Consider the following 237,529-nt stretch of genomic DNA (forward strand, 5'->3'; position numbering starts at 1 on the left):
AATCTCCAAAGGAAGGGGAGGAGGACAGTACAGCCCAACTGTTCATAAATAAATAAATAAATAAATAAAGGTAAAAGCATGAACCAGGGAGCTAAGATCTTCAGTTAAAAAGCAGACAGTAACTAGAGCAATGCAAGAGCAAAAAAGTTATTAAAAATGTTGATGCTAGAAGTGGTACTTACTAAAACAACAGAAGAGCAAAACAAATATTGTATTAAAATGATAGTTTATACTTAGCTTTTTTTTTTTTTTTTTTAAAGGATGTTCACATTTTCAGGGTACATTGTAGTTGATGGCAGCTAATTTGGGATTCTTCTTATCAATGAACAAATGCTAAACTACCAGTAACATTCTGCGTGATTTTCCAGAAAGTATATACTGATGAAAACCTCTCTGCTTTTTGACAGCTTGCAGTCTGGTTGACAACAGTGACTTGTGCTAATAGACTTGAGTTTTTCTCATTACAGATAACAACATTAAAGGATGCTTTGACCAAAATTTTTGCCAAATAAGGGAATACATTACACAGATTACAGAGTTGTCCCCCTGGCTGATCTCAAAAAGTTGTTACTGGAAAGATATGGATAAAAAGACTATTTCGAATGGTCTCCTTTGGAACAATTATTGGTTGAGGACTATGCAATTAGTTTTTAATGGACATAAAAATTGTATAAAATATTTGCTTACTAAGCCTGGACATAAGAGCATTGCAGTAGTATTCAGCAGTAAGGCAGTTTAGTATTGCAAACCATTATTAATCACTTATAAAATGATCTTGGTCCTACAAGATGACCTGAACACCATAGAGATTTGCAAAGTTAGGCCACGCTCCCAGACAAGACACCTATTTCATAATGCAACTTAAGAAAACTAATAGCTGTCTCATAATAAGATCTCAGTGCAAAGCAGAACAAATGTGTGCAAATACATTAATAGGACTATTAGTAGAAACAGAAACATTTTTGCATTGATGAGGCCACCAGGAAGTATAACGTTATGCTTACCTTCAGGAGAGTAAGCATACAGTAATCCTGGAGCAATGCAAAGAAATTGCTCCTTTATGGCTGTGTACTAAAACACACAAACAGTGTATCTGTTATGCACAGAGAACACTTTTCAACTCTGCTAATAGAGATATAATAGAATCTCCTGATTGGGAAGTTGAAGTTAAAAAAAAAAATAAAAGAAAACAACAACAATGTGAGGTTCCTCAATATTTGGGTGACTTATCAGGGGATGAAATAGACTCAATGTCATATGAGCATTTCAAGACTAAAGTCTTAAAAAGTCTACTTTAACATATCTCATGAGCAAATCAAAGTTTCTTCTTGTGTAAGATGGGCATAAGCCTGGACTTAATGGTACTTTTCTCTTTGGAGTCTGTGAATCCTCCAGTTTCCTGAGGTCCACTCACAAAGATAGGAGAAAAATCAGTCTGGAATTTCTCCACACATACTCACCTTGATTACTTTTAAAATTACCTATTGACCTAGGGGCTTCCTCTGCTTACTCACAAAGCTCTTGACTCTCTCCTGCACTGTCCAACCTAACAGGTGTTTTTTTTTTTTGAGTGGAGAAGGGAGAAGAGCTTTCTTCTGAACCAACAGAGCCCAATCACCAGCTCAAGCCTGGACTGGGTAAGCAACACTGACAAGCTGTCTTCTTCAGGCCACACTTCTATACACCCTTAGAATCACAGAATCATTAAAGTTGGAAGAGACCTTCACGATCTGCTCCAACCACCCCCCTACCACCGATGTCACCCACTAAACCATGTCCCCAAGCACCAGGTCCAACCTTTCCTTGAACACCCCCAGGGACGGTGATGCCACCACTTCCCTGGGCAACTACATGACCCAATTTCACTGTCCAGGTCTGGAGCAGTGTACGTGAACTATCTGAGCAAGCCAGATCAGAGTCTTCATGCTATGCTATCTCCATCTCTAACATGCCTCAGCTCTGAGATCTCAGCCAGGCTTAGAGCTGGAAGAAAGTTCTCACCAAACTGCACAAGCAAAAAATTTGCTACTCCTTGAGGCTTGGCTGGCACTGGAGGCTTGCCAGTCTTACTGGGGCAATGCTCTGTGGTGCCTGAAGGAGCTGGTGCAAGGAAGAGACGTTTTCTCACACCTCCTGCTCCTTGGCCAGGGTGCTCCTGGAAACCAGGCTCTTGCTGGACGTAAGTGTACAGAAAGGCAGTTTAGCACCAGAAAGTTGTATTAACCTCTTATAAAGTGACCTTGATCCTGCAAGATGACGACCAAAGAAGCCTGTTAAGGTAGCCAGACAAGACAGCAATAACACGAGGCTCCCCTCGGAGCCCTCTCCCCGTCCCCACACACACCCCCCCCAGGCTCCGTCCCCCTCACCCGCGTCGTAGAAGGCGTCCAGCACCGCCGTCTCCCCGAAGTCCAGCTCCCCGAAGTTGACCGTGCCCAGCTGAGCCCCCTCAGCCTCGCAAGCCCTCAGCAGGCACTGCCGAGCCCCTGCCTCGGGGCTCCTCGCCCCGGCTCCCCCCTTGGGCGGCTCGTTCAGCACATACACAGCCCGCAGGCAGCGCGCCCGCGGGGCACCCTCCGCCGCCTCCACACCGCCCGCTGCCGCCTCGGGCGGGCAGGGAGCCGGCAGCTCCGGCTCCGTGCCGGGGTGCCCCGGCTCCGCCGCCGCGTTGCCGCCCGCGGGGCTCTCCATGGCCCCTCCGAGGGCTGAGGGGGGCCGGCGGCCGCCTGCAGGTGCTCAGGCGGGGCCGCGCCTCATGGCGAGCGGCTCCCCGCCCGCCCGGCCGCCCTCGGCTGAGGGACAAGCGGGCAGCGCCGGGACGAGGGGGGAGGCGACACCGTCGGGGCGGCCTCGCCTCGTTTATGGCTTCCCCTTCCCCGCCCCTGGCAGCACACGCCACCTCCCCGCCGGCAGGGGATTTAAGCCGTGTGGCCCCGCCGGGCTGCGCCCTTCCCACTGCCCTTCGCCGCCATTAGGAGCCCCCCCCCGCCTTCAGCCGTTAGACGGAGGTGAAGAAGTTGCCGATACCTCAGCCTTCTCCATGTCTGTTGTTACCAATTACTCAGATATAGAAACTCACTCCTAAAATAAGAAATTAGCCGCCCATAATCGCTTACACACTACTGTTTTCACCCCTCAGGCTATTTTCACACATGTTAAAGGCGCATGGTGGCCCTCGGGGACTCCTCCTGTCACCCCAGCGCAGCAGCTTGAAGGGAGCTGGGTCCTCTCTTGTGCTCCTCCTCCAGGCTCTGTGCAGAAAGGCTACTGCCTCTCGCACAAGGGCTGGGGATGGGAAAGAAGCACTCACACAGCCCTGAGAATTGGCAACACAGTTCTTTATTGCCAGGACATCCTGCAGGATGTCCGTGGTGTTCGGTGGCTCCAGGCTAATGCTGGGGATGGAGCCTGAGCGACGAGCAGGGAGCTCGCCGAGCACTGCTGCGACACTGCTGGTGTGCTCGGATGGCAGGGAGCAGAGGCAGGCCGGGGGAGTCCCGGGTCTGACCTGGCTGAGGTGGATCCAACCCCATCGGTTCCTCCACATCTTTTGGTGCATCCATCTCCATGGGCTCCATGGTGTTTGGCAGAAGGACAAGCCAGTCCTTGCGCGGGACTGCCCACATGGGATGCCTTCCATCTGGAATGTTCTCTGGCCAGGGTGCCGAACCAGGGGGTTGTCCAGTCCCACGCCGTGGTCCCATGCCACTCTCCAGTTGATTTTCATGCATGGGTTCAATGCTGCCGCTTGGGTTACGTCCATGGCTGGGTCCCACGCTGTGTTCTGGATGATAGGCACACCTCTCCTCCATGCAGCTGGCTGGCTGGCACTCCTGCCTTCGCTCCACGCCACCGCTGTACCATGGGGAAGACCCTGGCCCCCTGTCACTGTATGGCTGAGAGGCGGCCTGTTCCCTGCATTGTTGCAGTGCCACTGGTACCACCTGTGAGTGTCTGTGAGCTGTGCGCCAGAGGTCCCTTGGGCACTGGTGTCCTTTGTGCCATGTGCACTATCCCTCTGCCCTCAACACGTCTCCTTGTTGGGTGCACTCCTTCTCGGTGCTTCCTCAGACTGCATCGCTGTCCTCACACCGAGGGGGCCTGCCGCTCGCCTTGCTGCTTTGGCTCTCCTTCCTGCCACACAAGGTGGCCGTCAGAGGGCCTAGAAGCTCAGCGAGTGGTGGGCCACCTGCAAGGGTCCTGTTTTTTAGGGCCTGCAGCAAAGACACAGCAGTGGTGGCCACTGTGATGTGTGTGGCCCATGTGTGGCCAAAGGCGGCTGTGTTGAGGGTGGCCTGGAAGATTCCCTCATGTGGAAGAAGGAGGAGGGTTGGGGGGCTGAGGGCCCCATTTCTGGGGCTGGTTTCCCTGGGCCATTTGGCTTGCCAGAGAGAAAGCTGCTCCTCGGTCACAGGGAATGCCCTCCACCTCCCATCCTGTGCCCTGGGTTTATTGTTAACACTGGTTTTTAGGTAATTAAAATTACTTTATGGAAAAGAACAGAAGCAAGGTGCATCTTCAGTCCTAATTCCCATGTGCACTTTGTGCTCTGAGTGAAGAATTTCTTCCTGACATCACATCTAATCAAAATATCCCCTCCATTTGTTCAAAGCCATTATTCCTCGTTCCATCACTACACTCCCTGACAGAGTCCCTCTCCAGCTTGCTTTTAGGCCACTGTTATGGGTTAGGTTAGGTGGCAAAACTGCAGGACCGTGCAAACTTCAGCCTTATCTATCTTGTTTCACATGCTCCACGTGACGTTTTTCAGCTCAGGCTGTAGCCTCTCATCAGTGTAACACAGAATCACAGAATCATTCAGGTTGGAAAAGACCTCCACGATCATCTGGTCTAACCATCCCCCTACCACCAATGTCACCCACTGAACCATGTCCCTAAGCACCACATCCAACCTTTCCTTGAACACCCCCAGGGACGGTGTCTACCAGGATCCCCAGTGCCTTTTCTGCAAACATCACTTCCAGCCATCTGGCTTCCAGCACCTACTAGTACACGAGATTTCTCCTCTCCAGGTGCAGGTCTCAGCACTTGCTTTTGTAGAACAGCACAATGTACCTGTCAGCTCATTTCTCCAGCCTGCCATACTGACATTATTTTATTTCCATCATGATCAAAATTTATTATTGCTGAAGAGTCACTGCAAAACACATGAATTGATTAACATGCTTTAAAGCTCTGTCTTAAGTACAGGAAGATGTCTTCTAACGTTTTACTGTTATTTTATAAGATACGTGAACATGAAGGCATGTATTGCCAGTCTTAAAGACTTATTTTGAAGAATTAGTTCAAGAAGTCTTCGAGAATTTGATCTCCGGAAGTACAAAATACTCTTGCCTCCAAAAATGGTAACAAGGATAGCACATTCCTTGCTAAATAAGGCTAGGGCCAACTTTGTGACTCAGGGTCACACAGGCTCTGTACATTCTGACAACCTGTGACATAATAGGAATGTATCTACAGAGTGAAAAAGTTCGTGCAGATGATCCATTGTTCACACAACTTGCATTTTGGAGGACGAGGTCAAGTCCCACAGGTCCCATGCCCACTAGTGGCTGGAGAAAAACTGATGTAATCTTAAAACGCATCTTTCATTCATCTGTAAGGACCAGAGCTTGTGGACTGCAGCTGCAACTGCTCTGTGATATGAACCAAAGTGGAGTCTGCGAGGACAGCATGGAGAATCACTTTTTAAAAGACCTCTCTTAATCCAACCTGAAACATTAATGTAAATGCAGCCACACAAGCCCACAGAGCAGACTTTTTCATTTCTCCTGTCCTCTATTCCATAAGCTCTGCTTTAATTACTTCCCTTCCCTCTAAGCAGAAATAATACACATCAAGGACAAACATACCTATTCACTTTAGACACCCACATACTAAGGTAGTGTTGAAAAGCAGTTTGTCTGCATCACTGGCTAGAATTCAGCTATTCTTCTGATGGCTTAACTTTAGGTAGGCCTTGGACTGAATTCTCCCAAGGTGACTAAATGACTTCTTAGTTCACATATGAAATCTATGGCTTTATTTATGATTGAACACTGTGGTGCAGCCTACCCAATGCCTGACTGCTCTTTCTGAGAAGAAATGTCTCCTCATTTCCAAGCTGAACCTCCCCTAGCACAACTTGAGGCCATTCCCTCCAGTCCTATCACTAATTACCTGTGGGAAGAGGCCGATCCCCAGCTCCTCACACCTTCCTTTCAGTTAGGTGTAGACTCTGCGACACGAGGATAACATAGCGCTGCACATAGGGGCTCGTAAGGGTTTTAGGGAGAATGTGGAGAAACCATTTAAGAGGCAAACTTGTTTCTGATTTTGGAGAGTTTGGAGCAAGTAAACTGTTCAATTTAGTCCACAGGTTGGGGGTGCCCGTGTTGTTTTTTTTAACAAACACACTAATACATGAAATTTTGGGGGAATTACATACTTTGACCCCTAGAGATCCCTCTCTTTGCTGGTAGTTTTCCTCTCTAGGCCTGAATAAGCCTTTTTATATGACAACTCTAATTCTATTAGCCTTGTTCCAGCAAGGAAACAATTAGGAGAAAAATATAAATCTACATTTAGAAGAAACTCAATGTGCACATGGAAGCCTTCAACTGACAAATAGCAGGAGCACACACACAAAGGATCCTCCCCAGTACAAATCCTACTTTGTGTTTTTTGTTTTTTTTTCACTATAAGAAAGTCTGGCTGAAGAGCCGGTACTGAAATGAAAAATGTAATATTGTGAAAGTTAAGGGATTATTTACAAAGGAAAGCATTTATCTTACTCAAGAATGTTCTTAGGCTTTCAACAGCTAACATGCAAAAACAAATTGCAGCTTAATGGGTTCAGAACAAGGGAGGCATGGTGTGGTGCTTTCTCTCATCTTGAAAATTGTTGAAGTGTTAATTTAGAACAAATACGGGGGCTGGAATTGCTTAGCGGGATGCCCCTGAGACATAATAAATAAGCCTTTCCTGCCTTCTAGAGATTACCAAAACCTTGTATGTTGTAGAGGTAAGATGTGTCTTTGGGTTTCATTTCACAGTCTTTAACACTTGGTACCATTTTAAATTGGTTGCTGAGAGGTCTGTCTCTTTGTCTTGGAACAGAGACAGTCTCCCTTCATGGATTTTAAAACAAGTATATTTCTCCTTTCTTGATTATATTCACTCTTCTTCCAAATAGGATCCTCACTATCCCTCTGGCATTTTTTCCTAACAAGCTGCCACATTCTGAAAATCCATTTTCAGTGGTTTAAACTGGTGCCATTTGTTGAGTTCATTTAAAGCTAGAAGCAAGGGTTATTTTTAAAGGAAGAAGATTCATTTTGTATACTGCAACTGAGTCTGTCAGATGGGCCTGACATTTCCACCAAATAACAGTATCTTCAGGTCTTGCAAGTCATCTGAGAGAGAACAAATAGGAGACTCAGATTTCTGGGGGGGCTGTAACATTTCTGTGCAAGTAAGAATTTAAATATAGAGGAATGAAGGTAACTCATGCTATACTTTTTCCTCTTTTGGAAATGTGGTCCAGCAAAGAGGTTGTGAAAAGAGCCTCTGCCTCCAGGGTTGCCTATTCAAAGCTGAGGGCCAGATGCAAACACTCAGCTTTCACACACCTTTCCACGACATTTTGTCTTTGCATAGAACCCATCCTAACAAAATCCAGCAAACCTCAAGTCAACACCTGCTCTGATAAAGTAATGTAATGACAATGCCATAATTTTCTCAAGCAGAGCTTTGTATCTATCAAATCCAGTGAACAGGTATGCAAGTAACCATACAGATGCTGCTTTTATGTGGATAAGGAGGAAAAAAGTCAGTATGTTTTTACCGAACAGGAACATAAGATTTTATTTTTAAGTATGGATTCAGATAAGAGGGGTTTTCTTCTTTAAGGTCTTTAGAAGCTTTGCCAGGGTTTAAATAAAATGCTGCGGATTCTCTCTAAGAAGTCTAGCAAAGCGTGGTTTTGTTAGATTCAAAATACTGTGTCTGCACAATGACAGCTAAACCACTTGGATGAGCCTCAAGGGGAAACTTAATGAAAAGGCCTACAAATGCTACAAACTTTAAATACCAACTTGCAGGCACATCTGCTTTCCAAGGATGGCATGAAGTCAAACCCCCTCACAGCCACTGAATCAGTGTTGGAACCAGATCCGGAGATCTCGGGGATTTCTTTTGCTTTTCTTTCACTGGAGGGCATGAGACAGCACATGTTCATTTGGCCTGCTGACAGAGAAAGAGGGCAAAGAAAACAAGTGCTGGTTCAGAAGCATGGCTTTCTCCTCAGATCTGCACTTTTGCATGGGGTAGCATATGGCACCCAGCATCTGCTCATCACTGCCCCTTGCAAACAAAGAACAGTGACATCTTGTATGCAATACAAAGTCAGACAAAGGGTGGCCTTCTCTTCTTTCCTCTCCACCCATCTTAAAAAATATTAAATGTATACATACGCTTTGTGCACACAATACAGAGCAAGATGTAATCCATTTCAAAATTCACTTTGATTCCGTGCTCTTCATTTCCTATTGTTTTCAGCACATCAGGCACTCTAATAAGAAGTTATTGTTTAACTTAACTAACTTGATTTACTTCTAACTTAACTAGTGTTAGGGCAAGTCTTTGAGAGGTTGAATGATTAAGGAGTGCAGACTAGCAGTGGACACTTGCCATTTTGGAAATGGTGCAGGTCTTCTCAACAGCAGCCATGAAGCCAGATTTTTGCTTATAGACGACTGTGTGCATTTGAAATAAAATAAAAATCCAGTAAATACAATAGGAGAGGATAAAAACCAAAACAAAATAAAAAGATGCCTTTCCTGAATCTCCATCAGAGCAGAAAGCTCACGCTTTCTATATGGCTAATGGTTATTTACATTATTTCTCTCTGGCACATTATAAAGTCTGGTAAAAGCTTTGTTTTGGTTGAAGTACCAGGTCCCCAACCTTCCCCAGTCAGTTCAGAAAGTGAGGAGCAAATGGCCAGCTGAGAGCCAGAGGTTAACCGAGTTTCTCCAAACCACAGTCTGTGATCAGTTAGTCAGAGAGAAAGCCACTTATCAGCAGTTTTCAACAAGTTTCTCATAACTTCTTGTTTGTGCTTCAGATGGGAGAAAAACAAACCAGCCCCATGTCCACGGTTCCGGTAATAAATATTAACACAACATCAGCCCTAGTTTTCTTCACTCAGGCAGCCTTTTGACATAACAAATATTTTCTCTTTCGCAATCCTAAACCTAACAGGTTGCTCCTCGTGTTAGGTCTCTCTCCAACCCAGCAGACCCTAGGGGTGAGAAGTATACATGTACTTCTTATTCCCCAGGGAAATGTAACCACCTTCAAGAGGCCTGGATTAAAATGTTTGCACTCACAGATGATTGCGCTTTCTTATTTGGTCTGATTATTTTTCCTGTCTTCAGCTTGATCAAATTATTCCTACTTTGTCATGTATCGTGGTGCCTCAGTGTTTTCTTCACAGTTGTTCTTATGGACAGGTTTAAGACGAGATTCTCACTTTTAGCTTCTCTCCAGTTATTTCTCACTGAAGAAATATCCTCAACAAAAGCCACCAGAGCACTCGCTTTTATTCCAGCTAAACAGCCCTGTTCTGTCTACTAATTAACAAAAGCCCAGCAAAATTGTGACTGTGGCAGGGAATGTGTTTATGCACACAGTGAAGACATCTACAATATGTGGCTCATTTTTATTCACGTTTAAGCTATTTTTACATTTCTCTGGATGCCATATACATGAGGACAAATAAGACTTGCAAGCTTAGCCAAAGGAAAGCTCTCAGTGCTACCTGAAAACATTTTAAAGATCCATAATCACAATAGGTGATTACCAGGTGGGACTGCAAAATGTAAAGGAATAAAGGAATACTGAAGAGGCAAGAATTGCTCTGAAGTGACAAAAAAAAATAAAAATACATCATTTGTTATGTTGATACTCACTTTTGCAATAGGTACTAATGAAAACTTCTTATGTTTAGGCGGATGAGTAAATTTAGTACAGATGCAATAAAAATCTTTAAATTGCATCCACATTTGCAACATTTATTAGCTGATATATGAAGAAGGAGTCTAGCAATGTTTAAAACGGGGTATTTTTTAGTCAATAAATAACTCATCTTCATGAACTTGCAGTGTGAAAAGTCTTGGGAGCAGCAGGCAATAGCAGCTGGGAGCACAGCTAAGGCACCTACTGAGAGAGAAAGCAACCTTAGTATTTCTCAAAAGCTCTGGCCACTATTTTCTCTGCTTACACGATGACTTTGCTTGTGAGTGTGAGCTTATTAGCATTGGGTCTGGTTTTAGTACTGGGGCTTGGCTGTGTGCAGTTCTCCGTGCTTTTAATGATGAGACCTGAACGTGCACATGACTTACTGGGCACCGGTCTACAACTGCTCCTGGTTACACAGCAAAACAATTTGTGATGCCAAACACTTTGTCCTCTCTGCTTTGTCAACTTGCATTACACTTATTCTTTGCCAGAAGAGTGTCACATGCTCGAGGCTGTTAAAGCCACTGCTAAGCAGCACGTCAATCCTGTACAGTTAGAAAACTTCATGGCCAGACCCACTGCCACTCAAATGCACTCCTTTTTCAGACCTCTATCTGCCAGCGTGATAGGAATCGTCCCGGGAAAGTTTTACTGTGCTGTAAGAGTGAGACCTTCAGCCTATCACTGTGTCGAAGCACATTTCTATCAAAGCAGCAGAGAGTTTCTTCCTGCACTCTGCAGTGGAAAGGGTCACAACACCAAGTTAAATAATAACTCGCTTCCTGTTCAGATTCAAGACACCCAAGAAGCACAGAACATTCCTGACCTTTTCACAGGGACAGATCCACGTTTTGCTAAAGCTTTGGTAATAGAATGATCTACCTCTTTTCTCATTTGGGAAATGCAAAATAATGGCTGATATTTTGAAGAAATGAGTGTTTAGCTTGTTTCAGCAGTAAGATTTCCAGAAGCAGGGGTACAAGGTAATATTTTTTGTCACCCAACTGCATTGTTTTCTCTCAAAGTTTAAGTCCATTTGGAAAACTGAATGATTTCAGTATTGCTCTATAGTGTTCCTAGTTATTCACACAACAACAAAGCAAAATATAAGGTTTTCACCCTGGCATGAACATGTTTGCAGGACAAACTTCAGATACCCTTTCTTAGCCCCTCCACATGAGACAGGCCACAGGTTTCCATACAGCACGCACACACCACTGCAGCACAAAACCAACTTGTGGAGCATCCCATTCATTTTCTGCTCAACAGAGGCACAGCAACAGCCAGTCCTGCCTGCAAGGAGACACCAGCCAGAGCCTGCAGAAGGCTCTGCTCTTACCAGAGCTGCTGCACCAGCACAGCACCTTCAGGTGGGCTCAGGTGGTAGGACTCAGCCTCCAGTGGGCAGCTCCCCTCCTGTGCATCTCAGGAGTGCTGGGACACGTGTTTCTGAACAAGGAAGGCATCAGATTCAAGCCAACAGGAGGTTTTTTAGGCTGAGATTGCTGCCCTTTATATTTAGGTGGAAATAGGCTGAGGAAGCATGGGGCCTGAGTGAGCAGAGCGATAATGTCAGTGGGAGAATATGGGCTTGCCCCAGACTTGCACCCAGCTGGAAAAGCTCTGCTCCAGCTGGGGCATTGGTGACAGGTACCTGCTGCGCTGGTGACGTTTGGGAGCCGTGGGTCAGCACTTAGTCTGAATCAACACTGTTGACTTTAAAGTATCCAGATTAATATTGAAGCTTAATATTGAAGTCCAATATCAAAGCTCTTAGCCACTGCAGTAGTGTGACATCCTCTTGCCAGAGCTCCCCGACCACAGGTTACTGAGCTGCTTTTCTGAGGTAAACAGGTGCTTCGTGTCAGAGCATGAGAAATTTTCCATTCCCCTGAGCTCAGCGACATGCACCAAGCCTGGCCGCATAATCACAGCACAAACATCCTGAACCCCCGGTGAGAGATTTGCCATCCATTAATGAACTGGCTGTCTCCAGCCAACACTGTTTTTGCTGGGGTCTCAAAATGTATGTCATGTTTCCTGTGCCTTGTTCTTTTATTTGCTAAATGGCTGCATCTGTGCTTCCAGCAGGGCTCGGTAAATTTGGCTCTTTCAATCCCGAGTAGCCATATTAGCCAGCGGCAGCACTTTCCATGCAGGTGCACGTACTTTGCTACTTATCCTTTCTCACCTGTTGCTCTGCTTTTGGGTGCTTTGTGGTGGGAGGAAGAGCATGGTAGAGACTGTGTGAACAGTGCTCTCTCCTGCACTTCGCTGCTGTCACTGTGCCCTTCACACAGAGAAGCATCCCCAGAAGGGGTAAACCCAAGCGATGGATCGTCCTGCAGCAGGGATGGCTGCCCAGCCTCATTTGTACTTCCTCTAAGAAGAGCCCAAGGAGTGCTGTGCCAAAATCCCAAGCTTTGTTCCCATGCTGTGTGATCTGAGGAGACGAAGAGCAGTCTGATGGGTCCTTCCATGTGGGCACATTCGCCTTTCCCTCTCGGGGATGAAGCAGGCAGAGACCGGCTTGTACTGAGGCAAATGGAAATGCAGGGTCTGGGCGCAGTGAATGAGGGGGCATTACCAGGAAAAGTTTTGAAGGCGGACACTTCTTTAATGTTCTGATATTCAAAAATGGTTGTGAAATTTGGTCGTTGTTATCTCATTTGCTTTGTCGCTGCAGTAATTTTCAAGTTTTCCCCTCTGACATAGCCTAGTACAACGTCTAAGATCACATTGATAAAAGCCAATTATATTTTCCTGTGACTATCAGCTACCTTCCCCAGCTGCTCTCCTACAAATAAAGGAAGATAAGAGAGCTCTGAACACACTTACCTTATCTGAGGGTCTGACAGAGAGGCAAAGTCCTGCCTCTCCAGGTTTTTACAACGTGTTGGAGCAGTTCTTCTCATGGCAAAGGATTTGGTTCTGGGGATTTGTCTGCAACTAGAGTTAACTTCCTAAAATCCACTGAGATAGCGCCTCAGTTTGTGAGGTAGCAGTTTCAACAAATGAATTTACATCTTAAAATTTGCATCCTACAGTAGTGACACATTTAGAATTAGGATTAAATTTCTAATGCTTTCTTTTACGTGCTCAACAGCACTAAGACATTTTGTTAGTTTACCTATTTCCATGGCACCAAGCAAGTCCCTCAAGCATCTGTTCCTCTGGCTCCCAGCAGCTTATGCTAGCTACATGCTAAAGTTTGTGCCCGCGTGGGGCTGGAAATCCTTTTAACACAGCTAAAACCAACCAGCAGTGTGTTGTGTGGGTCCGATAACCTTCATTACCTGAGTCGGACTTTCTATCTTGCAGGCTGTGGAGGGGAAGGAGGCCAGGATCTGGGGCCTGCCCCCCATGGGCCTGTCCAGCCCCCAGCCACACACACACAGCGCCTGGGGAAAGTTAGCAGAGTGCCTTTTGTTTCCTCACCCGCTCTGCTGCAGGCTGGGAAGCGCTGGCATCCCGGCATACCATCAGGGCCTGCTACCTAAGGAAGCTGGCTGGTCTCCAAAATGGAGGGCAGAGAGAGGGAAGCAGCTGCAGGAAGCGGGATGAATGGGCTGGGGCATATGCAATTAGCTGCTAATTCCTAGGCCAGCTCAAAAAATCAGCTGAGGCCAAAGGTGCCAAGCGAAATCTGATTTCTGGCTCAAGGGTAATAACCATGGAGACAAGCACCCAGTGTGTGGTATAAGGGGTTCAGATCCACCCCTGCTTGCTCTTTTTCATGTCAGGACCCCTCCGGGCTGAATCCAGCGCTGGGAGGATGCTCCCTCTGCTTGCCGAAGGAGAGCTGAGCACCGCAGCCACCCCTGCATGGCCCAGAAGTGGCAGAGCAATTGAAACCATCCTCCCCTCTGCCTCTTACACCCCTAACCAAGGCTAACGTGGCGAGAGCTGTCAGCACAGCAATGACTGCAACGCGACACAGCCGAGGATTTCGCAGGAATACGAGACATTTTCACACCAGGCAAGCCCCGCCGCAGGCAAATGTATTTTTGTGCCAGGCCTGGGGCCGAGGGTGAGCAGGGGGAAGGACGGTGAGGGCACATGTGAAAATGTCAGTCCTGGTTGTCCCAGGCTGTACCAGACATAAAGAGGCTCAGAAATTGTACTGGGCAGCTGGCTATCATATACATAAAACCAAGAGCACGTTGCCTGTAATTATATTTAATCCTTTGACCTGTTTGCCTAACCTTTTTGCTCATTTATGAATGGATTGTTAATAAGCAAAACACAAACAGAAGATGAAATATAATTAATAAAAGTTAAAGAACATCTTGAATGTCTACCGTCACATTCCCGTGGAAAACCAAGCACTAAGTGCTATGATCCCACATTAAGCAATGTTGATTCCTTTTAGGGTTGAAAAAACATTACAAGAAGAATATAATACTCTTTTCTTAATAATCTTACAAATTTCCAAATCAAGAATTGAAATATCATCATGCAAATGCATGGCCCTGATGTTTCAGAGCTACATGGATTTCTACATGTAAACCAAAGTCTGCTGCAAGACCACTGTGTGCTATTAACAAAAAATCATTTTACACAATTCTTCAAACAGCAATGTTTAATCATTTTCACATCAAAAGCACTTGTTAGCTCACCAGCATTTTCTGTTTTTCTTTAAATATAAAACCAAACATTTTTAAAAGCAGCAGTTCTTAACCACAGGTTCAATGCATAATTGAGCCTCTTTAAAAAGGGAATAATCCACATGCTATGTAAAATACCTTCTATTATTATAATGAAATGCAGCAAGAAGAAAAACTTGTGTTTCTGTGAACGCTCTTCTCCCAGAATAATAAACTTTCAAAACAGAGCATTTTCACAAAATCTTATTTAATCTTCATTTACAGAGCTTGATAGGTTGGACTTTTAATTTGCATTTATAAAATGACAAGTTATCATCTCAAGTTATCATCAACAGGAGGGAAAAAAAAAATCATGTGTTCTGCTATCAAGAAACTCCATGCCAAATTCAGATTTTCATTTGAAAAAAAAAAAAAAAAAAAAAAAAAGCGCATTTCTGAGATGCCCCTTATATTTCTGAAGTACAGCTCAGGAATTAATACTTTATTTACCACAGATACAATAGTTGACTTTCTTCCAGGGATGCAGCTAGGAAGCCAGAAGTATTTATTTATGGATACACATTGCAAATACAACATTACAAACCCAAAGAGAATTCTTATTTGTTATCCTTATTTCCTCCTCTTCTCTCTGCCACCAACCTCACAAAAGATATGGAAATAATCTAGAAACCTTTATTGCTGGAAAGCTGTGATGGGACTATCATTCTTTGTATAAAAAATATCTTCATGTAGTTATTTAGGATTGTTAAATAAGAGCATTTCAGTGATAAAATATTTTATTAGTGTTTCTGTTTAAGAACACGGAGCAATATATTGGGACCGCTTGAAACATCCTCAAGTTTCATCATCAGATCTTTCAGTCTCAGACACCGCAGTTACAAGAGAATCGCATGCGATTGTTGAGGAAATTATCCCAATGGTGGGGTTCAGTATTGCCGTTTGAGATCCATAAAGCAAGACCTGGGGTACAGTGGAGTGTGCATTTCACACATCTGTGCATGTCAAGAAGGTTACGGGAACTCTGCTGGCCACGTGTGAACGTGACCGGCCAGCCGAGGCTGTGTCTCATCCAGTTGCTGGCAGGCAGGATGGTGAGCGGTGATACAGGACATCCCGGGTGGAGCCGATTCCAGTATTCGCTGAGATGACGAACAAATCCTTTGTGTGTTTTGTTGTAGTTTTTGACACTCTGAAGTATCAACAATATCACTCAGCCGCTCGCTCTATGCTGTGCAAAAATATCCATTATTTAAATGCTTTGCAAAAACTCAGCAGAGATTGTTGACAAGGCATGAGATACTCCGCCGCTAGTGAGGAACACGCGAAACCACTAACAGGAAAAACGAAGAAGTTGTTCTGAAAGGATGAAAATAGAAACTGGAGGAAACAAAGCAAGCACCAGGTTCAATAAAACGAGGAAGAGAAAGCCCTGCTGCAAAACAGGGCTATAAAGTGTCTCGCTGTATATAACTCAATGGCAGAAGGCTTATACAACATAATGTAGCAGACAATGGCACTTATACAACATAATGTAGCAGACAATGGCACGTAAACAGCAAATGAAACAATGTCACACGATAGGAAACCTTGTGCAGTAAATAATACAACTTTTTATTCATGTTTTATAGTTTACTTTTATTTATTTTTGCTTTAATAATGCATATTCTGTTCACTCTGTGCAAAATCGGGGACGGAGGCGGGCGCTGAAATCAGTCTACGGAAAACCAAGCGAGATGAACATTCAAAACCGAAGGAGATGCCTATCAAAAACGGGAAAGCTAAAAAGCCACAGCTGATAATGACAAAGCTGCTCTCAACCGCGCCGCTCTGTCCCGCCGCCCCGCACGAGCCTGGCCGTAGGGAGCAGCTGCAGACGAGGAGCGGGACATCTGCCGGACACCGGTGACAGGAGTCGGGGGAGCTACGTGACGGAGACCCGGCTTGCAACCAGCTCCAGTCGGAGTGTGGCAAAGAAAGGCACAAATCATTGCAAAGACCAGATTTTCGTTTCGTTGGTGTTCTTCTCCTAAACACGTTACTGTACACAACGTCAGGTTGATTGTAGGGGGGGGTCGGGGGACATGAAATTGCATATTTAACAGAACTTAAGACCGTAACAAGAAGTAGGCTGTTCTATCTCGAAGCAAAAATAATCCCTCCAGCCCCAACGTTAACATTCATTCCTGGCTATATGCAGTACAAACATTTTAAAATCTGTGACAAAAGACAATTAAAAACCAAAAATCAAAATCATAAAGCTTGTAAACAGATAATCTGAAATACACTTTATTTATGGAAAAATATCATCAAAATAGTACCACTATGGACTAAACTGCCTGAGTTTTCATTTCACCTATGATCTTGAAGTAGAGAGCCTTTAGCACAAGAAGATCAATTTCAGTCACAACTAGTGCCACACAGCACCACTTCGTGTGGAGATTTTTTCCTCACTGTTGGTATTTTTGTTGTGCTATTTAAAACGGTTGTGCTAATCCTTCAATAAAGGGATGTTGAGGCAATTCTTAAATCATTTGGCACAAAGTTATTTTGGCTGGGGCATACATTTGAGTCTCAGTCATGTAGAATAATGCAACATTCCATCCATCAAGTATTCACTTTGATTGAAGAGCTTTCTTTATGTCATTAACCTCCATCTGAAAGGAAAAAAAAAGTATTTCTGATGAAATTAGATGCTTTAAGACACACAGGTGATGCTGCTAGAAAAGCACATATTCCATCTTTCCCACAGGCGTTGAGTACAGGCTTTATACCACTCTTATTTCCAAAGATTTCGCAAATTGAGGTGACCTTCTATGTTGCACAGGGTGACCAGTGATGGCTCCCTCCCCTCAGAGGAATATATTCATATATATATGTGTGAATGTGCTGTAAGACCTTTCAAACTCTCAGTTACAGCTTTCACAGCCTGTGCAGCTCGCTGCCAGGAATTACTCGCCAAACGAGCGCTGTGCCCATGCACCAGCAGCTGCACTTACCCCTGGCACAAGTAAACAGAGCCACTTTGAGCTGAGGAGCAAAACCTGCCCTCTCCCTCCTGCAGGGATGGCTCTTGCTGTGGGGATGGTGGCCCTCTACATCCATTGAGCCCATGCCCAAGCACCCAAGGTCTCTGATGGATGTACAGTGGTATGGCAGAAGCAGGTGGCTGCAGCTACCAACACCCCCAGCTGCACACTCGGCCCTTCCAGCATCCACCACAAACCCTGAGGCAGGGATGTGAGACATATTCCCCATCACCCTCAGTGCTCAAGTGGGCCATATCATCACTGCATTTTTCTTTATTTAATACATAAAGCAGCTCCAGGAGCTGTGCTGCTTTATGCCTGTCAGAGCACTGATCAACTAATGCAACTTTTGTTTGCTGAACTTCTTTGGTGGTGTTGTGGTTGTTGATCTTCATTTAAAGCTAATTACTCCATCTCGATCAGCATCTGAACATCTGAGCAGGAGTAAAAGCATTCAGCCTAAAGATCATATTTTTAAAACCATCAATGTAGGGCTCTGTGTAAAGATTTAAAGCCGTCCTTGGAGGTGGAATACAGACCTCTGAATAGTTTGTCCTGTTAGACTAAATCAATGACTGCTATTAAAATGTTCATCAGTTTTATCTGCATATATTCCAATTTTAGCTGAATTGCAAACTGCAAGAAGCCATAGCCTATGTGGTGGTGTGCATAAAGTCCTTTACACAGTTCTGCCACCCTCTGTCATGTGCCCAAACCCTTCACTGAGCAGGAGCAGCCCAGAGAAATTACAGTTCGATTTTCTATCCCTAGTACAGAGAGAAAGTACAGCTGACCTATACCATCAAAATATAAAACTTAATCAATACAAAAGCAGTTATCAAGTACATCACTCTCCCAAACCCAGAAAAGCAGTTACTGAGGCTGCAGAGTCAATGATCAAAGTCAAAGGTGCAGCACTGATCCTCATACGAAGGAAGGGCAGCATGCTGCCTGGCAAAGACTAAATCAACATGACAACTTCTGGAGCTAAGGTACCGCACAAACTGTGATAGCAGGAACTGGCTCCTAATCCTAACACCATCTTTCATATTGTTTAGGATGTTTTGGTGAGGGCAACCTGAGTACAGTCTGTAAAATGGACTTAAAAACCTTGCTGTGTGAAATAATATTTCAGGCATGGCAACACTAAGACCAGCCTGATACAAAATATAAAGCTCTGGAAGAGAGCAAGTCATTAAAACCAAAACCAAAAACATACATTTTTTCCTGTAACATAATCAGACAACTAAAACTGAGACTAAAGAAATATCGCACTTGGAATCCTATATGGTGTTCTTTCATTTGGTACTTGTGCACTTGTGCTGATAGATTTTTAGATAATTATCAGGCATTTTGGTAAGAATCCAGCACTGCAATATGTGTGACACAAACAGGTAACACCAGGAAGGGAGTAGGTACCCCGTATTAGAAATGTTCTAGTAAAAATGTTAAAGGGTTTTTGATTCACTAGTATCTAAGTATCTTATCAGAGTTTTATGTTCTATACTTGAGGCTAAATCAAACCTGATGATATTTCATTGTAAGTAATTTAAGTACCTGCAATCGTAGACGGATCTTTTTTTCTTCATCCAATTCAGACAGCAACTGCTTAATCTCTTTTCTGTTAAAATAATGCAATATAAAAACTTAGAATGCAAAAAAAAAACGTATTTTTCATATTTCACTAGTTATGTTTGTTTTTTTGTTTCTTTTTTCTCCTCAAATAACTAATTAAAGTATGTATATTCTTGTGTACTAGGTACTACAGAGAAGTAAGACTATCTATAACAGGGCATCCCCTGCCCTCCCCCTGCCCCAAATTAATACAAATAATACATTTCCTCCCAACAGCGCTGCATCCACAGGCTTTGCTCTTGGCTAGCTGTATGAACACTGTACCCAGTTGCCTTTTTCTGCACAAAATGTAGATGGATTGGCTGTTGGTGGGTTGTAAGAGCTGTAAGACAAATTCTGCCCATCGTATCGTATGCTTTAGCCAGTTAGAAGCCGCTTGTGCCAACAACACAAAGTAAACTTCAGCTTAATTTATGAACCTTAGTGACTCCCAGGTATGGATTTGCTGTCTCCCTTCCTGGCAGGGAAGGAGAATGCCGCTATGAGGAGCAGACACCCTCCCACATTCCCAAAGTGCCCTCACCTTGAGACAGAGACCAGCAGGTGGGGGCAGCCCACACAAGATGGGCTGGGGAGGCCAGAGGAGCAGCAGTCAGCCTAAGAGATGAAGCTATGGGGCTCAGTGGCTACTTGTAGCTTGAACCATGCCCTCCTGCAAGGTCTTCTCCCAGACTACCCCCGCACCCCTGTTCTGTCCCAGTCTCTGCAATCTGCTTTGCCTTTTCCTTTTCCTGACTGGGCTCCAGGCAACAGACAATGACAGTGAAGGATTTGCTTCCAAAACATCAAATACTCTCAGGACTAACAAAAACTATGTGAAAGCCCTACAAAACGAGCAGCTTAAAGAAAAACAAGGATGGCCATCTCTGAAATAAGATGCAGGGTCATAGACCCAACTTCAAATGTCCTAATGACAAATGCATTGCTGCTTCTGAAATACAAGCTTCCTGTGGAAATGAGCTAGCAGCAACACACCAGCAAACAACAGCAAAGCGTTTGACACTGTCTCCCGTGATATCCTTGCCTCTGAATTAGAAAGACATGGATGTGACAGATGGACCACTCGGTGGGTAGGGAATTGGGTGGATGGTCGCACACAGAGAGCTGCTGTCAACGGCTCGGTGTCCAGGTGGAGATCAGTAATGAGTGTGGCGTTCCTCAGGGGTCAGTGCTGGGACCGTCACTGTTTAACATCTTTGTCACTAGCATGGACAGCGGGATCGAGTGCACCCTCAGCAAGTTTGCTGATGACACCAAGATGTGTGGTACAATCAACACACTGGAGGGAAGGGATGCCAGCCAGAGGGATCTGGACAGTCTGAGAGGTGGGCCTGTGCAATCCTCATGAGGTTCAACAAGGCCAAGTACAAGGTCCTGCATGTGGGCCAGGGCAATCCCAAGCACAAATACAGGCCTGGTGGAGAAAAGATAGAGAGCAGCCCTGAGGAGAAGGACCTGGGGGTGTTGGTTGATGAGAAACTTGACATGAACTGGCAATGTGTGCTTGCAGCCCAGAAAGCCAACTGTATCCTGGGCTGCATCAAAAGCAGCATGGCCAACAGTGTGAGGGAGGTGATTCCCCCCCTCTGCTCTGCTCTCGAGACCCCACCTGGAGCCCTGCCTTCAGCTCTGGGGCCCCCAGCACAAGAAGGACATGGATGTATTAGAACGAGTCCAGAGGAGGCCACGAGGATGATCAGAGGGCTGGAGTACCTCTCCTGTGGGGACAGGCTGAGGGAGTTGGGGTTGTTCAGCCTGGATAAGAGAAGTCTCCAGGAAGACCTTACAGTGGCCTGCCAGTACCTAAAGGGGACCTACAGAAAAGCTGGGGGAGGGACTCTTTGTCAGGAAGTGGAGTGATAGGACAAGGAATAATGATTTTAAGTTAAAAAAGGGTAGGTTTCGATTAGATATTCAGAAGAAATTCTTTACTCAGAAGGTGGTGAGGCACTGGCACCGACTGCCCAGAGAATCTGTGGATGCCCCATCCCTGGAGGTGCTCAAGGCCAGGGAGGTTGGAACCAGGTGATATTTAAGGTCCCTTCCAACCTAAACCATTCTAAGATTCCATGATTCTAAATCAATTTACTAGTTTTAGGCACTTGTACTAAATTCATATTACAACTAGAAAAAATGCCCCCCTTATTAAGATTAGAGTGAGTTCCCAAGTAGCTATTGGCAAATTAAACAATATAACATTATTCATCACTTATAGTTTGTATAGCTTAACTTTTCCAACAGCCCATAAGCTCCTGCTTATGTCACAAAGCACATGGATTGATAGTGCCAGTCTTTTTTACTGACCTCACCTCTGAATGTGCTCTGTCAGGAAAATCGACAGAAACCACTCACAAACACAAAAGCAATCAGTAATGTATACAAAGACAAACTCCAGAAGAAACTGATGCCCCACTTAATGGATGTATCCCAATTACAGCTGTGATTTGCAGTACTTACTTTTGCTGGTCTTTCATCGTTTCAACGATGATTTTTAGCTCCTTAATTTGTGTTCTCAGCTCCTCCAGGGCAGTCTGACCTTGGCTCAAGTGTTCAGTCTTTGGCTTTCCTTCAGTACCAAACAGGGATGGGGAATTTGACCTGTGGCCTGTTGTTCCCATTGCAATTGAATGAAATCCAGGTGACGGTGAAGGGGATAGAGATGGTTGTACATTACTGCCACTAGCCAAACCTCCTGGTTTCGGAGGCAAGGAAGTTTTATTATCAGACACCTGTAACAAAAAGAACAACATTTAATGCCTGGAGAATGCTTTATGGAAATCAAAACCTCTAATAAACATTAAATATTTTGCTGCTAAATAGTAATGTTGAAAGTCCATAGTCAGACATAGAAAGTTTCAAATATGACAGCTAAAACAATCAGTCAAATTATCTTTGTACTTATACATCAGAGGGGGTTTAGCTGGGACCTGTAATTCCAGACAGTTTCAGCAGAAGTTTCCAGTAGCTACAACTGATCAGCAATAAGCATTTCCAAGACCTCAGTCTGAGCACTGCAATGAACCGAGGAAGATATCCACTGTTTCTCTCAGAAATGTAAGGATTTCTCTCAGTTTGTAAGAACATGCCTACATCCATGGAAGTCTCCTGCAGAGCACAAAATTGTGTGGCCAAGAATACAAGTTGCACTTTTTGTGGATTACACTGATGATTTTCAACTAACCATTGAAGGATTCTTCAATATATGATATTGTTTTAAAATTAGAAGATTGTGTTAAATGTTGCCCTCAGTATTACAAAAATAGCTAACTATTCCATAAAGTTGCTTGGTGAAATGATATAAAAACTAACACAAAATCCCGTGACTTCAGAATGACAATATATTAATAAGAAATAAAATAATTGTATAACTTCACTGTACTGTCCTCTGGTACCTGAAGCATCTGTGAATCCTCATAACTACCAATGGCTCTTTATTCTTACAGGAACTTAAGAAAATAATGCAGCATTAACCTAGCTATCCTGAAAATTTATGGCTTAGCTCAGAAGGATTCCACATTTCTTGAATTGCAACACAGTGCTCTACTTAACAGACAAGGCATAGAAGACACCTACCATATCGGACCAGTTACTTCATTGTATACACAGCACAATGTACAAGTGCAGGTATCACAATGGCAAGTAAAGTGCCACTTATTTATCATGTTGTTATTTGGTAATGCTAATGCGTGCATTATAAAACACCAACAAGAACTATTGGAAGATCTATCTGATTTAGCCCAGAATAAGAAAAAAGCACAAGACTGCCTGTATTGAGTATATGTGGCAAGGTTTTGGTAGCAGAGGGGCTGCAGGGGTGGCCTCTGTGAGAAGAGTCCAGCAGCTGCCCCGTGTCAGTCAAGGGCCAGCCCTGCAGCCCCCAGGTGAGTGCAGCAGGAGGGCAGGAGGTGCTCCAGGCAGGCAGCAGCAGTTCCCCTGCAGCCTGTGGAGGGGCCCCTGGTGGAGCAGGCTGTCCTCCTGCAGCCCATGGGTCCCACATGGAGCAGATCTCCTCGCTGCAGCCTGTGGAGGAGCCCCCAGTGGAGCAGGTGGATGTGGCCTGGAGGAGGCTGCAGCCCATGAAGAGCCCCATGGATGGAGGGGAAGGTGTTTGTAGTTTGCTTTCAGATTCTCATTGTCTAGTCTGCTAGAAATAGGCAATAAATTACATTAATCTGCCTATGCTGAGTCTGTTTTGCCTGTGATGATAATTGTTGAGTGATCTCCCTGTCCTTATCTCAACCCCTGAGCCCTTTTTGTCACATTTTCTCCTCCTTTTTCTTTGAGGAGGGGGAGTGAGAAAGCAGTTGTGGTGGAGTTCAGCTGCCCTGCTGGGTGAAACCACCATAGCCATCTAACTCTATCATTAGAAAAGAGATACTGAAATTGAACGGTGAATAGAGTAAGATACTGAGAAAAAAATGTTATGGAAACAGATGGAGATACGTGGTGAGTGAAGACTTGAGGACTGAGGCCATGGGTATTAACTGGACAAAGCAACTGAGAGAAAAGTTAGCAGTTGGATGAGAATTAGGAGAAAATGGGGTGTGAAGGGAAGAGCAAGATCCACCATGTTCTGCAGAAAACAGTCTTCCCCACTGCATGAGTGTGACTGAGTATCAAACCTGTCCCAGGCAGGCACTGCTTAAAGAAATGTGTTCTGTGGAACAGACAGTGGGACTATATAAAGAAAAATGACATTTCAAATCACAAGAGAGATGAATAACACGGACTCCATGACCTTAATAATGTTTCATGTATTGTGTATGTATTGTGTTTCTTTTAACATTTTATGTATGTGCATACATCTCTGAGCAGTGTGTAGCTGTAATCAGACCCTTCACGGATAACAACCCTTAAATGAGCAGATGCAAGTTCCCTTTGGACTGAAAAGAGAGGCTACGTCCAAACCTGCAGCAAGTGAGCAAGGCACAACTGGAGTCTTCCACACTGAACACATTATTCCAGAGCTTAACTGGCCATCTGTATTAGAGCCTCAAGCAGCTACTTTCTGATAGCAGTCTTTGTGTTGTACAGGAACAACATCTACATGGTTGTCATGCCAGCAGATCATTTATGGATGTTGGCCCAAGAGTATGCATTAATCCAAGTGCACCCAGAAGAGGGAGCTATATAGCAAAACATTATCTTCAGAACCTGATCACAGAAGTGCATGACGGCATCTTTCAAATACTTTAGTTATACTATTAAAATGTAATTTTAAATTATTCAAGATATTCTTATGTACTAAAATATAGGTCCAACCTCTAAAGCCTAATCTATATACTCCTTCTGTAGTATTTCATTACCTTACAGCTTTCTACCAATATACAGTAAGAATGGCACAAGCCTATATGATTATACAGTATAAAAGGTGATTATACTTGCAAATTCACATACTATTGGAGGGGCTCAAAGAGTTGTATTTTCTCTGCTCAAAGACTCATCTCATGTAAACTCAATTTACAACAGCAAAAGGGGCCTTTGTTTCTAAAATGCAATTCCCAACTTCTCTGATTCTGTGAAATACATTTACTCTAGAAGGATTTTTTTTTTTCATGCTATGTTTATGGAGGCAGTTCAACTGTGCAATTCACTTTAGACTTGCATTTCAAACCCAGAATAATCTATAGTACTGCTTACAATTTTAAGCTTCTTTAAAGGACTGGTTACCAAAGTGAATTGTTGAATTGAATGTTAAAAATAACTATTTAATAATGTTTTCAAAAATTAAAATGCATGCAACAAGGTCAAACAGAGGCATTCCAAATAACTTACTTGTGATATTGTAACAGTTCTTGATTTCCTTGACACTTCAACAGTTTTGTGTGTAACAGAAACATGTTCCTCCCTCTCGTCTTCAGGACTCGGTGAGTCAAAGAAATCCGGGCTTGAAAGGGACGACTACGTAGTTAAACACACACATACCATGAGAGGAAAAAAATGCAGATATTTTCATTGTATAAGAACTCAACAGAAAAAGAAGAAAATTTATATGATTTTTAAAAACTATTATCAAAGTAACAACCCTTAAAATCAGCACTCTCTCTCCCCAGTTTTTTAACTCTTGTTTTCCAGGCTAGATGAAATGAGAAATACTTAAGAGTTGGGCTCAACAGTAATTTACATCTTCATATTGCGTTATATAAGATTAAAGCATCTTCCTGTCCACAAGCAGAGCTGTACCTTACTTGGCTAGGACACTGAGCACCATGTGGTGGGTGTCAGTTCTGCCACCACTTTGCTTGGTGCAGGTCTTTCTTTGCTGCTATTCAGAGGAGTCATGCTGCTGCCTGTGCACACTGCTGGCACTGCAGGGCTGCCACAGGCACGGTCTCTTTGCAAAGGTGCAAACAGGGATGGAGGGTTCCTTTCACCCCTTGTTCCTTCTCCCATAGACAGAGCAATGGTTTCCAAAGCATGGTTTATGAAACCAAGTGTCTCAAGGTACTTACTAGAAATTTAAGTCCCCCATATATTTACAAATATGAGCTTGTGAGAGGAAATGTATGATGGCTCAAGGAGACCTACTGAAGGCCAACAGCAGTCTGCTGTCCTCAAAATCTGGTAAGTAAGTGGCCTAGAGAAATCAAGGGAAATAATTTCCAAAAAGCCCTCTTTTTGGAAATGCTTATAAAATCCTCGATACTTAGCACAAGCTAGTTTATTCCAAAGATTTTTAGGAAGGATTTTTCTGGCCTCACCCATTGTTGGCAAGGAAAACCTGGCAGCACCCAAATAAGGGGATACAAATCTTACAAGGGAGGGAATGTTTTAAGCATTAGCATTCAAAACACTGGCAGCCTTCTGACACAAATTTTCCTGAGCTGCATCTCTCTGCCTCACTGTACGTGTGAAGGAATGGCAGTGTACATGTATTAAAAGCACCAGGGAAGAGAACTAGAAGGGAAAAAAAAGTCAGGAAAATTTTTCTTAAAAGAGAAGGAAAATTTACTTACAGATGTGAGAGACTGAGAGGGCGGTCGCCTGCCAGTAGCTTTTGGTCTGGTTGTAGTTGGATGATTAAGCTTCTCAGCAATTGGTACTACAGAGTCAAAACCTTCCAAGTCTTAAAAATAAAACAGAATTGATTTGGTTTTCTGACAATTGTTTTCTAAGAATCACTTTTTTTTTTTTTTCTTTTAATTTCAAATAAATCAAATCCCACTTTCCCCATTGTGTCACGGTATTCTGCGCACATCCAGACACCATGAAGTCACTAAAAAAATCCTGGAAGTCAAAGGCAGCTGCAACCCAGTCGCCCTTGCCAAGCACAATGGCCCTTGCATGTCAAGCAGAATAAAGCAGAGAGGAAATGCTCAGAGGAGCCTATGGTTTTGTTTACATTCAGTGTAGTGAAAGCTAAATGACAACATGGGTCCTGTGGATAGAATAAACAGTTTCAAAGTTTCCATCTTGCTATTAAAGGGGTTAGTAGTTTTTCTCTGAATAACTGGAGACAGAAGACAGTGCACGCGTTGTCTCAAGAACTGTACTGTGCTGCACCTGCTGCATCCCACACAATCGCTCAGGGGATCAGAGAAGGAGAGTGCTGGAGCTGGAAGGCACCTGCAGGTTCCCAGACACCAGCAGCTGGAGGTGGTGTAGCTTTCATAAGCTGCAGATGAGGGGGATACGTTCAGATATCTTCAGCAATCCAGAGGTTATGGTAAGAGAAAACCAACAGATTCCCAATGCCATACAAAGTTCAGGAGTCTTGACTGTCTGTATGGTTAGTGAAATAGGAGGGAAGTGTTTGCTGAACCCAGCCACGTGGTAGCATGTTTACATGGAAGAACGATGGCTGAAGGAGTACTGTGGCTCGTGATTACATGCCTGAATCAAATGGCTTAACACCATTCATCTATTTTTATGGGCTGTATCAGTTTCAGTCACATCAATTTCAAAATGCCCTATTGCATATGTTAAACAGAAATGATTCAGAAAATATACAGGAGATCCTCTAGACATAATAAATCAAAATTCAGTGAAGTTACTTTCAGGCATAAATCAAATGCTGGAATGATATTTGTTATTCAGAGACCATTTTTCATTGCACATATGCAGGGAAAAAAACAGCTTCTAAGTTAGCAGGTATACATACCAGGCACCTAATTTTCAGAACTGTTTCAGAACAATGAATCTCTAAAGATGAAGCTTTGCTGCTGTATTACAATCATTGTACAGAATTATATGATGGAAAAACAAACCTATTGATGGGGCTGTGCAATAAACTAAGCACACTGAAGGACGCTTACATTGATTCCAAGTACATGACTTGGCAGCTAGGAAGCAAATAGGTTCAGACATTCTTTACTGAGCAATATTTTTCCATTCCCAGGAGATTTTAAAAAAAGAAGGTGAAAAAAAAAAAAGAGACTTCTTTCAATACCCCTGAAATAGTCTAATGTTATTCACCTCTAAACTTTATTCTATTTTTGGAGTGATTCTTCCTATATATAGCCTGTGACCCCACTGTCCTCTACCAGGTATTTCTCTCACTGTTTTTTTTTATTGACTGCTGCAACCCCGTGCCCTGAAGTGTCTCACAAAGTCAGTCAATGGCAATTTGGCAATCCAAAGCTTCAAATGTATCTACATATCAGGTGAGGTTGCAGTACTTTTAGAATAAAACTGAGCTAACACAAACAGCTTACACAAAACCTATCTGGAGACATACAGAACTTCAGGGCTACAGAAAAGGAGAAATACAAGTAAAAGAATTATTTTCTGAGGGAAAAAAAAAAAAGCCTAAATATAGAAGCTGGTTTCCAGCAACAGCTAGTTTGAAGCTGATGTATGAGATAACTGACCTGCTTAAGACCACACAGGAAGTCAGTGATGTATTTTTATAAATTGTCTTTGTTTTCACCACTGTTACTTTCTTAAATATACAAATATATAAAATACACACTTTTTCTACAAATGTGATGCTTAAATACACAAAATGGTGACTGAAGCAACCCTCTGCTTACCCCAGCCATTCTTTCCCATCTAACTTTTTTTTTTTTTTTTTTTTTTCCCCGAGCTAGTTTTAATCCAGCTCATCTTCCAAAAACATCTGCCCAGCCACACAAATACCTGTTTGGAAGAAAGGATCTGATACCAGCTGTTAAAGCTGAGAAGAAGAGCAGGCTACAGCTCTGGGAGGGCAATAGACTGACTGAACTTATTGTGCAGCATGAGAATGCTCCAATGCGTCATTTCTCCCTCTCTGTTTTTTCTTCCACGGTAAGCACTACTGTACCTTCCTCTGTTCTTACATAAGATAAATACACTAAAATGGAAAACAATCAATGAAAAAAATAGTGAAGGTATTAATAAAGTGTGTTTCTTTGCCTTACATAAACTAACAATTACCTAAACTTCTATGTTTGATTTGAATAACCAAATATTCATGTTTCAATTGTAAAATGTATGGATGAACAGCACAAGAGGATACAATTTTTTGTTCAGGAGACCCATGAGCACTTGCAGGTAAAATGTGCTCCCCGCATTTTATGAATACTCTGAAACACGAACATTTCTGTGCAAAGCTTCTATTATCAGGAAATAATGTGAAGAAATATGACAATCCTTCATTTCATCAGCTTCTGAATGCATTTCTGATGGCTAGAAAAATAAACTAAAGCAGCCTCTACCTGCACTGGATTTTCAAAAACAACAGAGCAGAGCAGAGGTTGGAAAGGTTCCACAGGTAAGATCTGCTGCCAGCAGTGAAATCACAGCCATTCAAGCTGATACTATAAATGAGACTCTATTTAAGTGTAAGGGACAACACTTGGTACAATGCTAAAATAGTAAATCCTTTTCTAGTACTTCTGCATGCCCTTTATCCCCCACCTTTTTTTTCTCCTTATTTAGATGTGGCTGTCGCTCCAAAATCCCCTCTACTTCTAAGATTATCACCACCTTCCGTGATCATCACCATTCAGGGAAATTCCCATCCACTGGTGGAGAAAATCAGGAACATGACGCCTTACTATAATCTATACTGCAGATACAGTAATTAATTCAATTATAGAGGTTATTTGATTACTTTTTTTTTTGCTAATGGAAAGCAAGACTATATGGGTGTGACTACACTATACTCACTGAGGTCATTAAACACAGTAATTTGATTTTGTTGTGTATTTTTGGAGCCATCAGACATTGCAAGCTTAGACATCTGTGCTAAGCAAAATGTAAAACCTTTCTGAGCTGAACCAAATGGGAGGCTATTAAAAATAAAGTCCAGTCTACCATATTCACAGGCATGTTGAACACTAGTACAGCAGCATCAGCGTGTAGTAGAAGTGAACTCTGCACTGGTCCGGCTTTCTCGGTGTCTGCTAGCAATAATCAGTAGAAGGGGCTCTCTTGAACACACAGAAGACATAAGACACCCTTCAATTAACAGTGGGAATCTCTAATTAAAAAAAAAAAATATATATATATATATATGGTGATACTTGTTCTACAAATAAATAGATGCATCCATTATTATTACTGCCTCTCTGATCAAGCCAGTAATTCATGAGGTAATTCACAAGATGGGGAGAAAGACGCCCAAGTAACTCTAGCATACTGGTGTAATATACACAGCAAAATGCCCAGTTACCGAGCAAGCATATTTAAGCAATAGGAGAAATATCAGCTGTGCAACAACTATCCCCTGGTATCTTTCCATGCCACTTAAGAACAGGATTTTAGCCCATTCTTGTTTGTTTGGAGACATGGTCATTAAAAGCATGATGCTGGTGGTTTCAAGCAATACCCAGGTTCAAGAAAACAAACAATTAGTTGAGTAATAAGTTTTGAGCTAAATAGATTTGTAGCTTCTTGGAAAACAACTTTCAATATTTCAAAAAAATATCCCAGAAAGAAGAAGTTAAATGATTATGCTTTCTTTCTCGCCTATGTCCTCCTGTGCATTTAGTATTCTAGCAGAAAATATGGCTAGGCCTCAATTTTATCGAGTTTTTGTGGGTTTTTATTTTGGTATTGTTTTTTGTTTTTTTTTTTTTTTTGTCTTTGGGCAAAGTCATTTCTACATAATGAAGATGGAAAGCTTTTTGAATTAGCAGAGAGATTTCACCTTGAGAAAACTGAAATGGGAAGTGATGGATAGTATCAGAATCAACATATTCAGAATGCTAATGACGAGATTTCAGAGAGGAGAAACACAGCAGAGCTGGAATAAATGAGGCCAAGGTGGCATTCAATTCATTTGAAGAAGATAGTGTCACAAAAGTCACAGAGGTAGATTTCATTTCATTATCATATTCAATACATTTAGAAGATTGACAACGGGCCAGTGAAATGGTACGCTGTCTTTAAATACATTAATCCTGAAAGCTATCCTGCATCAAAGGAGACAGAGATCTGCAGGTCAGATCTCCTGCATTACTGTCCATTCAGCACACAGCACTAATTAAAAGCAACTCAATAGAGAATATAAACATTTCTGGGAATTTTCACAAGCCCAGAACTATTTTAACTGCTTCAGGTGCCTGGTTTCTGCTCTTCTCTCTGTGCTGAATGGAGAGCATCATGCAGGATCTCGTTCATGGTTAACTGCAGGCTCTTTTTAACATTCAGGTAATTTACTGTTAGCAGGAGGGTTCCCTGGCCACAGGGTTACTGTAAGAGCGTAACGGTGATGTGCCTGGAAGGCCTGCAGTCACAACTCTTTGCTGGAAACAGCTTTGCTTGCCTGGCTTCGAGGACAGCCACTGAGCAGCCACCATCCTAAAGTATACAATTAGCTTTTCACATTTCAGCCTGGAGTTTTATTGGCTTAATAGCAGAATGTAAAAGCTGCCATAATGAGCTTAGCAAACCACTTGCCAGTGCCCTCATAAGGATTTTATTTTTAACAATTTGGAAGATGCCAAGAAAGAGCTGAAAGGTCAAGAAAACTGAGCTAGAAGAAATGGATATGCTGTTTTCAGGCACCTCCATTTGACACACATGGAGAATGATTTAAATTTCTGTTTGATTGCCTTTTTCTGCACCCTCTGGGGCAAGAGACCTAATTAATTTTCTTAATGGACCATTACCATATCCCCGATTACAATATTTACAATTCACATCTATGTTTGTGGGTAATTTGGATTCAGTGACATAAATATTACAACTTAACCCACTTGTGTAGTTCTGTTCCTTTGCTTTGCTATATTAAAATAAATGAACGTGAACAGTTGCATAGGAAGAAACAACTGGTTTAGGCAGATTTTTGTCTTCACTGTAAAAGCCACATTTTGTCCTCCAACTCTCATATTCAGCAATATTTTCCTTCTTCCAACTACTACTCTGTGTCTTCAGGCAACATAATTATAATGTCTTGCAGTATAATGGCCTGTGACTTAAACACAAAAATGCTCCACTCTACAACATTTTACTGGAAAGATTCTCCACCTTTTTCCCTAGTGTGGGCCAAACCTTATTAAATCACTTTCTTCCAGCAGAGGCACAGCGATCACCTCTCCTAATAAATACGAGCACAGAGGAGCGGCGTAGCAACTCTGGAGTATCTGCAAATACAGCTCGAGGAAACACAATATGCTGAAGAATTGGTGTTTGTTACATATTTTGAAGTAGGGTATTTTTAAGTACCGTTCCAGGCAGCTCAGCACCAGGCTTGGGGGAGGGACAGAAAAAGAGCACAGCTGATGACAAGGGTTCAGCTGGAGCTCCGTGATCTACCGCCAATGCCCTGCAGATTAAAGTCTGAGCAAACACTGAAAAATGTGCTCATGTTTACCAGCTTTCAGGCAATCTCTTCGAAAAATCATTCCAAAACTATACATTTCAGCAGGAATCAACGAATACGTATGTGCCTTCTGTTAGCACCGCTAAAGATTATTAACTGCTTTCGTAAATACTATGCAAATGCGTAAGGAGCCAGGAAAAACATTGGAAAGATGTGTCCACTTGGCTCTGTGTGCGAAACGCCTGTGCAGCTCAGTCTTTCTGCAAAGTGCAGAAACTGCTGCTTGTGTGCATGAGCTGAGCGTTTACACAGTAGACACATCACTTTCATTTATTTGTGGCTTATTCTTTAAATCACTTAGCTTAAATCCATAGGATTATAAATATTAGATGATTTCAAAGCAATCCTATTTTGGATATACATGTACAAGATGGACATACAATTGTTTCAGGGTTGCTGCATTCCACAGTGGGTGTGCATATAGTTAAAAGAGTTGAGATTAATCTGGACATATAGAAAGAACTCAATACCAACAGTTAATTGGAATAATTCAGTAATCTTCTGGAATCGTTAGTGTTTGATCCAGTAAATTATTATGTGAGCTAGTTTTTTGTTCTTTTTATTTCCCCACTTGTCATTGCACTAGTCCTCAGAAATAACAGCTATTTGTGAAAATAAAAAGAAATACATAACCTAAAATTTGAGTTATGCAAGAGGGCATGAATTGAAGCTGTTTAAATCAGTAACATTCTACACAGGGACTAGACTGCTCTTGTGGTGGTTGAAGTGGGCTTACTTTCAGCGTGGGCTATGTTGCTTTGCAATAATTTTAAATTAAGCTCTAAAAGCCACTTATTCAAATGTCATTCTAGAGCAGTAGCCTGTATGTGAGAATTCACAACAGATCTAATTGTTGTGATTTAACCACAGCAATACTTAGAAGCAAGTCTTGGGTGACATGACCATGCAAACCACCGAAAGCCAATAGGTGCTTTTCCTTTTTTTTTTTTTTTTTCCTTCTTCTTCTTCTTGCTAAATGACTCTTGTTTTGTATGTTTTGTAACACAGAATGACATCACAGTGGAATAAATGCATTAAACTTTGTGATGACACCATCTGTCTGTAAGAACACATTAATGAAACCACAGCATTGACAAACAGTGTACACATACTCTACACTTCACTTACATTGCTCAAATTTCTTATGGGAAAATGAAAGAAACTGTAACAATTTATCATTGCAATGTTATGGTGCAAGATTTTCTGTCACAGTACGCTCCAATTCAACTTGTAATTAAAAAAAAATCTGCAACAGCCAAGTACACATTAGGTATTCTACAAAGTATTTAAGTTTGTTATACATTGTCAACTAAAGCAAAGACAGGACAGAAAGGAAATGGAAAATAAAAAGCCTTACCCTCACGAAATGAAGAAGAGTTACCCATGGCAAAGAGATGTGAATAGGAAAAGCTGGATGAAATATGTGTGGAAGGGAAAGGAAAGGCATCACTGAAAACAGGGAAAAAGAAAACAAAAGAAAAAGTGAGGAGGAATGGGGAATGTTTTTTTCTTAAATAATATATTCTGAGGGCTAGTTTTGCAAAGTTTTTTGTAAGAATTGTGGAAAGAAGCAGAGGCATGAACAACAGTAGTAATAGCTGCTATCATATCTACAATCAGCAGTGATGTTGCTGAACAGGACTTGCCCTTGTCAGTACAGATTGCGAAATTGTAATCAGCGCTGTATTATCATCAAGAAATTTAAATGTCAAGTTACAACTCAGCATAACATGCTAGTAAAATCAAGCCATGCGCTAACATCTACATAAAAATCACTTCTCATGTATGCATCTGAGGGAATGTTAGGCACAGTATTTATATCACCTCAGCCTTGCTCAAGCAATTGCAACTTTCTTAAGTTGAATGAGAATGTTTCTAAAGGAGTTTTTAAAACCATGGGGTTTTCTGCTTAGGCAACGCTGGTTCACTGACACCAAATCTTTTTGGGATGGAATATTACTTAGAAAATAAACAGAAAGATAACTTTTCCAAAGCAAGCAGTGTTTAACACGCTGATCTATAATGGGGGACCTAGACAGAATACAAGTTTTGCACCTGGATTCCTCAATGCCTTTACATATTATTTCTCAACTGCTGTGTGAATTACTAATTTTGTTGTCCACTTGTTTGACTTTTAGGAGATAGCATATGAAAGGACTCCGTATGTTCTCTTTCCTCCTCCTTTAGGAGGGCTTTTAACCAGCTATAGGGTGTAAACATTGAGAAAGTGACAGCCATTGCCCAGATAACCTCTTTATGGCACAAAAAACAGGACAGTGCTGTTGTGCTTCACCCTTAGTACTTAACATACATGTAAGCACGAAACAAGGTGAGGCAACTTGCAGCAGAGCACTGCTTTGGCCAGTTTCCTCTATGAGAGCTGTAGTTGTGCTGAAACTGTACTGGGGTTCATAAAGGAATAAACAGCAACCCTGTCAGCAGAATGGGCAAACACCTGAGCTGCCATGAAGGATGCTGAACTTCCATTTTCTTCAAAGGCTATGGCTAATCCCCACCGTGTCTGTCACTTATGTCCCCTCTACTTAACTGCATGATTTTGGATTAATGAACATAAAATGACATAAAAAAAAAAAGACATAAAATGACTAGATTTAAGCAGATCCATTTTGACTGGAAGGATGAACCTAGGAGAAGCTAAGGCTGCCCTTCCCACAGAGCACGTGCTGGCAGGACAACACCAGTAATGCATATCACAGTTAAGTGTTACCTGGACTCATGCTGCCGAACCCACTGCTGTTTGGCAATACACTGTTTGGGAATACCTGCTGTTTGGGAATACTCCACAGTCACCCATCTTTTTTATTAATTACTCATTTATCCAAGAGATTTCACCAACACACTGTTTTCTTTGTAAATAAATAAAAAATCTAGCACATTTATCTTAAATCTTTGCATTTACAGTGTCTTATAGACTGTCCTAAACTCTAAGCCTCTCCTCACAGTAAAAGACATGAGTCCACTGTGAATTGTTTTGGCTTATGAAGTTTTAATTTATTTCTCTACCCTCCCTCAAAAGGTTATTTCTTTAACAATATTTTACAGGAGCCATCAAAAGCCTCCTGAAAATTTATATTAGTCATGACCTTTGGGTCAACTTTCATTCCAAAATCATCACATTTTTTCTTTTTCTCTTTTAACAAGTTGTCTAACAGGCTAGAACGACATGCTTTGCCCTTGTAAATGCCACTCTGGTTTGACCCCTATCAAGTTATACCTATCTAAGTATTCGCACTATTCTATCCTTGGGCTCAATAGGTTTCCCTTGTTAGTGGTAACAGGAGGTCACCAGCTAAGCCCTTTGCAGTATGTTGTGTATGTTGGTTTGGTTTATGGACTCTTCTGGCGCCTGTTCTTCATTAAAAGGGAAACAAACAACAGCTAAATTCTGGAAATGAACAGAAAATATGATAAAACAAATTTCCAAATTTAATAGGTTGTCCAAACACAGAAAAAATACAAAACACACTGTGCTTTTATCTTTCTAGCAATTATGAAGAAACTAGCATGAGGATTAACAGTTTACTTCCTTCACACAGTTATATGCTATTTGCAGACAACTTTTTCGTTCTAGTATGCAAAGCTTACTGGCTTTGAAGCAAATTTATGAACATGGGTAATAAGCATTGAATGGTAGAATTTTTCTGCACTTCCATAAAATTCCTTCATATGAATATACACAATAAAAATGTTCATGCAATTTAACTCAAACTCCTAGCTTTCCATGTTAATCCCAATAAAAATCACTTGGTTCTCCAGAAAAATGTTACTATCATAAAACATAGCAACAGCAGAAGGTTAAGAAAAAGCAGACATATGGATGCTGGAAAGCTCATTAACCTATGTGAAATTAAATTAATTTAGCATTTTATTTATACTTTTCAATTAAAATCCATCTATAAGTTAAAGCTCTGCTTCCAAGTCCAAAGAAAAGACAGATTTGGCTGCTGAAAACTTACTATTTTACAGAAATGGCTTACTAAGAAAGCAGTCTGGGTAGAAACCAAGACATGAAAACAGCATTTAGTGCTGCCAGTGAAAGGTAGCAATGCTTACGCATTCAGGGTACCCCGGTTCTGCCTTTTTTACATGAACGGGTCTGTTGCTGCACAGCTGCGACTGCGGAGAGCGACGGCAGCAGCTGTCACCAGTGGATTTCTGAGTGTGGGTGGAAGATGGCTGTCGGGGGCTTTGCTTCCAGCCCTGGGACAGGAGTCGGAGCACCTTGCTTTTAGAGTGCCACTTGCCGCAGCACCCAACCCTGCAAACAGCTGTCCTGCACTGCAAACTTGAGAAGGGAGGAGCACAAGAGAAGACAGAAAAATAACCTACCTTTACTACTTTCCAGGTGATTTCTCGATGAAAATGTTTGTGGTGTAGAAAGACTGACTATTTTAAACAGAAATTTAGACTTTTTAAACCAGTGTTTTCAGTAAAATTGATTCAAATCAGCCCGAATTTGTTCTCTACTGCTTTGTATTGGAAAATGCAAAGATTACTAACTACATCAAAAATACAGTCTTCTGCAGCATTAAAAATATGGCAGCACTAATATTACATCTCTTAAACAAGCATGACTTATTATTGTTGGCCTTCTCGTGTTTTGCTTTTAAACAAAAATAACAAAAGCCCTCCTAGCCAAAATAGCTCACCATTTCATACTTCTGTAGTGTTTTTTTGTTTTTTTTTTAACAGAAAAACAAACAAACAAACAAAACCTTTTTAATACATCAGAAATGATCCTTTAATTCTGCAATTAAAAATTGATATCAGTTCACTCACATCCATATATCCATTGCCAAATCCTCAAGCTGCATTTTGGATCACAACAAAGTCACTAAAAAGCAGAGATTTACACCGTCCATTTCTCAGGAAACTATAAAAAGCAGTGTGACTTACCAATGTCATTGCTTCTTTCAGAGGAGTCTTTCTCTAGAGTGCCGGATACTGTACTGCCCACTAATTCCACTTTTGGACTATCGCTCCTACATTTGGATCAAGAAGAGGAGATATTTTATTGGAGTTTGTGTGTGGGTTACAGTAAATTGATAGCTAACCTGCAATTACTAGTGAGAGAGGGAAATACTCTTCCTTTGTAGCACCAAAGTGGTAGCAATATGTCAGAGAGCAATCTCCAGTAAGCAGACATGCTGTACGGATTAACCTTATCTCATTTCTCCTTAACACCTGTCAAAAAAAGCTTATTTTAGACACCGTAGTGTCCTGAATAATTCTTCAAATGTCCACAGCATCTCCATACGAAGGAAATCTACAGGCAAAGGGACAGCCTTCAGGATCTGATTTGTAACTGCTTCTCATTACTTGGCTGGCAGAAACAACAGCGATGGGTGATCCAGGGCACTGAAGACAGGGAGGACCTTCATGGGAGAGTCATGTGTTCCAGCAGTCCCAAATGCTTACTCACTAATGCAACTCCTCCACCTAAAGGAGATTTCTATTTGTTTTTGCATATATTTTATGAGACTAGGCTCTGAATATGGCTTCCACAGGTCCAAAGAAACAAGATCACCCACTCTGTCTGAAAATGAACAGCCAAGTGTCAAGAGCTGTGATACTTTAAAGAGAGGAACTATTTTAAAATCAGACAGGAGATCAAACACAAGCAACAAGACTATTCTTTCTTCGTACAGCTTTCTATCCCACAGCTACTTACATCTATTAAAATAACCAGACTATTGAAATAATTAAGAAGAAAGGGCCAATAATAGGTACACAGCTCAGCATTGCACAGGTCACACAGACAAATCCCTGTGACATTTACCATGATAACAACAGTTCAATAAATGCAATAAATTCTATATACCATCATTATCAGGCCACCTTATAAATATCATAGTTTTTTTCCACATTAACTATCCCCATCACAGCACTGCAGCAATTACAATGTACGTAAGGTACCAGAATTGTGGGTAAAATACAGACCAACCCAGGCAGATGTGCATTTCTATGAGCAGCAATTAGCCATTGACAGTAAAATACAGTGTGAACTCCTAAGTCTCATTGATTTTTAATTTATCTCTGCTTTGGTGCCATAATCTGATGCCTGAATCTCCACTTGTGATAGCTCATGAGCAAAACACAAAGTAGCTGGAAACCCTGTTTCACACTCCAGGAAGGCTGTGATAGGTAAAGAGTCCAAAAATGTGTGTAAAAACTAGAGGAGGTCACAGATTAAATGAATCTAATTAAACACGGTGGTAGGATGACAAGACTTCTAAGAACATAAAAGATGGACAGCCAGTTTATGACCTGAAAACCAATGTTCAATGCAATCATCAATTTGGCAGGTAGTCTGCAGTGGAAGGTGGAAGCAACATACTGCTGGAACCACGGCTTAATTACTGAGATGATAAATAAGGTTATTCCAAGTGATCCGCCTGATCAATTAATTTTTCTATCTTTGGCCTCTCACTTACAAAAAAAAAGTATACATATGTATAAATATATGTATATTTATTTGCAAATATATAAGAAGCAACATACTTTCTTGGCTGACATGGCAATGAGCATCTGACTGCTACTCTGTTTTGCACACATGTACATGCATTTCCCTGCTAACTGAGAGCAACATGTGAGTTGGAACTGCTTTAAGCAATTATGTGAGTGTTGTTTTGGAGGAGATTCTTAGGATGGTGTGATTTAGGACTGAAAATCACAACATTTACCATTTGACTACAGAAGATACCAAGATATATGACATCACCAAAAAAAAACAAACCCAAACCTAACTCTATTGTCAAAAGAATCAACAGGCTCCTTATGTCAATCAACTCTCCTTCTGCTAGGGAATGAGTGGAGCCATCCCTTCTTGGTCACAGCATCTCCCTCCCTCTGCTCGTGCCCATGCAGATAGGCTGTCAGCTCAATTGGCCAGAAGATCAGCCTGAAAGAAAATAGAAGCCCCCTTGCAAAGTGATTAATTGCCATCTGGAGCAACTCCCTGACCCATATGGCTGAAGGTCTGCACAAATGCTGGTGCTAACAGAAGGGAGGCTGCAGGAATGGGCTGCCAGGAGAGGGAACCTGCCCCTTCCAGCAGCAGCAGGACAGACTCAGCTTGGTTTAGATGGATGATGAAAATGCACTTGCTGTAGGTCTTTTAGGGCTTGTCTACTCCAGGTAATTGACTCCTCAGTAAACTGTGTAATCACGTGTGCATCTAAACAAGCTGTGCAGCCTTTGGAGAAAATTGACAGCTATTCTCTGCCTCACATGTTCTTCACCTCTCCTATTGCCCTTGAAGTCCTAACCTGCCTCGAAGGAAGAAGGATTATATTTAAATGGAAAAACAATAATTACCACAAAAAGTCAGTGAGATGCATGAGATGTAAGGCACTTACACAGAAAAGAAAAAAAAAAAAAGAGCCCTCTTCTGCTAACCAGCAGCAATGGAAATCTCAGGGGACTCACTTTATAAATCTACAGCAGTTTTTCCCCCTAGGGTCAGCAAAAATTCTGCTGGTTCTATTTTTATTCTAATTGCCTGAGGTCTATCGGCTTCTGGAAATGGATACCAGGAGGTCTTAAAAATATTTGCTATCTTATTAAATTGAACCGATTAAAAAAAAAAAAAAAAGCTTCATTAAAGTTCCTTTCATCTGAAGCTTCACATTTCTTAATTATTCAAGTAACTCAAAGTCTATTCCATGGATTATTTCATTATGTGAACTTTCTGCCCTCTTCCTACAAGACATTCCTGCAAGTTAAAGCTTACCAGGCAGAACAGCTATATGAGATAAATCTGTTAATTTGAATTAGCTGATACAGCAGCTCAGAGTGAAAATGTTAACTCTCTGACCATCAGCACAGCATCATCATCACTTTAAAAACCACCTTGTCTTCTAAAGTTTTAATCTAATTACTGTTACAAATAAAACTATTTCAAATATGATATTAAGTAAAAAGAAGGAAGTATTTTTTCTGTGCTAGATATAACAGTGTTTGGACAAATAACAATGAAATTGTTACTGTTCAGATCTGCCTTTTCACTTAGTTAACGTGAAAACTGAAATATGCATGAAAAAATATGCATGGTTTATTTCCTTATAAACTTTGGAGGTAGAAAACAGAGCAGTAAAGCACTCACCCACAACTCTAGGTAAAATAATGTTTAAAATATTCCAGGCAAAAGGTAGAACAAAAGAGGAACTGCCCTGTCACATGCCCAGCCAGTGAACTGAACACTAGGATATGTATTGGTGCTGCCAAGAAGACATCACTTAGCTAAATGTAAAGGCCAGAGTAAACACTTGTTTTTTCAGGCATGCCCAAGCAATCAGCAGGTGTGGACTACGTTGTGGAAAATCTGGGCAAGCATGCTCAAAGCCGAGGAGTCCAGAGAAGCTGTGGCAGTAGCACATGGATAGAAGCGTAAGCTCTCAGAGATGCAGAGCCAAAGCACTTCAATATAATGAAACTGGCAGCACAAGGCAGGCACGGGTTCTTTATTTTATGTGTCTCAGATTTCATGCCGAGAGCATTTGTTTAATGAGCCATATGTAGAGGAATGAGGGGAATTGATGCCTAGGATTTCTGTTTTATTCCACTCTACCCTATACTCCAATCTGGTACTTAATCTACCATCAGTATATTTGAACTCCACTAGTTCCACAGCAGCTAATTGTTCTAACAGTTCAATAGTAAAATTATTTCTATGTCTACATTGTACTATTTCTGCAAGATACGCAGCTTGCCTATTTTACACAACTGCTTTTTTTTCTTTTTCTTTTTTTTTTCTGTTTTTCACCCATTTCTACCCACTATGCATAGAGGTAGTCTACAGTGCACAGCCCAGAAGCTGATGACCATCATGTAGCCATCTAGACTTAATTAGGATTACAGGTGAGGCTTCTAACTTCTACAGCCTCTGCTTTTCCAGGCTCTAGCAGAGATTAAATGTATCCACCAGCTGTGTCTGCAAGCCCAGTTTCTCAGTGCTCCTCAAAGGCTGCAACCACCTCTGATTAAGAGCATTGTGTAACTACTGAATAACAACTGACATTAGAAAATAAATCACTTGATAACAGTTTTCTGCAGCAGCATCAGCTTGTAGGACATTCTATGAAGACACATGTGTTGTACTAAAAACCGATCTACAGTGATCTAGGACAACAGACTGAAACCAAGCTGACAGTACTTGAAATGTTCATTGTCTAACCCTGTTCGTCAGTACAAACCAAGCTTCTGCACTGACTTTGTGCTCTGGCTAAGATGGAACAATTGGGTAGATTAAATAAATCAAAATCAGCACAAGAGACTTATGTAGATGTTTCTCACATATTCTTCATTGGAAACTATGACATTTCAGTAAGAGTGTGTTCAGCAGTAGAAATGAACTAGCAGTAACCAGGCTAAGATTGTAATTGTTGAGGAGATGGTCATGATGCAGCCAGATGACTAGAAGGCTTTTTTCTTTTTAATTACTATTATTAAATACAGTTTACTGTGAAACAAACGGTGACATTAACTGCAAAATTAAAATTCTATAAACATTTTTTTTTTTTTTCCCCATTAATCCCAAAAGCACTGGACAGACGAGAAACAATACCTTGTATGAGTCACAGGCACAACTGGTCTTTCTGGCCGTCTTGGGGGCAAGGTACCAGGTCTATTCACAGAGTTTGCTTTGGGTGGCCGAGGTTTCTTCGGAGGTATAGCAGGAACTGAAGGCTTCTGCAAGTCTAACTGTTTTTGCTCTCTCTCTGGTCTTTCTTTAAATCAATTATTTCCAGAAAAAAAAAGAACACAGACATTATTAAGTGGAATTAATTTGCACTCAGAAGTCTATAATTAAACAAGAACTCTTCAACTGTAGATATACCATATACAAAGAACAAGCTTATCTCCTTTCCTCTTCTGCTCTAAATCGTTCCTTATTTAAAATAAAATGTGTACCACAAATCAGTTTGCACTGACTGCATGTTCTGCGTGTAATTCCTCGTGTCTGAAATGTTTGTGCAGTATCTGAATGTGAATAGCAGTTTTGATTTTAGTAACCCACTGGTTTTGCAGCGTATGTGAAAAGAATGTCAAGAAATTACATACCATGTGGAACAATTTCCCATGAGTAGAACTTATATCAAATTCTGTTATGAGACCAATATTAAGTTAGAAGGTCACGAACAAAGATAATAATGCTGGATTTTCTTAATATCTATTGAATAACCAAGAGAAATATGATTTCGGGGGGGAAAAGGAGGGAGGGGAGGAAGCGTGTTTCATGTGAACAACAGGTAAATGAAAATATAATCATTAAAATCTAGAAATATTTGGAAGAATGTAAACTCCTCTGAAAAATCAGACTTTCTATTTAGTCTTTTAAACAAATTTAAGTGCTGAATTTTTCAGTTTTCCAATTGAAAATGGATCATGTGCAGAACAGATTATGCATAGTTAGGTGCCACAACACTAAGATGCAGTGCCAAATGTGCAACATCTGTATGTCAAGTACATTATGCTTTAATAACTGTGATTAATATGCTCTGAATTTGCAATACAAAACAAACATAGAGGAAACTAAACACATTTGTCACGCCATAGGAAACCTGCTTCTTCTTAAGGAAAGGACAAAAATCTCAAAGGGATAAAAGTCTCACCCCCTGTGTCCTAATGTGTCAACACCCCACTTCCCTTGACAATACTGTCCATGACATGTTGTGAATATTACACCTTTGGATACACCTAACAGGTACTGGGAATGTAAAAGGGTAATGTAAAATTACTTAATGGGCTTAGGTTTCCTTCTGAAGGGATTATGGAATAAATCAACAGAAACTTGTCTTTCCTGAGAATACTAGCAGAAATACTGAAATAAAATGGTAGCGTAATGCAATTTGTTGTCTGCCTTTAAGAAAGAAACAGCATTCAGACACCTAGGGATTAACTTACTGCTCTGCTTCTTAAGTCATCCAAACACTATACACCATATGCACACATATGTGGTGATACAACAGTGCAGGAACGTATAAGTCAATTGCTAGGTAATCTTGTCAAGATGTAAAAGAATGTGGTATCTACAGCATGTATTTAAGAATCAGAGTTGAGCCCAAAGCACAATCCGCATTAGATTTGGAATAGTCCAGGAAGTGATTGTCGCTCACAGGCACACACCCTTTTTTAGTACACTTACACGTGTCAACACACAATTATTGGGTCCTCTGCAACACTGAAGCTTTCCAGTGCATTGTGTAATTTTTACACACTTATTCCCATGAGCATATATAGCGTGTCAGTGCCTAAGAATCTATACTATGTATTAGGGATGGGCTAGGCAGTGCACCAGCACACAGCTTAAAGGAAGTTCCCATGCTCAACCGTACTGCCACAACACCCTGAACAACTCCCATCACTCCCCAGTATTTCAGAAATGTAGGCATGACTCCTTTTGCCTCAACATTTAGAAAAATTACAGCTATTTATACTGGGGGACAGTGATATACTTAAATGTCCACCATTTTTACAGTTGGTTTTGTAAATCCAAAATGGAAAGCAAAGGGTTTTATTGATAAGATAACCACAAGAAGTAATGCACGTTACCAAAAGAAAAGATATGTAGATAGAAATGCTAAAACATCTGTCAGAGCACTATGATATTTATCCAGAAAGAGCTCTTGGTGCAGCCTGAATGTTCTGGCACTAAATTATAAGTGCATATTATACATTTAGTCATGTGCATTCACGTGCCTTTTAAAAGACTGCAAGTTCAAATACTTCAAAGTTAAGAAATCCCATAATTAAACTTGTCTGTGCAATCTAATAGTCCACTTAAATGTATGAAACTTGACACCATCTTCAGTTAGACATCAATGTAACTATTTTCCCCAAACTACTCAGAATGCACCATGAACACAGTAAAACAACTAAAGCTTGTCACTGCTTGATGTGCTACAATGAAACAATAAAGCTTTGCTCTGTGTGGTACTATGCCTCACTTCTTGCAATGTTAAAAAACCTGGCTTTGAAGACTTTATTTTATTATTTTATTTCTTCACAGCCTTGCTTATGACATTTTTGGCAATGATAATGGGGTGATTCATAGGCTCTAATGACTATATCTTTACAAAACCCCACTGTGATGCAGAAAAGCAGGGTTGATGGTTTTTGACTAGAAAACCAAGGCTTACAGAAGAAAAAAATATGCACTAATCTGGGGTCTCGTGCTTGATTGAGGACCTGGGTTTTAATGAGCTCAGAGCTTTAGAAAGCATTTTTTGTACTGAGAGCGTATCTCCCCTTGACGTCAGTTGAGGCTGCAATCACTTACCACCTCTGGATTGATACAACTTAAAACCCTGAATTTAGCCTAAAAACAGCAGTGTGATCCTTTCCAAAATGAATATAATCAGAGAGGTGCTAGTGTGGGTAATAAACAACCTAACAATGAATGTAATGAAAACTAACTGCTGAGGGACTAGGCTATGAGGATGTGTCATCACATGTACCCCGTCTCTCTGCAGAGAGCAAATTTCATACCTTTTTCTTCTGTTCGATTAGGAAGACATTCTGGCCTTTCGGGTGGCACCTTTTTGACTTCATGCTTTCGATCTGTGGTACCTGTCAAAGAATGGAGAATTTGCAATTCTGAGCAAGCCAACAAGCTACCATATAAGGCCACACAAGAATTTTTCAGCTTCTTAGGCTTTTTTTTTTTAGTCTCCTACTTTAAGAAATTCTTGTTAAAACTGAACATAAATCTAGTTTCAAATATTTGATTATACCATAAAGGACAGAAAAACAATTAATGTTTTCACATTCAAATTCACACTTTCCAAAGACTAGAAATCAAGAAAGTAGAAAATTTCAGACCATTCTGTGGAAAAAAAAATCACTACAGATTTTTAAATGTGGACAGATATTTAATATTTGTAGCCCTTTAACTTTGTAGACATACTTAACTGAAGAGCAATTCAACAGTGAGGAAAATCATTAGGATTAACCCAATTAATTGGGCATTTCTGCCAAAAGAATGCTTAATATAGATGGATACAAAGTTTTACTTTACATTAAGTTAAAAAAAAATAAAAATACTCCATTATACCTCTAACACTAGTCATTCAATTCCACACGTTAGAGGGATGGGAACACTAGTACCAGCAGTACTCTGTTACTATTTTATGTGACAGCTTTTGGCCTAGAGGTATAAACTTCTGCCTTTTTCTGCCTCTGTACTAGATACCCTGACATACTGACTTCTGTTGCTCTGAAGAGTATGAGAACTAGTGGGAAGATTTTGCAAAACTTTCCTGGCACACGCAAGATGTAATCTCCTAGTCCTCATATTATAAGAAATGCTTTACTGGATATTGGCTTCACCGTGTTGGCTAACCACTAGGTGCTAATGCCATTTCAACTTAGCAGTGTTGAAAACCGCTTTAGGTAACACTATTAGTATTTCAATAAAAATTGCAGTAGGTGACATCCAAGAAAAGCAAAGGAGGCAGGGAACGCAAGGCATTTTTTGCCTCAGTCTATGCTATGCAGTTCTCAAATACATTTACATTTTCTGGATGTGCAGTCATAACTCTCTTCTGCAGCTGGTTCCTAGAAATCAGTACTCAACAGCACAAATTGCTCATCAGTGGTGATTATCGACCATTGTTTCTTTATATAACTGCACTGTTGGACAGGCAACAACCTATCACGTCAAAAAAAATAAAATTCTGAATTGCCATAAAACTGCTTAACTCCTGAGAGGAACTCTTGACAGAAACCAATTTAAGCCTTTCTAAAGACGAGTTATGCAAAGCACAAGGCAACTTCTTGATAACCTTACACATACTAGTGGGTTCAAGGAAAAAATGACACAAAGCTATATACCTAATTACAGTAAGATTAATGGTCATCGTTAACACACAGAGGTCGCATCTAAAACAATGGACCTACAGACACCTATAGGCTTCTAGGCACAGGTGTGCTCCTTGCCTGGGTTGTGACCCCATATTAATCAGTTCCCAGGCAGGCACCATGAACCTGATTTAGCTGCTTGGAGAAGGACACCTGCAAGGAAACTCCACACAAGTCCACAGAGGCACTGGAGGAGAATTCCTACCTTTCAGTCCAGATGCAGTGATGCTGCTTACCCCAGATACTCAGTGAAGTGCCTGCTGCTTTTCCATGACCACGTAAGAAACTCATGCCCTTAACTTTGGTTGCCCAGCTTTCACACCTTGCTTTGTAAAGTGTCCCAACAAAGATGGCCCTGGCAAGTCTACTGCTGTGTATAATTTGGAAATACAGCTAAACTTTCCACTATACTATAATACAAACTAGACATGTCCCTTATATGTGCAGGACTTATACTGCAAAGACCAATTCTAATTCTCTGCCATGATTTATGCTCTGCATTAGAATATATTGATATTTAATTATTTAGACTGCAATTGACAGTTCTCACTTTATTCAGCATACTATGACTAGTTAAATATGCAGAAACCTTACTGGAAATTATTATGTACCATCAACAGTAAAGCCTGCCATGGGGATGTGGTAAAACACAGTGTCACCTTGGTAAAGTGACAGTTTGACACAGCACAGGATATCAGGATGGTAACAAACACAGGATGATTTTCATCTCTAAATACATATCAGAAGAAACTCCTGTGCATAAACTGTCAGGACTAGTCAAAGACTGAGTATGAAAATGAAGAACAGCAGTAGTCTTGGCTGCTGTATCCATTTTTACTTCTGAAAAGGGGCACATTATCCTGCTGTGGTGACACAGCTAATGCCTTGGATATAAATAGGAAGAAAAAAAAAAAACAAAAAACAAAAAAACAAGTTGAAAGTATTATTATATAATTTTACGTGAGAGAAATATGAGAGGAGTATGGATTGAAAGAAATATAACTTTTTATAGAGTTTTTCCAAAACATGCACCAGGCAGTAACTTTAGTTCTCTCTCACACATCTTTAATATGCAGCCACCACTAGATGGCAAGGTTACTCTGCTCTCTTTTGACACACTGTCAGATCAATGGCCTTGAAATCAAATCTATGCTTTTGGAGTTTCAGGACAGTGAGAGGAACAAACCATGGGTGCCAATAAGGAAACCAAATATTTATAGTCATGATTGTGTAGTCAAAGAACTGCTTGACAAAATCAAACCATTTAAATTATAACCTATTGATTCTCAGCAAATTGTACTGTGGTGTAACTTGTTTATTCTGTTAATGACTGGGTCAAGACTGTAGGAGAGGGAAATTTACTTTTTAAGCCAGTCAGAGCTGGAACTGACCACGTAGACAGAAGAAAAAAATCTGACTAGATTGGCTGTGCTTGTTTTTTTTTGTGTGTATTTCTTTTTTCCTAATGCATGCCAGCAGTGGGGGAAATGCTAGTGCTGCTGCAGAGTTTTAACAAATTAATGGGGGTTAAGGGATTAAAGAATTGTAGCCATAGTTATGTTTCCACTACAACTGCAACACCAATGAAAACTTTGAGTGCATCCCATGCCTTGTGATTTTACTTGAACGGAATAGGAATTCAGTTTCTGAGGTCAGACCTGTCAAGGGTGTAGATAATTCAACTGTTTCTGAGTTCCATGGAAAATATAAATCATGCACATCTGAGAAGAAATCATGTAGGTTTTTGTATTGAGAGGTCATTTTAAAACTACAAATAAAAGTGGTTTCAGCTCTAAATATTGAGACACAACTCAGTTTAACCTACTCGAAAACCAGCTTTACTAACACTCAGACATTTGGAAAACATAATCAGCCCCATATTCAGATATATTCAGCCCCATATTCAGATATATTCATATCATATTCTATATTCATATCAGATATATTCATATCATGAACATATTCAGATAATACCTTCTATATTTATGTTTGTAAAGTACTGAAAAAACAGGAATCTAACTATAGCATAGACCCTGGAGACAGACAGCTGGCTCCAGCATTCCTGCAGGTTTGCACGACTTAGATTGAAACTCAGATGGAGCCACTGAATTACAGCCAAGTTCTCTAACACTGTCTTAGGTATGGAAAAAAATCTCTTGAGAACAGATCAGATCTACAGGTGTAAAATGAATGTGGTTTCATACCGCAGGTACGATTAGGCTCCAGCATTTTTGTGTCTATACGGCAGACATTCACACCATCAACTTGAGTGAATAAATGGAACTGAAGATTTCTAATAACTAAAGTATCAGGCTTGCTACCAACTAACAAGAGATAAAATACATTATAAAATACATGTTAAAATGTGCAGATGGTTGCCTGCAGAACATTTAAAGAGCACTCAACAGTCTTTTGGGGCTATCTCATCTATTTGCAATTTGATTCTGATTATTACTTATTATCTATACACCTGCTGTATATGAATTTTGACATACATGAATTCTATCTAAATTTGAATACATTTGCTTAGACTGAGATGTGCTCACCGGTATGTGCTGCACAGAATTGGCTGTAACTTACCTGATCCTTGTTTGATGACAGGAGCTGATGGAGGTGGTGGTTTCTTCGGTCTCTAAAATTTAATAACAGAAGAAAAGAGATCACTTAAAAATGCCTGTGAACCTCATTCACACAAAGGTTGGATGTAATCACAGACTGCTTAACATTAAGAATTACAAGACTTGAGAATACAGATCTGTCACAGAGGTACCCAAAATAACTCCATACAATGCATTTTAAGAGAGAAAATAGCATTAACAAATTAATCTTTCTATTCTTGCAATTGAAACATCCTGCTGGAGGAGAAAAGAGTTCAGCTTATGTGCCTGAAGATCAGAGCAAAGTGTGATCTTTGATTTACTGAAGAAACCTATTCTTGAGCTCACTACCTGAATTGTCATCTACATTCACTCCCTCCCTATACCTAATTTCTTTATCCAGCTAGTTTTTTTTTTCCCTCTCACTCTATGTCCCTGCTTTGTAGTTTTGTTTCCTTCTTGTCCAACCAGTCCATTTCCTTTCTGTGGCCTTCACTTCTAGACTGTTTCCATCACCTTGGAACTGTCAATGGGGCTGGGCTTGAACTATTCCAGAATAAAATACCAAAAAAGTGTTGGATCTTCAGCATCAACTATTTCAATCCACCACCATTGTGAGCCAAACCCCCAGCTGGTGTAGCCTGGGACTAAGCAGTGAACAGAAGAGACCTGGGGTCAACCGTGTGAGGGAAAGAAACAGGATGGGAAAACTGAGGACTGAATAAGGAGACAGGGAAAGATCCCGAGCTTTTGTTCAACAAGCAGAACTGAACTACTGCAACGCATATTCTTTCAGACTATGGGATGGAATCCAAGGTTTCTGGATCATATCAGAAAATACCTGGCAAAAGTATCCATTTCCTTCCCTTTTAGTGCTGTTTCAAGCAAAGAAAGACAGTCTATAGTTCTACCAGTTACTTACTCGCATGGGCAGATCTACATGTATGTCATTCCTAAAATCAATAAAATTTTATTATCAATTTTTACAGCAAACCTTGCTGCAATTTCTACGTGCCTGAATATTTAATTTATTCTAGAAATTAAATTCATCATTACTCTAAAGAGTAAAAATACTTAAAGACATACTTTTTTTTTTTTTTTTTTAGTTTAGAAGGACTGAATAAATTTAACCACCAAAGAAAATGGGTAAGAGTGAAGTTTTTGTCTTCCATATTACAATTTGAGGTCTCACTATGTCTGAAGGTTTATGATTTCTGCCTCTTTTGGATATCACTTTCTTTTATTACTAGGCCTAAAGCTAGAATATACATTCTGATATGAAATTGCATGCTAATCTCCAACAGTTTTTGCTGCTTTTCTACCGTCGTTTTTAATAATTATCGTGTTAGCTTCTGTGAGTTGTTTAATAGTTCCTTTATTAAGCTTTCCAAGTTACTTAATTTTTGCCTCTGGCATCCAATTTTATTGCCAAAGATTGAAGCTGAGTGTCAGTAAGTCTTGGTTTTATCACAGAAGGCTTACATTGTCACTGTGAAATACTCATCAAAAGCCTGATTGAAAGCTCATAATATCACACTGATGACTGAAAAGGTTCCTAAAAATGGAACGGACTTTTTGGGGAAGAAATCCATTCCTTTCCTTCAGGAAGCTGCAAGATTTCTAAATATTGTTTGGCAAATAACAACTCTGTCGCTTTCAAATAACCAGAGGCTGAAAAGGCTTTTCTGGAGATTTTGTATCTTCCTTTTTAATAATTCTGAGAGAGGTAAAGGAACATGTCTCTGAGATACCAAAAGCTCACTGTTGTCTTTCAAATCTCACAGCTAAAGTTTCACCCTCTTCTTTCTGCAGGAGTGCTTGGCTGCTGGCAAAACAGGATATTCTACCACGGTAACAAAGGAGACAAGTTGATAATTCTGATCTTCATTGCATCACCTGACTTGGCAAATTACACTGGGATCACCAGTTTCTCTCTCTCAAACTTAAGACACAGGACAGAGGGCTTTCAGAACAGCGTAGTGAAGGCTGACTGGATAGGCCAATCACATACGTGCTCTTCACAGATGCTCAGTAACTCAGAAATTCGTTTCCTTTAACATTTTTTTTTGTTATTAGCTTGCAAATAAAACTTGTCTAAATCACATACCTGAAACAGAATTTCAGTCCCAGTTCCACTCTGCATTGAAACTGAAAGAATACATTGCTTACCTCTTTTTCAAAATCAGAAGGAAGAAGCTTGACAAAATTATCTGGAAACACTCCTCGTCTGCCATTCAGTTCTCCTTCCCACCAACCTACATCAATGCAATCCTACAAAACAGGAAAATAAAATGCAAAACACAATGTGCTTGGATGCTGCACAGATTTGTGTGCTGAAGTGCTCTTTTGCATAATGTCCTGCCTTTTTGCTAGAACATGACAATTTAGTGGAGTGCCAGGTTAACAGGGTAATCTACCAGATAAAAACTTCAGTAATCACCCTGCATTACATTATCATATGGAGCAGCTAGGGAAGAACAAGAAACATGCTGTAAGAGCTCAAGAGCTTGTCTGTGTCTAAAGCAAAACACTATTTCAGCATTTGATCTGTTAAGCCAGTAAGCATTTTGAGCATGTATGGCACTACTTCTCTGTGACTTCGTTTCAGAGAAAGACAATAACTTAATTAAACATCATACATCCCAAGAGGTAATAAAGCTCATTCATTTGCCACAGTTTCAAGAAAACCTTGACACATTGGAATTACTCCTGAAGTTATTAAATTTGATCACCGTCCAATTAAGAAGGCATTACACGCCTGAACACTGCGAAGCACCATTTTTTTCTGTGGTGTTTTTCAGCAACACAATGTCGCGGGCATGGCAAAACAATGCACAGCTAAGTACTCGCAATACAAAAAGTGAACCTAAATCTTCATATGGCTCAGAGCCATGCAGTAAATATTGTACATCTGAAACGTGAGGGGAAGGGAAAACCCACAGACAGTACATGGGTCATGGTCATGACAACAACTCAGTAGGAATCTCCCTATTCTACGACAGGCAGCACTAACCAGAGTTGGATTTGCAGCTGGATCCCACACGATCCGGCTACATCAGCCTTAAGCAATTGCTGTAATCCCTTCCACAGCTACAGATCTGGTCTGACCAAACCGTATGCACCAGCCAGGTACATCCAGCTGTCCTGGAGGCAGAGCCACACTGAGTGGCTCAGAGTTCAACATGCTGGATGCTACTATGCTAACATTTCTCATCCAGCCCTATGGAAATTCTCCGAGATTTAATGAAGTGGTTTTGCTTTTCAGAAATCACATTTCAGCACTGTTCAGAAGAAATCAGTTGCAATTTAGCAGCTCTGTTCTCTGAATACTCAGTGGTACTGACATAGGTCTAACAGTCCTGGCTTGGGGCATGGTCCCTGTTCCACACGTTCACCATGGTGAGGATTTTCCATCACTCCCTGCTGCAGAAATGGAGCAGGTCTTTCCCTGCAAAAACCTTATGTGGGCTGTGGAAAAAAGCATGGTGATGTGCAAAAACTGGCTCATTACAAGACAATTGCCTTCTTGCTTTTCCATAAAGTGAGAAAGAAAGAAAAATCTGTGCATTTGGAACAGAGGGGCAAGCAGAAACAGAGTGGTATGGATATAAGGAAAGGAGGCAGGTGGGCAGGTAGTTTAGGTAGAAGGGAGAGGCAACAACATGCAGTAAGTAATTATACAGGTTTTTACAGAGAACAAAGCTAGAAAAATTGGACAGAAGCAAAAGAAATAGGCCAAATTCTACAAGCCTCACATATGCTATGAGGCAATATCCCTTCAGAAACAGCACTGGATGAAGGGGTCTAGAATATTCACATTCTTGTGGTATAAAAACAGCTGTAGAAACACAAATGAAGTCATGTCTTGACAATTTATCTACACAATTTGTGAAGCTGTATCTGTTGTGCAGTACCTGTGAACACTCTAGAGTTTAAATGTCACTTGTTGTAGCCATATATATAGGGTAACTGCATGTTAAATATTCATTGAAAGACAGATCTGAACTTATTTTTCAAGGTGAATATGCGATGTGAGCAAATACTTTAGGAAACGGCCACTCTGATCTTCATTTCATCATCTTCCTAGGAAAAAAATCATAGCACTCTTTCACAACTTAAAAAATCTTTGAAGAAAAATACTTACAAAGCTTGTATACACTGCAGAAGCACAGAAGGAAAAGCTAAGAGGAAACAGTAATACTTTGTGTAGAGAAAGCAAGCAGTATTTAAATAGGGGAGAGGATCCACTACAAATATCAAAATATGAACAGTCAGTAAAATATTGCATGATAATACATGCATGCAAGATGATCTTATCATTATTATATTTCCATGGTATCATTTGGTTCAGCTGCTACAGGGATACACAACATCACAAGTTGACTTAATGAGGTATACTTAATGCCAGGAGAATTCTTTAAAATATTGCTCACAGTGACTGTGCGTGTTGGTATCTTTCTGTAAGTTATAATCATAGAATATCTAGCGCTGGAAAGGACCCAAAAGGATCACACATAAAATGCATAACACATTTGATGATATTTGAAAGAAAACAGACTAGCATTAAGGAAGAGCACAGCTTTTATGTTTTTTATTTTTTTAATTTTCTTCTCTTCAAGGCCTTTTATTTAGCTTAATTAGATCGCTTCACCACCTGGCAATATGTGCTGACTAAACAAGAAAGCTAAATATCATGTTTTCTCGTATCACATCTGTTTAAGGTATGTACTTTTTCTTCCTTCATATCTCCGTATTTTACTCTGATGTAATGTGTTCCTGATCTACAAAGGCAGGCACTGAACTTTCATTCTCTTTCTGGTTGTTTTTGTCTCGTGTTTAATCCCTGTTTGTCTCCTGCATTCTCCCTGTTCTTTAGCAGGGTGGCCTTCCCCAAGGACACTTACCCCTTCCAGACCATCACAGTTATTTAGGAGATATTTATCAGTTTGGTTAGACTATCAAAGCTTTGTTAGTGAACTGATCCTCGACTTGCTGATGTTTCCAAATATCTGCTGAGTGAACACTGCGCTCCACGAAGGACTGAGCTAATCAGCCAGTCATGCATGGCACAGGCAGGCTGTGTGCAGGCTTTTACCCTTACCTCAGCCAGCACCCCTCATTCCTGATGTGCAGGAGCCCTCCCACTTGGCTCTCCCACTTGTGCAGCCCAGCAAGTAGGGCACTCAACTGCTCTGTCACGTGGCATGTTTTGTGATGCCCTCTGCACCCTACCATGCCATCCTGAAATCACCAAAATGATATCCAGTTTAGATTTTTAAAAATATTACTAATAACCCAAGCTGCTGGACATGCAAAGCTTGTGTTTCTACTCACAGTATAGCCTAGAGCCAGCTAGTAACCTTGGCTAAACAATGTACAATATCATGTCATTTTTTTTAAGATTGGATTTTTTTTCCTCTTAGAAAACACAAATCTTACTCCTGTTTCTTCATTTTAGTAGCACACTTGCATTTTGTACTCCATGCTTTTCTTAGAGTTTATTTATTTTCATGAAAAACTGCTTGTGTTTCATGCTCATTAATCCAGAACAGCTGCACGTTTGCTTTTTTCTTCTTTCCATCTTGTCACTTGGGCTTACACAGCCAATCACTACACATGATTTTCCTACATCAGTAAATAGTTAGGCAGTTTTTCTTTAATTAAGCAAGCTCTGGAAGCCCACATACAATGCTGACAGCAGGTACATCTTCATCACGAGAGCCTACCATATGAGGACACCTGAGCTGGAGCTGCAACAAGCTGCCTCATGCACTAACAAATGACATCAGAGCCCTGAAGCGCCATGAAGAAGCTGTGATCAGAACCACATGGCTGGCTGTCAACATCGAGCAAAAGCAACTCCAAGAGTTCTAGGTCCCTGTCAGCCACGCAGTCCTAATCACGCTGTCTTTTTTTAAATATAGCTTCGTGTGTTCAATGTTGGCAAAATGGCTGTCATCTCAAAATTTAGATTTTACACAAAAGCCACCAAGCTATTACAACCCAGTAACACATTCCAAAATTTATTAACGAAGTGGATCCCTCCTTTATCGCCATGTTATTCTACCAGACTCATAACAGCATAGACAGATAAAAATCAGATGCTGAAATGTCCCAGAAGTTCTATGAAAAAACGCATTCCAATTACTTAAAATGCATCTTAGTTTAAGAAAAAAAAAAAAAAAAAAAAAAAAGAGATTAAGAAAATTACAAAACTGAAAAGTAAGAAATGACAAAAAACATGAAATTGTATCTGGTAGATACTATAGTTCATGCAAGGTAGGTGGTAGCCAGGCCAGCATTTATCTACACTAAAAATTGGCTTCTACCAAAAGCTTGAGTCAGAGACTATATTCATGTCCAAGGCAGCGACGGTGCAACCAAATACCTTACAGAAATCCACTGAAAATTACAGCTGACAAGACTGTTTTCATTGTTCAGGCTGAGGCAGATGCATGACATAAAGAAAACAAAAAATCTAGTGGGAAATTTTAGCATTTTCTCATTGGAACACAAATCTTCATTGCACCTTCATTTCTAGTTCAAAAATATTGTCTCAAACAAATGTAATTCAACTGACTTTGAAGAATGAAATAAAAGGAGGGAGTGGAGGCAAAAATGAAAGAAGGATGGAAAGTTCTTCTACTGAAGAATCAAAATCAATTCTAATTCCAAACCCCTTAGATCACTAATTAGTGCTAGTAAATTAAATACATTGGATTTGGGATTTATTAGCAAAATTCATCTTGTGATAAGTATTAGGGTGAAGAATTGGAAAAACGTAGTCATAAAAAAAGAAGTGTTGAGGATTTTTTGAGGAGGAATTTCTAAACTTCGTAAGAAACAAATATTACATAAAATGTAAGGTAATAAAAATGTCAAAGTGACCTGGAATTCTTAAGGAAGTCAGAAAAAAATGTAAGAGAAAAGGGTAAACATAGGAGAAATGGCAACTACCAGAAAAGCAGAATACAACTGGCTTTTGTCAACATGTTGCCAACAATTTTAAGGGCATACACAGATGAATTAAAAAAAAAAACAGTCCTTTTCTTGACATGAAGAATAAGAGGAGAAAATAGTCTTCAAATAATTAGAAGCTAGTCAGGCAAGCTAGGAAGAAAATTGCAAGGGGGATGTTCACTGCTCAGACAAAGCAGTGAACATATATTTTAATATGAAAGCAAAGACCTTTTGGTCTGCTATTTGGAGTACCAATTTTTTCACACTATTCGTGAATATAAGTGAAATACAGTGAAATATGTAAGTAGAGTCAACAGCATAAGATCATGGCTTAGTATCCCTTCAGGAACTGTGACAATCCTGTAGAGACTCTCATGCTGGCTACCATAACCTAGAAAAGTCATACTTTTTCCTCTTATATGTGGATGGATCCTGACACTGCTTGGTCTCTTACACATATGGTATGTGTGTGTATCCCACACCAACAGGTTTGTTTGGCAGCACAATGGCTGCTACTGTACCAGAACAAACCCTGTGCTATTTCTTCCCCTGGTGGTCTCAGCTGAACTGTTAAAAAAGCAGAAGCTGGTGGAGATTGAACAAAAAGCCACAGCGGAAGGCTCCGTAATACCATATAACCTTACAAATACTCCACTCATTGCACAGATGCAGCTGTATATCTAGATCCACACCACTGACAAGAGGCTGGCCCCCTCCATCTGCCTGACTGAGGAGTACAGGCAAGTGCAGGGCAAGAACGCAAACTTTCCCTCAGTCAATTACCATCACCATTTTTCCTTGGTGTTCAAAGAGTTGACAGCAGGGGTTGGTGAGACAGAGCTGTCAGTCCCCTGCTTGCTTGATATTCAGTTTAGTAGCTGAGACCACGTTCAAGGCTATGAAATCAGAAGAGGGAGATTCACGCCCAGCAGGCCGCATTGCCCCTCTCAGGCAGACCTGTTCAGCCTGACATGGACGGACGCGGTGCCACCCAGACGTGACTGAAATCGCCCTCTCTGAGACTCTCACATCTTCACGGTCCCTTCCCCCTGCTCCAAGTGGGCAGGACATTCAGATGTTGCAAAGACTGAGGTTATTTCACTTCATATAAAGCCACCCCTTCAAAATTAGTTGCCACAGATGGGCTGGTTTCCAGTCCCCAGTGCTGTGCTCTAGGCCCCAGCCAGTGAAAAGACGATGAGGGCAACCAACCCTTTCCCTGCAAACAGAAAGCAACTCTCCTGGTTGTGAATGCTCTTGTAATATAAATTCACAATATGGATTTTCAAAATTGTTTTGCTAGGAGTCAATAATGCACCGTACTTTAAATGTCAGGCACACGGAACTATCTTTTCTTCCAAGTACCGTGCTTTATTTTACTTATTTTTTCTCCACTTATAGCCACTCAAAGGAGAGTTACTGTGTGCTACGAGACCGTTCTTAATCTCTTAAATAAAAAGCAGGAGCTACTTGGCTGTGTGCTCAGTTGTAATTATAGTTTTTCTCTTGCCTGGGCACAGAAGCCCACTGGACTTGCTGCTAGGTCTCTGCTGAAGCCGGCTGTAAATGCCTGGAGATTGCTCTTTCCAACGTCATCGGCTGCCTAGTACTAGCAGGGAGCCTACCAACAGCTGAGCAGCCTCTGCAGCTGTACTAAAATCAGGCCCTGAGCAAGGGGCTGCCTACACAACCTATTTAGCCCCTCCACAGAGTACAGCACCAGCACATTTGGCAGTGCACTGGGGCGCATGAAAGGTTTGTGGGAGAAGGAGAAACAACTTCACTGCCAGGCAGGCATCCACTGCTCCAGCCACATTTTTTCATTTATTTGAGGGTGCGAAGATGTTTCCTGCCTTTTCCTCCAAAGCAAGCAGCTCTTCAGGCAGGCACCAACTCCCTCGTCTCTCACCACCTCTGAATTACCAAATGTTTCAGGGAGCGCCACATCCCCGACTTCATCTCTTCCCTCCCCAGCTTATCTCCTGGGCTGCCCCTAGCTAAGGAAAAGGCTTTTGTTTGTAAAAGCAAATGAGGTCTTCCCTCTTCCCCAAGGTCCCAAAGCAAAGTAACAAGCTATGTATTTATTTTCTCCCCTATGCATGCCTATAGCTGCAGCTGTGTAAACCCACAAGGAAATAAATCTGAAAAAGGCTGATCTCTTCATCGGTAAACAGGACTCTTTTTTTCTGAGGGAGCAGACCATTACACAGGCTGGCCTGCTGAACACGCTGCTGCTTTGTAGTGCAAAACTAAAACATGAAGCCATCCTGTAAACATCAATCCATAACTGCTCGATATTTCAGCCTTTCTGATTAAAAACTTTTGATAAATAAACCTTTGATTTCATCGGTCTAGCTAGGACATAAAGCAGTGCCAAGAACAAGAACAGCAGCTCCTCTGAAAAGGTAGCTGCAAAGCATGTCCTGTGGTATGGGTACTCTGGCAGTGCTTAAACAGAAAGTCTTCTGCCCAAGCAAACAGATGTACTTGTATGTATAGTCATCATCTACAGACATCTTCTAAAAAACTGGCCTACAAGAATTACCTTTTTTACTTAAGATTTATATGTTACTATGCTTAAAATATACAATTGGCAAGCTAAGATTACAAACTAAAAATTACAGACTATTCAGAGTATTGAGAGAGAGGCAACACAACAGTGCAGGGTTTGAAAAAGCAAAATCCTCATGGTAGGATACCAGAGTATCACAGAAATCTCACCAGAACACACAGTTCCTTGCAAGAAAACAAGAAAAAAATCCCAGCAGTTGGCAATTGTTATTTGTCAAATGTCTGTTTTCCTTCTGCCCTTGCATAGTTGGTTCTCATCAAGAAGAATGTTGAGCTTATAAAATCCCATTATTCAGAAAGCCATGAATATCTCTTACGCTTGTACTGAGAGCTTTCATGTGTCAGCTCTGCTGTGCTGGCAGCCGCACATTACATTATTACCACCCTCATTGTAAGTGTCTTTTCAGCAGCATTTCCCACAATTGATAGCCAACCTCGAAATTTGAAGAAAAAACAAAACACCTTTGAGTTCAAGGTGAACAGATGTGTCTATAGCACCTTTCAAGGCACTCCGTATACTCAAATATATATATGTGTGTGTATATATATGTGTGTGTATATATATAATTTGCAAAGGCTTCTGAATTTGAGGATTAAAGGCCTCGTAGCAAACCAAATCTAAGAGCCAAGCTGGCTGCCATTCCCTGCGCCCACGCAGAGCAGCAGTGGCACAGCGCTGCTGCCTGCCTCCGGGGACCAAAAGGTCCCAGCTCTCACAAGCACGGGAGAAGGCTACAGAAAGAGCTCTGTAATTTTGAAAGCTGGTGTCTGACATCACTGGGCAAAAACAGTTATGTGCAGGGAAATTTCTAGTTTTTATTTTTAACCCGTTAATGAGCAACTGCCTAGATTTAAGTAGACGGAAAATTTTCAGTGAAAATTTGTGTCAAAGGTAAGCCTTATTTTGGTAACTTTGAAATGAGCTAATCAAAACCTGACCTCACATTGCATCAGATATTCATTAATGCAATTTTAATTTGGGGAAAACAATAAAATCATGTTGAAACGGAGTGAAAAAAAGCAGTTTAGTAACATTTAGGAACTGTTCTTTAAAATTTCTTACATTTTATTGTACAATTCTAATGCTGAAATGAAGGCATATCACTCTCGAAATCCACTTTTATTCTGAAAAGTCAAAAAATAATTTATTTTAGTCTTTATAAATTCTCATAAAACTTGCTAAAACACCTGTGAGTGAAGGAAAGCATCTCTCCTGAGTCTTACATTACATCCACCTTATGCTGCTACCTAAGCCTGTATAGGGAATATGATCAAGCTTTGTTATTTACTAAACTCAGTTACCAGGAATGAGACCTTACAGTATCATGAAACAGTTTGTTAAATATTTTTGAACCTGGCTATGATTTAAAGCATCTGGTTAGTAACTAAGTACTCCTAAACAGAAATATTATTTTAAAATTTGGCGATACGGCAGAATGAATCGCTCAACACCTACCTAATCCAAAATCATTTAGATGACAGAGACAGTCCAACAGACAATAAATTAATCTTCTGAGGCAGTCCTGGAGAGCACCCATTTTCCCCTTATATGCACTTTCTCCCGAATATTCATAGATTATGAAATAATGGGAGAAAAGTACAAGGAGAAATCTCCCAGCCTGACTCTGTTTGGCCCATAACCCAAAGCAATTTATTCTGCTCAGGTCCTCAGTCTGCACTCCAGAAGATCCAAATCCTTCCCAGCTCCTACCAGCTGTCCTGCCCAAGCAGCAGAGAATTGGACATGTGGTAAGGGCATCTTTTAAAGCTTCAAACAGGAGAATTTTTCTGTATTCATAAGCACTATGGCTCTACTAAGAATTTACCATGTCAACATCATACGGAAGGAAATAGGAGAGACTGTCAAAAATTAGACATTATTTCAGCAGTGGTTATACTGTCTTCCCAGACAGTGGTTTTTACTGGAAAGCCCAACAAGAAGATACCTCTCTAGGAGACATATTCTGTCCAAGAATTGGCCTGAGTTGTTGGACTCTGCAAAGGAGAAATTGGCTGAGAATAAAGAATGACCTGCAATATACAGGACCTCAGAGCAGAGCATCCGACAGACCAGATATATTTTGGCTGTTAAATCCATTTTAGGCTAGATCTAACCTTTTGACTTTAAACTCTGTGAGTAAATAGTTTAATCAGTAACAAAGCTGAATTGCTTTGATGAAATATTTGTGCAAACAGAAAAAATTACACCGCTCATTGAACAAAACAATCTCTTCTGGGGATTCACTTCACTTGCAACGTTCAGTCAGCAGAATATCATGGAGAAATAAATATGAGCCAGATCATAAAACTCTGGCCCTCCAGTACTCAAAATAACACTGAATTAGCTACCAAAAACATGAAAGGTGGTGCTAGTAACAGACAAAATTCATACCTCTGACACTCTGATAAGCCAAGATATTTATGTAATTATAAATATTTATATAATTATATTTTTGCATTTAGAAAGATTAGAAAACTATTGAACAAATCATTTGAAGGATTAATTTATTGCCATTACTAGCTTACAACAAAGACATCTTAGAAACAGGGTCCTAATTATCATCATTAATTACTTGGCACTGTATGTGCATATTTACTTTCCCTTTAAATGATTCTCCTTATTCTGACAAGGTTGGACTTGAGATAAAACCATCAAGCCAGCAGGTGAACCCAACACACAGGATGAAAGAAAGGATGAATCTAAGCAGTGAGTCTTAACGCCTGCATTGTGAGCAATAATCACAGTTTTCCAGACGCCTTGGTATGTCAGTGGTATCTTTCATAAGCACAGGGCAGAAAAAAAAATTCTCTCCCTTTTTATCTTAAAATATGTCACCTTTTCAGATTAGCTTGGCTGTATTAAAAAATGCTAACAAATAAAGCTAACTCTTTTTAGATGATGCAAATCTCGAAGCGTTACATGCATGGGGGATCCTGTCACTTCACCTACATAGCTTGGCATGAACTTCCATTTGTCAAAATTCAAATGTGATGCTTTTGAGGAACAATACAAGCCCTTCCTTTGAAAACACTGCTGTAGCACTGCAATCAATGATAACAAGAATAGGTAGAAAGAACATCAGTGCATACTTATAGAAAAAAAAATATATAACCTAACAAGAACATTTAAGTGCTGGTTGCTGCCCTCCCCAGCAATAATCTCTAGCTTTGTAGTTTATTTACATGTTCAGCACAAAAATCAGTGTTTCGATAATATTTCTAAAGATACCAGTGAACTGTAAGCTGCATCTGGTACCTTATTGAATATATTGACAACCCTTAAGTAAGGTCTCTACACTGACCTTACTTAATGCTCCATTTTTAAATACAGCATTGAAGAAATGCTGCAAGATATGCATAAGTGTTAAGAGTTTATTTTAAGAATGTAAAAATTTTGGCCAAGGACAAGGTTCAGGCAAGAATTAAAATGAGAGAAAAATTACTCACAGTGTTTTCCCTATAACTCACTGAGTATATCAAATCATTTTAGATAATGAATGTATTTAGTCAACCATTAGCATCCCTACAAATTTTATATAACTCACATGCAGAAACATTCGTACTTCCACACAATGACCCCAAACACTTGCCACACATGTTAGCAGCATGTCAAAAGGGCCTCATTGTGAAGGACCTAGTCCAGCTACCATCCCACATGGCACCATGACCTGAAACCCAGCAAAAGTTCCCAACCTTCTTATTCCCATTAGATTCAAATCTTATGACCCATGCCAACCCATCTGCACCTGCGTGTCCAGTGACCAAGGCAGCCAGATGCAAGGGCAAAGGGAAGGAGCAGACCCATGCCCTTCAGCAGCAGCCTGCCATTAATCATGTCAGATGGCACCCTCACCATGCACTAGTTGCAAAATTATTTCCTGTAGGAAATCAGCAGCTTTGGTACAAGCAGATTCCTTAATCAGCTGAGGGTGAGGGATGTCCTGGGGGAGAAACTGGTGCTGAGCACAGTGTCGAGGGCAAGGAACAGAAAGCAGATGTGGTATGGCTGTTAGGCCTGACCGAAAATGTGTTGAATAATTCATGGTTGTCTCAGGAACAACAGGAAGGGCATGCACTGAGATCTCTTCAGGTGTTGTTCTCTCTGAGGCAAACACCTGTTTCTAAAGGGAAGGAGTAAGCGCCTTTATTGCTTACATGCCATTCTTTAAAGACACAAGATCATAAAAGCTTTCTTAAAGCTGGACGTTATTTGATGTTCATCTACCTTACTCTTTTCGGTTTCTGTATGCAGGACAGTTGCAAAAGTTACAATCCTCAAAATATCTTGTACTAAAGCTCCAACTGAGAGCATCTGTGTGACCAAAATATTTAGTGACAACAAAAGTCCACTGTGCTGCTTTGACAGAAAGCCATGTCCATTACTTTTATTAAATCAGATCATGCATTTTCCCCTGCATAACCTTATTTATTTATTTTGGTATTGCTCTATTAGCAAACTCATTTCTAAAAATGAGATAGAAGTTTTCATCTGTCAGTCAAGGAAAAATTACCCAAGTGTCTACCCTGAAATAGGACTGCCTCCTTCTCCTCTATCGGAAGACACAGCCTGAAGCTACCATATGTTTTCAGCTGTGAAAATTTATGTCTTCTTAGACATGTAGCTTTATTTTTAATTACATCAAATCTTATCACTTTTTTCTTTTAATCCATCCAGTAGAAAATAATGAAAATTTCATCTTACTATGGAAAAATCGGTGTTGCTATCTACCTATTTACACATACTGCAAGGAAAACTCATTTGTACATATATTTCTATAACCAAGGGTTGTCAAGTATGTGTGTGCTGTTTGCAATTAAAAGCAAGGAGAAAAAAAAATACACACACAAACCCAGGAAACAGACAGGTTTCCCCCTAGAGACATGATAATCTAGCAAAATGCTCAATTAAGTATCAGCTATCACCCTCCTCTAGCACACTGGCCGGTTCGTGCTCCTTCCCCTGCTCGTGGCCTCAACGAACTGGCAAGACTTTCGTAAATAGCACTTACTAATTTCATCCCTTTAGGAGCCTCCTGCATCCGTCAGAGCAGCTGTTTTCCTTCACAGCCCTACCCAGTCAAGTTATCCTTGGCAATCTCTCAGCTAAAGAAAGTGCTCTGGACAATTACCTTCTGGACCGGGATGAGCATTTAAAGATGCCGTGAGGGACAAAACCAGGAGAATTGTTTTGGCAAAAGGTCCGTGCTTGGGAAGCTGACTATGAATACCGCGAGGGTGAAATTAAATGCCTGAAGCCTACACGAAGAATTGGAAAATGCTCCCTGCACAAGAATAGATTCCGTGCTCTGACAGGAACACAGAGTAGCCACTGTAACAGTGAAAATGGGACATTGTGAAAGAAGCTGGTAGGGCTGAATTGCGTGTCATTGTTTCCTTAGACCCTTCTACTTGCCTGTACTTGTTTGTTTAACACTTGATTGTATCTGACTCACTAAATGTGCAGCATTTTGAACCACCAAACTTGCAAATCTCACGTTAAGGCAAATTATCACCACCACCACTACCACATGCAAATAATATGTTTGCAAAAACTGATTTGTGGCTCTCTTCTCCTCAACACAACATTAAGCACTACAAATTGGATTGCCAATAAATACCTAGAGCTGAAAAAGTTGCCGTGTAAGTCTCTCATTAGTGATAGGCATTACTCTACAGTGTCTTTCATGATACCATTACCCCAACTTTCTGAGTACTATCTGAAAAATGTTATGAAGATCTGGGGAGGCTGTAAGTCACTCTTGCTCTCTTCCACGTCATCAATTCTTCAGGCAGTTTTGATGATCCAGCTGATGTGTTGATACCTATCAGGGTCAACACCATGGCAACTCAGAATTAACTGAACTGCCACTGATATTGCCCTCCACTACTCCTACTCCGATGGGAACAGTTCAAGTGAGGATACGCTGCTATTATTGTCAGCTTTCAACCTTGTGATGATTTTTGAAGTATTTTATTATTTTATTTATCCAGACTATTTTCATTCCTGGGAACAAAGTGGTCTTTACTGCCTAGAGCTCAGGTGGATTGATGCAGCGAAATGAAATCTTTCACAGTCTTGCAAGTAAAACTGCTTGCAAATGAGTGCAGAGCTGCCAGTGAGCTCTTGATGTATTTGCTTTGAAATCATTTAGCTATTGCTATCGATTTCTCACATTGGTCATTTTCTATATGCCACTCCAATCTTGCTCATTTTTTTCAGAATTTATTAGAGCTGCTAAGAAATCTGTAGTGTTTACATTGGGAGTCTCTATTAAGACTGGAAAGTAGCCTACAATAGCTGTGCCTAAAATTGCTGGAATGAAAAATCCCAAAAGACTTCCAAGATGACAGTTGAAAATGTCACGTGAATCTTCTGTTGCTTAAAAGTGACTCTATTTATTACAAATACAATCTCCTGAATCAATATTTGAGTATGATGAAACACCCGTTTGCCACTCTCTTTTGGTTGCACTGTGCAGTCACTACCTGTGCTCTCGTACTTATCCAAATACCATCAGGAACATTTTGAAGCTGCTAAAAAAAATTACCTAAAGAACACAAATATTTGATATTATAGAGAATAACCTCCAGTATCAATCTCCTGGCCTCTTGCCATTCACCTCTTTTCAGCTTATGAATGTATCATAACCACAAATTGTGTAACAATCACTTTAACTGTAAAATTACCATGTTTTGCTTTTTTAGCTCTCTTTCTTCAAAAAGTATATTTTTCTTAGACCCCTTGGCTGTAAAGAAAAGCTCCCAAGTCTGCTGTTCCACTGCCTTCAGGATGAAGTTTTTACCTTCCTCTAGAAGGTAATACTCTGAACAATATTTAAATATTGTGCATGAAGAAATTAAAGGACTACAATTTGCCCACTTTCACTACCAGTATGTAATAAATAAAACTTTTTCGATGCCTGTACAAAGGCATTCACTTCACTGAGGAGAAGGCAGAGAGAAAAACCTTTCCAGAATTTTTTAGAATACATTTATGTGAAGTCATCAGTTTCTCCTTTTGTTCTTAATTCCAGGTAAATTTTGCCTATGAAGAAAAAACTGTTACTACCATATATTTGTAGTCTATCTCATCGGGTATTTTTTTGGTGATTTAGGCCTACGCAATTCATTGAAAAATGACTCAATATGTTATTTAATTGGCAATTGTTTCTGGCTATTGGTCAGGAACAATGGAATTCTTGTCCTTACATCTCCCAAATTATGCAACCTGTTGACAGGAAAATGATCCCTTGATTTTTTTAATAAAACCGACCAGCATGCTTTTCAAGTGTCTAGGGAAGTCACTTGTAATTCAGAAAATCTGTTCAAAATATTCTTTGGCCATTTCACCTAATATTCAAATATGAAATATTCAAAATGGGACATTCAAATTCTCCCATCTTAGAGGACTGCATGGAAGACCTGATCAGCTTTGGATTCAACATCTAACCATCTGTCAAAACAGAGTGAGAACTTGAAATAGATTCTGCAAAGGCCTGGACAAAAACAAGCGAGCAAGCAACCAAACAAACCAAAAACCTGTATCAATTTCTTCTTTATTTTAAGTGGATACTTGGAGGTCTTGAAAAGGGACTTTTATAACTGATTTAGCCAAAAAAAAAAAAAAAAGAGTGAAATCTGATGTAATTTTACCCCTTTCAATTGCATGGGCACTCTTACAATGGTGATTTTTAATTTTGAGTTTACTCATACCACTCCTCTATAATTCTGTCTGCAAAATATTTAAGATGAACACTAGAATAACAGCTTCCTCAGACACAGATTCTCACATGCACATGAACACCCAGGCTCTCCTCGTAGCTTACCATTTAGCTCAATTAACTCATCCACCTTCCTCTTCCTACATACTGCATGCTATCACATCTTCCTGCATCTGAGGTTCTTGCAATGCATTTTGTGTACTTCCCATAAGCTTTCTCTCCCATTCTGTTGTGACTCACTTCTTCTTACTTCAGCCACTTCCACACGTTCTCACCAAATGTTTTCTTTTTTGAATAAATACAAATTCAATACAATTTAAAATTGTGAGTCTTCAATATTCCTATCAATCTGTGTGGAAACAGACTAGCCTCAGGAGGTACTTCTCATGCTGAGAAGCCTTACTACGTTCTGGTTTTAGTGAGCTCAAGAAAATGACAGTGCATCTGGGGTTTTAGGAAGTGCTACTCCCATCTATTTCTTTAAGAGTAGCAATCTTCTCTCTTTGCATCTAGGTAATTGAGAAGAATAAATTTTGTCTAATGCTGTCTTGCATAGAAAACAAACCTTGCAAATCACTTTCTCGCAAATAGATTAAAAGAAACTCTGTCATCTGATGGCAACGAGAAACCATGGTAATAGTTTCTGAAGTGCTCGAGCTGAAGTGCAGAAGTACATTTCTATTTAATTCCCCTTAGTCAGTACGGATCTGGTTATGGAGAAGAGGCTGTAAGCACGGGGATGTGAATTCTGGGTGAGAGGCAGCTCTCCAGCAGAGGCCACTACTGGGCGGAAGGGTGAGGCTGACTTTGTTGTTGCTGGCTAAAGAAAAGTGTTAAGACACCTGCTTGAGAAGACCTGGACTAAAATAAAATTGTTCTTTACCATAGTAAGAGCACAGAGGAGACCCCATGGTTTTCAGAACTCTGTGGGAAAGACCTTGACTCCAAATTTTGTATTTTAAACCATATATTAAAAATAGATGAAAAATACCCACAAGCCTGGCTGCAATGAGTTCTGCAAACCACAAAAGGATCTGCAAAGTGAGCACGTGTTAAACACTGCTTCCTCAGCACCTCAGATTAGTTGAGATGAAGCAAAAAAAGCATCCAAGGGAAACACCAAGCCTTTTTGCACTGAGATGCACCATGCTCTAGAGGAATGGTTTTATGTAATTGTTCGTGGACATGTGATACACCACAGAAAATGGAGAAAAAAAAAAGTCTGTGGTGGCTTCATACCATCAGAGTATAGAGCAGAAAGGCAATGGGACATACTAAAAAGCATACTGACCAACTTCTGACTGTATATTTGGGAAAACTGATCGATTCAGTCAAATCATCAGCTCAGGTACTAGAAAAGACAAAAAAACCTCTTCCGTTGTTGGCACAGAAGCAGTAAGAAGAGAATGGGAAAAAAAAAAAAAGTAAGCAAATGCAGTCTCATGCTGAAAACTCAGCAAAGCAGTTGTCTCTTTATCTCTATACTGTAGTGAAGAACACATCCCCGCTTGGAGAGCAGCCATCTCAGGGAGTTAAATCCGCATGGTCAATAAAGCGTGAAGTGGACAGGAACAACTTTTTAAAAGCCACTTCCGTGCTCAGAGACACTGTTAAATAATTACATGAGAACATTTTAAATCAAGCAAAGCCGAACAGCTTTCAAGACAGGCTAAACAAAAATTCACTGGGGGCAAGCGCTAGATTGACTGTAAAAGCCACAAAAAGTAAAATTAAAAATATTTTACTAAACACCAGAAACAACAGCTTTATGACAGCATTAACTCATTTTAATTACCTTTAATTCAGTGAAACAAGAGAAGTGACATTTTCAATAACTAAAAATAACAAAACAACGCCCAAGGTATGAATCCTGGTATGCAAGATTCAGATTGAGCACAGCAAATCTAGTAGCTGTATCGCAAAAGAATAAAATTTTGGTAGAGTAGTGGAATTTAAGAAGGACAGCTAGGCTGGACTCATTTGGCAACTGTAGTGTTTTGTTTTGGTTTTGTAATTCTAATAAATACTGGAGGGGAAAAATGGAGATATGAAAAAAAACAAACAGATGAGAAATACATTCATATACACCCATGCTGTAGACATGTATCAGTTTGTTAGTGTGAAGGCCTATCCCTTCCATCCAAATTAAGGTCACTGCAATGAAGCTTGTAGGAAAGGTGTTGATCTTTCTTACAATGGCTTCAGTACCCATTAAAGGATATTTAACGCGACAAACTGTTTATTAAATTCACACTTTATTTTCCTACCTATGTCTGATTATTTTTCCATGTATGGTCTTCAGGGCAAAGAAGATATCCTCTGAATTTGTAAACAGCTTAAACCAGAATGAACACAGCCATAGTTGCATTCCCCTTCCCCCCCCCCCCCCCCCCCCCCCCCCCAGTTATTGGTTATTTTTAATTACTAAGTTAAGTAACAATTTCTTATGAAAATTTTCAGTTATAGAATATGTGCTTTCACTTTCATTAAAGCGCATGAAATCCACAGCCTCTTCCATTTTCTACTTTTTTTCCCAAATACTTGTATGTCTAGAAGTCAAAGGCATTTAAGCAAACTGCGGTCTTTAAGCAAAAGCAGGATATTAAGTTCTGCTAAACCATGTTGTATAAGTTTTCCACCAAAAAAAAAAAAAAAGTTTGCTCAACATCTTATTGCTGTAAGTTTTTTATTTAACTAGACACCACACACAATTTTTAGAGATTTAGTATAAAAAGCTTTTCCATTTCTAATCTTGATCAATTTCTAGTAATTTTTAAGAAAAGAACACTGGGGTCTTAAATGATTTAATTTAATTTCTGTGTTAAATCTGTCCAAATTTTCTGCTTTATGGTAGCGTTAAGGACAGCAACATTTTAAATAGGTGTTCTTTCAACTAATTTACGCACATCATCTCCATCAAACCAAAAGTTCTAATTACAATTTCTACAATAAAGACCATTTGCACACCTAGAAGAGATGTTCAAGGCTGCTACTTTCTTGAATCTTCCATTATGTTCTCTAGAATTTTATGTTTGTTACAGGAATCAATTTAGCTCTGTCAATCAATTTTAGCTCTGTCAATACGTTCAAACAAAACTTAATTGTATAAATTCATAAACTCAAGAGTATGTCTACTGTTCTTCACACAATCTTACCGAGGTAAGGCTCCAAAGCATGGGAGGAAGAGAGATCTGTAGGACTTTATGAAATCTCTTTAATGCTTCATTGCTAAAATAGCATTATTTTAAGAAGGATGCTGTCAAAGGCACACATAGGAATTTTATGGTAACTGAATTTTGAAAACTGCATCCCTGCTTAGAGGAAAACAATATTGTTTTTACCTTACTGATAAGTGTGACGACGTCACCTTCTCGGATTGTGAGTTCATCATCATTCTGTGCTTCATACGGAAATATCACTTTGCAATACTCCTTGGCTGAAAGAAGAACATTTAATGCAATAAATTATCAAGTTATAAAAACTGCTTATCCAAGGGTGAAAATCTTCCTAAAATGTTCCACAGCTGTTTTTGCATGCTCTCATATTTAAAAAACTCCACGCTGATGGGAATTCCCAAGCATGTCTCTCAAGGAGTCAGTTCTGTAACCCCCAGAAGCATTGTCTCCCAATATGTCCCCCTCTGGAGATCTCCAAAAGCCACCTGGGCATCGACCTGGGCAGCCTGCTCTGGGTGTTCTTGCCTGAGTAGGGGTTGGAGCAGGTGACCTCCAGAGGTCCCTGCCAACCCCAGCCATGCTGTGAGTCTGTGATTATCCCAAATCGAATGGCTCCAGACCACAGCCTGCCACAAACCATTTTCCTTAGAGTAAGCCTGTGTTTGACACTTGCTTCAATACTTCCACTGGTATAGCCTTCAAACAGATCACACAAATTGGAAGTATAAAGGAGCTAGTAGTTGACAGAGCTTATCTATCCCCTGGTGTGCAAGAAAGCAACCGTTTCTGAATCTACACAGATGACAAAATAATAAATAATACACTGATAACTGCAAAGGCACTCATAACTAAGCCTTCTGTGCACTCAGCATACAAGATTTCTGAATATTAGTCTAAAGTTTCCTCTTCCCTTTTCCATTTACTGTCTATAAAAACGGGCATCATCTCAACTTTCATCTGGAAAATACAGCAGCCAGGACTCCTACTCAGAAATCTTAAAAAGCAGTTGTCATGAAAAGAAGTTACAACACGTTGCTGTGCAACAGACAAGTATGTCAATGTGTCTTACAGATAAAAGGGAATGTGCATTCCAGCTGTTAAATAATGTATAAAAGTGTGTGATATTCTAAGACAGCAGGTTTAAAAAGACCAAAGAAATGCTCACAGAAATTACCGGACCCTTTGTGAAAGCACATGTGACTTTGTACAAGTCTTCACCTCACTTAGATGTCTCGGTTTTGATGACCTCTGACCACCACATCACAACTCGTTTCAGCAAGTAAAAGGGATGTCTAATTGCTAGTTCGCTGCAGTCCTGAAGGAAGGGTTTGGATCGTTCTTCAAAGACCCAGTTGGGATGTTTCCCCTGCTCCCTATTCTGCCTTCGGGCCAGCATAACATCTTATGTGCAAGCTGGAGGGAGGTTGACACACACCAACTTAAGTCAGGTAGATGTAGAGCAGCATGTAAGGGAAAACGATGAGATTCAGAACATTTTTACACTTCACTGAGTATGCTACTTTAAGTAATCATGTTTTGGGGTTTTGTTTTGCCCTTTTCTGCCCCCCTACTTGGAGAGTATTCCCATCCTAAAAAACAGCTTTGCTAAATAATGGATTCAGTGAATTAGTGCAAAGATGATGTAGCCATAATACTGTGCTACAGAAGCTGAGTGCTGCACACACTTTGTGAAGCCTCTGGTTACTGGGTACAGGCTTAGCATCTCCTTTTTGTGATACAGACCAGACTGAAGAACCCATGGTTGGTGGTGGGGTTATGGTTGGACCAGACGATCTAGGAGGTCTTTTCCAACCTTAATGATTCCATAAATCTACATAGGATATGGCTATTAAACTTTACCTAGTAGTTATGGTACCAAGAGCTCTGTTCTCCCATGGCTTTTCTGCTCTCAATGCTAAGCTCTTGAGTTTTTTCTTTCTTTTCCTTCCCTATTTATTATATATATATATTTATTATTTTTTTTGAAATATCTGGATAGCAGAAAAACAAGGAATTAAACTACAGAAAAACAACTCATCAAAAAACAGATCTTAAGCCCAGGCAAATGCTGATGCAGTTCATAAAAAGCCAGGAGACAACTCTTTTGAGAGGGAGCAGGGGGAAGCTCACAGCTGCCCCGTGCTCTGAAGGCTGGCACCAGAACGAAGGGCTAAAGGCACAGCCATGGAAAAAACAAACAAAAAAACAAACAAAGATGGTTTATGAGCAGTAGGAGACTGGATTCCTGCAGCGTGCTTCACACTGACATACACTAAATCATTATGTTCCCCTGCACAGTGAGGACCCTCTGGATCACACTGTGACAGAGCCAGGTCTCAAGAGCACTGACGGATTTGCAATGCTGATAGTGACTGGACAAAGTCAGCTTTCAGACTTCTCTCATGGGAATGGCAGGCCAACATGATTTAAGTAAGTAAACATGATTTAAGTAAGTAAAACCGAAACTAAACAGGACCCAGAATAATATGAACGTTTCAAATCAGATTAATAAAAGCAGAGAAAAATCAAATAGGCTATGTCAATAATGTACTAAAATTGTCCTTACTCAGCAGAGCTCAATATAGCAAGAGGATATAAAAGTACGTAATTTCAGCAGTGATGTCTAGATAGGAAGGAAAAAAAGATAAAAGGCAATACTGAGTTCAAACACAGCAGAGACTACACTGGAACTTTCTGAATTTGGGGGGGTTTCTAAGTGAAAAAAACAAAACCCTAAAGGTCAAAATAATATATCCTCTTACTAGCCTGGTAAATAGGCTTCAGCCAAATTGAAGCTGTAGACTAAAATGCCAATATTATGCATCCCTTAACTGTGGATGATAAATCCCATTTTTACATTTGACATCCAAGGCTGGGTTTATAAATCACAGATGGTTCTTCCAGAAGCCTCTCTTTCTTTCCCCTGACCTAAAGACATGTTTTTAAAATATACCTCCCCATCAGCCCCCAGCAGCAGACATCTTGGAAACACTAAGGGAGGAGAAAAGATGATATTCGTGAGCTTTCCAGTCCTAGTTATTAATCCATCAACAATTCAGTCTTTCAGCCCCCAGAGTCTCTCCCTGCATACTCACAGCTCCTCCCAGGCAACAGAAAGCAACCTGCCTTGTACGATGGACATTTCCCAGGGAACGAGTGAGCAGATGAACCTTGCCATATGTCTTAAACCTCAAACATGCTGGATCTAAGGCAAGATGTTTCACTTCTGGCCTGACACATTCTGAACTGAGAGGGCTTGGGTTAGGTACAATCCCATTTGAAGATATGAACCCTTGAGTGCCTCCTGGGATTTTTGATCGAGGCTAGGTACAACGATGACACATCAGCAAGCGCTTTCTCTGCCCACATCCCTTGTAATCCTGTCCTTTGGAAGGAAGAGCTAAGCCATTGCTAGCTTCTCTGACAGTCCCCTAAGGGCCCATGGTGAAACACGACTACCCTTTCAAGCATCATCCTCATAGCTCAGGAGCTGCAAGAGACGACAGCAACAAGGAACCAGGTACTTACTACGAGTTGCCTTTCACTGCCCATGCTTCCTTGAGGGAAAAGGCTTAGGACCCCTCCAAACGTTAAACAATCTATCACAAACTATCTTCTAAAAAGAGCTGGATGATTTAGGGGGATGGTTAGCATGCAACACCTTATGTAAAAGGCAGCAAGAGAGAGCCTTCCTACAGGTCCACCTGTCTAACTTTTCAGCAATTCACAGATACTTTTTTTTTTTTAGTAAAACAAACAACAACCCCATATACCTGATTTTTGTGGCTTAATCATTGAAGTCTAAATGATACTACAATCAATACAGACACACACAGTAATGCTGTAAGGAAACAAGCAGCATTAAATTAGCGCTTCTTGAGTTTAAGCTTCCTCTTTTTAACTACTGCTCATATAAAAGCTTTCTGAAATTGAATAAAACCTACAAAGTCTAGTGAAAAATTACAACATAGCTACCGAAACCACAAAACAGATGGAAAGAAAAAGAACCAAGTTAACAAACAAAAAACCAATGCACTCAGCAGAATTTGGTTTTATTATTAATCATTGACCTCAAGACTCATAAATGGATTGTACCAAAAAAATGTTTTCATAGAACTTCATCAGACTCAAACTATCAAAACACCACCTCATAAAATACAACAACAAAGAATTAATTAGGACCTCATTAATCCAGATTTGGATACTCTTTATACTCTTTCTACCATCATGCAAAAAAAGATTAGTGGCTTGCAAGGATTTGGGTATTCCTATTATGTAATAGGTTAACAGGAACTGTAAATAATCAGTGAATGAGTAATCAAATTAAGTTCCATGGTCACTGTACTTCATGACTTACTGTCTTTGCTTTTTTTGCCATATGCTTACTAAAACTCCATTTTTGCAACCTCAGTAATCCACAATAGCTCTGTCAATCACTGTGAATGTTTTCGCTTTGCTGAATTTCAGAATCCAGCAGAGCTACTTGAAAATTGATAAATATTTTGTATAATACAGCCTTTCCACCGAAAGACACTTAATCTGAAAGCAAGCTACTTCATAGGAAAAAGAAAAAAAATCTCATTCCACAGATTTTTGTATTTATATTTATGTGTACATATATATATTTAAAAATACATGTAAGCATGCCTGTGTCATCTCAGATATATAAGACAGCTGAAAATACAACAGCAGAATAAGTCCCCTAGAAGTCTGTGTAACCACGAGCCTAAAGCAATCAGATATTCCCTCTTCTATTCAAAAATGCATTCTTTCATTCCAAAAAGGGTAGTGATATTCCCTTTCCTTTTTTGTTTTCCAAGGGACCACTCAAGCTCTAAGCCTTTGGGCTTTCACTGCATTTTCTCTTTGAGTAAAAGTTCTTCTGTCTTCTCTTTGGCCTTGAAGAGTCATCTGTTTATTCCCTGAAATCTTGAGGCCTTTTCTTAGGGAAATGTACATAGCATAGCGTTGGGAGATGTACCTATAGAACACGCTGTTCCACCTTTGCTCTGACCAGCTCATCCCATTGCAGAATTTAGGCCATCTCGCACGTACCACAAGAGCAAACAGCATGCACAAGTGCCCTGCTGCCAGACACTCTCCCATCATACAAAGTATAGAAAAGAAAAAAAACACATACTCTTCTATTGAGATGTGGGAAGAGTCATCTCCCACCACCTCATGCTGAAGCTCCCCTGTGCAGAGAAGGAAGGTGGTGCTGCTCCCCATTTCCTGGCTACACAAGCTATTCCACAGCATATGTGTTGTTTTTGTTGTTGTTGTTTTGTTTTGGTTTGTTTGTTTTTTTTTTGTTTTAAATCCAGTAAAGAATAAGGAATAACAGCACCAGTCATGGAAAGAAACAGGTGGGAAATGAAAAACTGCATTACTCATCTATCAGTGCAATTTCTTTTGCTTCCAGCATACATCTCTGGCAGTAACCCCAAGGGAATACAAATCACATATCCAAGAGCCCCCTCTCCATACTGAGCTCAATCTGTGGATCTTGTATTTCATGCCCCTCCTTTGGAGAACACGACCTCATCTGTTTAGCACAGCAATTAAAGGCTCCAAGCAAGCCTGGAGCCCCACCATCTCAGGCAAAAATGGAATCAGCTGAAGCCCAAGAGGGAGGGACAAACTATGTCACCGCGGAAGGTACAGCTCTCCAACCCTTCCTCGGAAGACCTTCCAGATTTGTTTATACTTGGTAAAAGCATAAAGCCCCAGTATCCTGGGATGTGACTTAGTGAGTGGTTTCAGCTGCCAGAAGAATGAGCTGATGTGGGAAGAAGCAGCTGTTTCCCAGCCTGGCTCAGCACGCAAGCGTTAGTGCTGCAGGTGGGAAAGCCCATGGGATCACCCCTTCTGATGGCACCTGCACGTAGGGCCAGCTTAACCTGCTCGAGCTGCAGGTTGGGAAAGATGACTTCAAAGCATATTCACTCTGGAGCTTTGCTCTAGGTGCAAGTTTGCATGATTTTCAGTATTTCAAGTTCTTGCTTCCTTTGGGCAATTAAGCTCTTGCAGTAACTCACATAAATAGTCTTGTGTCACAAGTGAACATTAAGGGGACGCAGCAGGTCAGTTACTGTGCTGCAGCTAATGGATAGCAACTTGCTGGGCTGATTTAAGCTACTTCTGCAACTCTGCACTGAAAGCATGTGGTAAACATGGTCTTTACCATACGCTTTTGTCAGCCTCTCTTCTGCAGCTCCAGATCCTTGCCTTCCTCTGTCTGTAGGTATTTCAGCTTTGAGACAAAACACTGTCTGTTAACTATCTAACAGGATAAACACATTGGGGAAGGAGAAGGACTAAAAAATCCACAATTTATATTATAAACAATTTATTTTGTAATACACGGCTATGTTCTATTCCTTTGTATTGCTTCCTACCAGAATCGGTAACATTTAGTTGTAAATGTATATAAGTAAAATCAAACAATTTGGTAAGCTAGTCACAAACACCTCCCTAGAACACCACCGAGAGTTGCTAGGACTTCTTCCTGGAAGATTCAATTATTCATTTTTGTTCTGCTAAGTGTCTAAATAACCAAAACAAAACTGAAGTTCTTGGACACTGTTCATTTCCCATAGAAACTATACCACCCACAGAAATTATTTCTGCTATATAAACAAAGAAAAAAAAGAGGAAGAAAGCAAGGGCACTTGAAACCAGAGATATTTTTCTCTGACCCACCTACAAGTTACAGCGGATGACGTTGGATCTTACTCAACTCTGATTAATTCCAAAGTGCCCTCAAGGATGAAAGCTGATCATGTAATTTAATTTGATTTTTAGTGGCAGAAAACCTCGAGGTAGAATTATCAGAGCAAAAACAATTTAGAGGATTCTGTGAAACAAAGCATTCTGTCTGTGTACCACCTACTCAAAGTTTGTCCTAAATATATCCATCTGCAGCCTTGCTTTTCTTATAACCAGGACGCTCTTTTAGCCAAAACCAAAGAAAAATGCTCAGCTTTCTTCAAAGAGGCTTAATAGCAAAAAGCACAAAGAACACAAATGCTATGAAACCTACTTTTTGTTCTGCTGTCCACTTCTATTTTTGTTGGCTCCTGAGTTGCTGTAGCTGGAGGTAATTTCTTCCCAGCACTCTGAAAAAAAAATAATTAATTATTATTATTCCCCTTTAAAATTTGCAAGTTCAGTTTGAAGTTGGACAACAAAAAAATGCAATGGAAATACAATATACAGAAGTAGAAAAAGACAGCAAAGAAACAGTGGCAAATTAAACTATACCCAGGTTTGTCTGCAGGGCTTTTGTGGTTTTTTTTTTTGTTTTTTTTTTTTGTTTGTTTGTTTTTTTTTGTTTGTTTGTTTGTTTGTTTGTATGATAAAGCGTTCATAATAATGTGATCCACTACTTTTCCTTTTTTTTTTTTTGACTAATATTTTAAACATTAACACCTTACCACATTTTTAGGGCAAAGTCAGTTTCATTGGTGGACTGAATATGTGATGAAACTACATACAAAAAGGTGCCATTCAGTGCCCCAAGTAAAACTAAAAGAAGGGTGGAAAAAACCTCTTGATTTCTTTCCATACCAGGAGTTTTCATTTCAGTCATTCTAGACTAACTGTGATTTTTGAGTTGACAACTTCTCTTTAAATATTCCCCATTTTTGTTTGTTTTGAAGAAAAAAAATAACTATTTTACAGAATATTACAATAAGCTCAGACAGCTAAGCTGAAAGAATAGTAAAAAATATTATCTGTCCACAACAAAATAAAATTGCTGATGTTCTTCTTTATGTACCTTCACCAATAACTATATCCATGCTATCGCCTCTCACTCTGCTTTTCTCCCTGTCAAGAAGGCTGTCTAGCTTGAAAATCCCAACCACGTATAGTTGACAAAATGAGTAAAATTATTATTTGTTTATACAGATAAGAGTACTTAAAAGCCTGAGCAATAGTTCAACATCCTTTTCTGGTAAGGTACTTATAAACACCACAAGAAGTGCTCCATACTTCAGTGACTTTCTGAGTAAAAGCTAAGAGAGCTAAGGTTTAGCCCCAAAAGCACTTAGGACCTCTTGGAGGACTATAAAGAAAACACTGGCTGTATGAGAAGCAACAGGAGTACAGCAGTTTAAGGAGCTGAAAAGTTGCAACATTCGTGAAGACTCTGAAGAGCTCCATCTTAGTCATTTTGTATGCTAACAGTGCCAAAATTCATCTACGAGAAGACGCCAAATACAAACACAGGAATTTTAGGCTGGCAAAAGGAAGCACATCTGGAAGAGGGGTAGTTGTGAGAGCTGTGCACAAGGCAAAGTCATCAAATTTGTGTTGACAAGTCAGAAATTAACTATGAACTGCAATACCCATAAGTGTCCTGCTGCTGCTTAACTTGCAGGTGGCTGCAGAAACAACTGAACTTCTGATGAGCTTGTAACCCTACTGACAATCCTGAGCTTGGGAAATCTTAGGAAAGAGATCAAGAACAAAACTCTGCAGAGCCTCCCAGCTTTTTTGCTGAGGTGGGAATTGTAAGTGAGAAGCACTATCTGCCACGGCCATGAGGGAGGTAATAGGACAACCAGTGCTGCCAGACTCCTGCAAATCAGCAGACAACAAAACTCAAGAAAAGAGCACGGGCTGGATGTGCTGAAGAACCTTCAAGTCAAGAAGGATGAGGATGAAGAGCTGACTCTCAGATCTAGCTGGAAAACAATGAAAACTCCACTGGAAGAGTTGTAAGAATAATCTGATACAACTAGACATTTGCACAGATAAAGCACAGAATGTGTTTGGAAGACAAAGACACATCTCCTCACACACAAGCCAGAGAGTTTCCTTCTGCCTGTCCAATTGCTCTACATCACTCATACCCCCATACAGGTCAAATATCTACTAAATTTACCAGTGGCTAGGAGAAACAAGCAAGCTCAACTTAAATTCTTGCTGAACCAACACACGTTCCTACCACAGAGACTTCTTTGCAGGGACTTGTTCACTACAGAATGGTTTGGTCTCTGCTCCAGTTGAAGGCCAGCATAATTTATCAAAATCTCCTTCACTTCTAAAGAAGGTATGCAGGGCAATGTGAAAGCAAAGAACGTGCTAAGCAAGTTGAGTTGAAGATTTTAATATAGTTTTTTCTTCTTTTCCTCTGTTCTTCCTTTCCATAACAAGGAGGTCAATTCTATTTCAGAACAAGATGTCCTCTAAGCCCTTCTAGATACATTAATTTATGCTGCAAAATAGTGATATGAAGTGTTGGCTTTTACATTACTTAGTCTTCTCCCTATATTCATCCCTACCTATCGGGCTGGTAGAGGAAGAATTTCGAAGAATAAAGCCAGCATTAATAAAGTCTCAACACTCCCAAGAAGCAAGCAGTTGGGCCACAGACACAAAAGGAGATTCAGAAGGTTAAGGACTTTTTGGAATTTAGACACCCAAAATCTAACAGCAGGATCCTCAGATCTGCTGGCATCCCCTGGCATGAACTCTCCCTCCCCATTTATCTAACTCGTTTGAAAGCTATTATTTTGTCGATAATGTTTGCAATAAAAAGTAATGAGCAGTATGAACCAGCCCACCCACAACGACCCCTTCCCATCAGTGGCCTAATCACCAGGCTGCAAAACCAAGTCAAGTTCAGCATTTTCTCTCTGTGCTTGTGTACCTTGAATTTTTGGCTTCAGAGTGGTTTCAGCACCAGCACAGAGCGTAGCATATTCTCCTCTACCTTAGTATCTCCAGCCTAGTGCTTCAGGGACACTCTGGTTGCAGTTTCCCTCTCTCCTCCTCCGGTATGCTGACTCCCGTAAATCTCCTTTCTAAGTGGTGGCAGTCAGCCTTGTTCAGCCTCCATTAATTACTCTTCTGTTCTGTCACACAAGAAGCACGTGGTGGAAACTGAGTTCAGATGTGCCGGCCTCCAAGGCCAGGCTGCCTCTCAACACGCACCAGAATGCATCAACAAAATGGACAGAATCTTAATCCCACTATTTCTGCAAGGCGAGTGTAATTAGATCATGTAGCTGTCAGGCACAAATCCCTCTAATCGCCTGCAAAGTGAAACCTAAAGATGAAAGGGGACAAGGTGTCCTCTCGCTGCAGAAGCAGCTGATAAAAGCATGAATAACGACCACGATTTGGTGTACAGATATTCAGAGGGAGGAGATAGATTTAAGCAGCAACCTGCCAGTCAAAAACCTGCAGGGTTTTATGAAGCCAGTTTGAAGGACATTAAATCACAGGTTCTGCAAACAGAAGTGGCCTTGAGGACAGCACGGTGCACTGCAAACCCCTATCACTGTGGAGCAGTTTCCTCCAACACTGAATTAACAGTGATTACAGAAATGGTTGAGGTGGCATACAAAGTCTCTTGGATGAGGTCACAGTGTAATCTAAACAGTCTCATTTCCCTTCATTTATGTATTTTGGCTTGTTGGCAAACCTTGTGACAGAAGGGAGCAAAACAAGAAAAGCAGAGCACGTAATGGGCTGGATGCAAGTCACTTTCCTCACTTGAGGGCACTACGGCCCTTCCCTACAACTATTCAACCCTGGCCAGAGGAAAAAAAGTGGATCTGTGTTCAAGCTTCCTCCTTCAGGATATTTTAAAATTGTATTTCAGGGTTCTCTATGGTTGTTGTTGGAAACTGGCTTGTCTGTTTACCTTTGTTATTCAGGTCTTGTGTCTCTAGGACATTTCATCTGAAAATTCTTATTGAACTGTCACCTGTGCACCAGCTAGGTCAAGACTTCTTGGTTCTGCAGGTACATACTTATCTTCACGCTCCCTTAACAAATATGGGCTTCTCCGAGCAACAGCTCATTTACTCAGCAAAAAGGAAAAAAAAGATTTACTCAACACTGGGATTTGTTAAGGAAAGTGTACAGAAGTCTTCATCCTCTGGGACTGCTATTTGAAAATATTTCTCCATGAAGATATTCTTAAGGACGACATCAGACATTAATGAATTCATAAAAAATAAAATTTTTAAAAAAGGCTGTATGAGCTGGAAACACTGATGTTTTTAAGCTTAACATAATTCGTCAGTTTGAATAGGGAAAATATAAATAAACACACTGGAGCTTTTATACATAGGAGGAAGAGAGTTACCGATCTTGAGACCTTTCAGAAAACCTCGGTGATTAGGTCAGGGGAAGAACTGTGCCTTGTTTCTTTGACCACAATACTTCCTTTTAACATTCAGCTACTATTTCTGAATGTTGTTTATATACATCAGAGTTATATATATATATATATATATATATATATACACACAGACACACACACCTATCTATATAGATTCATGTGCAAATCCAAGGCCACTATTAGTAGCACTATAAAAGCATTATTCTTTAGGGTATTTCTGATACTCCAGTCTGAAACTGTCTTTTTTTTTTTTTTTCACAAAGAAGCAGAAATGGTTACTGGATTCTTCCAGCTGTGGATGAGCAGAAGCATAAACAAGCCTCCTGCGGAATACATATAAAGTTGGCGTTCTGAGGGAGAAGCCAAATCATTCTTTTTCCAACGTGTTTCAAGTGTTTAATTTACCTAATCAATTTCCTACCTGGACTACCAGAGAATTGAATGAGCCCAAACATAAAAAGTACTGAGGCTTTCAGATGTCAAAATGTCCTTACTTTGTCAGAGACTTATAAAATGAGAGAAATGTCCAGAATTTCAGTTTTTCCCATGATACCAGCACTCAGCTTCACATGAAATGCTTTCAGTGACAGTATGATCAAGAGCTACTATCCTGGGGTTTCCCAAAAGGACAGTGTTAACTGTTTTCCTAAAAGGTCACCCCATGGCACTTCAGAGGGGAATGGAAATTTTAAGAAGCCTTTATAGAGAAAATAAAATTTCTTAAGGGAACGTGTGATTATGCACCAGCCTGCTCATTTGATTGCCTCAGCTGTCTAAATAGTTTCCTCCTCCATACCTACTTTCTACCCATCTACACATTGGTGGAAAGACCATCCACATGCTCCTGAACTATTACGAGTAGTATTTTTAGTATCAGCTGGATAGGTACAGTCTGCCCGATGGATGCACAGCTAATATAGAGAGCAGCGTTGCCCAAAGCTGCATGCATGTCTATTGACATCATCTATGAGGAAATTCCAGCCACAACACAGGGTAATTTCCTTGAAACTAGGTTAGGTGAATGAATGGATCAGGAAATTAGTGTTCATCAAGCCCTCAATTATGACCAGACTGTCACAAGCACAGGCAAGTAAAAATGTTTTTATTCTCCTGCTGCAGGTTTACTCTGAGTATGAGCAGACAGGCAGGATGCAGCACGTCTCATAACTCACTTGCTGGGAGCAAGGGAGAGGGAACAGCCCTGGCACAGCCCGAGGCCACCCACACAAGGTGGCCAAGTCCACTGGAGCCACCCTTGGCTGCTGACTAATGCCTCGGCTGCTGCCACTGCCACAGCATTAGCTTGTCTGCAGAGAAGAGGGGATTGAACCGTGTTTAAAAGTATTGCAGAGAGGAAGAAAGAAGAAGAGAGAGTCTGAGTGTTATCTCCTTCACTGAACAGCTGCACAAACTTTTGGGACAAAACTGAGGCATGAAAATTTACAGTCATAGGCCTAAGGTGCAACTCAGATGCAGGGCTCACTTACACCAGCCCGAGCTCATCAGGAGGGCATGGTAAGCATCTCAGAGTGTGTTTCACTAAGTCCATGGGGCCAGTGAATCACATTTTGGACAGTCCAAGGAGGTGCTGCAATAATGCTGGCTTCTATGTCACTCAAAAGGTGAAATCTGAAAGACGTTCAAGTACACTGCTCTACATACCAGATGATACTTCCATCAAGAATGGGCACCGTGACCACAGGATCAGGTGTGGCATACATCCACAGCAGTTTATCAGCAGGATGTTTGACAAAGATTAAACAGAACATAGATGACAAAGCAATTAAAAGTATTTTTAAATTTCATATTATTGCCCTATTATTGAACGGGTTGCCCAGGGAGGTGGTGGAGTCACCGTCCCTGCGGGTGTTTAAGGAAAGGTTGGACCTGGCACTTAGGGACATGGTTTAATGGGTGACATTGGTGATGGGTGATGGTTGGACCAGATGACCTTGAAGGTCTTTTCCAACCTTAATGATTCTATGATTCTATGATTTTATTTTCTTCACAAATAGTTAGGCATAGTACCACATATTAGACAATCTGAAAATAACTGATTTTCACATTTAGCCCATATTCCAGAAGACATAAGTGCATTTTTTCCAACTAGTGTCTACACTAAATCACTTTTTTCACTTGGATGAACACGTCTCCTGAATTACAGCTCAAGCATGTCCAACATATGAACCCTTTTTATTTATTTATTTTATTTTTAAGGAGATTGTATGTATGAAAGATTTTACCCTTCCATTACAAGGTTGTAAAACCCTGTATTTAGGTGCTGTGAGAGGCATATGAACAGCTGGCACCTTAATTCTTCTCTACCTGGAGAAAATCTGCAATCCTCTACATAAAAGATGTCCCTCCAAATAAAACTCTGGTCTTACCAAAGCAACAAAAGCAAAGCCTTCATTCCACTGGATCTCCTTGAAAACCTGTGTAATTTCAGCTGGCAGCATGACTCTTGCCACAGTTAACAAGTCTGGACAAAGCAAGCAAGTTGTCTGAAGTCAACAATCAACAGTTTGGAAGAGGAGGAGACCCCTAACTGTTCACGAATATTAGTCCCCTCTGGAAACTGGCTACTACAGCAGCACAGCTTTAGAGAAAGCAACACTGAAGTAGTCAACAACTACACCTTCCTTGAATGTTAAAGGCTTTTGGAATTAGGTTGCATATGCAAAAAAACCTCAAAGTATCTGGAGAAAAAAATGTATTCTAATGTTCACCTAGAAACTGATACATTTTTCCCAAATACAAATGTTATTTCTTGAGTACAAAAGAACAAAAATGGAGACAAAAATATCATTTTAGTCTAAATCCTGCTACTATGCTGTAATTCTCCTTCCAGAGAGAGATAAACAGGCTATGATTGCATTACAATACACTTGATTCACTTGGTGCCCTAGAAATAGAGTACCAAGTGTCAGAGCATCTTACAGTTGCTGTATCCGTGATGCACTGAAACTCATGACACTGGAATCCAAGCAGACAAGCAAGCAGAAAAGTAAACAAACCAAGGAAAACAGCACACAGGTGCCCAAATAAGGGAAATTTCAGAACAAAACATGATTTTGTTGGGTCCTTGTTTTCTGATCTTTCTCGGATTCCTAGCCTTCTGGCATACTTTTTACAGCTAAAAAAAAAAAAAAGCAAAACAGCCTCTTCTCATCAGTTAAACTACTTAAGCCATACCAAGACTTAAGAACAAAACAGGAATGAAAATATTTAAATATTTCAGGATTAGTCACATTTACTTTGATTATAAACCATTATATTTTTCAAAATAACCGTAACTTCTAAAATATTTAATGAAAAAATTTACTGGTGCTTTAGGTAATTAGGTTGAAACATATTTGGAAATGATGTACAAAGGAGGCATATAAAATCACCATTGAGACAGACAGTAATAATTGTTGGTTTTTTTTGTTTGTTTTGTTTTGTTTTTGTTTTTGTTTTTTTCGGAAAACCTCCTTTAAAAGAAAAAGAAGCAAAGATGATCAGGGCAATAAGTTCCTTGGCAGATTTTCTGGGGTTGCGTGTGTTTGTGTTGTTGGTTTTTTTTAGGTGCTACAATTAAATTTATTTATTGTTATTGTTTTTATCTTGTTTTAACTAAATTTAATCTACTAAATACATTATATAAAATTACTTACAATTGTAATGATAATTTACCTTAGCCATTCAAAAGCATGGAAATCTCCAAATCTATGGTTTCATATAGAACCCAGTTCTGCTGTTAGAGCTACATGCAATTTATCAATCTAGTTATACTTCTCAGTACAATGGTATTCATCTGGTGTTGTCATTGAGATGTAAAATGACAATATGCTGTAGCTCTCAATTATTCAAAATGGAGTTCATTTCACTTAAACATCACCTGTGAAACAGATGTGTACACATGGGCCAGTCACTGCAGGTAAACAGCACTTTTAGGGTGTAACTCACCCGGGCTTCTCCTTTGGGACAAGAAAGGTCACGTCCCAGTAATGCCTGTCAGACTCCAGACTGGGAATAAACCTTGAGTACTAGCACCATCACAAACACATTCAGTCAACAGAATCCCGCAGCAGTTGCTATTTTTACATATGTTAGTTGTGTAGCCCATGCATATTAACCATCAGAATAGCATCCAGCTCTGGATCTGATCAATAAACACTGGTGTTTCAGCAATACAATGCTGTCTGCATGCAAGTCCAATATGCTCGTTTCTATTTTGCATGACCAATTCACAGCAATTGTCATTAAAACATACAAATGAAAAGGCTTTTGTCTCCTGAAGAAGACTGAAATTGCGACCTAAGTCCACACTAAAAACTAATGTAGCTTAAAAAGAGTTTACTGTTTGTCTTCTTTTCTTTGTTTCTTAAAGGATTAACTCAGATAAGTAACCAATTAAAAGCCAGGAAACAAAAGGCAGGATTTCATCCCAGAGACCAGTGGAAACCCTCGGGGATCTGGATCAAGGCCCTTGTTTTCCACATGTTCACAGATCAGCCAGAAAAGGGGGAAAACAGAAATTTAATTCAGACAAAAGTAAAATTATACATTTGGAGAAAAACTGCTATCTTGAGCTAGACATGACAGGCTTTGAACACACAGTTGATAATACTTTGGAAAGGGAAAAAAAATGCATTGTAATGTGCTAGCAAAACACTGTATAAATCTATCCAACACCATAGTGTGCAGTTCTCATCTCCTTTCTCTCACATGCATAACCCACCTCAGTCCCTCAAGGAACTGGAAAACACAGAAAGCCAGCAAGAACAATCCAACCTATGGAACATATCCCTCATCCAGGAAAAAGGATAAACATAGGTGCTTTAACAGAGGTCTATAAAAATCAGGAGGGGCATTGAGAAGGTGGTTAGGGAGGACTTGTTTATTATCTCTTCCAGTAATACAAATTAGGGATTATCAAATGAAATTAGCAGGTACCTCGTTCAAAACAAAGGGAGGTACTCCTTCCCAAAACATGTATGCAAGCTGGTTGGCACTCTTCCACAGGAAGTTACAGAGACTGAAATTTTATGTGTGATGAGTATGTGACTACTTCATCTGATTAGGAAAAAAAAATCCATTAAGGCTATTAAAAACAGAATTAAACACCACTGCAGGCTGTGAACACTCACCACAGGAGTTTCTCTGTAAGATTACCCTGTTCTCATACACTTCAGGCTTTCTGGTATTGAACTCTGTTTGAAGGTACGATACCAGCCTACGCACAACTCTCATCTGAACTACAGATGTCACAAGATCTTCTAATTTCCTGGAAACCTCATTCTTTGAACGTATGAAAATGGAATATTGAATGCAGTACACTTCAGAATGTACATCTAAATAAAGCAAGGTGACATAAAAACAAAATGATAACACATGAGACGCTTAGTTTGCTCAGCCCCGAGCAGAGCAGGCTGAGGGGAGGCCTCATGGCGGCCTGCAGCTCCCTCACGAGGGGAGCGGAGGGGCAGGCGCTGAGCTCTGCTCTCTGGGGACAGCGACAGGACCCGAGGGGACGGCATGGAGCTGGGACAGGGGAGGGTCAGGCTGGGGGTTAGGGAAAGGGTCTGCACCCAGAGGGTGGTCATGGCACTGAGCCTGCTGGACTTCGAGAATCATTTGGACAACGTGCTCAGACATTGGGTTTGACTTTAGGGTGGCCCTGTGCAGAGCCAGGAGTTGGACTTGATGATCCTTGAGGGTCCCTTCCAATTCAGGATATTCAATGGTTCCACAATTCCATAAGAGAAACTTCAAAGGCTTACTCAAACTCCTCTTACTCCCAAATGTTATCAAACTAACTTACTTTTTTCAGTTAAAAACAAAATAAATTCATAAGGAGAAGAAAAATATATAGAGAGAATAAATAGAAAACTATTCAAAAATTTAAAGCAACAACTCTTTGAGGCTAATTTAAATCCTCTCATTTGTAGGCCACTACAAAAAATAAAATCAATTGAGAGATTTATGGCATACCATCAGTCTGTTTCCTTGGTCCCTCTTTTGTAGTTCCAACAGTCCAGAAACCTACTATAACTCTAAAAGATTATAAAAAGCAAAGACTTGCAACAGCTACTGTAATGAAAAAAAACAAACCCACAGAGCAGCAATACACAACTGTATTTCCTCTTCAGACATCTCAAACTTTTTGTGACCTGTAAGGTGAATTATGTGCACCACAACACTGTCAGTCAAGTGTGCCTAACAAGTTACCTACCTGCTGAACAAATCAGGCCCTGTCACGTAGTCTGAAAAGGTTTTAACTGCCTCTGGTTTTCTCTGAGAAAGTGTTACAGACATAAGGTGTCTTCAGATGCACAATATTTCAGTATTTCACTGTATGAATACACGCTGCTCCCTCAGTGGTGATACTGATGTTCATGCCAAACTGGAGCTGTTTACATCCTCTACATTCATGTAATTTATATTTCTGCATTAAAAGGAGAGTCTCAAACCTTCATAATGTGAAAGACATCTAATTAGAGAGACAGTTTCACAGATTCCAAACTTCCCATTTTCAACTACAAAACATCTCTTCAGTGAATTCAGAACTGCTTAAATGGAAAATTACTGTAGTTCTTGTTTCCAGCTGTTGAGCTCCATTAAGAAATGACCTGAGCCAGCACCAAATGTCCAATCCAGCTATCCGTGCACTAAAACTAGCAGGTGTTTAGCAGACCACCAGCAGTCTACAAAACACAGATGAAGAATATCTTCATTAGCTTTATGCAAGTCACCACAGAAATATGTGCTATTTCAAGTAACTTTCAAAGAAATAAGGTAGGTAAAAAATGAGATGTGAAATTTTGTTTTAACTTTTTGGACAGAAAAATGTGTAGGAACAAAGGCTTCAATGAATATGAATGATGAAATGTTATTTTCATTAGAACTCTGGGTACCTTGGAGAGCAGAAGAGTGCTCATTTTGCTTTTTCCATCATCATTCTCCACCGCGTACCTGCTCTACGGGCAGATCAGTTCAGACTCCAAAGCTGCTATAACTTGGTATCTTGACAAATTAAAAATTCAAATTACGGACAGGGAGGGGAGTGGAGAGGCTTTTTTCTCCTCATGTGCTTGACATGCTGGCCAGGAGAGAAACCTATGTATCTCAACTCATACGCTTTGTAAGATTCCTATTTCTGTGAAATTTGGACTTCTGACACTTGATGCTGTTAGGCTGTCAGTTTTAAATGGTTAATGAACACCAAATCTGCCTTCATAAAAGGCTAATGGTGAGAAAGTGAATGCAAGAGCTTACATTAGGTAGATGCTGCTGAAACTAATGGAGCAAGACATATTAGAATCACTGAGGAATAAAAACACTTTAGCAAATGAAATTAAAAAAAAGCAAAAATGGGATGAAAGCTACACAGTATGCTCCCAACTGCCTCATCTCAAAGTACTGGAAGCATACACATGGAAATGAGGAGCATGAACAGGCTCATTTAGCTTCTTCCTCAAGCCACAGATTTGCAATGGTAGAAGATGCTTTTGCAAAGAAAGTTCTTTTTATTATTTTTTTTTCCAGCAGATTAGTCTTCCTTCTTCTGTGCTTTATTTATTTTTAATTTTCCCCTTTTACTGAGTGTGGTTTACACAAATGTAAAGGATCCTGTCCCCCTCCACTCCTTGTCAGAAATTTTACCATTTGCAGGTTGCAACTCACAATTAATTTCTGTCTCCTCTGGGAAGGATCCTTTAATCAGGCTGCACATTGTGAATGAAATCCCTTTCTACTCTCCCAGGAGAACAATCCATCTAGATTGCAGTGATAACCAGCATGAACCAGATTGTACCATCCAGTACAGAAACTGCTGTTATGAAACCTTCTCTTTTACAAAAACTAATGAACCTTACAACAGTTACACAGATCTACACTCCCTCTTGCAGAAGTAAGGAAAGCAGTTCAGCTACTTTAATCTCTCAAAAAAAAAATAATCTAAGAAAACAAAAACCACGGAATGGCTCTTCTTTAGTGTCCTCATTTTAAAGTAGTAACAATGCTACTTTACTCTTGTGTGAAAGTTACAATGCTGACAAACTGCCAAGCAGCTATTCAATTATATTTTTCAAATCCAATGATTTAAAAAAAAAAAAAAGAAAAAAAAAGACTAAACCCATACTGTCATGCAGACAGTCCCAGACTTTGTGCTGTCAGCAAATATTTTTCCAATTTTGACCTTAGATTTCTTCTTTTCTTAACATAAGTTACTGAGGCTAAGGAGTGATATACTATTACTTAATCCTTGCAGGGAAAAATATAGTGCACCAAGTGACAAAGCAAAATGCATGAGCATCTCCATCCAGTTCTCTTTCAGCTGACAGGAATTTCATCTATTTTCCTTTGAATGAAGCTCAGAAACTTGAAACACAAATGAAAAAATGACTAATATCATGTGGTTTAGCTTTTCTTTTCAGCAAGTGCTTTAGGTACAGAGACTGCTTCAGAAGAAACTGTCAGCTGGACACACGGAGGTCTACTGCTATTTGGGTGGCCAGTGCATGGCAAATAGCCCGGCACCCAGCAAAACCCAGGCAGCAGCAGGCTGTACTTGGCTACAAGGCCCTATTGCATCAGGACTTCCTCCCCAGGAGCTGAGTCCTCTCTCCCCCTCCTTGATTTTTACTGGGACGTTTTTATGAAGCGCTTAGTCAACTCAGTTTAATAATGTAAGCTTATATTCGTGGCATTTAAGAACTATTTTATTAAGATCAAATGTCACTGCCTTACTACAGAAACACATGTAAAAAAAAAAATAGGAGTCTAAAAGGCAACTTAGAAATTGGCTTTCAGACTCTTAAGCCCACAGAGAGTCTGGCTGCTCTAGGATCCTTCTGTATTCCTCTTTTCCTCCTTCCTCTTTTCTTTTTTTAAGGCAGAAAAGAGAAAGACCCATGGCACATTGTAAGAGAAACAATTCAGGAAACCTGTAGCTTCATTCCTCCACCCTGTTTACTGACTTCAGTTGTTAAATGCAGAAGTTGAAAGAAATTTTTCACATTTCTACTCAGAGTCCCCAAAGAATCTGCAAATAATTAAGCAGTTTACTTGGTGCCTCTCCATTCAGCTTTCTATAAATTTTTACAAGCATCAGTTGACTTCAGTTTTCCTTGAAGGAAAGGATAATTTCCAGTTAGATTTTATTATCCCAATACAATTTTCTCCAAATCATTCGTATCAGTTTTCCTCATTCATACAAAAGACTCCAAATGTCACCTCACACAGAAGAGGGATTAGTAAAGCTCCTCCTCTTTTTTCTGCCAAAAAGAAGTGCCGTTTTATTAGATCACTTGGGAAGGAAAAAAAGGAGGGGGGGGATAATTTTTGTTTAATAAGCAAACATTTGAAAGAGCAACACATCCTAAAGACCGTGCAACTATTCTTGCCTAACTACGAGGTTACATTATTCTTTAGAGTAAGAAAATTGAAACCAAGTCATATAGAAATAAAAAACATCTGTGCAAGCTTAATGGCCAAACAGTCCGAAAGGAAAAAAACTTAAGCTAAATGGAGCCAGGACAGAATGTGTTTTCACACAAAAGTAACCCCCTCTTTTAATACCTTCCTCTATAGCAGAAATGGACTTCAGGATCCCCAGTGCTCTCTTTCTTTCTTTTCTTTTTACCTAGCCAGCATCTACAAACTGTGCAGAACTACCAAGGAACCCTGCAGTCGAATCCTGTGCTTTGCAGAAGATATATATTGCAAAAGAGTTTTGAATATTGACAGAAAAAAAAAATACAGCAACTAATTGTAAAAGAAATACCTCCTCTCCCATTGTGAAGCCCAGCTGCCCTTCAGCAGCTCAAAGTGTCCAAGACGAGCACTGGAGTCCTGCCCCTTCCTTGCATGAGCTCAGCCCAGCAAGGGTGGGAGCCCAGCCCTAGCACTGACTCACACTTCGGGCCATCCCAGGGAAACAAAGGTTCCACTTGTTTATTTCACAGGAAATCTGGAGCTTTTCCTACCTCTGCTCACTCTTAAGTTAGAAGTTTCCTCTCCTTTCCCAGGCCAGTCGGCTCTCCTGGCTTCATGAGACTGAGAGCTGGGAAAGGCAACATAAGGGAGGATGTATATGGGCTTCTTGTCTAGGCTGTACAGATAAGAAGTAATGCAAATAATTCTACAGGAAAATGAATTTTTGAGCAATTCTGAATGTACTGGTCTCTCTATTTTGGGGTGGGGGGAGAAGATATTTCACATCATGTAAAAGTTTTTGTTTTGAGTTTTTGTCTTTTAAAGGAAGACGATCAAGAAACAGCAACACCATTAAGATGATGCTCTCTTCCATGAAAGTCTTATAAATTCTTAATATTTCCACCTCGCAAACCTTCAAATGTAAAATGAATGCAAAAGGGCAGGGGAGGACAACACATCATGTGCTTCTCAAATAATTTGGAAGAAATTAAATATTTATATTTAAGCAAACCACAACATAGTACACACTCTCACTTCCATCTGACCTTAAATACCTCAGAAAAATGTTGACACGTTCACACACAAACACGTCTACAATGTACATACACGTGAATAGTCAACGCATTCCCTAGACACACACACCCATTCTCTAAAAAGTTATTCTCATGGGAGTGCCAACGCAACTCTGAGACAAGAAAAACTGAACTCATACATCGAAACAAACAAAAAGGTTCCCTGGTTTTAAGAAACAGCGTAAGGAAGGATGTGATAAACTTGGACATTATGCAGGTTTTAACGGGGAGGCCATTAAATTGCTCACTCTGCTTCCTACAAAAACTACAAGAAAACATTTAATTTGCAGAGCCAAGATATTTAATATATTTTCTGTTACGATCATGAAATAAATTGTATATCCTCCCTGTTTTCTTTACAGGATGCCATTTTAAGGGAAAAAAAAAAAACAAAAAAAAACAACACAACAGACATCCCCTGGGAATTATTTATGTATATTTGGTCCTAATCTGTTTGAGAGGCTTGGATTAAATGATCTCTGAGATCCCCTTTGCTCTTATACCAAAGTTAAAATGATCCGAGTAGGACTACTACTACTGCAAGTATATATCTCTGGAAAAAAGGCCAGGATATTTCAGGATATTTTAAAGATTGGAAAAGACCAAGATGATGTGTCACAGGCAAGGTAACCTCTCTTGCAGCACACTCCCTGTGCCAGCTCTGTGCTGCGGAACAGGTTCAGTAATGACTCAGAGCAAAGTCTGAACGCCTCCTGAGCCAGCCAACCCACCTCCTGAGGATTTCTGTTCTCCAATCACAAATTATTTTAAAGTTGTATTACAACACATCGTTATCAGTTCCAGAAAGCATGAAATTATTATCTATTTGTAGAGAGAAGAATAAGCCATAACACATTTATAATGCATACATTTTATGAATATGTATAAATATAAATAATACAATCATGTATGTCTTTTTAAAGATAATCCTTGATTATGGAAAATTTTAAAAAGGAAACCACTTAAGAAAAATTCCACAAACGAATGAAGCTGAATAGATAGCAAAAGATAACTGTATATATTTTATTCTTGGCAATTTCCAGGTTATAGACAGTCCAGCTCACATTCATAAATCTTTTTAATACCTCAGCAGCCATGAAAGTTATTTAGGTAATTTCCAAAGTCAGATAGATTATTTTATTTTTTTTTTGTACAACAGTATTTGTTCTTTAACTTTCAAAGTTCATGCATGCCAAGAAGATTAAATGTCATCTCATTAAATTTGTATAATCTTTCCAAAGTTTAAAAAGCCTAACCACTCAGACATAGCAATTAAAAATCAAAGTTTTATTATCTGACAAAATGCAAGTGAAGCAAGAAAAAGAATCTCATTTGACCTAGAAACACTAAGACACTGTTTATAAAAGTGTTTATTCCTAATGCCTTGATTACACTAGTTTAAATATTTTGTATCAATTTGTATCAGTTCGATTTTACTTAGGTAAATTTTACGACTAGTATTAGACAGTTTCATTTGTGAGCTTGTTCTCCTGATGCCTAACAGACAGCAAATATAGCCAGCCTACATGTCAGTACTGCTACTTTCTAAAGCGTTTTCTCTGTATTGAAGTTGAAACAAGAAACCAATCTTTCATTGAAACTCAGTTTATGTCTCCAGCAAATATCACTGTAACTCAGGAAATGAACTTTATTTTGAACTATTAAAGCACAGTGGGTTTGTTTTGTCTTGTTTCATCTTTAAATGACTCCTTTTTAAATGCTTGTGGGGTATAAGTCTTGGGAATGGTACAGACTTAACTGAAAACGAGGGCTTTCATGTGATTTAGCAAACTACTGGTCTTCAAAGTACAACGCAACAGCATCATGTATCACAGCAATGTAGGACGTATATACTTTTGCTCTGTCCCTATTATGAAATAAAATTGCATTAGCTTAAACCTATACATCCTGTTTCTCAGACTACAGCATCCTAAGACTTCCTAATCAAAACCACTCCTGAAAAATCAGGAGCGCTCCCTGCCTGCTCTCCTCCAAAGGAGCTCACTTTGGCAGAAGCCCAGTGCTCTCCCCCAGGAGAACAGACCAGATTCTCCACATCACTTTTAGGAGCGACTTCTAGTACTAGCAATACTTCTACATTACTCTGCTTCTATTTTTAGATGCTATTCAAGGAGCTCAAGTCCAGAACATAAGTTGAAAAACGTTTTCATGCATATGCTGGATGTACTTATTTCACACGAACAAATCTTTTCTGAATAAAGGCCAATGAGGTTTTGTGGCATGGGCAATAGCTATCCTGCATTTATTTAGAGCCTAAGAGCTGCTTTATTGAAAACAAAAGCCTAAAAAAGTCACAAGCAGCACAAAACATTGTGTGGCTAACTTCCTCTGCCAGAAACTGCTGTTGCAAACTGATGGTAATCTGAACTATGTCACCAATACCTGAACAGCTCTGTCTGGGCAGCCTGAACATTTCACAAACCAGTGTGAGAAAGCGTGAAAGCAAAGCTCACTAATGGGATAGCATGGAAACGCAGGACGTATACAGGAGGTCAGGAGACACTATTCATTTAAGTATCACAGTTCAGTGACTCAGTAGAGACTCACTGCCAGCCAGAGTTATCAAATTTGTTCCTCTCTTTAAACCCAATTTTCCATTTCCTGTTCTATTCCCTCGATACCAAGTCCTGTTTTGAGTCAGCCTCCCCTGACTCAAAGAGGCATGCTGCTTTTGGACTGCCACTCATTTCAAGAGCTGGCCATGTTTCACCTACTTTTCCTTCTTATTGCTGTGAATTATTTACTCCAGAAAGGCTAATTATATTGAAGAGACATTAGTTAGAACTTCCACAGTGCTCCACGAACATAATTTGCTGTTTGCAAGCGTGTGCTATTTCTGCGTAATGGAAGAAACACAAATCCTGCTTCCACACCGAGCCCTTGAAATGAAGGGTTACACCGGTGAAGGAACAAACCCCGTCTGCAGAGGCAGCCTTGCTCTCAGCACAGCTTCAGGAGGGAGCAGGGACCTTCTCCCCTCGTAGCTTTACTCACAAGTCAACATTAAAAAGTGGTGAGGGCAGGGATGCCAAACTGCACAGACAGCGACTTCAAAGCGAAACACAAATGCTGCTGGAACAAGCTGAATGCTTCCCCCATTCCCACATAGGGTTTGACACGCTGCTGCTGCTTGCTACGACTGCTGCCATCTCTGATGGCTGTTCCTGAATAAACGAATGCCAGAAACCTGTGCTTTCAAGAGCAAACTGCTACAACCACTTGATATTCACACTGCAGGCTCTCTGCCTCAGCAAGCATTTTTACTAGTGTTTGTATTCAGTGCCAGGTAGTTTTGCTCACATCCATTTTTTAATTATCTCAGGATTTTGACCGCTGTCTCTCACATCTCTGTGTTAGGGGTGCAAGCATCTCCCAGGACATCCAGCGTACACAGTGAGTGCTGGCCACGCACACCTGAGCTCAAACCCAACAAAAGCCAGCTTGGAAATGCCAAAGACCTTGCATCTCTCAAAGATTTCTTTTTAAATGACAATTCAAAATTAAGGAGAAAAATGATCTGTGCAAGCAACAAGGCAGGAATTGACATAACAGCTGTGGCAAAGACCTGACTGGCAACAAAACCTCATCATCACAGTTTCTGGATCCCTGGGTCATGGCCTCAAAATAGAAACCCAGATCTTACAGGCACCCTGAATTTATGACTTCCCATCTTACTACTTTGGACAGGTAGATTTAATAATTGGCATCATCTTCCAGCCCTTCTAGCTGTTCTGTCTACTTTCATTATTTCTTCTCCATTTCCCCTCTCCACAATATACTTAATACATGCAGAAATAAAGATTGCTATGTCACGTCTTGCAGTGAGAAGGATCCCTAAACAGCAGTTAACTAGTTGCTGGGTCTAGAGCCATTACAGCCTTTCCTTTATATTAAGTCGTTATGGTGGCTGCAATATTGCCCAGTTTGATGGCTGGATATAATTTCCATTAAGTTCTGGCAAACACTAATGTGACCTCACCAAAGGCTGCTAATGAAATCTAGCTCTGCTCGAATTCACCAGAGCTAGCTAACTACGAAAATCTTGCCTGAAGAAAACTATGAACACATCTCAAATGGAAAATGCAAAAGATATTCTCAATGGTTTCTTCATAAGTAAGGACAGCTTCCAGAGAAATAAAAATGACTTTTTAGGACTTCTCTTTTGCATTCACCTATCACGGCCTCCAGCATTTTCAGCTGAAATTACAACTCAATAAAAACAACCCGATACAGTTAACTCAGACTAGGGAGCATGTTGGTTAAATTAATTTTCTTCTACTTTTAGAGGTTTATTTTTAGATACGGGAGAGGAAAATGTGATAGCTCATTGGAACAATGGAAGCACAGCACATATAGATCATATTGGAAGGAAGAGCAAGCTAGAAACACAAGTTAAAGACAAGCCACTACAAAATGAAGAAGGAAAAAAATAAGCGCCTGTATAAATGTCTTGAAAATGCACAAGCAGAAGGAAAAAATGTGAAATGGACATTTCTGTTTGGCCATACAACTTTAATAGTGCTACACTAAATTTTCTAAGGAGATACAACATTTCCGTACACATACTGCATTTCTTCTAAAAATTCATGTGAGCAAGCTACAGTTCCTGTCACACGTAGCATAGCCAATTAGCTCACTTACAGCTATCATTAATGGGAATTTGACAGAGCCAAACCTCAGGAATCTGATTCTATTCTGACTAGAAAGCAAATACGGCCAGCAGTCGATTCATCGATGCAAACAGGCAAAGAAAAGAACTACAAAGGAACAGTATTTGATTCTTTTATTTTAAAACACAAAAGAAAGCTCTGATGGCACTGCTCATATTAAACTATCACAACTGCATCATTGATTTCCCTAGGATAATCTGCTTTTGTGATTTTTAGAACAAAGAACAGCAAAGCAATGAATTCTGCACACCGATAAAATCAATGGGTTTCCACACAACTCCTCAGTTTTGCCTCCAGTTAGAGAGCTTATTGATCACCCTAAAAGACAAGGGCCACTATATTCTACATTGTTAGCACTGGGCAAACACTTGGAGCACAGCAACCTGACCGGTGATTTACAGCAGGGTGTACTGGAATCTGTTTCTGCTCTACTGGCAGCAATCCTTTCTGCCCTCATACTCCTGCCAATATTTGTGTAAAAGCTTTCCTAAGTTAACACAATGATAATTCATAACACCTTTGCGTGAAATATGATCTAAACTTATGAATCATAACATAGAAGAACACAGTAAAACAGAAAGTAATAACGCCAACAAAATGAGACCAAGTTGATTCTTCTGTAAAAGGGAACAGCATCTCCCATAGGCATTATCTTGTTATAAATAATCCTACATTACACAATCCTCTCAATAATTTACTGACACTTTTAAAAAATCAATAGTTGTTAGGTAATGTTGTAAATGAAAAAGGTAAGAGTATCATTACTGACATATATAGAATGTTTCATCAGTAATAATATCAAGAAGAACCAACAGAAAGAGTTTGAGGGTCTCCAGACTTCAGAAATACTTTTAAAACATGATGAAATTGAGGATAGCATTGCTTCTGCCTCTTCAAAAGATTACAACTTATGGAAAACCTGAAGCTACTTCTTGTAAATGAGCAAGATACACTGATAAAGATCCTTTTAAAAACTACATTATTTGAGAGAACTTGTACTGATTCGACACTCTGCATCATAAATTGTGACACTTTTGACTCTATATGCAGAGTTCTTGAGACAAATATGAACTTTTGTGGAACTACAAACACTGCAGGATTCTCTCCCAGCCAACATTAAATGGCAAGAAACACTGCAATGACAAGGGAGGAATCTCCTGCAGCCAGGAGAGAAGTACTTGGGGAGGTTAATCTTTTGCAGTTGTAACCTGATGTTTTGTCAGTGAATCATGCGTTGGTGCTATGCATAGGTAAAGACAACAGTCCTGAAGCTTCTGAGTGGCAGTGTTCAAAGGTTAACCAACCTGACCCTGCCCGGGAAAAAAAACAATGACAGCAGAGTGTTGCTTTTGCTTATCTACACACTTGAAGCACAAATAAGGGACTGTGCTTACAAAGATGAAGACATTATTTTCCACTAGCCGTACCAACTTTAGGAGAAATTTGAGGACATAGGAAGGAAAGTCTATAGGTAGGATGAGAAATGTTAGAAAATTTCTGAAGATTCCAGTTTCAGTTTTTGTCTGGCAAGAAATACACTCACACTGCACCAATATCTGTCTCTGTAACGGAGAAACAAATGTATGATTTCTCATTACTATAAAGTGAAGACTTCCCTTCTGTGAACAAAGGCTACTTCATAAGCACTTTGTGAGTACTTCATATTAAAGCGATGAACTCCAGAGTTCAAGAAGTATGTAATTTATTTTAATCAGTTCCCATTTACAATGACTATTTTATAGATGGCTACAATTATAGTAAGTCCGCAGATAAAAGAAATCATTTCTGTAGCCTTAACAGAGCCTTATCAATTGAAAATTCTGATCTGCCTGTATCCAATTCAGGAGAACTACATTTTGTGAAACACATGAATTCTGGTCTGTGCCTACATTTATCTTACAAGTGAATGTTGCTGTTACACACAAATTATAAATACTATTAGCATGTAAATTCTATTGTGTGTTTATCTTAGGAAATTGTCTGCATATTTCCTTTATATACATACATGTGGAAAATTAGTGATTTATAATGACTCATTTATCGTAGAACTGCATTATTAAAATACGCACTTCTTGATGCTAAAGGACTTTTTGTCCTGAATACAGAAAAAATGCTTAAGTACAGTGATGTATAAGCTTAAGTCTATCTTCTGTCAGGTACATCCTATATACAAAGGAATTTTCCTTATGTGGGACTTGTATGAATAAGATTTCAGGCAGCCATGAAAACAAACATCCTCCAAAAAAGGGGTTAAAGAAAAAAAAGTTATTTCCAGTTATTTGAAACATCTCAGTTTGATTTCTAGTCTCCCTTTCTAGTTTACTTAATGACAGTTTTGGAGGCTAGAGACCAAAGAATGCTCTCTACAAAGATGGTCTGTTTCAATCTGTGAAAGTTAAAATTTTCCCCAAGTGTTAATCTCAGGACTTACTTTTTTATGTCATATAGAAAAAAACCCACAAAAAATAAGCTTTCCCTTTTTCAAGCCCTATCAAACAAAGGAGATTTTTGAAAGCAATTTTTTAAATTAACAAACCCATACTAAGTGGAGGTATTTAGCTATTTTCCAAATCTTCCTTTTCGGAAAACTGATGATACAATGACTGTATCTCTTGCTTTACGCAATGACTGTATCTCTTACTTTATATATGAACTAGCAATTATTTTTTATTATAATGTGGTAACTACAAATCTGAAAAAGCCTCTCCAGTCTTCTTCTCTAAACCATCATTTTCTTAGAAAAAAAGGACAATTAACTGTTAGAGGAGTAAATCTTTAAGCAAAGTAACAGTTCTGGTAGGCAGTTGATGTCACTAGAACTCATTTTCCTGTGTGTGGCAAAAGAAAAAAGCAAGAGTGTCATCCACGGAAAGATTAGGAAATAATGACCACAAAATTTTAAGTCCTTGTCAGTGATAGAATTTAGAACTTCAGGATGAAAACTTCTTTAAATCAACAACAAAGGAAGAATTAAGAAATGATACGTACCTTATCTACTGTGACAAAATCATTGTCAACTTCTATTGACCTTGGCCGTAGTTTTATAGGTTTGTCTTTGAAGATATCTCCAAAGCCAACACCCTTGACCTTTTTGGGTTGGATTGTCGTGCCTCCATTGGCTCCTTCTGATTTTGTGCTGCAAGAGTCACCACCATCACTCTCAGAGCCTGTAGTATCTTTTAGGCCTAGGAAATGGAGGGATAAAAGAAGGAATCTTAGGTGTGAAGATCCCTGTTTCCAAAAGAGATTGTGACTGGAACATGATCCCTCCCACCAAGCTCTATAGGAAAACAAAGGCTTGAGATACTGGTAGAGAAGAGGTTGTCTGTGCCATGCGCTCATTTCGGAGTTTTAAAAATCACATCACTTCATTGCATTGGTGTACTCATTAGAGCTTACACCAATCCACAAAACATGCATGCTCCGGGATCAAAACTTTATTCATGAAGACAGCCATTCCTTGAGTACCAAGAAAATCCGTCTTAGACAGATATGATTCGCCAGAGAGTTCATTAAATGAAAGAGTTAAAATCAGTTCTAGGGCAGCTATTGTATAAAGTCACTTAAAGCTAACAGTCAGTCAGACCAGGCATACTGTACCTTAAATCTGTATGACTCATATCAAGCCAATTGTGCAATTAGTATCTACAGTTACATTACCTAACTGGGAAATATAAAGCTGAAAGCTGTTTAAACAAATCTGCAATCAAATAAGCTGCATAATGTGTTCCCTGCTGAACATTAAATCTCTCTGCAGCATAGACAGCCTCATAAGAAAAGCACCCATGCACACAATCCTCTAGGAATATAATAAATCAAAACTGACACTCTGATTTGCATTACTTCTCTCAGTGAATAGGAAAATTTATCAGTGCTTATCTGAAAATTTCCGCTGTTTGAATAGCAGAGGCCACAGATCCAATATGGTGACGTCTCGGTCCTTTACAGGATGGTGCAGACTCAAGCCAAGCAGTCGCTGGCAGCAGAAGTGACCCACTGAAGTTTCCTCCAATTGAAACAGTCCCCAGAATCATTTACACCTTCCTTCCTTCCTACGTTGCAGATTGACTTGACTATGTTTCCAGGAAAAACACAGCACTTTATGCTAGCTACTACATCGCTAATTCTACCTAGAAATAGCAAACCCAAATTCTCATATTCCCCCTAGAAGCGTTTATGGTGCCACAGACACAGATCATATGAGTCAAAGAAAGAAAAAAATCAAATAAGCTTCTCAGCTTATTTTTTCTTATACCAAGGTCAACAAATTGATTGCAATGGATTTTCATTGTAAGGCTGCCAGGAGAGAAGAAAATCATCCTTAAATTCTAGACACCCCAAATCAAGTAGAGATTACATACAAATCTCTTTCCCTCTTCCCTTAGGTAAGCATATAGTCTTACCCAAAAATCATCTATATTTCCACAAAGAGGAGAGAAATGACACTAAGATAAGAAGAGAGTCTACTGGATTCCTATAAATGGCTTGCAAGTTGTGGAGCATGTGGGAAGCTTTACAATACCCTAATAATGCCTCAGATCCTACAATTCTCCAACATGTTTAAATAGCAAGAATAGGATGAAACAGCAATCTAAGCTGAAAGCACCTGAATGCTGTTTCTACACTAATCTAGAACAATCTTTTAAAGCCAAATAGAGCAATTACCTAGAGAGAATATTTTGATGGTCAATCTTTATGACTAAAATTGTTAATATTAACAACTGAATCCTTTCCTTCTGCCTTCCTGACTCAAGTGACAGCTCTAGGTTTAAAAGACCAAAAATCCACAGAATGAGAAACATTTTAAGGAGAGTGGAAAATGAAAGAGGAAATTTAAGGTATAGCTCCACATACAATTTCTTTCAGGTTCATTCTGTTTTTAAGAACAAAGGCAGAAAATAATCTGGGGCTTGGGGCACGGCTTTTGGTTTTGATGTTTCTTTTTAAGGTCTCCACACAACTTTCTGTCATTCGGATAAGCAGTAACTCGCTTTCAGGGAGTCTTCTTATCTTCCTGGCAATTCACTATTAAGGAACAAGACTGGTAAAACTCAAGATCTTTCTCAAGAGCTACTTTAAGCTTCTCCGATGAAGCACAGAAAGCACTACAAGTCCTGAGACTTACAGGAACAAATTTACAAGCAAGGAAGCGAGGGGCTCACCTGCTAAAATTGGTTTTAGCAGCAGGGTGCTGTGAGGAGAGGAATTCAGGAATTGTGTATTGGGATGGGATTTTTAGTGAGAATGGTTTTAGGAGATAAATTAGAGAAAGCTCCTGCTCAGAAACAAACAAAAAGGCTAAAGACTAAGCAAAATACTTTCTTTGGCTCTGTGGCCTCCTGCATGGCTGCTACATCTGCATGTTGAATTTATATATAACATTTCTGATTCTGCAAGGGTATGAGTTAGATACCACCATACAAGTTATTTCTTCCATAAATTGCCCAGGATTTGAATTAAGAAGAATTATAAACAGTAATAATAATCACAGTATGACTTTTCTCACATATGCTGGGGCCTTGATCTTTTTACTTTGACCTTTTTGTCTTCCCATGGCAGGCCTTGGTTAACACCTCAAAAGCTGGTTTCATGGGCTTATCATAGTTAAACGGTGGCATTCATGCCATCATTAAGGAACTTCTTCCAGGGCTCATAAAAGCAATAATGAGTGAATTCAAGCCTTCACTGCAATCCCGTTCTGTCTGGGCTGTGGTGGTGGTGATGATGATGGGGGCCCTGTCTGTAGCAGAGCCATTCCACAACACAGGGGTACTCAGAGATGCAGGGCAAGACTAATTAAGCCTGATAGGTATAAATCAGCAGCGTGGCAAAGTCACTGCCTTTTTCTTATTACTAAACCTTGTTGTGACTTGGGCAGTAACAATAGAAGAAAAAAGAATAATATTTCTGAGAGTAAAACCTCCACAACTCAAAATTCTGTACAAAGCACAGCGATCATTTTGTCTTTGCTGAACAAAGGATCTTCTTCTTTATCCTGATGTGGGATAGGGAAATTAGCCTCTGGCAAAAGTTCCCTGCTTCATCCTTGCCAGGATCTCCTAAAACTACTCTGTGACAGACAAAAGCAGCAGTGCAGAGACCTCCCTCCACAAGTAACTGCGTTTAATTGATAGGATGCATGACCTCTCTTAGCCACTCCCTGAATGGAAAACATGTCTTTAAAATAAATTAGTAAAATAGGTTTTCCACATCACTGATTGTGGGAGAAGAGGACATACACCTAGACCTGGACCTTGGCCAGTAGATGGAAATAAAATATGGAAGTAATTAAGGGAATTACTCAGCAGGTGTCATATGGACTTACAGTTCTTTGAAGCCTGCATGAAAGAGAGATCAGAAACCTCAAGGGCTCAAAGACAATTAGGCTTTTATTTCTGGGTAATCACTTGTTTTTCATTATGGCATCTTCATCTTCTATTACCATTCTTCTATGATGAGACAACACACCTTACATCAGAAGCCTCACCTCAGGCTTCCAACAGACTTCCCTAGCATCGCCCATCTGTGCTTGATGTTATCCAAGAGTCATTTCGTTCTCAATGCTGCCACGGAGCTTTTATTATCAGGACTGTATACTGTGACAAAGTTAAATAGGAAATATCATATATATATATATATATATTATATATTAATGAGGACAGAATGAACTGAAGTGATGCCTGTCCAAAGTAAATTGCATTTGAATGGTCAGATACAGTGGCCAACCTGACAAAGCTTCTTCAAAGTTAAAATACTTCTTTCTGATGAACTAGGAAAATGACAGAATTTATTATTTTTTGACTGACACAAACTGAGGATCCCCTTGGACTTAAATAAATGAGAATAAAAGCCCTAGCTTTTCCAAGAAGTATCTGCTCTTGCTCTTATCACTTGGTGGCTGTGGGAAAGAGGCAGAAGTGGCAGCAAAGAAAGGCAATATGCAGTAGAAATTCAGAATATCTTAGATAAAATGAACGTGTACACAGCAACATTAAGAAAAAATAACGCAGAGATTAATCTAACATGCTCTTGCTCTTAAAGACAAGCTGAGGGGCCCTTCTCTTTATCTTAATTTTTTCCCGAGGTACCTGAGATATACATTTTTGATGTGTATCTGTATTTTTGATGTATATCTGTATCTGTACAGATACAGAACTTGCAAGCAAGAATTTGCAATACTCTGCCCACCCTTGCATGACAAATACTCTCCTCTCACTTAATTTTTAGTTGGGTTGTTTACTGAAATAAATACATTTATGTGTCTGTATCTATTTAACGCATATTTGAATTTCTACCCTTTCCTGACAAAGAAGTTTCTCCTACAAAGTTGCAGTGGTGGAGACTAAAATAAGGTGCTATTCCACATTTTGACTGAAACCAAGGAATACTATTTTTGCAATAATTTCCCAAGTTCAACTTGAGACATGTAAGCCTTTGTGATTCTATTTTATTAAGCATTTTCCTCTAACAATTTCTTCGTCCAAGATCGAGAGATGAGCAAAACTGAAGTCAGAGAGTGATCCAAGAGCCTTTCTTGCCTTTTGAAGGGGATGCTCTTTGATTTTATTCCACAATACAGACCCCTTCCAGTCTCTTAAATAAAAACAAAAATCTGGGACCCGGGACTCTGAGCTTGTCCCTCCTCCCAAAACCAGAAAATTGCCCCTCTTCCTACTGACTCAAATACCCTCCTTTTTTCCTTCAGCTTTGCATGGCCTTTTTCACCATTACTGCAAAGGAAAAAAAAGCTTAGTAGGAGAACAGAGCTGGACCGTTTCCCTGAAAGCCAAATACAGCCCACAGATAGTGACACAGACTGACAGATTATGAATTTTAAATATGGAATTTTCTGCAAGAAGAGCTACGGTTAGCAGGGAGGTCACGTTGCTAAATGGGCATTAAAACCTGGAGTGTGTCTCAGCAGGCACAGTCATCTGCCACTGACAAGCAGTACGACCACACCGGAGCAGCTGCAGCAGAGCTGTGAATGTAGCACAAAGGTAAGGCCAGCACCTCATCAAACTGTCCTCAGGAACACTGAACACGTTTTTGGTTTTAATTCTAGTCATTAAATACTTCAGATATATCCAGGACAGGATAAAAGCTACACTAGTCAGGTCTCTTGCTATTATTATTTTTTTTAAAACAGCAGATTTTCTAGAAACATCATCTCTGTTTCAGCAATTGGATAGCTGACAAGCTAAGAACATAACAGCACTTAGTGCTTACTAACATGCCTAGTGTCCCACCAGTTCCAGTAATATGAAACTTTTTCAGACCCTTATAACGCTTTTAGGACTTTTTTGGATATCACTTCCCATTTCTGGCTCTATAAGCAAAGATGCTTTTATTTATTGTTGCCAAATTATCTGTAGCACCACAAGGCAGAGCTCAAACCTGAGTGTTAGGTGCGCTTTAATAATATGCTTCCTAAAACCTGGCCAAGGGCAGCATCAGCAGCAAGGGGATAAAATTCCCAGGAATCCCAACTTTTGGCTGGAACTAGATATGGGACTCCTGGCATAACGTTATTTAAAAAGATCCCGAGATCTAAGATTCTCGGTTGCTTCATGCTCCTTACAAGTGCAAGATAATTTAGTATTCATGAAGATTAAATTCTCACAACACTGTCTGGAGGAATTTCACACTTCACACATATTTTTCCTCTATGGCTATATATGAGGTATTAGTTTTCTCACGACATTTCAAACATACCACACTTCTGTTGTGCCAGTTACAGGTCTTTTGAGAGCAACATTCTGAAATGTACCAAAACAGATTAGCTCAAACAGGGATTAAGAAGAGACCACAACATCAAACTTAATTCACCAACATCCCCAGAGCTGTGCTGGCATTAAACCAAGATTCTAAACCAGAAAGATTTTTAGGGATGATAAAGGGCTGTGTAAACTAAAGCTGTTAAAATAAAAATAAACAGCTGTGATAAAATTAACTCCATTCAAAGCAGGAAAAGAATTGTTTCTAAATAGCTTAAAATGGCAGGAAAAATGCAATACATGGTAAGCCTTACAGAGCTTTCTATTTTAAGGTATTGTTTACAAATTTAATTTTTATTCTGGATTGTTCTCTCTACAGACTTTTTCTGGCATTGAGGAAAAGACAAGAACACTGCTGATGTGTGAGCCAGGGATGCTCAGGCTCTCTGAGCTCTTCTTGGACTAGCTCTGTTAAGCCATGTAAAGGTCAGCTGTTCAGAGGCACACACCTGAGACAATGCAAACAGTCTCCTGATTTGGTCTGGCAGCCAGAGAGAAACGCTGTCAGCTGTGTTTAATGGAATAAAGAACTGTGTAAATGAAGCTTATTGGGATTTCTGCCTTTTATGGGAGGGAGGAAAGGCAAGGGGAAACGTGGTCTTTCCTTCTATTTAGAGAAGGGTGGTGTGGAGCTCCTGAGCGACTGATGTGAACGATAATGAAGGTGAAGCCATAGATGGCAACTGCAGCAGATGAAACAGGAAGCGTCTTTCTTCCTTTTCCTCACACAGAGGCAAAGGCAGAATGCATAGATACAGCCTATCAGGTACTTAGCTTGAGCTTGTTTTCTGTGAATGTCCTGTATTTTGCTGAAGACATCCTTAACAACGTTCTGTAGTGTCAATTAAGGAAGGCAAAAACAGAAGAGGAAGCTTGATTTTTAAAATGACTGTAAAACAAAGCTGCACTGCTCCTTCATAATTAAAGGTTAATAAATTCACACTTTAAAAAAAAACACCACATTTATGCTTCTTAACCGAGTGATTATACATGTACAAATGGTTGATGCAGACTATCTCAATATTAGTCATTATTTGTTCTTCTTGGTTATGCTCCTTGAAGAAATGTAACCTTGTATTCTAAACATTTTGTCATTTCCTTTCACAACGTTCATTTTCCTTAACACAACGCTTCTTGCCGCGTAACAAACAGCCCCAAGATTTTATGCTTTCACAAAATATCATGCAGGGAAAAGGGGAGCAGTGTCCTGCACCACGTAGCAGCATGCATTATGGGCAATGCAGTACAAGCATCTTCTGCAGCATGAACACGGAGCCATCAAGGAGGAAATTGGTGGCTTCACCTCATCCCCAGCCATTTCCCTGAGTACCACAAGAGCAAACAGAAACAACCACTCATTCAGGAGTTTCACAGCTGTACTCTCGCCTTCTTCATTTTGGAACTGTTTTGTCATCACCCATGTTCTCTCCAAGTACAGGAATGTGTTATTGTATGTGAAATAACAGATAAGCAACCACAGCCAAAAGGATTCTTTCCCTGCCACTCACCAAAAACTGATCTTTAATGAGACTCATGGAAAGCCACTTGCTGATGGGAGCCCAAATCTTTGGAAGGATTTAATGCAATGTAATTCTTCTACCCACCACCCGCAATCGCTTGCCATCTGTACATTTGTTCTCCAGAAAACAGGATGCTTATTCTTAATCAAAAATTTTTCTCTCGTCCATTTTTTAACATTGTTCTTTGTCAGATGTTATTTTTCATTGTAGCAGCTGTGAATTTATTACACGGTATTCTTTGTGAGCAAGTTAGAAGCCGAAATAAAATTTGTAACCGTCCTCTTCAGAACTGTTCAAACCCACGTCCTGGTTTCTCGTTTAACTGTGCTCACATTCAGACATTCTTAAATGGAGTTAATAATACCACAAATACGTCAACCATATTGATTTCTTTGAACTCTGACCAGACACTGTTCCTCAAGGATTAGGAAAAAAAATTAATGTGTTGGAGCAATAGAAAACACAATTAAGGTTACTCACGAATACTTCTGTTTCAACGATCCTGTCTCATCTTCTTCCATTATATCTAGTATCTATTACTGACAGCATTGTGGGTCCATGTATAAGGAAAGAGAGGCAAATATTTGTCAAGTCAGGCACTGAATCTGCCCTGTTCCTCTGTTGTAGCATTTTCAAAGGAAAAGAAAGCGAAGGAAGAAAGAGAAATTAGACCAGTAAAAATAAAAAAATAAAAAACCTTAGAAATCCAAGATGCAGGAAAGTTCTAGGATGAGAGGAAAGAGGGCTGTGATCAACAAAACGACAAGTAAGTAATTTGCTGTTGTTGTGTGTTCACCCAGCATACACAGCAGCAAAAATTCTCTGACAGCAGGTTAATGAGCAGAATACCAAAGGAGTTAGAGCTATTGCCGAGTGGAGTTTGGCATCCTAATGACTGAAAAAGCCATGTCAGCATGTGAAGGCAACGCTGGCTGCTTATGCAGGAGACAGTCTTGCATATTTCAAGGAAAAGTATCTCTAGAAGCAGCTACAAACTAATTTGACAGCATTTAGCTACTCCAGGCCTTGGTTAAGAAAGAAAATTTCTTTTAAACATAGCAGTTGCAAAATGGCTTTCAAAATGAAATTATTTTAGCGCTACGCACATGTTTGTAAAGTAAAAGCATTTTTCTTCTGAAGCTTGCTTCAGAAGTTGAGCAACGCTTCATGCAATGCAGTACAGGCGAATCGAAGCACCCTTTGGGCATAAGGAATCTGAAGCTATGAACTGACTTGTGCTTAGCTTATGGAGCAATCAGAAACCTGACAGCGGAGGAGCTGTGGGTTGCTTGAAACCCACGGTCCTAAATGAAAACAGTCCTGTGGAGTGTCTCCAAACAGTTTTCACTGGAAACACAAGCAGACAGGTATCTGCCTAAAAATAAGGGCCACAGATAAGGTACAAAATGGAACAGGCTGGCCACACCTTCCATAGGCCTGCTGTGGAAGAAAATTAGTATGCAGGAAGAGAGCTGCCAACAGATGCAACAGGAAGAATAGTGAAACCTCCTCTCTGCATGTTAGTCAGGAGATAACATCTGACAGTAGCGATGCCAACTCTCACTTTGCTTAACACTTTCCCAGATGATCTGATTTTGTCTACCACCCGTTTCAGTCCCAGATTTAACCCAGTAAGTGACAAACAGGCTGCAAAGGTAGCTGGACATCTGGCCTTCTAAGGTGCAGCTTTACAGGGAGAGCAAGACACCTCGGTAGCATGAAAACAACAAAATGCACGTCTCAACCAAATGCCAAGGGACATAGTATCAAACACGACATCTTTGGGCAGCTTGGAAAACAAAGTTCATAGCGGTGTTTGTCCTGGGCAATGGGAGACATCTACTGTGGGTTGTCTTCTTGCAGCTAGTGACTAAGAATGCCTGTAGATACCTATCCAACCATACGTGCTTTGAAATGTTTGTTGAAATTTATTTTGCGCAACATGGCATGATCACCAGTGATTATTGTTATCAAGGAGAACTAAATGCAGAGCTCTAGCACAACTGGACGTTGAATTCTTTCTGGTTTTACTTAGGCTCTGCCTATATAACTGGAGAAGGCCATTTGACGGTTAATAAAGAATGGGCAGGGCATGAAAAGCAAGTTTTCTGGTAACATTGGTAACTCTCTGGGCAACACTGCCCAGAGAGTTTACTGTTGTGAAATTAAGGCTCCAAAGGCAGATCTCATATCTGATTTGAAGTTAGGTTTTGAAATGAGAAGTCACACACACCAGAGTCACTTTGTAAATCTGTGTTACTCTCATCAGGTAAGTGGATCATCATCAAAAACAGAGGGGATTGAAAACACGATGGTCTAAGAAATCTGCAGGAAGCACACACTCTGATTAAGGCAGTTAAGAAGGCTCTAAGGTGAGATGCAGCAGAAAAACATGAAGCCACGTTGGTCTGCTCCAGCCAGAGCAAGAGCTTGGTCTGAAGTTCGAGAAGAGCTCAGAGAAGAGGTGAATTCTGGTAGACAGGGAGATCATTTACCAAGGGCTGCACACATAGACGGAACTTCAGTTTTTGCTCAGACAACAACAGAAGTGCAAGTGCAAGTTACCAGCGTAGAAGGCTATCACTTCTACTGCTTCATCCTTTGCTGTGAATATGCTGAAGACATAATTCAACAGAGGTAGGAAAGCAAACTCCCCCACCCAGAGAGTAGAAGGAAGGGCAGCACAACTTGGGTATTCTGGAGAGAAAGCTGGATGAGATAAAATCAGATGCCAAAGTTAGCACAACATCCTGTTCACCGGAGGACAGGACTGAACGCTTTGTACTTAGTCACACTAAATGTGACTCGGTAGGATCTCTTTCTGCTAGATTTCTGGATGAGAAGCAGGTGGAAGGACAGATTTCTGTCTTCCTTGCTTCCTCAGTCTTGCATCTGATACCACTATCCTCTCTTCTTCTGTATTAACAGGGTAGTAAAAGCATATGAAAAGCAGCATATGTTCCATGCTTCCAAAACGCAGAAGGCAAAAACCTGAACATGAAATGAAAGTAGCTTTGTATCTTTTACCTGCTTCCTTGGCAGAAAAACCTATCAACCAAAACGCTGTGAGTAATAGCTGTCAAAGACAGAATGCCAAAAGAAGAGCATGCAGTAAAATTGATACAAAACAAAACAAAAGCCACGTTGTTCTTAAGAAAAGCACAGCGTATTTAATGAATTCAGCAATTCTAATGGGAACTTCAGTTTTAGAGCAGATGGAGATTTAATTCAAAGATTTGTGGTTATTATCAATCGTCTTCATATTTCAGGTGGCAAAATAGATGGGACTAAATGGTCTTCGTTTCAATCCATAACAAACCCAAACATCCCGTGTAATTTACAGTTTATTGTGGGCTTACACGCATACATTATATGGACATAACATATACATGCACAGAAGGACTGAGTGCATTCTCACTGCGTTAAGGCTAGGCAGTTCATCAGCAGCAAACCGACTTGAGCTTACAGACAGATAGATATGCATGTAGAGTAGCTGTAAGTGAGTAGCAGTGGCACACTTTACAAGTGTAGATAAATCAAACAAGTACTGAGGACTGAAGCTATTGCTTGTTGATTTTGAAACACACTCACTGTTATAGCGTCTGTAGCTGTCAATCTTTGCCGGTGCCACTCTGTACAGAATTGTCCCTTCAAAGGCAGATTTTCCTGACAGCAGGGAAGAGAAGGAAAGAGGGAAAAAAAAGAGAAAGGGGTGGGGTGGGGGTGAAGAGATCGAATGATGGTAAAAAGAAGGGAGAGGAAGAGGTTTTAATCTGTATTTTCAGTCACTAACATTTTTAAAGACTCATTAGCAAAACAACGAGAATATTAACAAAAGTATCTGATTTTACATGAAGTTAAAATGTTCTTACTGCATGTATGTCAGATAAGAGAATCTCATGATTTTGCTAAAGCTGTTCTTTACAATGTCCAACAGAATGCATTTTTGCTTCGGTTTTGTCTGTTGTCCATCAAGATTCATAACTCGCAAATTAAATGATTTGTCTGTCTTATTCAGCCCCCTCATGGAGCTCACAGGAAGCCTGAAAAAAAATCAGTACTGCAATGACGTACTCACAGTGGCTCAACACTCCTGTTGCAGATGTAGTGAACAAGCACAGCTGACTTCCAAAGAGGGCACTGAAATATTCTGCTTTCTTTAATATACCAGGATCCTGTGAGCATCAAAAATGCTGCATCTTTCCAAGAGGATTTATTAGAAATATTTTGGACATGGGACCTAGTATTAAACAATGCTTTGCTGAAGGAATAGATACAAAAAAGCTAAATAAAGCAGTTTTTCAGCCAATGGCTTAATCAGGTGTTTTAACTCTGTACACATTAACAAAAACAAAACACGAAAACTTAAAAAAAAAGAAAACAAGAAAAAAGAAAAACACTTCCCATCCTAGGTATTTAAGATAACATTTCCACTATCAAAACCATGAATTTCTTGGTGCTTTTTTTTTTTTCTTTGATAGCAAGACAACTCATGCTCTGGCAGTCATGGTATGGAATTCAAGTGAAGGCAAAGGGCATGAGCATTTGAGGTGTCACTTTTAGTTTTGTTAACCCAAGGTATACAGGCAAGTCCAAAAATATACCAATGTCAGCTTGCTGTCAAGATCACCTAGGTATACTATCACAAAAATTAATGTATTCAGTATAATTTTATAGCAAAATAGCCAGTACATGTGAGTTATTTCAATATAGCATCCACCCATTCTGGTACCAAAAATGTAGATTATATTTTTTCCTGCATGTCATTCTGTTGGACTTTCAGGAAACAAAAAACTATGCCTATGTATATATCGTAAAAAGCAGTTTCTTTGTTTTGTACCTGTAGTTTAATTAACAGCACAAAGTTTTCATTGTCTTATTTTTACATAACGAGGAAGCAAAAATGCTGCAAATCTACTTTTCTACCTGGCTTTTACAAGATACCATTCAAATAATGCCATTAAAACTTTCAAGGTACAGTTAAGAAATTGCTAAGAGAAAGGCATGTTAAGCTTCATGACAGTGAAAAGAACCAGAGAGACAGGAATGAACATCAGAAAGCTTTAAGAATACAAAATACACCAAGTTGCCCGACTGAAGCATCAGCTGCTGAGTCCATCACCGGTCCTAGTTCCTGCAATCATGACTCCTCAGTAGCCATCACTAACAGGTTTCTAAAAGTAATTGATACCTAACGTGAGGCCTAGCAACTTCTGAACAGACAAACATGCAACAGGCTACCTTTAAATATTGCCATGACATTGCCATGAACATACTAAAATGCCTTTGAAATCATCTCAATAATAAGTTGTGATTCTCAGATGCAATTCATTTGATTATGGGACAGCTTTCCTGCTTCTCCACAGACTGTAATGACAAGATGCAGTATACAAAATATTCTTAAAATCAATACTAGATAGCTGAGAAATCTCAAAAATAATTAGCCTTATAGTTCATGTATCCATTTAATATAGTGGAAAAATTATAATGTATACTTCCCATTCTTGCCGTGTAACCTTCCCTCAGAGAAAAACAATGTTCTAATTTAAGAGGATGCTTTAAAGAACAAAGAACTGTTGTTCACTCTAAGGGTACTTGAGCCTGTCCCTACTCGTATTTTGAAATGTGTCTTTGAAGACAAAAGAAAGGTGGAAATCACCTTACAGCTGGGACAAATATTTAAAATAAGTATGTGTAGATAGACAGATAGATAGATCTTTTGATCTTGTAACAGTCTCACTTTCTAATCTGCTGAGCATCTACCAACCTAAGGGAAATCATAGGTTCCCTGCCCTTTCAGTTAAGGGGCTATTAAGTCCTGCTATTTGTCTTGAGAAATGTTTAGACACTTTAAAAAAAAGAAAAGGGACTTCTAATTCAGAAAAAAATTCTGAGGTTACTCTATAGCAGAGTGTGAAAAGAAATCAAGCCAGTTCCTTCTGGCCATTTACTCATTTACATCTGCTGTAAAATGTACGTGGGCACATTAAAAAATAATAAAAACAGACAGCATCTTTTTCCTCATTAGGTCTCTGTAGGTCATAACACAATGACAGAAGAATATGCGTTTTCGTTATCTTTATTCCTAAAAAGCCAAGCTATATTATTTCTCTCTTCTGTATTGCTTCTGCTGAGCTCAACAAAAAATATGTTTGCACTTCCAAATGGTTCTCTCTGGAGAGGGTCATTAAAATGTAATTAAAATATTAAGTTTAACTAACAAATTATTTTTAAGTATTAATAAAATAAAACACTCATGTTTGCACAGTGCTCTTTCTCCAAAGATCCCGTGCTACTATTCCAAGTCTTGCAGTGAACTTGCCAAGTATTACCTTAACCATGTTATAGCCTAGGTTGCTGAGTTTAAGGCTGCTGCTCAAGATTGCAGAGCCATACCCCAATCCATTTTAGTACCCTCTAGGAACTGTGTGGAACCTCATTGACCACCCAAGTTTCTGTTTCAATGCACATGTACAGCCTCTTGGATCTGAGTGTTCACCCAGAAAATAACTTAAAAATCTACAATTCATATTCCAGATTTTTGCCTTACAAAGTCCTGCAACTCAGACATATTCCAACAATGTTTCCAGTGAAACAAAAAGGAGTTATTGCAGATTTGATGCTCTCTCATGTCTTGTCATCCACAGAGGAAGGAGCTGATCTAGAGGCATGCATGAATGTACACCCTTATGAGATATTACCTAGAACATTATGTAGGCCTAATGCCCAAATCATCCAAAGGTTTCTTGTTTTTTATATTGCTGTGTTTAAAGAATAAGCACAGATGCTTGAAATGGGATTATCACTCCTAGTTATTTGCATAAACTTGCAGAAAAATTTTCTATCTCATTATAGAGATTTTCAAATACAGATAGTCAGGGTACCTGAATATAGCCTCCTAAAGCACCATGTGTTAGAGTGTAACACCCATAAAAATTACATAAAGCATATAGAAAGAACTGTGCCAATGCATATTTCCCATGCTTCTGCTAGGAAAATGCAGTTCTGAAATTGGTGGTGTTACTTCCAGAAAAAAAGAAATAAAGATAAAAAAAAAGCAGGAAAGCCCCCATAAGAATTTCAACATTCCTTGAGTCTCTTTTTCTCTCTCAGGAGGCTTGCAGAACTCTGTTTTTTAAGTTTAGAAAATAGCTCCTAATAACACATCATCTTAGCTAGCCACAAAGCACCTCCACATAGTTAACTTTCAAATAAAAGAGAAATAATACTCATCTCTCAGCTATAGCTATCTTCAGTTTAGTTAAAGAGACAAAACCAGTATCTATGTTGCTGGCATCTTCTCAATACAAGTCTCACAAATGACAGATTCCACTGGCAGTCAAAACCAGCACACAACACTGATAGCATGAACAGACTATATGCCATTAGGGGTGTCGATGGAGCAGTCAGTCTAATGATTTGTGGCTACAGTTATGCTCTCCAATGTATGTTTTTATTAAAAGACATTTTTAGGATGCTCATTACAAATAAACTATTACCAAATTACCTGGGGAAGAAATATTCATTCATATGGACAGAATTGGGGCATTCCATCCCTAACGGTATCACTTACCTTTTTCATTTATAGACTACCAAGCATTATAGAATCCAGAGCTGAAACTACGTCTATACAATTAGTTCTTCCAAGACTCACTGTGCTTATAACAAAAGAAATTCATGGTTCAAGTTATAGGCAGCAGTTTGCAGTCTCACTGAAATGCCCAACTTCACTTAATGCCCTTCTTCCCTTTCCATCACACTAAAATTGTTAACTTCTTTACAAATATTTTCATTCAGGTTTGAAGGAACGTTACCTGTTATCACCATTAGCAGCACTGACCACATGACTAGGTCTCCGGTGCCACTACACATACCACACATGAATAAGAACTCCATTACAAAAACAATAGGAAAATATTTCATCATTGCATAAGCAAGGTTTCTCAGAATCTTATTTCTGTGGGATGGAATAAAGATAAAGTTACCTTAAGTGGAAAAATGAGAGGGAAAAAAAAAAAGAAAAAGAAAAAGCTACAAGAAAGAAGCATAATTTTCTGCCTTTCACTGGCAGGGTGAGCTATAGAGCCTTTGGTAAACTTCAGCTGAAATAAGCTTGCAAAGATCTTGGGAGCCCTTTCACTTTTATCTGTTGCAGAGATCTCAGAAGCATACTATATAGCAATGAGCATCTGCACTGTTGAAGATAGTAAACAGACTGTAAAGGAAGAATTTGGTGGGTAAATGTGGAATTATCCTGAAATATGTTGATACAATCGATTTTTTTTCTTTTCACTGAGGATTCCAAATCGACCACTGAATTAGGAGGTAACAAGAATATCTATTTGAAAAACAGAAAATAAAATTAAAAAAAAGACCGGCAAGTATCCATTTGATATAACAGCATACTTTTGGTTCAGGTTATTCTTCAAGGGAAGCTATAAATAGGATAACCCACTACCATGCTTATACTATTGCATACTTAGTTACCAAACATGCTTTTCACCTGCAGCAGTACTGGCCCACTGTAAGTGAGAGAACAAAGTCCATGTCCCAGTTCTGGCCTTTTTCCCTTTGGCTGCTGGGGCAGTGGGTGACGGAGGTGATAGTAACATGCTCAGCACCTGGAGGGAAAAAGTGCCGCATGTCCCACACCAATAATTATGAATCCTTAAATCTACTGGAGGCATTAAAGAAGGTATGGCACTTTAATCCCTCATTTAAATAAGCACAGCCACTTCGGAAATGTTTGGTTACTTTGCTCAGTTTCCACATCTAAAGACAAAAAAAAATCTTAATTCATTTGGAAATACAAAGCCAGTAATCATCATTGCCTGCTGTGTTCTTGGTCTTGGTTGCAGCTGGGCAAGTCTTAACTCAGGTAGCATCGCCAACTAGTATTGCCAGTACTCACTTAGCACCATCATCTGACCCTTTCACAAAGTAAATTAAAAACAAGGCATTCAAAAACACTTCCAAGAAAGAGATAAGAATGCACTACCCTCTCAGTGTGTTGGCTAAGCACGCAGACATACATCCAGAACATCAACAATAATTGTTCTTACTTGGCTTTACTTGTTCTTCCTGTGCTGTTCCAACATCGTCAGAATCAGACAGTTCCTTTATGAAGTTGGAAGGAAACATGCCCGTCTTTCCATTAAGTATTCCTTCCCACCAGCCCTCTTCGACCTGCACCAAAACAGAAATAAATTAATAAATAAAAGGGTTTAACATAAGCAACACTTTACGGAGTCACATTACATACACGATTTTCAGTAACACCAGTCATGATTTTGAGCAGTTCTTATTAATTTCAGGTATATGCATATGGCTGAGGCTCCAAGCTGAAGCATTTCTCTCTTTTTTCCTCTTTTTTTTTTTTTTCTTTCTAAATTAAAAGATGCCCATCTGTAAACGTTAGCAGTGCTGGTCCAGTCAGAATCATGGACAAACATTAAATAAAAGGATAAAAGGACAACTTTGAGAGCGCAAGGTGTCTCCACATTGCAATTTTTATGGATATCAGTTCAATCCCTAAATTTTCAGTGCACACTATTCTCCTACTCATAACTGTCTTAATATTCACGATTTACACATTATAAGACTTTCAATTTCAGTCTTAATATAAAACATAGGAATATCGCTGCCTTCTCCAGCAAAACCAGAAATTCTCCATTTTAAAAATTAAGAATGTTGTCACATCATTAAGATGTAAATGTAAGAAATCTACAGTATTTCCACAGAATAAACAGTATTGACGCACATTTGACTCTGGAAGAGTTACAAAGAGCTGCTGAAATAAATAATGATAATATGGTCAGAAAGCACAGACACTTCCTAGCTGAATCCCAAGAGAAAATACCATTTAAACATGACTAACTCCCTCCTAGATAACCCCATTCAGGATAGAGTGGCAGTGTCATACAATGAAATGACAGCCCTTAGAAACCAGATGCCTTTAGGTTATAATGGGGCAGCAAGAAATGACTTACTAATGAATCAGCTGAAACACACCCTTGACAGATAAACATTTTTCATCTGTCAGACACTGTTCATTCACCAGAAAAATGACAGGGGAGGACAGCACCAGTCTGTGATACATCAGCCTCCAATACTGTTTGACCCACCTCTTCCCCGTCCCCCCTCCAAACAAGTTATGAAAACCTGAAGTTATGTTACAAGTTGGGGGTCTTGACGTTTACTGTCAAAAATCAAACCAACCCCTTAACTCAAATGGTATTAGCTAACTAATACTGGGGAAAAAGTTTCATATCACTTCTCTGTGAAAATGTTGAGTTCTTAGAAAACAGATATTTTTTACCTTTATACAACACAAGCAAAATTTTTGTCAAACTACAGAAGAATGGTTACATTTTTTTTCATTTTAGCTACAAGTACAATTCTATTATAAAGCAAATTGTTATTACTTCAGGGTCAGAGTATTTCCTGTGTTTTTTCTCCGTCTCCATCCTTTTTAGCACATTTCCTGTCCTCCTCGGTTATTTTTTGTTTAAATTTGAAAGCAGTTCAGGCTACCAGAGCTATTTTCACGTAATCTCAGTATCTGTTTATGACAAATTTTCTCTCTTTTTTTCCCACCCTAATGCATCAGTAACATCCGTGAGGTCAGGCAGAACTTTGGCAATAATGGCTATTATCTTGCTGATACTTCTGAGAAGACGATGCATACGAATCACTCAATGACTTCAGTGAAGCGTTTTACATGATAGTCTCAAAGCCTCTGAATGCTAATGTTTGGTTTTGTTCTCCCCAAACTAAAAAAACACACAGAAAAATGAAACTGAAACTGTATGATCCACAACACTTTGCAGTCTCTATAAATAATATCTTTAAGTATCTATATATTTATACAGAAAATACACAAAATGGCCAAGACTCTTTGACTATAACCTATTTCTATTTTTCTGATGCACTATACCCAGATGGCTCTATTGATTACAGCTAAACATTAAACTGTAACTGCATTAGCTGATTGACCAGAAGATTAAGCACAGTGGAATTACACAGTTCCCAAGACCTCTGCTTTGCAAGCTGTTGTGATTACTTAAAAGAAATAAGGTGACCTATACCACTCAGCTCCATCTCTCCCTCAAGTACTTCTCCTGCTTCCTTCTTCCAGGGTAACACTTCACAGTTTTCTTGTAAGTTAACATTAGCACTCTTTATGTGGGGATCCATATGTACACATACAGAAATACACATGCACATAAATCTATAGATATCTACATTGGATGCAAATACACTCACAGCATTCATTAGCTGCTAACTGTTTGATAATTTTACGAATTCAGAGAAATCTGAAGCCATAACCAGATTCTTTCCAAAAGAAAACACAGAAGGTTAGCAAGACATCACAGGCACAGGTCAAACAATGCATGCAAAAGATTTAATTTTTCATCAAAAGAATCAAAAAACTGGAAGTATTTTTAAGCACTATAGCTACTTGCTAGATGCTTTTATCAGCCTCAAAACACACCAGCTAGAGATTAATCCATGTAATAAAAACGACAGTAAAATACCCCCAGGATTTAGTTATCCCAAATAGGGGCAATCCATTGCCATACGGTTTGAAATGATGCAATAATTCCTAGCCAATAAAACCTACAAATGAAAATCCATTATTCATGGGGGTAATCCATCTGGAGGTACAAGCACTCAATAAAATTTGTTACTATACTATTATAACAAAGTGCTTTCAGGATTTATGCATTTAGCTCCTAATTTATGCTCAGCATTCATGTACTGAACCAAACTGAAGAGGAGGATTCATTCAGTACTCAGTGGCCCTAAACCTGAAGTTTTGCTATTCATAACATCACACGCACCAAGATAAGCTCACTCTGAATGTGAAATTTTGTTTTAAAGTTAGAACAATCTTTCCCACATGCTCATGTAAGTGGCCATAGCCAGAGATATTTTCAAGAAATGTTTTCAATGTGTTGTATCTGGTTAATGTCTTTTGGGAAGGCACGGCATGTCCTTGTCTTGCCAAGCCCCTGGGCTGCCAGTAGGGCTGTCACACCACATCTGAAGAGCACCAACGTACAGGAACCTGACTGAAGACACTTTGTTACTCCAATTCATATATTTAGGAGGTAACACATGCATCTGACTACAACACACTCGGTGTCAAACATAGGGCAGGGACAGATCCAGCAGCAGACAGCTAGCTATAGGTAGTCCAGTGACTGAATGAGATTGAATGAGACACAAACAACAACATAACCAGAGAGTGGTGCATCACTTCTTGAGAAACACTCTCCATAAAGAAGCCCCCCCTTTGGGACTGAAAGGGAAATTTAATCTACAAAATATTGAAGCAACTCTCAAATGTTCTTCCAATATCATTTGGATAATTTCATTTTTACATTATCAATGAAGAAAGAATATTTGTACTATCTTTTTAATTGAGTTGCTCATTCAGTAGACCGTGTTTGATGTAAGCACTTTTTTTGGAAACTATAAAAGAGAAATACACATAAAAATCATTCAAAATAAACTGTTTTACTTTATTAGAAAATGAGTGCTTAATCAAATTGTGTTTGTTATAGCTACTGCTACTTATGAATAATAATAATCACATAAAGAACAAACAATGAAATGTTCAAGAGAAATACTGTGGAAGAGGACATATAGGAAAATAACACAGAATTATACGCATGGGACATTCAGACATGCAACAAGAAGTACTCAAAGGGTACACATATGTTAGGACATTTAGCTTCTTAGAAATCAACAAAAATATCTTGAAATCAGCCTATTTCCACATTTAAAGTACAAAAAAAGGATATAATATGACAGCAGTTCAAGCCTTCAGGCAAACATAATAGTTCTATTTCGAACTGTGAAAGCAGTTTTATTCTACAGCTGTAATGCAACCAAAGAAAACAGAAGTGTTTCAGTAGGTCACTGGGACTCCAAGATTAAGTTATTCCAAAAGTGAGGAAATGTTACTACTTGAGGTTTTCTCTTCATAGCCAATACAGCCATCTCAAACACCCCCCTCTAAAGAAAGAAACATCAGAGGGTGCATCAGCCTGACCTGCAGTGCAATGTTTTGTTTTGTTTTGTTTTTTGTTACAAGCCTTCATCACCCTTTCAGGGAACTCGGTACCCGTCCACAATGGAATAACCAAGAAGAGCTGGAAATGTTGAGGCCAACCAGAAATGTTGAGGCCAACTATCAGCATTTGCTTGCTGGCGTATCTAGGAATGGTACAGTGGTTTGCTTACACCTGGCTATATAATTACTAGGGTAAGTTGTTAAATGATTAAAATGTTCAGCTCCTCAAGCATGTTTCCAATAAACTTCTGTATTTGCTTGTTCCACAAGCTTTTCTACAACCTTCAACTTTGCCCATTAGGGTTTAGCACTGCTAATAGATGACTTATGGCTCAGCTAGTACAAGCAAGGAAGGAGGCTTTGAGTCAGGAAAACTTTCAGGGGGGGAGAAAGTCTCCCTGGATAAGAACAGTCTTTCTGTGCTGTTAAAACTAAAATACAGTCCCAGGAATAAAAGCAGTGCCAGACACAGGCAACAGGAAGGAGAGAGGCCCAAGGTCAACAAAATTTCCTTTGCTTAGAGAAAAGTAGAGCACAAAAAGCAAAGAAAAAATCTTTCCTTATTTCATAAGTCCTAAAGGGAAGATCTTGAGGTTGAAGGACACAAGCATACGTGTGCTGAAAGGAAATTAAAAATAAATAATAAAAAAAAAATCAAGAGGTGAAAAAACATATCATACTCAAAGCCAATGGGAAAAGATACTTTGGAAACAAGACCTAAGTTGAATGTGGTGCCTACAGTGCCACTTGATGGCTTGTTCTGAGACTGCATCCAGCACCAGTCATAGCCATGAGATGCTGACCAGCCTCTGGGGTTCTGCTATAGCACAGCTACAAGCTATTTGACAATTCTGGTGCAGATCGGAAGAATTAAATCTACACAAGTACTTTGTGTAATGGATTCCACTCTGCCTCTGAGATATTTTTCAATGTCAAAATGCTTTGTGTGTTTTGTTGGTTTTTTTTTGTTTGTTTATTTGATTGATTGATGATCATTTTCTAACTAAGAAACTGAGGGACAGAGAAAGCAGTCACAGAGAACTGAAGTGACCCTAATATAGAGTTATAGGTATTTGCGCTCTTAGGCCCACAGAAGACCTGCCTACCACATGAACTGCCCAGAGAAGCAGTAGCCATGAAAGTCCTTGCAAACAACCTGTTGGCAGAGGTTGAGGAAAAACACCTTACAACAAGATTTCACAAAACAGTAACCAAGAGACCTGAAACGCCAGCATCAACTCCCAGCTGCTTTCTTGCATTATTATACAGTTCCGAAATTGTGGTGCAGACTGTCTCCTGTCACTAATAAAAAATGTCCCCCTTTCAACTCTCCAGTTGTCAAAATACATTAACTGTAGGGAGAGTCCAGCTCAATCCCCAGTGTTCATCTTGTTCTTGGAAATGGGATGAACCACTTTATATCATTTCAACAAAAAAAAAAAGCCCATCCACAACCTTGCCCAAAAGGAGCGCTAGATTTGTAAAAAGTCTTAATTTTTATATTTTCAAATGAGTTTTTAATAGGATTTTATCATGTAATATATGGTGCTGTTAATTAAAAGTCAAAGAATAAGCTCAGTGGTATTACAGCCCATCTCAGCCAAAGGCTTATTTGTGAGTTTAACTGTATGCACTACACATTGCCAAAAAGCAGGATGAGGCCACAAGGTATATAGTAGTACAATGACAGAATAATCCCAAATGCCAGCAGGCTCAGCACTGTTGAATGACATGCCAAATGTCCTTACTCTGATGCTACAGGTTAATTGTCTGGTATGCTGTGGAAGTCTAAGGGTAAAAGATGACTGGGATTCAGATATCTGCATTTAATAAGACAATTAGTTCCAGTTGTATTTTGGGACAACTGTAATTAGAGTTATAACTAATGAACTAGGAAAATGAATAACAAGCAAAAAGCTATCAATCACATATTAAATGTGAACATAAACAATAATGAAAATGCTTCTCTTGTTAGTTTCAAACGCATTTTTAATTTAAATCTCTAATTAATGTCTCATGGGTAGCAGTCTGCACTAATGGAAACCTCTAGTTTAACAACAACCATTTTTATCTATTGTTATGACTATTTGATCTTATTATAATTAATTTCTATTTAGAAAATAGGAAGGAACTGTGAACATAGAGCCTCCAAGAATATCTCTCTGATGACATTATAAACCCTGAAAGCAAAATTCACACTGTTTTTTCAGCAATTCAAATACCCTCAAAGAATTATTAAATTATTTGCTTAGAAAACTAGAATACCACCACACTTGTTGTTGTTCTAATCCACTGTGCAAACCCAACCCACTTCTAATACAACAGGAATTTCCAATAGTATCTACGACTACCACAGACATGAAAGCCCTTTCTAAAAGTATCTTATCTGTTGGCACCAGGACGAATGACCATTGGGAGCTTAAGATGCCACTACACCTCTGGTGTTTCATAGCACCCTGAAGCCACGTTGGAAGAAAGACAGGCATCCTCATGCTCAGCATGTCACCATGGGGTATGACTGTAACCCATCTTCACCGGGGGTCTGCGGAAACACACTTGGCACTAAGGGAGGCAGCTGAGAAGCAGACTTGCATTCCTTTCTGCCAACCCTCTTCTGGAAGCAGTAACTTTCAAGGGGAAGAAGAGAGAAAGGGGAGAAAGGAAGTAGGAATAAACTCCCACTGCTAGGTCTGAAGACCTGACTTTGCTAAGGGATCTCCGTTCCAAAAACCACACACACTAACTGCTAAAATTTCTTTCATCATCCCATTTGTAACAAATGTCTGAGCACAATCCTTCTCTTTAAAGATGAAGCCAAATTAGCACAGCACTCAGTACAGGAACCAGCTTTTCGGGGAAACTCTAATGGGTTGTCAACCAGAAGTGACACTTTAAACACATCTTTTGCTAAATGACTGCATGAAGATACACAGACACTATTTTGATTTAAAAAATATTTGTTTTTGTTTGCCATAAGTCAGGAATTTATTTATTTCCAAATAAACAGAAATCCACAGAGACTTGAGAAGACTAATCTAAGTCAATTAAAAAACAATTAATTCAACTGATACAACTTTCTTATGAGAACACAGCATGGTTTGTGCCCTTGGAAAACACCTTCAGTCATTTTCACAACTCAAGCAGCTTTTTTTTTTTTTTTTAAAAAAAAAAAAGGCCTTCATATCATACATTTGTCATTTGAAATAAGTAGCTTTGAATTGTGACAAACACTGTGAATCATATTTCAACACAATGATCTTTTTATGCAGCATTATCTACAAGCAGAAGGCTAAACAATGAGGTAAGTACACTGGTTTGTGCAACTTAGAATCACAGAATCATTTAGGCTGGAAAAACCTCTCAGATCATCAAGTCCGACCATTAACCTAGCACTGCCAACTCTACCACTAAACCACATTGCTAAGCACAATGTCTACACTTTCTACATCAAATACAGTTCCTTTTTCAAGAGAAAAATTTTGCTGTACTTTCTCAAGGAATTAACACTACTATGGCAAGGGCAAAAGAAGAAGTAATAACAGCAAGTGCTCAACATCTGCTGTTCAATATCAACCACGATAGAAAAATCACATAATACATCTTCAGGTGGTAAGAACTTTTTCTCCAAATTCCTTTCTTTTCCCTCTTCCACTGGCTGATCTAGTTTTACCCAGAAGAGCCAGACAATGTCGTGGATTGTACAAACACAGTAGATGATGCCTAAGGCAAAGATTATGTTTCAGAAGCTGACAGAGCAGGGTATTTCCTAAGGTCAGAGTGGGCACAGCCTCACCTATGTCAGCTATTCTTCAGAATTCACTTACGGCCAGCACTTCAAACTAGCCACAAACCCTCCTCAGCACTACAGAAAAATTATTTCCAGTATGGTGTTCTGTAGAACTGTCTAACAAAGAAGCAGCCCTAGACAATATATTTTCTGAAACCTCAGAATCAGCAAGTTGTCAATGCTTTCTTCAACAGTAGCGATTCAAGGCACGACCAGAAGTTTAAGACTGCCAAAACTGCAAAAAGCAATCCAAGTGGGTTTCATATAACATGCCCTTAGTTATGAGTGCACACATGCAAGTAGGGAAAGGTTTCACTTTCACAGTTCCACACCTTTTGGTTTTAATGCAAACACTTTCAGTTTCGTTTGGATCTAAACAAATCCATTATTTCTAGCTAAGTTGGTCAAATTTATAAGAATACAAGAGATGCATTTCATGCAAGAAATCTAGTGCCTCATCTAAATTATTTAACCATTTGATTCATTAGGTAGAAATAATTCTTAGGTTGGAGATGAGGAAGTGGTTTTTATTCCGTTACTTTACTCTTGAAAGACATGAGAGTGTCTTTTAAGTAGGGCAACTGACGGAAGATACTTGTGTGGCCATGTGAGGTCAAATGTGCTTCAAATTGCATAACAAAAATGTTTCACGTGCTGCCAAGAAGTGCATTATAACATGGAGTTTACATTGTCTTCAAAAAGTTGCTCTTAGGTATCTTACTGTCTTGAGATCCTACACTGCAATCCCTCCTCACAGACAGAATAAGGTTAAAGTGACACATCCTGTCTTGTTCCAGGAGAACAGTGTATTCAGCTGGTGTGTGTAGCTAGGTTAAAGGGAAAAAAAAACAATCACCCAACTTCTTACAGTCAGATTTGATAACTTAGTCTCTCATAATAAAATACTGGATGTCATCAAGACTGCAGCAGAACTTACATTCTTTCAGAACTTGTTTCCTAAGTGATAAATGGAGGAAAAATAAAACTAATCATGTATCCTTGACAAGAAAACAAGTATTAGCTTATCAGCTGCTGAGTCACAGGAAAAAAATCCTACAAATATATGATACCAGTTGAAACACACCCTTCACTGGATGCTTGAGCAGACTGAGCTCTTATATCTTTTTAAGGCTAAGTAAGTAACGACTACATTATTTTAAATGCAATCTACTTAAAGGCTTCATGTTAGCATTTCCAGTTTTGGTTCTCATGCTATTCAGGTCAACAACAAAGTTCTAAAGTCTCTAACGGAACAAAAATGAAGAATTAACAACATTCCTTGATCCTGCAACAAGATTCACCCACGTAAAGCATCTTTCTGGATCTCTGTCTTAACTTTCATAATTTGTTCCTAGTCCCTCTTAGGGACGTACACTCCTTTTCCACATCCACTTCCACTCAGAATAAGTACATCTCAAGTCTCTAAATAATTTGTTTTGTTGTTTTTGTTTTTTAACTGATTACACTGAACCAAAATTATTCAAATTTGCAGGCAAAGATGACAAAAGGTGAATGCCATGGCTGAACTCCAGAGGACTTCAAGTAAATCTCTTAAATGCGTTAAACTCAGTAAAGGTAATTCTTCTCTGTGTCTGGCTCACTAAAATTAAGAAGAGCCTTTTCTGCTATCATTTTTGATGTTAAAGATACAAACTCAATAGCACAAACTCTGAGCATTTTCACTGCACTGAACTCAGAAGCAACAGCTGATTGAGTAAAAGCAGCAGAACTGCTACAGAGAAAAAAAAAAACAAAACTTTCAAAACCCATAAGCAAACAACCACATCCCCTCACCCTCAAACAGTAACCCAAAACAGATACGTAAGTGTGCCAGAGAAGAAAAACATCTGTTTTACATCGTGTCTTTAAAACACATCATATCTAAGAGCTTAGCATGCATAAGATATGCCAGAACTGCGTGCATGTATATTCCATTAAAAATCTGCTTACCTCTCCCACAACTTCAATGATGTCACCAACTTTTAATTCCAGTTCGTCTTCATTTTGAGGCAAATAACTGAAAGCCACCTGACATCTTCTTCGTCTGTTTCTCTCTCCTGGTGAAAATGAAGGAAAGGAAGAAATTGTAAAATTAAAACAAAATCCCATACCAAACATAAGCCATGCAAAATGATTAAAGATGAAGATTTATTTCAACTGTTTTTATAATCTGATGCACTTAATATCATGCATCATCTGGGTGAAAACAAGTTGTGGCGATTTTTTTCCTATCTGTGATATTATTTAACAGTGAAAACTTAAACAATATACATTTATACATACATATGTATGTATGTATGCATTTGTATTTATATACACACATTTTGAAATTGTAAATTGTGTATTTATGCACTAATATTAGATTAAGAAAACACAAGGAAAACTCATCCCAAACTCCCCTCTTCCCCAACAAAGCTCGGTGTGTGACTGGATTAGTCTGGTGAAGGTGGGCTAATGCTGATAATCAACCAGCCACTGGAAACGCTGTTATCAGCTGTTATCAGCCAGCTTTCTCTCCAGCTCCGACGTCCAGACTCCCCTGGGAAGCTGGTATGAGGGTGCATCTTTGGATGCATGACTGCAGAGAGGCTTGAATTCACAGCCTGGCAGTGGTTCTGTGATTTATGCACATGTACAAACATGCTAGTTCTCTTAACAGTTGAACATGCCCAATACACCCCAATGTAATTGAACACACACTGTCCTAGAATGGCCTTAAGACTGACATTAAATTACAAATGGATCTCATGGTTAGTCTGTTATTTCCCTTGGAACAACATTTCTTGATAATACTACTCCAGGGAAAATGGGTAATAACAAGTTACAGAACTTTTTTTTTTTTTTTTTTTAGTCTATTAATAAAAAACAGAGAAAGAAGGGAGAAGGGAAGCCACTGAATTTGGCTTTCTAGTGCATTATGACAGTATTTTTCACACCCACTGCAATTTTTCCTGAGTGGCAGCTTTTTGAATGATAAAATTAATAGCTTAATGCAATGTAACCAAACTCACTCAAATTGGCTTTTTTTCTCCACCTACAGATTACTGATCATTCTTCACCATCTAAACTAAAGTGGTCCTAAATTGACAACTTTACAGAGCCACATTCAAAATAACTTAAATATAATAAATACCTTCCATACCGAGAGCTTATTTGATAGTGCAAAAGTAAGAGGGCGGCTATTTCTCCTGAAGACAACATTCCCCCTATGATTTCTAACGTTGAGTAGGGATTGTTGCCTGATGTGACAGATGTCAGTCGCCACGCTATTTAATAATCAATACCGCGTGACTCTTGGAGAATATTTTTGAGTTCACTACGAGTGAAAAATTAACAGTTCTGGAGGTTAATAACAGAATTGCACAAATCCATCCCATTTTTATTTATTTATTTATTTTATTACTGCTACAGTAAATCTCGAGAAAGTCAACATTTATCTGTTAGCCTCCTGGTTGTCTCATTTCTCACCCTCTCTTCCTGAATCTTTCTTTAAAGAAATACCTAAGTGGAGCGTAGCAAGAGGCAGAAGTACCAACCAGTTCCTTTGGTCTAATGCAAGACATAAGAGACCCAGCAGCAAACCCTCTTGGGTTTAAGCAGAAGATGCTGCTGGGCCCCATGTACCTGCTGACGTTTGGAGCACTTGAGCAGTGCAGGAAATGGGTGAGGAGCTCTCCAGCAAAGAGGTACCTGTTTTTTCTTATATTAAAGCAACACGGGTAACACAGCAGTATGAGTTTCTAAGAAAACAGAGCTGATAGGAAAAGAGGTCAGAGTGAATAAGCAGTGCAGATACAAAACTGTTAGTAAAGGAAAAATCCTTTTTTTCAAATGCGAATGTTTTCCCTTCAAGGCTTACTGTATTCCCACCCCAGCATCACATATTTTTTGTTTGTTTCTTAACTAGCACAAAGTCTCCAAAGGCAGCATGCTGAGGAATCACAAAGCAAAACAACAACAAAAAAACAAGACAGAAAAAATGAAGTCTTGGTCTTCTTTTGGTATTTTCTCTTCTGCTGATATTGCCATTTACTGCAGAGTATTATTACAGTTGAAGCCTAACTGTTGATCATCTGAGATCTAAATGATGCACTGTGACCTTAAAATGTAAGGAATTTGGCTAATCAACATCAATTTAATTTGAAACCATATAGAGAAGTAATTCTGCAATGAAGATTGTAGATACTCTCTAATCTTATCCATTTTTTTTCTGACTTGTAAACTCACAAAGATTTTTCATTTTTCTACATACTTAAGCATACATGTAAGTTGAGTTCCTTGGCAGTGAAAGGTTGTTGAGTAGTGAGAAGGCAGGAAATAAACCCAGGACTTTAAAAATTGGAAAAGGTGTGCTGCAAAGTCATCAACAGGTTTTGAAAGGCTCGAAAGAAGAAGAAGAAAACAAACAAACAAACAAACAAAAAAAGAGCAGTGAACTTTTACTGCCCCACACATAGCAATTTGTGGCAAGTAACCTGCTGCAGGCAACAGCATACCGTGCTCTTCCTGCTGGTTGCAGTTCTAGACTTTTTAATTTCCTGTAGCTGTGGCCCAACATCAAAAGTGTTTTGAAGGTAAAATGTCTATGAACTGCAGGATGGGAACTTAGTGAGCTAAACTGTATTTGGACCAGGCTACCATGCAGAAATAACATCACTCACCCTTGTGAAAAACATCAGCTCCCACTTATACAGTGATAATAAACCTTGAAGGAAAAACATTCGCATGCCTAGTTTGTGTGGTCTTTTCTTAAAATAAATCATACAGAAAAATTTGCTGTGCACGTACCAGCAACAGCAAAGCATATTGCATGTGAAGCAATGGCACCAAGAGCTCGACAACTCCTGCAAAGTGTGCGGGACTTTGCCCTGCTCCTTGTAAAGGCAGCGTTAAAGCCACTGAACCCTTAAAAAGCGTGGGCAGGTCTACCAAGGGAGCACAGATGGACCTTGTGTGCACTGCGAAAGGTGCAATGTCATGATGCATTTCAAGAGCAGTGCTGGCTGCCTGCCTTGTTCGCAGCTGCCCATTGCCAGCTCCCCGCTCACCCCACCTGTGGCTGAGGTTCCCTCTGCCCTGAGCAGTGATCGGCTTCAGTAGTTGCTCCCCAGAGTTTCACACAGAGCAAAACTTGGTAGTTTAGCACGGTAAACAACAGACTTAGTTAAACCAGCTCCTTTTTGTCTCTATTTGAAGGTTCACCCCTCTCAGCAGAGCTTTCCCTGAGATGGATGGCTGAATCTGAGCCCATCCCCGAGGAGCAGAGAGAGCCTAATATCTCCAGAGGGTATTCTGTGTCATTGTAAAATAGACAACTAAAATACATCAGATGAATGACTCTCTGGAGGTACATTTTTCTATCGCTGTGATTAGACGAGACTTCATTTTGAACTTTAAAATGTCTAAATCTAGGTCAAAAGGAACGAACATGCATTTAAAGACTAAGAGGAAAAAAAAACACCTTTGAAGGAACAGATCTAATTTGCTTCAAAGTGGTGTTTGATCAGATTATAGAAATGGTGTGGTTGCCTGTGATAGCAGGAGACTAGGCCTTGATCCAAAGGGGTTTCCTCCAGTCGTGCAAATGCAAGAGACAAGGATTTATAGACACTGAAGGAACACCCCAGCATCAGCAATGAAGACAAAAGAGACAATGGCAAAGCACTGTCATTCAATACCTACCTTCCTGAGGCTCACCAAAAGCCAAGCCAATGCTACACAAGAAGTCATGCTGGGACTTAGACCCTGCCATCAGACACAGGAATTGTCACCGACTGACAGTGTGGGATTTGATGACATGTGCAACAGCAGCAGGGTAGACTGGAAGCAAACTACTTACAAATAAACTGGGAATTTCCAATCCAAACTACCTTTTTAATTCTAAAACCTTTGTTATGGAACATATTTACGCATGTGTGAATAGCTTATACAGTGGTTTCTGCAGAGCTTACTATTCAGTGATGCCAATGTCTTTGTACCCTGTGCTCTTAGTGTGTCACCATGTGGTGAACGTCACTAACAGAAGGTCCATCAACTGCACAAACCCCTTTTCTTCCATCACAAGAGAACAAGTTCAGCAACCTGTTTTGTAACGGCATGACTATTCTATAAAAAAAGCTAAAAACTACACTCCCCAAAGATGCTTCCCAGAACAGCCCCCTGAAGTGAATGCCTATACCTCTCCCTGCTGACAGAACATACACCTACATGGTTTGCAGTGTCTTCAAAACCAAGCCACAACATTTGGTGATAGGATCTGAGAAAAGACACAAATTGACATCATTGTGGCTCAGACAAACAAGCCAACACAATTGTTCCTGTATCTCCTTTTATTTTAAAGGAGTGTTGCTATGGAAATGCATGGGTTAGGTCGGGGACGGAGAGGCCTGAGTTGAGCATTGCAGCGTGAGGAGCCTGAAGACATTTCCCCCACACCTAAAGAGAGAAGCTATTTCAAACATCACAGCCAGAGCACATCACAGCTCCTGCAGACCAACACGCTCCTCTCTGCCCTGGGCTTGCTGGGCAGGCTTCGGGGACCCACCGAAGGAGATTGAGACCCACTGGGCCATCAGTCAAGTAGGTGCAAAGTGACTGAACTCTGTAAAACTGCTTGAGAAAGAAGTTCCTTTCTGGCAGGTCTATTCTGAGGAAAATGACAAATTGGAGGACGTTTCCTGCCTTCAGATTTCCCTGCATGCAGCAGAATCTGCCCATCAGTTGCACTTCCCATCCCCTTCCAGCTTTCAAAGCTGGGGGGGAACTGGTTCAGAGCACAGCAACTTCTGGTTAGACACCCTGGGCTGTGATCTGACTCAGCCAGAAACCAGTTCTAAATTTAATGTGCAAGAAGACAAAAGGCTACTATAGGACAACTACGAGGAGACGTATACACTTTTAGGCTGCCTGTTACCAATTTTGACAGTACTGACGGAGTTTTGGTATAGCTATTTTGGACTGCCAGACTAGATTGTTGCTGCGTGACCTTTTTTTTTTTGTTGTTGTTGTAAAACCACTGAATTGTGTATATTAAAACACAAATGTTAAGAAAAAGGCTAAGCTACAAGCTTACTTCTGGGGAAAACTCTCCTTCAAAGCAGTACCCTCCATAGTTGTTTTTGAGAAACAGAAGCATCTAAACGCAATTAAGAGCAAACAGCTAGTATAAAAAATGTATATAATATATAAATCTTTTCTAAGTATACAGAAGACAGTGTTAAGAGACTTCAAAGTCCTGCTCACACTCAATGCAAACGTGGATTTTGTCACTATCTTCCACAACACAAGGACTTCACTTATACCTACCAGTAGAACTACAATTCTGATTTGAAAAGGCACTACCAGAATTGCCAAGTTCCAACTTCAATTATTTCCTGGAGGATTTTGGCAGTGTTTTTCTGACCTGGGATGTGACATGTCAATTCCAATTCTCTCATCACCCACATGCTGTTAGAAGGGTGAGTGCTTTTGGCTGGGCGACAAAAAATCCTGATTGAGGACTGTTCCCTGTCTAGCCGAAAACAGAAGTAAGCTGTGTGTGAATATTTTAAGAGGGATTTTTTGTTTGTTTGTTTATTTGGTTTGTTTCAATTTGTGAAACCATTATGCTGGAGAAAACTGCAAGGAGGGGTGAGAGAGAGGAGAAGGAGTATCTTAGATGCTCCTGGTCCTCTACCAAACGTGTTATGTAAAACTGCTGTGTTTTTGTACAAGCAGATGAACTGGAAAGTGCCCTGCTTTGATGTGTGCAGCTGAATCGTGGAGATTGCAGGACTCCATTAAACACATTTGAGCTACAACACAATGTGCCGTCACTGTTAGTAATATATGACTATGAGTGTGTTAATATTTTACTGCTGTTGAGGAGTAGGTTTCCTCTTGCTGGACTCTGCAGCAGTACGTCAGGTTCCAGCCATCTGATGCTTCTTTGAATTTTATGGCCAGAATTTGTTTGTAAGGAACCTGAAAGTCTGGAAGACACATTTTTGTTATGCCATTATGTTTTAATCCACAGTCAGAAGAATAGTGAACATGGTATCGTTCAATAAATTCATTCTTCTGTTAAGAACATGCAGCAATGCTCAGATTTTACATCACGTATGAGACTTTCCCATAACAGCAGTAATTACTGGAAGTGACTTAGAGCAGCAGTGTAGCACCAGTGGTCATACGCTATTAGGAGAAAACCATTAATTAGCTGAGAAGTGGAGCGCTCCAGTATGCCACAGTAGGAGCCAGGCTTGTGCATCTGCCAGGCAGAACTGAAATATCTGCAAAGCCAAGATCATTATTTAAGTCTAACCTGAAGCAGAAGCAAATGCTATAAAATTAACTGTAAACAAACTCAAAAGACAGCTGCACAATTTAACCATAAAAAATCTATACCACCAAAAAAAAATTTTTTTTCTGAGTCTGAAACACACTAAATGTATACAAAAGGCATAGAAATTTCTGTAAGTGTAATATCAAGAATGAAGTCAAACCATCATGCCACCCATACCAGAAAATGAAACAAAGCAAGTCCAAGTTCCAACAGGAACACTTGGTCTTGCCACACAGCCTGCATTTTTTATATCTCTTTTAGGGGGAAAGTGTAAACACTGTATTAAACTACACATTACCTTAACCACATGCAGAAGTGAAAACACGCGTGTTCATTCAAGCTACTAGTTCTAGGAGTTGCATTTTTTAAGCTTCGTATTCTAAACAACCATTTTGGATCAGCGTTACAGGTGAAACACTCCATCACAAGATGAAAATTGGAAGTTGGTGACAGGGTTTTGAAAGGGATTTTAAAACTGCAGTTTAAAAGCAGTTATGCAGTCCTGATAAAGACTGGACAAGCTTGCTCAGCTTCTCACCACTTCCAAAACCAACTATTCCAACAGCTGGAAGAGATGCAGAAACAACCATCAGCAGCAAGTGCTGCCTTTACAACAGCTTTTGTTGAACAAGCTATTCTCAACAGTAAAAATGTGTCCCTCTCAGTTAGTGTCTTTCACGAGCAGTGAAGTCCAAGGAGCACCAAGTATTCCTGTCCTCAGTCCAAGGCATATTTCAACAGGGTGACTTGCCCCAGTCATCCATCTCTCTGGGACTTAGTCCACAGCCACAAGCAGTAGGTGCCAGTCGTGGCACTAGGACTCCCCATCATCTCTTACGCAATTAGCAACCATCAGACATGAGAAGGCCTAACACAGGGTCTTACACTTGTCTTTGTATTTGGTTTCTTTTCTCGTACTCAGAAAATTTGCACAGATAAATTACAGAAAGAGATTGTTATACTGGTTAGCATATAATTCACATGAAACAACTGTATAAGGAGCTTCAAAAATACTGTACACAACAGATATCTGAATCAATAACTTAGCTTTTCTAAACAGCAAGAAGAGACACACAGACCTGAAATATTCTTTCTTGGATGGCAAATAACATTTTAAAATGCCAGAAGAGAAACAGCATGAGATTTGCAACTGGCCCATAAGAGCCATTTTCTTTTTCTATTCTCATTGCATGGATCTTATGCTGTCATTGGATAATCCCACAATATTATCTCCTCAGCCACATTTTGCGATCCAGTTGATTTTTCTTAAAGAACACCAATAACTGTGCATGTTCATTTTTAGCTACCAGACTATCAGTGCTTTTTGACAGGTCCTCAACTTCTGTAATGACATTACAGAACAAGCCTTACTCTGACCTCTGCTACACTGGTTTCAGGTAATCCTCTTTTATCAAGGGCTAAAAACCCATCATCAGGATTTAATGTGCACTCCAACAGGTAACAGCGCACACTAAACAAATGACTCAGAAATGATGGAATGATTCAACAAATACAGCAACTGATTTTCTGGTTGCTGCACTCATGAGAGCTATTACAAAATGACCATCTGCAATAAAACACCACTTAACGAAACCCAGACATCTCTTTCACATTGGGCGCTTAGAACATCAGTCAGATTTTTAATCTAGAATCTCATTTTCCTCTAGAATATTTATACAATTTACATATTTGTTTTGAAGCCATTAGAGCGATAAAGTTAAATTAAAAAAAAAAATCATAAATACACAGACAGAGAGGAATACTTCACCTTCCTGTCCAGTGGTATTCCTGAAGTCTAGGAAATTATATTTAATTTGCCTTGGTACACAAGACCACACAAATCCTAAATTCTAGGAAGCCTACATGTGAAACTAGGACATGTCTTGGTAAACTGGGAAAATGACTTGCCTGGTCCAATGAAATGGGTCTGATTCTGCAACTCTTACATGGGGACAAGTCCTCACTTGGGCAGAAGCACTCCCATGTGTGTCTGCCAGGGCAATTCGGCCGTGACATTCTCAACACCTAGTGGAGAACAGCGCTGCTCCCTGAGCAGGGAACATGGACCAGCTCAGCAGGCGAGGTTACACAACTCTCTGTCCTTCAGCTTGGCTAAAAGAAGAACACACCAGGAGGAGCCCTAAATTGCACTCCTCGTGTTATGATTTGTTATTATTTCTCAGCTAAAAGTGTGAAAACGCTATAATCCAAAATAACCTGCTGTTTTAAAAGGCACGTTATGCTGTGCTTTGCTATTTGAGGATTGCCCAGGTGCCTGGGAGTAGGAATTCATGAGACCGATAAATAAATATGATAAATCAAAATAAATCAATCACTCTTGCTGTTGCTAGCCAAGTGAAGCCCAGAATCTGCCCAATGAGAGCTGAGCAGAAAGTCGGTTTCCCAAAAGGCATGAAATTGAAAAGTAACATTCACTGTTCCACGACATCCTTGAAAATGAACAGTGCTACAGCATCCCCACCAGATACTTCTCTCATAAGCACAGGACAAATATCTGCCACGTCAGATGTGTATCGCCACCTTCCACAACTGAGCAACAGAAATGTGAAAACAGAAATGAATCAAAAGGCTGTCTGTTTTGGCAAGTCACCAGCCTACGTACGCAGTGCAGGGGCAGCACAAGTTGCTCCAAGCAGTGTTGGAGAAAGGGAGGAAAGTGTTTTGTGAGAGCTGTATCTAGCCAGTCCTGCAGCATCTTCTGCTCTTGGTGGCCAGAAACTCTGAATGCCACGGGCATTTCCCCGTATTTTCTTGGTTGTTCCCATCATTCAAACAAAGCTCTGTGGTATTGATAAGCATTCATTTTTACCAAATTAAACTGACAAATGAGCTATTACAAGCAATGGTTCATGACAAGAAGGCAGCTAGCAATTTGGCTCTTTAATAGTGTCATTTTCAAACAATGCCAGACAGACCATGTTCTTTTGATCTCCTTCCTTTTACCTTTTCAACAAGATTCTAACACATTCAAAAAGCTGTAATTTATCAAGAAGGTGTTTAATCAAAAGAGACAAAAGGTACACAATGTTCGGTTCCTTCCTTTCTGCCTTTTACCATAAGTTCTCCCAGAAAGCAGGCCTTACACCACAAAATCTGTTGCTGAGCAAGAATCCAGAGGTTTAAAGCCCCAAGCATAAGGGATTTGCTTGACTGCCATCATTAATGCCAAAGCAACAACATGTGTCAGTAGTAACAAATCCAATTGCCAGCGGTGAGTGGCACATTTCCTTCAAGTGCTGGAGGAAAGAGAAGCGTGACACTTTGCTGGGGAAACCACAGGATGTAACACTACTTCCAGAAGTTAATTTAAATGCTGAGCATTGTTGTTATGCTGCATCCCAGCTATTTCATGTCAAACTCCCTTAAGAAGTTCTTTCTTGTTTCTAGGCACACTCAATTCTCCCACCCTGGCTTTCTGAGCTTATTTTTGGTTATGTCTCTTCACACACAAAGAAGTTCCTCCGGACAGCCCAGCTCCTGAATTGCACCTCCATAGATCTGCTGCCTTGCAGTGACTCTGATGAAAGTTCCTACACAGGCCCGTGGGCAGCTTCCAGGGAGAAACTGAAAAGCAAACTGGAGAAGGCCTACTGCATCTCAACCGCTCGAAGTATTGTCTATCCTAATGCAAGTCCATCTCCTAAACACTGTTTTGCCTTGCTTAGGAGCATTTATCCCAACACAAATGCATTCCCAGAGGTCTGTAAAACTTTCCAGGTAAGACTGGTATCAAAATTAATTAGTAATGCATTGCCAATAAGGCTGGAAGCAAGTTTAGTCGGCTGAATATGAGCCAGCAGTGTGCTCAGGTGGCCAAGAAGGCCAACAGCATCCTGGCTTGCATAAGAAACAGTGTGGCCAGCAGGGCTAGGGAGGTGATCGTCCCCCTGTACTCAGCTCTGGTGAGGCCGCACCTCGAGTACTGTGTTCAGTTTTGGGCCCCTCGCTACAAGAAGGACATTGAGGTGCTCAAGCGAGTCCAGAGAAGGGCGAGAAGCTGGTGAGGGGCCTGGAGAACAAGTCCTACGAGGAGCGGCTGAGGGAGCTGGGCTTGTTCAGCCTGGAGAAAAGGAGGCTCAGGGGCGACCTTATCGCTCTCTACAGGTACCTTAAAGGAGGCTGTAGCGAGGTGGGGGTTGGTCTGTTCTCCCACGTGCCTGGAGACAGGACGAGGGGGAATGGGCTTAAGTTGTGCCAGGGGAGTTTTAGGTTGGATCTTAGGAAGAACTTCTTTACCGAAAGGGTTGTGAGGCATTGGAACAGGCTGCCCAGGGAAGTGGTGGAGTCACCATCCCTGGAGGTCTTTAAAAGACATTTAGATATAGAGCTTAGGGATATGGTTTAGTGGGGACTGTTAGTGTTAGGTCAGAGGTTGGACTCGATGATCTTGAGGTCTCTTCCAACTTAGAAATTCTGTGATTCTGTGATGTAAAAACTCCAAAAATTGCTTGTTAGCATATCTGGTTGCACCATTCACCTCTCAGGCAATCTCAGACATCTGTACTTCACTACACAGTCTAGAAAAACAGAAGCCAGCCATGCATTTTCTTTAAAGCATGAGTTTTATTACAAAAAAGACTCACCATGCACTACAGGGAAAACTTTTAAAATTATGCGTTGTCCACTGACTCATGTTCTTGATGCTAGTATGCAGTCTGCATTTTTCTCCCTTATGCCTACATCTTCATTTTATTTCATACACCTTTCACAAGCATTTGCATATTACTTCCCTTCCAAGTCTGTCAGGATTGTCTGGGGGACAGTTAAGATGATCAAAAGGTTTGTTGCCAAAAAATGAATGTATTTTTGATATACAATACACCCAGAGAACTCCACCTGCACATTGAGTTGCAGTCAACGGCTCAACGCCCAGGTGGAGATCAGTAACGAGCGGTGGTCCTCAGGGGTCAGTACTGGGATCGTTGCTGTTTAACGTCATTGTCATTAGCATGGACAGTGGGATCGAGTGCAATCTCAGCAGGTTTGCTGATGACACCAAGCTGTGTGGTACAATCAACACACTGGAGGGAAGGGATGCCAGCCAGAGGGACCTGGACAGGCTGGAGAGGTGGGCCTGTGCAATCCTCATGAGGTTCAACAAGGCCAAAAGCAAGGCCCTTCATCTGGGCTGAAGCAATCCCAAGCACACATACAGGCTGGGCAGAGAATGGATTGAGAGCAGCCCTGAGGAGAGGGACCTGAGGGTGTTGGTTGATGAGAGGCTTGACACGAGCTGGCAATGAGTGCTTGCAGCCCAGAAAGCCAGCTGTATCCTGGACCACATCAAAAGCAGCATGGCTGGCAGGACGAGGGAGGTGATTCTCCACCTCTGCTCTGCTCTCTTGAGACCCCACCTGCAGCCCTGCCTTCAGCTCTGGGGGCCTGAAGGGGGCCTACAGGAAAGCTGGGGAGGGGACTCTTTGTCAGGGAGTGCAGTGATAGGACAAGGAATAATGGTTTTAAACTAAAAAAGGGTAGATTTACATTAGATATTCTGAAGAAATTCTTTACTCAGAGGGTGGTGAGGCACTGGCACCGACTGCCCAGAGAAGCTGTGGGTGCCCCATCCCTGGAGGTGCTCAAGGCCAGGCTGGATGGGGCTTTGGGCAGCCTGGTCTGGTGGGAGGTGTCCCTGCCCATGGCAGGGGGGAGCTGGAACCAGGTGATCTTTAAGGTATCTTCCAACCTAAACCAGTCTATCATTTCTATCATTCAGTATTCTCAAGTAACAGTTATAATCATCCTCCAACAGCTTGTTAGCCTCTACTTCATCTCCCTTGCTGCGTTTCTCATAAATGATTACCCCCTGCTTCCATTACAGAAATTCCCATTTGTCTATCCCTAGAGGCCTAATTTGGTCATAATGGCCAACATAATTAAATGTTAGTAACACAAGAGAGATCTGCAAGTATACTTAGCTATTTAGGCACATAAAAGGTTAAGTTCACTCTAAAAGGTCCCTGCTTTTACATCTTTCAAACACTTTGCAAAATTTCTGCCACAGTTAAGTTTTTAACACAGCCCTGGTAGTTGCTGCACAGTAAGTATCCAAGGCACAGACACAAACTGCATGATGGAATACGTTATGATCCTGAGCTGCGTAAATAGAAGACAGAAAGAAGTGGAATAACTCCACATCAAGGAATGGATAAGAAAGGCCTCCAAGTATTTGCCTTCTAAGAGGCCAAAATGGAAACTCACTCTGGAAGTTAAAACAGATTCAGCAGGGAATGGGAGCTGCTCCAGCATTAATGGGAAATGGAAAACTTGGAGTGTCTTATAACTCAAGAAAAGATACCAATATTAAAGTGACACAAAGTTGGCACCAACACACTAAACCTGAACACTATTGCCCACAGCTATACAATACCCTGCTTTCCCAGCTTTTTCTCTCTATTCCCCCATTATTCTGTTTCCTTGCATGACCAATAAAAAACAAAATCCCAGAGGGATGCGTTTTCACCTTTACAAGAACGAAATAAAAAAGCAACAAAATCAAGGACACTTGGATGTTTTCTGTGGACACCCTCTACATTTATAAGGGCAGAAAAATGATGGGAGTGAGGCTGTGTAATTAATATACCAATCATGCTGATCAAAATGCCAATACAATAAAACACTTTGCTACAACTTCTTCCCCATAATTAATGGCAACCACTATTGAAGCATGAAGACATAAATGCACACAACTTTTCATAGTATATTCCTGGCACTTCATTACCTGCAATATTTACAAATACTAAATACTTCACCACCAATATATTCCCTGCTCTGTATTCATTAATACTACTCAGCATACAGATAAAGACAAAAGGATGACACAGTCATCAGTTTATAACCTTATATTCTACCTGTGTACAGTGACAGGCTTGCATAATCAGTCCACGCGCCTCTTCCAACAGCTCGGAAGAACGTGTACAGAGATGCTTCTTGTTCCAGCAGCTCATTTCAGTTCTATCCACACGAGCTGCTGAAAATCTTGCTGCCATCTCAGCCCACTGATCATTAGTGATTTCACCTTTACTTTCATATGCATTACACAAAATGGGATAGTCTAACATTTTAATTGCTGCATCTGTCACTGGAACCGCTGCTATGTGTCAGTATGGTATTTGTTTTTGTGAGAGTCACAAATACATACTCCAAAGCCATCGCACACCTCTTTAAGTGCTGAAGCTACAATTTTGGTAATTGGTCTTACCCGAGAGGGCTTCTTTAAATGGAGTAGAAAGGGTCACACAAAAACACACAACCACAACAGCAATTAAAATAACGCGAGCTCACAGGAAGAGAGCTGTTCACAACTCCCTCAGTACTCAAAATACATTTTTGAACACTCTTGTATGACATGCAGAACCTGACTACTTTATGTACAAACAACCACTAAAATCTCTCTTTAAAAAAAAAAATAAAAATCACCGTTTTGGGTTACTCTTTGCTGCTGCTGGAGAAGAGGAACAGAAGGCACACACAGCTGCCACAAGACTGAGGAATCACGACTTGGCTGCCCAGCAGGCTGCCCCTGAGCGCAGCCCCTCCATCCTGCCCTGCATGGACACCTGTCCCTGCAGCACAGCTGCAGCTTCACTGAACTTCCTCTTCCAGGCTAATGCCCGGATTTGTCCTCGGGGCTCAAATTATTTTGGATGTTATGAACAGCAGTAGCATGTTTGCTTACAGAGCTACAGCATATCCTGATACAGTTCTCTGCAAATATTAAATCACCTAAGAATAGCAGTCCAAATGCCCTCGCAAAATGCAGCACCTGGGAACTAATAAGAGCCCTGTCTGTATTACAAAGCATGTGCTGCTTATGTTATTGAAAGCCAGACAGTAAGAACGTTCAGTAATACAGGAAGCTTTATGTAAGCATACAATATCAATATCTTAGCTGAAAAAATAATAATAAAAAAGGCAAGTCTATGACTCCATATCTCAGACTGAATTTTAAATCAAGCACCACACAATAGGTACTTCATATCTATCTGCTGCAAGGAAAGATCAATATAAATATATGTAAAGCTTTGCATAATTATCTATCCTTTGCCTTTGAAGGTAGATGCTGAAGTATGCAGCTGATAAATTACTTCAGAGGCAAATAAGTTATGCTATTTATTTACAGAAATATCTTCGTAAGTAACTTATGACTTAAATCAGTCCTTTTTTATTAAATTCATTTCCTTCTCTGCTCTTAGATGATTTATTTTATGTTCCTATTTTGCACTATTCACAGGTGTTCGATACCTCAAAACCCGCTAAGAGAGCTGAACCTGGCACTTTGTTAAGACAAAGAATAAGAGAGTATTTCTACATGGGAAGAGTGCAGTTAGGTGGGATGCTGAACTGATAGCAAAAGGCAGAAGCAAACACAAGACACTTCATCTCCTTTTCCAACAGATCAGGTTTACCCCAAAGCTGGGATGATGACAAATCTGATGATCATTTGGCCTTCATTATGGAACTAATGCATGGTCACACAAAATAATTTGCAAGGGATACGAATGCATGTAAAAGACTCCTACTCTCCATATAGCTCAGTGAACAAAGTCAAATTTGTGTGTAGAAATAGAGGAAAACAGAATTAAAGAACCTCTCTAAAGGAAGACCACCTTTTGCAGCACAGACCACATCACTCATGCTTGCGTCCAGACAAATCCACAGGGACTTTGTAAATATGGTCCCTTCTTTTACAGTACAAAGTACTGGCAGCTGCTGCACAACTGTCAGTCCTTCATTTTTCACTTCAGTGCTTCCACTCAGCACAGAGATTCACATGAATGATAAAATATTCACCGAAGTACCTAGCCTTTTTTCTTAAAGTGGGAGTTGAAAAATACTCCCTTTCTGAGTCAGAATAATTACTTCATATCTGATTTTGTTCCCAATATTTTAAGTGCAGCATGTAGAAACCTAGAAAGAATATACTGCAGTGTTGGGACTGGGTTGCAAAGTTTTTGCTGTAACAAGTCTCAGATTCCGGGGTCCTTTGGCACCTTCAATACAGACCTGGGTGGTTTGAGCAAGAGGTCCTTGGAGAAATGAGCATATTAGGGCAATATTTTCTCACCAAACTGAAGATTCCAGCTGTTCTGAAATAACTTGGAATAAATTCATATGGTTAAAAAAAGACAAGTGGCCTTTGAAGTTTTGTTCTCATTGATGATGAAAAAGATCTGAGATAGCACTATATTGGGTGTATAGCACAACAGACAATGTCTTTGCAATTCCCCATGCCCAACTGACCTGCCTGTAGCCAAAGGCCATTACACAAGAGCAGATTACAATCCAAATACAGAAGAACTGCTTCTCCTTATTAAAAGCAAGCAAACAAAGTTTGCTTACAAAGTTGTTCATTGATAGTAAGAGCTTTTCTAGATTTTGAGATCCAGCAACTGATAAAAAAATGAAGAAATTAAACAAAATATTTAGAATATCAGAATATCACTTTGCCTGTCCATTGTCCTGCTTTATTTTCTCGTGAATTTGTAATCTCCAAGACATCTGCTATCTCATGCTGGCAAAGAAAAGAATCTCAAGAAGAAAGCAAGCAAATGAATCATTTATCATCTGCCCCTCTCCTCCTGACTGCTTCTCTGCTGATTTCAAAAGATACGGGAACAGTTTATTTATAAAAGGTACCATTAATATCTTCTAATTTTGAACGTATTAACTAATTGTTTTCTTCTACTCATACCACCTGCCAAAAATTCCAGGACTGTATTCATCTCTTCTTAGTTACTTTGTGCATATTCAGATTTCTCATTGGTTTAGGTTTGGTCTACGTAAGTATATCCCTTGTTTTAAAAGAGTACTGTATAAGTAAAGTTAGAAGTAACACAGTGTGTGTTAACACAGAGCTCACTGATGGCACGATCCTCTGAAGAAATTTGTCAAGACAGGCAATTGAAAATGAAATTGCTCCATTGCTGTCCAGTGTGGGAGCTATGTGTGTTAAAAGAAAAATGAGCAAGGTCCTAAAAGCTTCTCTGTTTAAAGCTGCCAGTTTAAGGATGCAATGCATTACTGGGCCCCGCTGACCACACGATGGTTACCTGAGCTACCTATGCTAGAGTTCCTGTTCTAATAGGGGAGCGTTTGTAGGAAAGGCAGGCACAGCTCAGCAAGTCTTTGCCCTGCATTATAACAACACCCCCGACCTTTCCAGTCTTTCAGCACCTGCTATAGCCAACATTTACTAATGTCTGCTTTTTTTGCTGTGCTCTCACTCCATCCACAATGCATTCCCCTCAGCCTTTCCTGATACCTTTCCATCCTTCTCATATTTATCTTTTTTCTCACATGTACGGTGACACTTTCTAGAGTGCTCTCCTCCAAAAAGTCTTCGCAAATACAAAATAATAAGTCTGCATTTTAAGAAACTAGACTGAAGCATGGTGTGGCTTCACTTCTGCAATAACTCAGAACTTGTGCCCTGAGCATTCAAAGCTACAAGTCCCTGTCTGCACAGTATGTTCGTATTTGTCCAGAACCTAGAAAAGCAGAAAAGCAGGGATCCAGGGATCTCACTGGATCAGAACCTCTATTTGTTAACAGAATATATATACTGTTTTTCTTATCATTTATTTCCTTTATTTTCCCTTTCCCTTCCACTGGAAGGGTGGTCAAGCACTGGAGCAGGTTGCCCAGAGCCTCCATCCAACTAGACATGGTCCTGGGCAGCTTGGTCTAGTTGACCCTGCTTGAGTTGTGGGACTAGACCATCTCTGGGGCTGCCTTCCAACTCAAGCTATGCTATGACTATATTTAAAAGTCACCCTTTAATCCCCTCATCCCACATGATTCCGTACTATTTCTCTGTTATTAATCTTTCTTGTCTACAGCTAGATTGCTAAAATCCAACCAAGCTGCTCTGAGGCACTCTCCTTCCCGTGAGTCAGCCTCTGACAGGAGAAGATGCTGAGAGCAAAGGATATTATTGCAACTAGGTGGGAGCTGTCAGCAAACCCACAGAAAGTGGATTTCATGTATTTGATGCCTTCCCTTGTTTACAAACCTCATGTTAGTATAACCCATCCTCCAGCTCACCAGGCTGAAATTAACTCCCTTAGGATCTTATTTGCAGTAAATGCCACTTGGGATCAGACAGCAAGTATGAGAGCTGCAGACTACAAGGACTGGCATTTCACCAGGGAGCTGGAGACAGCCCCTCTTCAGCACTCTTCCTCCCTATCTTGCTTGCTAACTGGCAAGACTTCTTCTGTTTAGGTAACTGAAACACATGGGGAAACGGATTTGTCATTGTTATACCCAAATCCTCCAGAGCTGCTGTTTATTTACATTCTTAACCTCAAAGAGAAATCAAGAAGATAAACTTCAGCATTTTTGCTCCCCTTTGTATTTTGACAAAGTTGGCATAAGATGAGTCACAGAGGAATGGCTTCGTGTGTGTAGAAATACGTGAAATGTTTCTGTATATCTGCGTATTACTAAAACATTTAAGCTTTGTATGAGGAACAGGGCAGCCAAAAACCTTGAGAAGTTGTTTCATAAGCAGCAGAATTAACTAAGCTTAGAGACCCATGGATTCGGATGTAATACCTTAGAGGCACCTCAGCCCCCAGAACCACCCTTGCCCCAGCTCCCACTCACATCCTACACCTGGGAGCACACATTGGGACTGCTGCAGAGCAACCCAGCTACCTCCTGCCTGCCCAGCACACCCATGCCACTTGGCCACTGGCTGCTGCCTCTACATATGGAGGTTTTCACTCAAGATAATTAGTTGTTATACTCCTCTATTCAGCTGTCACCTTAAAAGAACCATTGTGTTGCTAAAGATGCCCTTGAGACCTCTGCTCTTCTGTCAAATCTAGCCAGTAATCTCCAGCAGGCTCCAAACAGCCAAGGGAAGGAGGGCAATGCTTTCAAGCAAGATTTGTTCCATTAGGATATTGGACTAAAACTCATAGTAGCAAAAGCTTCTAGAATAGGCCTAGCTTTATGGTAAGTTTCCTATAGGACCTGGAAAATTAAGTTCCAGTTCCAACTACCACGCTATGTTTTGTGCTGTAAGAACTTGGCAAGAAGAGAACCGAAGAAAACAAAATCCTCATAGCATTCTGCACTGTGTGTGAATCAATTGCCTGTTTTCCCTGAATTTATTTTAAAAAATTTCTTCAGAGCAGTAGTAGTTTCCCTAAATTGGGTCCAATACTTAAACCGAAATGCTTAGGTGGGAATCTAATGTAATCTCTAATACCTTACATAATGACACAGCCACTAATGAGCTGCCTCCTCTACAGGGGGGACTGCAAAGGACACAAAAAGCATCCACTCCCACATTAAACATCCTTCGGTCCCAAAGATGCTGTAAATTTTCCAAATACACTTCAAATGACCACTTGAGCACCATTCTTTGCCACTCTTGCAAATCAAGCAATGAATTTTAAAACACAAATGGCGAGGCTCACCCAGGACAGAGCAAAGGGAGATACTTCAAACAAACTGAAGAGCTACTTTTTAATCACTTTGCCTCCTTCCAGACATGGTCAGTTCACATTGCATCCCCAGTTTCATGGCACAGAACTTTCTGCAGGTTGATTGCAGAACATGCAATTGCTGTATTTTGTCTTTATATGAAAAGGCTGCCTTTTGATTTCCATAAAACTATCTCCTACGTGTGGCACAGTAACTTCCCATATAAAATTCAGAATAGTAACTGATTAAGAAAATAAGCAGTCTGTTTTTTACTCAAGACATCTACTGGCAACCATATTTTTAATGATTTTAACTTACCTTGTATTTTCAGGTTTTTTACTAGGTTTCAGTGGGTTTTTAATTATACACTGAAGCATTTCTGTAGAGAAATAACACTGTCGTACTTGGCCATACCAAATCCCATCTTCTAAGCCACACAGCCACCAGCTGTGGCGAGCTCTCCGTGCAGAACTCCCCATCAAAGCCTGTCACCTTGCTAGTTGCAAGTCTCCCTCATCCAGCAGCTGACACAGATTGCCCTCCTCCATACATCTGGGCATGCCATGAAGAGTTGTGTGACTTCACCCTACCACCCTTTGGCTCTGCCTCTAAGGCCACAACCAGTTCTGCTCCTGACTATGTGCTGTGAGTGGAAACAGCTTTGTGTCAGTTCTGATCTGTGTGAGGAGAGAACTTCTTGTCAATTTAACTAATTCCTGAAATCCAGTTGCATAGCTCTAAATCTCTCCAAGAATGCACTGGCATCCAAGACACCCTACTGAAGCTGCCATCAAACCCTTACCTTTTTTCCCCCACTGCAGCATTCACACAAACTACTCCTGTTCCAGCATCTCAGCACGGGGCTACCTCCACAAACTTTCACCTGGACACTGCCTAAGGCTCCTTACTGTCACGTCAATCAACACGCTGGAGCTGTCCGTGTGGAAATAAACAATTTCTTTTAGCTTACTGGCCTTCTCTTTGTTTGTGTTCTGTTCTCCATAAACTGTTTCTTCCTCTTGACAATGTTATATATCAGTCCCTGAAACTAAGCCACCTCAATACACCAGGGAATTTCACCTGACTGGCACTCTTCCTTCACAGGTACAAAATATTTTCTGTTTCAGAAACAAATGTTTTCCAAGCTCTCTGCTTGACCAGATTTCTGATCCCAGGCAAGGCAGACAGGTTGGTTTCACACCTTGCCTTCTTGGCAGCCCTTTTGATGGCATCTGTACACCTGGCACTACCTGGCTGCTCACCTTCTCCTTCTGAGTTGTACTTAGTCTTTCAGGACAGCTCTTGTGTCAGCTGTTCGGATGATGCATTAACATGCAGGTAAATATCTTCCTCTAGATTTAACAGACCCTTTAGTTTGAGTTTTGTTGTATAAGTGGAAACAGAATTATTTAATTAAACTTTGCAATGAGACTGTTTATCTAGTTGTTACAATTACTGTAAATTACAGAAATTAGGAAAAAAAGTCTGTTTTTCCTGCTATTCAGCTTATGTTGTGCATTTGAAAGCACTCTATTAGCTTTCCTATTTCTCTGACACTACCAGTTTTGTTTTCAGTGTGATTTTCATGAAATGGCATAGAAGAATATCATTTTTAATAGAAACAAAAACATAATTGGAGAACCAGTCAATGAGGAACACATGAATAGAAACTCCTTCACCTTAAAACCGAGGAAAAAAAAAGTCTGTCTAGGTTTAAAGTCTGCAATGTCTCTACATCTTTTCTAGTTTTGCTGGGATAAGCACTATCTTTTCCTAAAAATAGCTGTCAAGTTCCTCTTTTCTATTACACTCACTACACGAATTACAAGTTACTTCCTCAAAGTTAAAGGTTGTGAATAAATAGGTCTCTGTCTCATATCAGCTGCATCTGTAATGAAATCCATTTCCAAAAATGTTCTGCCGCCACAAGAAGAAGCGGGGCAGAGGAGAAGGGGTCTATACACAACTGGATGCTGGGTTTTTGGGGCACTGACCAAGCCCTGTACCTCCCCAGTGAAAGATAAAGGGGAAAGCAACAAACCACTCAAACTGAAAAGACAGCATCTGTTTTCTTTAGGAGCTGTTTTAACCAAGGACCATGAACCATGTCTGAAATAGCCTGACAGACCATCACCATCTCACAGCACTTTTAGGACGACTTCATTTGCAAGCAAAGAAAAGGCAGCGCTGCTGCTCACTGCTTCTTCCAGCCCCTGCAACGCTCCTCTCCCTCCTGAAGGATTTGGGCAGCAGTGTGGAGAGCTGGGCAGAGAACTGACCTCGCTATTAAAAACAACCTCTGCACTTTTCCTTTTAAACTTTTCTAGTTTAATGTTAACACTGGTCATTCTCCTAATCCAGCCCATCATGAGCAGCCAAATGTCTGCACCAGAGCATGGAAAGAAGAAAAATAGAGGAAAGATAGCTTCTCTTTTTCTTTCTTTTTCTTTTTTTCTTTTTTTTTTTTTTTTTTTGGTGGCAGTGCTGGCTGAACATGGTTCTGAATGCACAGCCTCAGGCTCGTTTTTCAATGTTTAATACTTTTGTTTTCCCCTGTAGCTGCCAGGCATGTGAGCAAAACTGGTTTTCCTTAGGTCACTGGAGCTTTTTCATTTAAATCATTTCCCGGACACTTCCTGACCTCTCCTGAATTCCCAGAAGTAACAACGACCCACGTAATTTAGGATAACGCTATGCTGAGTCAGTAGTCTCACAAAGTATTCCTAGGCCTGACAAAATATCAAGTAGTTGCACAAATGAAGTAATAATGGCTGACGCTGCATTTTACAGCTCATACAGAGCTGGATACCAGCCTACAGATCAGGGACATCTGTAATCTGTCACAAGGTATCTATAATACTAAATGAAGCAGGGAAATAAAAAAATACAGCATTTAAGTGTATTTAAAACAAATGGTGCTAATGACTGAAGCTTGTCTGAGGGTATTTTTATTTGTTATTTTTACCATTGAAAGATCCCCAGGGAGAGAAGATGGCAGCCAACAGGAAAATGCATGACTCAGAGTAAAAATAAAATTAAAAAAAAAATGCTTAAATGTATGTGATGGCTTAGATTCAAGCTGCTGGACAGCTGGGACCCTACCAAACCCTGATAGATCACCCAACGCAGCATTACCCTTGTCTTCTCTTGTGGCAAGAAAAATTTCTCGTGGCTCGAGAAATCCAAGCAATGAATACGGCGCCAGGCTGAGTGCTGGAGCTGGACAAAGCTGAGGAAATCTTGTCCCTAGAGAAAAGAGTGTCAGAAACAGATTCTGGAGCAGCCAAGGATTGCTGGGGAGAGCAGATGTAGCCCAAGCTGCCACAGGTGGCCAGGAGCCTTGCAGTGCCCATACTCTCCGGAGTGGCCTGTGGACCTCAGTGGCTAATTTATGAAGATGCATCCCACAGCAGATGCTGTAGTAAACAGCAACAAGCATGAAGTGCTTCGCTGGGCTATGCAGCCCACGCAGAGGACCACGGTAATGGCACCGTGCTGACGCTGACTTCAGTATTGTTCCAAGCGAATGCAGGTACTGCAGTGAGCTGCTTCTCACCAGGAGGACCTCTGCTAGCCTCTGTTTCAGTTTCTAAATAAAGTAGGTACCGAAGTTAGGAAAGAACGGCTCTTGCTGTATGACAGCTAATAATAATCTCCCATATCGCAATCTTGTGCTTGGGGCCAAGAAGCAACAGTCAGCCACTTGCCAACACCTCCCTGTTTCACCCCTTTGTTGAGCACAGCCACCCTATGAAGGAGCTTAGAAAATAACCATCGTCAGCAACATGCACTGAATTTGTAAAGAGGATGATACTGCAATTAACACCAAGCAAGAAGCAGGCTCAAGCAGATACAATTGAAAAGGAAATGCAGAAAAATGTAGAATAGGAATTACTGCAAATTACTGGCGCATCTTAACTGTGACATAGCAGTAGAAAGCAGTGAGACAACTGTAAAAAAAATACAGTAAACAGTAGGGTACATCACAGTGCACCACAAACAGCAGCACAACTTCCCGTGCCATGAGCATCTTGATAGTGCTGGAGTAGACAGTATGGGAAGAAATTCTGAAATAAGATGAAAGATTCATGAAATATTCAACAAATAAAATTTAGGAAGTATCATGCCAGTAGAAACAGGAAATATACCTTTGTATGCATACTATCTTGTTACTCAAGTCGCTGCACCTACATTATATAGGAATCTGAAAACTGAAAGCCTACATAGCTAATAATGCCATCCTACTCAGAATAATCCAAGCCATGCATTATCAGCACTGCCTGATATCTGTTTTTCATATCTAGTTATGGCAGAGCAAATTTCCCTAACTTCGGGGGCTTTTAAGCAGATGAATCAAAGTACTTTACACTGTGTATGAAAAATAATTAACATTAGTGGAGCGAAAAGTTCATTCCAGGCACATCACTTTATCAGAAGGATGTTTTTAAAACCTGTATCAATTTCTGGAAATAAAATGTTTGACAGAATCTATGACAGATCATAAATCAGCACAAACAATGTGCCTCAAGGATCATCCAGGCCCCAGGTCTTCCCAAGCAATCACTACATGTATTGAGGCCCTGCTTCCCAAGATGTGGCTGAACATCGCTTGCTAATGGGAAGTAAAGAATGTTTGTTTTCTCCTTTTGCTTCTGTGTGGCCTTTGTTTTTGTTTTTTTCTTTGTTTGTTTGTTTTCTTTTCCTCTAATTAAACTGCTCCCTATCTCTCAAGCCATGCGCTTTTTCTTTTTTTCTCTATTTTCTCCACCTGTCCTTCTGAGAAGGGGGAGTGAGAGAACAGCATGGTAGGGCCAAGCTGCCCATGGGTTGTTAAATCACCAGACGCCTTCAGAGTTAAATCCCTGCACAGATACACACACACACTCCCAACCAAAACCCAGACCCGCAGTTGGTTCACAGAGGTCCCACAGGGCAGTTCTAAGCAGAACAGCGTTCAGCTCATTGAGAGCATCGAGACAGTGCCAAACCTTCCTAACAGCAGTCACGGGGCCTTTTTGCTGGGCACATTCTCATCATTGTCTTCAGAAGTTTATCCCTATTTGGGCTTATAAATGTCATTCCATCTGCAGGGGAAGCTCTTGAATCATGATTGTAGTTTTCTTCTGGTCTAAGTACACAGAAGTCAAAAAGTTTCCTGCACCAAAGTGATGCAACAGCAGCAACGCAAGTCACACTGTCCCAGTGCAGAGACAAAAGGTATGGAGCTATTTTTAAAATATACAGTCAGAGAAAAAAAAAAAGTACAAAGAAATATATTTACATTAAGCTTTCACATACATCCACAAATCATCTGCACAGAGGGATGCTTCCTGGGTTAAGAACAATGTGAAGGAGAGCCAAGGGAGCTGTTGACAGGCACTGCCTTTCACCTAAAACCCTAGCAATCATTCAAAGGTTTTCATGTTTGTCACAGGAGCCAGAGGCCTCCAGCTTCCTCATTAAGCTCATTAGTGCTGTATCTTACCTTGACATGACTGGCTCTTCTCAGTACCTACTGGCACCTACAAATGGGGAAGGAAGATGCCACCAGCCACAAACCCCTGGTTCCAGCACAGCATCCTCTATCCCCATAAAAGCAACACAGCACCACCCCAGCTGTGATCCAAGCAGGCAAAGGTAAAACTGTACTGAGCTACAGACCTGACTGTCAGCATGAGAGCAGCCTAAGATGGGCATATTTAACTCAGCAGTTACACATTCACCAAGACTACCTCCAGGAAAGACAAGCGTTCTTGACTCAGCTTAAAGCACCCAAGCAAAGTTCAAGGCTCATAGAAAAGTTATTAGCTTGTACAGTAAAAGTACGCTCTCTTGACCCCAAATTGTCATTCCAGATCGGGTTGTGTTTTATATTCCTTGACAGCATCCCTGCGTTGCTCCTTTTTTTTGTCTTCTCTAGCACAGAATAGGAAGTCTGACTCTCTTCTATCACAGCAGCCAGCCACGAGGCGCAGATACTCCTGGCTGGTCACTGGGGAACGTGCAGTGACCCCCAGTGACTCACTCCAAGGCTCGGTTTCATGTGAGCCACCCTGCTTGTCTTCTGCCATTTCTCAATCACAGAAAGTCACGCAAGGAGATGGGGGAGAAAGGTCAGCCTGTACTTTTCCAAATCAAGTTAGCCGTGCTGGTCTTGCGAATCCCACCACACCTAGACGAAAGATTAAAGGAGATGGACACGGCCTGCTGGAGTCTGGGGGCAGCAGGTCATGGACAGAGCTCAAAGGCAGCTGGGCCCTGCTAGGCCGAGGAACTTCTCCCACAGCATTGATACGGAGGGAACTGCTGGCAGCAGGGAGACACTTCTCTCCAGAAACTTGTGAAAAAATAAACAGCCTCTTTTGTGATGGGAAAGCCTAGTTTTACCACAACAGGAAGCTTCAGACTTCTTGCTTCTGGTGTTACTGTAACAAGAAAGGCTCTGCTATTTAGTACTAGTTTATTGATTTTGGCTTGTGTTAAAGGAGATTTTGTGATAACTGCTAACAGCAAAACATTCTGCACCTGAATTTGATAACACATTTGCTCTTGGCTAGGACCTTTTGGACAACTATCACATTCTGTGATGAAAGTGAGCTACCAAAGTCTAGCACAACTGTTAGAAAATGTATGGGATTTCCATATTTCAGAGATGTAAAACATACTGCAAAGCTTTTAGGTAGGGAAAAAAATCTCTAACTGATTAAATAAAAATTCATATTTACTAAAGAGAAGAATAGCAAATGTATGAAATTGTTAAAGTCTTTCTTCTAGTGGATTATTTTTGAGATACTTGCATAAACTACTTGTAAAAAGAATATCAAAAGGTTTGGGGATCCTCTGTTTTTCAGTCTGTGAATCAGAAGTTCATTTTGGGATAAAGGTCCCAAATAGTTTGCCTGGCCAAAAAGGATATCTGCCATTTATGTTTCGTAAAAACGTACAATCACTGGACCTGTAATCTGAGAGGAGTCTGAGAGGAAGTCAGTATAGATAGAAACAGCCTTGAAAGGAGGTTTAATTCTCTAGAAGTCATTTTGTTTCTCTGTCCCAGACTCATCTCATTAAATTTCAGGCATCTTAATTCAATGGTCAAGTCACTTCCTCTGCCATCAACCCAGAAAAACGAATGTCTCCAGACTGGCCGTTCAGATCCTCAGTTATATATATTATGATAAATAACTACAGAAACCTGGTAAGTCCAGGAGACAACGCAAGAGGAGACATTTTTTCCAGGACAGGTAACTCCCTGCTGATTGTTTAACATTGTGGTGAAGATTGTATCATACATCAAATATACCAGTGTGTATACTAAAACATATTTTACCCATACTCCAGAAATCACTTTTCCAGCAATCATCCAGAGACAGTAAAATGGAGTCTTCCTGACTGTGCTCGTGTATACAGAAAAGTCAGGTTTTTAATGTACTAAGATACACTTGGCCAGCTCACTGTCTTCTCAGCTTCTACTCATGTATATTTTGAAGGACACCTCAGAAAAATCCTGTTATTAGTCTGAACTCCTACACTACAGATTTCCTTATCCTCCTTCAGATCTACCACACTTTTAAATAAATTTCTTCATCCCCAACTACCCCAATCTCTCTCTTCAATCCAAGCTCATTCCCCAGAGTTCACTTTTCCTACTTCTCTCTCTGTCTCTCCATTCAACCCCTTTCAGAGGAAAGCTGCAGACCTACTCAAAGACTTCTCTCATGCTCATACTTCGCAGTTCCTTCTCATAGCTCTTGTCAAAGGCACAAACTTAAAGGGTGGGTTATACAGCTTACATACAGGTAAGCTATACCATGTTCTCCTCAGAGTCAAAGGACAATTACTTTCAGGATATGACTCCTTTGACTCAATTTTGGATGAGATCAGAGCCTATTTTTCTCTGTTGGTAATACATAGTGAGCCTAATGGGAGGAGCTCAGACAGACATCTACGTTGTTCCTGTATATACTTCCCAGAGGCATCCCTACCCTTTAGTAGTTGCTTTCTCTTCCTTAATTCTTTCAGCTGTCCTTGTGGTGACTTCACCTGGTCCCTTTCAATGTCTTCCTTGAGAATTCACTTATCTCTGCTTTCCCACTGATACAAATATACCTGAGGTCTACCTTTAACAAAAATACAACAAACCTAACTCATGTCCTCATTTGCCTCCAGAACCGCCTCCCTGTTTCAGTAAGCTGTCATCTGTAAGCTGCTCAGAATGCAGATCATTGATTCCTTTCCTACAACTCCATCCCCCAAATCTCTTCAGACTGTATGAAAAGGTTTTCTTCTGCTGCTTCGTTGTCATTGATGTCAGCACTCATCACTGCCTGTTGAATTTTAAAATCAACATCATCATACCACTTTTTCCATACCACTTCTCCATATCCATCTCCAAAACAGTGGTTTTCTCCATACCACTCTCCTAATTGCCAAATACAGACCCACATTTAAATCTGTCACTAAAACAAGTGTACTCTTTCTGCAATAAAAAACCTAAAAAGTTAGACTGCCACCAATCACTCAATTAATGCATTTTCCCTTTTTTCTAGTCATGTGTTACCTTGTTTCATATACATACGTGTGTGTTTTATTGTTTTTTATACACACATATATGTAACACATACACACACACACACATATATATCGTAAACTCTTTGTGGCTGTATTTTAGTTTGGTGTTTTTACAGCAGAGTCCATAAATGAGATTCCCAGAGCTAACCAGATGACACACAAGAAGACTGCCATCTAGGCAAAGAAAACCGCCCAGAGAGAAGTGTTATCTTGGAATTACAATTCAATCCAAGAGGGATTTCTACAACTGACTTTCACAGGCTACTCCTGCACAGAGCCTCATGATACTTAGTAAGGTCCCACAGCAGTGCTTGGATACGACTATGCAAAATTGCAGAGCCTACGTCAGGGTTCAGCATTTGTGCATTGTGCAGAATACCAGGAAGGAGCAATTGTAAAGAAAGGGTAAGCACTTAGGAAAAAATAAGACGGGGGGCACTCCACTTTATATGACAAGAAAGGATATGATCTCACTGGAATAAGCGATTGGAATCTGGATAGATAATGAGACTTTAAGTGAAACCAGGGTGGCAATTGACCATAACAAAGAAAAAAAAAAGTTTACATTTTAAATATATTAAGTCAGTATTTAAATAGGAGCTGGAAACAAGATCTGCTTGAAAAGCACAAGCAAGCACCCGTTCCACTGTTGCCAAGAAGACAGCATTGAGATCTTTCTTCCAGACAAAACAAAACAAACAAAAAGACCCATGTCAATGGTCAACAGACTAATCTCCAGTTTATAAAGTGTAACGCCTATCCCTGTATTGCAGAATAAGCCTATTTTAGGCAGATTTTCAGTATAGTTACAATTACAAAAGAAATCCCAAAAGAACTAAACTCATTTTGCGGTTTAGGACAGACAATGCACTCATTTTAAATTGCACTGTTTTATGATTTCCCATGCTATATAAACATATTTATATAAAAAGATATTGAATCCAAAGGCATGGCCCCATAGTGCAAGGAACAATGCTCACACGTTAGACAACTGACCTCAACAGAATATATCTTATTCATCAGCTCTGAAATTAGCTATATTCCCCTCACCTTTATTATTGGGGATTATTTACATTAGAAGAAAAGAAAGATTGAACTAAAATGCTAAAGAGCTTCATCACTTTTCCATGCATCATCTACAGGTTGCTCTCCATTTTGGATAGTTGAAAGAGAAAAAGTAAAGATCCTTCCTTCGGCATGGGATGGAGCTATTTTCACAGACCTCCACAACAAATGCATTAATCTGCTACAGATCTTACACACACCTCACCTTACACGTGAACAGTCTCTTTCTGGTCACCACCCACATCCCAACACAGACTCGTGTCTTTTCCTGCCTCTCTGAACTGAAAGCCTGGCCTTTCTATGAAGTTACGCTTACCCAAGACTAAAGAACATCTAAGCATTTATTTTCAAGAAGCAGTACTTTTAAAAGTAACGCGTATTATCTGGGAGACTACTTACAGATATATAGATATGGTATTTAAAAGCAAAGAATAAATATTTTGCTGAATTCGAGTTTCTTGTACGATTAATTTTTATGCCTCATTTTGGGTTTCCATCATATGTTGTATGCATATTTTAACCTTAATAGGCTGAGAAGTATGTTCTTGTGCATAGCTGTGTAAACTATACACCAATTAGCTGCTCTTAAAAACTAAAAGGATTTTTTTTTCCATGCTTGTTATTTCTCTGAAGTTGGCAGTGTTTTCAAGGGAACACCAAAGCCTGTCTGTGAAGAAGGCCTACACATATAAACAGCAGAAAGATAATCCAACCAAAAGACAGATTAATGCCTTCTAGCTTCCTGTGTTTGAAAGGGAAACCAAAGCTGAGCATACTAAGGGTCAGGCACTTCATCAAGCACATGACTGGCACATGAAAAAGGCAGTTGTTTGCACTAGGTTAAGTGATAAACGATTTTCTGAAAGAAATTTTGAGGTTTGCCTTTCTGTTGAAAAAGGTAATCATAGCTTGCATACATCAGTTAAAAAAACAGAAAACTCAAGAAGCAACACGCTGGTGCTGCGTCTCTGTCAGCTTGTCTTTTTCATAAATGAATTATCCCTTTGTGTCCCTGTTGAACCAAATGATGAAGCATTTTTCTTGTAAAAAGCTTTTCCCGTTTCTCAAATTTACAAAGACAGACTTAAATGCAGTTTTGCATACAACAGGCAGTTATTTATTCGTAACATAAACCTACTATACTGACAGAGATACTTTCACCAAATTCCCCCTTTAAGGATAGGATGGAAGTTCTCTTTATTATTTAAATGTAGGGTGGAAGGTAAAATAAATAATTCTCAAGAGAACTAGAAAAAACATTTCCTTGCTTTCAGTGCTTGGCTCCGATTAAGAATATGTAACACATGATGAGCTGTTCCAGATTTTCTGGCTTGAATAACCTCAGTGCTGACTGCATTTACAGTTTATATAAAACAAATACATCTGGCACGGCAAAGTATCTTTTCCTTAAATATTTTTACTTGTATAACGATTGTTGTTAGTTTACTTGCAAAATACAGCCTATCAACTCCAGTACTGCAATTTGAACTATGTATAGGCCAAATACATTATACCAAGATACAGAAAATAAGGCAGAGAACGAATAAGGAATACTTCAAAATCGGAACAAAACTCCCACAAAGTAAGCCATAGCCGTTTAACACTTAAGCTCCTTACATGCAAGTTTCCATGGTGTACCTTTATAGCTGATTGAAGATCGTACTGAATTTATGCAGATCCGAAATAGTTGCACAACTTTGGATCTGTTTTTAGATTTTGGAAGTTGGAAAAGATGGAATTCCACCATGTTGGAAAAAGCATTAAAAAAAAAAAAAAAAAGAAGAGACGTCTTCCAGTGTTTTTCTGTTCCAAGACCTGACTAATTTTCTTATGATATTTAGTAACAGTAACAATAGCAATAATTTTGCTTTTTTTTCTTTAAACCAATCTGAAAATGCTCTAAGGGAAAATAAAAGGCTTTCCTAACCTGTTATTAACAGGGTACAACAATGCCAATTCTAACTAAAGTCAAGGATATATATACATATATTAAATTCAGTTTTACAGAAGATTAAGAACAATAGTTCTATATGCCAAGCAAAAATTCTGGGGTTGTGGAAAGACACACCAAAAGACCCACACCTAGCCAGGAAAGGGTTTTCTTGGCACATGAACTCTAGGAAGAAGCGTAAGAATGGTCTCTTCCAGGTTCTGGCATAGCATAAGCAAGACAACCACAGTTCACATTCATGCAATTTCAGAAAGTCATTCAGTGCCTCGGCCTTTTTCCTTAGGCAGGAATAGATGGAGCAGCACCTGAAGCACCCATCAAAACTGCCTAGAGCTGGTGCAGCCCTGGGAATTGTCAAGGAACACACAAGGATGACTTAATCTTTCCCTTACCCCACCTCTACACTTCAGCAAATAGTTCTTTTCTGAACCTTTCAGCAGTAGAGCACGAAAACACTGGAACACTGTATTAAAATGCTCTGTTTTCCAGATTTTAATTACCATCACCCCCATGCATGATCCCAACAGATCTCTGCATTACCCAGGCAGGTATAACCCAGGTTTTGCCAATAGGTAGCTTGAGGAATAAATAGCTGAAATACCTGGAAGTTTTGGGTAACTCTAGATATGCCACTGCATTTAATCAGAAAAACTCTGCCTATCTGGAAAAACAAAATACATATTAATAACTGAAAAATTCATGTTACAGTGTAACTCTTAGGCAGATCTAGAAAATAAAATCATTATTTCTTAGGTGTAGCCCTAACTTCTAGATCATACAAACCTGTAAAAAAGAAGAAATCCCTAAAAAATATTAACTCTCACAAATGCATGAAGGCCAAGAATAGCACCATTTCCTAAATTATGTTCACCACAGCAGTCATTTTTATTGTACATTTCTGTTAGGTCACTAATACATACGGTCAGCAAGAAACAATAAAGGATTAGAAATGTTCTTAATTTTCTCAGTGAAAAGCAGGCAAAAAAAAATCCTGGTCAATCTTCTCCTGGTCTTTATAACAAAAACCTGGGTAACTGATGGACAGTAATCTACAACTAAAAATACCACAATCAAATTGATGCCCTCAGTATGTAGTGGAAGTACTAACATGGGTAGGCTACTACTAGTGGCATTAAGCCAACTTTAAATTATTTCTAGATTACATCTGTGACCGACAAAAGCAATCGCCATTACCTGTTTGATGACACAAGCCTTTACAAGAAGCATTCCAATTTTTCACTGAATTTATTACAGGAATCCCTAATTCCAACATAGTGCTTAGAAATAATTAACTTGAAGAAACAAGATACAAAGTTGGATTCATAACAACTTTTTTATTCTGAAATTCATTCTCTTCTTACCTACTTCAATGTTTCTTATAAATAATTTATCTATTTTCCTTGAATACCACTGCTGGACACTTGTCAGTATTCCTCAAGGAAAAACTCTTTACAAGCCAACAGCCCAAGAGGCCAAGATTCTTCTGCTCAAAATGTCACTGCCTGCTAAAGTGCTGCCACTTATTTGAGGCCAACCAATTTAAGTAGCAAAACTACACAAAGTAACACCACAGCCATAGAAAAGCACTTCCCATCATCTTGGTAGTAGAAACATCAAAACTTCACGCCTACATCACTGGATCTGCTCTGAGGTTCCAAACAGCAAAATTACATTGCCCAAGCAAATAAATCAGATTGACTATTTTCACTGCCGAACAGTGGCTACAGATCTTTAGATACATCCCTCTCCTTTTCCCTTCTTAACAAGAAGAAGGAAAAAAGTACTCTCTTTCAGGTCAGGTCACATTCTGTGATCAGTAAACAGATTGAGATAGGGTTGTTTAAAAATCGCAGCACAAGGACACTTGAAGAAAAGAATCCCTGTGGCATTTAAGATTCCCTCTTCAGCTAAATATTGCAACTCCTTCTACATGGAGGGAGTTATTTGCCACACAGCTCTTAGAAGACTCTTTATTACTGAATGCAACAGTAGCTACTTGCTTAGCTGCCCTCACTTGAACAAGAAGACTTTGGCACCACGCTCAAACTGACCATGGAAAACTGAGGGAAACCTCTCTTGGCCTCGTTATGCTCTGTGCATCCTTAGCTCTGTACATCCATAGCTATGCTGCTAGAGGAGAGTACGGCACACTGCAACTGCTTGCTCTGCAGCAATGGAAATAGCCATGGAGAAGCAGACAAAATAAATTTACCAACCCTGACACTATGTAGAGGTAGCCATGAAAAGCGCAATCCCCATTAATGAAATTCAAAACAGTAACATCCTAATATGAGATCTCGTGATTTCCACACCTAACCCCTTCCTCAAGGTACAGATCTTGATACCAGTCTTTGCTGATTCTCCTTTCAATAAATATGAAGTTCATCTCCTCCAGCTACAAGGACAAAAAGAGAACTTTATTTATCTTCTGAATCTTTCACAGTTTCTGAGTTAGAGGGAAGAAAGAGGAGGAGAAAGACTCAGCTCTTCGTATTGTATTTGGAGTGTTATCCCCTTGTGACTGAACCGAATCTCTGCATCTGCCACAGCTATTAGCCTTCTCCAAATAGCAGCTGAAGCAATATGGAACAGACTTAGTCCCCAGATAATTTCACAACTACTCATATGGTTCTGTATAGCAGCCATGAAAAAAAAATATTGGTAATTTAATTCTGCTGTTGCTTGAAAAACCTATGACCCAAAGCAGAAATGTTGGACGTGTCTCCAGATTCAAGGATGACACTACAAACACAAAAGACAAGGCTTTCTGAGATTTATTTCCATTTTTCTTTAATTTTTATTTTTTAAGAGGACATTACTCCTTGCAAAAGAGGTGGAGTTTACTCCCCCTCACATTTTAAAGGAAGTCATACATTTTACAGAAATTATTAAATCTTCCTTAGTTGCAGTTGCAAACCATAGGTCTAAGACCTCAAGCCAAACTGCCAGCCCAAATACAATACTCAATCATAATACACAAGGAAAAATTTCCATGTGCATAGCCCTAACAGTCCAGAAGACACACTGAAATGGAAATTACATTACAGCAATGATTAATGACAGCAGATTATTCTGTATAAAACAGCAAATAAGAAACTGTCTGGTGCATTCTCTGGGAAAAATAAAGGCCATCTACTGCACACAGACAGTCCTTCTCCCACAAACAAACTGCAGCATAAACATAACCTAAAGAAAAATCCAGCTATTGCCAACCTTTTGTTTTGTTCTGACATTCCTGAGAGTGGGATTGGAAGCTAGGGAAAGAGACAGAAGATCTGGAGCCTTTCCTTTAAGCAACTCAAAACCTTACATAGGCATATGCTCAGAGAGATTCCTTACATAAGGATCACCTTGGGAGTCAAGCCAGACATAGAGAGCACACACTGCAATCTGAAACGGAAGACAGTGATAGGCACTTCCCAGGAAAATAATGCATTAAGCTTTACATTTTCCACTTTTTTTTTTTTTTTTTTTTAAATTTTCTCCGTCAGTAACCAGCCTCTATCCCAGATACAATGTGAATACATGAACGTGGACTGACATCACCGTGCAAAAAGCTCCATATATGCAAGCTGTCAGTTCATTACTTTTAGTAATCTGGTCATACAGCTTTCCTTAATTAAACATATCTAGGAAGGATTTCTGTAAGAAGAAAGGGATGTCTGTGCAAATTAATGTGGAAATACCAGGCATGATATATGCATCTGTATCTCAGTCTAAGAGAAGAATGAGAAATTTTTAATATTCTTGCCATGCCTTTAGAGTTAAATAAACTATAGCTTTAGTTCTAGAAACAAGGAAGGGTTACATTTCGTTCTTTTAAAGGTCTGAATGTAATCTGCATTTAAGCTTCCATATACTTTACCTTTTTTGTTGGTTCTAATAATTGTCTCAGACAACAGTAAAGGGCTTCCATTGGAAACTTCATTTATAGGCTTCTCTGGTGGTTTGTTGGCAATATTTTCTTTCTTCATATCCTTCTTTATTTCCTGCATTAGAAAAGGCAAGTGGAGAGGGAGAAGAAAAAGAAGAAACAGTAGAAAAAAAAAAAAAAAAGTGTTACAGAATATTCTAAATCTCAAGGTTCCATGATTTCTTAAAACTTCTATATATAACCCCCTGATTATTCTAATGCTACCCCAAACTTGTATACAAGGTGAAATGCCACAAAATGAAAGCCATTTTCAGTGACTCTTCCAACCAATACTTTTTTTTTTTTTTTTCTTTTTAAAAGGGGTTAATCTCTTATTTCTGCATGAGAATTGTAGGACAGCTTTGCAAACCTCTTTGGTAAAGATTACCAAAGCTAACTAGTGAAAAGAAAATCGGGTTATCCATCCGTTAGCTGTACATTTGACACACAAGGCAGCACCTGCCTGGTTCAGTGTTCCTGCTGCTAAGTCTGCCTCCCCTCTGTCAAGAAGCTCACAGAAACAACCACCATAGCAGGAAGAAAAATATTAAATAGGAAAACATGACAAATGTTACCATAATTGGCAGAAACGTATAGAGCTGCTGTCAGAGCCGTTGCTAACACTAACACATTTTGCAACTGAATACCTTTTAAGGTGATCACCTCCCTCAGCAGCACACAGAGAAAATACATGGTGGGGTGAAGTTTCATGAAAGTGAACCAACAGGCAGGGAACTGACGCACTGAAGAGGCAAAGCCATTTGCCTATAACCATCTAACAAGGATTAAGGGGGAAAAAAGGTAAAATTTGGCTCCAAGCTTTGCCCTAGGTCTGAACCACCTGGGCAGGGAGGCACCTCCAGACATGCCTGGCTCTGTCTTCTGGATAACCTGCATTATGCATTGGGAGGTCCCCCTAAAGCCACTTCTTCTCCAGGCTGAACAAGCCCATCTCCCTCAGCATCTCCCCACACACAGGCCATGCACTCCGGCTCCCACAGCTGCAGAACTTGCTCCGGTTTGTCAATACCTTTCAGGTACTGACAGACTCAAAAATGGCTGCTGTATTTTGGTTGTAGACTAAGAAGTGCGAAGTCAAGCCAAGGTTGTGTGCCTGTTATGCAGCTCAGGACGCTGTTTTTGATGTGTTTTATGACTGGCTCGTGTCCACTTGCTGTCTACCACCCACAGACCCTTTTCAACAGAGCTGCTCCCAAACCCATCAGGCCCCAGCCTGTATTTCGGCCAGAGATTCCTCTATTCCCAGGGGCAGGAACCGGCACTTGTCCTTGCTGGGTTTCATAAAGTTCCTGACTGGGTCCCTCTGAACAGCAGCCCTGCCTCTGAGCATGTCTGCTGGGCCCTCCCCTGTTGGTGTCACCTGCGATCCTGATGAGATCCTCTACACTGAGCGGGCACTGGGGACAGGTGCTGGCTTTGGAAGACTCTTCCCCCAGTAAAAAAGAAGCTTCTACCTCGAGAGATCACTCAGCTCTCACACATTTGCTGCCCTCTTCTGCATAACAGTGCAGGAACATTTAGTAGAAAACTAAATCAATTTCTGAAAAGTGGTCTAGACTGACATATGCATTATTCTAAGAGGGTTTTTCTGCAGCCTTAAAAATTAAAATATAATATAAGTCAGCCCCAATCTTGTCATATTGAAGCATTAAATCTATTTTGCAGCTAGGTGACAAAGTCAGTGTATTAAAACATAATCTACAGTTTAAACAGAATTTAAGAGTCAAAAGGCACTCTTTCTTGTGAACAGGACCACAAGTACGTAGCCTACAGAAGACCCCATGTTGCCGGAATTTGTTTCCTGTGTGTCATTAGTGTGATATTAGTGTGATATTTTCCGTTCTCTGTCTGCATGATGTTAAAGCCTCAACTCACAAATTTTGAAACAACAGTATGATCTTTTTTATTTTGGAAATCCTATTTGCCACTTCAAAAGTGACTGAGAAAACTGTCTGCTGTAAGAGAAAGCGGTGCTGCGTGCTGAAATTCGCGGATGAATGACCCCAGTGCCTTCACTGCTGCTGACAGGTTTTGAGGAAGCAATATTTTGCTCCTGGAAAAAAAATACTAAACAGGAATACAACAAAACAACTCCCAAACACTGGTATTTGGCTGAAGGGTGGGAAGGCCTACACTTCCTTTCTCATCTGGTATTTATGGAAAAAAGATAAGATGCAGAGTGTACACTAAGTCAAAACTCATACAGAAGATACAGCAATCTTGCAGCCACGCAAATCCGCTAAGGATTACATCTTTTTCTACCTTTCTGGTACTAGTTTAGGCATCAGTGTTTCCTTTGGTGCTCATGAGAAGGGCTATTTTTCATAGCTAGTGCCCACAATAACATTACACGGGATCAGCCCCAGCAGCATGAAATTACAGATCCAGGAGGGAATGTAAAGGACAAGTGGAAAATTACCTAAATAATGAAACAGAAATCAAGCAAAAAACAAGGAAGCTTTACTAAGCTAAAACCTTAGCAGAAACACGCTCATATTTAGAAATAGGGGAAGCCTTTATCTAAGAAGCCCTTATCTAAACCCTTATCAAAGAAGCTCAGCCCACATGCTGCAACAGAAAATTTATGCCAGCTTTAAGCCACTTGTCCACTTTTTCAGTTCTTGGATTTAGTCTACGGCACAAGACCTACAAACACTCAAACAAAGCCAAATAAAGTCCACGCACCTTAAGCAGCCTCGCTGCTGTAACCCACAGCAAACATTACTGCTGGTATTGCATCCTCTCCTTAACCCTGTCTCTGTTATGTTCTTTCTGCCTCAGTGCTGTCTTCTCATCTACACTGCTCATCCTTGAAGAACTTAGGATTTTGGGACTTTTTTTTGTCAGCTGTGGCCCAAACGGAGCCAGGACACTGGCCCTGCCCATGACGGTCCATACCATTTCTTTGATCGTGTGCCTCCTTGTCCACATCGCTCAGCCCTCTCCCACGCAGTGCCTGGGCACGGCTCAGCAAACAAGACAGCAAATAAGCGGCAAATAAGCAAATCAGGCAGCCCCATGCATGAGGTGAGACTGCAGGGAAGGGCAGGACAGAGGATTTTGCCGTACAAGCTGAGCTATGCGTCTTATCCTCAGGACAGAGAAAAAGGTTCTAGTGCTGTTACATTCAGAAGTTATCATAGCCATTGATACCTATCCCCACTCTTACTTGCTGTAAAAAAAAAATGTAAAAACGAGGTTATTACCCTAAAATGTTATAAAGTCTTAACAAAGCCTGTATTTCTGCTTGACAAATGGAGCAAAAAGAAACATGATTACTTTGCATATTTGATAAATGATGCAAGTATAAAAGCCCCAAAAGCTTGATGTTCCATCAGTAATAATTGTAATAATTATTGAGGTCTCTTTACATTAGCCACTCATTGTAGATTAAAACACGTGGAGCAGAAGTCTATCATGGAGGAAAGCATGGACAAATGAGCTTCCAAAAACACAAGCATCAAAGGTGGCTTATGGGAACTTTCCCCAATATATGACATTTCTGATTCTGGTTTCAGGTTACAGTTTGCACATATTATTTATTTTAAAGAAGAAATCCCATGTACAAGAAGAAGTAGAAACCAGTCTTCCACCTAGGACAGGTGGGAGTTAGGAACCTCCCTGTCTGCCATGGGTGGTTCAGGAACAGCCGAATTTACAATGCTAACACAAGATGTACAGAAACTGATAACCCAGTTATGAGTTCAGGGATTGCTGTTTCTTGAAGGAGCTTGTGTACGCAAAGAGAGAAGCAGGATAGGAAAGAAACTTTACTATGTTATATACTGCACTAACATACTGGAAAAAAAATCAACCTCGAATTAGCTGCCTGCCAGCAAGGACTTCAGTGTACCTCAGTACCTCACAGGCACAGACCAGGACCTGAGTGGCTGGGAAACAGCTTCTCTTCCCCTTTTCTTCTCTTCCTCTTCTCTTCGTCTCCTCTTCTCAGCTCTAGTCCTAGCTCTGTTCTGTTCTGACTAGGATTCTTGGGCTGGTTTCTGGTGGTGTTTTGACTACAGCAAACAGAGTCACACCCTGATTAGCTACAACCGCCACTCGCTATGGGCCAGTCTGTTCTTGAGTAGGGCAAGGGAGACCGGACAGATCTTGCAGGACATCCACAGCATCTCCTCCAAGCCACAGAGCATGAGCACCCTTGCTAGGAATCCCTGTGGTGACACCAGTCGGACCAGACTCAGAGACAGAGACAGCCCCGTCCAGAACTAAATTCACGAGGCAAATGTCCACGGAGAGCCCCACACAGAGGAAAGAGCCTCAGGAGGAGGGGGCTCAGAGGGATCCTTGAGTGCTCTTCACCCCACCGCAAACATCTCACCCACTTCTCAGCTACTGAGATGTTTCTGCAAGGTGAGCAGCTCTCACACAGCCTGCCTGTAAACAGGGCTAACAGCTTCAAAAGTATCTCTAAACTCATCTTCGGTACCTTTTTATGCTTGATTTTGGGGCAGTGCCCGGTATAACCTTCATAGGACAAAATGCTACGTTTTTTCCTAGCCCGTGCAAAGATAATTGTAGGTTATTAGCAGATCATTTTCAAGGGACCATGCCTTGGGAACCCCTGAAGTCAGTGACCTCACATTTCAACCACTAAATCTAAGCCAGATCCTCCGATGCCACAAACTTTAACTCAGTCTCCTCCTCCTGTGTGTGTGGGTTTCAGAATGATTCCAAGATGATAAGCAGTTCTTTCGGGGAGGAGGGCATCCTTGACCTGAGAAGTTCTGAAAAGAAAGTCACCGTGAACTTTAAAAATAAACATTAAACTGGACTTGATGAACTTGCAAAGTTCACTGACGAAATTTCAAGGATATTCATTGATGACAGCTGATTCTTTGATAGTTCATTGATGAAATTTCAAAGATATTCTAAGAATGGAAACATATTCTGAGGCACTCTGAAGGCCCTCACACTTTGTACACCCTTTTAATATCTTGAAATTTTCATTACTGTCTTAACTAGGCTTCAACCGTACTGCATAGATGCCGATGGCCAAAAAGTGAAAAGATGCAAACTCTATTTATTTATTTTTTAAGCAAACTGGTGTTGGATCTTCCCTAGTCCTATCCCACATCATTGTAAGGCATGGAAATCCTTTAACTTTTTTTTTTTCTCAGTAAGCTTGCAAGCTTTAGGATGCTACATGACATCAACTATTAAACAACAAATTATATAGTGTGATAGGAGTTGGACTCGATGATCCTTATGGGTCCCTTCCAACTTGGGATATTCTGATTCTATAAAACAGAAGCACAGAATCACAGAATAGAGATGTAGAGGTTGGAAGAGACCTCAAAATCATCAAGTCCAACCTCTGACCTAACACTAACAGTCCCCACTAAACCATATCCCTAAGCTCTACATCTAAACGTCTTTTAAAGACCTCCAGGGATGGTGACTCCACCACTTCCCTGGGCAGCCCATTCCAATGCCTCACAACCCTCTCAGTAAAGAAGTTCTTCCTAATATCCAACCTAAAACACCCCTGGCGCAACTTTAGCCCGTTCCCCCTCATCTCCACCATATAGCAAAATATAACATATTGAAAGGTAGCTGTATTCTGTTTAATGGCTATTTCAACCTAGAAAAGCTAGTCACTAAGAACTTTCATCTTTTTCTAAGTCTTTTCAAAAACTGTTACTCATTGACATGACAGTCTTCATGCCTCGTCAAGCTGGGGAGAGAAAAAAAAAAGAAGGGCTAAGGGTTTACAAAGAGAAAAGTCCTTGACCCATCTGCCATTTTTAGACTTGTTTGTAAGATTTAGCTTTGGTTTCAGGATTTCATCATTCGTTACCTCTCAAGGAAAAAGTCTAATTTACTGGTGTGCCTGCATGGTGACGTTCCTGCTCATCTATCAAAAAGTTTCCCCTAGTTTATAGAAAATGCTTGAATTGGGTCAGCCACAAAAGTAACAGTTAATATTTGCTACCCAGTACTTCTGCCATTTTCACTACATGAAAGTTTCAAGGTTTTTTTACTCTAACACTCCTGACCTTTACAGGAAACTCAACTGAAAACATTTGAGGAAATTACTGCAGCCTTTTCCATGACTACCAGTGCAGAAAAATGCTGTTCTGTTCTGAAGCAGATAGGAAACGTTTCATCCAGCCATTCAGTCCTCATAGCTTTTGGGAGCCATGAAAAATTAGGAGAAAATCACCACCAGATTACAAGATGATTTACCTACAGCTTCCACGTGCAAAGGAGCAAAAAAAATAAAAAGTTTTTGCATCCTGGAAGCGAGAGGTTTAATCAAAAGCACTCAGGATTTGTTGAAAACAAAACACACTCACACTGAAAGAGTTAAAAGCTGAGAAATAATGAGGCTTTCACAATTCAAAAATTTACAGCCTGTACATTGCTTGAAGCCAAATATGGGAGCAGGATTAAGAACCCAGAATCATGTGCAGCCCAGGGGAAAACCACGCAACACATTCAAATTATCAAAAGATGACAATGGAAATGTCAGGAGCGCTTTGACCCCTCGGAGATACAGTGTGCAGTGCCAGATTTTTAGCATGCATTCCCTTTAATCTCTTCTCTCAGAAACCATACTTTACACTTCAAGAGACAACTGCCACCGTGATTTCCTGCAAACAATGTCTGCAGCTTCAAACAGTATATGAATTCAATTACCCATGTATACTGAAACCTCAGAACAGAATTCTGTTGCAATGTTCAGTCCTCCGGAGTCATTTCCTTTTGATATTTTCACTAAAACTAGTTAAAAGGTACTGAATAATTATAAATGTGCCTAGATATAACTGCAACTCCGTTACTTTACAAGACTCATAGTTCTACAATGAAATAAGCAGTGTAGCTGGTATGAACCTTCTCAGCAACTGAACTAACATCAGGGTGAAAATTATTTTCAATCAGAAACATGGTGGTGGCACCAAAATCCAGTGTGTCTTTATGGCACTAGCCTTAAACTTTATACTTAGCAAAATGACAAAGTCAGTTTCTTTATTGTCAGAGACAATATATTTAATTTTCCCAGCTTCTGTATCACTTGAGATTCATAGGTCCTTCCTTCTCCTTTCTAGGGCAATTACCAACTCTAAGACATCCAGACAGAGCATGGGACAGTGAAACACCCAGATCTAGCCTGGGATCCCTCCATCAGCTGGTCGTGATAGGAGACACTAACCACCAGCTATGTCAGCAAGCAGAGAGGGAAGGACAGCCTGCAGAGCACGCTTCCTCAGCAGTGGCCCCGAGCTTCCACTAGCTGCACAGATGTGGCATTGCTATTGCACACATCATCTGAGCTCATGACCAAAGCGATGCTCTTGTATAATAAACAATGTTTCACTACAGCAGGAGTCCACATCCTCTCTCCTCTTTCGCTGTCAGCTTTTCCCCAGTTTATAGGAAACGCTCTCCCAGCTGCCTGAGAGGCATGTGACAACCTTTGAAAAAAAATAGGGTTACAGTTCCTGAGCCTCCCGGTTTGCGCTAGTACCGCCTAGTTCTGGGGTTATTTCTAAACCACAGCCTCCTAAGCCTCTCTCAATGAGTTCTTTGGTTTCTGTATCTAGCCTTCAAAATCAAGTCTATTTCTGAGACTCACATGACTTCTATCTGATTTAAGGCTTGATAGAGTAAAGTGGTGTTTGTTTGTTGAGTTTTACATGCCGAGCGGCCTCTCCACTCCAGCAGTAGCAGTATGTAGAATGAAGCACGTGAAGCATGAAGGCTCTGACGTGTCTTACCCTCCTTTTTATCTTGTTGTGTGACAGAAAAAAATATGCAGCCTTTTAGTTTGCTCTCTTCTGGTGCAAACACACTCCTGAAGCCAATCCACCAAGCTGCTTGCGTGGCTGCTCAGGCGGGCCCGCAGTGCCGGCTGGGTTTCTCAGCTGGAAGGATGGCCCTGTTGAGGGCTTCCCAAAGCTTCCCATTGCTACGCTGCTCAATTATTTATCATACACATCTCAAATCTAGTCTGCGTAATCATAAATTCATTGTGATTCATTACAGAGCCATAAGCAAAAGCTTCAACAGTCCATCTGTCACGTGCATCGTTTCTGCAGCAATAAATTATTACTTTTAACACTAACTTTATTTATAAACTTAATGTAGAGGCAGTACCTCAAACATTTGGGACAATATTTTGGGTTACACGAAGACATCCGCATAAAAAATTAGTCATTTGGGGTTAGTGCAAACAAGTGCCAGCAAACAAATCAACTAGGGAACATCAACACAACAGATTTAACCCTTACACCCAGCGCACCCTGCGCTAACTGCAAGCCTACTGCACCACAGAAGGCACGTTCCTCCTTTTCTGAAACAGCTTTCTTACATCTTCTATACATCCTTCTTATAATAAAAGGTCTTCTGGATAGGATATGCTCTCTTATACACGCAGGAAGCCTCGTGCTTGTAGAAAGCTGAGTTTTATTATTTTATCATAAAACAAACAAAACGCTCAGACTTGTTAAGCCTTACGCAATCCTTCGGCTCTGTTTTTATATGAAGAGGAGGTCTTTTCCTGTGTTCACTCATGTCAGGATAATCTCCTTGTTCCATGCTATTAGCCTCAGTCTTCATTCTTCATTTCAAAGGCAGACAGCTCATATACCACTTCTTTTTTTTTCCCCAGAAGTTACCAAAATAAATAAATAAATAAATAAATAAGATTATGAAAAACAGCAAGGAATAAAGTGGGAATGCACGTTTTTAAAAAAATGTGTATCAAATACACAACACCAATTGTCTCACGGAAAGTCAGGAGTGAAAAAGACTCCACTCTGCTCACTGCTGTTTGCATTGCGTAGAAGTACCTGGCTACAGCAGTAATTAGCTGCACTACCACCAGGACACGCAATTCATTACATCTTAATGCACTTAACAGACCAAGGCTGAAAATGATAATTAGAACAATAAAAAAAAAAAAAAAAAAAAAGTAAATAGTAAAAGGATGCTATGCTGGGTGTTGGATGCTCCAAGCCACTCTCTCTATCACACGCTCTAATGGTATCTCTGGATCCCACACCATGGTGGCAGGAAAACCAACAGTGCCCATCTCTGAGATGCTACAGTCCAGGTGAAAGAAAAAGTACAGCTGGTTAAGAGAACCAGCAGATGGCAGGAAGTGTAGAGAAGCAGAACTGATCTGCATGGGCCAGGTGCGTAAGCACTTAGCAGCATTTTGTAAGCACTGTGAAAAAATACCCTTAATGAAGACTTTGTAAGAGAGCAAGTAAGTTTGTGGTTCTTTACGTGCAGGTTCCCCAGGCAGGTGGGAAGTACAAAAGCAGAAGGTTGTTGTAAATTTATTAATGAGGTGAGGAAAACAGAAACTGCCACCACGGAAGGGGCACCAAATCCAGTCACGCGCGTGTGAGGCACTGGGGAGATGGTGATCAAAAGGCTCTAAAAATTAAAGTAGACAAATTGCAGAGCTTATATGGGGTTTGCATTTCTGAAACCTTGCAGAGAATCACTAGGCAGAGAAAAAACTGTATGGCTGCAGCAGGCTTTGTAACCTGCAGGTGAACTGGAAGTGTCCTCCTTGTTTTGTGCTGCTATTAAGCTATCTGCTAGCACCTACCAGTGAACTCTGCAGCACACGCTCCTCCCCAGCTTTTAATCCAGAGCAGATAATTTGTTCTGCTTTACATACTTAGCAATCAATGAGAGCAGTGGGGTTCGGAGCACAAAGCACTGCTGCAGCAATAATTGCCACGGGGAAGATGCTTGGCAACCAGCCTCTCCAACTGGCAGCCTCCTCTTCCTCTCTCGCTTCCATAACCTTCACAGCAGTGGAAGGCCTGCCAGGCCTTCATCAGCTTGGATCTTCTGCCTTTCAGCTGTGTTTGGCAACAACACAGCCCATTCTGCCTGTGTTTCAGCTGCCCAGCGGCCTCTACACAAACACATCCGCGCTCATGCTTCGAAACAGACGCATGCTCGCTGTATCTGAGCGCTCCGCAGAGGCACTATAGGTGCTTATCTGGTCATACCCAAAAGGTTTGTATTAAGAGACTACAGTGTAGAGGGCAATAAATGGATATTTCTTGGAGTATCAATATTTCTGCTGCTAGCATAAAAAGCCCTGTGCGTACCACCTTGTAAAGCAAAGCTGATAAAGGTACACAAGAAACTACTCAAATCCACGGATTTCCAGGGTTGTATCTCTGTTCCTTCTCCCTCTTCTCCTCCCCCCCCATACAATCTGAAGCAGATAAACCAGTGCAGAAAAAGAGACAACATGCATGCTTAGAAACACACAATAGTAGACGTTATCACGAATTGTAACGTGTAATGTGATAACCAGATAAACTATCTCTGTGACACAGACAGATTCAGAGGGAGAGGCAAAGTAGCACAAATCCTCTGTGCAGAACCCTATCACACACCAGATGATCCCTAACAGCAGGATTTTCTAATGAGAACATTAACTGACTCATTCAGTGCCTTGCATTCTCTGTTTAAAACCATGTGGAAGATTATTATTTTTTTTTTTAATATCAAAAGATTTATCTTCTCCAAATGATATGTTTCAGATGAAAAAAAATGAACAAGAGTCATTGTGCTACATAAAACCAGAATACAGCTGAACAAAATTTCAAATTTTTCATTTAAATCAAAAAAATAAAAAATTAAAAGGCAGCCTGGTGATGGTCCAAATAGCCATTTTTCTCTCCAACTAACAAGCCAGGACAAATCACAAAAATTCCTGCAGCAGTCTCTAATCACACAATTCTATGCTACAGAATAAAGAACTGTGCCATAAAACAGTTTGGGCAAATCACGCTGATTGCTATTGTCCTTTGACAGACCTGTCTTCAAATACAGTCTGTTCTATTTGGTCAACACGATTCCTCAGCCCTCTACAGCATAGTTATAAAGGCTCTGCAGAGAAGTCCACTGAGCCCACGCAGCCTGGGCAAGCTCTGTATAATCCCACTACATAAAAACTTAAAATTTAGATTCCTGAAGATGCATCAGTATTTTAGAAGAGTCTCAGACAAGTTGAAACTTTTTTCAAGGGAAAAACATGGGGCTCACAGTAATAATTAGCTGAAAAGATAGTTACAGTGCTACAGGATTTTTAGGGTTTTGATTGTTTGTGTAACCAGTTGTATGAAAGCTAGCAAGCATTAATGAAATAAGATCCTGGATTAAATCAGGGTTAATGAGATCAGGAGTAGACACATCATTATTCAAATCACGTACCATGTGAGTAGTAGGCGCTGCCAGACTTGTAAATCAGAGATTAGAATTTAACACTCTTCTTTCTGCAGTCTGACAGCTTAGGGCTAGAGGTCTCTTCATAAATATTGCTGGCATACACCTGCCAGAGCTTCACAAGAAAATGCATTATGGTTCCAGTTTCTCCAAGTGCTAAGCACCAACAATTTCAAGAGGGAATTGAGGGCAGAGGCAGTTCCTCAGCACTTCTGACAGCCACGTTCCTCAAATCTTACCACCCTTGTAGCTGTCATGCCAAAGTTGTTATTTAATTATTTTCCTTCTTAATCTGGCCTCGCTTCCTGCAAAGATTACAGCAGGTACAGGTTAATTCATGCGGGTTTGGAATTGGGCCATACATCTTGTGAATTCCTTTTTGTCTAGTACAGCCTCCTGAGTTCCAGCATGGTGCAGATCTCCAGTGGCTCTTCTCTTTCCAGTATGTCTGGTATGCAAGAATTTACTGCAAAGACTGAAGAGGTCTGTTCTTTTAAAAAAATAATAATAATAAACTGAGAAGAGTAACATTTTTAATCATCCCCAGTAAAAGACGCCCCAGAACCAAAGAAATCCCCCTACAAGAAGTAGGTCACGTGCTTCTCTTTAGAGGTAGTAGACTTAACCCCGAAGACTCGGTATTTAGTAAATGATCCTTTTAAACAGAGCCCTAAGAGCTGAGAAAACTGACCCAAATCTTAAACATTAGGTCTCAAAAGTTTTCTGGCTGTTGTGGAAAAATACAGTGGCTGTCAAGTGGCTCTATACTTCAGACTGCTATCTCTTCATAGATTTGAGGTCTCTGGATGAAGCTATTCATGGTAGACCCTTTAGGGCCTCTGCTTGTTCTGTGGTCTTTTGCAGCTGTGAAAAAGGAACAAGCAGGCAAAAAGGACACGGATGGGTCCATCCAATCAAGTAGAACAACCTTCTACATTTTGGTCTTATGCAAGAGAAAAGATGTATAAAAGAATGCAAACAGTAGAAATAACCACACTCAACACTGGTCCAGAACAGCAGTGTTGCTCAAGACTAGGAAAGGTGTGATCGGTGCTAGAACTGCATGAAAATAAAGTTTGATACGTCATTTGATATACAAATACTTGTAGGAGAAGTGCAGCCTAGAATCTCAGATGGGAGGAGAAGACCTGGTGATCATGATCCTCACTTTAAATTACACAATCCCTTAATTACTCCATGTTTGCAAACGAGATTGGAATGTTACCTTTGAAGTAAGGCATCACACTGAAACTTACCTTTGCAGTTTCTCAACCTATGTTTACTCAGCCAGCAGGAAACTTTAACAAATTGTCATGGGTACCAGAGCCACACAAACTCAGCGGCTTGTAATTAAAGAAAAAAGAAGAGTAGAGGACATATTATGGTCAAGTCCACATGAGAAAAACTGATGTGTATCTGCCTAGCACACTCAGCAGGATTCCTGCTTACAGACAAGAAGCATGAGAAAGTATGATCTTGGTTCAGATAAGTCTCCTTCCAAGCAGTGACAGCCATTTTACGGAGCTTTGCAATGTGACATGTGATGCCAGCATGAGGCTCACCGCTCTTAAAACTCTAGCTCTACAAACAAGACAGGTGAGAGAAAAGCACTAACTATGTAGTTCTGCTGAAAGGAAAGCTTGAAGATGAGAGTCAAAGACAGCAAGCAGGCTGCAGCTGCATGGAAGTCCTCTAGGATGAAGAAACAGTGCAGCTTGGCCAAACATAATAGCAATCCTTCAATAAGGACTGCCTAGGAATGATGCTTCTCAATCTGCTCACCCAGCTGAGCAGAGCTGAACAAGGCACAAAACAAGTCAGCAAGCAGAAACATGAAGATTTCAGCACCCACCATCTGATACGGATGCTGGCTTTAGGTACGTTTTCTTGTATGAACTTCACACATAAATTTTCTTCTTTACTTTTAAACCAAGAATCAGGAGAGAAAGTTGGAGATACTATATATATTAAAGGAATACCTATCTGTTCATCTAAGCATTAGCAATTATTTTTAAGTGTGCTTTTTGCTGCCCAACTTATTGAGAAAATTTGGAACATTGTGGAACAGCTGATACAGTCTTGGTCTGTGAGTGCTGTAGGGCTGAGGGAAGACGCTGAACACTTAAGAGGGTTCACTTACATTTCAACTAAATATTTTAGGGCAACCTGAACTACAAAATTGCTACGTACTTGTTCCTTATTCCATAACAGTATTCAATTGCATATATGCAGAATTGAAATTCTGCTAAATATCAACTTGTAAGATTCTCAAGACAGGAGAAATGATGAGGCATGACTTAGCTTTGTTCCCCTACAGCAACCTATGTTGAAAGTAGTTCCCTGCTGTAAAAGACAAATGTTTGTGTATGGAAAGCACAAACCAGAGAAAATTAAGCCTTCGGAAAAAATATTGAATAATAAATACAATACCAAACATCTCGTGAAAAAATAGGAAGGAATCTCGTTTAGCAGAAGAGAGTATCCTTCCATTTGTGACAAAGAACTTTCAGGCAAAGCTGAGCAGATTTCTTCCAGGCAATCCACAAGAGGATTCTCTAGCAAATCTTTGCAGGGATAAGACCTCAAACTGTATGTCTTATTAAAAAGGCAAAACACATGGGACTCCATCTCCTGGCTACTTTGACAGCCTCTCTAGAAAATAAAGGATATCCCATAAGTACTTGGATTTAAATTTCTTCATTGCAAACAGCTCCAAGTTCAGGTGTCTGTTTTTTGTTTTGTTTCTTTACAATATTAACTTCACATTTCAGGGCAGAAATTCATTTTTTTTTCCTTTGGTTTCATCGGGTACCCATCTTTAAATGTTTACTCCAGTTCAGAAGCATACATTGAGCCCAGGTAGTCCTACTGATTTCAGCAGGCCCTTTAATGCAGTAAGAATTTTTAAACATTTCAAGTGAGGAAACAACCTAGGAAAGAACCTAGTCATGTTGAGTAATAATTTATGAGGAAGAAGTGTTTGGCTGTTGACAAGAAATAGCAAAATTCACCCAACTGCACCCAGTAAAGACTAATGAAAATACTGAATCCCTGGCACTTAAAGATGTAGCTATTGCATCACATGAAACCAACTCCCTCACTTTCCCCAGTATCTGGAGATAACTGGCACATATCACATATTTGGATATAAATACCCTCCATAAGCTGTATTAAAATTTAATGAACATCCAAGCATTTGAGATGTACATACATATTCAACTTAATTTTGATGGTCTATTAAAAACTTGTCTAATTAGAAAAAAAATTAAGCAAGTTGATCAGAACTAAAATTCAAAATGGATATCAAAGGTGATAAAGTTAAGGCAGGAAGGAGAAATACTTACGATACACATGCTTTAATAGCCACTTCAAATTACAATTCATATGAAGTATATCACTCATAACTTTGAGTTGTATGATTCTGATTGCTTTTATACGGGAAACTAAAGAGAAAAGTATCTCATTAGTTGAAGAGGACCCTGAAAAACATCAGTGGAATAAAGGTAAAGAAAGAAAAAAAAGATGAAAGAAAGAAAGAAAAAAATGTGTGCTCTGCTTTATTAGCAGTATGCTTTTAAACTCAAACCAGCTAACACAGACTACTTCAGAAAGGCCATTAACCACTCTGGATAAGCCCTGTGATGGACACTTCCAGAACTGATGGGAGTTGTGGTACAGAGAGATAGAGGTCAGAAAATGAAACATGTATGAATACGTCATGCAATCCTGAAAAGCATGAAAGCAGAAGTGATCCCTTTTAATCCCAACATAAGACTGGGAAGAAGCCCAGAACATCCCTGTTGTGGATATTCTACCAAAGAGCGTGAATGCAGAGCAGGCAAGCAGTGACCAACCATCATGTATGAGGGTCTGCAGCTGAGAGGAAGCCCCACACAGAGCTGGGGACACGGACAGGCTACACAGAAGACTTCGGACATGTCTGCACTGTACGTACAACATCCGAGTGCTCGGATGCAAAGGTGACATCCACTAAACTGTAAGTGGTGGCAAGCACACAAATGAAAGGCAGGCAGTATTCAGTAGATGCTTAGGGACAGTAGCTTGTGTACACCCGCTATCGATGAAAACTAGGCTACTGTAGCCAGTACCCATTCATGTCAAACTGTTGTAGCCAGTAGGCATTAACGAGATGAAGTTCATACACAGCTATGGCAGTACTTCAGCCTTCACTCCTTTAAAGAGAGTTGGCTGACCCGACGTTTTGCTGCTGGTCACTATTCATGTCTTCTGTCCCCCTGCCATACAAGTTCTGCACAGCCAGTGACCACCTCACTGAGTTGGTAAACACTTACAGTATTTTCAGACCCAGGCAGTTTCAACACAGATTTTAGTATCTACCACCTACGTTATCACAAAATTGAATTTGGCACAGATTACAAAGTGTGAGGGAAGAGTTTGTGTGCTCTGCAATTCTTTTTTTTTCCCTTGGAGTACTGCACAGGGCGTGAGCAGTGACAAGAGTCCCTGCACGTGAGCTCTGTGAAGAGCTGAAGTGCGGGAAGGGGCCTCCACCCATAGCGGGGAAAGGGAAGTAATTTGTAGGATCAAACATGTCTGGTGAGTACCAGCTGGCCTTCTAAGGCCTGCAATCCTGCCAGCTACAGTGTGCTTCTAAAGTTATAATTTTAGAGCACAGAAAATCCTTAAAAATCATGTTTATCATCAATACTTTTATATTATATATATAAGAAAGTACTCACTTCCCCAGCTAGACAAGCTTTAGCTTGCATTCACTGTGGCCAGACCCATTCAAGTACATGTGTAGTAACTGGGAAAAGCCATAAAAATACAAAGAAGAACCTTGAATATAATAAGGGTTGTAATGACCAAGTACTGGTAAATTCCACGTTCCCTGAATTTTTAAATATTTATTAAATACACATACATATGGAAAGGAATTGATTCTTCTCCATTTACTTACACGGTTACAAAAACCCCTAAACAGAACCTAGCACACCTTAACATGAGCAACGTTGATGATTTAACTGGAAGTCTCAATAATTTGCTGTTTGGATAATGAAGGGTGAAGACACAGGCAAGCAAAAACTGTATTTCAGCTTTTCTATTTTCTCTTTCATATGGTGTGGTATTTTGTTCTCCTAGGACCTCGTGTACCTCATAGCACTGTCTTCAGTACAATCAGTGATGAAAAATAAAGCAGTTCAGTTTTCAACAATGTGAATAACCCTCTCACACTTCCACTTTTTATTTAAATCAATTTACAAGATAGACACACTCAGCTCTCAGGAAACTCTTATGTATCTACTTATTTGTCTTAGTTTATCCCTGAAGTTCTTCCTCTTCAGAATTTAAAAGTCATTTTCTACACAAAGATGTCCCTAAGGCCAGAAAATATGACTGTCTTGATATAGGTACTCAGGTTTCCTGGTAGATCGGTGGCACCTCAAAATATTTACCCAGGCTTTTGAAGCATACAAGAAAAAAGCAGAAAAGCATACTACGCCTTTTTTCACAAAATCCTAGGTGTATCCTTGTCTTTGGACATTTATTTTCATTCACTGAAAATTTGTGGCAGTTGGCCACAAATTACAGTTTTTAGGATACTTATTTGAGAAGATTGCTAAACCTGTTTTCAGTAGGAATCTTTGGTCAAATACTTTACCGGCTCTTCAAGATATCTAACTCAAAATAAGAGAGGAAATAACATTAAATCACAAGGATGATCATAACTATATTTGCCTTACCTTCTTAATAGACACACACTTTTAAATATACATATATGTGTGTGTGTGTGTATTTTTATATATACACATCTCATAAGCATTAATGTTAAGTGAATTAACTGAGAACAGAGTTTCTTTGTTACCTGGTTAACTGGTTAGAATCAATCTCCACAGCACATTTCTAAACATCAGCAATTTTTAAAGTACCCCCTGGAGAGTACAGCTAAATTCTACATCCAATCTTTCCGAAGACGTTTTATCCCTCATTCAACTTCTAAATAGTTTCTTTAACTATTTAACTTTTAAAATAATAAAAAAATAAGACTTTTTAAATGTTTCAATTTTAAAATAAAAACTTCTTTCCCTGTTTCAACAACATGAGATAATCTCCAACAGAAAAGGTGCCCAGGAGAGTGTTTTGATCCAAAATATTTTCCAGACTCTACTTTCTACAGTGAATAGTCTCTTCAAAAATGATTTTGCATAAGTGAAAAACAAAACTGTTGTAAAATATAACCATTATTAATAGTAAAAATATATAAATTGCAATAATATATGTAAAATCTTTTTGAGAATGTAAGACAGTAGTCAATTAACACTAATTTATACTCCATTTCATTTTGGAAGCCTTATTTCATAAACCTAATGTTTCCCAATTAAGTAGATGCCTTAATTGAATTTTTCAAACAAAGAACTGTTTGATTCTTTCATTCCTACTCATCATTCACTGCCTGGATGGGTGTCTGCTGGATACATTGAAAATGACCATAATCTAAAAGTGACCTGTAAAAATCTCTCCAAATGGATTTTAAGACATAGCTGGGACGTGCAGCCGAGTCATGAAACTCTGGAAACTCATGGAAGTTGCCCAGATTTTCTTCTTGAAACAGCTATCCTGTTTCAGTGCTATGAAATGTGGAAGTGGTTATTTAAGTTTTAACACGTTGAACTCAATTTCACGGTTGTGTGATACAGCCAGAAGAAGTAGCAACGCTGACATCAAGAGCATCATCACCTCAATTCCAGCCAGGACACAGCCTGGACAGCCGGCTCAGGCTTGCCAAAGGGATATCCCATACCACACGGCACTGTGCTCAGCAATAAAACTGGGGGAAAGGAGATAAAAGGGAGGGAGGGAGGCTTTCACTTGATGAGCCCTGCTGTCCTGGAAGTGGCCTGCTGATGGGGAGCAGTGAATGAATGAATGGTTTGCATTGCTTTGCTTGCACACGCAGCTTTTCCTTCACCTATTAAACCATCTTTACCTCAACCTATGACATAAGTCCTTGCACTTTTACCTTTCTGATTCTCTCCCCTGTCCCTCTGAAGGGGGTGAGCTGTGTGGGGCTGAGCTGCCGACCAGGGTTAAACCACAACAAGAAGTCTTCTGTGCACAGGGCAGGCCACAGAGGTACAAGCAGGGTTTAACAGTAGTGAGAAAAACTACCCAGTTATTCTCATTCTGTAATTCTAAATATGAAAAAAATAACATGTATTTGTAAGGACTTTCAGCAGAAGAGTACATTAGACCTGTGTGTTTTTATTTATTTATATTTTTTATTAATGAATAATTATTATTATTTGAAGGAAGTAAGCCCAGACTTGCACTACATCAGAGAAACGTTAGAGAAAACTACAAAACAAAAAACAAGAGCACATCTGTCTGGCCACAGTCAGATGTGAATGTTGCCTGTTGCAGTGATGTCACCTTTATCTGCATAAGACCATCAAGTCCTTATCTTTATAACCTTTTATGCTGGATGTATACTCTGTTGAGATGTTGAATCTCGGGAAGGCAAGCACTAAAACTTATTTATGTTATTTTGTACAGGCTGTCAACAAAAAGCCTCAAACATTGAGATGCAGTTTTGAAAATAAAGATTTTATTCGCAATATACCCACATCAAGCTGATGATCACTTCTAATGAGAATTTTTATTATGAACAGCTTGAAATTAAGAGGTCAGATAGATTCAATCCAGCTCCAAAGCCTGTAAGTAATCAAACTTCATTTTCTATCCATCCCATGTTTTTTTGTTCGTTTGTTTGTTTTGTTTTGTGGCAGAAGAAAGGCCCACTGTGCTCTTCAACAGCAACTCTCCTTTTAGTGCTAGAAGAGTCAGATCAGCTCTCCTAGGCTAAATGGACAGCCACCAAAGTTTGCAAGGTTTTGGCTAAGACACAAAAAAAAAGTAGAGGAATCTTCAAAACTGGGGTGGGACAGAGGGTAAGAATGGAAATCCATAAGCAGAAAAAGAAAAAAAAACTTAGCTATGTACAATGCAGGTGAAGAACCCTTAGATATAAATGTATTCTGTCATCAATAATAGCCCTCTGCCTTCTACCATTACAGAGCCTACCTGGTAGAAAAATCAGCAACAATCCTGTTCATTTATAAAAGGAAGTGAATGCATATACTGAATTAGATCCAACACCTAATGGAAATGTCCGAGAGCCAAGCCTAGCAGACTAGGAAAAAGCCCTCCAGCAGTGTAATAACTGAGCAAGTCAGTATCCACCTTGTACCCAATGCGTCCTGCTCACTTTTTTCCCTAGTGAGTTGAGGAACAATTTTGTAAAGTCATAGCTGGAGTAGCTACGGAGGGAAGCTTCCAGAAAGGCTGCTGACTGGGACAGGTTGCAAAGCAGCCTTGTGGAATTTCCTTAGATTGCTGGAGAGTGCTATAAACACACTTAAAACAGACCCTTTCCAGCCACTACGCATGCATTTTAAGAATAAGAGGCTGTGCTGATGAAAGGGAAAGAAAAACAAGTCTCACAATAATAGGCGTGTTGAAAATGGTCCTGCTAACAAGTTTCACTTAATTACATGTGCTGCTTCAGGAAAAAAAAGGAGAAGAGTTTGTCACCGAAACTTACTATTTCTGTAATAACCAACACCTCAGAGGAGGGAAAGCGGGGAAAAGAAATAATGAAAAGGGAACTGGATGCTTTGAGCAGAGGACTACTAATCCAGCAAGCTGAGCATCAGTTCCAGTCAAAGACCTGTCTGAGGAAAGGGAGGCTCCTTCCTTCTCTTCCTTGAAAATCGAGTCTGTCCACACACCAGGCTGCTGAACACAAAACATGTTCTAACATTGCCAGAAGTCAGACAATCCAAGTGCAACACAATCCAACAATCAAAGGCAGCAGGCAGACGCAGACTAATTGTGTCACCTACAATAGTTTGATAAACTTAAGAGCCTGGGGAGAGATGGGAGTGAATTTGCAGATTTTTATAAAATAAATGAAAGATAAAAATCTTACTAGGGGCAAAATCTTGAAGTGCTCCATCTCTACCTCTGGTCAGTTGCTTTGCTGAGACACCAAGTCCCTACTCATTAAGGACAGCAGCAAATCAAAATTAGCACCAACATTTTCTTGTGAAAAGTAATTAGCCTCTGTAGCTTTCTACATGAGGAGTCTGATTTGTAAACACAGGAAAACTCAACTTCCTTACAGCACAGTATTTTACTCTGCAGGAGAGGGATCTTCACAGCAGTTCTTTCCTAGGATAACATAAAGATTGTCCTCAATCTGATGTACAGGTAATTTCTGTAAGTGATTACCTGTGAAAACAAAGGTACAGGGAGTTAAGCAGTATAGCACGTGTAATTTACTTTTAAGGTGGCCAAGTAGTATCAAAGATCTCCTCAGTATTACCAACTCTGTAAAGTCACTTTTTGAAAACTGTTTTCAACAGGCAATCTTTTTTTCCTTTTATCTGTACTTTTCTCTAATAGCATCTAATTCATTGCACACTTAGTCTATTTGTGACTAAGTGAGTGACTTTAACTATTAATGAACAGTTAAATTGCCTTAGGAAAACTAATAGTAACATATTCTCACCCTTCAAAACAGTATCACTAATGTAATTTGTTTCTTTTTGTAGCACTTTTCTCCTTCAATATCAGGAAGGTAGCTCTCTTCCACAGACTTGTAAAATAGTACTTGTAAGCTGTAATATCTATCTTTTTCCTTCTAGCTCAGGAAAATAAATCATTATCCAAATGGAGGCACTTCACATGCTTACATTGCTAACATAACATTGTTGTGGACAACATCAACTCAGTGATTCCCCTGATGTAATCAAAGAGTAGATGTGATGCTATGCTGTCCTTCTAAACCATGTGGATTGCATCAATATTATAGGAATGGTTGCTGCTCTGTCCTATATTCCCTCAAGATAATAAACCAGATGCAATCCAGTGGTCAAGAAATCCTCCTCCTCTTGGTCAATTTAAATTATAAGTGATATTCAATTTATTTTAATTAAATTTTAATAATTAAATTTAACAAAGAAAATGGATAATCTGAATAAGAAAAGGAACTTGGAGTTTATTTCCTTAAAAATTCAGAGATTTTTCTTGACTGCAAGAGACCAAGCAAGGAGTCATTGAGACTAGATCACAACAACAAGAGACAACATGTATCTATTCATCCAACAAAATTATAACTTCTAACAAATAGCAAGATCGGCACTGAGATATTCAAAATATTTCTTCAGTATTCGAATCATCAAGCCCAGAAGGAGCAGGTTACACACTGTCATATATTAAACAACAACAAATATTTAAAGGGAATTTTACCCAATTTCATAGAATCATAAGGGTTGGAAAAGATCTTCAAGATCATCTGGTCCAACCATCACCCTACTACCAATGTCACCCACTAAACCATGTCCCTAAGCACCAGGTCCAAGACACCCCAGCGGCAGGTTAATCCAGAAAAGCCTACTGCCCATCCTTAGTCAAGTATCCTTTAAAGCTGAGCACTGGAAATGGGATACTGGAAATGGAAAATCAGAATTATAGAATGGCTCAGGTTGGAACTAAGATCTCAGTGCTACACGGAAGGGATCTGATTCTCTCTATTAAACATATAAGGGATTTAGAAAGGATTTTTGATTGGCATGAGAAAAAAAAAAATACATATTTTTAACCACAGATTCTGCATTTAGCTTTAATAGCTGTTGCTTTCTCCAGCTGCTTAAGCAACACAACAGATTAAATGTGAGCCATTAACCAGCACATACATTCTTAAACTTCTTTTCAAAAGCTGAAGAGTAATTTCTGAGTCCATCATGGAAAAGCTCTTCAAATGCAAAGCCCTGCCCTTCTCTTTTCCACTATGGATTAATAGGCTCAAACGTAACGATGTCTGTGCAATAGGATACTCCGTAACACACCAGTAATATGGAGGAAGCAATGTACCCCAATGCTCTTCTGCTGGTCTTCAAGGTATCCATAACCAAGTCATGCAACAACTTTTGGCTTAGGCCTTGTCCACTCAGCAGTTTTGAGGTGGTGTTTTCTTTGTTGTTGTTGCTTTGTTTTGTTTTAATCTTTCATTACTAGGGATGAATGTTCAGGCTCCCCACAGAAAGAAATTTCCACAATCCTCTAGGAAATGCGTGCTAAGCTGTCCCACTGCACCAGGAACGGAGCTGCGAGGACAATCAAACTGCTAACACAGACCCAGGAACCCAATCCCACAGCTTAAAAAATGTGCTGAATTCATGAAAGGCTGCCAGACACCAGGGATCATTGTTAGCTGCCATGGTTACTAACGGAGTTTTAGCTCTGCAGGCTGCAAACACCACAGTGTAGAGAACCAGCCATACAGTTCATTATCTACAGAGAGAGGAAGAAGTTGTAGCATGGGCAGAAGAGGAACCTCACGTGCACAATCACCTGTAACTCAGCCACATGGACTTCCCCGAACCCTTCTGATATAAGCATGGAAGATACTCAGGTTATGGCCCAAGGTGCCCTTTTAAGGCTGATCTTAAGATGTATTCCAGGTCATTATCTCCAGTTTCTTCCCCCTCTACTGCTGTACTTGGAATAATCTGAGGCGTGACAGGAGACATTTCATTACTGCTGGTTCACCATCCTGACAGCATTTAGCCATCTGAAGGGGAAAAAAAAAAAAAAGAAAAAGAAAGGCAAGGGAAGCTAAAACTAAGTCTGGGTGAAGGTGGAATGAGACAGAGTGAAATAAGATACCAGCATCATATTTTCAAGGAAGGCTCATTTAAAAATAACAGCCAAAGAAATAGCAACTAATTCAAAAGGTCAACCAAAAGAAAACCTGCTTTAGTACTGATGTTCTTCACTATTAACTCATCACAGCTTTGACACATCTACTCAGCTACAGCACTTCTGAGACCTTTGCAGCTAATGGTAGGCTTGTTCAGGTAGGCCTCCTCCTCCTCTTGAATTATTTCCAGAAATGCCAGCGGTATGCCTCGTAGGTGAATCATGGATTCTTTCTATATTGTCTCAAAGACAGGCAAATTAGTTTTCTTCATACTAATGAATCTCAGTAAAGTAAACAGGCCACATGTTTAGAAAGATCAAGTGTTTGAAAAAATTGTGAAAATAGTTTTCTTAAGACTGGGTAAGATACCCACATGAATATTTGATTACTATAACATTTTCTTTATTTGAGAATAGGGTTATATTTTATTCAAATTTCAAACAAATTACCTTTTTAATAATTAAAAAAAAAATGATATGGATGTAGCATGTCTGGTCCTAGACTACAAAAATTTAGGGAACAATTACACAGCTTAAATAGCACCTCTCATCCTCGGCTCCATATTCTGCCGTGTCAGAGCTCCCACAGCATCCCGGCCACAAACAGGACCTTTGCTCAGAGGTTAGCAGAACAAAAACCACACGCTAGTGTGCCCAAGCCACCTTGGCGTGGCTAGCACATAAGCCTAGATGAGTGGCAGTGCAATTTTGGCATGCACCCTCAGTCCACGTACACAGCCAGGTCTCTGAGAAAGCCTCTCCTGCCGTCTGAGCCCCTATATCGAGAGCTGGGTGAGCCGTGGCAGCAAGAACAGGAATGTGAGTGTGGGGCAGAAATAATTTTGTGTAACACTGACTCCACACAGACACTGGCCTTCCGGTGATCCCGCTAGCCCGCTGGTTTCTGGCCGAGCTACTTCTGCCTTTTACACACCAACCCCTTCCCAAATTACAGCAAGAGAGGAGAGGAAACTCGAAGGCAAGTGACTAATGTGTGAGTAGCTAAAATATTAGTCACTTCTTTCTTCATATTAGACTTTGGCACATGCATCTAAAAATATTTGGAAAAGAACAGCCTTATCTGTCCTTCCAGAGCCATTAGCGAGTGCACAGAAACAATTGTGCCTTTTGGGCACACAGTGCACAGTAATTCTTTTGGTTACGTGTATGGAACATAACAATTTATATTAGTATTTTGCAACTTAAGTAGGTTATGGGTGGTTTTATTTTTAAATACGCTGTGCACGTCCCTGTAACTAGTAGCATGTAACAGAATCAACCTCCTAGGTGGTAACAACGGCCTATACTGCTTTAACGATGACAACAGAAAGGGATGACACAGCTACCTTGGTTTCCTCGCTAATTAAACCAGTAAGTGAAGATTCTGTATGGATTCAAAGTACTTCTGATTTCAGGCTCCCTCATTAAGAAGGCATTTCATTAGATAACCCCTCAGCTCTGCAGCCAGCCTACGCTGAGAGCTCCTCTCTCCTCCAGACCCAGAGTCTCCATTCCACATCTTGAGCACCCTGCGAAGGGTTTTGTGTCATGTGTTGAATGGCAAAGAAGTTGACAGAGGCCACTGCAGAAGGCCTGAAGAAATGTAATCTGTTTTAGTTCTTCTTACATTTTCATGGTATTTTACAAGCTTCAGAAGAAAAAAAAAAAAAAAGATGGGAAGAAAACAGTACAGGAGATGACAAATCCAGTCCCAGACTCCTGAGAAACTGTAAGCACATGGAAACAACAATAATGCCTATTTTCATATGCAGTGAGAGAGCAACCACAGATTGTGAAACAACCCTGGAGCACTTTATTATGGTGATTCAAACCCATTCACCATCTCAAGGGATAAACAAGCCTCCTATTATCACCACCAAAAAGCCAGTACATCTCTTCCCCATCCCTCCCCCAGGAGTTTGCACCATTTTGCTCTACTAAATGTGTACAGGCTCCCACTGGGAGCTAGCTCTCAGTCCAATGAAGGATCCAGCAGTAACAACACAGGTTGAGTGAAGATGCTGTCCAGGACCTTGCTATTGCAATGTTTAGCACTTCGGCTGGAATGGGAAAGAAAATCACAAATGAAAATGCCTTCATTTTCCCAAGGGGAAGGCACTTCATAAAGAATCGAGTGATCCCTAAGTCCCCTTTCCATAGCTCCATCACTCCTTCTGATGCCCAAATCACAAATGGGTGAATCCCTATGCTCATGAGACACAAAAAAAGGATTCACAATGCTTCCCACAAGTGAAAAGGAGAATTTAGTCTGTTCCTGACACCATGCTTACTCTTTTTTCCTGCTTACCTTTAACACATTTACTTAAATGAAATTAAAAAGGTCTGGCTTCATAATGCAAGAGAATTTCCAAAGCACATAAACAATCCTACTTTTACCTTTCACCACTTCTGCTGTTTGTAATACCTTTAAACTGCTTGCACCGAGGAGTACATTGAAGCAGGAGCTTTGTAATACAATCGCTACCGTCATAATAGCTACGTGCTTCTAAATCTATTTAGGGGGCTCTGGAGCACAGTACCAATTTTGTAGGGGTGGCTCAGCATTGTGCGCGCCTCGCAGTGAGGAGACGTTAGCTATTTCAGTCAGTACTATAGCTAATTGTAGATTTATCCCTGTCTGCATCACCATTACCTCTTAACTGCTGCAATGCTATTTCTTACCTTGAGATTATTTTTTTTGGCATATAAGGAAATACATTTTGCTGTTTCATGATTCCTTCTCCTTCCAGAAAAAAAAAAAATAATAATAATAATCCAGTACTAAAATCATCTGCATTTCAAGGTGGCCCCTTAGTATTCAAGAACTACCAGTTTACCACATACGTGATGCTGTAAAAACTGGGGAAAATCACACCCAGAACAGGGACAAGTAGTATAGTATTTTTCAGCAATAAAATTTTACTTAATTCGCAGCAGCCAACAGCATGTATTTCAGTTTATGCATCATGAATTAAAGCAAAGCTAAGTAATTTGGCTGATGTAGCAGTGAACGTTTCATGTTTTTCTAAAGCTTGCCAGAATTAAAAAGAGGGAAACGTTTATTTTGTACAAATACTTATTTTCTTTGGTTCTTATTTATCTAAAGCTTTGTTTTTAAGCAAAAGACAAGTTCAACAACAAAACTGAAATGCTTTTGCTCCTTTGAAATTTTAACTTATTCTTGTACAAACTGCACAGGGCCTCAGCAGTACCCTCCAACACTGCACATTATTTCCTATTATAAATTCCTTATCGATCTAGCTATTAACTTGAAAAAGTTATAGAAAACTCTACATAACAAAATGTCTGAGATTTAAAAAGAGAAAAATCTTCCATTATTTTTTCTTATTTCTAGAAAACATGCTTAAGACAAAGTAGTTTTAACTACCTTAAAATCCTGAACCTTTGAAAAGGTTCACACACTTAAAGGCGTGTTTTAATATGACAAGCCTTTAACTATTACCGTAAGTAATACTTAGACAAGGAACATGCTTTTTGGTATTGAGCTAAAAATCTTACCAATATAATTTTAAAAAAATAATCACTTGAAAAGAAAAATGCTCACGAATGGTAGATTTAAGAATAACTGCTAAAATCTCTACAGGTTTCAGGTTTTCTAAAATCTATAGATTTTCTAAAATCTTCTACAGGTTGAGCAAGTTGGAGCCTCCAACCAATCCCAAAGCAAACTGTGTTGCACACACTGGGATGTTCGAGTGCACTTACAGCAAGGCTGCAGGAACGAGGGCAGAGTTTCTCTTTCATAACAGCTCTCTGTTGTACCATGCGAGGTTGAAGCCCAGCACAGAAACTTGCACCAAGACTAATCCTCATCCTTGCAGTGCCAGCACTGCAGCAGGAACAAAGCATTACGGATAAATATGGAGAAACAAAAATACTGAGGGAGGAAAAGCACATGTATTGAAGTAAGGATTTGTTTGACAAACTTGTTGAGGAAGGAAACTGGGGGCAGAGCAGAGGGTGAAAAAGGGCGAATTCAGGATGATGACTGGGATGCAAGAAGGGGAAAATGGGGAGGAAACACAGAGCCTGGGGGAACGAGGAGGCTGAAAAAGACGACAAGCTTAAGAAGCCCTCAAAATGGGAGCGGGGAATGGGCAGTCATACTTGGAAGGAAGAGAATATCAGAAATGTGCTGAAGGTTACTTGGAGAAAGAGCTAGTAGGAAGGGATGGAAAGCAACTGAGACAAGATAAGGAGTCTGACATAGAAAGGGTAAAAGGAAAAAAAGAAAAGGGAAAAAAAAAACCTAGAGTAAGGCAGGAACCTTGTGAAAATAGGGAACCTTGTGGAAATAGCCACTGTTACCATGTAATTAAAGACTAAAGAAATACTAGGTCCTGGGTAAGCTGACTTTTCCTATAGTACTGCATACAGTTCTGCTGTAAAGAAAGGACTGATCACACTATTGGAGGTGAAACAAGGGGCTAGGAGGAGGATCAGTTGAAAGGACAGGACATTTGAAAGAGGAAATCAAAAGAGCCTGGCCTGTTTGCTAGGTTGAAAATATACGATTGCTCTCTATAAATACACTGGGGGGGAAGGAATGGTAAAATAACAGGAAGGGAAGGGACTGTTTAATCAGAAATATAAATAATGAGACAAAACAAGCCAAGATTTGCCAGGAGTAATTTGAGGCTAAACAGGAGTGCAAGATGTTTATTTAGGTATTTATTTTTTTTTTAATCATGAGAGGAATATCTTAAATAATATCTGAAAAGAAGCAATGAGAACTTTTTTCTGAATGCACAAAAATATCCAAAGCCCTACCAAGCTAATAAGCCAATGCCTCTTAAAAACAAAAACAAAACAAAAAAACACAAACACCAGCTCCAGATCTTTTAAAGGACTTGCTGAGCTGATGAGACGAGCTCTCAGGTGTGTGTAGAAGAGCCACAGGCCCGTAACCTGGGGGCCCTCTGCCATCATTTCTCATTCCTGATAATAGGGAGCCAGGAACATAATCCAGACAAAAGCCACACATGGTTCTTCTCTCTGCCAGCTTTGCTTTTGGCCTCTTCATATCCAATGGCTACAACCAAAGGCAGGGAACCAACTAACCATATTATACTAACAGACATGCACACAAAGACAGTGTTTTGGTGATCTTTGTCCCTTTTCTTGAGCTCTGTGCTCTGACTTGGAAACATTTATACTGCTCTTCTGACAGCTCTGCGTACAACAGCTCCGCAGTCTAAGGAAAGCTGCATTAACTGAATGATCCTTTTAATACAAAAATACACTTTACCGAAAGACCTATAAACTGAAATAACATGAATTCTGGATTTATTCTGGGATCCAATGTAAGTCAAAAATAACACGCATGTACATTATCTACTCTGTAAAGAAGCTCTGTTCTGTTTTTAACTGCTGCTCAACCATCATCCTACTCACATTTAGAGAAGATCTACTCATATTCAAGAGTGAAGTCAATAAGAATGACTGTAATTTTCTGAGTGGAGACAAAATTTTACTCTAGACAAAAGACCTACCTTAAAACTACAGAATGCAGTACTTACAATTGGTCAATTTTTCTATTCTAGAGAAAAGCTGGTATAATATACCACAACTGAAAACATTTCATTTTTATTTCACCAGTGTGGTTCCAAAACAAACAGACGTCTCTCTTATGCAAAATAATTTAGAAATTAACCACAAGTAATTCAGCATTTGCTTGCTAGGAGGAAAACGCACACAGGTCTCCACAAGAGAGAACCTACCCAAAACAATTGGTTGATTGCATGTTTCATTCAGTAGCTATTGGGCTCATTTCTGGTGAAAAAAGGCATGAAGCCACTCCACTGTTAAGTACATACGTCATTTTGTGAGTAGTATCACGATGAATACTTTTAGCTTGCATAATTCTTTTCAAAAACTTCTTTATAAGACTTCTAATAAATATTTAAATGGAAGTGAAAACTCCAGCTAATCCATTTTCCAACCCAGGCGGACTCCAGCATGCCCACATACCTATCATCCTTTTGCCCTGATTTTTGAGTCCCTAGCATCCAGAATATTTTATTGCTATTTATGTGTTACAGAAAAATTATTTGAAGTTAAAGCCAGGTTGTTTACAGGTGCCCTACAGCCCTGAAACAAAAGACTCCAGCTCTGCTCACACCTATATCTGTATTTGTTTATACCTGGTAATTTCTTTCTTTCTCCTGCAAAGAGAATTTTGAAAACACACACCCTCCTAACCAGTTCTTTTGTCTGCAAAGAACTTCTTGCTGTTCTTTTGTCTCTACAGACATGCTGACAAAGCCTACTCTGAACCTGAGCATCTTAGTCATAGGTTAATATTAACATTCACTGATACAGAAGCCTTTCCAATATATTACTTCCACAAAGGCTGAGGGGAGAAGTGGAATACACAAGGTGAAGTACACCCAGAAGACATCCTCCATGGCTGTGTTGCTTCTACCTATTTCATGAGCATGCTGAAGCCAGGTGAGCTCTGTAATAACAGAGTATGAGAACGTATAAGAATAGTGAACAGATTATGTAAATTGAGTCCTCCATACATTCCAAATGAGATAAAACCCTTTAAAATGCAGCACATGATCCTATACCCCAACACGAGTGCTTTGGCATCTACTGTCTGTCTCTCCTTCCTCACTTGCTGTAAAACATTCCTACACTGAAGTAATTGGCTGACTAAAACCATCCTCAACAGCTGGGTTGTTGGCTTTTTTCCCCAACTTTTTTTTTTTTTTCTCCAGACAAATCAGCACTTCTCGGCTGCATCTTTGTATCCTCAACCAGGTTTTAATACTGCTTCTTCTATTCCAAAAGGCCCCTTCCCTGGTAAATGACAGGAAATGTATGTACTCAACCTTACTAGCAAGACATACCTCTCAACATAAAGGAAATGAGCAATGTGACAAAAATAAAATTTAAAAACGAAATAACAAGCATTCACGCTTTTCTAAAAGCATGGTTCAGTTTAAAAGACAACCTGCAGAATGCTCCAATTCTGACTGTAGATTTATCCCTGTCTGCATCACCATGCCCTCTTAACTGCTGCAATGCTTTCTGAGAAAAAAAAAAAAAAAAAAGTGAATGTGTATCAAGTGGGTAAATTACTTGTTTATATATATATATATTGCATTCTTATGGGAAATAAGGTGTTGTGTCTTCGCCTGGATGCTTGAAACAAGACGAAGTAGTGTTCAAAGGTTCCATTTCTTCTGTGCTAAATGCAGGGCCATGCTCTCGTGTTGTTGCAATGGGTTTGCCTCCAGCTGCTCTGCGTTTACCCCGGTAGGCAGCCCGCACCGAGCACAAGCTCACCGCAGGTAACCACTCCGAGCGGGTTGCAGGCAGTTGCCCAACGGAGCGGTTTCTCTAAAGCAGAAAGGGAGGAGGAGGAAGTGAGAAGAGGAAGAAGCGAAGACAAGCAACTCTCACGGGTTGCGAGTGCAGCGATAAGGCTTGCAGGGAGTTTCTACAAACTTTTGGAGGAAGCTTTAGAAACTGCCATATCCAAAAGTAGCACGCTGAAAGGTCAAGTAAATGCCACTGTCACTGCTCACCACCGCCCTGTGATGGCCACCCTGAAGTAGGCCCCAGAAGCCCACAGGCCTGGGTTACTGCTCCAAGTGAGGCCACCAGGGATGAGAGCTTGGGGCACACCTCCTGTCTCTCCAGGGCACCCCTCCTGCCTGTCCATCGCCACAGTGGCAGCACGGGTACTGCTGCCAGGGCCAAGGCATGCAGGGTCCATCTAAATACTAGTGTCAAAGTTGGATTTCATGCAACAATACCCAGACATGCTGATGGAGCTTCCTGGGAAGTTTCCCTTCCAGAAAGGAGGGAATTGAAACCTTAAAAGTTCATTAGGAAGAAAAGAAAGCAAAAAGACTTATTATTTTTTGTACAGGCACCCAGTCTTGGAGACAGAACATGAGGCTTGACAGAGTATGGCTGCTTCCACTGTGTCTACATCACAGGTCACCCAACACGATTTCAGATTTACTGAGGCCTACCATTATGGAAAGTACACAACACATGCTAAACCACTTCAGGCATAGCTTAATGGAAAGCAGGCTTGCATAAGCGAAGACATTCACCAGCCTTCATTTCCAGTTCTTTATTAAGTCAGCCAAAATCTTACCCAGGTAAAAGAAAGCAGCGGACATGTCAATCAATTAAAAAGTACCTTGAGGAAGTAAATTTATCACATTAAAAAATTTAAGTCATGATATAAAAATACTTTTAACATTTTATTACTAAGCTTGCTACAAAAATGTAAGCTTCTATACTACAGTAAAAACACAGAAATGAGGAAAAAGGGCTGTTCACTTAAGGCAACCCTTCACTCATAGCTGGAGGTTCACCTACAAATCCAGGTTTATGCTCTCCTTCCTATCTCACTGAACATACCACCAATTTTATTCAAGTCTGATCACAAGCCTACCTTGGATTGTATGCTGAACGCTTCAGACCCAGCCCCTCCAATCAGCCCGTACCATAGATCCCTGTCCTACAAATCTAAAATGTGTAGTATTTCCCTACATTCAAGGGAGAATATGCCTTCCTCTTGCAGGAACTGCATTCATTAGCTGTAAATTACAGGGGTTATAAGAGGCTAGCCAAGCAGAGTCGTTCATACCAGTCATAGATAGCCCATGTGACCATTTTACAAAGATGCTTACACAGCTTAAATTGTTATGCTTACTCTTAGTATGTGAAGTAATCAAACCACGCAAAGGCATTTCTCACAGTAAACTGTAACCAAAGACCAGCTGTCACAAATGTGGCTAAATAATAGTTACAGGTGTCAAATTCTTTGATGATTTCTTGACACTTCTACAGATTACCTTTCTCCTTCCTCTTCTCCCTTGCATCCATCACAGCAGCCATTAGGCAGAATTGGCATTCAAAGTCACCCAACAGGCCAGACCAAGTTTATTTCTACTTTTATCTTCCATGTGTTCTTCATTTGCCTGAATCTTTAGCATCTCTTTATTCACCTCTAAATTGAAATGTTTTTGATGTAAATGAAGATCAAATCTTCATTTGGAGAAAAACGCTGAATAAAAAAAAAAAATCTGTTTGCTTCTTTCACACCAAAGGATGAGGTCACAAGGCTGTTGACAATTATTTTTAAAACAATCAGCCATTCACACAGTGATGTAATCATGCACATTTGCAAAGCTTGATGAAATACAGGCTTGCTCCTACCCAAAGCATCAGGATTGCAGCCATCCTATACAGGCTTGCTCCTACCCAAAGCATCAGTATTGCAGCCATCCTATCAAATAGTTTTCCAGGGTCAATTGCACAGGCCAAAGAGAGATCCTTTCTTCTCCAACCCCTACACTCCAACAGTTATTTCCTAGCCCCTCAGCACACAAAAAATGTGGTATTAACATCAAATGTATTAAAAATACAGTTTTTCCTGAATCATGTTTATTGACGATAAACACAAGTGCTCCAATCAGTTCTGAAACACAGCCTCTCCAGCTGCCTCCCATTGCTCCCCGTTAGTCTCAGGAGCTCAGCTATCAGCCCCGAGTAACTTTATGCAGCACTGCAGAGAGGGGGAGAAGAATGACTCATCTGTGCCTCTTCCCAGATCTCTGAAGATCAGCTACAGCCTGAACATGAGCAAGAGAACAGTCATTTTAAAAACAAGAAACAGACAACTTTTCAGCTGCTACTCAGGAGTCCAAAAAACAGTGGCAGAGAAACAAACAACTGCTTGAGCTCCTCGATCACAGATTAAAGCAGCCAGACTGGGGGAAAAGATTGTGACAAAATTGTTTGAGGTGTTCAACATCCTGAAATGGTTATATCTATGTAAATGTAGTTAATAACATACCTTATGCTTAGATTTTGTGCTCTGGCACATTCTTTTAAATGCAGATTTAAGAGTAGCAGAGGACATGCAGACATTTGCCACTTCTTTTGGACAACCCTCCTTCAAAAAAAGAAAGAGGCAAACAGGTGGCTGCCAGGGTTCGAGGCATTTCTTAAACTATTAGTCAAGGGCAAATACACAAACCACTCAAGTAGCATAATGTTTCCAAAACTATGTATTTCGAAATCTTTTCTTCACAGCTGGTTTTCAAGAGTTTAAAAACAAGGAAAAACAATATCCACAATACTGCATACTAACTATTTGCATTTTTTTTCCTCATTCTACCAAATCAAAAGAGAAAGAATACTCTACTTGGTTGACATCTTCTAACTAGTGCAATGAGATCCACAGGCTTCTCTGAGTTTCTCTGCTTCCTAGTCCTCATTAAGAAGTATCCTTTATACCAACCCAACTTGTAGTTATTTTCCTTAGGATGCAGGTGTGACCTGCAACTCTGTGCAAGAAGGAGGCCCCTGAAGGTCTCAGACAAGTTCCCAGACAGCTGGACAGACTCACTACAGCCTGCACCTACCAGGTGCTCAGGACTCTACTGTGGTTGAGGTCACTACACCTGTAGCTTCTGGAGCAGATTCCCAGTCATCCTCAGAAGACTGAAAGACATTCAGACTCAGCAAGTGCAAGTTAATGACAGGGTAACTGCTGCCATTCTGCAATGGAGACAAATTTCATAAAAGCTAACATTTTTCAGAAGTGAAAAATTCTGGTTCATTGTTCAAAGTAACAAACAAACAAACAAACCAAACCAAAAAAAAAAAAAAAAAAAAAAAAAAAAAAAAAAAAGATTTAAGCTCTGTACCCATGCTATGTACCTGCTAATATGTACACAGATCTTTTCTATGAAGACCAACACATGCTCTGGTATCTAAAAACGATTTTGTTTAATAAATGTAATGGATCCCTAATGTCTCTGCAAAGATTCAGAAGTGCAAAAAGAAAAGAGTGCAGAGATGAGCCACAATTACAAGTTTAAAAATTTTATCATCATTTTAGAAATTAATGAAAAAAGTTCCCCTAACACTTCCTCCCATTTCTTTAACATTGGTAAGATAAATTCATGATGCATAAAACATTATAAATCCACTGAGACAAATATTCCCATATTCCCTGAGGTAGGTACTGCATAATACTACCAAGACTTTCACTACAGCTAACTAATTTAATTTGTGCCTTAGGCTTTGGTGATGTCAATTCATCTATTCCACTTTTACTCTGTTTTAAAAAAGCAAGCAGATCATTTTCTTTGTGAACTCTTTCCTATTAAAAATGAAATAAAATAAAATTGATTACTTAACTAAACATCTTTTAAAGAAGAAACACACTGTGGAGCAAATGTATTTGAGATGACAGGCTATCATATTTGAACAAACATTATTAAAATTACACACCTTTGTGACTCTGCTGGTCATCCCGAGTAGGCTGAAGCTCCTTTTTTCCGTATGAGAAATGAAGGAGTACCAAAAAAAAACCAACTTTGTTCTTGACAGAAGATATTTTCTAAGCTTTCCTACAGAAAATGAGATACTTGTCCAAGATGATCATCATCACCCATGTGATGAATCTTTATCACTTCAAGATTTACCAACTTTTATTGCACTATGTTGTATTCTTTGAGCTGTAGAAGTCTTCTGGGTTAGGTCATTTGTGACAGTAAACTGTGGTGACAGTAAGCTCTTCCATTCAGCAGAATACCTATAAAACTCATCTACAAACAGCTTCTGCAATAAAATACTGCAGCCTTTATCTTACCCTTGTTGCTTTTGTCAGCATCTTCTGAAAAAACAGGGCAGTCAGATTTCCTTCAATACTTCTTGTTACAAGGTTATAAAGAAAACAGTAGAATGATGACCTTTTTTCTTTTTTTTTTTTTTTTTTTCAATTGCAGCAGAATTTGGTAAAACAGTCTCCTCTGTCTAGTAGCAAATTATTGTTTACCAAAAGAGCTCTAGCTCACCCACAAACTTCATAAAGCTAATAGGGTAGGTCCTCTGATCACACTACTTACGTGCTCATTTTAGGGACGCTATATTCACATGAACAAGCTATTTGAATCTTTCATGTTTAAACAAACAAAAAACTCCAATCAGAAACATATTGTCTTTAATTGGCTTTGCTTTTGGGATGTTATTCTCAAAAAAAAAAAAAAAAAAAAAAAAGACAAATAGATTTTATTTCTCTTTGCTTTGGATCATGCTTGAATTTTTACAAACACAATTCATAAAGAATGAAGTTGCTGTTTGCTGTCTGCACTGGTAGTGTTGCACTGAAGAACATTAAGCTTTATGTAGCATCTTTTACATGCGGTGTAACCAAACAGTATGCCAGACTGATTAAATGCTGAAGCTACTATGGTATCACAGAATCGTCTAGGTTGGAAGAGACCTCCAAGATCACCCAGTCCAACCTCTGACCTAACACTAACGAGTCCTGCACTAAACCATATCGCTATGGTAGGCACTAAACAGTTAGCAAAAGCTCTAAGTGATTGTCCTTCTTGAACATTTAGACACATTTAACTACAAGCAAGTATCAGATGTATCAGTAAACTTTTTAGAGGCAAAGTTACATAAATGCATGAACAATTTTAAATACTGCCGTCATTAATTAGTTATTAAGTAGGTATTTTGGGAGAAAGGGAAGGTTACATTAACAGAGGTGTTCAGTCCTTAGCACGCAGAGCTTGGAGCCCTAAGGCCCAAAGTACGTAATAATTAGCTGTGGAACAAAGGCATGCTGTGTTGCTCCAATACAGGGATTCATCAGCTTGAACAAGAACTGAGTCTAGCAGGTTCCCAGGGAACCATTTGTAGAAATGCCTGTCCAAAACTGTAGTCATAATGACCCCTCTGATCTTACAGGACGCTGACATAAATAACACTGTTGCCACAGAGAGGAAAAGAGAATTTGGAGGAGGATCTTGTTATCTCACCTTAACACAATAAAATATATTTTTACGGATCAAACCTTAAAACTTTAGTCCTTGGGCAACAAGAATTGATTGTGATTAATATAATTTAAAAGAGGGAGATTTCAAAAAAGAAAATGAAAATGAACAGACCCAATAGATATGCCATTTTAAGTGACAATATCGGTCCATGCAGTTTGCAGCATGCAAATTCTGCTGCTGCTAAGAGATTCCAAGAAAATTCTGAGTATGGCCTGGAGAAGGATAAAAGACACGCACATGTACAGAGCTATACAGTAAAATTTCAAAAACAGAAGCATAACTTGAAGAAAATACATCTTATTAATGGCAATATGCAGTGAAACCCAAAGGGAGCCATTCAATTGACTACATGAGCTTTGGATGAGGTCCATGAACCTAATCCTACAAAACAATAATAATAAAAGACTCCATAAAACACTGCTATACAAATTATTTGTTGGAAATTTTTGTCAAGTGAAACCCTGAAAACCTATCTGAGAAACAAACACAGACAAACTGATTTTGATGAGGCCGTCGACTGCAGCTTTAGAGGAGGCTAACTAGGGGAAATCAATATCAAGTCACCATGGCACATTCAAAAAGGCTACAGGACAAAACCTTACAATCATATCTTTCTTTGCCAGTAGACGTTGTCACAGAATACAATTTTTTAATTCAAGATCTCTCCACTGCTTGTGTCAACTGTTCCCATTCTCTGTACAAACAGACGCAGGATCCTCTCAGAGCCACTCTGCTTAACCTCCGTGCTCTGCTTAACTTCCTTCCTTCTTCACCTCCTGAACTCTCACTCACCTTGCCACTCAGCCTTCCTACTAACCCTTGGTAAAATAGCTGGAGTAGAGATAGATGGCTTACAAGCAACGTTTATGATCTGCTGAGAAAGCCATGAGGACATACTTATTAAAAAAGGGTCACAATTTGAGGAAGAAGATGCAAGAAAAAACACACAAAAGAAAAGAAAGAAACTAAAAGAGAGCAGAGCAGGTTTGAACATTACTCTACACGTCCTCCACTGTACTTTCACCTTGCTGTTTGTCTTTTGTTCGTTTGTTCATTTGTTTGGTCTGGTGCTGGTTTTTTGTTTGTTTTTAACATCACTGACATTTTTCATCATATTATCCTGGGCTGTGATGCCCTATTCCAGTCTTTTAACCCTAATCCATGTCTTCGCTCCCCAGTCTCTTTCAATCACCCTTCTCAAATTCATCCTTTGTTAGTAATTCAACAGAAACCTTAACACTGCTGTTGACTCTTCAGAACAGCAAGCATGTTGTAGTCATTACAATGTATTTTCTAGACAGCACTGCCATAATTTCACTATTCCTCTATCCTGACTTAGTCTAGTAACAGTCTAATACCAGTTTCTTGCAAGTTTGTCCTTGGTTTACAAATTGGAGAAGCAAATATTCCATTTCTAGGTGTAATCTAGATCAGAGTCAATCCTGGCAATGCCTCTGCCAGGCATCCTCAGGGACAAAATTCTACTGCAAGACTTTTTGTTTTCTGTGCTTCCCCCACACAAGTAAAACACATTCAGAATATGGCTGCTGAAAATAAACATTACTTCAAGACAGAACAGGCTGCTCAAATGTTCCAGTCTGAAAAGATCTTCTTCATACAGAGGTTTTTATCTTAGCAGAGCTCTCCATGAATGACAAAAAGAGGAGTGTGATTCATTTGGCAGCCAAATTATTCTAATCATGCCACAAAAGCACATAAAGCCCCATAGACATTGCAATTTTTGTCTTCCACAATCATTCTTCTTTTCCCCTTTCACTCAATCATTTTCCTCTAAATTATTAAATCCTTCTTTCCTCTTGTTACAGTTGGGGAATTCTCTGACTGCAGGAATGAAGGGTCTCATAAGAAAAGGTTATAATTAGCAGAAAAAAGGAAGAGGTTTGTACAGAAAAGATGGCTCTACAGGAACCACGAAATGGGGGCTATTTCAGGTAAATGAAACATCTAGTGCTTACTTCCGTGTACGATGATTTCAACAAAACTCATTCCAGCCTGCATCCCGCTTACCATACAGCATGCAGATGGTTCACTGGCTAACAGGTCCAGTCCACAAACATGCACACAGTGCCAGTAAAAAGCTACCTCGGAGAGAAGACCAAAATATACATATAGTAGCTAACGAGACAAGAGCAATCCTGATGGCATGGACAAATCCAAAGGAATCATGAATGTAAAGCTTTAAAAATTAATCTTATAATGGGACAAGTTTCAGAGAACATTATACCCGTTCACAATAGTTAGGAGAAAAAGCTATTAAAAATTACCGTCTGTGTTTCAAAACAACTTGCAGATTTTGCTTCTCATATAATTTTGAGTCCATTTGATAAATACTGGACCACAAAATGAATTAAAGGTTACAGAAAATAAGAGGAAATGGTTAGTTGGGTACCAGATGAGTCAAAGTCAACATACAATAAATACAACAGCGAGGCTTAACCTGGAATACTGTATATCATTCTTTCCCATGCCACATCTGCCCAGCACATGGACATGTGCTGTGAAGAAAATGCAGAGAAGTGCTGCCAGTATTCTCAAGAGAATGAGAGCCTACTTGACATCAGTATCTCAAGCAGAGAGTATCTTAAATGGATTTTTAAGAATAAACAGGACTGATGAAAAACCAACGGGAAAAAAAGAAAAGACATCCTAATTCCAAGGAGAGCACTTGCACAGAGCAAGAGATAATAAGTGGTCACTAATAAATTTATGCTAAAGTGTAAAGGAGTACTTCTATCCAAAAGATTAAAGAAATTCTCAAGCAGCATTTGCTGGGCACAGCAACAGCAAAATGACTGTTTTAAATATGAAGCTTGATAAATTTATGATACGGCATCTGCCAGATTAAAAGGAATAGAACTGTGACCAAAGAGATGTTTTCCAAACTCATGAATGAGAAAGCAAGAAAGTAAGATAAGGAATTCAATACATGCACATACATACAAACACAGAAACATGTTTAGCAGACCTTTTTTTTTTTGTGAGTAATTTGAAGCTACTTAGAATAGCACTTCTCTCATAGTTGATTAATGTTCTGACACATACACGTTCCTGTATACAAGCTTTTCCAGCAGGTCCTTCCCAAGCACTCTCCTCTGTTGGTTCTTTTACATCAGACCAGGCTTTATATCCAAGAACTCGTCTTGCTGTCTTTCATACACCGCAGATAACTCCTCTCTGTGTAGCTGCCTGCTTTCACAATGGGTTACTTTTGACTTGCAATAAGTTAACATGCCACCCTTTCACAGTTAAAGGTCACTTCAAAGGTTGTAGCATATGGGAAGAAAGAAGGACAAAGAGCAAGGGATATGCATAAAAGCACAGTCCCCAGAAAGCTAGGATGAAAAAGTAATAATAATAAAAGAAAAGCAACCAAAGGCATTGGAGTCCATTCAGCCTATTCATATGCTTCTAGAATCACAATTTCATAATGTTGCTAAACCTTCCCTCTTTATTCTTGGCATAAGTGCATGTGTGTGTAAGCAGTGGGAAAGGCATCATATTTTTAATTGGAGTGTGAAAAATGCTGCTCATTGAAAGAAAAAAATATGTAGTTATAATTAGAAGTGGAAACTAAAACCAGCGCTTCACTAGATTATACAGAAAAGGCATCCCTTGTTCACCAGACACAGACTCTAGGTGGGCCCAGAGTCTTATCCTCCACACTTCAGCTAGCGCTCTGTCTACTACTCCATACTTAAATTATCTCTGCAGAGCCAAAGCACTGCGACAGAACTAACTGTTTTTGCAGATTCACAGACTGGTTGAGGCAGGAGGGAACCTCTGGAGATGATCTAGTCCAACCTTCTGGGTTCGGGGCTTGGTCAATTACAGCACGATGCTCAAGGCTCTGTCTGGTTGGGTTTTAATCATCTCCAAGAAGGGAGGCTCCTGAATGTCTCCCAGCAACCTGCTACAGTGTTTGATCAGCTTCACATGAAAACATTTTTTTTTAACATTTAAATGGATGCTGGTGAATTTCAATTTATGCCCATTGCCTCTCATCCTTTCACAATGTACCACTAAGAGAAGCTGGGCTCCTCTTCTTTACTCCACCACACCAGCTATTCAGACACATTCAGAAGATCTCCCTCAGCCTTCTCCTCTCCAGGCTAAACACTCCCATCTCCCTCAGACTCTCCTATGCCAGACGCTCCAGCCCACCACTCATCCTCACGGCCCTCTACTGGACTCACTTCAGGATGTCCATGTCTTTCTTGTATGAGAGAACCCAGAACCAGACAGCACACCGGGTTTTCTCACCTGTACTGGTCCATGGGGACATTTCTCTCAGGCGTGGGACTTCACACTGCCCTTTGTTCAGGAGGATCCCTCAGAGCTTTTGTCTAGTCTGATGAGGTCTCTCTGAAAGGCAGCACAGCCAGCTGTCTGTCAAGCACTCCTCCCAGGCCCGTATCACCTGCAGACCTGCTGAGAGCACTCTGTCCTATCACCCAGGTCATTAATGAGATGGTGATCAGTATTGGCACCAGTAACCACCACTGCCAGGGACCTGCCTTCAGCAGGACCTCGGGCTGCTGACCACAACCTTTTGAACCCCTGGGTTGAGTCAGGTTTTAATCCACCTCACTGACCATTTACCTAGTCTGCATTTCATCAGTTTGTCAATGAACACAATGCAAGACAGTCAAACTCCTCGCTAAAGCCAACATAAGCAATGCCCACTTCTATCCCCTCCGCCACCAAGTCAGTGAGCCCATCATAGAAGGTATCCAGGCTATCAGACATGATTTCCACTTCATAACTACAAGATGACAATTCTCAATTGCTTCCTTCTTCTTTGTACATTTGGAAATGGCTTCCAGGAGGTCGCTCTTGAGGCTGGCGTTCCCCAGATTCTCTGTGGATTCGATCATGATTTGGAGAAGACTCCAATATAATCCACCATTTACTCAGTGAATACTGGACCACTGTTTTTTCCCATTGTGGGCAAAGATACCTGAATATACATGGTCTGTTCTGCGCCAAATTTGTACCAAGTCTTTTTCTATTTACTCTGTTTCTTTCCTGATGTAATCTGTGCACCTTCAGCTTTGCTTAGTCACACCTTCATCCTTCCCATCTCGCACGAGATCAACCTAACGCAACACAAGCTGCACGGCTTTTGTCTCTGCACATCAATCCACACAGCAGAGCGGGGCTGCAAAGCAACACGCCACTGAACACAATTTCAGTTTTGTGCTAGCATCGCTACAGTTCTGCAGTGCACGGAAATGCTTCATTAACATTTTAAGCAATGTCGTTGGGTGCCCTAGCTACATTTCCTGTAATGGTCTGTACAGTGGAGCTAGCTTACTACGGGTTAATTTTGAAGAAGCTTTTCCAGATACACTGTAGGTATTTCTTTCACTTAAAAACCCTAAGAAACTGTTCAATCACTGCTTTCCAGGTGTTTCATCTGTGAACAGTTGAATACAAAAGGAAAGTTTATGACAGTGTTTTATAATAAAGCAACAGTTAACTGAATATTAAATAGATGCTAAAAGATATCGTCCTAGTATCTTACACACCTGCCATTATCATAGTACTTTTAGTCTTTTCACTTGAAAATAAAACCTGGATGCGAACTATCCTGTTTTCTCCCCGTTCACAAAATTCAAACCATAAGCTTCTCTTCCAAGAGATGAGAAAATGTATCAGGTAAGGAGACAGGTGGCTGATACCTACATCCAAGCCCACCTACAGCTAGCTAAGAGGTATGGCTTTATAGATTCCTTGGGGGAAAGGAAAAGAAGATTCAAAAGGGGAAAGGAAGAAAAGACACTGTATTGCAAAAACAGGCCATATACGTTAGAAACAAACAACAACAGGGGATTTCCTAAAACTGTACCTACTTTCAGACTTCCGCCTGGCTCTGGGAGACTGGCACATAGGGCTTGTAACCGAAGCTGCAGAAGCCCCTACCCCTGACACAATGAAAGGAGCTGAACTGGTTTAACTGATTGAGCTTTTACTGGCATAGCCTGTTTGCTTGCTGTACCTGGCTTCACTAAATGACAGTAAAGCAAAGCTGCTTCAGAGCAGCAGCACCCTGGCAATACATTTTCCTAAGACTCTTATTACCATGAGAAAGCAACAGTATAGGCAGAGCAAATGAGACACAAGAACCTATTGCATCTCCTCATCCATAACATTCACAAAGAATGCTTTTGTGTTTTCCTCTGCCGTGTATTTTTGCAGCAGATGATGTTTACACCACTCATGTTCTCATGAAAGGCACACACAAACAGCACAGAAGAAATATTGTCAGCGGCCACTGCTAACATCATGAAAATCAAGCCTGTGTGCCTGTCTTTACTGGACAATCACTATTACGCTGGTGTATTTCTGTACACCTCGAAAAGCACTTGTCATGAATCACTCCTCATTTTCACAAAATCATCACTTGTGCTGCCTTTTACAAGATGTATTTATAAGCATTTCCCTGAGAGAGTATCAGGGATGCAAAAGGTTAGCACTTTGAAGTGAAGCTCAGTAACACGATGGTATCAGTCTAATGGCAGCACCGTGGTGATAATGCTGTTTCAGGTTCAGATCTCCTCCTGCTAATACGTACCATGCTCCAGTGATGTGAACTTCCCTCTTCTGTCAAGCAGTCTAACCAGCTAATATTAATCAGCCTTAACTAAAAATAAGTGCTTGTAACAGTATTTATCTTTAATTTTGCTGCTTTGCCAGATCTGATGAGGGGATAGGGAGCCTGAGAACCTCGTCAATTCTGCCGATAACACAATCTAGTAGGAGATAGCAATTTAGCCTCTCCCTGCAAATCTTGTTTTCACTTTATGAATGTCTGAAAACATCACTAGGAAACAAATACATTTGTTAGCATTCATTAGGAAAAGCTGAAGGTGATCGTTGTTAAAACTCAAATCCCATCTCCCCGTCTGTGCCTCCACATACATTTTTCAGTGGTAGCTGAGCAGCTCATTTTAGTAAAGACAGGCTCAAAGGCATGACCCAGAAATCCTTCACTGAGATAACCAGTCTTTACATAAATTAAAAAAAACACTCTCTAACGAAGCTGTAATAATATTTTCTCGAATTCTTTACTGTGCTGAGCATCATGGAGCTGCAATTTGACAGCAGTGGTACAGAAACTGAGGAACCACGTTACCAACATACTACAAGCAACTGAAGGCATAAGTAAGGAAGCTCTGAAAGTTCTTCAACCCTGTATCTTGAATGCTCAGTTTCATGAGCAAATCAAACCTACACAGAAGCTGCTGTGTGGGGGAGTGGGAAGAGAAGGGTAGCATCTAATGGAAACATGCAAAGTGTTAGAAACTCAACAGGAGTAGAGTACGCTCAGTTTAAAGAGAGCAAACAAAAATTATGCTTTTATAAATATCTGAATGCTCACTAATAAAACAATGAAAACAAAAAAATCCCAGCAGAAAGAAATGGGGATCAGTATTATAGGGTGTCACTGCAACTGTCCCCAAGGTTCAGGTGGGCAACCACCATACAATCTACTTCCCTGTAAAAGTTTGTTTCTGATGTAAAAGATCAACATTATTCAATTGTTCAGTGGAGGGGAAAAAAAAAAAAAAAGGTTGAATTAATGAATGAGATCATAAAATATATTTCCTTTCTTTATTTCTGGTTTGTAAAACAAAACCCTGTTTAAAAATCATTTCAGTACCTTAACTTGCATGTTTTAGATCTAATGTCTGTTTCTGCACACCAAATGCAAGCACACACTGTGTATGTCTACTCTAAGCACACACATGTATTGCTGAAGACATTTTGAGAAGGGTTATGTCCAATGGTTTAATGAGGCATTCCCCTCCCTTACTCAAAATTCTCCTCTGACGTGGGTTGGGCTGTATCCTCTCAGTCATTCCATTAACTTCAGCAAACTACTTGTATGGGGAAGTTGTTTCTGTACGAGAGTTTTTAAAGGATCTGCCCTTAGCCGTTTAGTTCAGGAGGTCTCAAAGTACATTCTTCATTCACGAAAAAATCCAGGTGATGCCTCACAGCAGGCTAGCATCAATCTTTGCTCTTTCCAGGACTTTAGTTTAATCGTTTTATACATTTGGAAAATGTCAGCAGCAAAGCAGGTTTGTTTTTGACTTATCATCATTATTTGTGACAATCTGTTCATGAGAACTGATCAACACCACCATAGGCTTTCAGTCACTTTCAATTTGAAAGCGCAGGTTCCACCGAATCAAAGAAAGGCAAAGACATAAAAGTGCACCCAGCACAGGGCAACAAGAATCAACCGAAGGTCGCAACATGAAGTGGTGTGGGAACGCAGGAGAACAACAAAGCATGTGCCCTTTTGTATGCGTGCAACACTACATTTCAGGTGGTTGCACTTGTCAGTACTTTTTTCCATGAAACTAACTGTACAGAAAACTTTCAGCTAAAGAAGTAAACCTCTCTAAAACCAAAGTGAAGCATTAAAGAAATTGTTGAAAGCTTCATTGCGATGTATATGTCGTTTTTTGATGGGTTTTGGATTTATTTATTTTTAATTCAAGATAGTTAACATGGTGGTTCTGTGTGATAATGATTTTTCACCTATATTTCTTTAATGCAACCCAGGAAAGCAAAAAAAAAACTCAGCTCTTTTTAGAAGGACTTTTAGATAAGGAATAGGTTAAATTTTGTCTTTGTGCTTGACAGTAACATAAAATTGAGACATAGGACATTAGAGAGGGATAAAGAAAAGATTAAGAGTTGAAAGAAAAGACTAAGAGTTGCATACTATCTTTTTCTAACTCACCGTAGATATTAGGCACTCAAGTGGGCCAGTGATTCAGCAACAGGTGGTGGCACTGTAAGAGCCACGTCTCTGAAGAGCCATGGCCATATAAATGCAGACCATGTGAGAAACATGAAGGAAGATGGCAGCCTGCTCGCATGCTGGCAGGGTGCTGGAGCCAGCATGGTAAAGAAACTCAGGGAGAGCTTCCAAAATCAAAAAAAACTTCAATCAACCATAAAGCTGATGAACATAGGTCCCAAAAGGACAGGCCAAAATAATTGCAACAACCTGTAACTATAAGGCATCATGATGATTATCAAAGATGTCTCTGTTCTGGAGAAGTTTTCTGCTGGCAGGGTGTTTCTAATCAGGGTTTTTGATAATAATTGCCCATAGCCTCTGGACAGGCAAATGCAAGCTGTCTTGAAGAACCGGAGTATTGAGTTAATCTTTCAAAGGCTGCAGTAGGTCCCAGTGCAGCAAGCAAGAGAGAAACCAAAGTTCTGCTAAGCAGCACATGAATACACTCGATACTTGCACAGTCTTGAATGACTTGTGATGCATTTATGTCTCTGAATATTCTCAGGCAAAACAAATACCACCAACACAACAACCACCACCACCACCAAACAACAACAAAGGCACACATCACTACCATCTTCTGCAAAAATGGCAGCCTTGCCTTGTTCCTCCCCCCCTGGGTGCAAAGTATGCATGTCTCAAAATGTATGCTCCACTTGTTTCTGCCCTTCCTTCCCTCGCCACCTTTCTGACACTCAGTATCCATCACTGAACAGGCAGTCTGAAGCCAGAGTAAATAACTCATCATGTTACATGATGGTAGTTTACTTGTACCTTAGTCTTTTCCAAGGTTAACTGAATGACTACCACACTGTCCATATATAAAACAATGATACATTTCATACAGCTGTAACAGAGCCAAAAAAGTGAAGATAAAGATACTCACATATACTCACCCTTTCCAGCTCTGAAGAGAACAGCATTTGCTGACCATAAACCTAAACAGCTCTAATATACTCTCTCGCATAATAATTTCAGTACTAGCAGCAGGGAAATTTTCATAAAGGTTAAATTACTGTCTGACGGCAGGAGATGGGGGACCCTTTAAGGACCTGGTCTCCAGCATCAGCTTCCCAGGTGCCTTTCTAAAGATGCTAGGAAGGTACAGCACTTCTGTATGTATAATTAAAATAATTTTAAAAAATGCCCCACTAACAGCACTAATCAGCCCTCCCTCCAATCACACACACTTACTGTTCAGAAATTACAGTTCTTGATCAGGACAGGCATATTCAGAAGAAAAAAGTATCACCAAATCTTTATAAAAACAGTTAGTTTTACAAACCTAGATAACTTTCTTTTTCCTACATGTCCCTCTTGCTCTCATCTTCATTCTTACTTGTTGCAAATATTACTTAAACATTAAGTAATACAAAATGAAAGACAATTGGTAGATGCAGTCAGGAGGCAGGCTGGCATGGTTCTGATGGAGTAAGTGGAACATCTGTCAGAGCGAGCTTCAATGCATGCACAACTCCTCCTGATTAAGATTAGAAAATGCTGCAGCCACACCACAGGCATCCAGAATATTGTTTCTCTTATGCTCTTATGCAAACAACCATTAAAAACATCAAAATCAGGTAATGTTTCCTAAAGTTGAGTCGATCCATCTCAGGGCTACGTGTTTAAATTGCAAGAAAATGTAGAAGCATCAGCAAGTATTCTCATGCTAGCTTCAAACAGCAATGGGACTGGACTTCAATTCAGTTTCTGGGAGCTTGTGTTTTCTCTTACTCCTAGAACTCTAACAGAGTTCTTTGGTCCTGTTGGGAAAAATCCAAGAGACAGATGTACTCTCTGTAAGCCCAAAACTGTGGAAGGCTGTCTAATGAGACTTGTATGCAAATGCTGCTAAGCATCTCCATGGGTTTTACCTACAAAGAGTTTCTTTTAACAGCCTGTTCTATCAGCAAGAACAATTGCCAAAACAAATGTAAAAATGAATCAGCCCAAAATATATAGATTACTAACATACCCACCCACACATAAACATGCTACAGAGAAAATAAAAACACCTGGAGCTTGGGAAGTTGCCAGAAAAACAGCACTGGCTTGAAGAGAAAGTGGAAGGTCAGGACACCTCGTCTTTGCCTCCCAACATTTTAGGACTAGGTTGGAGAAAAGCCATCAATGCTACAATCCTGCCAATTCTCTAAGTCTTTATGAAAAAGCAGGTTTTTGTCCTTGTTTCAAGCTCTGATTTCGTTTTTTCTCCTGCTCATGGCTTGGAGCATCAGGAAGGGGAACAAGAGGAAAAAAAAAGAAGTGTTTAGTTTCCTTTTTAGTATGAAATAATGTTTTTATTTATAATTTAAGCAATAGCGCATTTTAAACAGAAATACTCTACTGTGGTTTTCTTAAGGATACAAAATACAAACCTGAGCAAAACCAGAGAATAATTTAGTTTCCTTAATATATCAATTTGTACTACCTACACTGAATTACCCTACCATTGAATCACTATGATGTGTATTTAAATAAGGGGGTTTCTTTTTATAGTTTTTTAAACATCAGCAATTACAACACAGACTAAAGAAATGCTGCTGGAAAGAATGAAAAGCAACACCTTTTGTTTTCAAATTCTTCATTTTTCACCAGCCCTATCAATATTCAATAAAATTAAGCCACTGCCTTTTCAGAAGGTCATTTTTTTTTGCTAATAATGAACGCAAAATAACGTACTGGTCACTAAAAGCTAGTAAAAGCATTAGTGTTGAAACTTCACGTGACCATGTGTCCGCTGCATGCCTGCTGCACACATTTAACGTGCTCTTCCTTCTGCATCATTCACAACATCTTCAAGCTGCTTCCCACAAAGCCTGCAACTGCTGACAGCCTCCAACAGCGACCCTTCCTTCCTCTCCGCTCCCCCTCCTGTTTCTCCCTGCCTCAAAGCCTGGCATCAAAGCACATCCAACCAACTGATTGCCATGGGACAGCCAACACCGCACCTGCCCCCAGGAGAAACATATGGGACCCATTCTGCTGCTGACCGTGAAAAAGCTCTGCAAGGAGCACGGCTGCCTTCCCACCCAGCTGGGAGCAGCACCAGTTCCCCGCGACGGGCAATGGGAAGGAGCCTCTGTGGCTACCAGGGAGCCTCACATCACGTCCAGACCAAGCACCTAGGGCAGCTGCCTCTCTGGGAGCATCCCCACCTCCTCTGAAGCCAGACGAACAGGTTGAGGTGTGGCGTTATTTGTATCATGCCCTCAGCACCCAGCATGGCCCAGAGGCATTTTCGCTGCTGTTGAATTCCCTTTGAAGAACCGAGCGCTGCCGAGTCAGTCCTCTACTGTTCCACCTTGGTACAAGACCACCTTGGTGGATCTGTGTCTTTCGAGGTGTGGGGGAGTAAGGGGGAGGCTGGAAGAGGGAGAAAGACTTCATTCTACTAGTTTTCCTTTCACCACTGCAAAATTAGTAACAGCAGCAATAATAAATACCGCGTCTGTGATGCTGTGCTTCTCACCAAGACGTCTTCATTGCTGTTGACAGAAACAAAGGCTCAAAGGTACAACTTTTTCACATGGCGGAGCCTATCGGAAAGTTTCTTTCACCAGTTCTATTCTCCTGTATTTCACCATGAGGATAACAATGCTCTCAGTGGTTTAATGGTCATAGCCAGGATTTGGAATAAGAAACTAGGACTCCTGGCTCTCATTCACAGGAGAGCAGAGCAGCTGGAACAACACAATCTGAAATGTTTCCTATGGACAAGTACTTAGACAGCATTCTAGGTAAGATTTAAAACAAACAAACAAACAAACAGTAATTGAATTGCCAATTCCTGCTAAGTATATAAACAAAAACAAACAAACAAACAAAAAACACCTGTAGGAATTCACTGGTCCATAAAGAAACTATCTTTTCAGGTACAGACAGAAATAACACTGTCTTCCCTGGTCTGTATGTCATCCCAATGCCTCAGCAGCTGCCATAACTTTCAGAAGTAGCTACTTCGGCCAAGCTGAGCAAGATGTTGCTGAATTTATAGCATTCAGAGTACCCAGGAGGGCAGCGAAGATGATAAGAACATGCAAGCCCCAGAGGAAAGGCATGAACAGTGGTACCAGTGGCGAAGCAGGAGGGAAGGATGATGAGAAAAGGACGATTCTCTGACCCGATGGGCACCAAGCAGCAGCCAGAGAGACAAATTACAGATGTGCAGGCTCCTGCATGCACACAGGACAAGTTTTAAGGAAGCTCTTAGAGAGGTTGTAGGAAAGGCCTAACAGGGATTGGCAGTACCTTCTCCACAAATAGGGTGCATGGAGGCAGAGGAGGTAAAATAAAAGATGGATTTCTGCAAGGAGTCTCCCTGTGCTTCACTCATGATCCCCTGGAAACTCTGGCTGGTTGAAAAGGTTAAAAAGAAAAAAAAGAAAAACAAAAGATAAAGAGAAGAAAATTTAATAGCTAGCAAGCAACAGATAAGGATCTCCGCTGGGTATCTATGATTCAGCATGAACAACGCCCCTGACATTCTCCAGCTGATGTGCAAAACGATACTGTGCTTGTACAACCAACAGAGCCAGGCTGCTGCTCTGACCTGGAGCAGCCGCAGAGGCGCACAGAGCCCCTGCACAAACAGCACAGTGCACTGATCCTAAAAAACCGACCAGGCACTGCAAGTTCAAAAACAACAACCACACTTCTGGCTAATTTGAAAACGAATTTCACCACCGCCCCAGTTGTGCCAGCCCTGTTTGCAGGTCCCCTGGAGTACAGGCAAGATTGAAGGTCGTCATATGCAGCTGTTCAGTTTACCGCTGTAGCACTGCCTAATCCGACACAATGGGCTTTGTAAATTAAAACAGGCAAGGATGGCTCTGCACCACAGCTTCCTGCTTTCTACATCTTCGCCTGCTATCAGCAAAATCTGCCTCAGCTGCTCTTATACCTACAAACGCAGTTTTACATTGTAGTGCAAGCTTACACGCGGAATTTGTTAAAACAAGACCAGGAAAACCAACGACAACAATCACAACAGACCCCCATCTGTCTCCTAATGGCATTTCTTAAAGAAATACAAGAGGAAAAAAACAAAAGATCTAATAAACGTCATTCATGTTTACGTAATTTTCTGGTTACAAAAGTACAGATTTTGGGTTTCATGTTGAAGTTTTCAAGCCAGAAAGATACAGCAAGCTAACTTTACACCATACAAATGAAACACTGCAATCACACCTGCTTCCTCCTCCTCTTTTAGACTGTGTAATTAAAAGTAAAGCAGATAACCAGCACCAGTACAGAACTCTCCACTCATTCATACTTATCTTTCTCTACTCAAAAATGGAAACAGAAAAAGATGACGACCAGATACACATTCCATACGCTTCTTATGATAAATTCAGCATCAGTATTTCTAACAAAAACAGGTATCTACAAAGGCCGACAGTGGGAAATTCAATCTTAAAGACAGAGAAAGATTAGCTGCAGACTAATCGGCAGAGAAAAGTGAGAGAGAAAAGAAATCCCAAATACCTTTTCTGTTACACCTTGCATATTGAATTGCGGAGTGTAAGAAGAGTATAAAGCTGTAGATGTGTGAGTGTGTGTGTGTATAAAAATATTTAAAATTCAGAGCAGTTGTTTTGCAGATTCAAGAACAGGAAGCACCTCTGACAGAACTTCACAGTGAAAATCCCCTGAGAAAGATTACTGCATATGTACTGCATACACATCATTGCTACCTCCCCTTTTCCTCTTTCTCACATCTGTCTTCAGACATCTCCTCTTCACTGGTCTCCTAATTCGCATTTTTTCCTGCGGAATTTAAAACCATTTTTGCTCCAGGCAACTCCAAAAGTCTTTTCCACCTTGTTGTGTAGCACTTGAAAAATAGTGCTTGTTTGTTTGTTTGTTTTTTAAATAACAGTTCATGTTCATTTATTTTAACATTATTTCTGGTTTGTACATCTCTTCTTCCAAACTGCATTTCTTGAATCAATGAACACGTGCTAACCAGGACCACTCAGGCCTGTTGACTGTTTTACTCAGTGGTTTCAATCCAGCCCAAACATTCGCTTTTTGTAAAACTCAACAGTTCCTGAGGAATGTCACAATGAATTTGTTCTAAAAGAAAAATCAAATCAGAGGAAGGAAAAGCTGTATTACATAAGAAATGACTCCCTCCACTTGAAAGAAGAATGCAAAGCACCTCGAGAATTTCCGTAGCGATATTTACCTCTAAATAACTTTCTCAAGTAACTACTCTTGCAACCAATTCTGATAAGTAACGGGAATTTGGAGTTGCTGGAGGTGCATTCAACTCCACCACTCGTCTGTAGTGTCCCTTTTTGTCCGCCTCTCTGTTACCCTCCTGACCCAAGAGAACAGCTAGGTTCCCTGCAGTGGGGCATGAGCTGACTGCTGGGGAGCCCAACTCTGCAGGCACACATTAAAAACTGTTCATAACTAAAAGAGAAAGTTTGCAATTACTCACAATCTTAATGAAAGGAATGATTACACTCAACAAACTTTCTAATGGGAGCGCTGTTATGGTTAAATATAGTTCCCCACGTAATAAGGATATTTCCATGAGAAAAACTGAAGAACAATTACGTTTTTCCACTCAAGACAGTCACAAACTAACTACACTTTTAGGAAGTCTGTATCTTCTACTGCACGTTTCCTAACTTAGAGAGGGAATGATCAACTATAAAAAATATATTTAACTTTGCGTTCAAGCAAGATCTCAGAATGAGGAAGAATTTAATGTGGTTTTTACTTCCTTAGAAAAGAGCTGTAGATGCTAATTTAAGAAAGAAAAAAAAACTTTGGGAAAACAAATAGTGATATTGTATGTGAACACAGAATGCAAGACATTTATTGTTGCTTTAGAATTTCCTACTGAGAAAAATCGATTTATTTTTTAATCATTTGATTGGACACCACAGCTTGAAGTAATTTGGGAAAGAACTGGCCTTAAAAATTAGGTATCAAGGCGGAGAACTTGCAAACCATCATACAGAGTATGATATTTTCATAACAGAAATTCTTAGGCCACATTTACTTAGGACACTAAATCCAATGCCTCCTAAAATCAGCAGCAAATTTCAAATATCAGCCAGGAAAAAAAAACTTAGAGAAAACCTGGTTTTATCCCAGAGAACCTCCCAGTCTACCAAAGTTCAAACAGAAAAATATTATCGATATACAGTGAGTCCCAAAGTGTGAATTTTCAGAGATTAGCAAGAACTGGAGTATCTGTTTTGCCCTTCCACTCCCTTCCATCTCTGTGAGCCTCTGACTTCCTCATTTTCACTGCTGGCTGACAGACACAGAGCCATTCCTTATTCTTGGCAGGACAAGAACGGGGGTTAGGATGAGAGTATGTTTGTCCCCATTGCAACTCCTGAGGCTCTCATGCCTCCCTGCTACAGGGTCTACAAGTTTGCCAACAAACCACCTCCATGAAGTACCTTGATGTAGGGAATGTTACTAAAGAAAAATGAAATAACTTCATTACATGTATCTGTACAAACACACAACAGGCAAACACAGAAGAAGAAAAATGATATTTATACCCTTGGAAAGGGGAAAGGCCCAAAGATCCTCTGAAACTACAGTAACAGATTAACATAAAACACATTTATGTAGTTTATTGTAGTTCTTCCTCTCTGCTCTGTACCTGGAGAGCTAAGTTGACAGAGGTTTGCAGAAACTAACAGCCTAGGTCTGCAATGACAGATCAAGGAGCCCCAGAGGTACTACCAGGTAGTCTCCTATGTGCTAATAGGTAGTCTGACATGTACAGACATACACAAACACACAGAGATGCCCAGTAAAATATTCTTTTTTTCTAAAACTTTGAATGGCTTTTCTAAAATCAGTATTATTGCAAGTTATTTGGCACATTACATGAAATACAAAGTAATGGTATATTTTTTAGGTTTTTTTAGACAATCATTTAGCAACAAATCCACTTTAATTATTCCCAACTAGTTTAACCATGAATAAGTATTCACATAAAGCTTCTATAAGACCTAAGAAAGCACTCTAGAGAAGAAGCAGCAACAGCTACAAAGAGAAAATACTGCAAATGCCATGGAAGAGACTGTAGACTCACTGTTCAATTCCTTTTGACATGTGGGTTGTTCTAGAATAATCACTTTGCTCCCAGACAACACAGACAAACGCAACCACTGAACAGTGCAGACATGCAGGGGTAGCTACTTTTATTTTCAGGATATCGATACTATGCTGTCTTTACAAGAAATCAATCTTTTCTTTCTAACACAGCCTCAGTGGAACACTGTATTGCAATACAATATGGTTTGGGATTTAAGAAATGTTATGATATCAAGTCCAATAGTTAGTCTGAACAGCATAGTACACAAAACGTATACACACAACACGAGAACAGTTCCACTTTGTACTCACTCTTACAAAGTTGTCAGGGAACAAACCTCTTCTGCCTTTGAGCTGTCCTTCCCACCAGCCTCCATCATCCTTCTTGATATTGGTGATTATGTCACCTACAGTGATCGTCAGCTCATCATCATGTTGAGCTTTGTAGTCGAATTCCACGATCGCCTCCACTAAAAGAGAAACACACATATTGCATAATTACTGACTGTCCATTTAAGCTTCCAAGCCTTTAGAAGGAATAAGAAAACAAATCCAAGTATAGATTCACAGCACAAGTAACGCATCCACTTTAAGCAAGAGAGCACATTAACTAGGCAACACGTAACACTAACATTTCTGTGGATAACTGCTACGTGGGGAGGCCAAAAAAAAGAAAGCATGGGAATGCCCATCACAGCAAAGGACACGAACAGCACACACTTTTTCTTTACTGTTTAAAAGAAATCAATTTGTGCAGCTTCAGCAGTATCTGCTCTAGCAGCATTACCAAGTTTAGTTTTATTTCTCGGAAAACGTTTTAGCCTTTGTTTGTGGGACTTCTAAAACGTTTTCTTTCTGAATAGATTCCAGAAGCATTCCAAGCCACTGCACCTACTGTGCTAGATACATCACTACTGACCTAAAGAGCATTTATCAAGACTTTTTTTTTCCTGAGTTTTGCTGTTATTTATACAGAAATGCAAAGCCGTGCTGCATGAATATGTTCTCAAAGGGTTTCACCAATAGGATAAAAATTTACTTTCACTTGTGATTATGCATCAGAGGATGTGAAGATGAAATACTCCCGCTGCTCTGAGTGTCTGCTAACAAACAGAGGTGCGTTACAAGCTCACTACAATTACATGGTGTGTCCTTGTCTTTTCCTGGAAGGAGTCTTGAAACCATACACACAATACATTATATACCACAGAGTCACTGTAAAAAATTAGGGAAGTCATAAAGACAGAAAAAAATCATTTGAAGAATCAAAAATAATGTACCAGGAGTATTCAAGGATGGTAGCAATGGTTATATTTAGTGGTTCATCAAATATTCAGTAGGAGGAGCCTGACTAGTGAGGTAAAGGACAGCCATATTCATAATGCCTTCCTCCTGTTTCCTTCAGTGGAAAACCATGTGCCAGGATGTTCCACCAAACATTTCACACTCCAACCATTGAAACAGAAAAATGAGAGCAATGTGCATCTGCTTTCTACAGGAATGACTGTGCTGTGCAAACCCGGCAAGACCTGGCCATCAAAGAGGCAACGCAGCTCACAAGGCAAAGCTAACTATTGCACCACAGACAGTAAAAAGGTTCTGCCTAAATAACAGAAGCCCCAAGGAGTACATCGAATTAAGCTGACAAGAAAGCAGAGTTATTCCTTTCCACCCCCAAAATGTCACAGAGACAATGCTGAACATCCTCCTTCCTCCCCCAGAGCCTGCAAGTCATAGCTAAAAGAGTGTTCTGACTCGCAGCTACACCCCAGGCACGAGGCTACAGCTGATATTTACCTATTGCTTCTTCTATGAAGCCCAGAAACATACTAAAACCACAGACAAGCATCTTGTGATGTTCACAAAAGGTCTGTTAACTACACAGTGAAAAGCAAAAGAGAAGAGAGCGGCACAATACAAGATGGCATGCAAATAGGACTTGAAAAATTTACCACTGAAACTTAAGATAGTCAGGCTGGAAGCTGCCTCTGAGGGTCCCTAGTTCAACTTCTTGGTCAAAGCAGAGCTAGCTCTGAGGCCAGACCTGACTGCCCAGGAATTAGTCCACGTGGATCCTGAAAATCTCCAAAGACACAAGCCCACCTGCCATGCACAGCTGTGAAAGTCCTGGCTCCATCTCCTTAATAACCTCCCTGTAGGTGTTGTAAGGTTGTTATTAGGACCTCCTAACTCTTTGTCAGGCTTTACAACTGGAGTTTCTTAAACCTCAGATCCCTCCGCTATTTTGTGCGCCAGTTGTATCACTTGCAGTCTTGTGGAGAGTGCACTGTACTGCCTGCTCTGGTCACTGATAAAGGTATTAAACAGAGCAGGTCCTGGCACAGCTCCTGGTGCTACTCCATTTATCACCAGAACACAGGTAGAGTACAACACATTTACGCTCAGATTGAGGTTGGAAGACACCTCTGCAGATCATCTAGCTCAAATCTCCTGACTCAAAGCAGAGACAACTTGAGCACAGATTGCTCAGGGCCTTGTGCAGTCAGGCTCTGAGTAATTCCAAGGATGGAAATTGAAGTGTTCCGTCACCTTTAAAGGTAAAAAAAATGTTTTTGTATGGTTAAATGGATGTTGCTGTATTTCAATTTATACCCATTGCCTCTCATCCTTTCACTGTGTACCACTAAGAGGAGCTGGGCTCCTCTTTTTCACTCCACCATGCCAGGTATTCAGACACATTCAGAAGATCTCCCTCAGCCTTCTCCTCTCCAGGCTAAACAGTCCCACCTCCCTCAGACTCTCCTATGCCAGACGCTCCAGTCCACCACTCATCTTCATAGCCCTCTGCTCCAGGATGTCCACGTCTCTCTTGTACGGGAGAACCCAGAACCAGACACAGCACACTGGGTTTTCTCACCAGAAAGAAGTACCAGAGAAGGGTCACCTCCCTCATCCTGCTGGCAACGCTCTGCCTGGTGCAGCTCTGGAAGCTCTCAGCTTACTTTGCCACAAGCACACCTTGCTGATTTGGGTTATCCTTGGTGCCCACCGGGTCCTACTCACCAAGGCTGCTTTCTGGCCAGGTAGCCCCAGCCCATACTGCTGCATGAGGACATTTCACTCAGGTGTAGGACTTCACATTGCCCTTTGCTCAGGAGAATCCCTCCAATAGATACCAGCATGGTTGAAATCCCCCACGAGGGCCAGGGCCTGCTAACATGAGGCTTCTTCCAGCTGCTTGAAGAAGGTCTCACCTACCACTCTTTCCTGTCTGTAGAGACACCATGACAGCATCAATCGCGTTGGTCTGTCCTCTAACTGTAACCAACAAGCTCTCAGTCCATCATCTGTCTCACAGTAGATCTCCACGCATTTCAGCTGCTCTGTTGCATAAAGGTCAACTCTCCTTCCCCACCTTCCAAGCCTGCCCTTCTCAAAGAGCCTGTACCTACATATTGCAGTGCTCCAGTTGTGTGAACTATCCCACCATATCTCCATGACCTCAATGAAATCACAGCTCTGCAACTTCAAGCAAACATGTAATTCCTCTTATGAGTGCCCCATGCTAGATGCATTAGTGCATCTAGACAGACATTTCAGAGGCACCCAGCCATGCTGACTTCCCAGACATAATATGAGAGCTTTCCCTGCCCTTTGTGCTTGGGGTGGGCCCCCTTCACTCCTGTTTTGTGGGTTACAAGGTCCCTGCTGTTTGCATCACTCGACACATTTGCTTGCCAACACAGTCCTTCACTTCCTCACAGGATTGTTGGTCATCGTGCCCCTTCCACACCACTAATGTTTTAAAGCTCTCCTCATCTGGTTGGCCAGCCTGTTAGCAAAGATGGTTTTGACCTACTTAGGTGGATCCCATCTATTTCAAGCCACCCTCAGTCCTCAAAGAAGGTCCCATGGTCATAAAACCAAAACTGTTTCTGACACCAGCTACACAACCAATTGCTACCTGCAGGATCCATCCACTTCTTGCCATATCCTTCCCCCTCACCAACAGGATCAAGGACAAAACCACCCAGGCCCCCATGCCCTTCACCATCAGCCAGAGCAACACAGACACAACCGACAGTGCAGACCACGACTGGCAGCATCATTGGAGTCTATGTGGAAGAGCAGCAGAGCGTAGAAGCCTGAGGGCCAGACAGGCCTTGGCAGTCTTTCCACAACATTTTGGACCCCAGCCACTGGCAAGCAGCAAACCTCCATGGATGACAGTTCAGGTCAGCAGATGGGAGCCTCCACTCCCCACAGCAGGGAATCTCCCTCCTGTTATCTCTTGCAGCTTTCTCCTGGTGGCTCAGGCCTAGCCAGGTTGGGTGCTCCCCTGGTCTGAGCTTTCACTGGTCTGAGCACTGCGTCTTCTAGAGAAGACTGTACAAGTTACACAGTTCTCGACGGTTTCGCTTTCTTATGAATTATGTTCTGTCCTTTATGAAAAGAGAACAAAAAGTAGAACAGGGCTCTTGGCTTGACCCTACAGCTGTTTGGGTAGGCTGGAAGCACTGGAGTTATCTTCTTGCCTGCCTTGCACTAACTCACATACAGGCAGCTGTTCGGCCACTTCTGTTTTACTGGAAGTTTAATTAAACAAACAAACAAAAAAAACACCCCTTACTATGCAGGCTCTTGTATGTCTATGAGTTTTTCCACTTCTTAAGAAATGCATATAAATATTTGTAAAAGCTGTCTCCTCTCAGAGGATTTGATTACTGTACCATAAGTGTGTGTGTAAGCTGACAGAGACACATGAGTCACCAAAATGGACCACACAATGATGATGTTTATAGACTCTACAAAGGAAACCAAGAGCATAAGAGCATAGTTTGGAAAGATGAGAAGGAAAGCACACCTAACAAATGTGCAGATTGTGACAAACTGATGGGAAGGTACTCAGGAGATCACTCAAAGTCCTCATTTATCACACTACTGAAGCTTGCAGAGCATGTAACAGCCTAAAAGTGCTTCATAATTTATAGGGCCATAAAGTTGCAGTTTTTAAATCAAGCTCATTTTCTAAAGCATGCTTCATGCCAGCTTCTCAAACTGCGTTTTTGAAAAATTCCTTCTGCCAGTCAAATTTAATCTTTTTTGTTTCTTTTGAGGTGAAATTTGGTCTTTGTGGAAGCTGGAGTGATACTGGAGGCAATGCTGATCCAGGCAGGATAAGAGAAAAGCTGATCTGAGTTTTGCTACACATCTGCCAGTATATCATACCTCATTCCTGAAGGGCTGCACTAGGTTGCTCCTCAGGAATTGGACTAACAAAGCATCCCGCTTTGCACGATGATTTATGAAGCAAAGACTCTGTGGACAGAGAGCTCAAACTAATTTTATTTGTGAACCAACAAAGGCTGGTCTTAGGCCCAGCTCTGCCAAGGTAAACAGCTTGTTATGTTAACAGCCAAAACCCAATCCCTTTTAAGCCAAAAGCAGAATTAAAAATAATAAATGGGGCAGAGAGATCTGGCTTCTCTTTTTGGTGTATTTTTCTTGAACATATCATACCCCATTATGCCTCCAAGTCCAACCTGCCCCAACTTGCAAACTCCAGCTACAAGACCCCTTTCTGTTGGAAAAAGGCGTTTTTCAAGTTAGGATTCATTCACCAAATCCAAATATGAAATCTAATATCAAAAGCTATTAAAGTCATTTTGATTTGAAAAGGGAATAAATGCTCATTCCTATGCCTACACAATCAGCTATTTCCTAACATTACATTACCATCGATCCTGATTGGAATGGAAAAAATCATGAAATGGAATCAAAACTAGTTATTACCAGCTCTGCTGGAGACCTGCACAGACCAATTCATCACTGCGATGTCAGGGACAAATATATACATGTATGTATGTTTGTATTTAATTTAATGCTTAGTGGTTTGGGCTTAAAATAAAAGATTTGTTGATTTTGTTGATAAAGACAAAAGTTTTACTTGGCTTGTTTCCTTGCCACATTTTAAATAACAAGGAAAATCTAATCTCTCAAAACTGACCTAGTCAGAATAAGCATTTTTTAAGTAATATCACCAAAATTTGAAGAGAGGGATGTCTGAGTTTATGCTACTTTCAATTACAGTACAGTGTCTTTCCAAGCAAGAAATGAATCAAGAACAGAAAGAGGGATTTGCTACCGCGCACCAAACCCAACATTATTAAATCAGCTTCTGGTGACATCTGAAGTGTGTAGGCACAATGGAAACGTTATTAATGTCTCTGGCACTATTCCACCCAAGTAACAGCATCCATATGGCAACACCACCTTCTGCAGCAGCATGGCTTCACACTCAGTTGCCGACCTTAAGCCTAGCGCATGCAGTCAGGCACAGCAGCTGAAGGGTGAAGAGCTCCTCTACTCTGAATGTCTTTCCATTTGTTAGCCGCTCAGCTTCAAGTGAACGATAAACACACACGTTGCACTGGCTTACCCCAAAAAAAGCCAGAACTGAAAGCAGACAAACTACCTTCAAGCATTCTACGCTGAAGTTTTAAGCTCACATTCAAAGCCCAGTTCCTCAGAAGACGGTGCCGCAGAGCCTTCCTCTTTTGCATAAACGTAACTGTTCAGAAGTAGCAAAGGCAGGAGCAGGAATCATGCCGCTCTCACTCTTATGCCACCCTCCAGCAGAAGCCTCTACAGGAAGGTCTCAGGGACTCCAGAAGGCTTCAACTTCTCTCCCACCTACCATTAATCAACTACCAAAAGCTATTAATCGAGAAGTCTGAATGGGTTTCTTTCTGTTACGTGCCATTTCTCTTGTAAACCAGTTCCAAAGATTCATTTGGTAGCAACTACTTAATAGTTTATCAACATTTTCATTATAAATACATTTTATAACCCATTAACAATCTGGCCATCAGATTCCATCTGCCTCAAAACTTGCTAGACAAGGTCTTACTTCAAATGTGCTGTTCTGTTTGCTAAACCTCGGTATGAGCTGGTGAAAATATTATGCTTTTAGTGCTTACAGGCTTACTTTTAATTAAAAAAAAAAAAAGCGTCTTTTTGCTATACAACAGGTTGCAACAAAACTTTAGTAAGACATCAGGAGCCACTAGGAGGGGAAAAATCAGTACCTTTTATTATACCAGATGACAAAGTACAATTGACATCCAGAACTCACGTGGGGAAAAAAAATAATAAAAGTACATTACACTCAATAGTGTTGTTCTCCTAAGCCACGCCCAGAGAGCCAGATGGCCTGAAGACCAAATGCGACCTATAAAGCCGTTGTTTTCTGGGCTCTAGGAACATTGAGCAGTTGGCAGGACAATCAAACGCAGGATGCTATGGTACAAATGTGCCTGAGGGAGGAGGAGGAGGGTAGATTTATGTAAGGCCTGGCAGGATTTATTACGGAGGGCACAGCACTGATTAAGTGGGACTGCGCTGGCATAACCACTGAATGCCCATCTCGGGCTCCAACAGTCCTTCCTGTGCAAAACCATCACAGCTGCTGCAGGCACCACGCTCAGACTTCTCCGTGACGAGGATGATTATTGCTAAATGTTTGTTAACATCTGGGATGGAAGCAGGGTTTGCATGGGGCTCTTCTACCGCAGAACAAAATAATCTGTAGTTTGCAAAGACTCACGCATGCTATAATTCCGGATGAAGGAGACACTGAACAGCTCCTCTGAGGCATCACTCTACAAGAAACAGTTAAATAATAGTAATACCATACCATTAACTTTACAGTTTAAATGTACATGGCGACTGGGAGTCTTATGAAATCTTAAGCTTAGGCTCTTATGTTTTGTAGCGCATTTATGGCAGAAAACAATAAAAATTTTGTATGTGCTTGACATCAAGCAACCATTGAAGAACCATAATTTGAATTGAAAAATCAATTCCAAATTTTGTCCTTTTTTATTTCCTTTTGCAATAGCAATAATAATCTGTGCTGAAACTATTTGTGAGGACTCAACTTCATGAAAAAAAAAAAAAAAAAAGAAAAAAAAAGCTTCAGGAGGGGGAAAAAACAAGATTAGAAGGAAAACCTGCACTATTGAATCTTTCAGTGGTTAAAACCATGTTACTTGATAAACAGCAACTCCTCCGCTAAGGCACAGCTTTCAGTTCACATTATATTTTCATATTTACCCTTTGAGAACAATGGGGGGGAGCTAAAGGTCATAGTCCTAGAATGGCATCTTCTCTGAACCACTCAGCCGCAAGGGGCAGAGCGACCACAGAAGGGAGCCACCCCAGCCGCACTGCACATGGATCTTACCACGTTACAGGCACCAGTGGCACTTTTCACTAGCTTGTAGGACGGGGAATTAACTGGCTTCCAGTCCAAAAACCCCTTTGCCTTATGTGGAGGGCTGGTGTAAGGCAAAAGCAATCCCCAGCCAAAATCTCATTTGGAGGAGAGGGTGTGCACTCGTGGTTCAGACTGTCCTGGTGTGACTCTTCTCTGAGCCGAAGCCTCTCCAGCTTACACACAGTCCTAGCTATCCTCCAGGAAAAGGGGAGAGCTGGCTCTCTGTTTGCAAAGAGGGATGAGTATGCTAGGTTCCAGTTTTTAAGAAAAAACAAACGCCAAGTTATTCTGATGGAATGCACTCAGCAGGACAGGAAATACCTTATATTGTGGTGTTAAGGCAGTTGGTATGACCATAATTCATCACAAAAGCCTCACATTTACAGTTAGGTAAATACAGAACAACAGTAAGTCAGTATGTTGGTATTTCTCTCTATATACATGGGGAGTTTTCACATTAAGCATGAATCTCACCACAATTCTGTGCTAAACAATTTCAGACAGGTCATAAATGTTGTGAATTTATTCAGCTTTTCTTATTTAGGCCCATCACAATAGTTGCATCTCACTGAACTTATTACTGTCACACTCGTATCTATGAAACAAAACTTTTCCAGCAACACGTCGAACCACATCTGACCATCAGAGCTACAAACAAGTAAGGTGTAAGCAAGGAAAGAAACGATCGATGCGGTTGTTCTAAGCAGCAGCTCTCACGTCTGCATTTCCAAAGGCTTCCTTATCTTCCTCAGCAGATCTACCAATATGTGTTAGATTAATGGGGCCAAGTCTCCTCAACCTTTTTTTAGATAGATTGCATGGATCGTTGCTGACATTCCGGTCCCTGGCAGTCTGGGAAGTGCCCACATCACACAAATTAATGTATCCTTTCCTACAAAAGAAAGAGGTCCTTCTGCCTTGGACAACAAACTCCTAGCATCCAACCGTTGCCATTGAAAGAGGTTAACTTGTGTCCAGTTCTGGGATCCCCTGTACAAAGAAGACAGGGATCTTCTGGAAAGAGTCCAGCGGAGGGCCACAAAGATGATACGGGGCCTGGAGCATCTTCCCTATGAGGAAAGGCTGAGAGACCTGGGGCTGTTCAGCCTGGAGAAAAGAAGACTGAGAGGGGATCTCATCAATGTGTATAAATATCTGAGGTGTGGGAGACAGAGGGATTTGGCCAACCTGTTTTCAGTGGTTTGTGGGGACAGGACAAGGGGCAATGGCCACAAGATGGAGCCCAGGAAGTTCTGCACCAACATGCGAAAGAACTTCTTCACGGTGAGGGTGACGGAGCACTGGGACAGGCTGCCCAAGGAGGTTGTGGAGTCTCCTTCTCTGGAGATATTCAAGGCCCATCTGGACGCGTACCTGGGCAGCCTGCTCTAAGGAACCTGCTTTGGCAGGGGGATAGACCCGATGATCTTTCGAGGTCCCTTCCAACCCCTACAGTTCTGTGATTAACTTTACCTCACCGGTTCTACCAGCGTATTTCTCAGATGCAGCAGGTGCTCCCAGGATACATACAGCATCCACACACAAGCTTACTTTTGATGCACGTTGTCATCAACCTTGTGTAACTGAAGTAAACGGTGTTTCTTAGAGGTAAAGCTGTCTTGAGAGTCGGTTCACTTGTTTTAACTTGTTTTTTCACCTCAGATACTAATGAATACAACGAGCCATCCAGAAGAAATGAAGACTGATTAAATTCAGAGAAAAACATTTAACATCATCATCTTAACATGAGTTCCTGGCTCCTCCAATATCGATAAAAATAATTCAAAGTCTGCAACAGTTTATACCCATTGTTGGGATCAATAGGAGACGAGAGGAGAACTGTGAGTTAAGCCATGCAAACAGAGACAAGTAAGTCCCATTTGACTGAAATTATACTTATGAATAAAAACTTGTTAGCAATGCTACTCATGGTGTCTAAATCACATTTCTCAGATAATTGAAACGCTAGGAAAGGCATCATTTACTTCTTCAGAACAAAAAGAGGACAGACTACTCTACTTACATAAACATAGCTAGAACTATATATAAAATTACCATTTAGCTAAATTCGTGAGAATTTCTACTGAATGAATGTGCCAACATAAGAAGGATAGAAAAGTTGATGACATGAAAACAACTGCTGTTTGAGATTACTCAAAAATACTAGTCCAGTATAACTGTTGTGTGATTCTGGGCCCGTAGCTGCCTGGATGTGTGTAAATGCATCCAGATAAGCACTGAGGTGGAAGGTCAAATAAAAAAAAAAAAACTTACTGTAAAGCTGGGGAAAAAATACATTTTCAGTCATTTGATGTAGCATCATCTACCTCTCAGGAACACAAGAAGAGGTTGTGGTCAACACTTTGTTCAGTCTTCACATTGTGTACTGCATAAATTTAAATTGTTAAAATTTCAGAACTTCTAGAACAGCAATATTCACCCAATCTCATTAAAACCAGACTACAAGCATGTGTACAATCATGAATATGATCTTAGATGAGCTTGGAGTGTTTCACTACAGAAGCCTAAGCTGTTAGTGTTGTTACCCATCTTTGCCAACAGCAGCAAGCCTTCTGCACAGGAGGAGGATGGGAAGAATACGACGTATTCTTCTGGATCTTATCCGCGTTTGCCTGAAGTAGTGATAAAGATGGGTTTAGATTAAGTGACCAGAGTGTAATGTGGTGCATAAATACATCCTGTTGTGGTATTTCTGCTGTTGGAGGTGAACATTTCTGCAGGAAGAGATTGCTGGCAGCAACGGTTTGATACAACCCAAATCCTTGGACCGTGTTACAGCCCTTCACTATGTAACGCCAGCTGCAAACACTGTCTCAAAATATTTTCAAAGGTATGTGGTTCTCCCTCAGTTTCATGGAATTCTACTATTTTTAAGGCAGCAGTTGCAAAATATTTATCCCGGCAGCAGCTCTTGTGATTAGACCTGTAAAATATTAAGATTACAAACCAGTGACATGTTTTAACTGACACATTATAAACTGTCACAGAGAGATGTACTGCACAACACTGAGGACCTGGATTTGATGTAGAAGAGAAATAAACAGAAGCTTTTTCCCTTTTAACCCTCTTTTACGTAAATCCAAGTTCTTCAATCTACAGAACTTAGCATTCAGAGAAAGGCCAGGCCGTGTATGTGACTCCTCAAGAGTTTCATAATTTATAAGCCATATGAAAGTTCACTTTCTAGAGTCCCTCCACATACAAGACTGTCAGGTATTACAAGAGCTATGAAAGCTACATGTGTGTGTGTGCTGGGGCTCATATCTCTAAGTACAGATCTCTCAGACCACAGGTAATTTGCATCTCACCACTATGGTCCAATACAAGGTTTACATGCTAGTACTAAACCATCCCCACTAACCTTTATATTATACTGAAACAGCTGACCAAAAAACTAAGGTGTCAAAAAATAATCAATCAAACAAAAAATCTGACTTGCTCACTTATGTGAGTGACAAGGAAAGGCATCGTAGCTGCCTGGATGTGCAGGGATGGGGTCAGGAGAGCCAAGGCACAAATGGAGTTGAGTTTGGCAAGGGATGCAAAAAATAACAAGTCCTTGGTGACAGGAAAAAGGGAAACACCACTCCCATTCTGAAAAAGGGTAGAAAAAAAGACCTGAGGAACTACAGACTTGTGAGCCTCACCTCTCTGCCTGGGAAGATCATGGAATAGATCCTCCTGGAAGCAATGTCAAGGCACATGCAGGACAAGGAGGTGATCCAAGACAGCCAGCAGGGCTTCACCAAGGGCAAATCGTGTCTGACCAATCTGGTGACCTTCTGTGATGGAGTGACTGCATCAGTCAACAAGGGATGTCATCTACTTGGACTTCTGCAAGGCCTTTGACATGGTCCCACATGACATTCTGGTCTCCACATTGGAGAGAGATGGATTTGATGGGTGGACCACCCAGTGGATAAGGAACTGGCTTGATGGCTGCACCCAGGGAGTGGTGGCCAATGGCTCCACGTCCAGGTGGAGCCAGTGATGAGTGGTGTACCTCAGTCTTGGGATTGGTGCTTTTCAATATCTTCATCAATGGCACAGATGATGGGATCAAGGGCACCCTCAGCAAGTTTGCAGATGACTCCAGCTGAGTGGTGCAGTTGATACAGCATAAGGAAGGGATGCCATCCAAAGGGACCTGGACTGGCTGGAAAAGTGGGCCCATGTGAACTGCACGAGGTTCAACAAGGCCAAGTGCAAGGTGCTGCACCTGGGTCAGGGCAATCCCAGAGATGAGGACAGGCTGGGGGAAGAACTCACTGAGAGCAGCCCTGCAGAGAAGGACCTGGGGGTTCTGGTGGACAAAAAGCTTGACATGAGCCCGCAGTGAGCACTTGCAGCCCAGGATGCAGTTGGCCGAATGAAGCCGAATGCACTGCATATAAGGATTCACAAGTTTCAGATGATTCTTGGGCAAATAAACCTAACTTTCGTATCAGATAACACGTATTGACTCTGTGCTTTCAAATTTCAATTTTAGAATTCAGGATGCAAATCTGAAGAAGTAAGTTTTAGATGGTACTGCTAATGCCTCTGTTTTCTCAGCTCAAATCAGTACCTGCAGGTAATTTCTGCCGAATGTCACAGTGAGTGTAATTCACAAACCAACTTATTTCTTCTTCTCTCCTGAATTAAAATGTTCCCACATCACAGCCATTAACTCCTCTGTTTTGCTTCAGTGGTGCTTTGCAAAATCCCATGCATCGATTGTGCCTGAGTGAGTAAGCACTTCCATTAAAAATTAATTTTCTCACAGAGAAAAATCTCTGAATTTTGAGCAAGGCAAATTCTTCCAGAAAGCAGATCTTATGCTTCTTGTAAAAGACAGCTCCCTGGGTCTCTTATAAAAGCAGGTTAAAGCACTCAAGAAGTCTCCTTCACCTGAAGAAACAGTCACTATTAATTCTAAGAGATCTCCTTGAGCTTGAGAAGTATCGTGAAGGAAGACAAGCTTACGACTAGCATAAATCCCCAAAGAGCAGACATTACATAGAGCTTCTCCTTAGAAAAACAGTCCTGAAAGCAAAAATTGATGCAAGCCAAACAAGTACATCTGAAAGCTTGTCGTCGACTTTCATCGCGAGCAGGAACAGCTTGTGACCCGCTGACAGCATTGCTCCGACGGGGAATTTAAGCCACAGCGTGCTGGTTGAACAAGAAATCTCAGCGGAGCCCAGTATGGACTGAAAGCACATATATAATATATAATAAAATAGCCAGCATTTAGGCAGAAGAGCCTGTCGCCGCGCCCAGGACGCAGGGACAAAGCGGAGAAAGCCGCAGGATGGAGCTCTGTGGAACCGGAGTAAACACAAACAGAGGCAACAAACCTATTGTCTGACAAGCAACTGCTCTGCTGGCAACCTCCTCCTCCCACCCGCCACCAGTTACCAGCACTGGTACTGTCTGGAATAAAACAAAGCACGCTGTCAAGGAAGCTACAACAAGAGGTCTACTCAAGACGAGTAAAACCTCCCTGAATGCTGGCACCGAATCCTTTCATAGCACCCAGGAGGCAGCAGGCAGCTTACAGCCATGCCACCAAGAGAACGTGAGCAGAGACAGCACTGAGTATTATCTACCTTAACCACTTCTTTTAAGGCTAGCAGAAAAGTCTACTTCTCTTCTACTTCATCTATGGAAAAGGTTCCCGAGTTCCTCCCATTTGAAGAATCGCTCATGACCTTCCCTGGTTTGCAATGAGCCAAGCTCTTGGAGCTAAGGAAACTGGACACTAAAGCCAACACTAAACTTCAGAGGATCTAAAGCAGCAAAGGGCACTTCTTGTGTTTCACATCTCTCGGCCCAGTAAGGCTGCACTGACTTCAACTCCTTGCTTTTGGTTTTTGAGCAACACGTTGCCAGACTCAGACAGGAACCGAAATTCTGTTTAAAAGAGCAACACCCTGCTCTTAAGTTCTCCAAACTCAGACATCAGGACTTCAGCACTTGGCTTCACCAATTTCTATGACACGTTCTTCTCCACACACCACAAAAGCACAATGCTTACCTTAGCTTACTTAATCCCTCTGAATCAGTATCGAAAAGGTGGCTGGCAAACACAGTGTGCAACAGGAACCACAGCGTTTACCTTCCAGGGGACCATTTCTGCCTCTGAAGAAACTCATTGGACTGCAGCAACAGTCCCAACACATAGCCAGTCCCTCTCCTTCCCGATACGGTACTTACAGGAAACCAGCTGAAGGTTGCTTGTCTTCCTAATTCGGAAATAAAATTAGTACAATTACCTGCATTCCACAACTAATTGTCATCAGAGTTCTGTAGGATCTTTGCACCTTAATATGGGGAGTTTTAAGACTATGCAGGTATTTAGGGAAGTTTCCTAAAAAGAGCAGTAGTGCACTCGAAAGGGAGATGAATTTGAAGGAAGAGTGTATGAAAAGATGAGGGAGCATCAGCTACCTGAAAAGAAGATAATGGATGAAGAGCATCTTTCCTGAGAAACAGGTGGGGAACAGTGAAGCAGATTTATTAAAAATGTATTTTGAAAATTTACAAAGCAGCATAAACACACTTCTGGAAGTGACGGGAAGAGGAGAAACTGCTTTCTGACAGAATGAGGTGAAGGAGCGACAAACTCACGGGAGGAAGTTTCTTATGCAGAAAACTCAATTACATTGCGGAGGAACAGGCATTAAAATCTCTCTCACAACGCCAAAATCAGTGCAGACAGCTTTGAATTGGCAGGTGGTAGTTCATCATGAACTAGATGGCATCTTTGTTAACCATTTATCTTAATCTGCCACGAACCACCGTCAGTTGAGGTGTCAGCTAATCAAAAGCTAATTTATAGGTGCTTCGCACACAAAAATTGGAGTCTTCTAAATAAGCAGCACGCTTAATGCAAATCAAAGCGAGCGGTTCTGAAATGCTGCACGAGTGACAAAAGAAAAAGAGCATTGGAGTTGACCCCAGTGGTTAGAGTCGAACTGAGAAAGCAATTCAGCTGGTTTTAAGCGCAGGTAGATGGGGAAAGATTTGATGAATGAAATGATCAGCACTTACAAGGGAGGTAGTAAAGTTTCAAAGAAAACAGGGATTGCCCGTTTTGCAAGAGATCATTTGCCAGAGTGGCCGCCAACAGCAGCTGTCCAAGCAGATGAATATTATAAAAAAAAAAATGTAACTGGTGAAGACAGCAACAGTAGCACTAAGAGTCCTGCCTAGTGCAAAGGTTGTTTCTTGCAGCTGGAAGAGCTGATCTTACTCCTCCAAATTTGCCTGCTCTTCAACAATACTTCTTTTTCTCTGCCACACAAGGATCAAGTTCAATCTTTCAGCAGTACCAAGCCAAGCGTGGAAGCAGGCACAGAAAGTACTTTTTTCCTGCTGCATTAAGACCTCCTGTCAATAAAACAGCAGTTAACTAAACTGGGTGAACTTTACCCCGAAATCCCTGAATTAAATACATGCTGCCCCTATGAAGTTGAAGCAGTTCTGTACAGAAAGCACTGCTCAGTGCGACCGGCAAGACTCCCTGGCAGATGCAAAAAGAAGGAAGCTGCTGAGGAGCTGGTACGATGTGTAAGCTAAGCAGCTAATGGCCAACCAAGTCCTCAGAAAGTTTGAGTTCGGTGCCACTTGAAAAATGACCTGTTATTACAGTTATCAACAAAAGTAATGACAAAGAGCAGGGTTCCAACATTAAGACCACAGCTACTAGCTGTGAAATCAAAAATTAGTATCAGTGACTAAAAAAATCAGTGACTGAGCTAATTCATTGATCGACTCCGGACAGCAAATCACTTAGAAACTTAAAACATGACCAAAGTTATGGGTTGCCTGTTTTGTTAAACAAAACCACAACAAAAGCACAGAAATGCGTCAAAACCATTGGACTCTACTAGTCAGAGCCGGTGAAATATTCTGACATTGACATTGAATTGCTTGCAGCCTGAACCAACCCTGGATTCCACGGTTCCATACTGATAAACCTTTTCTTTCCCACAATCAACCTCAATATGCAGGTGTAAAGAAGCAAAGTTTCCAAGCTGCCAAGTTGGTGCTCTCAACAAACGTTGGCAGCTTTGTTTTCTTGGGGGAAAAATACAGTGTGTTCCAGCCTATAAATAAAAATATATGCATATTTAATGTCAGGAGTGCTCACAAACGTACAGACAACTTCATCTGTGATCCTCTGTACTCTTCTGGAAGTGGAATTTAAAATACCATTACACCGGCAGTGAAGTCGCACACGTTTCTTGCTAGCAGGCAGCCTCTGCACTTCAGATGAGACAACTGGTGCGATTTTTTCCCCAGTTAGTAGGAACATTTCCTGCCTGAAGTACTGGTGCTCACTCCCAGGTGGTCAGAAAGATCTGTCAACACAAACTGTTTTATCATGCACTCAATATGAGGCTTCCCAAGCCGAGCTTTGACTAGAAGGGCATCACTTTCTGTACACGTTTATCCCTCCCCTCCCTTTGCCCAGTCATTTAAAGGCTGATGGGAGCAAAGCTAGGTTCTTCTTTAGTTTTCTGGGGTTTGGGCTTTTGTTTTGCTGTATGTTTTGTATTGGCAGGTAGCATCTGAGGGCTTTTGTTTTGTTTTGGAGGGGGGTTGTTTGTTGTTTTAATCTGCTATCTAAGCAGGGAAGTTGGACATTTCTACTCCACAAGCACTGGTTCTCCAATCTTGCTGGAACAGAGCATCCAGATCAGCAGGAAATTAACATGGCCCTGCCTAGAGTGAGAGGTCCTGATGGGATATTTCTCCATAAAACTGGTGATGATCACCAGGACACATTCACAAGAAATAGCCGACGAAAAAGAAAAGTATCCAGGAAATCAATCTTCACCCATAAAACCTTCAAATCCTTGTTTATAAATCAGCATCACCACTCTTCTGAAACAAGTCACTAATCCTTACGTTTGGAAACAATGATACCAGAAAGGTTTTTTCATCTTGTCATGATGAAATCCCAAACTAAAGGCATATTTTTCTGAGTGCACTTCGTTATTGCTGGTGTGCCCTCGTACACTGGGAAGCAGACAGATGAGCATTAGCAGCTCCAGGAGACCTCACGGAGAGAGCAGCAGTAATGAGAAAAACACTGAAAAATTAAGCTGTTTCACTGCTACTCAGTTTTATATCCGTCACCAGGACAGCAAATTTGCAGTGCTGCAGAAGCCTATCACCGAAAAAAAAAAAAAATCTCCTGCCAAGATAGCAGAGGATTAAAAATGCTTCTCTCCAGCGGTGAGGATGAATCAGCAACCACAGATAGATGACATATTCGATTTAAACCCGAGATGAGGGCTTTCAGTGAATGGTTTCGCATTTGGCTCCAAAATGCAAAGTTCTGGACGCGAGCGGTATTATTCTAATACTTCTGCTTTTATAGATGCAGCTATGTGGAAAGGCAGAGGCGCAGGCTGACACCGGTACGTTGACACAGCACAGAAAAGCACCAGCAGTTGTGCTGCCCCCCAAGACCTCCTTCCCACAAAACCAAACCACACCAAACCAGCAGAGCAGCCTGATATTCTTTCTGTACGTGTCTGGTTTGAGATCTCATTATCCATACCAAGCGCCAACAAGTTGCTCTGTAAATTAACAAGCAATTTCCTGGAAACTGCGAGAAGAGGACACAATGTGTTGCAGGGACCTTTATTTTCCTGTTTTTTAAAAAAGGCAGGTCACAAATTCGCTTATTACTAATTTCTTGTGGGACACAAACCACTTAATTTTTAGAGAAGAGTGGGGTGGCCACTGAAAGGCAATTAAATATGGACAGGTCAAGTTGTGCCTTGACTTGTAACACACGCAACCAATCCCTGTGGACATTTTTGAAAAAGCATTGGTCCCCAGGGCAGCTGCACACCAGCGCTGCCTTCGGTCTCCTTATAAATGAGCAGACTTATGCTGGGTCTGGTGTGAGCCAGTTTCAGTCATCAGGAGCGATTAAGCTGCATGGGATGAAAGAGCAGAGAAGAAATAAAGACACACTGAAACTTTTTCCTTCTTTCAGCACAGACGCAATTTCTGACCCACGGCTCTAGACCAGTCTTCATCCCAAAACAAGAGCACAGATTCTCAGGGGCACCCACACTGGAACACAAACTGCTCCCGGAGTGAGAACAAAGCCACCCTTTCCCCCTCCACCCCTCACCACGCAGGACACTCCTTTCTCTAAGGCAAAACCAGGAACAAAGCACGGCTGAGACACCACGACAGTCATCTTGCCCTGGAGCTTTTAAGTAGGCATTACCATGGCACTCTCCAGATTTGGTTTCCACTGATGCTTCTCACTTAGCAGTAATAAAAAAGGGGGAAAAGCCAACTCCATTTGCTGATACAATCCATGGCTGCTGACCTGCAGCATTAAATATTCTCTCACACGTAGGGACTTAGAGCTTTTGTCGTGTTTCCTCTCCGTGTGAAGCAGACTGTCAGCAATTACTTCTACATTAGCTGAATTACTGAATCTTGATACTCACCTCGCCTCTCCCTCCCCTCCCCCTAATATATTCTTCCATCATTCCTCAGCGTGCAGAATGTAGATATGCCCTACAGCTACCTCCTGCTTTTGCATCCAGGGAAAACATCCGCTCTTTGGTCCAGGATTTTCTACACTGTGATTTTAATATTTAAAAAAAAAAAAAAGGTAAGAACCACACAAAAATCCACCATAATTCCTGAAGAGTTTGCTCTGTAACAGCAGTGTCAGAGGCCAAACAGACACCATCTCTGTGGCTGTTTGCTCTCCTTTGATCCCATCAGGGCTAACCTGCTTTCAGCACTTCGGTGACCTCTAACACTCCAGAGCTGGAATTTCAGCTGCTCCTTTCACATCCCCGGTCTCTCCTCTCTCCTCCCAGCGCACACATCCCTTCCCTTCAAGTGGGGAAGGAGCCAACACATTATCCGCAAGGTCAGTGCTGATCTGCTACATGAATTCTGACACGCTGCTGCTAGAATGATTACCAGCCAGCAGCATTCTCAAAAAAATACCCTATAACATGCAGTGAGCAGCAGCTGCAAAAGAAGAAGTCTGAATAACATGCAATTGTATATATTGGATTCTATTTCAACAGAAACATGCACGCGCTCAGCATTAATAGCAAAATAAGTCTGCTTATCAAGAAAGTGTGCTAATTTTAGCGTACGTTTCCTTATACCTGGGCAGAAAACCATGAGTCTTCTAATAGCTTTGCCATAATTCTCTCCATACGCATCTTTCATTAACAACAAGAGGAACAAGAATTGTGCTCTTTTAAGAAACTGGAACTATCTGAAGTACGTTCCCCTTTATCGCTTCTTCTGATCTAAAAGCAAGACTTATTATGAATAACTACCATGGCGACTCTGCAAAAAGATGAGCTGCTTGAAAGGGGCAAGCAGAAGAGATACCAGCGTACATAAAAGCCTGTAAAATCCGAAATTACTTCCATAATCCTCTACATACACATACATGTATATGGATTTTATATTCCTTAATTTCACAGCCCTATCTCGATCCTGTCAGAAGGCAGTCCCGAGAAGCTTTTATGACTTAAAAGCCATAGTCTCTTGATTTCTAGGGTAAAAAAAAAAAAAAGCTTTATGCCAGCAATTTTTAGATTAAATTTCATGTAGGTTACTAAAAATATTTTATCAGTTCATGAAAACCCCACTTGAACTCTGAACCTGAAGACATTCACAGGCTGTATAAATGTTGTAACCAAACAACTGAAAATCCCATCTTGAGCAGCTCCAAAGCAACAGCACTGTCAGAAATGAACCTACCACCACCAAAAAAAGAATTAAAATGAGTGACATCCCATACGAGGGGAAGAATAGAGACTTTCTACAGGTTGAATAAGGCTTTCATACAACATTTCCCATAGAAAGCCTTTTAAGAGCTGCTTACAACCTCATTAATAAAAGCCGCAAAGTGAAAAAAAAAAAAAAAAAACCTCATGCTAATCATCTTCCATGTGATTTTTCCTTGTTCAGCTGGAATTGTTCAATTGTTCTCCAGGATGACGTTACTGAATGACACATGCCACTCCTGGTGAGAAACGTCTCATAGCCATTTTGCTGAAAGGGCTCCAAAAGCTCCAACGTCTTGAAGAGGAAGCTGAGAACTTGCTGAGGAGCAGTGAAGAACCACAGACACACCTACCACCTCCTGCGAGCCACTTAACACAAATTCTGCCGAGCTCAAGCCTCAAAAATGCTTCGTCCTACCCAGGACTGTGGAGTTGTTGGAGTTACCAGCTGAACTCCCCGCGCTCCCCTCGCAGCGAGCTTTCTCCAGGACGCACCACAGGGCCGGGAACAAGTTTTATTGCAAGAGCAGCTCTTGCTTGCTGGAGGTCAGCGTGGCCCCCCACACAGGAAATGTGCTCAGAGTGCTCCCTCTATTGATGCTTCGATAAGAGAGAGGGAGAAAGAGGAAGTGGCCTGTCTACAGTGTGAAAAGAAGCGGAGGGGAAAGATATGCCATGGTAGCGGGTTATGAGGAAAGCAGGGCAGAACTTGAGGGCAGGGGAATAGGGAGAATTTGGAGAGGAGCAAAACAGAATTAGGAAGAGATTACAACTGGAACAGGTGTTGTGACTAGTACGGATTAGTCAGGCTCTCAAACAGATCCATTTTTTTCCCATTACGTTACTTTTTGGTGTAACATTCCTGCGCTGCGTACAGACTAGCTGTGGTATTTCACAGCAAAGCATCTTTCTCAACCACGACGTCAATCCACGCACACAGTTCGTAATGTAACTGGTTCAAAGGGCGCACGGCTGTCTGGGGCTAAACCTCTAACCATGGTAACTTCACACAAACAAAAGCAACCTATCCTCTCTTACCTCCTCCTGGCAAAAAAACTTTTAAAATACCTTGAAAAATATTAAAAGAAGCAATGCTAACAAAAAGAAAAAAAGAAAAAAAAAATCACAAAAGCTGCAAGGTGAATCCTTCAGAAGTTTGATGATGACAGTGATCTGTAACCTGGTGTTTGCACAAGCACTGTGATGAAGGCTTCAGCTCAGTCCCACGGCTGTGTCATTGCGCAGGACCCCCAGCCCACCGAGTGCACAAAGCTGGCTCAAAAACGAGCAAAGACAGCACAGCAGCTGAAAGAAGGATCTTCGGCCACTGCAGGGGGTGGAAGGTGTGTCTCGACTGACACCAGGAGCTGCACATCAGCTGTTGGGTGAGGTCGCCAGCTGAACACTGCTTTCTGCAATCATATTGTACCCTTATGTTTTCTAAATTTAACAAGGAGGATGTTTCAAACCCTTTTTTTTCCCGCTGTAACTACCATACCTTGCTCTTACTTTGTTTTCTGGATCTCCAGCTTCAGGAGGGCAGTCTGATATACAAGCATGCAAAGCTCTTGCAAATGGGACTGAGGAGTTTCCTAACCACGTGTAATTCTTATAAACAAACAAACAAACAAAAACCCCACAAGTGCATCCCCACAAAACACCACCTCTTCAATTCTCAGATATTTAAGGAAGGGGACTGAGCACGCTTCACTGTAGCCACAATTACTTTTAACATCTTTGTCTTGACCCTCTTTTAAGTTTCAGGAACTACCTCCATTAATTCACTCAGCTCTCCTCTGACAAGCCCATTCCAAATGGGAATTCATTTACATTCAGATATTCCAACTCTAATGTCATTAGAGAGCTCATGAAACATCAATAAATCTATATTTCTTCTAAGGCTCGGGGTACGTGCTGCAAAAAAGCTTGGGGCCATACACTGAACTTTAATATATACATGAGTAATGTACACATCTATACACATACACAGGCTTGGAATAACAGCAATATGTGGTGCCACACAGAAAATATAAATGATTTAAATGTGAGGCATGCAAGTAACTTAAAAACAAAAGATTAGGAATCTCAGTAGTGCCTTACGTGTAAAGAATTCACCTATTCTTTTCCGCATCTAAATACCTTTGAAAAAATGCAAACAATGCTAAAAATGTTTTTAATAAAACTCTGTTTTCACTTGGTAGCTCCTAGAAAGCCTTCACTTTCCTGCTACTCGTATCTTCGCTTCCTCATGCAATTTTTCCCTTCATTTTTTTAAGCTACGAGACTCACGCTCTGCAGATAGGAACAATGCAAGGCTACCTTCTCGCCTCTCTGTTTCTGTGAGGAGAGCTCTGGCTGAATTACACTGAGTTGGGAAAGTCATTATCGAAACGAGCTCTAAAGGAGCCAGATGTGTACGATCGTGGCCTGTCTGTGGGGGAGAGAGGGAGAGGGGAATAAGGAAAGAAAGATGGCCTGCACTGCGAAGTCGGGGCGTTCAAGAAGCTTTCAAGGGCTCTAGCAATGCAAGTTACTACGCTGCTACTTTATCACTTCCCTTAATCTTCCGTGCCACGAAGATTAAAAAAGAAAGGTAATATTTGCACTGTGGATTAAGGAGCAATCTGAAGAGCCTTCCTGCGTCACCATACGAAGCTGAGAAGCAAAAAACATGCCCCGGGAGGGCAGGAAAGCAAAAACGATATGGCAAAACTTGATGGCCTGTGACACACTGTACTGAGGAGAGATTTCACCCCATCCCTCAGCCGCAACCAGCCAGCTGGCTGTGCCCAAAGCCCTGCCAGAGCTTGGAGCAGTGCTGCCTCAACCCTGACAGAGCCTTGGACGTGCACCCGGCTAAATGTGGCGGTCTCAGCCTCGGTGGTGGCTGGGCTGGATGGTGCTGCGTGTGCCCGGGTGCCTCTCAGCCCGGCCCCAGCACCCTGTGGGGGTCGATAAGCAAAAGGCAGCGCTCTGCAGGTGCACCTGGCGGCGTGGGGGGGGCAGCGGTGGGGCTGACCTCCCGCAGGCAGGCACGGAGAGGGGATCAGTCCCCAAAACGTGGCAGCAGGGCAGGCTGTAAGATGTCTGCCCACGCCGCGCCTTTTTACACCCAGCCCTTCCCCGCCGCTGCCCAGGTAGCGGCCGCTGCCCGCCCCGGGCGGCGCCGCCGCCTCACGCAGCCCGCGGGAGCCACCTCACGGGCAGCGCCCGCCGCCACCCGCCCAGCCCCAACCCCAACCCCAACCCCAACCCCAACCCCAACCCAACCACCCCAACCCCACAACGGCGCTCCCCACACACCCCGAGCAGCCAGCCCGGGGAGGGCAGGGGGAGAAGTTGGCAGCCACGAGGCGGGCGGGGGCAGCTCCTGCACCACGACCCGGACTCACCCATTGATGTGGAGCCGGGCAGCGCCGGAGGCAGGCCGAAAGTTTGGGGTGGCGGAAAAGGGAAGAGGCGGCTGCTGCTGGTGCTGCTGGTGCTGGTGCTGCTGGTGGTGGCGGCGGTGCTGCTGCTGCTGCTGCTGACAGCGCGGCCCCCTCCCTGCTCGCCCGCAGCTCAGCGCCCGCCGCAGCCGGGCTGCGTGCCGCGTCCCGCCGCCCTCGGCATGCGTGTTGGCGGGGAGGGCGGGCAAGCAAAAAAAAAATAAAAATAATAAATAAATTTAAAAAAATAAATAAAAATAAAATGAAACGAGGAGAGAGAGAGAGAACGGGCTCAGCCCTTCAGCCACCTGGGCTCCCCCGCTGCCGGGCGGAGCGAGGCGGGGACAGAGCGCGGCCGAGCCCGGGCGCCTGCTGGGGAGCCGCGGGGGTGGGCGGCTCGCCCGGGGGGGCTCTGCCCGCTGCTGCCGGTGCCGGGGCGGCTCGGCACGGCTCCGTACAGCCCGGTACAGCCCTGTACAGCCCGGTACAGCTCGGCACGGCTCTGCACGGCTCGGCTGGGCTGCGGGAAGTGTCGCGAGACTGCGCCAGAGCCGCCGGGAGGGAGCGAGGGAGGGACGGGGCCGGCCGCGGGGCCGGGCCCGGCGGGGCAGGGAGGGGAAGGGAGGGAAGGGAAAAGGGGGTCCCCAGGCTGCTCCCCGCCGCCACGGGTGCTCCTCGCAGCACTGGGGGGCCCCACAGGGGCTGGGGAGGAAGATAAGGAGATATAAAGAGATAAGGAGCGGCTGCTGCTCGGAGCGGGGCTCGCACAGGGGCAGGAGCCGCTGGGGGAAGCGCCCCCCGCAGTGCGTGTGGGGGCAGGTTGAAGGCTACGCTGCTGCAAGGAGGAGTAACAGCTTCCAGCGCTGGGTATTAGCGAAAGGTGAAGCCAAAGGAGCTGTACCACCTCAGGGAGGTGATGGGGGATGGAGAGAAGAGCATCAGGAAGGCAGGCGCCTGGCCCTGCCCCACCCAGGAGGGTGGTGGGGATGGGGAAGACCCCAGGGAAAAGAAGTACGGGACTGCTGGGGCATGGGCATCCACCTTTTTAAATCTATGATAATAGAGAAAATAACCGAGTTTCACTGATAAGAACCTTAAATAGTTGCAAATTTCTTCTTGATTGTTTTTTTTTTTTTTTTTCTCACAGCTAGGAAAACTTCATTTTAACTTACTGCTTTATCTGCTGTAGCAAGATGGGACATCAGAACTGATTCGTATGCTCCATCAGCTCGGCTTCCATTCTTATCCTTTACAGAAACCTAGTCACTGTGATGCCATAAAACCTCTATGGAGACTACTCAATTTAAAAGCTTTAAAGAAAACAAAAAGTTCAGTTATGAAAAGGACTACAATGGAGTACAGGTTTGATATAGGTGCAGACATCCTCCAGCTGGGAGTTCTGCTGAAAAGTGAGGAACAAGCCAGCTCAGTTCTGGCTTCAGGAGCACTAGGATACTGGATTGCAAGCCCCTGGCAGAGTGCAAAAACTTGGAGGGAATTGAAAAAATATTTTCTCTCCGTACATACACAGAGCATCTTTTAGCCAGCCACACGCTGCCAGGAAGCCCACGTTCTCTCCCACACACCTTAATAAAACAACGCTGGTTTCCGTTATCCAGAGCTCATTGCAGAAGGGCCTGTAAACTTAATTATCTGAAAGTGTTATGGCTTTAATTCTGCAAAGCCAACACCAGGAAAAGCAGCAGCTTTTACCTGATGATTTCAGCTGTTCTGCCATGTGATGCTCACGTCTCTCAGACCCACGTAACATGTCAAACTGCATAGAATCGATGCATTCAGCTTTGAGAGGAATTGTGATAGTTCTATCGTTAGCATGCCAATTTTACTGAGAGTTGGGCTTTCCAAAGCTTCAGCTGTGTAGTTTAAGGTGGATTAACTGCTGTAAATGAAAAACTTGGTGCATCCCAGTAGCTCCATTTCTAGAACTTCTCAGGGCTAGTAGTAGAAGTGATAAGGAATAACACAAAGTAGTGAGTTTTCCAGCTCCATGTTACAATGCATGGAAGAAAGCCAATTTTGCAATCAGACTCCCACATTCAACTCAGCTTTGAGGAAGCAACACTGAAAAAAAAAAAATCAACATATGGGAAGTTGTTGGCTTTTCCATCGAGTAAATCTGTAACACAGTGAAGTCCTGTCCTGGAAACCAGAGGAAAAGAAAATCAAGACAACTTCCCATTGTTCCCAAGCCAGAGAATTTCTACAGGACCTTGTGTTCCTATAAAGTCTGCACCAATAATGGGCACCCCTCAGTCAGGACAGGACATCAAAGTAACATTAGAGATGATTTCAGTACCTTATCCTTGTGGGAGAAGAGAGGTGAGTGAATACGCTGCAGAGATAGAGACATTTAGAAAAGGAATGGATCTTAGAGAAGATGGAAGTTGCAAATTTTCATCAATATCACTTTTAAAATAACTACCTAACCTGAAATCCTTTACAGGTCACGATCAGGCACGTGCATTTTTGAAGACTAGAGTCTAATGGTTGGGAAGCATCACTATTACATCCCCCAAGCATTACTGGGATTTTTGCTTTGCTGTTTTGTCAAGGATAGTAGGATTAG

The 237,529-nt window shown here is 40.6% G+C and overlaps 2 protein-coding genes across 7 annotated transcripts in view; both read right to left on the reverse strand.

Annotated features, from left to right (window-relative positions):
- MAP3K15 (mitogen-activated protein kinase kinase kinase 15) overlaps nt 1-2,829 on the reverse strand; it is an 82,737-nt gene extending 79,908 nt beyond the window's left edge. For both annotated transcript variants that reach the window (XM_084506224.1, XM_084506223.1), the window contains exon 1: nt 2,370-2,829. In XM_084506224.1, the coding sequence (XP_084362350.1) occupies nt 2,370-2,691 (322 nt within the window). In that variant the 5' untranslated portion in view covers nt 2,692-2,829. The remainder of the gene's footprint in view (nt 1-2,369) is intronic.
- Nucleotides 2,830-16,238: 13,409 nt separating this feature from the next.
- Nucleotides 16,239-235,455, reverse strand: SH3KBP1 (SH3 domain containing kinase binding protein 1). Of its 5 annotated transcripts, none has more exons than XM_084505543.1 (19): nt 234,907-235,455; nt 211,810-211,941; nt 158,669-158,792; nt 124,388-124,494; nt 114,632-114,755; nt 109,161-109,235; nt 98,261-98,457; nt 75,991-76,066; nt 69,114-69,208; nt 50,690-50,791; nt 48,504-48,555; nt 44,553-44,633; nt 41,629-41,791; nt 36,960-37,045; nt 26,248-26,357; nt 25,067-25,192; nt 21,749-22,020; nt 19,214-19,277; nt 16,239-17,284 (listed from the first exon to the last, which is right to left on the reverse strand). In XM_084505543.1, the coding sequence occupies exons 2-19, from the start codon at nt 211,849-211,851 to the stop codon at nt 17,243-17,245; spliced, it is 1,938 nt and encodes a 645-aa protein (XP_084361669.1). In that variant the 5' UTR covers nt 211,852-211,941; nt 234,907-235,455; the 3' UTR covers nt 16,239-17,242. The 5 variants fall into 5 exon arrangements, with proteins under 5 accessions (XP_084361669.1, XP_084361667.1, XP_084361668.1 ...); XM_084505541.1 differs by having other exon boundaries at nt 211,784-211,941; nt 234,907-235,454; XM_084505542.1 differs by lacking the exon at nt 109,161-109,235 and having other exon boundaries at nt 211,784-211,941; nt 234,907-235,452.
- Between the last annotated feature and the right edge of the window lie 2,074 nt (nt 235,456-237,529).

This window comes from Aythya ferina, assembly GCF_964211825.1.
Source record: "Aythya ferina genome assembly, chromosome: 1".
NCBI lineage: Eukaryota > Metazoa > Chordata > Aves > Anseriformes > Anatidae > Aythya > Aythya ferina.

Coding starts and splice junctions, on each gene's coding strand:
- SH3KBP1 (XM_084505541.1), bottom strand. Junction 109,236..114,631: donor GGAAGAACAAGTAAAGCCAA/GTAAGAACAATT, acceptor CCCTGCTGTCAG/GAAAATCTGCCTTTGAAGGG. Junction 22,021..25,066: donor GAACTGTTACAATATCACAA/GTAAGTTATTTG, acceptor TTTTTGTTACAG/GTGTCTGATAATAAAACTTC.